At 44.7% G+C, this 288358-nt stretch overlaps 3 protein-coding genes and 1 non-coding gene across 13 annotated transcripts; 2 read left to right on the top strand and 2 right to left on the bottom strand.

Moving 5' to 3' along the window:
• Positions 1–19193: 19193 nt before the first annotated feature.
• On the bottom strand, positions 19194–22253 carry LOC119051789 (tubulin beta-2B chain). The gene is made up of 4 exons (XM_037148747.2): positions 22103–22253; positions 21221–21329; positions 20793–20903; positions 19194–20443 (listed from the first exon to the last, which is right to left on the bottom strand). Exons 1-4 carry the CDS (start codon positions 22157–22159, stop codon positions 19383–19385), a joined length of 1338 nt encoding a protein of 445 aa, XP_037004642.1. The 5' UTR covers positions 22160–22253; the 3' UTR covers positions 19194–19382.
• A 32347-nt stretch (positions 22254–54600) lies between these two features.
• Positions 54601–62706, top strand: PSMG4 (proteasome assembly chaperone 4). Of its 6 annotated transcripts, none has more exons than XM_053664092.1 (5): positions 54601–54894; positions 58722–58805; positions 59233–59375; positions 59474–59589; positions 62519–62706. In XM_053664092.1, exons 1-5 carry the CDS (start codon positions 54721–54723, stop codon positions 62638–62640), a joined length of 639 nt encoding a protein of 212 aa, XP_053520067.1. In that variant the 5' UTR covers positions 54601–54720; the 3' UTR covers positions 62641–62706. The 6 variants fall into 6 exon arrangements, with proteins under 6 accessions (XP_053520067.1, XP_053520068.1, XP_037016755.2 ...); XM_053664093.1 differs by having other exon boundaries at positions 54602–54894; positions 59233–59308; XM_037160860.2 differs by lacking the exon at positions 58722–58805 and having other exon boundaries at positions 54611–54894.
• A 4995-nt stretch (positions 62707–67701) lies between these two features.
• Positions 67702–255828, bottom strand: SLC22A23 (solute carrier family 22 member 23). 5 transcript variants are annotated; one of them, XM_053664087.1, is made up of 10 exons: positions 254636–255828; positions 218369–218472; positions 212623–212777; positions 121788–121956; positions 94370–94497; positions 85580–85682; positions 84651–84883; positions 83027–83059; positions 81695–81818; positions 67702–68287 (listed from the first exon to the last, which is right to left on the bottom strand). In XM_053664087.1, exons 1-10 carry the CDS (start codon positions 255296–255298, stop codon positions 67906–67908), a joined length of 2094 nt encoding a protein of 697 aa, XP_053520062.1. In that variant the 5' UTR covers positions 255299–255828; the 3' UTR covers positions 67702–67905. The 5 variants fall into 5 exon arrangements, with proteins under 5 accessions (XP_053520062.1, XP_053520063.1, XP_053520064.1 ...); XM_053664088.1 differs by lacking the exon at positions 218369–218472 and having other exon boundaries at positions 254636–254773; XM_053664089.1 differs by lacking the exons at positions 212623–212777; positions 218369–218472 and having other exon boundaries at positions 254636–254773.
• On the top strand, positions 178820–178923 carry LOC119038930 (U6 spliceosomal RNA). The gene has a single exon (XR_005080505.2). It is a non-coding gene; the product is annotated as a U6 spliceosomal RNA (small nuclear RNA).
• Positions 255829–288358: the final 32530 nt, after the last annotated feature.

The raw sequence follows: 288358 nt of genomic DNA, 5'->3' as shown, positions 1-288358 counted from the left end.
TCAAACGTTTTCCAAAACCCTCTTCTCATAAAAGGAAAAAAAATAGATTTACAGGGATTCAATAACATAGAAGTGAAATGATTATGAAAGCTGCCAAATTAGGAAAGATAAGCCATTCCAAACATTAGGTGAAGCAAGATGTAACTCATTTGAGAATCTGCAAAGGCTCTGATTTCTCTTTTCATCTCATTATATCCAAAATGGAGAGATTTCCGGGGTGGGGGCAGATCTAAAACTTCTGGTCCACTCTATTCCCAGTGTGGTGGTGGGAGACAAGCCTGACAGCTGGGCTGCACAGTGTTACATACCATGGATGACGCCCATTCACCCTGGAACACTTCTCATTCCCCATCAGTCTCTAATCCAGCCCTTTGCCAGCTGCTGGGAGGCCAAAACTAATGACGTGAAAGCAGGTCGCAGCCCATGGGCATTTCAGACGGGGAAACCTGCGGGCAGGAGTTCCTGCCAGAAGGTGTAGTGCCTGCACTGAACTGTAGTTCAGCAGAAATCTGGTGATGCGGAAATGACTAAGATATTGCTCTACACTTGAGAAACTTACATTTTAGCAGAGAGAGAACCAGAACTTCCATGTAAATGTGTCAGAAAGAAGGGGGTGTGGGAAATCCACCTGGGTGTTCAGGAGACTCCCTGAAAGGCGTGGTGGTGACCTACATCTTGAAGGGGGTGAGTGAGCAATGAGTGATCAATGACAGTGATAAGAAGAGAGTGCACAGGAAGAGGGAAGGGAAGCAGCAGGAGCCAAGCTCGCAGGCTGGTCAGCAGGCGATTGTGGGGACAGGATTCTAGCACAGGGTAGGGCTTGAGGGCAGTGAGCTGTGGATGAGGGATAAGCCCACTTTAAACTGGTGTCAGAATGCCACCTTAGGGCACTTGGACTTCCTACTGTGAGGAAATAGGAGAATTGTAAGAAGAGATCACAGGGTTGGGTTTTCATTTCTGATACTCTCTTCAGCTGCTATAAAGAGCATGAGCTGGAATTTTTCTTCCTACACTGTCTCTTACATGGTAGGTGCTCAGTAAATATCTGTTGAATGAGTGGTCAGTGAAGAAAGGAAAAAATATCCTTTCTAATAGGCTTAGTGGGCTTGTAACAAAAGGTGGATCACTTCAGGCAGGCGGAGGTAGGGGAACGTGACACAAAACGTGACACAAAGGCCCTGTTGCAACTTTGCTTTATTTTGTTTTTAACATGCTAGTGTTGCGAGGGAATGGTTAATTTGGCCATCCCCAGAGCTGTTTCCTAGCAGAAACAGCACCCCTGGAAGCCCCCCGCCTCCCTCCTCCTTCCCCAACTCAGAATCTGCATTTAACAAGATCCCCAGGAGAGGAACAGGTGTAGACACAGATGCTCTGGCCATGTGGTGAGTCATCAGGAGAACCTGGGAGAAGTGAGAAAAGCTAGGAGACCTGAGAAAGCTGCATCTCCCCACTTCTCTGTTTGAAGCTAAAAGTGGGGTCACACTAACAGAAATCTATAATTTTCTCTCCAAACCTCAGCAATTTCACATCATTCAAACTCAAACTTTGGGAACACCAAGAATGAGAGACTCCTGTGTCCACAGGGGTACCCTCCTCCCGCTTCACTCACTGACCTTGTGGTGTCACTGCCTTCCTGCCTTCTGGCCTGGGTACCTGGCATACCTCCTGAGAAGACATGGTCAGAGTGCTTACCTAGAAGGGCATTCCCTTCCAGAGGCGACAATTCTGCACCACCTTTAATGTATTGGTCATGACAATGACACCCAAGATTAACATCAAGCGCTGCTATGTACAAGCACGGTTTCTAGGTGCTGCATTTGTTTTTAACCTTACAGAACAAGCCTGATGATTATTTCTATTGTATAGTTGCAGAAACCAAGGCCCAGAGAGGTTGAATAACTTGTTCAAGTCACACAGCTTATAAAAGGAATTATACCTGCTTATCATCTGGGACCCAGTGGCAGAGCTGCTTAATGCTCTGAGTATTGGACAGAGACTTTAGCAGAAGAGCTTTTTTGCTTATTGCTGGACATATGAGCTAAAATAGGGAAACCACTGAGAAGGAACTAGAGGCTTAGTAAATGGTTTAAAAGTAAGTTAAACCCTGGTCAGGTAGCCCAGTTGGCTGGAGCATTGTTCCAATACACTGTCCCAGTTGTAGGTTCTATTCCCAGTCAGGGCACTTAAAGGCTCATGCAATAAATGCAGTTTTTTCTTCCACCCTCTAAAATCAACTTTAAAAAACTATTTCAAAGTTAGTTAAGAAAACTAAGACATGAAAAGACTTGATTATGGCCGTGTCACTATGGGGCAGATGAGTTTCTAGGAACCAAGGTCCTCCTACTGAGTCCGCATATCCTCTAGCATAAGCAGGCCCAACCTCTAGCCTGTGCCGCTGGGACAGACCGAGGGATTCCACTGAAGGATACAACTACCACAGACAGTCAGCTGCATGTGAGGAAGGCTGGACGTGACCAGGAGAGGTGGGCCAGAGGTGGGAAGAAATGCCAGGCTATGGCCGCAGAGACCTCCTGGGTAGAGGCAGCTGAGGGATTTAGGCACAAAGGGAAATGCTGACTAACTGAAGGGAAAGTGTCTTCATAACCAGTGGCCCAGGGATACGCGAGGGAACAAGACAGCACCGCCACCCCATGGCCTGGGGTAGCTGATGCCAGAGGTCCAAACTTAGGCCGTGCCCTGGGGTAAGAGAAAGAAGGAAGCTGGTGCCTGGAGAGACTGAGGGCTCCGCCCCAGGTCCCCCGTGGTTTGAATGGGAGTCCATCTGCTTGGTGCCAACTCAGGCGAAGTAAGGAAGAGGATTGGGAGGAAGCCCTGTGAACTGTGCCCACAGAGCCAATCTGTAAGACGTTTGGTTTAGGGCAAGAATCTTGTAGCTTGAAAGCAAAGAACTTTCTTTTTCTTTAATAAATTTATATTTTCTTCAAGAAAGTTTCTAACCTCATCATACAGAACTATCTTACAAAAGGAATTTCCAAGCCTGGTTGAAAATTTTGTGGGGGGTTGCGGGTGTCAGTGACCCTACTTAGAGACCAGAAGCAATGATTACCGCAGCGACTTGCCTCAGGGCCTGGGTGTGAGCTAAGGAAGCAGGGACAGGGACAGCAAGGCACTAGGAAGGGCAGGGGTTCTGGCCCTGGGAAGGCTTTAATCCCTTCACCCCTGGACTCTGAATCCCCTTCCTTCTCCTCCTCCTTCAGTCAACAACTTTGGGCTCTGCTTACCCTTAGTTGGCTCCCCCTGCTGGACGTTGTTATTGGACTCATACCAGAGAAAGTGTTTAGCTCACACCTCCCATCTCCTGGCCCTGGGAGTTAGTTATAGCAAAGCCTCGATCTGTAGGAAGACCTAGCATCATGGACTGAGGAAATACTCCAAGTTCCAGATAATAACCACATCTTCTATGTCTTTTTAAAACATCTAACTGAAACTTTGCATATTTGAATACAACATTCAACATACACACACAAAACAAAAACTAAACAAACAAAACTGCCCCCCATTCTTATGAATAGAAGCAAGACACACACGTTAGTAATGTACAGTGAAAATCTACCCACAGAGACTGCTCTGGGTAAAAGCTGGGTGGGTGGCAGTGCACACATCAACCCTTTGGTTTTTTTATGAGCATATCCAGACACCGGGGCATGATTGTGTGAGATGCTGGCAAGGAGCCACCCGGCAGCGAGCCTACAGGGGTGATGTGGTACAGGGCTGGGGATGAACCGCACAGGTCAAGGATGAGGAAATGCTCAAAGCAGGACTCCCCTTTCAGCAGAACTGGAAGCTATAATCTGGCATGTCTCCCATGAAGAGAAAGTGATAGAATCTACACCAAGCAACAGCTGCACTGTCTTCCTCCCAGAGATCTATCAAAATTGCTAGGGAAGGAAAAAAGAGGCTGGGCTACTGATGATGATGAGCATGCAGCCCCAGAAAGGAGACAGTACTAACTCTCTGGCTAAATTTTCTTTAATAGCATATTTTGCCCATTTCGAACGCTGTTGTTTAAATCAGTTCACCCTCCCAAAGAACCTTGATTCTCATTATTATGGAAATCATATTAGACCTTCTAGTTTGGGGTGGGGGTGTAAATGTTGCTCCTTTACGAGAATTGCCCTGATTTAAAACCAGTGAGATGTCTTCTCTGTGTTTCCATAGCTTCTTCACAGCATTTGCCACAGTCTGGTTGTACTTAATTGTGCTTATATTTGTCTCCCCTATTGCTTTGGAAACTCCTTGAAGGCTAGAGTACACGTATTCATATCTGTATTTTTAGCACAGCGTCATACACATAATAGGGTGTATAGACATGGAGGTGAGCAAAAACCATCTCCATCTTGTGTTCTTTTATGCTGTGACCTTTGACCAGCCTCACTGTCCTTGGAAAATGTATTAAAGCCTGTTAGTTAACGATTATCTGTGTTCCTTAAAATGTAACCATAAATACTTTTGTTGGTTTGTTGGTAATAGCTAGGATGACAACCAAGATGAATAGCCAACTGATGATAGCATGGACCGCCAGGGACTATGGCCCCTGGCACTACTGCGTTCTTCATCCCTTTGTCTTGTCCATCATCAGTGCCTGAGTTATATTAATAAAATAGTACAGTAATGGGCGTCTTTGGCAGAGTGTCATTTGCACAGAACTGCTGACACAAATTGTAAAGTGTGTAATTGTCTGCTGCGGCTCAATCTTCCCGTAAATAAATTGCCCTATAATAAATTAATATATTCTATGAAGTTGCTTGCTTTGTCTTCCAGTTTGAAGATCCCTCCTCATGAGAGTGGCCACCACACCTTTGCCCCACCACCAGATGTAGGGGCCCAATAAACACATGTTGAAGTAAATGGATAATGACATAGAAATATGACAATTGGAGCAATGACTTTAGAAACAACTGGATTCTGGGATACATGGAAGACAGTGGTGGTGGGACCATACTTTTGAATCTCCCTTAACCATCCTCCTCTCCCTCGTCCCTACCAAAACACAGACCGAAAAACTAACCATATGAACTCTCAAACTAAAAACTCAAAATTCTGCCCTGGCTGGTGTGGCTCAGTGGATTGAGTTCTGTGAACCAAAGTTTTGCCGGTTCAATTCCCAGTCAGGGCACATGCCTGGGTTGCAGGTCCCCAGTCAGGGGTGCATGAGAGGCTAACACACATTGATGTTTCTCTCCTCTTTCTCCTTATCTCCCCCTCTTTCTAAAAATAAACAAATATATTAAAAAACTTTAAATTTCCTTTTGGAACAAGCCTTACAGTGAGGTAAATTTGCTGGAAGCAGATTTCATAACATGGGGTGGGATGGGGTATAGGGTTATTTATCAGCAGCAAATAAAGAGAGGACCCCAGTACAGATGAAGGTGGGAGTACTGAAGCGGATCCAGAAAGTAGTTTAACACTCACTTTGTGTAAACAACAGAAGCGGATGCTGGAGAATGATGCAACTCTTCACACTATCCTGGCCCTACCCTTACTCCTAAAACCATAGGTAAACTCATTTCGAATGTGCAATGGAAAAAAGATCATGATCAGATCCTATACAAAATTACTAATAAAAGCAGGAAGAATTAGGAGGAGGTGACCCCTCAGAAAAAGGAAACAAATGAAGTTGGCATGTAATTGCCCCAGCTTACCATTTGGAGACAGTTTCTAGACTGCAGTGCAGACAAGAAAAGTCAAACAGGTCTTGGTGGTCTCACTGAGCTGAGAAGAGAGAAATCAGAATTCAGAGAATCCAAGCCAGGTGGAATTACAGGGCAGAATGCAGAAGTGGGAGAAACTTCACAGAACGAGCTCTGGAGATCTACAGAACAGTCCTCTCCAGCCTTTAGCTTGAGAATGCAAGATTAGAAACTACTTGGTAATAGAGAAAGCAGTAGACCAAAGGATTACTAGCTCCTACACAGGGCCCAGAATGATTTGTGTTTTTATTAGCTAGAATGGAATCACCTAATGGTGAATGGCCATTGCCTTAATAGTGGGGTTAAATGATCCCTAGACCAAAGGCTACTTTGGGCCTGCCCCAGTAAATCTTAAAAGCAAATTTCAAAAGGATCCAACTGATTCCAAGTAGTATAATTTTGTGCCAGAACAACATCTAACAACATTTAAAGGACTACAAGAAAACCCAGCACTCCAAATCATAAAATTCATAATGTCTGGTGTCCAATCAAAAGCTACAAAGACATGGGAAAATATGACTCATAACCAGGAAGAAAATCAATCACAGAAATAGACATAGAAATGACAAAGATGATGAAATGAGCAGAAATAGAAAGCATTCATTCAAGAAAATAGAGGAAAACACGAACACAAAGAGGAGAGAAATAAAGAAGTTTAAAAGGCATGCATATAGGCCCTGGGCAGGTAGGTAGCTCAGTTGGTTAGAGCATTGCCTGGATATGTCATAGAGTTGCAGGTTCAATCCCTAGTCAGGGCACATGCAGGAATCAACCAATGAATACATAAATGGAACAATAAATTTTCTCTCTCTTTCTCCCCTCATTCCAGCCCTGGCCCCTTCCTCTCTCCTTTCCTGTCTATAAAGTCAAAATTTTTTAAAATAAATTTTATTACTTTATCTTTAGAAGGGAAGAGAAGAAGAGAAATATCAATGTATGGTTGCTTCTGGTGCATCCCCTGCTGGGAACTGGCCCCTGCTAGGAACTGGCCTGCAACCTAGGCATGTGCCCTGATGGGGAATCGAACCGTGATCTTTTGGTTCGCAGGCCTGTGCTCAATCCACTGAGCTACATGAGCCAGGGCTATAAAGTCAATTTTTAAAAAGACACAAATAGAACTTCTAAAATTTAAAAATATGATATCTGAGATGAAAAATACTTCTGTGAGATTAACATCAAATTAGACACTGCAGAAAGGATCAGTGAACTGAGTTACAGTAGTCAAAACTTTGAAGCACAGAGAGAAAAGACTGAATGATCATCAGTAAATTATGAGACCATATCAAGAAGGCTAAATTATATGTAATTAGAATAACAGAACAAAGTGGGAGGACAGACAAAGACTTGAAGACATTATGGTAAAAATTTTATGAATCTGATGAAAACTATAAGCTCACAAATTCAGGAAGCTCAAGTAATCTCAAGCACAATAAACATGGAAGAAAATATACCAAGGCACATCATATGAACACTGTTGGAAAATAATGATAAGGAGATTATCTGAAAAGCAGCTAGACAGGAAAATAAAGCATTACTTACAGGGAAACAAAGTTGATAATTACTAGTGATTTCTCATTTTGTATAGCACAACTCGGAAAATAAAAGACTGACATCTTTATAGTGCTGACAAAAAAACCCCAACAAGCTGTCCATCTAAAATTCTATATACAGCAAAATATCTTGCAAAAATAAAGACTTTTTCAGCTAAACAAAAGCTGGGGATTTATTTCCAGCAGATCTGCATTACAAGAAATGTTAAAGGAAGTTTTTTCAGGCAGAAGAAAGTATGATCCACCCAAAGAGAAGAAACCTGAACTGGCGTTTTTTAATCTCTTAAAATGATAACTGTTTAAAGCAAAAACAATAACAATGTATAGTGGGGTTTTCAAAATAGGTGAAAATAAAGTATGGCTGCAAGGCATGGAAGACAGGAGGGCAAATGGAAGCACAGTCTTTTAAGGATCTCACCCTATGCGTAAAGTGAGACAGCATTATTCTAAGGCAGATGGTGGGAAGTTAAAGATTTATATTATAAACTCTAGAGCAACCACTAAAAACGAAAATACAAGCAAGCCAATAGTGGAGATTTTAAAAATGAAAAATATTTAGAATTACCAGTGAACAATAGCCAAAACTGAAGTGAAAATGTCAGGAGCAGAACTGAGACTGCCTGGCTCCTAGCACTGTGCCCTGATGATACAACTGTGCAAAGAATACGCCACACACAGAGTAAACAAAGTTTTCTGAGAAAAAGTGGAACCTTACCATGACTTTAAGAGCTGAAAAGTATTTTTAGGGAGAGAAGTAAAAGAAGCTATTCTGGAAAGAGAGAATGGTGTAAGCAATGGTGAAGTGGGAGAAGGGGAAGTACAATATTTTTAGTTGGAGAAGAGGATTCGTGCAGAAAGTAGTAAGAGAATATTGAGGGGTAAAGGCACTTGAGCAGATGTTCAAGTGCCTTGAATTTAAACTTGGGCTTGTAGGCAAGATGGAAGCTCTGGAGACTTGCCTGCCTCTGAATCTGTCTCTTGCCCTCAGCTGCTGCTCTAGATACCTGCCTTTAACTGGTATAATCACTTTTTTGTTGTTAAATTGTATATATTCTTTGGAGTCACAGAACCCTGGGGTTTTTGTACAGGTCCTCCACTTAGAGCTGAATGATTGAGGGGCAAATTATTTACTCTAAACCTGAGTTTTTCAGGAACTGTCAGTTCTGTAAAGGATGAACCTGCCAGTCACATGGCCCTTCCTTATAGGAGGGTGTAGGATCCAGGCTGGTCAATAAATATCCCTTTTCTCCTGACCCCATGACTGATTCAGGGATGGCTAGTTTGTGTTCTTCTTTTCTCTAGGTGTCTAGCGATAGAGTGATGTGAACCTAAAATTGCTGCTATGTGGGGAGGTCCTGCCAAAGAATGAAGCCAAGACATAAGACTGAAGAGTCAGGAGAGTAACAAAGAAGGAGAAAGATTCAATAACATTTTTAGAGACGCCAGATGTACCTATGATAGAACCTGAAAGATTTGCCCTGGACTCTTTAATTGTGTGATCCGATAATTTCTCAACCTTACCCTTTTGTAAGCAAAGTCTTAATTGATTTTGGACACAAAAGCACCCAAACAAACTATACAGATATCTGTGAGGATGATATAAGATAAACATGTAATAAGTAGCACATGTTCAATAAATACTGGATATTATCACTTTCTTATCACTCTGCATACCTTAATGCGATTTAATCCTCTGTACAGGAAAACATTAAGAACCCTATTTTATAGAGGGATTCAGAGAGGTGAAGTAATTTGTTAAAGGTCCCAAGGTTAATAAGTGACACAATTTAGATATCTCTTCACTTTACATGGTAGTCTCTGCAGTAATGTTGCTAGCACATAGTAGGCAGTTGGTATGTGTTGACTCCCTTCTTTCTTGCAAATAACATCCTAAAATCACACCTGTCTAACCCAAAGATCTCTGAGAAAACAGAAGCTAAAAATTTTCTTCTCTAGATTCTGGTTCATTTATGTACAGTTTGCTCTTCAGAGCATTATCTTTGAGTAATCTGACCTACTTAGTGCTTGAACCTTCCTGTCTTAACCTCTGAAGTCTCATTCCTCTCAGCAGACTTCTGAGATTCTCAGCTACCTCTGGATGTTGGTATCCCAGACTGGCTGGCCATCTGGCCCTTTGACTTGCGTTAATCTCAGATGTCTACCAATTTCTTCCTGGGCAGATGTATCCCACAAGTTTTTTCTGTGTGACTCAGATGGTCCCACACCTGCTCTGCCTGGTGTGCACCTGGTGCCTTCTCCTCCCACCCAATTCACCAAAGTAGTCTTAGTTCTGTCACCTCAGTAACTTTGCAAGTTATAGTGAACTTACTCATGAAAACAAATCCCATTGCTTTAGCCAGTAAATGTTCATGATCAGCACAACTGAAATGGCCATTTTTCTATAGGTTATTAAAAGGAATTCCCCTGGATGCCATGGGTATGTGTTGTCATCAGCCGAGTAAGAGTTAGAAAGACCTAAAAGTAAGAAGAGTAAATTTTTTAAAGGATTTTAATTAATTTATTTTTGGAGAGAGGGGAAGGGAAAGAGAAAGAGAAAAACAGAAACATTTACCAACTGCCTCTGGCAAACGCCCCAACTGGGGCAAACCAGTGATCTAGGCATGTGCCTTGACAGGAAATGCAATAGGTGACCTTTCACTTTGTGGGATAACAACACCCAACTAACTGAGCCCCACTGGTCAGGATAAGAGTAAATATTTTGATTCAGAAATTTAGATCAAGAAATCTTTTTTCAAGTTATATAAATGTCTAATAATTATGTTGTACACCTAAAATTAACATAATATGGCGCCAACTGTAATTGAAAAATAACTTTTAAAAAGATAAAAAAAATAAAGAAAGAAAGAAAAAAATCCTCCTTTATTAAGCCTTCAGCCCTCCATTTTAGAAAATGAGGACTCCCAGGATGAAACACTTTGCAAATACATTTGCAGAGAGCACTGAAAGAGTCGCTAAGAGATCTGGCTTAATGACACTTCTTAGCCTTGCTTCCCAACAGAACCTTTAAGTTGTTGGGGTGAAATGTACCCATCTAAAAGGCTGCTTTGCTCAGCCTTCCCTAGCAAAAAATGGTGGCCAGTGACGTGATAGCAGAAGACATTAGGGTAACTCTGACATAGATCTTCAAAGTGGCTTACTCAGCAGGAAGTTCCTCCTCCCTGCTTCTGGCCTAGAACCCACACACCATGATCAGAGCTGCAGTGGCCGTCCTGCGGCCTGACAAGAGCTCGAGGTGGAAAGCCAATGGAAAGGCGGGTTGAACAGAAAGAGGATATTGTGGGTCTATGCAGCCTGGACTGTATGTCTCTAGGTCTTTTTATTTTTATTATTTATTTATTTTAAATGGTATTTTATTGATTATACTATTACAGTTGTCCTGAATTTTTCCCCTTTGCCCCCTCTTCTAACCCAACCTCCCCCCCACTCCTTCAGGCAATCCCCCACCATTGTGCATGTCCACAAGGAATATTTTGTACAAGTTCTTTGGCTACTCCATATTCTATACTGTATTTTATGGCTATTCTGTAACTACCTATTTGTGCTTCCTAATCTCTTCACCTCCTCATTTATTCTACCACACCTCCTTCCCATCTGGTAACCATCAAAATGCTCTCTGTATCCATGATTCAGTTTCTGTTCTTGTTTGCTTAGTTTGTTGTTTAGATTCAGTTATTTATAGATTTGTTTTGTTTTGTTTTGTTTGCTATTTTACTATTCATAGTTTTGATCTTCTTTTTCTTAAATAAGTCCCTTTAACATTTCATATAATAATGGTTTGGTGATGATGAACTCTTTTAGTTTTATTTTGTCTGGGAAGCTCTTTGTCTACACTTTGATGCCAAACAATAGCTTTGATGGGTAGAGCAACCTTGGCTGTAGATCCTTGCTTCTCATGACTTGAAATATTTCTTGCCAATCCCTTTTAGTCTGCAAAGTTTATTTTGAGAAAGCAGCTAACAGTCTTATGGGAACTTCCCTGTAAGTAACTCCTTTTTTCTTGCTGTTTTTAAAATTCTCTCTTTATCTTTAGAGTTTGGCATTTTATGATGTGTCTTGGAGTGGGCCTTTTTGCACTCATCTTGTTTGGGACTCTCTGTACTTCCTGGACTTGCATTTCTATTTTCTTCACCAAATTAGGAAAGTTTTCTTTCATTATTTTTAAAATAAATTTCCAATTTCTTTCTCTTTTTCTTCTGACACCCTATGATACAAATGTGGGACCTCTTGAAATTGTCCCAAAGGCTGCTTATGCTACTCTTTTCTTTTAATTCTTTTTTTTGTTCTGTTTGGTTGGGGTTTTTTTGTTTGTTTGTTTGTTTGTTTTTTTGCTTCTTTATGCTCCAAATCATTGATTTGATTCTTGGCTTCATCCACTCTACTGTTGTTTCCCTGTAAGTTATTCTTTATTTCAATCAGTGCATCCTTCATTTCTGATGGGATATTTTTTATGCTTCTGAGGGCCTCACTGAGTTCCTTGAGCATCCTTATAACCAGTGTTTTGAACTCTGCATCTGATAGATTGCTTATATCCATTTTGTTTAGCTCTTTTTCTGCAGTTTTGATCGGTTCTTTCATTTGGGCCCCGTTTCTTTGTCTCCTCATTTTGGCAAACTCTGTGTTTGTTTCTATGCATTAGGTACAGCTGCATTGACTCTGTGTCTTGGTAGTGTGGTCTAATGTAGTAGGTGTCCTGTAGAGTCCTGTGGCACAGCCTTTCCTATCACGCAAGCTTAGTACTCAAAGTTCCTCCCCTTTGTGGACTGAGTACACCCTCCTCTTGTTGTCGATATTTGGTTGCTGATGGCAGATCAGTGGGAGGGATATACCCTGGCCAGTCAGCTGCAAGGATTGGCTGTGACCACTTACCACCAACCTCCACTGTCCATGGAGAATCAGCTGTGCAGGGACAGAGTGGTGGTGCTCCAAAGTGGTCTGTAGCTGTACACTGGGTACGGTAGCCCTGGGGTTTCCCAGGTGGTGCAGACCAAGCTGAGCACCAGCCTGTGTTTTGCCCAGGGCCACCCTGCCTGAGCTATAAAGCAATCTGAGGTGGCTGCTACTTGTGCTGGGCTTAGAGATTCCCAGGCAAAGCCAAGCTGTGAATCTAGGCTGGCTGCTTCTAGTGTCAAGCCTGGGACTAACTGTTCCTTGTTTGAAAGGATTTAGGAAGTTGTGCAGTATGAGCCAAGACCAGCCATTCATTTGGAAAAGAGGCTTAGGTGGGTCTATAAATTGGAAGGGTGGAGTCTCTGGAAATTTCCAAGGCAGGTCAAACAGTGTTAGCCAGGCTGATGGAGTCTCAGATATGGCACCAGCTTGCTGGCTCTGTTAGATGAGGGTTTAGAAAAGAGATAATGGCCTCTCTTCATCTTGATGCCAGACACTTCAACTTCTCCTTGCATACCACTGGTGCTTTTTGAGTTGCTACTCTGGTGCTAAAGCTCAGAGGGAGTTACTCTGGGTAGGTGAATCCATGTGTGAGTTCTTTAAGAGGATCTGCTTGGGACTCAAAAAGTTTCTTTCAGTTATTCAATCCCAGCTGGCTTTTGCAGCCAGAAGTTTTGGAGACTTGTTTTCCTGGCACTGAAACCTGGTCTTGGGGGCCTGGTGTGAGGCTGGGACTCCTTGTTCCTGAGATATCCCTCCCATATTTTTATCCACAACTTGTGGATGAGGGACCAGCCTATTCCACATCTCCATTCCTTCCTACCAATCTGAATGGATGTGGATAGACTTCCATTCAATTCGATTTCTGATGGTTCTGAGTGATGGTTGTTCTATATTTTAGATGTAATTTTGATGTGGCTTTGCAAAGAAGCGCCATCATCACCATCTTGATTGAAAGTTCCTAGACTTTTTCAAGTGAGAGGAAAAAAATAACTCAAAGTCATTGTTGCCAGCAGTCCAGCATGAGCCCTAACTGAGAAAGTGCCTGGGAACATTACTAATTAAGCAGTGAGCCTTAGTTTCTTCATCTGTAAACCGACGGAGTCCTATTGGATCACTCCTCCATTTCTGAAACTCTACAACTTTAAGACTCTACGCAAGTGCACAAGTACAAAATCCCCAAGGCTTTTCTGATATCTATTCTATCTTGGCCTTCTGGGCAAATTTGAAAGCATGCACATCCTTAGGCAGAAGGCAAAGTGATTATGAACATAGATTTTCCACATAACCCAGGAATTCTACTCTGAAGTGTATATCCAGGATGAATAAAAGCATATATACACATACAACTGAATGTTCATAGCAGCATTATTCTTAATAGCTAAAAAGTAGAAACAAACTAAATGCCCATGAATTGATAAATGAACAAAATGTGCTATATGCATACAATAGAATTTATTTTTTCATAAAAAGAAATGAAGTACTGAGACATGGTACAACATGGATGGCCCTTGAAATCATTATGCTAAGTATAAAAAGGCAGACACAAAAGACCACAATTTTATAATTCCCTTTATATGAAATGTTCAGAACAGGCAAGTCTATGAAGACAAAAAGAATAGTGGTTGCCAGGGATTGCAGAGACAGGAAAATGGTGAAGACTGCCAATGGCTATGGGACTTTTTTATTCGGTGATGAAAATGTTCTAGAATTACATAGTGGTGACATTTGCACAGTCTATAAATATACTAGAACCCACTGACCTGGTGAATTTTATTACATGTGAATTATATCTCAGTTAACAGAAAAAGAAGAAATAATTTCAAGCATTTTGAGTGAAGTGGACTGCACCAAGATAAGCTTCTCTGGGTGTGGTAGCAGTGTGCCTGAAGAAAAACACAGGGAGTAAGGGCACTGGGAGGAAAGCCTGTAAGGAAAGGTGTGAGTGAGTCTGTTGCCAAGTGAATGACTCAGATCTGAGGCGCATTTATTTTTTTTTTAATTTTTTTTATTGATTATGCTGTTACAGTTGTTCTATTCCCCCTTTCATTCCCCTCCACCCTACCCCCCATCCCCACCATTATCCCCCCTTCAGTTTATGACCATGTGTCTCAAGTCCTTTAGATTCTATATTTCCCATGCTATTCTTGCCTCCCCGTCTATTTTCTATCTACTGTCTATGCTACTTATTTTCTGTACCTTCTCCCCACTTCTCCTCCTCCCACTCCCCTGTTGCTAACCCTCCTTGAGATCTTCATTTCTATGTTTCCACTCCTGATCTAGCTGTCCTTTTAGTTTGCTTTCGTTTTAGGTGTGGTTGTTAATAACTGCGAGTTTGTTGTCCTTTCACTGTTCATGTTTCTTTAACTTCTTTTTCTTAGATAAGTCCCTTTAACATTTCATATAATAAGGGCTTGGTGATGATGAACTCCTTGAATTTGATCTTATCTGAGAAGCACTTTATCTGTCCTTCCATTCTAAATGAAAGTTTTGCTGGATAGAGCAATCTTGGTTGTAGGTCTTTGGATTTCATGACTTGGAATACCTCTTTCCAGCCCCTTCTTGGCTGTAAGGTCTCTTTTGAGAAATCAGCTGACAGTGTTATGGGGACTCCTTTGTAGGTAACTGTCTCTTTTCCTCTTGCTGCTTCTAGGATTCTCTCCTTCATTTTAATTTTGGCTAATGTAATGATGGTGTGCCTTGGTGTGTTCCTTCTTGGGTCCAACTTCTTTGGGACTCTCTGAGCTTCCTGGATTTCCTGGAAGTCTATTTCCTTTGCCAGATTGGGGAAATTCTCCTTTATTATTTGTTCAAATAAGTTTTCCACTGGTGGCTGTGCCTTTCCCCCTTCTGGTACCCCTATAATTCGGATGTCGGAGTGTTTAAAGATGTCCTGGAGGTTCCTAAGACTCTCCTCATTTCTTTGAATTCTTGCTTCTTGACTTTTTTCTGTTTGTCCATTATTTGCTTTCTTCTGGTCCACTCCATTGATTTGAGTCCCAGTTTCCTTTTCATTGCTATTGGTGTCCTGTGCAATTCCATTCATTTCAATTAGTTTCGCCTTCATATATTTGTCTAATTTGTGGGTATAATCAACCAGTTCTGTGAGGATCCTGATCACCAGTGTTTTAAACTGTGTGTCTGAGAGTTTTGCTATTTCTTCATTGCTTAGATCTATAGGCTCTGAGGCTTTGAGATCTTCTTGCGCCATTTTTGGTCTGTTCGCGCCCTTTAAGTGTGAGAAGCAGCGTCTTGGACTCCCAGGTCGCTGGGTTGTGACGCTATATGTGGGGGCGTGGTCAGAGCGGGGAAATGGCGACCCCCTCTGCTGTTTCTCACAGCTGGGTGAGGAGCAGCGCCTTAGGTGGTTCCCCTGGACCGGGCCACTCAGAGTCGCTGGGTTATGACGCTGTATGTGGAGGTGGGGTCAGAGCAGGGAAATGGCGGCGCCCTCCACTGCCGCTTGCTGCGGGGACCCCCCCAGCCCCGGTCCAACCGCCCACTCCCTCGCCTGTCCACCCGCGCACAAATGCGTGACCACAGTCAACACGCAGCCCCGCTTCCCCGCTGTCTCCCCCCGAGGTGGCTCGCCTGGTCGCTCGCTCGGTTGCTCACTAGGTTCAACCCTGCACCTGGATTCTGCGCGCCTGGATTCCGCGCGCCTGAGTCCGTCTGACCGAGTCCTCCTGTGCAACCCCGCTTCACCAGCCACTGGTTTCGCCCCTTACCGGTCACGCTGAAGAATTTGTTGTTAAAGGACTTCCGAAAAGTTCAATTTTCCGTGTTCTGGCTGTGTTTTCTGTTGCTAATATTTAGTTGTCTCTAAACTTGGTTGTGTGAGAAGGCACGGCACATCCACCTATGCCTCCATCTTGGCGGAAGTCTGAGGCGCATTTATAAGAGTGTGAATTCGCAGTTGAATAGCTTATACATTGGGAAAAAATCAGCATTATAATAGTTGTTAACTAATTTTGTGTAGTATACAAATCACATCTTAACTAAAATGGGGGTATGTAAAAGGTTGGAGAATTTTCATTAGCTTCCTGCTCATTTTCACAATAACTATCCGCTGACAGAATATTCTTCTTTCACCTGTGGTTGCACTTGTGAACATTGTCAGCGGTGTTTCAGAACCAGAAAACTCCACATCACCTGTCGAACGGTGACCTTGTTGGACACAAAAGCCTTGGCATTTCATCTGTGTTCAGCCCATACAGGGAGGTCAAGTTGTGGACCAAGGACAACTGTGGGTTTTTTCTTAAAACCAGGAAACTTCTTTTTCCTGCTTCATAATCCTCATGTGGCCTTGTATGAAATAGGACCCGAGATAGGCAGCTGTAGAGAAAAGAACTGGGTCCGAGACCTGATGTTCTCAGAAAGAGTTCTGCGATCTTAGAAGTGTCTGACAGTCTCCTTATTACAAAGTAATGCAGTCAAACTAGATGATCTCTTAGGGTTACATTTAATTCAAATTTTTATTAATCTAGCACACTGTTAGTGAAGTAGGAAATCTAACATAATCTTAGATTGTCTCTGGGGCTGATGGTACAGGTGCAGACAAATTCAGAGCACACGAGGGAACCCATTGCTTTTCAGACTTTTGGGATGCCTCAAGGTGACTCCAGCTTCTGAATCCTGCATCATATTTCACATCCAAGTGGGTCTTGTAATTTGGGAACTGTGCCCACTCAGAAGTGAATATCCTCCTGCTGGAACATCAGGGAGAGATAGAACAGTTCCTTTGTAGAGTATTGAAAACATACACACACAACCACTACCAGCAAATCCCATCACACAATGCAAATGTAACAAAGGAAGAGGATAGAAAAAGTATGTCTTAGTCCAAGTTATTAGTCTGTGCATTTCCCTGCTTTTGAAGTGTTTTCCCAAGTATATACTTCATGTGCATATTGATATTATACAAGTGTGCTTCTCAAGCTTTGTCCCAGAGCATCTGCTTGACAGATCAGTCTGGCACCCACTCCTCTAATCCTGCTTAAGCTCTAGCAGTGTGCAGTCGTGTGTATGCTGACAGGCTAGCAGGCTGGCCTGCTGGGTGCCTTCCTATCGTCTTCTCACCAGGTGGAAAAGAGAAGCAAGATACTTACAGAATGCCACGAGGCACCTTGCAGCAATCTCTCTCCTCTCCAAAGTGACTGATCATGTGTCTGACAGGTTGGCTGTGGCAAATGCATGGCCAAGGGTAGATCCAGGGGGCCCTGGCAGCTGACCCAATGCTTCAGGGCATTTAAAACCAATGCTACTCTTCAATTAGGTTGTTGGAAGCTTTACACTTGCTCAGCAGGAATGGCAACTGCCAGTTCACTGTTAAATATGGAAAAATGAAGCAGAAGCCACTGGCTCCTGTTCTGTTTGACCCTAGTCCTCAGTAGGTCTAATTTTAATGATATATAACACTTGTGAACTGCTGCTCTTTTTCATTTATGGGGGCCATTTTGGTAGAATTAACTTATTTTATACTATTTAGAATGACACTGCTCACTTTCCTTTGAGACTGTTTTCAAATATATGTCAGTCTCTTTAATATGGAAATTGCTAGTCACACTTCATCTTTCTTTTTCATTTTTTCCCTTTAAACACTTAAGAATAGAACCAAGTGGAATGAAATACAGGGTAAATTTTAAAGTAGTATTTTTTTCCCTAATTTTGAATTTGAATTAGAAAACCTAGTTTTCTTGATTGCTTTCTTCCTATAGTGTACGTAAGTCTTGTGCAAGTTGTTTGTAACTTACCAGGTAAGAATTTCTCTTCCCAGGTAAGAAACTGAATGGCCCAGATTAAGGCAGTGCTTTGGCACTGTTCTGACAGAGTGTATGTAACTTATCCCGTAAGCAGCATGTGATATTAACTGAACACCACATGTTGGAACCCCATGGCTTCTTTAGTGGTTGAGTTCAAGTCCAGAGGCTGGCTTGGGTTTGAAACCCAAATCCCAGCTCTGCATGGTAAAAATGCAAAAATGTAAAAATTAGGTCTTGCCTATTTAAAGCAAAATTCTCCTGTAAGGCAGAATTCATACTTACCTAGAAATTCAAATGCAATTAAATACAAATATTTTACGTAGTACAAACATTAAGTGCTGGGAAGAAAGTTGTTTGAGAATTTTAGCATATTATGTATTTATAAACCTATGAGTATTCCTAAGAACAGGTGATATCATCAACTTAAAAAGGCACAGCAACATATACTGTTTGACAGAAATTTCCAGTTAGAGAAATTTATAGGATAGCTATTCTCATATAGACAGTATTATATGCACAAAATTATTCATTGTGGCACTATAAGAAAAAAGTATAATCTACATGTCCATTGGTAGAAACTGGTTTAATAAAATATGGTACAACTACACCATGGATACTATGTATCACTTAAATGAGACCTCTCTGTTCCAAAGGTGTACTATTTAGTGAAAAAGAAAACAGGTAGCAAAAATATTATTAGTATCATAATGTGTGTGAAGAACAGAGGAATCTACATACATGTGAAGTATATGGAGTATTTCCGCAGAAATGCAAGGAAGACAACAACGCTAACAGTGTTGCCTCCAGGGCAGAAACTACACCAAAGGACACAAAAGGAAATGAGATCGCTCTCCACTCTCTCAATCCTTTATAATTTCGTGCTGTGTGGATGTAGTAAATATTCCAATTTTTTTTGTAAAGGAAATAGATATAGTAGGATTTCTACATGAAAATACATTTAGTGTACTTTCAGATAGGTATCCTTTCAACTAATTAAATAGTTAACTTAAAGGCATTTTAACATTTGGATCGATCTCCCATCTTAAATCTGGTATAATTGTCATCAGTTCAGTTTTACTACACTGAAAGAGTAAATTCATTCTACCCTTTAAGAATTTAGTACAATGTGTTCTGAAAGCTACATTTAAATTGATAACAAAGAACTCAATAAAGAGGAGACAGAAATGAGGACCATTAAGACACAAACTTTTATGTGATTTTAGCCATTACAACAGTAGTTCAGAAATATCTCAAATGTTACATTGATGTCATCAGTGTTACAAAAAGAAAAAAGAATGACAGGCAACAGTGAAGAGCACCAGAGGACCAGCGCACACACCTAGAGCAGACCATGCGTCTTTCCTTCAACTGCCAAGATTATTTTCCGCCAGGAACCCCCCTCCCCCTTGCTTTCCTTCCCAACTTTCCCTAACTTGCGTTAAATTGCAAACTTAAGCCTCATCCTCTCCTTCCTCCTCCTCGAACTCCCCCTGTTCATCGGCCGTGGCGTCCTGGTACTGCTGGTACTCGGACACCAGGTCGTTCATGTTGCTCTCCGCCTCCGTGAACTCCATCTCATCCATGCCCTCGCCCGTGTACCAGTGCAGGAAGGCCTTGCGCCGGAACATGGCCGTGAACTGCTCCGAGATGCGCTTGAACAGCTCCTGGATGGCCGTGCTGTTGCCGATGAAGGTGGCCGACATCTTCAGGCCCCGAGGAGGGATGTCGCACACGGCGGTTTTCACGTTGTTGGGGATCCACTCCACGAAGTAGCTGCTGTTCTTGTTCTGCACGTTGAGCATCTGCTCGTCCACCTCCTTCATGGACATGCGGCCCCGGAAGATAGCGGCCACCGTCAGGTAGCGGCCGTGGCGGGGGTCGCAGGCGGCCATCATGTTCTTGGAGTCGAACATCTGCTGGGTGAGCTCAGGCACTGTCAGGGCCCGGTACTGCTGGCTGCCCCGGCTGGTCAGGGGGGCGAAGCCGGGCATGAAGAAGTGCAGGCGGGGGAAGGGCACCATGTTGACGGCCAGCTTGCGCAGGTCTGCATTCAGCTGGCCTGGGAAGCGCAGGCAGGTGGTGACCCCACTCATGGTGGCAGACACCAGGTGGTTGAGGTCTCCATATGTGGGGGTGGTCAGTTTCAGGGTGCGGAAGCAGATGTCGTACAGGGCCTCGTTGTCAATACAGTAGGTTTCATCTGTGTTTTCCACCAGCTGGTGGACAGAGAGGGTGGCATTGTAGGGCTCCACCACCGTGTCGGACACCTTAGGTGAGGGCATCACGCTGAAGGTGTTCATGATGCGGTCCGGATACTCCTCCCGGATCTTGCTGATGAGCAGGGTGCCCATCCCCGAGCCCGTGCCACCCCCCAGAGAGTGGGTCAGCTGGAAGCCCTGCAGACAGTCACAGCTTTCTGACTCCTTCCTCACCACGTCCAGGACCGAGTCGACCAGTTCCGCGCCCTCTGTGTAGTGGCCCTTGGCCCAGTTGTTCCCGGCCCCGCTCTGGCCTGGCAGAGGGAAAGATATTTAATAAGTCACCGATGATTCAACTAAATTCTTTTACCATAAACCCATTAATTAATGAGTTGGTGTTCAGATAAGATTAAGTTGGATTATCAACAAAAGGAACAGACATTAAAATATTTGGTCATGGATATAATTATAAACAAGGAAGGCTAGGAATACCTGGCTATTAGAGGATGAAGGGCAAATTTATTTTAGCTTATATTAAGATTCAATCAGCAGACAACTGGATGTTCCTCATACTTGTCCCCAGGCAGTCACATCCCTCCACGCTGAGCCGTCTGCTTGGTATAAAGTAAGCCTCCCATGCCATTAACCATAGCGGTCACTCACCAAACACGAAGTTGTCAGGCCTGAAGATCTGGCCGAATGGTCCAGACCTGACAGAGTCCATGGTGCCTGGTTCCAGATCCACCAGGATGGCCCGAGGTACATACTTGTTACCTGCAGGGAACAGAGCTGGACTTAGACCTATCTTCGGAGAACTCAGAAGAGAAGGGTGTGGTACCAGCTTCCTTTTCACAGGCATTGCTGTTGATCCCCAAACAAAGGCAGCAGCAAGACCCACCAAATTCTCAAAGGATTCATTCATCTGTGAACTAGGAAACTAACTGAAATACCACAGTGAAGACTGTGAACCCAAAATCCTTTAGTCCCCGCTCCCTTGGGGCCAGACTCCTTGGGTCAGCTCCCTGGAAAAAGAGGAGGTTTAAAAAAAAAAAGACAAAAAACTAGACATAGGGGTAAGTAAAGGCAATTACCAGTGGCTTCGTTGTAGTACACATTGATTCTCTCCAGCTGCAAGTCACTGTCTCCATGGTAACTGCCAGTGGGGTCGATCCCATGCTCATCACTGATCACCTCCCAAAACTGAGACACAGTAAAGGGTTGTATTTAGCCACGCCCAACCCTCAGAGTGGCCACGACTCAAAGTGAATATACCCCAGACTCAACAACCCAACCTTCCAGGGACTTTAGGTCTGAGTGGCCATCCACAGCCGCAGGACTTCTATTTTGCAGGGGCAAAGCATGGAAATCAGGCGTTTCTCCGGCGAACAGCTGCTCGCGGCAGGAGGTGAGGATCTCAGGGGGCTGGGGGAGGGAACAGCAACCGAACCTCCCGCACCAGTGGTCAGAGCTACCAGCGCCTGCGGCCCTGGGACTGCAGTCGATATGGAGCGGGTGGGCGGGAGAACAGGGACCCCAAGAACCTGAAGGAAGGTGGTTTTAGATTCAGGGCACGTCCCGAGACCTCCAGACAATCGCTATCCTCCCCGCCCCCAGCTGCTCTACTCCGGTTCAAGCGAGTATAATCAATTCTCCCTGCGTCCCGTGCCTCGCGCAAACCCGCGCACAGTCTAGCAGACAAAACAGCGCCTTTTCCAGGTCGGCGTTCCTGGCTAAGGGAAGAGCCAGGAGCAAGAGGAGTGAACAGGATTCCAAATGAGTTACAGCAAAAATGAGGTTTCTCCCCCTTACTCGAGGAAGTCGCCTCTAAGCCCACGCCCACTGCACAAAGCGCCCAGAAAGGTCTGTGCTTGGAGAGCCCCGAGCCTGCTCAGGATTCCGTTAGCGCCCAGAAACTCGGAAGAGCTTTAGGCCCGGGTTCTCGCCCACCCCAGCCCAGTCCCCAGAGCGCCCACCTTGGCGCCGATCTGGTTGCCACACTGGCCCGCCTGGATGTGCACGATCTCACGCATGGTGCTAACTAGTTTCTTCTGAGCCTGGTAGGCGTCTGGTCAGTCCGTCCTCACTTAGAAAGCTGCTGCAGAGTCACGAAGAAAGCGCTCGGGAACCGACGTGGCTAAGGGCGACAGCTCAGCAGGCTCTGCCTTTTATGCGAGAAGGGTGGGGCAGCCTGCGCAGGCCACGCCCCCAGACCGAGCCCCCCAGTCCCCTTCTCGCTAACACTCTCCAGGTCCCACTGACGTAAGGCTTCAAACCCCCAGGACTGTCCGGGGGGCTGGACCATAGGCCCATAGCCAATCAGCGCACGTTTGCCAACTGGGCGAGGAATGGGGGCTCTGCGGAATAGGGTGGGGGCCTGCGCATTGTCTAGTGCTAGGGGTGGGGTGGGGTGGAAATAGCTGGGTAGTGAGAATTAGGGGTGGGTTAAGGGACTGAGGGTATAGAGGCAAGGGTGCAGCGTGTGGCAGGCTGGGAATGGGGGAAGAGCTGGCGCTGGGTGGGGGCGGGGGCTCCAGGGGACTGGTGCAGGTGGAGAGGCGGTCAGGTGCGCTGACCAAGGATGTGCTGCCACCGCAGATTGGGGCACCTCCTCTGCCAAGGGCCAGAGATCCCATAAACCGCGCACCCCCAGTGAGACCAGTGCTCCTTTCCCCAACCGTAGTGGTCAACAACAGTCCCCCGCCCGAACTGTCGTCTCACAGAGCCTTGGGATAGAACAGGCGGTTGCGATAGGAAGTCGTGTGTGTTTAGACTGTTGGAGTCGAAAAGCCGTGACTCGGGACACTCGAGGAGGTAGAACCCCAGGATACCCTTGGCCCCGCATCCACCTGCTCTCTTTGTCTCTGACAAGGGCCTTTTATGCGTTTTCACAGTGGCTGAAGCACCTGGGGCTGGGGACCCTCTACGTCCTCTCCAGTCCTCTTCCACCCTCTCCAATAGTCCACAGGTCCCAGGCCAGTACTACAGACTCCTCCACCCCTGGGGTTGGCTTTTGTTCCTTGGAAGAGAATGGGGTGGGTGAGCTGGCCACACAGTCTGGACTGTCCAGCAGTCAGAACGAGGGTGGGGTCCAGGGTGGGGCTAAGGCAGAACAAAGGGTTCATAAGTGCGTGGGATGCCTCCCACAATTATTTAAAAATAATTAAACGCCAGGCGCTCCCCAGGTCTGGGTTGTGTTCACTATTGTCCAGAATGGGCAGGAGTCCCAAGGGTGCATCGCCTGCCCCATCGCTGATTCTCATCTTCCAACAGGCTCCAGACCCCACAGTGGCCACGAGGTCCCCACCTTCGGGCAGCTAATGGGAGGGACACGCCTAAAAACTGCAGCACCGGCGAGACCTGACGAGCACACAGACTGCGTTCGCAGACGCTGAACACCCACCTTCCTTCAAACCTACAGTTTCTAAGTAGTCAAAGAAGGAGCTTATCGCTTTGTTACTTAGAGGGGCGGGAGGGAGAGGGAGAGAAGCTGAACCTGTGTGGGAGAAGGGCGGCTAAAACGTTCACTACATTCGCTACGGACCTGGAACCCGGAAACTGAAATTCTGTGGGTGAAGCGCCCCCGCCCCCTCCCACTCCGGACAGGTCGTCTGCCTAGTGACCCCCTTTTCATCCTCTGGCGAGAGCAGCCGAATGACCCGGTTTCCGTGGCCGAACGGAGTACGCAGCTGCTCAGTGAGACCCCCTCCCCCAGTACTATCAGCAACCTGTCATCGCCTCCCTTTCCAGCTGGGAGTTGGGAAGGGGGGCTTTGGACTCCATTTCAATGCACAAAGAGAAACAGAACAAAAGCCCAGTCGCCCTTCTTGCTCCCTGCAGCTCTTGGGGCAGAGTTCCCAGACCTGGATGCCCGCGCGTGGGTTATGATGCCGTCCTGCGTGCAAGGTGCAGGAGCGGAAGGTCTGACCACATGCCTCACTTGCGGGGTTCCAAGGACCTGGGGCCTCACCCCAAGTTTATAATCCAGTTCCTGCAGACCGGAAACGTTGACAGTAAAAGATCCCCAAGGTCACACAGCAAGTGAACGACCGCTCAGGCTGGAGTCGGTCTTCCGGGCGCCCTAGCCTTCAGGCCAAGTGACCACATCCAAGCCGACAGGACTGTGGCTAGTATCAGCACCGGATCCTGAATTTGGGGGCTCCAGTGGACTGAGCCGAGTGGGAGGAAAGCCACAGAGGGTCGCACCCACGCTACTAGCGCTTCTTGGAGGCTGCCAGTGCCAAGGGGCAGCCTCCAAACGCAGCTTGAGGAGGGAGCACAGGGAGGAGGTGTGGGGACTCAGCTCCATGCAGGGTGATCAGACCCAACCTTCATCCTCCCTCACCTAGAGGTTTATTTTTTCTAATTCTGTTCAGAGCCAGATAAAGGAGTGCCCGGGTGAAACGCGCGTTCCAGTTATGTGGATAAAGGGACCCTTTTCTCTCACAGAAAGGAGTTCGGGGTACGGTGAGGATGGAACTCTTCCCTCTGAAAACCCGGGTGCCCTGGGGGACTGGACACTTTTCATTCAAGATCGGCTTTCTTTCTTACGTTTTGCTTGTACTGACCCCCGCCCCCCACCCCCCGCCGCACGCCCCCCCACCCCGCCCCTTACTATCTGTCATTCTCATTAGTCGTTCTACACCTCTCCCCAAATTTGGAATTATGATGCCACACTTCTGTGAATTTTCACAAGGGCAGATTTTGTGTGGAAAGCCTAGATGCCGATGACAGCCAGCCTTTCCCCGAAGTCTTTCGGTTCCCTGGCCAACCTCTGTCCTTATTCTGCACAGTTCCCAAAAATAGGCTGGCGAGGAGCTTTCAAAGGAAAAAAAAAAAAGAGTCGTTTTCACCTGAGTCCTCCTGCATTTCCTTTTGTCTGTTTATTATATACAATTCCTCTTCATCTAGGTCATTGAATATCGGAAATAAAGGTGTCGGGCAATATATTTTATCATCACTTACATGCTATTAATTTTAATGATGTACTAACATTTCAACATTTTCACTTCCTGAGACAGGAACAGCTCAGTGTAAAATAAACTTCAGTATTTGTTTTATGCACAACTGATGGTGTGGCTGAGGTAAGATACCCCCTAAGCTATTAAAATTATATTTAGTGTCCCAGTTTTCGGAGTGTGGTCAATGGCAGATTCTCATGTGGTTTCTCATTTCTTTATTACACATGGAGTCATTGTTTTAATTACTTGAAGAAACTTAGCACTGTTTTCGTAAAGCGAGATATATATTTTTACACACTTATTGAAATTACAAGACATCTACCTTTCAGATTTCCCCATTGCCTGACGGCGTTCACCACTTAGTACACAGCTCACAGCTCGGGTAGCCTGACACAGGCAGCTCTGCAGTCAAGATGCATGCAGTTTCCTAGGCAACCGACATAGCCAATGAATAAAGAGGAACTGAAAGACTGCAAGCCCCATCATTATTTCCTATTTTACTCTTCTCAATGCTCTCCACTAGAAAGAAAGGAAAGCCGCGGATCCTAACATTTATGTAAATCTCAGAGGATTGGGGCAAGGAGTGTTTCAGCCCTATAATATAAGTGTGGGGAGAGGATGCGGGCGGGGGGAGGGTAGTTCCTGGGATCCACAGAGACGTGCATTCTCAACTCTGTCATTCCCCTGTTTATGTCCCACTCTCTTCCCCCTTTCATCTCTGGCTTTCCCTCTCTCAGATAAGAAGCCAGCTGCTACTGTCGGAGCTATCCCTGTGCTCTCTAGTGGAGGGGCTGCCCCGGTGGGAAGCTCAGACCTCCGTCTTTCTGCAGTCGCAGGGCTCTGTGAGAACCAGCAGGTCCAGGTAACAAAAGACTAGAATGAGCAGAGAAAATTCCAAGAACGCAGGGCAGGGTAGGCACATTTACTTTTGGTCCTCAGTAAGGCAGGCTGTTTTCCCAGTGCCAGCATTTGATTTGGGTTTAACTGGCCCGAGTCCAGACTGAGATTGCTGTGCTTTCACGGGAGAGATTTGCGTTCTTTGTCATACAAATCGGCAGAGGGAGTAGAGCCCTGGCTTTCCAGAGCACCTTCCCCTTCTATAAGCAGCCTCCCCTCCCCCCACATTCTCAGTGATTTGTGAACTCCTTAGGCTGGGAGGCCAAGCCAAGAATGCTTGCTCTGTAAATTCTAGGTAAATGGCATTTTATGATACAGGGTCAGATTGTGTAGAAAACAGAAACAGAAGAGTTCTTAAATAAAATATAAAATACCACAATTGACAGGGTTCCCTTTCGAAGTGCAATCCCTGACATCAACAAGTTTATAAATAAATCCCTTATGAAATGAATGAGTACACACAGGAAGATTTGATGTGGGAGCCATTTTAAGTTTCAGAAGCAGATTGGTACAGTGTCAATGTCCTTGAAGGATTTCCACTCCATGTTACAGACTTTCACCAGCAACTGCTGCTCTTAAAAGTCTAGGCAGCTCGCCATTTCTCTTCTAAATCTGCCCTAGACCTTTGCTTGCCATTTAAATAAAATTAAAACATGCATATTGAGACAGAGACCCACAGATTTATAGTTAACACATTTTTTTCTCTTGGATTTAGATGCCTAGTGGACATTAGCTATGTTTTCACAGCAGAAACAGTTTAGCTTCTGCACAGAAACTCTTGACATGCCCAGCCTGCTTTTGAGTGGCTGCCACATATTTATAGTTTTCAAGAAAATAATGCATTAAGAGAACCTCTGAGAGAACTTGCCCCTAGAAGGGAAACATCAAAAGATTTAGTTTCTTATTTATACTCCCCCAAATTGAAAGCAGTTTCAGACATATTTGTATACCCATATTTATAGCAGCATTATTCAATAGCTGAAAGGTGAAAGCAATCTAAGTGTGCATCAATTGACAAGTGGATAAACAAATGTGGTATATACTTGTAAGGAACAAAATTCAACCAAGTAAATTTGAAGATCTAATTGGCTTTATTGAGCAATTCATGAACCAAGCAACAACCCATCAGCAACTTGAGGTGTGCTCTAAGGGGCTGCACAGAATGGAAAGATTTTATAGGAAGAATGGTGAGTCGAGGGTGCTATTAACAAAAGAAAGGAAAGGGTTTTTGTTTTGACCAGGACACCTTTTGGGGGAAAGCAAATGGCAAGGTTTGGGGGGGTCTTTTTTTGTTCTTTTAAATATATTTTATTGATTATGCTGTTACAGTCGTCCCATTTTTTTCTTCCCTTTATTCCCCTCTGCCCTGTACCCACCCTCCCAGCAGCATTCCCCCACCTTAGTTCATGTCCGTGGGTTGTACATATTTCTTTCACTTCCCATTTCCCATACTACTCTTAACCTCTCCCTGTCTTATACCTACCTTTATGTTTCTTATTCCCTGTACCTTTTCCCTGTTCTCCCCCTCCCCACTGATAACTCTCTATGTGATCTCTGTTTCTATGAATCTGTGTTCCTGTCCTAGTTGTTTGCTTAGTTTATTTCTGTTTTCTTCTTTCAGGTTCAGTTGTTGATAGTTGTGAGTTTGTTGTTATTTTACTGTTCATATTTTTTATCTTTTTCTTTTCTTAGATAAGTCTCATTAACATTTCATATAATAAGGGTTTGGTGATGATGAACTCCTTTAACTTGACCTTAGCTGAGAAGCACTTTGTCTGCCCTTCCAGTCTAAATGAAAGCTTTGCTGGGTAGAGTAATCTTGGATAGAGATTCTTGCCTTTCATGACTTGGGATACTTCTTTCCAGCCCCTTCTTGCCTGCAAGCTTTCTTTTGAGAAATCACCTGATAGTCTTATGGGAACTCCTTTGTAGGTATAACTATCTGCTTTATTCTTGCTGCTTTTAAGATTCTTTCCTTATCTTTAATCTTGGGTAATGCAATTATGTTGTGTCTTGGTGTGTACTTTTTTTGGTCCAACTTGTTTGGGACTCTCTGAACTTCCTGGAAGTCTATTTCCTTCACCAGATTGGGGAAGTTTCCCTTCGTTATTTTTTCAAGTAAGTTCTCCATTTCTTGCTCTTCCTCTTCTCCTTCTGGCACCCCTATGATTTGGATGTTGGAATATTTGAAGTTATCCTAGAGGTTCCCAAGCCTTTCCTCATTTTTTTTGAATTCTTGTTTCTTCATTCCATTCTCGTTGAATGTTTATTTCTTCCTTCTGGTCCAAATCGTTGATTTGAGTCCTGGTTTCCTTCCGATCACTGTTGGTTCCCTGTATATTTTTCTTTTATTTCACTTTTTGTAGCCTTCACTTCTTCCTCTATTTTGCAGCCATACTCAATCATTTCTGTGAGCATCCTGATTACCAGTGTTTTGAATTCTGCATCTGATAGGTTGGCTATCTCTTCATCACTTAGTTCTCTTTATGGAGCTTTGATCTGTTCTTTCATTTGGGCCATATTTTGTCTGAGCGTACCTGTTATGTAGTAAAGGGCAGAGCCTTAGGTGTTTGCCAGGGCAGGCAACCCACATCGCTGTGTTGTGCCATTGTATGTGGGGGAGGGTTGAGAGGGTGCTACTAATGCTAATGCTACTTGCTCAACTCTCTTCCAGCTTTCAGTCACTTCCCCCACTTCCCACAAGCAAATTAGGCCCTTCTGGTGCTGATTCCCAGGTGGGTGGGTTTGTGTACATTCTATGACCCTGTGGGTCTCTCCAAGGAGTTCTCCTGTGAGGCTGGGAGTTTCTCCTGCCACCTTAACCCCCTCAGTTTTTAAAAATTCAGTAAGGGTTTTTAATTTGTTTTTTGAAGCTTTACACTCTGTTCTATGAAGAAGGAGACATTCTGAGGGTCATTATTGCACCTTTCTGTGATAAAAGTAGTTGTAATTATTAGGAAGAAAATGATATTTTATTTTGAGGAGCAGTTAAGTTATAAATTATTTTTAAAGACCCATGGAAATAAAAGTAGTGATTTATTTCCTCCATTCTCCCTGCCATCCCACTAAGGCTTCCCCCCAAAAAAGAAAATCGACAGAAAGCAAATATACAAAAAAAACCTCAAAGAGAAGATAGCAGAAGAAAAATGTTTTTATGCCTAGAAGCTATCCATCCATTTTTTAAAAAGTAGCATACATATACATTTTGATATGTGGAAATAATATGTAGACTATGGAGCCTAGAGCCACTAAAGATTAATTGTACTGTGCTCCCATCCACTTTGGTTGCAGGTTTATTTTCAAAGCCCTGCTGTCAGATTTATGGCAGATCCATGCTTTGCTTTCTAAGGTTTTCTTTTTCTTTCTTTCTTTCTTTCTTTCTTTCTTTCTTTCTTTCTTTCTTTCTTTCTTTCTTTCTTTCTTTCTTTCTTTCTTTCTTTCTTTCTTTTCTCTCTCTCTCTCTCTCTCTCTCTCTCTCTTTCCTGAACTCTGTCCTACTTAAAAAAAAACCTGGCTTATTGAAAACAACCTATAATATTTTATATCACATTAAGGGAAACATTCAACAACAGAAAATTATCAAAATGTTGCCACGTTTATATAATCAATGATTTAATAACTGCAAAAGAGAAATACCTGTAAGCAAGTGCATGTCACAGTTCAGAGTTAAGGAAGACAGGGTTTAGTTTACCAGTGTTGTGTTTTGAAAATATAGTATTCTTAGTTCTATTTTTTACCCTTTGGACTTTGCATTCCAACCTCGGTTGCTAAGGAACTGGCATATACTAGAGATCACATTTCATCTTTATAAACTTTGTAAGGTAGGGTAAGTCCCAACTGCATTTTTGCTTCTCACTTGGATTTTGGGAAGGGAAAGCATTCTAGTTCTACTTTGAACTGTAGTTTCTCCCTTTGTGTGGTGGTAAATAAGGTAACAAATTTAGAATCCCTACAGCAAATGACTCTCCTCTCTTAATTAATTTATACACACACACACACACATATTCCACAAACTGTGATTGTTAACATTATTTGCATATAAAATTATTATAGATTATTAGGCTATATATTTGATAAATGTCAACCCCACAGATTTTTTCAGCCAGAGGTTTTGAGGCTTTATTTCCCTGCACTGGAGCCCTGGGTTGTGCAGTCTATCTCATTTCCAAGTTGTTCCACCTGGTTTATCTGCACGCAAATATGGGACTGCCTGGTCTGTCAGCCACTGCCTCATCCGCTCCACCAGTGGTCACCTTGCTGTGAGTCCTCTATGCCTGGCTGTCAATCTCATCCCCTCCTACTGGTCTGAATGAATGTTTCTTCTTTAACTCCTAGGTTGTCAGACTTCCATACCGTTCAATTTTCTGGCAGTTCTGGTTATTCTTTGTTTTTAAATTGTCCTTCTTTTGGTTGTGAGAGGAGGCAAAGCGTATCTCCTTGTACCCCCATCTTGGCTGAAAGTTCCCCCCCCTTTTTTTTTTTAAATCATGCACATTGCCTTTTCTATCTATGGGGAATGGACAGGACCCACTACCTCACTGGTGTACAGGAAGTTCCAGACTGGTTAAGATTACATTTCTGAAAGAGGTTGAAGCAGCAAGTGTAACCACTGAGCCAGGTCAAAATGGTCTTACGCTCTTTAACCAAATACTGAGTTGTTTTTCAGAGACAATGGAACAATGACAATAAAAACCCCAGCAAGTTGTGGCATTTTTCTCTGTGTCTTGGTGTTAACAGAGTATTCCAAGTTTCTCAACAATATGTAACCAAACTGAAGGAGAGTTCCTCTACCCTGCACATGGAAGAGCCAAACATTGAACACTGAGAATTACAGTGGAGGAATTGGGGTTGCTTTATTGCAGAGTGCCACGCAAGGAAAATGAGAAGCTATCACCCAAACTCCCTGATGGCTTACAATTAGAGAGTTTAAAGGCAAAGAAAAAATCATGAGTAAGAGGTTTAGGGTCAGGGGTTGTGTTTATTGGTCAGTTTTTGAACAAGCTTCAGCAATTTTCTTCAACTGATTTACTTAACTCTTGGTAGGATCCTGGCTGGAGTCTTTGTGGCTGTGGTCAGTTGGTCTTGAGGCAGGTTAGCAAGAAGCTAGGAAAATTCCTTGGCAAATGGAATGGGGAAACTAAGACAGACAGCTAAACACATGACTGAGCAATTTACAGCCAGATAATAAATCATAAAGTCTTATCTCCCTTAATTAAGGACACTTAGGAGCAAATGGTTTACACATTCCACACCATGCTGGGGTAGACATGCCTCTCTGTCTCAGCTCCTTTTGGAGATATTCTTTGAAGGTGAAACTGACCATAGAATGATGACCCTTCCATATGCTCATTTTGATGAATTGGAATATTAATGGAAATACCTGAAAGGCTGATGAATATTCTATGGAGATCTTCCCCTGAAACCTCCCCTAAAATTCCCACCTTTAGAAAATAGATTAAAAACCCTTAAGACAAAGAACCCAGTGTGTGCTCTCTCTTGAGTATGTCTGCACCTTTCTCCACTTCTTTTCCTTGGGTGTGTTTTTTCTTTCTTTCTCCTAGGCTCTGAAGTTTCCCAGGAGACTTACACCCAGGGGAGCAGCAGGCAGTGGCAGCTTGTTCGAGGCTAACCCCCTGAACCCGTCTCTAAGGGACCTCCTTTCTTCTCTGTAACTTGTTTCCTAAGTCCACATGGCCTAGCTGACTCACTTCTCTTGTCTCTATGACTTTCTTTCTAAAGGGCCAAGGCAGCCTTGCCTGGGTTCACTCCTATTGCTATGATCTTGCCTCTTTTATCTTCTTTTGTTTCACTGTCTCCAGCTTTAATAAACACACTCTCAAAATCACCTGGACTCATATGGTGAAATCTTTCCTTAATGAAGTCAAGAACCCACATATTCCAGACCACTGCAGGACAAACCTGCCTTGGCTCAGTCTTAGTCCCTTTCAAGGGAATCCTTCCTGCTTACACAGATCTGCAGGATATCTGGGGATTGTGACTCAGTTGTTATCTTACGGGCAGGGGGGAGACAACAGACCTATACATCTTGTGCTTAACTGGCTATACTCTTCTATTATCTTAAGCAAAGTATCCCTTTATATTCTTCCCTGAAACCTGCTTTTTATTTTTTATTTTTATTTTATCTTTAGAGGGGAAAGGAAGGAGAGAGGAGGAGAAACATCAATGTATGGTTGCCTTTCGTGCATCCCCTGCTGGGAACTGGCCTGCAGGGAACCAGCCTGCAACCCAGGCATGTGCCCTGACTGGGAATTGAACCGCGATTGTCTGGTTTGCAGGCCCGCACTCAATCCACTGAGCTACACCAGTCAGGGCTTGAAACCTGCTTTATAAGCAGATGTCCTGACTCCAGGACATTATTATATTCCAGTATAGCAATAAAACTTTTACAAGGGCTAATTTAATAATTTTAACTAATACTAAATTCTAGTATACCTAGTCTTTTATGATTTTCTGTCAGGTTCAACTAGGTAGATATTTTAAAAACCATTATCTATATCATTATTGCTCCTCCTTCTGGCCAGTTGACCACTGAAAATGATGGATCATGACAATTCCTTGCTTCCATCGACTCTCTATAACTCACCATGTACAGTCCAAAATCTTAAAATAGAATTAAACCCCTTTAAATCTGAGTGCAAGCTACTGTTTCGGTGTTACCTGCCACCCTCCTGCTTAGACACAGTGTAGTTCAGGTCACAGATGTCCTTTTTAGGACATGCTCTCTGAGTCTCTGAGTCACTGCTCATTCTGTTCCATCAACCTGGAATGGTACTCTCCTCTTATTCAACTGGTGACATTTCATTAATTCTTCATAATGCACCTTAACTATCTGTGATATGCTCCCCTGGTTGCAAGAAAAAATGATCTATGCTCCACTCTCCCAAAGATTTCTTCATATATCTAGTATGGGTTTTGCATTGATTACAAAAAGCAATGTTTACAAAGTTTTTTCAGTGCACACCTGTACTGGTTAAAAAAAACTTGAGCATACATTCCCAGTATATGTATATTTATTTATTCATAAACTATATATTTGTTTTTATTTTTATAAGCCAATATCTTGAAGTACAATACAAGGTCTTTCCAGAAGGTATCCAGCCATGTAATGTGAAAACTAAAGACATTTATTAAAGAAGGTACAAGAAACGTTACACATAAGAGAGTGACACTCAGTCCCTTCAAAGTAGGCATGTTGGGACCTCACACAATTCCCTCAATCACCATCAGCTGCCTTGTCGTATTTTCCTGAATCTCACCAATGATCTGAAATGTCTTCCTTTTCAAAAGTGATTTTAGTTTTGAGAAAAGCCCGAAGTTGCAAGGTGCTAAGTCTGGGCTGTAGGGGAACTGAGTCACTTGGGTAATTTGATGTTTTGCCAAAAAAACTCTTCACAAGACATGATGCATGAGTGGGTACAGTGTCTGATGAAGCTGCCAATCACCCGTTGCCCATACCTGTGACCTTCTGAATCATCTGAATAGTTTCCACAAAGGAATGTTCATGCTTAACACAAAATTTGATGCAGATTTATTGCTCTACTTGCACAGTCATTTTGAATGTGATGGCCACACAATACACATGCTCATTCAATGGCGTCTACCGCCCCCACTGACTAGTAGTGAGGTTGTCATCGTTCACAGATGCATATTCCAGTCTCCTCCTCTTGGCTGACAGGTTACCTGGATGTCCTGCAAACCTTTTTGTTATATTAATAATGGCTGGACTTTTCCCAGACAGACCTCACATATTTAGTATGAGGTGTATCTTTAATGATATCAAATATTAATCAGTATTTCAAGTACACTCTTTTAAACATTTTTATTTTATTTTGGCCAATATCTGGCCAGACTTGAATTCTTCATGGTTTTCTTACCTGGCAATGGGCTTGACTATGGGCTTGTATAAGGAGAAGAGTGTCGGGTCTGCCACTTCCTTATTTTCTTTCTTTTTTTATTTTTTGGTTTGCATCACTGATATAATCTTTACCTTACCATTTCTCTGCTGTAGTGTCTGAAGCCTCTTGCCCAGTTGTGAGGATCAGTGCAACAAATTCTAGGTAACATGGGGGGTAAATATGTTATCAGGTCCTTCTTCACGAGCCTCAATTTCCAGGGAATGATGGAGTCATAACACATGACCAAAAAGCATCAGCATCCTGTGAGGGCACCAGTATCATCTGAAACAGTAACTATTTAAAGCATAATTATTTATAGAAAATAAGGATAAATAAGAGTTCTTATGATTTTTTCCCTCACTGCAAAGAATGGTCTTGCTGCCCCCCCTTTGAGACCTCTGGATTAGATTAGAGTTAGTTCCAGAGGTGCCTCTTTCCTTCTCTTTGTGACCCCTTAGCAGCGACCACCATGTCTTACTAGCCTTGGTATCTCTCACATTGTCTGAAACTAAGTACAAGCAAACAATAAATATTCTTTGAGTAAATAAAATACTCAACTATAAAGAAATCAGAAAAAGCCCAGCTATTTCTAACCCAAACAAGAGCAGGTTGTTCTACAAGTAAGCACTATGAAACCATCTTTCTTTCTCTTTAACACATTTCACCATTCTCAGCAGGATGTTGGACACGACAGGCCCAGAAGGTGAACCCTTCTCTGGAGTTACCTTTCAATTCCTTGCAAGCAGCTGCTCAGCCCTTTCCTGCATTTGCACCCTCTCTTTTCCATGCTGGTAATGCATGACTGAGACTCCTGGTTAAGACTGCCTAAAAGAACAAAAAGAAAGGAGAGAAGGAAATAATTCTTTAGGAACCAGCACTGAATTCCTTAGGAACCTCCGTCTTGGAATGTCTTCATGAGCAAGCAGGTGTGAAGATAACAGGAACAAAGTGGGCTTTCCCCTCATGGAAGGGGAGGAAGAAACAGAAATGCAAACCTCACCTTCCAAGAACCCGAAGGAAAGATGAAACAGTACCAACTTTCTGGACCTCACTAGTAAGGAAAGATTTCTTTGGGAAATGTAGAAAAAAGATCATGTAATGAATAAAAGTAAGAAAAAGTCGCAATTGTCTCAGACTTTTCCAAAACGTGATTCAATGCTAGCAGGTGGTAAAACAATTCCTATAAAAATTTCCAGGAAAATGTGCCCCAATATCGTTACATTACCTTTTAAATTAAAAAAATAATATTTTTAAACTCTGTGTTTTTTAAACGCAGAACTAAGAAAATATAGTTTCTGTGAGTCATCATTTTGGGGGGGAAAGAATCCCAGAGAACACAGAAATAGAGCTTAGAAAGGCTTGCTGTTTGATAGCATGTGTCCCAAGGAATAATGCTCCCCCTGAATATAGCCTAGGAACAAATACAGAAGTCCTTTGATGGGGAAAGTTCTGCTCTTTCAGTGAAGGGTATTGGAAATGCTCTCCCAAGATGCTGGTGGTAACCCTGGCCAAGGACCTGACCTGCCAGATCTTTATTAAGTCCCTGCAAATTGAAATTACGAGCACCTTACAGGGAATTCTCTATTTGCCAGTTTATTCTGGAAGCTACTTCTGCCACAAAGAGTAGAAGATATCAAAGAATGGAATAACAGGCTGCACAGATGTTAAAAGAATCCCATAAAAAAGCTTGGCAAATTATAAGGTGTTAGGCAGAAGAGCAAAGCAACGAAGACATCTTTTGGAGATCTCACTGTTTAAGAGTCTGAAGAGGTGAGCGGGCTTAGAGATAGAGGGCTTGAAGGAAGGAACAGATGGCAGTAGACAACTCAGGATCCATGTGAAAAAATAGAATAAGCTATCGGGAAGCCAAAACTATATGGAAATAGCACATGTTTGTTTTTTTTAATTCAATTGTTGTTTGAGTACAGTTTTCTGTATTTTACTCCCATCCCAGCCTACCCCCCAATAGCATATTTTAATAAAGAATTTTATTAAAAACTTTCAGAGGAAAAAATACACTGAAATTAAGATAAGCTAGTAAACAAAAGAGGAAGTCTAAATTCTACCAGGCTTAAGAAGAATATGACCCAATTTAAGAAGAACATGCAGCAGTTCTTGTGGAAAGATAACTGGGAAAAGAAATACTCCGAGCTCAGTGAGCTAACAAAATCACATGGGAACTCTCAGAAAGATGTATAAGAAGTCCTGTTTGCCAAGAGAAGGTAACTGAATTATGAAATCATTGCATCTTGCTGTTGATGCAGAGGCAGAGTTTTTAAAAGAAATCAGAGGAGGAGGAAGATGAAGTGCTCATAGACAAATCTTTGCTGAATCTTTTGTTTTCAACATAAACTGACTGGTGAGGGGTCATTTAACATGCCATTTGCCCCAAATCCTGCTGGAAAACGAAAGAAAAAACCTTGCAGTAGAAAGTAGGGGTCCTTAGTGACTTCTCATTTTCAGAAATACATGGTCCTGTGAAAGAAGCTGCTTCCTGACTGGAATGGATGGGGTGGGGAGCAGGGGGAACAATCGATGCTACCAGTTGCAGAGGGAGTGAAAAGTTACAAGCAGAGCAATGGCACAATGTTGAATGAATGATGCCAACAGAGAGACCTTACAAAATCCCAGCTTGTTCTTCATGGTGAGAAAGCTCCTGACAGCTGGCCCACTGTTGTTGCAGGAGTGGAAGGTAAAATACTCCAGCCTGTGGCAGAAGTTAATGCAGCTAAACCAGTGACTTTCAGAGACAAATCCTCTCTAGGCTCTTCTGCTGCACCCAGTCAGTAAATTAGGGGCATGCACAAACTCTGTCCAGTGCTCACATGGATGATGTATCCACAGTTTTGAATTTGTTTCCCCTTATGGGAGAAGTATACTCCAAATAGTCTGTACATGGTCCTAAGTCTGCTCTGGAGAATCAAGAGAGATTTCTGGAACAAAATTTGCCTAGGATCTAGGTCCTAGGAGCCTTCATCAATAAACCCGAGTAATGTCTTCCTTTTATAGTAATGACTCTTAAATTAGGTAATGTTGGTGCAGAGAACCTGGACTTCCAATAGGAGGATGCCCGTGGTGTCCTGGGGCATGTTCTCCTGTGGGTTGCTCTGGGCCTCTGCACCTTCTTCCACTTCACATTCCAGTCAGGCTTCTTCTCTAGGCTTAGAGAACATTACACACTTGAAGCTGGCTTTCACTCAGAGTAAGGGGCATGTCTTTGGCCTTGGAGAAAGCCCACTCTTTAGAGTCTGAGACCCTCAAGTCCTCTGTTTCTGACCTGAGATGATGGCTTCACCCTCATCTCATCTCAGGGCCAGGGGCTATTTGTCTTCACCTTTTGCAAGTTTCAGGAATGTCTTCAGGCTCCATAGCTACCCCTTCTCTCACTGCTCATCATTATATGGCTCACAGGCCTCCCCAGATCTTGATGGTGACAATAAACAGACTATTAATAAACAGGTGTTTCAAATCTATTTCCACTGTACTGCTTTTTATTGAATTTTTATTTGCTTAGGCTTACCTGAAATTATGCATTTTGAGACACAAATGAAGAAGACTCTGAAGATGAAGCCACCTATAGTATTACCCGATTGTTTTATTTTTGTTGCTGTAATTCAAGTAATTAGCAAATTATTTTAAACATTATAAAAACTTTTGAAAACAAAATACTTTTCATGAATATTTTCTAAATTCAAAAATGTGGTCAAGGTACTCTAAAGTAGAGAAAAAAAAACCTTACTGCAATTCGAAGTGTGGTGAGGAGGCCTCCACCGCCACATCATAATAATTTCCTCATTCAGGAACTGAGCGGCCCAGAATGTCACTGCACATGGCTTGTTCTTTTGTATTGCTTGTTGCCTTTATCCTACAAGCCAATTGAAATTATATGCGTTCCTGAGCCGGGCAACACATTCACTTTAATGGTGCCTGGACTTTTCAGACACAGTTTTCTTCATGATCAGAAGAATCCAGGGAGAATGGGTTATGCCACAATGGGCGGTGAAGGTGAGAAAACAGGGCCTGCTTCACAATGAGTCCCAAAGCCACCTCAGTTCTAGATGTGGAACCAAGTACATACAATATACTGGCACTTTCCCCAGGTGAGCAGGGGGAAAAGGTGTGGTGGACTTTCCGTGGAGAATGGGATGGCTCTGATCTCCTGCTCCAGGTAACTAGGTCCCGTGTGGGGCCCTCAGGCCTTTGCATGTGTTCTCATACATCTGGGCACACACAGCTTCATCCTTTGAAATGGGAAATTCATCCAACGAATGCTTACTGTGTGTCAGGCGCTGATTTAGGCAGCAGAAAGAAAGCAGTGACTGAATCAAGCCTAAATTCCTGTGTTCCCAGAGCTAGCACTGCAGTTAGAATTGTCATGTTAGAAAAGTACAGTTCCTGGGACTTCCGCCAAGATGGAGGCATAAATGGAAGCACTGTACCTTCTCGCACAACCAAGTTTAAAAATCAAAGTTTTAGCAACAAAAATGCAGCCAAACCACAGAAAATTGAACTACATACAACGAACCCTTCAGCGAAACCGGTAAGAGGGGCAGAGCCAGCAGCAGAGCGGGGTCAGGCAGAAAGAATCCACCAGACTGACCTGGGCCCGTGACACAGGTGTGCCAGCAGCCATGGGTGGATCCCAGGTGTGGAGAAGCGGGTGGACCCACTGAGGGCTGATAGAGGTCACACATTCACGCGCAGATAAACTGGTGAAGGAGCGAGCAGTGAGACAGACCGTGAAGGCCCCAGTGGCAGGAAGCAGCAGAGAGAATCGCCATTGTCCCTCTCTGACCCTGCCCCCACATACAGCGTCACAAACCAGCGACCTGGGTGCTCCCGCCCTGGTGAACAACTAAGGCTCCGCTCCTCATACATAACAGGCACAAACAGATCAAAACATGGCTCAAGAACAACTCAGAGCCCCAGAGCTGATAAATCTAAGTGACCATGAAATAGCCAAACTTTCAGATGCACAGTTCAAAACACTGGTGATCAGGATGCTCACAGAACTGGTTGATTTTAGTCACAAATTAGAGGAACATATGAAGGCTAAACTAATTGAAATGAAGGGAAATACACAGGAAACCAATAGTAATGGAAAGGAAACTGGGACTCAAATCAAGGGAGTGAACCAGAAGGAGGGAAAAAAATGACCAAACAGAATAGTATGAAGAAACAAGAATTCAAAAAAATGAGGAGAGGCTTAGGAACCTCCAGGACATCTTTAAACGCTCCAACATCCAAATTATAGGGGTACCGGAAGGGGAAGAGGAACAGCTACCAGTGGAAAACTTATTTGAACAAATAATAAGGGAGAACTTCCCCAATCTGGCAAAGGAAATAGACTTCCGGGGAATCCAGGAAGCTCAGAGAGTCCCAAAGTACTTGGACCCAAGAAGGAACACACCAAGGCACATCATCATTACATTACCCAAGATTAAAATGAGGGAGAGAATCCTAGAAGCAGCAAGAGCTAAGGGGACAGTCACCTACAGAGGAGTTCCCATCAGACTGTCAGCATATTTCTCAAAAGAGACCTTACAGGCAAGAAGGAGCTGGAAAGAAGTATTCCAAGTCATGAAATCCAAAGACCTACAACCAAGATTGCTCTATCCAGCAAAGCTTTAATTTAGAATGGAAGGACAGATAAAGTGCTTCTCAGATAAGGTCAAATTCAAGTTCATCATCACCAAGCCCTTATTATATGAAATGTTAAAGGGACTTATCTAAGAAAAAGAAGATAAAAAATATGAACAGTGAAAGGACAGCAAACTCACAGTTATTAACAACCACATCTAAAACAAAAGCAAACTAAGAGGACAGCTAGATCAGGAGCAGAACCATAGAAATGAAGATCACATGGAGGGTTAGCAACAGGGGAGTGGGAGAAGGAGAAAGGGGGAAAAGGTACAAAAGATAAGTAGCATAGATGGTAGGTAGAAAATAGATAGGGGGAGGGCAAGAATAGTATGGGAAATAAAGAATCTAAAGAACTTGAGACACATGGTCATAAACTAAAGGGGGGGAATGGGGGGGAGGGGCTGTGCGCGGTGCAGGGGAATGAAGGGGGGAAATAGGACAACTGTAATGGCATAATTAATAAAATATATTTAAAAAAAGAAAAGTACAGTTCCTCAGAGCTGCAGTTTCCTGCATTTTTGTTGTTTCTTCCTTATTTCCTTTCCCCATCACTGTTTTTTTATCCCATTTTTATTTTCTATACCATCTTCTTTCCTCTGCTAAAGAATGTGTGTGGTAGAATGAAGTAATTAAAGGTTACAAAGGACTTAGGGGACACTGTAATGGAGTATCTGCAATAGCTTATTAGACAAGGGGCAATCAAGGTCATCTGAATCACAGACACTTTCGATAATGACACGGTTCCAATCTGGCTTCCCTTCCCCCCTTTTTTGTTTCTTTTTCTCTATGACCTGATATAGGAAGTGACTGATCCTGAGATTTCATTGAAACACACACACACACACACACACACAGAAACAAACTTTCAGCATAAAAATTGGTATCTTTAGTCCTGATAGGATCATTACAATGGTGACCTCTAAGCCAAATCATGCTGGAAAACCCAAACTGAACAATGCTTCTCACCAGCAACAACAAAATTCATTCCTTTATCCATAGCTATAGCCAGGAAAGAGTGAAGTTTCAGTGCTAAATGAACTCTATCTTCTAGGCTATTCCACAGGTAATAATACCACACAGACAAAGGTGAACCTACTTTCCCAGACATACTTATCTGTTGTCAGGTCAGCCAGCGGAGGTTTGGAAGGTAGGCCCTGTTAGTGCGCAACTAGCCTTACAATGACAATTTGGTTTCAGAATACAAGAGTCAGAAGAGTTACCCCCCATGTTTGCTCTCTCCGCCTTTCTGACCAGCTATGAGACCTTGGACAAGCCATCCAAATTGCTCCTGTGGTATAGCCCTTATCTATAGATGGGAATAATAATAATAATAGTGTGCTTTGCTAAGATGAGATAATGCTACCATGGGCTTTGAACTCTTTTAAGGTTGGCACCAGAGGACCTCACAGTGTTGTTATAGCTGTGGTGGTAACACATCAAAGTTGCATTAGTGTAACCTATATGGTTGCACCCTGGAACTTAACTTTCTTAAGAATTTGTATTTTTCATGCTCTTTGCCTATACAAGTAGTGCATAGATTAGTTTTAAAATCTGTTCACTTAGTGTCCTTCTTCACTTCTTTCCTCCCCGCCCCCCGCCATAATTGGCAGTCTTTAGTTACTGAGAGACTGCTGTTGTACTGACAGGGTGTGTTCCATCCAACTCGCAGTGCTATTGTTTGTTTGCTACACAGGCTAGCTTCAGCTCTGCTTGACCCCTAGCCCTGTTTTCTGCAATGGAGATGCCTCTCTAAACTTGTGTGTGTGGAATGTTTGCTTTGTCTTTCCTTTCACTAAATTGTCGCCTTAAGCAATATCACCATAAGTGGTAAGTGAAACTTCATGCCATTGTTCCCACCATGTTTCAATACATAATTCAATTCAAAACTTCATTAATGAGTGATTTAATGATGTCTACTTTTCCCAGGTCTTAATGCCTATTATGCCTTTATTTTCCTTTATAACCCCGATATCCAGCATTTTTTATGGGACTTTCAGACTCCTGTTCTGGTCAAGCCCCAAGTTCTTTTTCCAACCATACAAGATGTTTTCTTGCTCTAAGAAAAATGGACCACTGAGGTGTGGAGACTTGCCCTGAGGCTGACTCCAGAGTAAGATCTGGCTATGCCCCTGCCACATACCTCGCTAAGCTCTGTCTCCTGTGCTTTGCTCCAGTGGGACTTAGGAACAACTTACTCTTGAATTGCTCGTTCTGGGTGCCAGAGAGTTTTCAATGCCCTGAGGTAAGAGCTCCAGTGGGGAGAGTTATGCCGTTCTGTAAAGTAGGGACAGATGATAGGAAAGGCCCACTGGAAAAGATGAGCCTCGAGAAGACAGGCCCTGCTCAGGCAGAACACTCACACGAAGGGGCATGTACGTAAGTTGAAGATCTCTAAACAGACCCCATAAAACTATTCATGATTCTGCACCTCCTGGAAAGTCTCTCTGTCCCCCCCCCCATTTGCATACCTCACTTTGAGGCCCATGTTGCTACAGTCCAATCACCCAAAGACCAAATCTCTCTGGGTCTCAAGAGCAAATTGCTGGAAAAGGGATTCTACTTGGCCCCAGTCTTCAGGCTGGAAGCTCTGAGTCCACTGGGTGAGCACTGTGAGGAGCCCACCAGGGTAAACATAAGGATGGGAGGCAGGGACCTTTCCACGAAAGTGTGCATAGTGAGAGGGGCAGGGCTGGGATGCAGTGGGGTGGGATGCTGGTGGGTAGAGAGCTCTCTAACCACTGTGAGAGTTTCACGTTTAGCTGTGAGATGTCACTTTATGATACAAGCCAGATTGTGGATCATTTAGCTTGTATTTTTTTTTAACAGCTATTGAGGTTGAAGATTCTACCAAGATTTTATGAAGGTTTGTACAATGAGCCCTATTTCTCTCCCCAAGCTCTGCCATAGCCATGCAGTTTTAAAAGATAAAAGAGGAGCCAGTGAAGGTGCTGCCTTTCTTCTGCACTTGCTGCAAGAATTTCTATGGCTCACATTTGTGCAAAAGGGATCATCTGAGGGCAGGGTTTGGGCAGTGGCTGGCTCATTCCTGAGCCTCAGATGGGCTTTCGTCCAGGAATGGTGCAGTGTCTGGAAGGCCGTGGAGCTCTTCTCCATCAGCTGGTTTCCCTGGGCACTGGAGCATACGTTCTAGGCAGAGGTGTTTTCTGGCTGTTGATGTTGCTGTTCGATTAGGGACCAGGCCAATGCAGGATCCCAGAGGAAAGGGGGAACCGGGTAGAATTTAAAGAAGCAATAGGTTCAAGAAACATGAGGGGAGACCCCAAAACCTAGAATTTATTTATAAACAATTGTGTATGTATTCTTACATGTTTAAACTTCACTCACCTTCAAAGTGCTCTCCATTTGCTGCAACGCACCTATTGAGGTGTTTTTTCCCTCTGCTCAAGAGTTTTTGGGCTTAATGATTATGATGCCTTTTAGTACTTCTGCTGATTTTTTGTTTCACCTTTTTTACATTGGAAGAGTGTTTCCCTTTGAGGACTTTTTTCATTGGGGAGACAAAAGAAAGTCACCTGGGGGGAGATCTGGGGCATAGGGCAGGTGAGGCACAGGGCAGGGAGTGGGTATCAAGCTGCTTTTCTGGTCAAAAACTGCTGAACACGCAGTGCCATGTGAGCAGGTGCGCTCGCTAATCACCCACCATAAAATGGGCAAATGCGCTGAGTCTTCAAAAAAAATTCACTGATGCCAAATGCAGCCTCTCACAACACCACCAGCTGGTGCACTGGTACAGATGGGTTCCTAGAACACTCACCTAGTGGGGGGAGCCTGGAAGGTAAGTGTTTTGTGGGGTGCCCCCCTTGTATGTGACCTAGGCCGGTGTGCTGTCACATCCTCTTTCACCTGGAGAGAGCCTTAACTGTATCTCCAAGGGGAGTGCGGGCTGTGCAAAGCGGAAGAGCAGAGTGGAAAGAACATCAGGTCAAGTAAGTAATGGAATGGTGAAACTAAGGAATATTAATACCTCCCCACATGTATTGATAGTTAACTTGGGTACTTAATGCTCATGAAGCAGTTCCTGGAATGTGGTAGGTGTGCACTGATTGGTAACTACCGTCTTTCACTGTGTGTGCCGCACACTCACATTTTTGTGCACATCAGGCACGGGATTATTACGCCCAAGGTATGTACTCATTATACCCATGTATAATGCGCATCTTTTTTTCTCCCTTAAAAATGTGTAAATATTGGCACTATATGAAGACGGAATGGACAGTTTACACTCTTTCACGTGTTGCTCCTTTTTGAGAGATTCCTTCCTCTGGCCACACACTCACACACACACTCTTGGTGCCTTCCTGTGCCGCAGCACTCTGGTGGGCAGCCCTGAGGTGGGTATGTGAGTGTGCGCCTGTGTGGAGCCAGGGAGAGTGGGCAGCCTGTGGGAGGCGGTGCTCACCGTTTTCAAGGGCATCTTTGTGTGTCCCTGACACTTAGCGTGGGCCTGGAGCACAGATGGCTTTAGTAAATGTTTGCTGAGTGAACCCAATGAATGGGCATTTTGTCACCAGGCCTTTTCATTTGTTCCTGGGCTTGTTCCCCGACTCTTCTTGAAATACAGCTGCTTTCATGGGCTGTGTCTTTATTGGGTAGTTGGGTGTGTTTTCAGTGCCAGGGAGAAAAAAACAAGCACAGAAATGAACCCTCCCGGGCAGCCACATTCTCAGCAAAGGAGCTCTGCTTTGTGCCAAGAACGGAACTGTCTGTACAGGGGATGGGGGTTTAGAGTCCATGAGGACTAGACTCAGAGGGCCAAGGGACTAGGCTGGCAGAAAGGCCATGATGCATGACTCAGACGGTCTCCGGGTGCCAATTCAGAGGAAAAGGGCTTTGACATTCTGGAAAGAAACACCACACCATGCGGAACAACCAGCCCACCTGCCCCTCCCACCAGCAGAACCTCTGCAGAAGAATCTCTCCTTCTGCATCACATGGTCCCTTTCAGTGAGTGGGAGGGAGGGGGGGAGGGAGGGAGGGGGGGAGGGAGGGAGGGAGGGAGGGAGAGTGTGTGTGTGCGTGCCTGTGAGAGAGAGAGAGAGAGAGAGAGGGAGAGGGAAAGGGAGGGAGAGAGAGAGTGTGTGTGTGTCTTTTGTTCTGCCATCCTCCACGACTTGCTTATCTGGGCTGAGGATTTTAATAAAGCATCAGAGGATTCACCCGGCAGATAGGATGGTCTTTCACTCCACACTGATTTGAACCTAGGAATGTGAACCCCATCTTCCATGTGATAATAGCTGTTATTTCGTTGCTTCCTCGGTGAGTCTCACTGTGCCACACCAACCCTTCGTGCCTTGCATCCTTAAAGTAACCCTGCAAACCCTCACTCGTCAGCCATGAAAAGTTCCTTCCACCCATTTGTGTGTTGGCTTGTCTAAAAAGAGTCACAAAATAAAACCACATTGAGGCCACATGATTGAAATATTAAAATTGGGATTGTGTAAGGAATTCTGAGGTGTCAGATAAAAAGCCCAGAGCAAGAGGACAGAATACAAGTCCCACTGGCTTCCACGGCAGGACCTCGGAGCGTCTGTCCTTCATGCAGGGCCAGCTGCGGAGGGACGGCCCTAAGGAACGACAAGGGGAGGTGCTGTGGTGTGTGCTCCATCTGGCCCCGCTGGGTATGTCTTCCTTCCTCGCCTGGAAACCTGTATGTTCCCTTCAATTCAGGCTTCTTGGCCTGGCACTGCATGTCCCATCTCACTCCTTGGCTTCTTCGGATTCAGCTGGGGGGAGAGGAGGCTCTGGTGGGTGCAGGATCCAAGGTTCAGATCCACCTTGACGCAGCCAAGTGTTTCCTGGCCTCTCATCTGTCCTCTGAACTGTTCATTTCCTTGTTTGAAAATATGAGTCACGATGCCCAGGGGCTTTGCCCTCATCTCTCTCCTCCTCGCCTCAGCACGCCCTCTTCTCTTCTTTCAGCACAACCGATTGTTCACCTGCCCCCATCTCCCTGGCCCAAGGCCTGGCTCCCTGTCTGGCCTAGCTCAACCTTCCTCAAATCCTCTTTTGCCCTCTCCATGCCCTGACCTCCAGAGTTATTGTCGTGTCTCTGCAACAAGCTGTCTGTGCCTCTTAAGAAAGGAAATCGAGGTTAAAGACTCCATTGCTCATAGCTCAGTGATTGTAAAAGCTGCTGAAAGCAGCACAGGTCAGCAGGGTGAGGACAAACTGCCACCCTCTGTGGCTGCCAACTGCTCTCTGGCTGGAAACCCTTTTCCTGCTTTGCTTTCCTAAATCCTGGGCTCTTTGTTCACACCCTTCCCTAAAATCAGTGGCTGTGCACGCAGGCTTCTCCCCGGCACAGTCTGACTGGGGAGGGACCTCTTTATTCATCACTCAGGGTTCATCCTGAGCCGGACCTGCACTGCGGGAGGGTAGGATTTGGGCTCCTGCAGAATGCAGGGTGGAATGAAGGGGTGGGGGAGGGGGCCCTCTGATGGCACAGGCTGCGTGTGCTGGGTAATGAGCTGTCCCCTGGGTAAGGCAGACCTGTACGGAAGCTTAGTTGGTTAAGAAACTGCATTGACATTTTTTAAACAGTTAAAGAAAAATCTCGTCATGGTGATTCTGCCTGTGAATAATAGTGGTGCATGGTTCAGCTTGTCTCCATCACTTTAAGCTTTTTTCCCTCTGAAGCAAACCGATAGGACTATCGTAGTTGCCTTTTATGCCAGAACCTGATGACATCAGAATCTGGGCAAGGGATTTTCTTTTGTACTCTCAGAATCATGATGGGACAGCTGCTGCCAGCAAAAACTTGTTGTCGTCTGCACTTGTGAAGAGTGAGCGGGAGAAGCCGGGACGAGGAGGTGGGAGGCAGGGGCAGGGAGTGGTAGACGGGGCTGCGAATACTCGCCTTTTGGGGGATTTGAGGAGTGATAGGGGAAATTAAAAAAAAAAAAGAACAAGTCTTTTAGCAGCAAAAAGTCTAACATTCTAGAAATGTTCCCTGGAAACATACTGGTCATAATAGGCAAATTTGGTATGAGAACTTAATCTTTTTCCTTCACAAATGAGGTAAGTGGAAGTTGCTTTAAAAGAATCGACTGGATTGTTTGGTTGAGAACAGGTGGTAAGGGGGTGAGGACAGAGGCAGAGAGACATTTTGGAAGGTTAGCAAACAAGCCCAGGCAGAAGACCGTGGCAGAGACAGAATGGGGCAGAGCTGAGACAGAACCAGCAGGACTTGCTGATGAATGGCCTGTGAGGGCTGAGAGAACTCGAGAAGTCCAGGACACCGCCGAGGGCTCTGACCTGGCTGTCTGGAAGCAGGCAGGTGACTCTTTCTAATACGGGGGAGACTATGGGAAGTGATGGCTTGGGGGGGGGAACTTTCATTAATTTAGAGCAGCAATTTGCAGCAATTTTCATGCTGCGAGAATTTTAAAACTTGCAATACCTAACTACTTAGTCGGGGGCACTGGCTTCTTTTCCGTCAGATCATCATATAAAAAATGACAACAGCCAACACAATAGCCATCTAGGGTGAATGAATCAAAATTATATCTATGTTTTTGTCAGGTTGGCAAAAAATATAATGCATTTTTTGGGGTGCCACAGATTTTTAGTGATTAGTTTACATGTGCCGTGAACTGAGAAAGGCTGAAAATCGCTGAGTGAAAGGTTTCCAGCATACACTTGGATGGAGGTGCTGGGTGGGCAGCTGAGTCTGTATGGTTGGACCTAAGGAAAGAGGTCGGCTCCAGAGACCCAGAGACACAAAGCTGGCCGTCATCACTGGTGTGCAGAAGGCACCTAAGCCATGGGTTGCTGGCGCCCAACTTGAAGGGAGGGCAGTGAGAGCACTTATGGACACTAGGCACTTCCACAGGGGAGGCTGGGACTGGGACCCAGCCAACGGAGTCTGGGAGGGTGGGAGCAGTTTAGTGGAGGGAAGGGCGGCCTGACTTCAAGAAATTCAAGAGAGAACAGGAGAACCAGCCACAGGAAGTCTCCCCGGGACTTGTGCTGTAGGGCGAAGCAGAGATACGGACTTTAGTCAGAACAGATGTGGGAACAGAGAAAGACATTTTTTTATGTCACTTTTGTATGACGACAAAGCTAGTCTAGTGGAGAGGAGAAAACTGATGACGCAGGAGAGAGAGAGAGAGAAAACTGCTGTGTGCTGTCCTTCCAAAGGCGAGAGGAGGGGGACTGAGGCGCAGTGGAGGTTCACCTTCAGGTGGGAGAGCACAGTTCATCGGGAGTAATGAGCACAAGTGGACTTCATGGGCTCCCCGTAAATAGACTGTTGGCTTTGGTGGGAGGAACAGATGTGGAGCAGGATGTCATGATCATATACTGTTCATATCAGAAAAAGACTGACAATAGTTTAACCACCTGGGTTGGTGAGTACAGATTTGGGCTATGCCTCTTAACCCCAGGCCTCTGGGGGTCCTCAGGGAAAATCTGGGCACATGCTGGTTGACAGATGTAGTAACTCTCAGTAAATTGTACTTTTTTGTCACTATAGTGGGGATAGTAGTGCTAATCAAACCATACTGTCCATCAATGGATGAGTGAATAAAGAAATTTTGATTTACATAAATATATTCAGCCATATAAAAGAATGAAACATTGCCATTTGTGACAACATAGACCTAGAGAGTATTATGCTAAGTGAAACAGGGCAGACAGAGAAAGACACATACTATATAATGTCTCTTATATGTGGAATCTAAAACAAACAAGCAAAACCCACCACACTCATAGACAGAGGGAACACATCAATGGCTGCCAGTTTTGGGGGGGGATGGAAGGAATAGGTAAAGGTGGTCAAATAGTTAAAAAAATCCATCTGCTCTCCACATTTTGCACCTAAGGCCTTCCTCCTCTCCCACCTGCTCCCCACCCCCACCACCTTGGCAGGTGACGATCTCTAGATAATAGGCAGAAGGTGTGATGTGTCACTTCTGGGCTGGAGCACCGAAAGCCAGACATAACACTGCAGCTTCCTTTGCTGTTGTGCACAATGTATCATTCTGGGTCCTGAAGCACAGGCGGAGCAGAGGCCCCTACCTGACCCCCTTCAGCTTCTATCCCAAGCCAGAGACACATCCAAGTCTAAAGACAGACTTTGCTGCATCAAGCTATTTCCATTTCAGGTTACCACAGTATAACCCAGCCTACTACTAACCCAAGCACTACATTACCTACCATGGCACATAACAGAGTTTGGGGCTGATTTTGGATGAAAGGCCCAAGGATCTCCTGAAAGATTCCTGTGATGATGTAACCTTCCTGGATGTTCTCATGACTTGTTGTTTGTACCATGAACATGCCAGGGGCAGTTCCATCTTCAGATGGTGTGCGTTATAAATCCAGGACTTACCTTTCACCACCTGGAAGGGAGGTGATGGGTGTCCTCCCGACAGAGTTTTTTTTTTTTTTTTATCCATCATCTAAAAAATTCTCTAATTTACCCTGGCTGGTATGGCTCAGTTGATTGGAACGCCATCCTGTAAAGAAAGGTTGCGGGTTGGATTCCTGGTCAGGGAACATATCTCGGTTGCAGGTTTGATACACACTCTGGATGCATACAGTGCCAGGTCTGGGTATGTATGGGAGTGACCAATGGAAGCTCCTCTTTCACATCGATGTTTCTCTCTCTCTCTACAAAAGCAATAAAAACGTGTCCTTGGGTGAGGATAATGAAATAAAGTTATTTAGTTTTTGGTTTGTTTTGAAAGAGACAAAGGGTCACAACCCAAACTGGTGGCAGAAATAGGAATGGGATGAGTCAAAATACCCAGGACCCTCTCCTCTGCCCTCTCTTCAAGCTGGCCTCTTTTACAATCTGTTGCTGGGTGCTTTTGTATTTTGTAGGCTGTGCACTACTTGAGAGACAGGACCTGCTGTTTCATTGGAGCAGCCTAAAAGTTCAGAGTCTAGAGAAAAGACTGCTCCTGACAACGAGTTTGCTAGTTGAGAGCAGGAACCCAGAAACTCGCCCCTTGCTTTCTGAAAGCGGAAGCCGCACTGCCTCTGGTTTGCCTCCTTCCGTCTGCCACCTAGTGGTTCCCTGGAGAATACCATTCTCCTGCTTAGGACTGGCCAGGGAGGACTACCATTCTGCATTCTCATATGATCTTTGTAACCTATTAGCTCTGGAAGGTACCTTAGAAATAATCTAAGCCAATCTTCCCAATTTGCAGCTAAGGTAACAGACACCTAGAATAGAAGCATACAGCTAAGAAGTGGTGGAGTCAGGCCTAGAGCCTCCGGCCCAGAGGAGACCATCATTTACTTTTCTAGCATTTACTCACTCAGCACTCAACCACTTAATCAATATTGTTTTATGGTCATTATGTGCAGGGCCGTGCTGCACACGGTATGGAAGATGGGAAACCCCTAGCTGCCCTTAAGGAGCTTACTGAGGAGGATGGGCGAGCACAAAGGCCATTACACAAAATGATCGCTCTGTGGGAGGCAAAAATACAGTGCCAGGAGACCATGCAGCCCCCCTGCCTGAGCAGGAAACGCTTCCCTCGGGGGTAGTGTTGGGGCTAACTTCAGGACCAGGAAAGTCCTGTAGGTAAGTCCAGGCAGGCCCAGGCAGGGACACCCGTGGGCAATGGTGTGCAGGGCAAATGGAGGCAGTTGCTTCCGGCCACCTCTTGGAGTCCAGTATTGCCAGAGCATAAAGTCACAGGTGAGGGAAGGGCTAGCAGTGAGCAGACCTGCAGCTGGGTGAGGGGCCTTGTGTGCCTACATAGGTGTTTAGGCTAAGCACTTTTGAAAGATTTTTTTATTATGGGCGATAACAAGAGCAAATTTATTTGTTAAATAGAGCTCTCTGGAGATAGTGAGAAAGATATATTGGAAGCCAGTAAAACAAGAAGCAAGGAAGCCAGTCAGAATGCCATGGTGTCACTCCAGGCAAGAGAAAGGTGAGGTCTGTACCAAGCTGGCAGTGCAGGTGTGGATGATGGGAGGGGGCATGTGGGAGACATAAAGAGGCAGCCATGTTAGCAGTAATAGAGAAGATCCTTTGAATTTGGATGGGAAAGTGAGTGAGTGGTGATCCATTCACCAATGTAGGGAAAGGAAAGGGCTTAGGGGCAGGAAGGAGGGGATGCAAGAGATGATGAGATCGGGTATGGACACGCTGAGTGCCCAGGTACTAGGGGGACAATCAGGAAATGACAGTCAGTTGGGTATGTATGTGGCTCTAAGAAGATCAAGACCACCTGTGGAGTCACACATGACCATGAGTGAAATTGTTCAGAGAACGCACAAAGTGAGATAAGAAGAGAAGGACCCTGTCCCAGGTTGGGTTTTTTAGTTTAGTCTGAATACTTATTAGAGAGTATTCTCAAAATTGACAACTATGGAAGGGAGGGAGAGGAAGTAGGATTGGGTGAAGGGAGAAGGAAAGTTGTGATGTAGACCAAAAGCTTCAGTTGACCCAAGGAGAGCTCCGGAGTGGCCATGGCTGTTCACATTGCCTGTGTTGGGCTGAAGTGGCTGCATTCATTCCCTTGCCTCCCTCAGAGTGCTGCCTCAAAGGTGGCACCAATTCTCACCATCCTCCTCCGGATGCAATATTGCTTGGCTGGGAAAGGGGAAATTTCATAGTCTACCACTTGACTTTCTCCACTATGACAGTCATTACCCCACAGGCCAATGACTTGGTGTAGGGATTGTGCCAACTTCCAAGCATGTCCATCCCAATTATATATCAGGGGCCAGGCAAATGACCCCAGATGGGTCCAGATGGGTCTGCAGACTCATCGGTTCCTTGGCCAGGGCCTCACTTGTTGTCTGGTTTCTGTATGCTCCTACTCTACTAAGAGAATCATAATGACACTTCACATCTCCAGATCTCAATTCCAACTCTGAGCCTTGAAATATCTGGGTCTTATTTCCTTGGTGTACTGGTACCTGAGTAAATGGCCACTGGGCCCTTTGGGGAAGGGTAAGGTAGTCACACTGTGTATACTCGGCCATGGTGTTGCAGGGTACCTGGCCACCTCTTCGGTTACTGAGTTCCAGGTCCAGAAACTGATCAAGGGGCCACAAGATTTATTGAGATAACTATTTTCAACCTCTTGGTCTCCCCCATCTTGATTTCTTCTGATGGTGTAAAGTGAATACTACTCTCATAGTCGTCAGCTTCAGCTGACCCTCTGGGTGCTCTGGAGTGAAAATGGTCCAACACAGTTGTCCTGCATTAGGCTGAAATGGCCTGGCCTTTACTCTGCTGCCTCCCTCAGTCACTAGGCGTGGAATGCCGTGTGTGCAGACTCTGAGGGAGGACACAGAAGAAGGCTTTCTGCTAACACTACTTCCAGCAGCTGAGACAAATACTTTCTTGAAGGGGGATCTAGGTGGCACATCTCAGAGCCCACCACAGTTGATGGAAAGAGGCTCTCGAGGACGGGGAGAAGGACAGGGTCAGAGCACAGGTGGACAGATTAAACTTTGACATCTTTCACTGTAATGAGGAGCAAAAGAAAGTAAGAATGGGATCAGATGAACATGAGGGTTTCAGTAGAGGAACAAGGAACTGGGAAAATGAAGCCCGATAACTTCTATTTTCTTTGTAGAATCAGAAGCAGGGCCATCTGCTGAACTTGGGCTTGGGTTTGCGTTAGGGCTCGGAGAATAGTCCTCAAGGTAAACAAGAGGAGGGACTGTCCATACAAAGACTTAACTTGTGCACACATGTTCACAGCAGCTTTATTGTAATATCTTCAAATGGGAAATAGCCTAAATGAACATCAACATGTGAATGCATGAACAAATAGTAATATAGCCAGCCACACAACAGAATACTGGTCAGCCTTAAAAAAGAATGAAATATGGATACATGCAACAACCTAGATGAATCTCAAACTAATTACGATGAGTGAAAAAGACAAAAATTGTTGGGAACTGCCCTGCCTGGTTTCAGGAGCTGTAACCCCACCATGGCTAAGGCTGAGTGAGCCATTTTCAGACCATAAGCCACTAAGGAGACAAGGCTTATCTCCCTCACAGGAGTGCTGCTTCTGCTCCTTTTTCCATAATTGGCCCCCAATGTTTGATCAGTTAGCCAATGACAGGTAAGATTCCCCAAGGGAGGGATGGCCTAAGATAGGAAGGATCATGGAGGCCCCAAGGGAAGGACTTGGGGGGCTATAGAAAAAGGGGGTGATGGATCCTCACCCCTTGACTGTGACACAGCCTGAGTCCTCATTCTGTCTGCAAGGAGTCTCCTAATCTCTTGGCTGCCTTACTTCCCCTGCCTGACTTAAGCCTGAAACAATGCTGGTGGTGAGTGCAGCCCTGTGCTGGAAAGGACAGGTTCCTTAGGGCAATCAGGCCTAAGAAAGAATGCATAAAATCCTGTGAAACCTGCTTTGTTTAGAATGCTCTCAATTAAATAATAAAGGTCCAAGCAGGAAGTTAGTTTGTTCCCCAAAGTTTTATGGCTCTTTAACTATCTGACCCTGACTCAAAAGAGGCCCTCAGAGTTCTTTGTATGTTATCTATCGTTTGATCCTTACTGCCAGACAATGATTAATGAGCTTTACCTGTATCCAATAAAAGCCTATCAAGCCAAGGGTCCAGGTGCTCACCTCTTGAGAGGGCGGTCGAGGTGCTCCGAGGCTTGCTCTCCCCTTGAGAGAGAAGTTGTGCTGTTACTTTTCCTCCACAGGACTTGGTAGTCCGTGTGACTTTATTTCGTCTCATCCATAATGCCGCAGACACTGTGGGCTGGTGTCTGCATCAAAAATATTGTACACACTGCATTCCATTTATATAAAACTCTAGACAATGTAAACAAATCTGTAGTAACAAAATACAGATGAGTTGTTGGGGAGGGGCTTAAGGAAAACTTCGGGTGGTGAGCTTGTTTGCTATTTTGATTGTAGCCATGTTTCAACCATGGGTTATATATGTGTCGGAACTTCGATTTGTATATTTTAAATATGTGCAGTTATTGTATGTCAATTATACCTTAATAAAGCTATTTTAAAAACTGAAATTGAACTGAAAATTAACTGTATGGTTGAATCATTGAAATTAGCAAGTTAAAAAAGCTATAAAAATACTTACACCCTTTAAAACTTTAAGTTACTCAACTTACACCTGGTTTAAAATCTCTTAAAAGGATGTGGTAATTCGGACTTAAATTCCAACAATCAGTTGTAACAGAATCTGACAAATTGGGCCCTACTTGCTGTCACCACAAATCCTTCCCTTCCTCCCCTCCCCTCCCTTTCCCCCTCCCTTCTTTTTGCAAACATTCATCGTTAGCATACTGAAGGCTTCCTTATTTCAACTCTCTAGTGTCTCAAAGTGACTAAATTTAGAGTCCCTCAGCTGGGATAATGGCCAGCATTTACTGCATTTTCAATCTACTTGTTTATAATCCTTTCCGCTCCATTGACACATTCCTATTCTTATCAGAGAGGTTAAAACATTAGCCCAAGGCCCAGGCTCATACACAATTGCAGCTTGGGGGGCGGGGTGTCCGATGCCGAAATAATGTCTACCTGCCCTCCTTACCTCCCCGACAATCTAGTCGACGTAATTTTCCTTTTCAAAGGCTTTCTCCCAATATCGTTGCCATTCTTAAGGTTAGCTTCAGTCAAGGTTTTCCCGGAGTTGCAGGGCTACTAGGAGAGTTTTGGTAAGCCAAACCCAAAATGGTACTATGGGAGGCGGGTGCTCTCAGAGTACTTAAAACCGGATTGTCTTTTTAGGGCGTGTCACGACCTGGGAAACCAGTGTTGCTATAGCTCCACCACGTGAATGCTACTACGTTTAGGAATTGGGGTGGGAGAGGAAGGGAACAGCGAGGGGGAATTCTGCCTGGTGACGGTGGCCTCCCCGAGGTCACGGCGGACGCCGCCCTGCCCTAGTAAATAACAAGAGCAGGTTTTTACTCCGCGTCTAAACACTTACTGGAGCGCGGGAAAAGGCCGGCGAGGAAGCGCGTCTGAAGCTCTAGGGCGCCAGTGCCAGCTGCCCGGCCCCGCCCCTCCTCGGCCCTGCTCTCTTCCACCCCAGGCCCCACCCACTTTCCCCGAACAGAAAACGAAAGCGCGCTCAGTTGCCCGGCGCTCGGTTGCTCGGCGCTCACCTGCTCAGGTCTAGCCTCCACCAGCCAACTTGCAGCTGGGACTGGGGCAGCTGCGCAAGTGGGCTGGGGGCCGGGGGGCAAGCATGGAGGGGCCGCAGGCCGCTGCGGGTGGGCCTGTCTCCCTGCACAACTTCAGCGCGAGGCTGTGGGAGCAGCTGGTCCACTTCCACGTCATGCGGCTGACGGACTCGCTGTTCCTGTGGGTGGGAGCCACGCCGCACCTGCGCAACCTCGCGGTGGCCATGTGCAGTCGCTACGTGAGTACCCGTCCGGGCTTGGGCTACTGGAGGATGAAGGGGGAAGACAGGAGACAGTAGCTAGGAACACGGTGGGGTGCGGTCCCTAGGCGGCCGGGCCAGTGCGGGGTGGGGGTAGGGGTCCGGGCGCTGGCGGGAGCCTGAAGGCGCGCGTGGTGCCCCTGGAGAGACCGCAGGTTGGGTTCCGCTAGGTGTGCGGGCGTGGCCCTCAGGTCCTTTGGGCTTAGGGGGCCCTCGTAGTTTTCCAGAACGCTTCCTGTGATGTGTTAGGGAATGGGGGTCTGTCGGAATTTGCACCACCTGAGGGGAGCTGTGTACCGTCGGGCCAGCACTTGGAACCTCAGGAAGGTCCTTCTCCACTCCCGCCACCCTGCTGGCTCCTCTCTCGCATCTCTGTAGTTGGAGTGTCTCGAGGCTTTATCATGGGATCTCTGCTCTCCGGTCACACGTGCACTCTGGGGGATGGCATCTACTTAGTTTTCATGCTGTAACTGTATTGACCCTACCATTTATCTATGTTTTCAGAACAGACTTCTTTCCTGAATTTCAGACTCCTGTGTCTTTACTTGGAAACCTAATAGGCATCTCATAATAGACATTTCAAGACTAAACTCTTGACCCATTCCTTCAAATCTACTTCTCTCACAGCCAGCGCATCTGTTATAGTGATTCCACTGAAACCTAGGAGTCATCCTTGCTACTGGTCACCCTCACGACCAATGGTGGTGAATCTCTGAGCACTGCCTTCACTCAAAACATACGTGAGTCAGCGTTCAGTGAAATAAGTCAAAGAGAGAAAGACAAATACCATATGATTTCACTTATGTGGAACAAAAAAAAAACCACCAAAAAATGATCAAGCAACACAAAACAGAAGCAGACTTATCCATACAGAGAACAAACTGGTGGTTGTCAGAGGGGAATGGAGTGGGGGGATGGATGAAAAAAAGTGAAGAGGAATAAGAGGTAAAAAATTTCAGTTATATAATAAATAAGTCATGGGGATGTAATGAGACTTACTGTGGTGATCATGCCATAAAGTATAGGGATACAGAGTCACTACGTTATACTTCCAAAAGTAATGATACTGTATGAAAACTATGCTTCTAAAAAATACACAGAATCCAGTCACCTCTTACCTCTTTAAGGTCTGCCAACCTGGGCTAGGCTTGTGGCATCTTTCCTCTGGCTGGTTCCCCACTTTGCTTTCTGTGTTAGTTTCTTAGAGCTGCTGTAATAAAGTTCCACAAACTGGGTGGTTTAAAGCAACAGATATCTTCTCTCACAGTTCTAGAGGCCAGAGATCCGAAATCAAGGTGTTGTCAGGGCTGGTTCATTCTCAAGGCTGAGGGGGAAATCATCCCCCTCTGGTGTTGCTGGCAGTCCGTGGTGTTCTGTGGCTTAGCAGCTTCATCGCTTCAGTCTCTGTTTCCAGTGTCACATGGCCCTCTTCTCTGAGTGTTTCTGTCTGTGTGTGTCTTCCATGCTTACAAGGGCATCATTCATAATAAAGTAAGGGTCCACGCTACTCCATTATGACCTCATCTTAACATTTTAATTTCTACGGAGACCCTATTTCCAAGTGAAATTACCATTCACAGGTACTGTGGGTTAGGACGTGGACATTTCATTTTGGAGGAGACACAGTTTAATCCATAATAGTGTCTTATGGTGAGTTCTTCACGGGGCAGCAGACTGCAGTTAGATGCTGTCATTCCTTTACTCCACACCTTTAAAGAGAGAAACTTAGAGTACAGTCCAGAGACTTGACAGTGACCGTCCAGGCCCTACCACCTGGGAGAGCTGCCTTGTCCGCAGCCTCCACCCTGCCCTTGGCTGCTATAGCACACTGGCAGACCCCAGTAGTTGCTCCCTCTGCAGTTTATTGTCAATGGTAATGTTTGTCTGTTTTATGAGGTTTGGTATCCCTAGTGCCTGACAAGCAGCTCATTAAATCCTTGTTGAATGAATAAGTGAGCAACCTGCAGGGAACTCCCCATTTGCTAGGGAGGATTGCCAGTAACCTGAAGCCAGTCAGGCAGTAAGGATTATAGTCTCTGAGGGCCCCAGGGGTGGTGGGAAATCAGAGGAGTGAGCCGGGAGGCAGGACCTGCGCAAAGTTTTGTGAAGGATACAGCCTCTGAGTGGCACTTCTGGATGTCCTCACAAAGTGTCCCTCTTCCCTTCTGGCTGTCCTTCTCATATGCCTTTTCCCCTCTTGCTGTTCTTTTTCTGGGTGTGTTTTCTTTTATTTCTTCTCCAGTGGGTAACAATAGGTGGGCCTTAGGGCAGGTGGCAGTTCCTGGTCTTCTTTCAGTGGAGGAGAGGAAGAGGGGGTAGGTTATGGGCAGGCTGTGTGTTTGGAGGTCGTGGCACCCTGCAGTCACCTCAGCTTCTTTCATAATCCTAAGGTGGACTCATAGACCATGTGTAAGGCCGCAGGCCACCTGGGCCCCAGAATTGCTACTCGCTGGAAGACCAGGCATTGATTATTTGAATTAGTTTCAGTGTTCCTCCTGTGGGTGGCTTTGGTGGTCCAGCCACTTGGTAGTCATAGCTCTTAGTAGGGTGTATTTTCTCAACTGGAAAGTCACCTTACAGACAAGATTGGGGCAGGAAAAGGAACCGTTCCGACTTATTGGCCAGTGTGCCTAGACTTTGCCTTCCAGGGGCGGAGGACTCGGCCAGCTGGAGAGAAGAGGTGCAGGCAAAAGCTTCAGGCAGGAAAACAAGGATTCCTGTGGCCTGGGGGCTGGCTCATGTCTACTTTTGTGAAAAGGTATTATTGGAACACAGCTATGCCCGTCCATTTAGTAGGGTTTGTCATAGCTTTTGCACTTTGATGGCAGAGTTGAGCAGTTGCTGTTGGACCTGATAGTTCATAAAAACTAAACTGTTTACTGTCTGGTCCTTCTTAGAAAAAGTTTACTGGCCCATGAGTGGAGGATGGCACTGAAGGGTCTGTGCGGTCTCCTTCCTCCTCCCTTCTCTCCAAACCCCTGCGTGTAAGACTAGACCATGTAGAACAAAACCAGACAACTGGGCTGCTCTTCCATCTTACTCACCTGATATCAAGCAAGTCTGTTTGTGGCACCAAGAAAAGCTGCAGAAGTAGGATGATGCAGGGGCCCAGACAAGGGGGGGGTGTGGGACCCTGTGTGCTCAGATAATCTAGGATGTGCCTGGCCCACAGGGTGAGTGGAAGGTGGTCCTCTGGCCACAGTCAGCTGCCTAGGCCTTTGTCTACCCGGGAGAGCAGCCCGATGTAGCATGATTTCAGAAATCACAAAGTTTTTTAAAGAGTAACAATATGGGGATTTTAGTTTTGTTTGGTTACCCTGTTAAGGTATATTTTCTGTTTTCAGGAGGTTTAACTGTCAATACTATTAGTAGTTAAAATGTGGAACTTGGAATCTATAAATAGCAAGTTAATTAATTAAGATCATATTTTTGTATCTTTTTCAAGAAAAAAGCATGTAGTAAGTGTTTTTGTTCTTATCATTTTTTATAGACCTAAATGAATTCTCTCTCATATTGAGGTAATTTTGAACCCTTAGGAGCTAAGGAGCCTCTCTGCTCTCAGTAAAAGTAATGTTGGCCATGTTATAAAAGTTAGTGGGTTTTTTTCCTTTTAAGCTAGGCCTTTTTAATGGTAAGGGGAAATACTTTCAAAGTAATTGGAAGTAAGATTATCTCTAGATTTCAGAAGGGCCACTTTTGTTTATCATTAATTTTATTGCTTCTTAGCTGAAATGAGAATTGACCGGCATATTCAAAAATTTTTATTTTCATTATTTCAATGCCAATGGCTGGTGCCCTTTGCAAAGTCACGGGGGCCTCGTTGGCCTGGAAGAGCCCAGGTACCCCTAGGGGATGGAGCTCTGTGTTCTCTTCCTGGTCCGGAAGCAGAGGTGAGGTGGCGCCCTTCTCCGCTGCAGCCCCACCCTGGGTGGGAGGGACCTGGAGGCACTGGGCACCCAGACTCCGGTAGCTTTCTTTTTGTGGTGGTCTTAGTGATATTGTTGGCTTCTCTCTTGGTTGTCATGTTGCCCTTCAGCATGCTTCAGAGTTTCCCACACTAAAACAAGCCCTTTATGTGAAATAACTCTGAGAACTTATTGACAGCACTGAGATTTCAGCTTCAGGTGACCTCATATGTCTCAGAGGGTCAACCTACCTGGCTGTTGACACAGATGCCAGACCTTTCCCTTCGTAAATCTGTGTAACCCACGGGACCTGCCACTGTCACCCTCCTGAAGAAGCAGAAGCTGAAGAATGAGAAGCAACAGAAGTTCGACTGATGGAGAAGCAACATTGCATTTTCTGTTTTCCTTTTAGGATTCCATCCCTGTGTCTACCTCCCTCCTTGGAGACACTTCCGACACAACCTCCACTGGCCTTGCCCAGCGCTTAGGTACGTACCCATGGCAGGTGCTGCAAGAGCGACCAGATGGGGCCTCGCTGTTTGATGGGACCATGAGGCAAGTCACTTTAGAAATAAAGAGTCTTTATGCCGGGAGATAAATCAACTCATCACCATGGGGTAAGCCCAGACCTTTGTATATTGTGTCTTCTTTAGGAGGGCACATCCACGCCCCCATGGTGTCACCACTGCCAGCATGTTGCCCGGAGACTCCGATGTTGTGCCGTGGCTGCTGTCCAAGCCGATGGGGGACAGGTGCTTTAGCTCCTTCTGTAAGCACATCACTCCTCATGGGGGGACAGTGCGAATGATGCTCACAGCACACAGGGGGCCATGGCTGCGGTGTGCCTGGGCCTTTTGGGAATTCAGTGGAGCCTGTGGAGCAGGTTGCCAGTGCTGCGCACGAGGGACTGTCCTTCACTCCCTGTAATATCATTCAGAATTCAGGGAGGCTGGCCTGGTCTGCGTGTGACACCGAGTGAGCGTTAAGCAAGAACATAAGGTCGAAGGGTCCACCATCCCCTACGCCCCACTCACTCACTTCTTGTAAACACCCAGTCAGTTCAGGTAAGAGCAGCATGTGTTCTGCCCTCGGCCAGTGTGTGCAGTCCCCTGTCATCACAGGGCGTGCAGGGGCCTGGGACACTGCTCCCTTTCTCTGCCAGCTGCTTTCTGAGGGGACACATTTCATCCAGGATACTCCTGCTTGGCAGTTCATTCAATTCTCAGAATAACTAGGGCGGTCTCTGTCTCCTTTTCAGTCTTTGTGGCCAGCAGTGTTCCCAGCCTGTTCAGTTAGAGAGCCAGTCACAGAGGCCGGGTGTCGTGGTGCTGGGGGTGTACGGCGAATGAGGCCCAGCCCCTATATTTTATCCAGGAGTTATGTTGAAATCCTGTCCGCGTGACCCCTGATCCGTGGGAATGTGTATGTCAGTCACCCTGGAATGTACCCACACAGTTCACGGGCAGCGTGGGTCATGGTCAGGTGGAGGACAGGCCATACCAGACCTGCCTCACTGAGCGGTGTGTGTGAGTAGCGTGGGGACTGTGCGGCTGCTGCGGCAGGACTCCAGGACCACCCACCACTGTTTCTTTAGCCCGAATAAACTAGAGAAACCTGGCTAGTAAGTTGTTAGGTAACTTCTTATTAGGAAGCAATTTAAATTTATGGAGAAGTTGCATAAAAAGATACAAGGAGGCCCTACTCAGCCTGCACCCAGATTCCTGGTTGCCATCACTCCTTATATGCGTGTCATTGTTTTTTCTGGACCACACGAAGGTGAGTCGGAGATGCAGCTGCTGCCGTGTGCTGCACTGCGGATCGCCAGCATTTAAGGGGTGACCCTGCTTTGTCGTACAGACTGTCGAGTGCCCTGCCTGGTCCCCCGAAGAAACGGGGCTGTTTCTAGTTCTAGAGCCAAAAAGTTCTAGAGCGGGTGGATGGCCACCGTGTGGACGACAGACCCTGCTAGTGCAGGGTGCCGGGGGCTTGTTGGGCGTGCTGCGAGGAAGTTGTTCGTGCCCCGAAAAGTAGGGTGGCCTCAGGGGTGTCTCGAATGTGGGTGCCTAGTTTGTATGTAAAGAACTAGGGGTTTTTTGTGTGTGTGTTTTGTGCAAATACTGGTGCTTTTTAAAATGAACATTTTTCTGACATGGTTTACATCAATTTATAATAATCTACATGAATTGAAACAAAACAGAGACAAAAAATAATATCCTGACATCTTATTAAATTTAAATATTAATGAAGGTTCCATCTTGCCTGCATTGGCATAAACTGGCAGCTCTCTGTCGCCCAGTGAGGATGGGCACATGGGAGAAGCGTGAAAAGTCCGTGGTGTGACGTGGCTGCTGGCATCCCCAAAGGCTTAGATCCCACAGGGGCAGTCCAGTGCAGCCTGTGCTGTTAAAAGTGTATTATTAGGCAAATTAGTTGAAGTCGAATTATTAACCATTATCAGTTGTCTGGAAGGGGTAATGAGAAGATAGCAGTGTCCCGAACAGTATCTTCTATGGAAGATGGAAAAAAGTCGGGAAAGAGATGATCTAGAGGGTTCAGAGTGACCCCGGAAGCTTTGGAGGCTGTGGTGTGAATGGAAACCCCTTTTTGTGTGTGACTCTGGAGGCCACAGCTGGGACCGCTGGGTGGGTGATGCAGGCAGATACTGGTTTGCTCCCTGTGAGACCCTGTCCTAGCAAGTAGAGTGATTGGCATCAGAGTGGCCTCGCCTTCGGGACAGGAAATTTCCTGCCACTGAATGAGGGCAGGCTGAGTGCGCACGAGTTCACGGGTATCGGACACACCCGTCCTCGCCACCGTTTTTGCCTACGATACTGGGGTTAGTGTGGTCACCTGAAGTCCTTGGGGCGGGAGGGTGGGTGGGTGGCTTTGTTGGAGGAGGAACTGCACCTGCTCTGTGTGTGGTGTGTGGCTGAGGGAGGAGGCCCCAGTGCTGGTGCGGTCGCAGTATTTAACTGCTTCAGACTCGATGCCCGATGTGCCTTCAGAATGTGTGTGTTGTCTTTCATTTGGATTTCTGTAGTTGAAGTGGCACACCTTAGCTATTGTTGGTTCTGTAGAAAGGGGCTAACGTACATTCAGTGTCAAGGTGAAAATTAGACATTGGGTGTATGTGTGTATGTGCACATACAAGTGTGTATGGATGTATGTGTGTATGTGTATGCACAGAAATGAGAAGTGGATTATCTCTAGGAATTGGTAGAGAGGGTGGTACTAAAGGAGAACTCTAGTATGTTATTTTAAATACTTGAATATTGTCCATGTTTTTTGAAAAGTGAAACAAACCAATAGTAAGTGTAGAGCAGTGGTTCTTACGTGTTGGTATTCGGATCCCCTGGAGCTCACGTGGGCACAGACTGCAGGCCCCAACCCCAGCCTTTCTGATTGGTTGTCCTGGGCAGTGGGGCCTGAGTACGTCTGTCTGTAACGACTTTTCTGGGGATGCTGCTGAGGAGGGGACTTCGCTTTAAGAACCACTGCTCTAGAGACTTAGATAGGGTCCAGTGATTTTAGTCTGTATTTGCAGCAGCTGCCTGTGAAGTCATAAAAATCAGAACTTCCTTCTCTCCTTGAAAGCCCATTGTCTTTTTCCAAATACTTCTCAGCCACAAGGCAGGCCTGAGACACAGAATCACCAGGCATTCCAGTCATGGCCGTGTCAATGTGTTTTCTCGTTTTAGCCAGGAAGACCAACAAGCAGGTGTTTGTCAGCTATAACCTACAGAATGCAGACAGTAACTTCGCATTACTTGTAGAAAACAGGATCAAGGAAGAAATGGAGGCTTTTCCCGAAAAGTTCTAGCTGAGTGGCTGAAGTGAGGATTCGTAACTTATGTACAATATGTTTAAATAAAGGAATTGAGTTTCACTGTTTGTCACCACTTGAATGTGTTTACATGTTGTTTTTAAAGTATTAATCTTACTAATTTGCCTTCTTCCCCTCAACAGACTGTGGGCCAAAGGGCTATAATTGATCAAGCCAGGGAAGGAGGAAAGCAAAATGGGCAGTAGCTTCCTTGGGACTGCTCAGAGATGGAGAGAAGGAGCTAACATGGGGCTGTGTTGGGACTGCAGGGTGAGTCAGTCCTGACCCCAGTTATGTCCACTCCCAGTTAGAATCGAGGCGACGAGCCCTTCCCGGCGGTGTTCTCCCTTGGGCCGCGTTGGATCCCCTCTCCTCGCTGCTCACGAGACTTGTGGTCTTGGTGAATAACTTCTTTGGACCATTTCATCATCTAAAGAAGGAGAATAGTCTTCACTCTGCTGGGTTATTTTTAGGCTGAAATAACACAGAAATGCTTTGCCAACCCGAAGTGCTGTGGCAAGTACGATGTCAGTGACGGTTTTATCTATGTCATGGGTCCAGATGCTGGCTCTTCCTGTCTTTCCTTCTCTTTTTTCCCCAACTTCCAAGTTATCTTTAATTCTTAGGATTTTCTGTCTACCACTTGCAGTGGATTCTAATCTTTTTAATACCAAATGCTACACTTTTTTTCCCACTTTCTTCAAAACCCAGTATTTCATGGGTCAGCGGCTTCTAACCTTGGCTTCACATTTGAATCTCTGGGGGAGTTTCCACAGACTGCCCACGTGAGGCCTTTTCCCAGAGACTCCGGTGGCCTGGGCCCCAGCACCGGCGGGGCGAACAGCGCCCCAGGTGCTGCGCAGCACAGGCATGTTGAGGACCACTGTCAGAACTTTTTAATCTTTGGGGTCCACCTGGACCCCTTTTGTTACTAGAAGTGGATAGTTTAGGTCTCTATAACACTTCCGTGCGGTGGCGAAAAGCATTGAGCCAGTGGTAAGCAGCCGGGAGTGCTGACACTCTGGCCAGGGCACAGAAGCATTTCAGAAGAGTAGGTCTGTGTTTACGAGGCTTCCCTCCTTAGCAGGCTTCTGTGCTGGTCTCCGCGGTCTCGGCCAGCACCATCAGCGCCTGGCAGCACAGTGGGCACCTCTCTAGGAAGAGTAAGTAACACAAAATTAGGGCTATGGAGAGAAGAGTTTGGTATAAAACTTTATTAAAGAAACATTGTTTTCTTATTAAAAAAGCACTACATTAAAGAAGAGTGTTGTGGGTTACCAGCCTTCCCTCACAGAATCACAGGTCGAGACGGTCGTTTCTCAGCTTCTCTAGGACTTGCAGGCCACACTCAGCAGGACATGAGTACACAGAAGAAGAGAACTCAGACTTACTGATGGTCTGAGAGTGGTTCTGAATGGACAGTTTGTGTTTGAACCTGTCTCTGCCTCTGCCAGCAGATGAGAGGCTACCCCTGTTCCCAGGCCGAGTGAGTCTCAGTTTACAGAGGCGCTAAAACAGGGACACAGCACGATCTGAATAGACAGTTTTTTATTACTTGTAGTCAATGGTTGTGAAATGCCCTTCATTGGATACCATCAGATGAGGTAGGGAAGACATTCCAGAGGAAATTTGTTAATGGGGCAACATTTTTATTTCTGTACACTTACATACAAATTTTTCCCAAAGGTACAACGGATGTGACATCATGCAGACATTTAGCTTTGAACAACACAGTTCAGAACTCGATTTAGGCTTGTGCTGTGAATGAGCACCTCCAGATTGATCCCGGATGACATGTACAGTAACGTGGTCTGACTAGAAACCTTAAGTGCGGGGGTGGCAGGAAGGACAGAGGGAAGTATTCCCACTAGACATAACACACTGCTGCTTTTCCAAACGACACAGCAAAGCAAGGAGTACTTGGAAGTGAAGGGTGGGCCCTCCCCAGCACGTGCGTGCCCCATGCGCCACCTAGAGGCCGGGCAACGCGATGGTCACGATTCGTTTAATGGCACTTCAGTCATTTCTTGTTTGGCTCTAGGAAGTGGTACTGAGTTTGATACTTCCTTTACGAGGTTTATTTTTGCTTTCTGGTCTGTGGCCAAAACAACTTACCATCCCCTTTCTTCTAGTTGCAAGTAATTACACTCTTAGAAAACAAAAATATTAAAACTTTTTCCTGTACAGAAAAACTTTTTCTTGTCTTGGGTGCTAGTACTCTCAGGTATTTGGTTAAGAGTTACTGACTTATGGAAAAGTGAAGACCTGTGCAGCCCTGCCTCAGGTGTTCACATTTGTGCATAATTTTATTGAAAGGGATCACGGCTCCCTGGTAGGAAGGCAGGATGCAGGTGTGGCTGGTGGAGAAGAGTGGCTGCAGCACATACCTGGACTGTCCCCGGGCAGGGGAGGAGGTGGTGGGAGGCAGACTTGAAATGCCTGAGAGCTGTTTCCCTACCGACCGTGAAGCAAATGGGACTGAGGAGTCCAAGCATGACCGACAGCTGCTAGGGAGCTGGCGGTGGCCCCTTCCATGCAGAACAGGGCAGGACTGGGCATGTATCAGGCTCAGGTGGGCCCTTGATGCCTTGCCCACTTGGTGTGGAATTTCACGGTGCTCAGCCCACAGGGAAGCTTTTCTGTTTTGGGTATATTTCATAAAGGTGTTCTTCAAGAGCTTCAGATAGCCTTAAGCTAAGCCAGCAACATGAGTGCTCAGCCTAGTCATGAGGCTGCTGGGAGGAAAGAGCTGTGGGACCTCTGCCCAGAAACATCTACTGATCGTCAGCGGGTCGGCCTCATTTCACATCCTAGACCTCAGTCGCAAGAGCCCAGTCCTCACAGCTAGCTTCTCTTGTCATCTGTGGGTTAGTCCTGATTGCTGAAGTGACTGTGCTGTCTCCGTTGGACAAGTGATTTTGTCATTTAGGATGGAGATCAGAGACCTTGGAATAGGAGTTTTAAAGTGCTGTGCCATGCCGCCACCTTCCTAGACATTATTGGCAGCTCTCCGTAGCTTCAGTGCAGTTCTTAAAGCAGGTCTCTGTGATCTGCGAGGGAATACTCACAAGTCCTTCTGCAGGACAGTAAAGGGACTGAAAGGTGTCCTGGTGCTGGGGTGATACATGCAGAAATGCACCCAGCCAGGGGCCGGCCCAGGACCTTCCCAGCTTCCTCGGCTGCTCAGGGGCTTGGCGGCTGCATATGTCACGTCCCGGATTTAATGGATCTTGCTGCCAGGTGGCTGTGTAGCAAATACTCTAAAAAGGGCAAAAGGTATTTCACAAGTTTGGCACACGAAGGCTGCACATTTGTAAAGAGAGGCCTTTTTAAAGTAAGGTAAAGGTGGACTAACATTGAAACATGGAACAAAAGTGACTTAAAAGAGATAAGAGGAGGTGAGGATGAGCTGGACTGGAACAGGGAGACTGGCCAGATGGCCTTCCTTCCTAAGCAGTGGCCCGTGGATGAGGCTGGAGATCTTAGGCGCTATTGATTTGACAGAGAAAGTGCGGTTTACTCACTGGAATCACACATGCTTGCCGATTTGTTCTTCTCCTCACCATGTTTTTATCAAGCCAGCAAGTTCCTATTCATGTCCACCAGATTTGGAGGACAGTGGTGGGTGGAGACAGAAGGACACAGACAAGATAGAAAGCCAAAAGGGGAGAAAGGCAAGTTAAGTCAACCCCTTTTGAGGCCCTTTGAGTTCCAGTAACTGTCAGTTGGAGGTCACCTGATTCACAGTCCTGAGACTACGATTTCCTTGGCAAAAACAGCCATGTCACAAAGTGGGGGGAGGGGTGGACAATTTTAGATAAAGAATCCGCGCTGTTTAAGAAAATCAGGTGTCTGTATTACTACAAGGTAGTGCCTGCCTGTGCCAATGAAGCTTGTTCCGCAGTGGCCCCTGGGTGTCCTTGAGGAGGCCCTCTGAGTTTCCTCCGAAACGCCCCTCAGCAGGTGGAGAAAGCCTGACAGGAAAGGAAGAGGAGGCCTTCGCGTGTGGGACCAAATGAGCACAACGAAAACTCTCGGATATTGGGGATGGGGATGGGAGTTGAACTTTGATGAGTTATTGCTTTCTCTCCATTGGTCTTGGTGCTTTAAAAGGCAGGAGGTCAGTTGGACTAACAGGAGAGCGTTCCACTCATTGCCCCAAGCTCCACCTCTGTGCAGACGGAAGTAGCAGGAAGCAGGAGTGGGCAGGCGTGGGCAGGCGTGAAGGAGATGGGCTCCCACAGGTTTTGCAGTATCTCAGCATGAAATTAAGTGAGAGCTGACAGTTCTCCAAGCTGGTGATTTCTACGTGATGTGTGCTCTGGTGCGTGTGAAGGGCCCTGTTTGGGAGAACATCCCTCCCTCCCTCCTGTGGGTTTGCCTTAGCTGCCTATCAGTTCTTACCCTATTGGTTTCAGTTCAGAGAGTAGCCACGTTTTCAAGTAGTTCTGGGGAAAAAAGCTGATAGTGAAAGAGGGAACTTTGCTGTTGAAGCCAAGTCTGAGAACGAGTATTAATGCTAACATGTCTCAGACTTCCACACATTTGCTACTTGTGAACTTGGTAAACTTGGCCAGAAAACTGGCAGCATTGCCACTAATTATTTAAGATTTGTGGTTACATGTTTAAGGTTTTCCCCAAAGGATTTCCAGCATGAAGTACCAAAGGATGATGATCTTGAAGGAAAGACTAAGCTGGTTTTAATGATATTTGTGAGCTGCTTTCCCCCAAAACACGTAACAGAAGCTCTGACCTTACAGACAGAAAACACTTTACAAACCATAACACACACCCTAGCTAGCAAACACCTGATCATTTACATTTCAGTGTCTAAGTATCAGTCGGGAACTGCTCCGTGGGTGTCTGCACACACACAGGCAGCGTGGGTGCGGCTCCGAGGCGGGGTGGTGCCTGGCTGCTCAGGGGGTGGTGGGCGACAGTGGTGGACCTGCTCAGAGACCTGCTGCTGCACTGGGACAACTGGGTCCCTCTCTCAAAGGAGGTGGATCTGCTTCAAGGTCAGTGAGAGGAAAGGGAATAAAGTGCTTCTCATAAAAATGACCAAAATAAATACAAACATTTAATGGCAGAAAAGAGAGTCTTATTTCTGAAGAGTCTGCCTCCTCACACATGATCTTTATAGTTTTGGAAGGAATTCCCCATACCAGTGGTAGGTCCCACGCCCCTGCGGTGTTTGCCTGCTGCAGCCATGTGTTGTAAACTTGCGCATAAGCCGCCCCACCCTGGGGACCCAGGTGCCCCTCAGGGCAGGCCGTGCCCAGAGCCACAGGACCTCACGCCATTGGCTGTGGCGCCGTCAGGCAGTGTGTCCCCCATGGCCGCTGCTGCGTCGTGGAGGCCTGAGTAGTCTTTCAGCTCCGCGTTGGTGAGCAGCAGCGGCTGCTCGCCCTTCTTGTGTGGCAAGAGTGGCTGCCGCGTGTAGTGCTCCCCATTGGAGATGCTCTCAGGCAGGCTCTGGTCCCGGCTCTCGGGCAGCAGGAGGATGCAGATGATGCAGATGAGCGTGCAGCAGGCGAAGATGATGTGGTGCAGGAAGTAGCCTTTCTGGTTGTGCAGCTCGATGATGGGTGCTGTCAGCATGCCGAAGCCTGCGCTGGCCAGCACCAGCCCCAGCCCGCCACACCTACAGGAGGGTTGAGTGCACGAGGTTAGATAGTGTCCAGGGACACAGTGGCTCCCAGAGTGTGGACACAGCTTCATGGGGATCACAGGGCAAGTTCATGGCAGACCTGGAATCCTGGCTTAAGCAGGGGCACCGGGCGCCACCCCATACCAGAGCCTCCCATGTGTGGGATGTCCCAAACTGCCTTCAGCTAAGTCATCTGCACACCACTTCTGGTTCACTGACTTTACATCACTGTAAATGGAAAACAGTATCGCTGGCCATAAGTAATATACATGAAGTGAAAAAGAAAGTATTATTAAATGATGCTATTTTCCCATGGTTTGCTCTCATGCTCCTTACTTAGAAAAGGGGTGGTGTGTGTGAGTGTGGGGTTGGGGGACCACCAGGGGTTAGAGAAGCTGTTAAAGACATACCAGCACTAACAGACTTTCTCCTTGCTGTAGTCAGAGAGACTTGAAGATCTTTAAAAAACATCAATTTTCTGAGTTGATGTCATTTATTGTCCTGTTCCATGTATTTTCTAAAGATCATTCTGCACACCACCAATGGGAAAAGTTGTGCCAGAACCAAGCACTGATAGGGAAACTCACTGCAGCACTGAGCTCCAAAAGGACTGAATGCAAGCCGAGAGCCTGGGCCACTCCTCTGCACTCCTCTGTCACAAAAGGGACCTGCCAGATGCTCCAAAGGCGTTGTAGGTACTCGGCATTGCAGAAGACCCTTACGTATCTAACTCATGTCTACTCTGACATAAAGGTACAGTGTTGGTGAGAAGGTGCTATGTGACAATGAGGAAGCAGTGCAGTGCTGGGCTGCAGTGAAGAGGACCAGGCTGTTCAGGTGACAGGAGGTCACAGTCATGCTGTGCCTTCACCATACAGGCCAGATAGGGCTGGCTGGTCTCAGAGCCTCTGGGGCCACAGTGAAGGGGCAGATGAGGAAATTATGTCTGAAGGAAGGGAAGTAAAGTTGTTTGCCTTGCCCCAGAATGCAGATCTGGACCAGTAGACAGAAGGTACAGGAATGCAGGTTTCAGTTGGTTTAAGTAACTTTCAAAGGGACTTGTTGAATAGTTAGGTACTGCCCTTGAGTGAAGCGACCTTTACTCTTGGATGTGCTTATCATGCAAAGAGGGGCTAAAGGGGAGGCCCCTGCAGTGTGGTGTGCAGGAGATGGGGTGGATGAGCTCCCAGCTCCCGAGGAGCCTGTGATCCCCTTGGTGACACTGCAGGTGCCTCTAACACAAAAATATTGTCCTTCAAGGACACAAGCTGCAAGATCAACATAATAAAGTTCAACTGTCTGTCTACATGGTAGCAATAAACAAGTAGAAGATAAAATTAAGAAAGTTCCTTTCACAATAACATCAAAATAGTAAAATGCTTAGAAATAAATAACAAAGGAAATGTAAGATGTATGCTGAAAGCTATAAAACATTGCTGAGAAAAATTAAAAATGTAAAAGTAAACAGAGAGCCATGTCATGTTCATGGATTGGAAAACTCAATATTGTTAAGATGGTGATTCTTTCTGAATTGATCCAATACAATCCCTATCAAATTCCAATATGACTTTTACTTTTTATTCAGAAAGTGATAAAACTGATCTCAAGATTTATATGGAAATGCAAAGTACTCAAAATACCTAAAACAATTTTGAAAAATAAACTCAGGATGGATTTTTCCAATTTCAAAACTTACTATAAAGATATAGCAGTTAAGGCAGTGTGGTACTTCCTTAATGTATTGATAGATCAAGGGAACAGAATTAACAGTTCAGAAATAAACCCTTACATTTATGGTCCCCTGGTTTTTGACAAGGGCAAATTCAGTGTGGAACAGACAGTCTTTTAAACGAGCAGTGCCGGGACAACTGGATATCCATGTGCAAATGAACGAAGTTGGACCTTCACATCATACACGAAAATGAACTGTTATATAAATGGATCATAACCCTAAATGTAAGAGCTAAAACTATAACACTTGTAGAAGAAAAGAGGAAAATCTCTGTGACCTTAGGTTAGGAAAAAGATTTTACACATGACATCAAAAACATACATAAAAAGAAAAGTATAAACAATTGCAGTTTATCGAAATTAAAAAGTTCTGCCCTCCAAAAGACACTCTTAAGAAAATGAAAAGATAGACAATACATGGGGAAAATGTTTACAAAACATGTATGATAAGAATACCATATTTTTCAGACTATACGATGCACCTCCCCACCCCCTTCAGTTTGGGAGGAATAGTGGTTGTTAATGCTGCTGTTGAGTTCTGTTTACATTTACATTGGTGAAATAATTGTTATTTATGTTATTAAATATTTGACCACATTTTTTGCTTCAAAATTTTTTTCCTATTTTTCTCCTCTAAAACGTAGGTGTATCTTATGATCTGAAAAATACGGTATATAAAGAGCTCTCAGTAAGAAGAAAACCCAAGTTAAAAAATGGGCCAAAAGTCTGAACGGACATTTCTCTGAAGAAACTATAAAATGTTCAATTAGCACACAAAAAGATGTACACCATTAGTCATTAGAGAAATGCATATCACAGCCACAATGAGATACTCTTTCACACCCACAAGGATGGCTATAATCAAAGAGACAGACAATAGCAAGTGTTGGTGAAGAGGCAGAGAAACTAGAACCCTTACATGTTGCTGGTAGGAAAGAAAAATGGTGTAGCCACTGTGGGAAAGCGTGGCATTTTCTTAAAAGCTTAAATCTAAACTTGTATGACCCAGCAATTCTAATTCTATGAAACATGACAACCTGTGTCCATATACAAACTTATCAGTGAATGCTCATTGTAGCATCATTATTACAAGCCAAAAATTTCACAGAATTCAAATGTGCACCAGCTGGTGACTGGAGAAACAAAATGTGGTCCCATCATATACAGTGCAATAGTATTTACAATAAGAAAAGGACTGTATATGGATTTCAGAAGCATACTACGTGACTGTATGATCCCATTGATATGAAATGTCCAAAAGAAAGCACATCTGTAGTGGCAGAGAGCAGGGTAGTGGCTGCCTGGCACTGGGGACAGGGACAGAGGCTGCAAAGGGCCATGAGGGAACTTTCAGGAGGTGGAAATGTCCTATAACTGGACTGTGGTGATTGCTGCACTGCATACCAAACATGGGTGAATTTCATAGTATGTTAATTATACCTCAATAAAGATGTTAAGAAAACCCCCAAACTCTTCTACCTGTTGGGGCTGGAGCCTCCTGTTGATACAAATTCTTCAAATTTCTGGCCTAGGAGGGCAGCCAGCCAGGCCTCACCTTTTCCTCCCACTGCCCACACTCCCCTCTGCCTGCCACCCCGGCTGCCTGGCGGGAGTTTCTGCTCCGCTTTGCCCACCATGGGGCTGAGCAGCAAGTTCTCTTCTCCAGGGCCTTCACTGTCTCCAACAAGGGGAAAGAGAGATCCTGACTTGGCTACCCGCTATCCTACTGCAGCAGGCCCTCAGGCAGGGAGGCCATGTCTGGGGCTCCCCAGGTGGACACCTGTACCTAAGGCCGCCTCAAATTAGACATACAGAGTTCTGTGGTCAAGACAGGATGGAACACAGCCTCTCAAACATTTTTAAAGAATATTTTTATGCAAACGTTTTTTCCTCAAGAATAGGACATTAAGGTGGCAACTATGTGTGATGGGTGGGACAATGGGTGATCTCCCCGTTTTGTCATGCTTCATAACAAAAAGATAAGACACTCCTCTCTCCCCTTCTCACTCTAATTACGAATGGCCTTGTTTGCTTGCAGATAGCAGCCCACCACCACAGGGTGTGGCTTCAGGTACAGTGGGAAGGGCTTTCCTCACTTCTTTTGTGCTGGGTGACTCAGAGGTGGGGGTGGGGAACAGTGTACTCCTTTGGCTGCTTGCAGTTTAAGACCCAGGGCTGAGTTTCAAGAGGGACAGCCTCACTAGGCACAGTGTCCTAGGGACAAATACAGAGCCTGGGAGTCCCTGACTCCTCCCTTTCCCAGCCACTGACCAAGTTCAGGCCCATCCGGGTTACACTCCCCTCACTGGTGTATCTCCCACAGTCCCCTCAGACTTTCTTTCCCCACTGTTGACAAAGTGACCTGTTTAAAATACAGAGTTGATGGTGCCACTCACTTGCTCCCAGTCCTTCTCTGGCTCCTTCCTGTCTCCTGCACAGCTCCCGAGGGCTCCACTTCTCCCTCCTGCCCCCTGGTCAGGTGCACTGGCTCCCCCAGCACCTTAGGCCTCAGTTCCTCACTCCCCTTCACTCCCTCCATGAGGTTCTCTCACTTTGGCTCAGCTAAGCTCTCTGGGTCCTTCATGCCCAGCCCTGCCAGGTTCCTGGGATAGGTAACTGTCTCATGTATTTCCTGAAGGACACGTGGCTTTTCACCTGGGGTCCCCGCACTTGGCACAGTTCTGGCACAGAAGCTTCACTAGTGTTTGTTCACTCTGAGGAGTGAGTGCCAAAACTGGACAGTCAGCAATCAGGGCTGCTCCGGCATAAAGTAAACCCATATACACAGGCCAGGCCAGAGTGAGCTGTTACACAGACCCTTTTTGCTATGCAGGTGGAAGCTGCCACAGTGAAGAGAAGAGGTTCTGGAGCCAGTGGACTGGGTCAGAACTCTGGCTCCACCGTCACCAGGACTTGCCCCTATAAGCCTCGGCGAAGACTGGGAAGGCAGTGCAGCGAGGAGCTCTGACCTACGGGTGCTGGAAATGGGGTGCTGGGATGGGGCATGTGGAGTGCAGGTGTGCTGCTGTTTTTCCTCCAGTTGTCTGTGCTCTCTCCCGCACTCTGTTGGCACCACAAAGCAAAAATATTGATGCATTTCTAACTTCTCTCTTGCTGCATTAACATTACAGGGACAAGGGCAGGAGGTGGAGGGAAGACTGGAGATCAGTGGATGATTCAAGGCTGGAGGTGTTTGGTGAGAGCTGGCCAGGAGCCAGATGGCAGGGCTGGATTTGGGCACGTTTGAGAACTGAGAGGCTAAAGAGAAGAGGAGGCCAAAGCCTCCAGAGATAATGTGGAAACCCAAAGGCTGGCAGAGGGTACTGGAACTGCTTTGGTCCTTCCTTCCCCTTCTGCCCGTGTCCTCACCCAAGCCCTGCAAACAATGCCTCCTGAAGCTGCCTCGGGCTCACTGCCCTCTCCCTTCCAGAGACCTCTGCTCCTGCTCACTGCATCGTCTGGAATGAGGCCTCATCCTCTCCCCACACACCGCTCCTTTGTGCACATGCCTCCTTCTCCTGGACTGCTGGCTGCTCCGTCTGCTCCCTGGAGCCGACAGCCCCAGACAAGCACCCCACGCAGGCTGCGCACGCTGCCGAGTTCTCTCAGCCCCAGGTCCTTCCCTTCCTCCCTCTTGGGTGCTCCCACATGCCCCCAGCACACGTGAGTTTACAGCCTAGACTCACTTGTGTTCAAAATGTCTGTGTGTCTCTGATATATACTTAAGAGATTTTCAAGGGCAGCAACCAGGCCTGACTCTTATCTCTCACCTCAACCCAGCCCCTTGCAGGGAGCTGGCAGGTTCCTGGGTCTTCATGGGGCAGGGGAGTCAGATTTCTAAGATGGCCCCACCACTCCCGTCATGCCGTGGTCATGCCCCTATACCTCAAGAATGAGCTGGACCTAGTAACTCGCTGTTCACAGCTAAAATGCAGCAAAGGTAATGACGTGTCCTTCCATGCTTAGGTTACAAAAGACCGTGACTTCTAGCCCATTCTCTTCTTGGCATTGATGAAGCAAGCTGCTATGATGAGGTCCATGTGGCAAGGATCTAAGGTGGCTTCCAGCCAAAAGCCAGCAAGAAACTAAGGCCCTCAGTCCAACTGTGGGCAAGGAACTGAATCCTGCTGTTACGGTGTGAATGTTTGCATTTCCCTAAATTCATACGTTGAATTCCTAATCCCCAGAATGACAGTATTAGGGAGGTGATTAGGTCATGAGGGTGGAGCTCTAATGAATGGGATTTATGCCCTTATAAAAGGAACCCAAGAGCTCTCTTACCTTCCACCATGTAAAGGCACAGCAAGAGGCTGGGTGTCTATGAACCAGGAAGCAGGCACCAGATTTGCTGACACCTTGGTCCTAGACTTCCCCACCTCCAGAACTGTGAGAAATAACTTTCTGTTGTTTATCAACCACCCAGTCAATGGTATTCTGCCACCTGCCAGTTACAGAATGAGCTTGGAAGCTAGTTATGGCCTGGGGGAGACCCTGAAGGTGAAGGCCCAGCCAGGCCATGCGGACTGCTGCCCGCGGAAACTGTGAGACAATAAGTATAGGTGTTTGAAGCCACTAAGCTTTGGGGTAATCTGTTATACAGCAATAAACAACCAATGCACACGTCAGTGAGTGACAGAATTCCCCAGCCTTAGTCATGAGGGAAACAGGAACCTTTCACCCAGGCTGTGATGTGTCATCAGTACTGTGTTATTAGAAAGCCTTTCACTACGGGAGAGGCTGGAAGTGCTAAAGGAATAGTCACATCACTGTGCTACTGAGCCGTCATCAGTGGGCCACTAATGAGAAACAGCAGTATTTTGGGGCGTGTCTCCTAGACAATAACTTCCTTCCCAGGCAGAGGGTCCCAGGCAATCTTTTAAAGACACTCTGAACCTTTCTGCTAGTATTTGTTTATATGCTTATCATTGTTATTAGTTTATGAACCCTTCAAGGTCAAGGATTATTTCCTAGAACATCAACTGGCACACAGTGTTTATGTTTAATAAATATTGAATGTTTATGGATTATACTGGCTTCCTGCATAGGAAGTTCAGCTCACCCAAATGAACAGGACAGGTTAAATATAGACGACCACGAGAAAAAGCAGCGGGATTGACTCCATATGTAAGATGAAAAATATGAACGCCTGAAATAGCCACTTAGTCCTTGATCATTCTGGCCACTTCAGGAAGCCAAAGGACATTGCAAGGGACATATCAGATGCCAGGGAAAATGGATGTGTTTCACTGGGGCCTTTGATACCAAGAAGACACCATTTTTTCCTGAAACCTCGTGGGTTTCCACTTGACCTTTTCACTAAGGGTGAATGCCAGTGACAGGCAGCAAGAGACTTACCCTGCTCAGTGCATGTAAAGGCCACATGTGGTTACTGTGCAGGAAGGCAGGGTGCACAGGCCCATTAGGAAGGCCGAGCACAGATTCATGGTTAAAGGAGCAGAGAGAAGTCTCTGTTCATCATGCCAAATGAATTCTATCATACTAATATGTTAATAAATCATGTCAAATAAAATGAAATATATGTGGTTTTTGGTAGGACTAGATGAAGCATTAAGAAAGTACCTATATCTACATATATAGGTAAGCGCACATGTATATATAATGTGCAATGTATCTTTATACCTTTTTTCTAAGAAAGCAATTTTCTGTTTCATTTCCCATCAAGGATATCCTTAAAATTATTCAGTGAGATTAAAACAATTTCGGGGTAGTTTCGGCTAAGATGGAGGCATAGGTAGAAACCCTTCACTTCCTTGCACAACCGAAAGGAGGGTAACAACCAACCTAAAATCACTAAACAACCAAAAGTGCCAGCAAATCAAACTGCATGGAACTCTGACAATGAAGGAATTAAAGAAATAGTCAACTAGACCAACCAGACTGGTAAGATGGATGGATGGGGAGAACCTGTGGCAAGGTGGTGGACCTCAGGGGCAAGGCTGACCAAACAGGAGACAGAAACTCGGAGCTGACTGTGGAGTATTGTGGGGGTTGCTGTGGTGGGAGGAACTCCCAGTCTCACACAAGAGTACGTTGGAAAGTGGGGCTAGACTTGAGCAGGTGAACTGCCGTGTTCCCTCTCTGGCCCCTCCCCCGCGGGCAGTGCTGCAGTGCAGCAAGGAGGGTTGTCGTGCCCTGGTCAATGCCTAAGGCCCCGCCCCCTTACAACCTAACAGGTGTGCTGAGACAAAGAAATAGGGCCCAAATGAAAGAACAGAGCAAAACTCCAGAAAGAGAGCTAAGTGATGAGGAGACAGACAACCTATACAAGAGAGATGTTAAAGCCCTGGTAATCAAAATGCTCAGAGAACTAATTGAGCTTGGTTGAGAAATGAAAGAACAAATGAAAGATACCAAAAGTGAAATAGAGCAAAATATTCAGGGAACCAACTGACAGGGAGAAAACTAGGATTCAAAGCAATGATTTAGAAAAAAAGGAAAAAATAAACATCCAACCAGAAGAGAATAAAGAAACAAAAATTCAAAAAAATGAAGAGAGGCTTAGGAACCTCTGGGACAACATTAAACATTCCAATATATGAATTACAGGGGTGCCAGAAGGATAAGAACAACAGCAAGAAATCAAAAACTTATTTGAACAGATATTTAATTTAAGGAGAACTTCCCCAATCCGTTAAAGGAAATAGACTTCCAGCAAGTCCTGGCAGCCCATAGAGTCCCAAAGAAGTTGGACCCAAAGAGGAACACACCAAGGCACATCATCATTAAGTTACCCAAGATTAAAGATAGAGAATCTTAAAAGCAGCAAGAGAAAAGGAGACAGTTACCTGAAAGGAGGTCCCATTGGGCTATCAGCTGATTTCTCAAAATAAACCTTGCAGGCAAGAAGGGGCTGGAAAGAAGTATTCCAAGTCATGAAAAGCAAGGACCCACATTCACAATTACTTTCTCCAGCAAAGCTATCATTTAGAATGGAAGGGCAGATAAAGTGCTTCCCAGATAAGGTCAAGTTAAAGGAGTTCATCATCACCAAGCCCTTATGATATGAAATGTTAAAGGGACTTATCTAGGAAAAAGAAGACCAAAAAATTATGAACAATAAAATGACAACAAATTAACCTAAAAAACCCAATAAAAACAAAAACTAAGCAAACAACCAGAATAGGAACAGAATCAGAGAAATGGACATCACATGGAGGGATTTCAGTGGGGAGGGGGAGGGGAGGAATAGGGGGGAAAGGTACAGGGAAGAAGAAACATAATTGGTAGGCATAAAACAGATAGGTAGATGTCAAAAAGGGTATAAGAAACAGAGAATTTAAAGAATTCATATATACAACCCATGGGCATGAACTAATGAGAGGAATGCTGGAGGGTTGGGGGGCATGGGGTGGATAAAGGGGGGAAAGTTGGGAAAACTGTAATAGCATAATCCCCCCAAATAAATAAATGACAGTTTCATCTTCCAGCAAAAGCTTTGTGCACTTTTCTGCTCTTCTCTAGGGTGTCAGTAGAGGGCAGCATATGGCCATTTTTAATACAGTGGTCAGCCCCTCAGTTTAGAGATAAAAGATAACGAGGGAGGGGCAAATTTTGCCTAGCTGTGCTTTAGAAGCACACAAATTTTCATTTCCACTGGATAGCTTTATTTTACTAGTAATAATATCTAAATTATGGATAGATCCATATACACAGAGACATTATTGGAGGCAGCTAATGAATTAAGAATTTTAGAATCTTCAATTCATACAATTAAACATGTAAATTCCATACACATACCTCCCGTTTTTCACTTTGTCTTTTATATTAGTTTGTTTTACCTAGACTGCAAAGTCAAGGATAAACAAATATTTGTGTCATTTTTACAGAAATAAATGTAACTGCTGAAAATATTCAGGTAGGAGTAATAATAATACCAATTTTCTTTTTAAAATATTGACAGGTACACATGTTCTGTAATTACAGACAGTTGAACTATATAGAAAAACCCAAAGAATAAGTGTAACTATTATGACTAATATCATTAGCAGACAGGTAAAAGAGAATAAAAAATGGAGTCTGAGCTCAATATCAATCCACAGGCATACAGGCTTTGTTTACGTCTTAGGAGAGCTGTCAATATCGATTTACTGAGGCCAGACCCTGAACACAGAACACCCCCTCCTCCATCACTACCACCCCACAGGCGGCCATGAGTAGCCTCTCGTTAGGGCAGAAGGATGCTGGCTGCCTAGAGGACTCACCCAGGGCCATGCAGGGATAAGCAAGCAGCTGCTGGGATCGCACTGGGCTCCACCTCTCCTCTTTCCTCTGTGCTAAGGACCCAAATCTTAGGCTCCAGGCCACATCCTCTGCAGTTTGGTTGTTCCTCATCCAGCTGTTTAACTTCTAACATGCATGCCTCATCTCCTTGGCTTCCGGTCACTCACTGAGCATTTGCGATGAATACTGTGTGTGTGTGCGTGTGTGTATGACACAGGTTTTAAGAGAAGTTAAATAAACTCCACATGTCACATTACATATAGGCCATCTTTGCCCTCAGTGCTGGTTTCTGAGGCAACTTTAGAGCAGAAGATGTCAGGGTCTGAGGTCTAGTCCTGAAGTGGGAACAGAGGAGTTAGTTAGAAGGAAGGTCTCAGATGCGGTAAGTTCCAGGAAAATTTCTAGCAGAAGGAGGCAGGACAGCCTGAGGGGAAGAGAGCAGGAGACAGGCCCACCAGGAGGGAGCAGGTAACTCAGACAAACAAGGCTCGGAGCTCCAAGGGGACCCTTGAGAACTGTGGGAAAACGAGGGGCGCTGGCTGCATTAGCAGCACCTGCCTCCTCTGTTACCTGACCCCTTGGTGGGGGGACAAGAAGACAGTGAAGGCCTGAGCTTCTAGGTGAACACTGCACAGAAAAGATGATCTGCCACCAAAAAGCCACCACCTGCTTCTGGATCAACCAGGACTCCTGGCCACTTCTGTCCAAGCCAAAGGGGAGAAGGTGCTGCAGACAGAGGGGCCTTCCCAATCGCCTGCAAGTCGCCCAGCCGAAAAGCCTGCGAAGAAACTGCCTCCGCTAATGATAAATGAATGGCATCTGGACAGGCCTATGTGGGGGGGAAGCACTTCTTTGCAACAAGAAGTGTGGATGGAATTTCATGAAACACTGTGTATTGGTTAGGTTAGCACTCTGGTGAGTCACTGTCATTTTCGGACAATGGAGTTCTACAAATTTTTGTGCAGAAAGGTTCTTATCTTCCTGTTTGCAGAGAGACCATCCTGGCAGCTTAACCTGTGCTACTACTCTTGTTAAGAAGATGTGTTTTTAATCCAGCATTATCAAAAAAGGCTACTTTTGTATTAGGAAAAATGAAGCTCACAGACCGAAAGCCACCTATCCTAGCTTACCCTGGACCTATCTGCCTGAAGTGGGCAGGGGGTGATAAGGAAGCTGCTAAGGTCCCAGGGGCTCCTTGGGAACTATCACTGAGTGTGCAGGGAAGGAGGACGGCCTTCCAAAGGAAAGGGCGCCAAAAGGAGATCATCTGTACCACCAGACATTCTTGCATCCTGGCCAGGAGACCTGACCCCCTTCGGACTGAATTCTCTTTCATTCTCTGCAAGTACAAAAACACCACTGAGGGGCCAGTCTCACATCACAGAGGAAAAGGACACTGCGTTTCCTTGAGTTTAGCTTCTTAAGCAAAATCTTCCGTGAATGATGCCATCCACCCATTAGACTGCATATTAACAGACTGCAGGGGAGGTCATCCCCAGGGAAATATCCGTCCTCACACGAAGGCTGCGGGCTACTAGAAAGCCGCATCTGATCCCGACTTCTGCTCTACTGAAAGAATTCCTGTTGCTGGAAGGAAGTTGAGGTAAGAAAAAGACAGCAGGAGCTGCTGTCTGCATCAGGCACTTTGCAACTTTGAGAGTGACAAACAAGAAAAAAGCTTCAGGCTCCTCACTTGGCTTAGGCAGAGGGTTGCACAGATGAAATACTTGGTATTTACTTGCTTTTTAAAAAAATATTTTATTTATTTATTTTTAGAGAGGAGGGGAAGGAGAGAAATATCAACGTATGGTTGCTTCTTGTGAGTCCCCTGCTGGGGACTGGCCTGCAACCCAGGCATGTGCCCTGACTGGGAATTGAACTGCTGTTGTGTGGTTCACAGGCCCACGCTCAATCCACTGAGCTACCCCAGCCAGGTTACTTGCTTTTTTTAAAAAAAGATTTTATTTTTTATTATCTTTTGTTTTTTTAAAGCTAATCTTCATTGTATTTTTCCCCCATTACCGGTCCTTTCTCCCCAGCAAGCACCACACTGCTGTCCATGTCCACGAGTCCTCTCTCCATTTCTGCCGGATCCCTCCACCCCAACTCCCCCCGCCGCTGTCATCCTGCTCTACAGCTATGAGTCTGTCCCTAACTGCATTTTTCTTAAATATGCAATTGCTTGGCATTTTATCTCACAGGTAACAACAAGCAGACTTCAGGCTTGGCTTGTGTTGTAAAACTCCAGAATGAATCCAAGTGAGGTCATGTGAATATTTTACTGTCAGCATGACTACTGGAAGTGTGGGAAGAAGAGACCGTGCCCCTGCCTGCCTTCTCCCGGAGCCCTTCCCAGCCCCGGGGCAGAAACCAGCAGTTTGCACAAACCTCGTCTTGAACTGCACTGGCCACTGCTTGTTTTCCCACGTGGGAAAGTAAGGGTGGAAAGGGCCATGCTGGCTTCTGGGCTTTTATCTCACAGCTGATAATCATCCATATTTACAATTTGCATTTTTAAAAAGCACGTGTTAGAAATGTTAATGATATTCCCATACAAAAATTAAAGTAAATCAAGATGAGTGCTTCCATAAGTCACACACAGTAATTACTAAGAAAACGTACAACTTTGCAGTTAAGTGGTGCTGTTTCAAATACAGGGGAACCCTTACATGGTGCTGTAATCTTAGTAACACCAAGTGGTGTGTAGTGTTCTCCCCCTCCCCCAGTGGCCACCCAGGGACAGTACCAGAAAGGACCAAACCCAGCCTCGTGAACCAAAACAAAATGAGCTAAATGCAGTTATCACCACCTCTTAGGAAATTACGAAATAACCACAAACCCGGCAGGACTGTATCTTTGTGCCGCTCACCAACCTACTGCCTGGCACACTGGTGGGTTTGCAATAAATACTGGTTAAATAATGGATATGACTAGTGACATCAACTTCTTAGGTCGGTAAAAAAGAAAGGTCTTTTCCACTTCACATTTTTATTCTGAACTGGAATTTTTAAAAATTGAGGTCCCTCAGAAGAGTTGAGAGCATCTGATTTCATTTGAAGTAATGGTGTAGGTTATCTACTGATTTTCTCTCCTTTTCCCGTCATTGTTCTGTTTCTCGAGCCCTGACAAGTGCCCTGCTCCCCGTTCCTCTGGCTGCTGCCTGGACAGAACCAGGGTTGAATTCTCACCTGATGAGAAAGCCATGGCTCTTTTGCCTCAGGGTCAGGTGGGGCGCCCCATCTTGAAGCTCACAGGCTCAGCACACATAGCACCCTGTCCAGAGGCCAGGGCTGGGCGAAGCTGATGGCAGTGAACTCACCAGGAGCCTCGCTAGGAAGGCAGCCCACCCCAGACCCCGCCCCAGACCCCGCCCCAGACCCCGCCCCAGACCACACCCCAGACCACGCCCCCGGCGCCTCCCATACACACCTTATCACCGTGGGGGTGATCTCCGCGCAGAAGAACACGCTTAGGCTTCCCACCGCATGGGAAGCAAACATGCCCACGATGGAGAATGCGATGGAGAATTTGTCCTTGACACTGTCACTCATACCTGAAGGACAATCAGAAGGGGATGCTGAGGAGGAGCAGAGGGAAGGGAAAAGGAAGCTAGCAAGGCCAGGGCAGAGCGAGCAGGGGGAGAGGGGCGGAGGGAGGCCTGGGGACACACGAAGGGTCTTCCCTCCTCCCCTCGCCCCAGTTTGAGGTGCAGCCCGGATGCTCGGTTCCCTCTGTATGTGGAGTATCACCTCCACGGGTGGGAGGTCAGACCCTCCTGGTAGTGGACTTAGCCCAGGGTCCTGCAGGTCCCTGTGGGTCTTGTATGTTAGAGCACACGCAGATTCCACCAGAATTCCTGAGGCCAAGAGCCAGCTTAGCCGGAAGGAAAGCTGGTGGTCTCTCTGTGCTGCAGCAACATCCATTCTGTCCCAGCCTTCCACAGTGGCTCCAGAGAAAGTTTCTGTGCTCCAGAGAGCCCTGGCTATTCAGGCCTCAGCTGTGTCCAGTCCAATACATGGGACAGGGTGTTTCAGGCTTGATTCGAAAGAACAAAATCTCAAATAACCCAAACAGAAAAATGTATGGGCCTGGAGGTAAAGGTCTCAACCAACCCAAGCATCTTGCAAATGGCACCAGAGTCTGACCTCGCACCAAGGTGGCATCTAGCACAGAGCAATAGCATGCTGTTGGGGGTCATACACTGAGCACAGCTCGGTTCCCTGCAAGGGTGCCTGTGGAGGGCCCTAGTAGCATGGGCTCAGGTCAGGCCAGGCACATGTGACCAGCAGCACTGAGTGGACGGTGGTGGCTCTGTGTCGCCATGGAGAAGAGCAGCGAGCTTGTGTGATTCACAAAGCGGGCAGCAGTCCCCCCAGGCAGCACAGCCAGCTGGGCTTCCCGCACTCCAGGGCTTTCTGATCTTGTCCAGGCACTGTGCCTAGGACACGCGACATGGGTGGCAGCTGAGGGCCTGTGCTGGCTGCTGGCTGCTGGTGCCGGGGGAAGAGGCAAGGGCATGCGTGCGAGCCTGGCACAAAGGGGAGAACCAGCCGCTCTTTCTAGAGGCGAGAGGGAGTAGAGAACACAGATGTGTGCTCATAGTGTCCAACCTACGGCCAACTTCAGCTGCAACTCTTGGAGGGCGAAGGAGGAGGAGAAACAGAAGAGAGGGAAACGGCAGGTCTGTGAGTGTTCGTGAAAACGCCCATTGGGATGCAACACCAAGAGGAGGAGGCTCACCGGCCCCAGTGGAGGGCTCACCTGAGTCTGGATGCTGGCTGTACTTTCCAATCACTGGGCAGCGGAGATGATGGCACCCACCCGGCCAAGTCCGAAGACAGTGGGAAAAGGGGAGAGAAAGAAAGCATTTTAGGTATGAACTGACCACTGTGTTTCCATGTGACTGGTATCTCAGTGAATCCCCTTCCAGGTCTGGGGCCAGTGTTAGAGAGACAGAGGAGACCTGTGGCCACAGTCCCAGCACTGGAATTAACACTCGACTAAACACACTCTTTTCATCTGGAAGGGCAGGCCTCAGATCCTGGGGAGAAAGAGGAGCCCCCCAGAACAGATGTTCTGGCACACCTTGCCACCTCAAGCCAAAGGGTTAGTTGCATTGTGTGCACAGTTATTCACTGCTGGCCTGGGCTCAAGGGACCAGCGGCACCATGGGGGCAGACCCAGCAGCCGGCATTTCTTACACTCTGAGCTCTGGTGATCCTCAGACTACTTGTCCTTTTCAGGAAGTTCCTGTGGTTTTCCTGCTCAGGGACAAAGAGCACTGTGACACCTCTGGGAGCTGCCACGCCCCTGCACATCTACTTGAACGTCCACTCGCAGAGGCTCCCTCGAAGGGCAGCTTGGGTAGCCCCAGCAGGGACAGAATGGTCAGGAGACAGACACCACTTATCCATTTCCTTGTCAGTCACGGCTGAAACAAAGGCCGGTCTCACGAGGGAGACGCAGGATGCATGATAACTTGCCCTTAGAAAAACGGCTCCTGAAGTTGAAACCAGCTCGTCTATAATCCTGTTTGTACAACAAGGCTGAAGAAGTGTGTTTTTTCAATTCTCTTCCTTCTGTTCTGGATGCTGACTCTTGTGCCTCAGCCACACCATGCAAACCTGAAATGCGAGGGCCTCTGTGCTGCCGCACAGCTCTGAGCCGGATCCTCCAGCTTGGGTTAGTGAAGGCAGGAGCAGTCGGTGGTCTCTGTGTCCCCATGGGGTCCGAGCTGGCCCCAGGAGGGCCCTTCCTGGGCAAGGAGGGCTCAGCTGCCCTGCTCATGCAGGTCCTGCTGTGAGCAGATCAGAGAATCCTGCAGCTTTTTCCGGGCAGAAAGGTGGGCGTTTGTTCATGAGGACCTCTTCTGAGTGTGCCTACTTATAGTGGAGGGGCTGCACAGATTCCATAGCTTTTCTTTACATTATTTTAAACATTTACTGAGAGATTCTTTGGCCCAAAGACAAGCTGATGAACCGGGGAATGTCTGCTGAAAAACAGTGTCCCAATGCAAGAATGTGAAGATTAATTTGCCCCTGAATTTCCCAAGGGAGAAACGAGTCCTCGGTTCTTCTCTGTCACGGGATGTGTCACAGAGAGAAAGTCTTGCTGTGAGAAAAGCCACGTCCACAGTGGTGCAGTCAGGAAAGCTCCGAGCTGGAGCCCCAGGGTTGGGTGGGGCGGGGAGGGGAGGAAAGGAGGTCACCATGCACCTTCCAGTTAGAGCTGTCCTTCCCAAACCATCTCCTCAAGGGTTGATTCCAGAATACCAGGTCACTGAAGACTGTTCTCAGGCTCATCCAGCCCTTTGTCACACACCCCACCCCCTAGCCCCACCTCTGGGCCCTGCTGCAGAGTCGGCCCCACTCCCGGCCCCACTCACAGTTGAGGAGCCCAAGCTGCAGCAGCGAGGCCAGGGCAGTGAGGATCATGAAGAGCAGCAGTCCTCCCCTGCGCCCCAGGAACCGGACCACCACGCACATGGCCAGGCAGGACGCCAGGGCAATGCTAGCCATGGTGTAGTAGTCAGCGTAGAAGTTCTCGAGGAGCGGCACCTTCACCTCATGGCCCATCATGCTCCTTGCGAAGCAGTGGTGGATTCCGTACCCTGTCAGCCTGTGGAGACACGCCGAGAGGGCCGTGAGTGGCATGCAGAGACAAGGGGCCGTGCCACACCCTGGGAGGTCACTGCATGCAACTCTGTATGTGATCAAAAGCACGCTGTCACCATCAAGGGAAGTGCAGCAGAGTGACATGCAGACAGCAGGGACGTGCCCCTCACTGGGCGGCCATGCCTTAGACAGAAAGGTATGACTAGATGGGAGTAAAGGGAACCCAGCACTGAAGACAACGTGCCCCCACATGTCAGCTTGTTTAATCCCACATTGGTGCTGGAAAAGCTACAGTCAGACCTAGCTCACAGGCGGGCAAATGGGCTGAGGGCATTCTGCAGCTGGCAAGTGACAAGCTGTAGCACACAATGGCCATCTGTGCGGTGTGCAGGGTCAGACGCCTGGCCTCCTGGGCTGTGGGTAGCTTGCTGGTGTCCCAGCTGCCCCGAGGCTGGGGGTGAAGTCCGTGTCTCCCAACATAGGTAACCTTCAGAGCACTGGTTAGGGAGCCCTGACAGGCTTATCAGACTTAATGAGGGCCTCTTGGCAAAGGTGGAGCCCTGGACAGGCCAGAGGGCCTGATCTGGTCACAATTCAAAGTCCAGCTGGGGAGGAGGGAAGTTCTGCCTGGCTGTCTCTCAGTGGCTCTTTTCCGGCCCCTCCCTGACCTCAGTCCAGATGTGTCCCCCTGGTGACTCACGAGTTCACACACAGGACCACGATGTTCTTCCACAGGTTCCGGGTCCCCACCATTTTCACGATGCAGACCTTCTTGGGTCTCCGGGAGAGCTCCTTCTCCAGCTCTGCAGAAAGAGAGAGCCGTGGCCTCTCGGTGAGGGCCTGCACAGGCGGTCTCCAAGGTAGCCCTGTCCCCTGAGTTCAGGCATCAGGAAGAGGGGAGAATGCTTCTGATTTGTTTTTCTCCTCTTTAAGCCAGGGGATAGAATCTGGCTACTATTGTAGGAAATGTGTTCAGACCCTGACTTTGCAGCTCAGATTTCCCCAGGGGTTTGAAGGGGGCCAGGGCATGCTGTCAGCACTCAGAGCCTCCACACTGTGGAGCCTCCCCTCGAACCAGGCAGACACAAAGAGCAGAGGCCACTCCACTCTGGCCGAGTACAGGACCGAGTGATGCTGTTCTAGGTTACTCAGCACTACCTGGGCCCTGGGCATATCAGGACAGTGCTTTCCTCACAAAGTCAGATCTGCCTGCATCACCCACTGCTCAGAGGCTGGGAGAAGCACACGCTGATATGCTCCTTAACTCTGGTGGCAGAACACACGATGGCTGTAGCCTCTCCTTCTGAAACTGCCCCTCAAGTGCACGCATCTTCAAAAGAGAAATAAGTGAAGGAATGGGTATGCTTATATGTGATTATACCTACCCTACGCGTGTGTGCTTTAGTTAACAGTCAAAAGTCTTTGGGAGCTGGACAGAACAGGTGATGTTTTGGCTGAAAGTGATGTTACCAGCTAGAAAGTGATGAGACAGTTTCTTGTGAGGCTCAGACTAGCTCTGAAAGCCACTCTGAAAGACTGATGGCTCTCCAAGGCCACATTACCAGGTTTAGTGAGTTTGCTGAAGTCCTGGGGCTGACTTAGCAATGTCACAGGGAAGATCAAAATAGGCAGTGCCTGGACCACCACGCATGTGGCCTCCTAGGGCCCTTCCTGCTCTCCTAGCTAGGCATGTCCTTGGTGAATAATTCCCTGCTCAAGAGCTATAAAAAAAAAAAAAAGACTTAACCAATCTGGTGGGTGGTCAGTGCTCTTTAAGATTGTTAAGGCCATGAAAACAAGCAAAGACTGAGAAACTGACAAGAGACCAGGGGGGACTGGGGAAATGGGTGACTGACCACCTTCCTAGATGAGACCCTGGACGGGGGAAGAGGCCCCAGTGGGGCAAACGGTGACATTCAGATAAAGGCTGGGGTTTGGTTAACGGCAGTGCCCCAGTGGCCATTTCTCACTTGTGATAAGTACCATGGAAATAATATCAGACATTAACAAGGGGGAAGACTGAGTCGCAGGTATTCTGAAATTCTGGACTATCTTCGCAACTTTACTCTAAGCCCAAAGTTATTCCAAAATTAGTTTACTGATTTTTTTTAAAGCAGTGGGGGTGGAAAGGTCCCCCTCTACTGAGGAGGTTTCTAGAGGTTAGAGGAACTGGCATTGCCTCGGAGGGACCTGGAGCAGCTCCCTCAGCACCGTGTTTGAGGAGTGCCCTCTCCACATCCCTACCCCTCACACCCTGCCTCTACCTACTTCTCTCCTCTTCTAGCTTCTTCCTGCCGTCCAATGGCAGGGGGGACACAAGCCTCATCAGTTACAGTTTGAAGGAAAATAGGTGCTGTAATCATACAGATTTAAGAATTTTTATTAAAAATCTTTTTGGAATCAGTGTCACCAGCTGGGGCATAGAAAGGAGAAGGAAGAAACCTTTCCTATGTCTGAGGGATACTATGCAATTCTTCTTCTTTCCCATATTCAGGTTCTAAGACTGAGGTCTGTGCATAAACCAGATGGCTGGCATTTAGGTTCTCTGTCCACAGACCATCTCCTGAGGTCTTCCTGACTTTTATGTTCCCCTCTGTAAAAACAGACTAACTTGACTTACAAACATACTTTCCCCATGGTTAAAAATCTAAAGAACTTTCAGACTTCTGGCCAAGATGGAGGCGTAGGAACACACACTTTGCCTCCTCACTCAACCAAAATAAGGACAACAACAATTTAGAAACAAAACAACAACCAGAACTGACAGAAAATTGAACTGTATGGAAGTCAGACAACCAAGGAGTTAAAAGATAGACACATTCTTCCAGACCAGTAGGAAGGGCAGAGTTGGGCAGCTGGGTGGAGAAGAATTGCAACACAGAAAGCGGTGGCACTGAGGGAGCAAGGCACACCAGGCGTGCAAGACAGCAGCTGGCAGACTGTGGGTGCGGGGTGGCAATGGACAGACCCAGTGAGGCGGCGGATTGTGAAGTGAGGCACTGTGCGCAAGGAGGCTGGCTGACCGGGTGGTCCCACATTCGTGCCCAGATAAACCAGATGAAACTGGGGAGCAAGACAGACCATGCAACCCAGAGCCCCAGTCCTGGGAAAAAAGGCTCAAAACACCTAATGAAAACGCCTGTGAGGGTCGAGGCTGGGAGAGACACCCAGCCTCATAGGAGACTTCACTGGAGAGACCCACAGGGTCCTAGAATGTACACAAACCCACCCGCACAGGAATCAGCACCAGAAGGGCCCAGTTTGCTTGGGGGAAGCGGTGGAGGGGATTGAGATCTGAAGGACAGTGGAGCAAACACTACTGTTCCCTCTTGGACCCACCCCCACATACAGTGTTGCAACCCAGCAACTAGGTTGCCCCACCTTGGTGAACACCTGAGGCTCTGCCCCTCATATATAACAGGCACGTCAATACAAAAAAAAAAAATTGGCTCAAACGGAAGAACAGATCAAAGTTCCACAGCAAATACAACTAAGCAACCAAGAGATAGCCAATCTATTATGTGCATAGTTCAAAGCACTGGTGATCAAGATGCTCACAGAATTGGTTGAATTTGGTCACAAATTCGATGAAAAAGTGAAGGCTATGTTAAGTGAAATCAAGGAAAATGTCAGGGAACCAATAGTGATGGGAAGAAAATTGGGACTCAAATCAATGGAGTGGACCAGAAGGAAGAAAGAAACAACCAAACAGAAAAGAATGAACAAACAAGAATTTTAAAACATTCTTGAGGCCTAGGAACCTCCAGGACATCTTTAAATGTTCCAACATCCGAATTATAGGGGTACCAGAAGGGAAAGAGGAAGAACAACAAGTGGAAAAGTTATTTAAACAAATAATAAAGGAGAACTTTCCCAATTTGGCAAAGGAAACAGACTTCCAGGAAATCCAGGAAGCTCAGAGAGTCCCAAAGAAGTTGGACCCAAGGAGGAACACACCAAGGCACATCATCATTACATTAGTCAAGATTAAAATGAAGGAGAAAATCCTAGAAGCAGCAAGAGAGAAGGGGACAGTCACCTACAAAGGAGTTCCCATCAGACTGTCAGCAGATTTCTCAAAAGAGACCTTACAAGCAAGAAGGGGCTGGAAAGAAGTATTCCAAGTCATGAAAAACAAGGACCTACATCCAAGGTTGATCTATCCAGCAAAGCTTTCATTTAGAATGGAAGGGCAGATGAAGTGCTTCTCAGATAAGGTCAAGTTAAAGGAGTTCATCATCACCAAGCCCTTATTATATGAAATGTTAAAGGGACTTATCAAAGAAAAAAAGAAAAAGATAAAAAACATGTATAGTAAAATGACAGCAAACTCACAGTTATTAACAACCACACCTAAAACAAAAGCAAACTAAGCAAACAACTAGAACAGGAACAGAACCACAGAAATGGAAATCACATGGAGGGTTATCAACAGGGGAGTGGGAGGATGAGAGAGGAGGAAAAGGTACAGAGAATAAGTAGCATAGATGGTAGGCAGAAAATAGGGGGAGGGCAAGAGTAGTGTGGGAAATGTAAAAGCTAAAGAACTTATGACACATGGACATGAACTAAAGGGGGGAATGTGGGTGGGAGGGGGTGTGCAGGGTGGAGGGCAATGAAGGGGGGGAATGGGACAACTGTAATAGTATAATCAATAAAATATATTTAAAAAAATCTAAAGAACTTTCAAAGAACATTACAAATATTCATTAAAAATAGGGTCAACATGTTGGACCCAGTGATCTGAGTATCTTCACGTTTGTAAAGCTCATCAGGAATCAACCATAAAGCTACAGTTGCTCACCACGCAAATGTTACAAGAAAAAATCTTAAATGTCCACTGGCATATTTATATAAGCTTAAAGGTTGTGTTTTTTTTTAATGTGGCCCAAACCTAACTTCTAACACATTATTACAAATAAATAGAGGTCTTAAAGAAGCTGTAGCAATTGCGATTGCAATCGCAGGGTTTTTAAAATAGCATTAAACCCTAGAGCCCCAAGTCTAAAAAATTGACTGCAGTCTACAGAGGTAACTTCATCATTCTAAATGGAATTAAATTAACCTGTCTGGGGCTAGTGATACTTTGTTTCTGTTGTACATGTCACCAGCCCATCAGCATGAAACTTCCTCAGCACTAGGTCTGTTCTTTTGGGATGAAAACCCAACAGCAGAGTTACAGGAACCATTAGATGACTTCTGAGACCCCTGAGGTAGCTGCACAGGTAATGGGAAGATGCCTTTGCATGTCTCTGGCCACCGCACAGAAATCTCAGGGACATTCCAAAGCCACCCATGGGGAAATAGCAGGAGGGAAAGGGGCACTGAGAGTCAGCCAGGCCCTGACAACTGTTAAAGAAATTCCCCTCCCTGGTCCTCACCAAAGCTCTTCAACCCTCTTGATTTAGAGCTATTAGAAACATTTCAAAACAAAAAACAAGTAGAGCCAAGTTAGAAATTGTCCATTCAAGCCTCCTACTTAAGCAGCCAGGCAGCGCCTGCTCGCCATTCTGCAACCCTGTTCTGCCCCTGTGCCCTTACCTTTCTGCTAATTCCTGTGATGCACAGCCAGAGGGCGCTGGTCTGGCTGGGCAGGGTCTCCTTCCCTGACTTGGGGTGCAGCAGGGGGTCGGGGGGCGGGGCCTGACAGAACAGGCTGAGTCCAAGCTTCGTGGGAATTCTTGCTGACATTCCCTGGGAAAGTTACTTAGTTGCTCTTTGTCTCAGTTTCTCATCTGTTAGATGGGACAATGCCCCAACCTCGGACTACTGGTATGAGAACCAAACGAAAGAAATAGCAAAGCCCTGTGTGGACCTCAGTGCTCCTGCTGACCCAGTCTGTCCCAGCTTCTCTGCACTGACTGCAAGAGGGAAGGTGTCCCCTGAAGACATAGTGGAAGTGTCACGACCTCTTCACGGTTTAGAGATCCAGGTGAAGGGCCGACCTCTGCTTCCCAAGAACAGCAGAGGGTGAAGACAGTGCCACAGCACTCAAGGCCCACTGCAGGGACACAGGACAACACACATGGAGGTTAACCTGCGTTCACTTGGATGGGGGTGGCACATAAACTGGCTTTTTGCTTTTATACTTGGGTACACTGCAAACACAGTCCTGGTAAAACTGGAAAAACATCAGTTATGGAAATGGAAAACAAGAAAAGACCAAAAAAGAAGGGGGGTCAGGAGGAGAGTGCAAAAAGGTGGAAGAAAAGGAGAAGGAGCAGCAGCAGCAGCAGCAGCCACCCCCACAAGACTCATCACAAAATGCACTGAAAGCTCCTGGGAAGTGTCTCTGAGACCCCCGGTGAGCCCACCTTCGGAAGTGCCTGCTGTCTCTCTGATGTGTGGCCCTCAACCCTCAGGTAAAGATTTAAAAACGGTGGCACTTGGCCAATTGAAGAGGTTTGCTTCAGAGTCAAGTAACAGTTGAGAGTGTCTACAGGGATGTCACCTCAGACGGTCCACTCTCCAAAAGCTATCCAAGCTCCTTACCAGTGACCTGACCCTTGACCTCTGTAACACCCTCTCACGCGTGTGGCTCCAGTGAGCAAAGCCTCCTGCCCGGGGAAGGAGGAGGAGCACATGCCACGGTGGCGAGATGCTGGGTTCTAAGGTCAACCATAGTTTCTTCACTTGCCAGTGGTGTGACTTTCAATAGGTTACCTATTGTTGAGGACCCTGAGGTGGCCTGATACACGGCCTCTCTTTTCACTGCGGGTTCCAAACAGATGGCCAAGACTGAGCGAGGCGGGTAAGGACAGAATCCGTGCTGTCACTGGGAAGAGCCTGGGGGTGAGACTCTAGCATTTTGCAGATTCTCCTGCCCATCCTGGCAAGTCTGGGCCAGACCGGGTTCTCCCAGGTGCTTCCCAGAGAGGGCCCGATGTAGAAGAAAAGGAGGGGTCGAGTTCATTCTCCCTCCTCTGGGTGGGCTCCTTCCAGGTGGAGGGGAGCACTGCCTCCAACAGGCGGCCTCCCGGGGCCCCATTTCCTCACAGGTACAGCAGGGACGGCCTGACTACCGGTCTCCTCAGGCTCTGATGAGGATCCAATGCCCCTAAAGCGTTTCACCCCAGGCCTCGTGGGGTCACTGCCCTGTGACTGCCAGTGTTGCTATTATTAGGAACATGGTGTTGGGCTCTTACTCCAAGATTTCTCTGTGCAGTGGGCTGCAGTATACGTGACCCCATTTGAAACCTGCAGACCCTACTCCCGCATTAAATGTTCAAACTCTTGGGAATTAGGAGACAAGGAGAGGTGTCAGCATTCGGACACGTCATGTGACACTAAGGACTGCAGGAATGCTACTGTGAGAAGGAGACTCCAAAGCGGATCCAAATGTCTATGATAATTCAGCTGCCAATTCCAACAAGAAAATCTACCATATTCAGTGACAAACAAAATGTTTTTTAAAGAGGAAAGGGCATGGAAAACTTTGGAACGTCAGGTTTTCTTCTAGGCTGAATCCAAGGTCAGGATGCACAGACAGGGGCGGGAGCTCCCCTACACTCACGTACTGACAGCCATACCTGAAGTCCTCATCTACCTAGAGGCAACATACACAGCGACTGCAGCTGACTCCCGGGAGAAATTGTCCTACTGCTGCCTGACCACAGCAGACCACGTTTCACTGGATATTTGTGGAATGCCTGCTAGGAGGCAGGCCTTCTGCTAGTGCTGGAAAACAGTGCAACCAGGCTCTGCAGACAGGGTGACAGGCCCTAAGGGGCCACGCAAACCACTGGTCACAGCTGGATGCTGGCAGCAGGGTCCAGGGCCTGCGGCTGTGATGGTGCACCACTGCAGAGCTGGCCTGGGCCCAGGGAATCTGGCTAACCTGGTCTCCAAGGAGCTGGCCAAAGCAGAGCGAGGCTGAGGGCAGGGAAATGGAGTGGAAAAGCCCTGTGGACAGGAAGCACCTGGCGCTTTCTGAGAGCCCAATAAAGGCCGGGGCATCTGTAAGAGGTAGGCAGGGGTGAGACAGGGTCTCAGAGCAGCTGAAGGACTTGGGGACCTAGTTGATGGGCCCTGGGAAGCCACTGAAGAGTGTCTGAGCAGGTAATGATGTCAGGGGAAGAAGGGTGGCAGCGAGGAGGGAGTCAAGACAGGTAAGAGGCAAAGTAGGACACCAAGGTGTTGGCAGGTGGCTTAGGTGAAGTGGTGGGAAGAAGACTCCAAGCAGAAAAACAAGTCCCGCCCAGGCAAGTTTAAAGTGGCCGATTCTGATGAAATAGACACCTGTCTTCCCGAAGACAGGGCCCGCTCCTGCCACGGTGCGATCATCAGTACGTCTGACAGCTGGGAGTGAACAGGATCTGGAGGCAGAAAAGGGGGTGTCCCCTGGAGAAGGGCGCCTCTCCCGAGTGGGGGTGCTGCCACGCATGCCAGCTCCCTCCCCCAGCCTCCTGCTGGGGCACCAGCATAAAAATATATGCCGGCAAAACTCATATGCAAAGAAAGGGGGAAAAGATTTAATACCACTTTCAAAAATGGGAGGGAAATGAATGACTGTAATTTGGATTGAGAAAACAAGCTTTTCCAGGACAATATTTTAACCTGAAAGAAGTGGAGCATGTGATTTAATTAAGGAAATGCCAGAAACAAATTACACTGAAAGACTTAAGACCATTAACCACCTAAATCAGCAAACATGGCCCAAAAGGAGAAAAATTAATTCAAGTCTCAGAGCTGGCCCTCATCTCTCAGAAGCAGCATAAGAAAGTCATTTCTGTTGGAATTCTTGGGTTCAAGTCCCAGCTCAACTACTCACTAGATGTGTGACCTCCCTCAAGACACTTAAACTCCTCTGTGCCTCAGTTTCCTCACCTGCAAATGTAGATAATTATAGTACCTCCCTCAGCAAACTCAACTTGGGGAGAAATATAAGTTAATAAATGTCAAGCAGTTATTAATATTAGGATTAATATTGGGATGAAATATTAGATATTCCATGGACCCGGACTCCTGTCTGGAAATACTTCATTTTTCTACTTCCTCAGTTGCCCCACAAATAGGTCATGACAGATGTAGACAATGGCGGCTCCCTGCAGACCGTGTTTGGGATAGAGAGGCAGTGAAGGCCAGCTGTACCCCCAGCCCGCGTTCTGCCAGCATTCAAACCTGGCGGGTAGGCGGGCAGGGGGCAGGGCTGTGTGCCAGACTCTGGCTTTTGCACCCCTCCCAAATGTTCCCTTGACAACCAGGTGCACACGAAGCTCATGTCTCACTCCTGGTTTGGACAGGCTACGTGGGGCCCACAGTGGGTCAGACTTAGTTGGGAAAAATCCAACACCTACAGAATAGAGAGGATTTCAATTCACTCAGGTTCCCAGCCTGGCTACAGACCAACTGCTACAGGAAATTAAACAGCTGGCTAGGGCAGCTGCTTGGTAAAACCAAATCATCCCCAGCAGCAGGGAACGGTTCTGTGACTCGGCCTGGGGCTAAACAGCCTCTCCCAGGGCCGAGTGGGCCACTGGGCTGTACTCACCAGGCATCACGCCTTTGATGTCACTCTCAGGGCTCATGCAGTTCTTCTGCGTGAAGTGCAGGATCAACTTCTTCGCAGACTCAAACTGCTGGGTGGCCATCAGCCACCGGAGGGACTCGGGGAATACCCTTCAAAGACATAAAAGGAATCAGTGAAGGCCTTTGATTCTGGGGGGCAGCAAGGAGTTCAGTTTCTGTCCCCAGCAGGTGAACTTGGCAGGAGGTACCACCTTCAGTTTCTGCCCTGGTGCTGGGGAGACCCATAAATGCTCAGGACTCTCATGAGCCCAATTAGAGGCAACAGACTATGGGTGCTGTAGTGTTGCTGATTTTCTTTTAGAAAATATAAAAATTGTGATTTTTAAATGTGGCAGAAAGGAATAATATCCTACCAACTTTGTTAAGAAATCAGTGTATGTATAAAATGCTTTAAAAAATAGCCACCTATTTCTTTTCCTTTTTCTCTATTTTTAGAGAGAGGGGAAGGGAGAGAGAAAGAGGAGAGAAACATCAATGTGTGGTTGCCTCTCGGGTGCCCCCTACTGGGACCTGGTCTGCAACCCAGGCACGTGCCTTGACTGGGAATCAAACCTGTGACCCTTTGGTTTGCAGGCCAGCACTTAATCCACTGAGCCATCATTTGACCATCCGGGGCCAAATTCTTCTCCTTCTTCATTAAAAAAATTTTTTTTTGTTTATCTAGCCTGGCTGTGTAGCTCAGTGGACTGAGTACCAGCCTGTGAACTGAAGGGTCGCAGGTTCCATTCCTGGTCAGGACACATGCCTGGGTTGCGGACCAGGTCCCTGGTGGGGGGCGTGTGGGAGGCAACCACACATTGATGTTTCTCTCCCTCTCTTTTTCCCTCCCTTCCCCTCTCTCTAAAAATAAAAAAGAAAAATCCTTTAAAAATTTTTGTTTATCTACTTTAGAAGGGAGAGAGAGAGAGATAGGGAGAGAAATCAATGTGTGAGAAATACAGTGAACTCTCACCTCTCACGTGCCCCCCCCACTGGGGATCTGGCTCACAACCCAGGCACGTGCCCTGACCAGGAATCAAACCGGCGACCCCTCAGTTGGCAGGCCAGTGTTCAGTTTGTGGAGCCACATCAGCCAGGGCTAAAAATAACCATGTATTTCTAAACCATGTCTAAGCAATTTGTTGAAGGGCTGCATTTGTTATATTTTGTCACGAAAAAAACAAATGTTAATAGGGTAATTTTAAGTTAAAAAATGCCCCAATACTAGCAACCTGACAGTTGTTTTCAGTTCTTGAAGGTCTGAAGATTGGCTTCCACAGGACTTACCCACAGAATTCATTTTATCTTACTAACTATAAGATGAAAGTCTAATCCCCCAGAGATGATGCCATAACACACAGCAGTTTCCAAGTTTTGGTAGCAACAGATTCCTTGTTTGTTGGCTTTTAGGATAAAATTGTGTGAGGAGAGCTGACAGAAAAAGCCAGGGTTTTCTTATCCGTGCACTTTATAAGTTTATGTTTATGACAATATGAGCAAGTCAAAGAGAACAGTGCTCCTGTTTGGAGCAGGGGTTGCCTCACTTAATCTGAAAGTCCAAAGTGTCAGTATTGTAGATTTTGTAGAGCCATGTGTACTCAGCCCTAACTCCTCAACTCTGCCTGGTGTGCAAACAGCCAGAGAACATGCTCAGGGATGGGTGTGGCTGTGCACCTTTAGAATTTCATTATAAAATGGGTGGCACCCCTGACTGGGAGAAGCAAATATATAGAAATCAAACTTAAGAATGATCATATTTGCCTTTGTCAGCCCAGAGCTTTAGTCATCACTGTATTTACTTTGGTTATATAGTATCAGGGGTCATGACTGGCTATAGTAAGAAGTTTTCATTGTAACCACCCAACACCTGCCTTGTAAGCTCAGGAGAGTCTCAAGAGAGGCTGGAAAAAGTTACCAGTGAATAATTTTATTTCAAAGTCACTTCACTAATAAAATCTAGTAACTGCACTCTCTCTTACCTATTTGAACAAATATCAGGTTTCTACTTGCCTGTAACTGCATTTTGCAGAAACAGCCAGGCAGAGTCCCACTGAATGTGGGGGTACATTGGGATGATCTGATCTGAATGGTAATTCATACTGGAGACCTGGGGAACGTCCTGAACAATGGGAGAGCCACCCCTGCACAGCCGCACGTCGGGATGGGATGGGAGGTCCGCGGGCCGGCCCAGTGGAGGCACTGCCCCGCCCTTTGAGACAGGACCAGGAAGTCTCATGTCTTTTCATCTGGGAGCCCAGCTGTGAAGCCACTAAAGCATACATTACAAATTGTAGGCATTCATTATAAAAAAGTAGTCAAAGTTAATGTTTGTTTTGCTGGCCTGTAGTTTTTACAAATTAATTTTGTGTACTACAATTCAAGCAAAGAGAAACAGAATATATTGTAACTGACATCAATATAGATGTTAATATAGATATTAACATATTGCCATGTTTTTATCAGATTTTTTCTTTATAATGAAATAATTTAACATAAACACCAACCTCTTTAGCACTCATCAAATTATTTCCATCTTTCTGATCAATTTGGGGTTAGTGTAGTGTCATTTTCTAATTTCTTGACATGGACACATAGATCATTAACTTTAGTTCTTCTTTTCTAATATATGCATTTCAGGCTTTGAGTTTTTATCCAGTTATTCACTTAGTTACATTTCACGAGTTTTGATACGCAGTTCCAAACATACAGGTTTTGAGATGGGGGGAATGGTGAGGCTGCAATCTTGTTTCATTAATTTTTAATTTTGTTAAAAATGATCATAAAACACAGTCTGCATTCCTGGCTTTTTTGGGGCCCCTTGGGCCTGGCTCTGTGACACAGGCCGCCTGGCTTCCCTTTGTTCACACGAGGTTCTGTGGCAACTGTGAAACCTGGCTGCTCCTTGCGTTGTGCTTTCTCCCCTCTAATCTGTGTGATCAAGTTGAGCCTGAGAAGCTGGTCACTCTGCCCCTCTGACTGCAGATTTTAGGTCCTGATTTGGGCAGAACCCTCTGCAAATGGGCTGCTTGGAGCAGCAGGCCCCATGGCGGGTGGTGGGCAGGACTGTAGGTTTTGATCAGAGGCTAAAGAGACTCGGGCCAATCGAGAAGCGTCACCAGCTTCAGGGAGCTCCACATGATGTCCCACCTTCCAGCGCACATGACTGGGTCACCGCAGCAGTGCAGAGCCCCGCTGGCTACACCTGGTTGTGGCCCGTGCATGGGACCAGGGAGCCACTAGGTCCAGGGTGTGCTGTGCGGTGGGGGTGGCACGTGCAGCCACAGTGTGGACGCAGTGCAGAGCTGCTGCCTTCTTCCCCGAGACACTTCCATGAGCAGTTCAAACATGCTTTGCCACTGCAGGAGAACCGTTTTAAAAGGTCTCTGAGAAAACCAGGGTGCATGTTAATCTGACAGACCACATTATTCTGCAGGGGGTCTCTGAAGTATAAAATGTGATATAGAAAATGGGGACATTCTGAGTCTTTTAAAAGTAATTTAAAATAACATGTCAAACGTTTATGGAACAAACTCCACAGCAGAAAATGAATTTTGAAAATTAAGACCATAAACAAATAGAATGCAAGTGGAGAACAAAGCCCAGAGGACAGAAGACAACAGGGTGGCGGCCCTAACTCCACTTCCACCTGGGGTCAGGGTGAGAGGGTGGGACCCCAGGTGCCCAGGGCCACAGGCACAGGGGGAGGAGACAAACAAGGGAACATCATCCACAGGAAGACATCAGGTTTTCAGGTCCCCAGCAAGCTGAAGTCTGTCTTCCTCCTCGATTTAGCCTGAAGCTTTTTCTACAGCGTGGGGGCTGGGTGGGGAGAAACACAGTGAGGGGCTCACTAGGAGCAGTCTGGACCCCTGAGTAGGAAGTGACAGCTCCAGGAAAATACAGAGCCACGTGGGTTTAGTGTCATTTTGTCTTCGAAGTAAAGCCATGCATTATGGATAAAAGGCAGACATTTTTGTTATTGAAATCCCATCGGTCTGGGTATTACATCCCAGCAAGGACAGCCTCACAGCCACGAGGCTGGAGGCTCGTGGACCCACAAAGCCCGTGCCCTTCAGGAGCTGAGTCTTCTTTCCCCAGGTCTGCAGACCTCAGACGGAGCCCAGAGTCATCCCCGGGGAAGCCTGGTGTGCGGCCTGGAGGTTGGGCCTGCCGGCCTCAGGGACGCTGCACTCACTGCTCCCCACTGGCCTGATGCCCTTATCACTTGTTTTCTTACCCCCAAGTTGTGCCTAAGGACAACAGAGTCTGTATAAATAAAACTTGATAAAAATAAACACCCTTATGAGAAATGACAGTGAACAAGTTCCTTCCTAGAGAACCTCTGAGATCACAAAGCCTGTAGAAAGGCTTTCAAGGGGGCACCATTCACAAACACACAGCGTGATCCTGGGGCTCCAGAAGTGGGTGTGGCCCCCTTCAGAGCTCAAACATTATTTTGCTCACCAAATTATTATTATTTTTCTAATTTTCACTGAGCACTGTCACTGCAAATACATCCTTGACCTCAAGGAATATAAGAATTCTGTAGCAGGTGATCTCTGAGAATAAAAGTAATCTTCCTGTCCCCCACCCCAAGTGATTTGGATAGAGGCCCGCAAAGAATGGGATACAATGGGGGCAAAAGAGAGTGGGTGGTTCTGGGATGGGTGGTATAGGGGGGCCGGGGAAGGCTCTGTGGAGGGGGTGCACGCTCAGGCTGTGCGGTAGACGGCAGGTGTTGGTCACACGGAGCATGTCATGGGGTGTATGTGGAAACAGGACCCTGAGGAGAGGCCGAGGGCCAGGAAACAGCATGCTGTGTCTGGGGGGCTGCAAGGTGGTAACTCCAGATGCCACCCATGAGATGAGACGAGGGGGGAGAGACAGGACTCAGGGAGCCAAGGACACTGCACATTATGGAGTCTAGTGTGCAGCACCCACCTGACTAGAACGAACTGACGTGGAGAAGCAGGGCTCCCCTAGAAGATTAGGGCACACGCTAATGGGTGACTCCTGTCAGTCACACATCCCCATCTCTGTGGCAGACCGCCCTGCAAGCTCTTCCCCACAACTGGATTTACGATCACCAGACACTCTTCTACATGTTTCCCGTGGGTTAGACTCTCTCAAGCTTGTTATATGGTAGTAATATTGTCCCTGTTTCATAGATGGGAAAACTCAGGCACAGAAAGTGTAAGGTCATAGTCCAGATTCCAAGGCTGTTAAATGCGGCTGGATTTGAACTCAGTCTGACTGAGAAGCCCACATCCTTCCCCTCAGTGGACAAAGAAACAAACCCCACATGCCTGCATGGTACTCAGATGACTGAAGTTCGGGAGGTACTGTTGTAGCCATGCTTCCTTGAATGTTCCAGAGTGCCACAAGCCTAAAGTATACATATGGAATACTGCAGTTTTACTATGCCCTCCATGTATTTAAATTTGCTACAGAGTCATAAAGAATGCAGTGAAAATAGCCTAAGAAAGCCCAGAGACGGCTATTCTCCTTTTGATAATGTACAGTGTGGCCACTTCAGAATATTTAATGAAATCTCTCCTGACAAGTAATACTATAACATGCAAATGAAAAATCCAGCCAATGGCCCAGGATCTGGGAGGAACTGAGATGAACCTCAGAGAAATCGATCATTTTCAACGCAAATAAAAGCATGATAGGGAGTTGGAGGCCGTATCTGCCTGGTACATGCTCACATGTGGATGGTGAGAAAGTGAAGTGAGGATGACTCCTGCAATGACAAAAGGCTAACAAGGTGTAAGAGCCATAGTGGCTTCTCTGGGAGCTAGCTTTGCAGTGGCTGCTAAAAGCAGCTGTGGCTATGGGAAAGGGAAGTAAGTAGTCCAGGGAGTGAATACTAGAATAGGCAGTTTCAAAAGCTGGAAGCATTTAATTTTTTCATTCTCATTATGCAGTAGTACTATTATTATGCCTCTTTTATAGATGGGAAAACTGCAAAGAAAGTCCGAATTCATTGCCCAGATAACATGGTTATTAAAGTGGCAGAGTTGGCTTTGAATGCAGACAGCCTGAGTTGAGATTTGCAGTCTGTGATCACTCTAAGTTGTTGGTTCAGTGAGTCCCAAGGCTTCTGTGGAAAGCATGTGGGCAAAACTAAGTCTCTACTTGTGCTGCTTAGTCTAAAAACCCTTCAGGAAGTAAGGGGCAGAATGAGGGCAGAAGTCTCATCTCATTTCTGCTGATGGCCCTCTTGCCCTGAGGCCAATGACAGGTCGGTCCGGAGGCCTTCTTAGGAACAAGCTCAGGGTGGTTGGAAGGTCCACAGTCCCAAGTCTCAGTTCCAGGATCCAAAAGCTTCTGAAATTCAAAACCCTTTTCATTTAACTCACTTGGCAATGAAAACTTAACCGTCCTGCATTTGTGTAGCACAGACATTTCACTGCAGACATATTGACTACCTGAGCCGAGGAGCCAGAGACGGGGATGAGAATTTGACAGGTCAGTATTTCCAATAGGCGATGGGAGAGCTATGAGTGGGGACACCGCATCTGGAGTCTGTCAAGTAGCAACTGGCTGCAGGGTTGTGCAGCATCCCTGGCTGGTTCATCTGAGGTCACCCAGCCACGGTCAGAGGTAAGATTATCAATGGCAAAGAGTTTCAATGGCTGAGGGAACTGGAGTCAAAATCTTTCACTGGGAAACTAATTAATTAATACAGTATCTTCTATTATAGGTGTCCAATTTCTTTTTTTCCTCTCTTGCTCCCTCCACCCAGCCCACCCTTCTTGCCCACAATCAATCCCCTGTGTGCTGTCCATGTCCATAAGTCATTCACACATGTTCTCTGACTAGTCCCTTCCTCTTCCTTCCACCATTATCCCCCTACCTCCTCCCATTCTGTAGCTGTCAGTCTGTTCCATGTTCCCATGTCCCTGGTTCTGTTTCTTGTTAGTTTATTCTGTTCATTAGATTCCAGTTACAAGTGAGATCATATGGTATTTGTCTTTCACTGACTGGCTTAGCATAATAGTCTCTAGTTACTTCCATGCTGTTGCAAAAAGTAGGACTCTTTTCTTTCTGCTGCATAGTATTCCCTTGTGTAAATGTGCCAGTTTTTTAATCCACTCATCTACTGGTGGGTATTTGGGCTGTTTCTAGCACTTAGCTATTGTAAATGGTGCTGCTATGAACATAGGAGTGCATAGGTTATTTTGGATTGATGTTTCAGGATTCTTAGAGTATATTCCTAGCACTGGAATCACTAGGTCATAAGGCAGTTCCATTTTTAATTTTTTGAGGAAATTCCATACTGTTTTCCACAGTGGCTGCATCAGTCTGAATTCATACCAACAGTGCACTAGGGTTCCCCTTTCTCCATATTCTTGCTAGCGCTTGCTGTTTGTTGATAGGTGTGAGGTGACATCTCATAGTGGTTTTAATTTGCATCTCTCTGATAGCTAGTGATGCTGAGCATCCTTTCATATGGCTATGGACCATCTGTATATCCTCCTTGGAGAAGTGCCTATTCAGGTCTTTTGCCCATTTTTTAATTGTGTTGTCTTCCTGGTGTTGAGTCATATGAGTCCTTTTTTTAAAAAATATATTTTATTCACTATGCTATTATGGTTCTCCCATTTTCACCCTTTCACTCACTTCCACTGCACACCCCCTCCCACCCACATTCCCCCCTTTAGTGCATGTCCATGTATCATATTTATAAGTTCTTTAGCTTCTACATTTCCTATACTATTCTTACCCTCCCCCTGTCTAATTTCTACCTACCATCTATGCTACTTATTCTCTGTACCTTTCCCCCTCTCTCCTCCTCCCACTCCCCTGTTGCTAACCCTCCATGTGATCTTCATTTCTGTGGTTGTTCCTGTTCTAGTTGTTTGCTTACTCTATTTTTGTTTTTGTTTTAGGTGTGGTTGTTAGTAATTGTGAGTTTGCTGTCATTTTACTATACATGTTTTTTATCTTTTTATTCTATAAGTCCCTTTAACATTTCATATAATAAGGGCTTGGTGATGATGAACTCCTTGAATTTGACCTTATCTGAGAAGCACTTCATCTGCTCTTCCATTCTAAATGAAAGCTTTGCTGGATACAGCAATCTTGGATGTAGGTCCTTGCCTTCATGACTTCGAATACTTCTTTCCAGCCCCTTCTTGCCTGTAAGGTCTCTTTTGAGAAAGCAGCTGACAGTCTGATGGGACCTCCTTTGTAGGGTACTGTCTCCTTACCTCTTGCTGCTTCTAGGATTCTGTCCTTCATTTTAATCTTGGCTAATGTAATTATGATGTGCCTTGGTGTGTTCCTTCTTGGGTCCAACTTCTTTGGGACTCTCTGAGCTTCCTGGACTTCCTGGAAGTCTATTTCCTTTATCAGATTGGGGAAGTTCTCCTTCATGATTTGTTCAAATAAGTTTTTCACTTGTTGCTCTTCCTCTTCCCCTTCTGGTACCCCTATAATTCGGGTACATTTAAAGACATCCTGGAGGTTCCTAAGCCTCTCCTCATTTTTTTGAATTCTTATTTCTTCATTCTTTTCTGGTTGGATATTTCTTTTTTCCTTCTGGTCCACTCCATTGATCTGAGTCCCAGTTTCCTTCCCATCACTATTGATTCCCTGTACATTTTCCTTGATTTCACTTAACGTAGCCTTCACTTTTTCATCGAATTTGTGACCAAATTCAACCAATTCTGTGAGCATCCTGATCACCAGTGCTTTGAACTGTGCACCTGATAGGTTGGCTATCTCTTGGTCACTTAGTTGTATTTGCTGTGGAACTTTGATCTGTTCTTCCGTTTGGGCCATTTTTTTGTCTTGACGTGCCTGTTATGTATGAGGAGCAGAGCCTTAGGTGTTCACCAGGGTGGGGCTACCCAGTTGCTGGGTTGTGACCGTATGTGGGGGAAGGGTCCAAGAGGGAACAATGGTGCTTGCTCCACTCTCTGACAGATTTCAGTCACTTCCCAAGCTTTCCCCAAGCAAACTGGGCCTTTCTGGTGTTGATTCCCAGGTGTTGTGTACATTCTAGGACCCTGTGGGTTTCTCCAACGAACTCTCCGGTGAGGCTGGGAGTCTCTCCCGGCACCTCTACCCCCACAGGTGTTTTCAATCAGTGTTTTGAGGCTTTAGTACTCTGTGCTGGGACCCTGGGTTGTGTGTCTGTCTTGCTCTCCAGTTTTGCCTGGATTATCTGCACGTGAATGTGAGACCGCCTGGTCCACCAGCCAGCTTGTGTGCTGTGCTCCTGCACAATCTGCTGCCTTGCTGGGTCTGCCCACTGCTGCCTAGCGTGCTGGGGGTCCACCAGTTGTGACCCCTCCCTGCCCTGCCACCTGACTCCACCCTTCCTACAGGTCTAGTTGAATGTGTCTACTTTAACTCCTTGGTTGTCGGACTTTCACACAGTTCAATTTTCTGTCAGTACTGGTTGTTTTTGTTTCTAAATTGTTGTTGTCCTTATTTTTGTTGTATGAGGAGGCAGTATATCTACCTACACCTCCATCTTGGCTGGAAGTCCCCATACGACTTTTTTATATAGAGATCAAACCCTTGTCTGATGTATCATTGGCAAATATGTTCTCTTATACAGTCAGTTCCCTTTTCATTCTGATGATGATTTCTTTAGCTGTGCCGAAAATGTTAATTTGATGTAGTTCCATTTGTTTATTTTTCCTTTATTTCCCTTGTCCTAGGAGATATATTGGCAAAAATATTGCCATGTGGGATATCTGAAATTGTACTGCTTATGTTTTCCACTAGAACTGTTATGGTATCATGACTTATATATTTAAATCTTTTATCCATTTTGAGTTTATTCTGGTGTAAGGTGTAAGTTGGTGGTCTAGTTTCATCTTTTTTTTGCATGTACCAGTCCAGTTCTCCCAACACCATTTGTTGACGAGGCTACTTTTACTCCACTGTATGCCCATGCTCCTTTGTCAAATATTAATTGATCAGAGACAAGGGGTTATCTGTGGGCTCTCTGTTCTGTTCCATTGGTCTATGAGTCTCTTTTTATGCCAATACCAGACTGTTTTGATGATAGTGGCCTTGTATAGTTTAATATCAGGTATTATGATCCCTCCAACTTTGTTCTTCTTTCTCAGGGTTGCTAGGGTTATTTGGGTTTTTTTTGTTGTTGTCCATATAAATTTTTGGAATATTTGGTCTAGATCTGTGAAATATGCCATTGGTATTATCCTGGGAATTGTGTTGAATCTATAGATTGCTTTGGGTAGTATGGCCATTTTGATTATGTTAATTCTTCCAATCCATGACCATGGTACGTGCTTCCATTTGTTTGTGTCTTCCTTAATTTCTTTCTTCAGTTTCTGTAGTTTTCTAATTACAGATCTTTTACCTCCTTGTTTAAATTTATTCCTAGGTACTTCACTTTTCTTGTTGATATAGTAAATGAGATTTCCTCCCTTAGTTTCCCTTTCTGATACTTCTTTGTTGGTGTACAAGAATGCCAGTGATTTCTGAATACTGACTTTGTGTCCTGTTACTTTCCTGAATTCACTTATTAGGTTGAGTAGTTTTTTGAAGATTAAATTTTAAGTAAGAAAATCATACATAAATCCATTCTCTACTTAAGAATTAAAATATTCCAGAGAAGACAAAAGCCCTCCTTGACCTTTTGTCCCAAATCCAGTTCCCCAGCACTGCCTTCTTCCCCAGCAGTGGCTGACCCCTCCACAGTGGGTGCGGACCCTTCCAGTCACACTCCAGGCACTCACACACCCATGTATCTCATGCTTCCTCCACGTGTCCATGCCCCACCCCCCCACTTTCAGTAAAAGAGGTCAGTTTCACTCTCAAAACTTCCCCCACTTCCAGAGTGCCACACATCTGCCCACCCCCTGGTGCAGAAAACGTAGCCCCTATGTGTTGTGCACAATGGTTCCTTGTGGATGTGACCCACTCTAATTTTCTCCTTGTGAGCCGAGGACACCAATGCAAGGGATCCAACTTCAGAGCAGCCTTGGCAACATGACTTCTCAGCCTGTTCTTGGGACTCAAAATTACCACATGGATCTACATATAGGATACTTCCCATGTGGTCTCAATTATTCTATAACATACCAAGAACTAGAACTTAAGTGAAAAAGACTTCTGACGAAATACTGCAGAGGTTACAGAAGCCATCCACTGAAAACATGGACTTTCTTCAGAGAAGGACCTTGAGGTTCTCCTCTGATACCTGAGTTTTAGGTTAGAAGACCCCAGACCACAAACAGGGATGGGGGAGGTGGCCTGAGCAGGAAGGGGCTTGAAGACTGCATGAGGAAGCACTGGTGTTCCAGCTGCCCTCAGGTAGGTGCAAGACTCCACACAACCATGAACCCCTTTGAAGGTTCAAACTACTCTAACAGAGACATGCTTGATGCCCTAATGAAAACTCTTGACTTGCTCACCAAGGAAAGGCAATGCTACAAAACCAAACTTCAGAGTCAGAGGGGCTCTCGAGATGCAATGAGTCCAGCCTCACAGAGCATCTCAAATGAGCTGAACCCAGACAATGCCTTCGTTGGGGGAACATCAACAGCAGGATCAGACCTGAACTTGGTCTTTAGACACCTAGACCAGGGTAATTTTCTCCACAGCACTCTATGTTTATGGTACTGTTTAAAAAAACAGAAAAATATATTTTAGAAGATACCCACCTGACAGCTATAATATTCATTCTCAAAGAGTTAAAATTTATTTGCATGGAAGCATCTTCCCAATGGCATCACATAAATACTGTTACTATGTCAAGACAGAAAAGTTTTTAGTTTTCCTAACTGATGCCACTAGGTGGTTGTTCCGCAAAGCTGAGCATCAGTGTCAACTGAAATGAGGACCCCATCCGCTCACTCACGACACCTATGGCTTCACAGTAACTGTTCCTTCTCAGGCACTTGCCCTGCTTTGCCTGCACTCCTGCTGTTTCTATTATTTGGCAAAGTCTAAAGCCCATTTGATTGACATTCACGGATCTGTTGTACATCTTAGTCCCTATAACCTGTAACTCCATAGAATCAGCAATTGAAAATACTTGATCCTTTCATAATACTATGAAGTTGATATTTTCCCTTGACATTTAAGAATAAAACCAAGCAGTCCTTCTACCCAGCTGGGGAATCTGACACAGACAAGTATACTATGCAGGCTGCTTTCTTACTTATTTGTTTAACACCTGGTCTGATAAAATGCCAGTGTGATGATACAGTAAAAGCATGAGTGTCTTCTTTAAAATATAGAAAGGAAATAGGATTAACTGCTAATACTCTTATTATTTTATCCTCAAGTCATTATTTTTCTGAAGTACTTAGTTTTAGTACTTAGCATAGACAGGTATGCCTTCATGTTGTGCCACAACATTACAGGACTCATGGAATAAATGTATACTGAGCGTGCTCAACCTGCCAGTAGAGAAAAACATGTAGACTAATAAATGCCTTAGCGTTAACAGCTTCTATCAAACAGGTTGCCCAACACAGAAGAAAGGGTACAGTGTGGATGTGGGGACAAGAACCACAAAGGGCTTTGTAGACATGAAGTTCCCTGAATATGTATGAAGAGTGCTCCTGATCTAAAGAGGTGATTCTAGCTATTGACATTTTTGGTTCTGCCTGTGAACATGAGAATCACAGTGAACATGAAATTCTGCAAATGTTCTCCAAATAAAATTAAACTACAGTGTACAGTTGAATTAAATATCAATACCAGTTGGGAGACTTTCTTAAGTGTCTGCTTCAAAGCTCTTATAAAAAGTCTTGGTTCCAGTAGATAAGCTTTCACTTGGATTTAAAAAAAACCTTTAGTTCTGTTTGGTATATAAAAAATAAGGTAAGTAGGTTCAGGCCAAGGGATAGCAGATGGATATGAATTAGCTCTTCAAAATATGTCAAGTTCAGCCTTGGCTGGTATGGCTCAGCTGAATGGAGCTTCATCTTGTAAACTGAGAGGTCGTGGGTTTGATTTCCAGTGAGGCCTAGGTTGTGGGTTTGGTCCCTGGTTGGGGTGTGCATGAGAGGCAACTGATTGATGTTTCTCTCCCTCCCTCTCTTTCTCTCCCTCCCTTCTCCTCTCTAAAATCAATAAGCATGTCCTCGGGGATGAGGATAAAAAAAGTGCCAAGTTCATGATTTCAGTTAAACCCGGTAATTTAGAGAGAAAAGATGAGTACTATGAAATTACATAAATAAAAGTTGGCTGTTAAGATGGTTAAACTTCAAAGTTTCCTAGGGCAAATGAACTCTTTTGGCAAATCTCTTTGTAGAACAGGAATTCTTTAATATAAGTGGCCATCCCACATACGCTCAGACCTTTGTCTCTACTGTTTTTCAAAATAATACATATAAAAGCTCCGTAATTCTTATACTGTAGAAAAATTATGGAGGAAATACACCAGGAGTCCTGGGCTTACGTACCAATTTTGTTACTGTTGGCAAGTGACCTGACCCTTCAGGCCTCAGCTTCCCTGCATCTGTACAATGGGTGACAGTGGGAGTGGAATGGTAGAATGGCCCAAAGCCTCACTTGGCTCCAACACTTTCTATGGAGTTTTACTTCAAGGAACTAATGGTAACAGTTGCCTCTTTCTGGAAGGTAAAAAAGATGCTGATCACGGCAATGCACTGAACGAACATTCTCTGGATGTCACTGAACGAACATTCTCTGGATGTTTTACGTTTCAGTGGGGGCACAAAGGGGTCAGCACCTAAAATGTGTTTGGAGCTGGAGTTAGCCTTTTAGATTAAGCAACTCTGAGTATGTAAGAATTGGGATAAATTTAAAGTGTTCCTCAGAAACATTGTAACCAGATGAATACTAGGCATTCGCCAGGAAATATTCTGTATCTGGTTTCGTTTTTTTCCACTTTCTCCCTCCTTCAGCTTTTTTCTTGTGCTTTTTCAACATATAATTATCAGGCCTCAGAAAATATAGAGCACATGGGGCATTCCAAAGGTAATGCTGTAGGGGGATTACTCTGGCATTTTTGCAAATGATAAAAAATGGGGTGTTGAAAAACAGTTTGAGAAAATAGTGGGCAGAAGGAACAAAGAAAGGTCTTATGTTGCTGCTTCTTCTAAATGGAATTTTATTGGAGCCTCTGTGTCAGCGGCTTATGTAAGGAGTCCACTCAACCTTCTGCCCCAGACCCAGCCTCTCCTGGCCTGCCTGATCCGATCTTATCTCTACCCACGAAGGAGAGAGTAGAGTAGAGCCCATGCGGCCACACACTCACTGACTCATCATCCCAGTGGCCCTGCTGGTCTGCTCTGGCCTCACACCTGGCTCTGGAAAGCAGCCTCTTGTCTTTGCCATGCTCACCCCTCCCAATTCCTACAGAAACAGCCAGAGCTTGTGGACCAGATCCCAACAGCTGAGTGAGGCCATCCTGAGCTCCTGTCCAGGATTCCTATTTCTCGTGACGTTGGCGTGTGCTTTGTCAGAGTCTCCTTCAGCCCAGCCAATGGGGGCTGGGCCCCTGGCCTCTCTTTCTTTATGCAGGTTCCTGGATTCTTGCCAGCTGCCGCAGCAACTGCTTAGCCGCTATCACTAGCCACCTGTTACCAGAGGGCCATCTACCTGACTTCTGCCAGCTGCCAACAGCCCAACACCAGCACTCCCACAAAACACAGCAGCATGCACTCTCACAGGTGCCTCAGGTCAGCCTGCTTGCAGAGCTCAGTGATCCTCCCACTGGCTGGCTGTAAGCAACCCCCAGCTCCCTTGGGTGGGGTGGTCATGTGATGGAATGTTGGTGGCACTGAAATCAGTCATGCTGGCCTTTAGAGCAGAGGCTGCACCCTCTGGCACAGCACAGGCCTTTCTCTGCTTCTGCCAGGAAGCAGTCTCGTCAAGCACAGGGTTCCTATTATCTCACGTAATCTCTGCACACTCAGAGGTGAAAATTTGGGCAGCCTCTTGCTTGAGGGCTCCCTAAAATTCCACACCATCAGCAAATCCCAAAACACCGATTTAGAGAACATTTTTATCTCACTGTTAAGTTGCTTATTCAGTGGTTGTGAATAAAATTGTCACTGTTTTATTTATATGCCTTGCCTTTGGTTGGCATCACCCCACCTAGATTATCTTTAGACAAATAGAATTTGACTAAACATTTTTTTATTTGCCGTAAGTTTCCTATAAGTCTCCCCAAATTAACTATCTGATAACCTATAAAAATAATTATTGCAGATTTATTCAAGCTCCCACAGACTATACACATGCTTTTTATGAGCCACCACTTCCAGTTTCCTTTGTGAAAAACATTTTCCTACGTGACCTAGCTGTGGGTCTAGCAGAATTCCCATTCCCTCCGGTGGGTGGGAACCTGGCAGCCCCACTCTACCTGGAACAGAGTGGGCACATGTGATACTCTGCGCAATCTGAAAGAAAACCATTTTCGATGGAGGAAGCTGTTGTGTTCCTCAGGTGTGTGTGGGCAAGAAAAAAGATTGATAACTGCTGGGATGAATAAATATATATGTAATTTAAACAAATTTGTAATCCTCACTCAAGGATATTTTATTGACTTTTAGAAAGAGAGGAAGGGAGAGAGAGAGAAACATCGATGTGAGAAAGATCAGTTGCCTCCTGTTCGTGACCTAACTGAAGACCTAATTCACAATCTAGGTTAGCCTAACTGCTGACTGGGAATAGAACCCGCAACCTTTTGGTGTTCAGGACAACACTCCAACTAACTGACCCACCTGGCCAGGGCCATATATATGTAATTTTTTTTTATTGTTGTTCAAGTACAGTTGTCTCCATTTCTCCCCCCAAAACTACCCCCGCCCCACCCATCCCCACCTCTCACCCTTGATCCTACTCCCCTTTGGCTTTGCGCATGGGTCCTTTACACATGTTCCTTCGTGACCCTTCCCCTTTTCTTCCCATTATCCCCCTCCGTTCTTCCCTCTGGTCCCTGTCAGTTTGTTCTTTATTTCTATGTCTCTGGTTCTTTTTTGCTCATTTGTTTGTTTTGTGAATTAGGTTCCACTTATAGGTGAGATCATATGCCATTTATCTTTCACTGCCTGGCTTATTTCACTTAGCACAATGCTCTCCAGTTCCATCTATGCTGTCTTGAAGGATAGGAGCTCCTTCTTTCTTTCTGCCCCATAGCATTCCATTGTGTAAATGTACCACAGTTTTTTGATCCACTCATTTACTGATGGATACTTAGGTTGTTTTAGCTAAGGTTGGCTATTATAAATTGTGCTGCAATGAACACTGGGATGTGTAGGTTCTTTTGAACTGGTGTTTCAGGATTCTTAGGGTATAATCTTATCAGTGGAATTGCCAGGTCAAAAGGCAGTTCCATTTTTCGTTTTCTGAGGAAATTCTACTGTTTTCCACAGTGACTGCACCAGTCTGCATTCCCACCAACAGTGTACTAGGGTTCCCTTTTCTCCATAATCTTGCCAGCTCTTGTTTGTTGTTTTTTTTATGATGGCCATTTGACTGGTGTGAGGGGGTATGTCATTGTGGTTTTAATTTGCATTTCTCTGATGGCTAGTGATGCTGAGCATCCTTTCACTTGTCTCTGGGCCCTCTGTATGTCCTCCTTGGAGAAGTGTCTGTTCAAGTCCTTTGCCCTTTTTTAAATTGGATTGTCTGTCTTCCTGGAGTGGAGTCATGTGACTTCTTTATATATCTTGGAGATCAAACCCTTGTCCAAGGTATCATTTGCAAATATATTTTCCCATACAGTTGGTGCCCTTTTCATTTTGCTGTTTTCTTTAGCCGTGCAGAAGCTTTTTATTTTGATGAGATCCCATTTGTTTATTCTTTTCTTTATGTCCCTTGCTCTAGGGGACATATCATTGAAAATATTGCTGCATGCAATGTCTGAAATTCTCCTGCTGATGTTTTCCTCTAGTAATTTTATGGTGTCATGACTTATATTTAAATCTTCTATCCATTGTGAGGTTATTTTTGTGTATGTGTATGTGTTGGTGGCTGAGTTTCATTTTTATTTTGCATGTCTAGCTCTCCCAACACCATTTGTTGAAGAGGCTGTTTTCACTTCATTTTATTATACAAATAATAAACCTCTTTGTTCAATATTAGTTGGCCCTAGAGACTTGGGCCAATAGAGACTTTCTGGGCTCTCTATTCTGTTCCACTAATCTATGTGTCTGTTCTTATGCTAGTACCAGACTGTTTGATTATCATGGCCTCGTAACATAGTTTGATATTATGTATTGTAATCCCTCCAACTGTTCTTCTTTCTCAAAATTGCTGTGACTATCTGGGGTCATTTATGGTTCCTTATATAATTTTGAAATGTTTGTTCTATGTCTGTGAAATGTCATTGGTATTTTAATAGTCATTGTGTTGAATCTATAAATTGCTTTGGGTAGTATGAATATTTGATGAGGTTAATTCTTCCAATACATGAAGACAGTATATACTTCCATTTACTCCTGTCTTCCTTAATTTCTTTATTTAGTGTTCCATAGTTTTCTGAGTATAGGTCTTTTAACCTCCTTGGTTAGGTTTATTTTTCTAACCTCCTAACCTCCTAGGTACTTTATTTTTCTTGCTGCTATAGCAAATGGGATTTTTTTTCCAATTTCTGTTTCTGATAATTTGTTGTTGGTATAAAAGGATGGTATCAATTTCTGAATACTGACTTTGATATATATGTAATTTTAAAGGGTCTTGTAAAATCATTTCAACAATGACAGGAAGAACATTAATTCATCCACTCAAATTTTTATTTAGCCCTCATTAAGGAAGGCAGTGATACCTCAGTGATTTTCAGAAACCTTTTTGTAATGTTCAACCACATGGACTAAATAAAAAGGAGGAACTCGGAAACACTCCTTCTGAGAAGCTTAGCTCTGGGCCATGCACACGCTGCGCTTGGTGGCGCAAGGTCTTCTCCACACCCAGCACTTCCGTCCCGTCCTTGGAGCACTGCAGTGCCACTCACTGCACATGTGACCACAGTGGACAGGCTGATGGTCCTCGTTCTGGCTCTGAAGTCACCTGCTGGTGAGCAGACCATGATGGCATGTACCACCCCGGGGAAAAGTCTGTCTATGCCCCAGTCTCCATCCACACTGGAGCTGTCCCAGGACCTACTCCAGAGGGTCAGTGGGAGGACTAATGTGCTAACTTATAGAAGGTGCTTAGCAGCACCCAATACAGCAAACTCTCAAGAAATGTTAAAAATTAGAGTTATTCTGGCCAAAATATTTCTGATGAAGAGCCAGTGGTATTTAGGACCATTTACTTACTGAAATTGTTAGCAATTTTTCCTGGTTATTTATCTAACCTGAGGCCATTTAAATGTTTTACACTGTTTTTTCTTAAAAGTGCTAAAAATTAAAGTTCCTTTTAACACATACTTTTCCCCTAAGGGTATTAATTGTGTTACTCCTTTCTTGCACCGCATGCTCTAATTTCCTTTGTTTCCAGGTTTCCCTTCCACCTGGGGACTTGATACTTGTGCTTACTCTCCACTGTTGCATGGTGCAACTCGATCTTTCTCTGATTTCCTCTTTATTTCCCATATGGTTCATTATCTTCTTCTTGTTGCTTTTCCAGATGCTAGATGATCATGATGACTGCCAACAGCACTTTTGTCTTGTCAGAATGAAATTCCAGCTGAACTAAGGGCAGTTAATAATTCACCACCCTCACCCATCTCCATGTCCGCTGTTCTTTCTTAGAGCAGTTCAGGCAAAGCACACGTTAAGGCGCATCCACCACGAACTCCTTCCTACCTAGTTCCTTGGTTAAAAGTCCTGGGGAATGTGAAGGAAAACTGCACCCAATGCTCCCCTGCAGGGGCAAAGGGGCACATTTGAGAGTGACAACTGCCTAAAGGTGCACCATTGCTGCCCATACAGAGGACAGGTAAATAAGGTCACGGGCCATGATTTAAGACTCCAAAATGAATATGCATATAGGTTTATGTTCTCATAGAGCCGATAAAATGGTAGGATGCAGTGCTGAGATTCTTGTGCCTTCTTACATCAGTCCAGGGGTTTCTGTGACTTCTGCTGTCTGAGCCAATCGAGATAGCTTTGTTCTCTGCAGTGGATCTGAACTAAGCACCAGGTCCTGCCTGCTATCTCCTTGACCTTCAAAGATGGCATGTGTTTCATTTCCTACAGAATCAAGAAACCTCTTCTTACCAGCAGCATGTGTCCCACAGCTGACTCTGATCTCCTTTCACGCCTCTTAACAACATCTTTCTTTAAAGTGTGCCAGGTCCCTTTTCTACATGCAGGCATCTGCCTTTTTCTTCTATGAGGAGTAGCCTGGCATAGGACAGCACCTCTCTGTTTAAAATTTATTTTTATTTTACTGTGACATATATTTCTATTATGTCCTCTTAGAAAAAAAACTGTAATCAAAAATAAAATAAATTGTAAACATTTAAAAAATAATAAATAGCAGTGGAAATGTAAGATAAAATATTTTAAAAAATTTCTCTCAACTACAGTTTACATGCAATATTATTCTATATTAGTTTCATGTGTATGCACAGTGGTTAGAGATAGCACTTCTTGAACTTGAGTACGGATCAACATCCCCTGGGGGAGCTCGTTAAACCACAGACCTCTGAATTCCAGGCTAACTCTGTGTTTCTAACACGTTCCTGGGTGGTGAAGATGCTGCTGGTGCAGAGGCTGCATCCTGAGAACCACTGACGTTTGAAAACCCGTTTTCAGTGATTTTCCCACAATTCCGAGTGTCTTCGGGAGCTTTTTGGTGCCCTGGTTTTCCCTGCTAAAAACCAGAATTCCTACTAACCCAAGAATATTTTGGTTACTAGAGCTTCACACACAGAACTTTACAGCTGATCTTGGGAAAAGTGTGTCCCTAACATTTCAGACAGCTCACGTCCGCACACGTGAGAGTGCGTCCGTCGGCGCCTCGCCGGGATGTCCGCGAGACAGCAGAGGGTCTGCCACGTTTACCACGACCTGACACTCAGCAAACACTGCCTGAAGGAGGGCGGACACTCTCATGTGATGAGAGCCTTCACTGGGGACCTTACTGAACTTGCATCACAACCGTCCCCCAGCAGATGTGCACACACTTGTTTTCACAAAGAATCGTGTGTACTCAGCTTCCTTACTTTACATTTTAAATATGGTCATGGTGTTCACTAACATTTTGGGAAAGTGGTACTAACTCTTCATCATCCCTTGGAATTTCTACTTTCTATTGTTTCCACCAAAAAAATCTTTAGCTATACACCATGTGGGCAGCCCTCTCCACCTGTTTCATGTATTACCTTCCTGGTTTTCCACCCCCCAGTTTTCCTAGATGTTCTAACAACATGGACTGGGACCCCTGGATGCAGGGAAGTGGCTGTGCATTGCATAAGAGCTCCTGGACAGGGAGGCGTGTCACCGAGCCACGTGTCCTGGAGCAGGCCGAGGGACACCTTTTGTACCAGGTGCGTAACTAGAAGGCAGCTTCCAACCAGCCCCCTCTTCCACTGTCATCACCTGCCAGTTCCCAGCATACCAAGTCAGAGTTTCTCTTTGATTCTCCCTTCTTGTACCCTCCCCCCACCCCCGCCTTGCCCTCAATTTGTTTTTTTTTTAAATTTTATTTAGTTATTTTTCAAGTACAGTTTTTTGTCTATTTCTCCCATCCCAACCCCCCACCCCCCGTGCTCTCCACCTCCCTCCCATTTCCACCCCCCTTAGTTCTCGTTCCTGTGTCCTTCCTATTTGTTCCTCTGAATCCCTCCCCTTTTTCCCCCTTAAATTCCCTTCCCTCTTCCCTCTGGGCCCTCAATTTGTTTTCTGTGACCCTGGAAGAATTCCACATTCATTCCAGAAAAAAGGATTGGTCAGTATTACTTTCTTCTAGTTTAGCACTCAAGTTCTGCTGCTCTTTCTTAAGTGATAATAAATTCCCAAGCAAAATGACTAATGAGCATTTCTATCTGGCCTCAGTGTCTTGAGGCAGAAGGCTGCCTGGGTCTCAGGCCCCGGCACCCAGTGGCAGCATCACCCACCCACCACGTCTGAAACCACTTACATTCAGGTGGAAAATATTTACAACTACACTCTCCTTGGGGCGTGCTTCATGACGACATGCCTAAATTTAACTCTGCAAAGCGTGCTGAAGTACCATCCAAGAAGCATTCCTTCTGTTCTCTTGGGCCACTCAGCTCCTGAAACTCCTCCTTTACCCAGAGCCCTTAGGAAAGCAGAGCTGGTTGTGCCTGGACCCAGAAGGTGGGAGTGTCCCCAGGCAGCCCATGCAATGCCATCTATCTCTCGTCTCAGCCCTGAGACTTGTTGGGGCGTCGTGTCCTCCCACCACCAGAATCCGCCTATGCTCCCTACACCCCCAGCCCACCCAGACTCCCCTCCAGTCCTCGGGGAACATGAGTTCTCTGCTGCCGTCACCTCCTTCCGGCCGCCTTCTCCAGCCCCAGATTCACATCACTGCAGAGCACTCAGCAACCCCGTAGCTGCTGGAGGGATACACATTAACCATGCCCTTTTATTTCCTGTGTTCTGATACTGCTGGGAGGGAGGAGCACCCCTTCCACAGTCAGCCAGGTCCTGGACACAGCCAACAACTACCGTGCAAGCGTGCCTTTCAAACACAAACCAACTGACCCAGACCCCACACCCCCACCACTTCCTCTATGGGGCTCTCACACTATGACCATGATTCCCCTGCCCCAGTCACCCCAGGACCAGGTACCAGACAATCAGGGGAAGGCTCCTGTGCCCCAGAGCCCTGACATTATTCAAATAAGCTGATCCTAAGCCTGCTTACCCTGACTCGCTTGCAACTTCTCTAAGGAAACCACAGTGAAGGCAGTGGCCCACGTTTCCCCCCCTTCCCTCTGTCTCCGGTGTGGCTCCCATGATGGGGTACATCCTCCTCCTGGGAACTGAGTAACAAATGACCACCTCAGTGCCTGTCATCTCCCGCTCTGTTGATCTCACCATGCCTGGATTAATAAGCCCTATAATTTAAAACAGACTGTGGTTTCAATCAAGTCTCCAAGCTCTTTGCAGTGGTTCCCCATTGTCCCTAAGATCAAACACCTCCCTTTTGAAAGCTCTCCCTTAGCCAGCAATCTCATTTGTTACCCTTCCAACTCTACTCTAGGGCCAGGGCTTCATGCTCCACTTTGTAGATGGGCCTCCATGTTTCAGGGACCTTCAGTCCCCTATCTCCGCAAACCACCCAAAGCCAAGTCATTGCTGTCTCTTATCCCCTGTGCTGCAGCAGGTCTTCTGGCAAAGCCTTCATAGAGCTACTTGCAGAATATACTTGGGACGAGACCTCTTCCAGTTACCACCTTGCCCAACCCCTCTACCCCAACTCTGGCCCATCCCACGGCCATTTGCCACCCAGTAGACAGTGCCTTCAAGCTTTTAAAATAAACCTACTGTACTCCAGGCCCCACATGGCTGGGCCCACCTGTGACTGAGCTTGTCTTTCGCCCCCACCTTGTCCCTCATGTTCCAGCCACAGTGACCTCCTGCTTCCTCTTCCAGAAAAAGTCATGTGGAAGTCAGCTGTTGCCCTCGATGCTCCCCCTGGTCTGGAACTTTTCTGCCAGGAACTTTGTGTGATTTTTTTGCTTCTGATCATTTTGGTCTTGGCCAGAATGTCATTTCTTCAGAGAGGCCTTTCTGACCACCCTACTCCTCCTTGTCTACCCAACTGCGATATTTCATTTTTATTCACGTGCTGGTAATTTGCAAGTGCGCTATTTGCTTGTTTACAGCTTTGTGGTCAGTGGGTGTAATGTAGGTGGGGGGAAGACACATGCCCTGGATATGGGGGAGGGGTTTGAGCTGCACACGTGTGACAGGAGTCTTTGACCCCTTGCTGACCACGGTGGCTGGAAGAGGGGAAAAGGCAGACATGGCTGACACTGGCCTTCATTGGCTGGAAGGCTGCGCACTCCCACTGGCTCTCACACGTGTGAGATTCTGGGAGAGAACTTTTGAAACACAGCATGCTGGAAAGCAAAATGTTAATTGGTTCTTTCCCCTCCCCCGGGGCAGGGGTTGTACCAATGGTCACCAGCAGGCCTGTGCATGGAGGCCTTGGCACAGACTCTGCAAGATGCCTGGAGCTGGACAGCGACTGGAGACCAGCTAAGCCACCTAAGTTTATGATACTTTTTGGAGGCAAAAGAGGTTCCTGACACAATCTTGAACTGAGCTGGCAGCGGGTGACAAGGTGATTTTTCTTTGTATGTCTTAGAGAGAATGGGCTTTGAGGCAGAAACTTACTGTTATTTCCAAAGACCTTGGTGATAATAGAGCCACTTACAGAATATACTTGGGATGAGACCTCTTCCAGTGACCACGATGAACAGATTTTTGTTCCTGTGTTATTTTCAGTTCTTGAACCTATGTAGTGGTTCTAATGAGGCTAATTCTGATGTCATACTCTGACTTTTCCTTTCCCCTTACTTTTGTTACCTGGGTATTTTATGCAGAAAGTTGCCATTAAATAAAAGATTCCTTTCTTGCCCTGGCTGGTATGGCTCAGTGGATTGAGTGCTGGCTTGCAAGCCAAAGGGTCACTGGTTCGATTCCCAGCCAGGGCACATGTCTGGGTTGCGGGCCAGGTCCCTAGTAGGGTGCACGAGAGGCAACCACACATTGATGTTTGTCTTCCTCTCTTTCCCCCACCCTTCTCCTCTGTCTAAAAATAAAGAAATAAAATCTTTTAAAAAAGATTTTATTTATTTATCTTTAGAGGGGAAGGGAAGGAGAGAGGGAGAGTAATATCAATGTGTGGTTGCCTCTTGTGTGCCCCCTACTGGGGACCTGGCCTGCAACCCAGGCATGTGCCCTGACTGGGAATCGAACCGCGATAATTTGGTTCACAGTCCCGCGCTCAATATACTGAGCCACACCATCCTGGGTAAATAAAATCTTAAAAAAAAAAAAAACATTCCTTTCTTTTCCACTGAATTCCATCTTTGAAGATTTGCCTGGCAGATGGCAAGTGGTAAGAACTCCCCCCTCCCCACTGGTCGTCTTTGGTAACATGGGGATCTGCTCACATAAATGTGCGGTATCTAGAATACTGAGTGTCTAGAATAGCATTTGCTGTGGGGGAGTGGTAACTACTTAATAAATTAGTTGAATTAATTTCTCTTTCAGATTGCTCTATTTTCTGGAGTTGCTGGGATGGAAACTCCCCAGTTTATTGTTTTTGGCCTCATGATGGATACCCATGTGCTCTGTGAATTTTGCCTGTGAGCTCATCCTTGGCAAACATTTTCTTCCGTGTGAGACTTGAGGACCTGGCCCCAGTGATTCTCCATGGGAGGTTTTATTTTTGACCTTGTGGGTCCAGGGAACTCACTGGTTCTTACATTAATATCCCAGCCTTAGAGAAGGGTTGGAATTTAGAACACACAGCATGTGTGGTAAAGATTTCAAGGCTCCAGTGTCTTAAGGATGCACCTTTCTGCCCTCAGTCCGAGGCAGTCAGCCAGCTCTGGAGTTGAGTCTCTGTGGTGGGGAAAGATCGTCTAGTCCTGTTACCACTGCCAGTTCTAACTCCTAGCTTTATTCAAGGGGCTCAATTCTAAGTGTATAAGGAGCCCGAGATCTCAGTTCCAGTCCCCTGTGCAGGTGCTAACACCCAAGCTCCACTTTCTGGTTCCGATGCCCTGTGGGCTGCCTGTGTCCACTGCAGCTCGAACGCTCCCCTCATCCTGGGCCTGGGGATTCCCCTTTCTCACAGTGGAGTCAGCATAGAGTATACACTGCACTTGGCTAATGTAATATTTTATCCAGCATCCGTGTGTGTTTGGAGGGTCCCTGTCGATCTAGCCCACCATCGGGGCCAGAAGCTCCCTCTGGCCAATTTCCACCTCTTTGTCATTACTGTTTCTAACCCAAGACCTTGTATCTCGGTGACACTGTGTCACACAGTTTGGTTTATCATTCTTGTTAATGCACTGCTCTCAGAGTTACTCCAAAGTACGAAGTACACAGCTGTGCACCCTGGGTGCACAAAACAAATACTTGCTCATGAAAGGAAAGCAAGTGACTTCCAACATCTTGTCACCAACAGCTGGTCCTACTGGCTGGTGCAGCAACAGCCCACTTCATCCTGTCAAACAAAGAGCCTTCAGGAGTGACCAGCTTCTTGCTGAAGTAGATGGGAGGAGGGCAGGAATTAGAAGATGATAAAAAAAGGGGAAGCACCTCAGTCTTTAAAAAGCCAATGATTGTTATGGAGCCTTTCAAGTCTGGTAGGCAGAGTGAAATATGTCTCTCACCACCAATTTCTTTTACCCGCCCTGTATACCCAGGCTTCTATACACGTTAAGAAGTGATAAAACCACAGTAACAACAGTAGTTAATATTAGTGAGCACTTGCTACAGGCCTGACATGTGCCAGGCATGTTAAATAGTAACATAAATAAAAACAATGACGATTACGATCACAGCAGTTAACACATGTGAGTAGAGCAGGTCTCCTCCAGACTGTGGAGCCAGAGCTGTGACTATACAGTGTCAGTGCATTGGGATGTCCTTCCATCTGTCTGTCCACACACACGTTTTGCTTATCAAAGCACCCTGGGTACCCTTTTCACCATAAAGCTTTGTTGGAGGCCAGGAAGTGAGAGGAGGTAGGTGGGAGGATGGCAGAACACACGGAGGGTCCTCTAGGGCGATGGGGACCCTCTCCCAGGACAGTGTCTCTGGTGGCCAGGGACAAGGGGCGGGAGGTGGGAGACAGCATGGTGAGCTAGAAGGAGGGCCTGGGTTTAAGGCCAAGCCGGGTGGCCTTAGTTTTTGTCATCTGTACAATGAATGGAGTGGTGAACAGGAAGACGGAATGATCTGCTCTTTGCCTGGGGCTAGCCCAGCATTTTGTGGCTGGCATAGAGTAAATGTTATACAAACATTTGTTAAATAAATAAATGCCCCAAATTCCATAACAAGCACAGTTAAGCTCTGGACACACACGGCCAGGGAGGGAACAGGAAGGGCTTCCTCAGACTGATAAAATAAGGAGCTGCCCAGTATGTCCTGTTCTGGGGTCACCATTTCATTCTTTGCCCTTAAGACCCTGCTGGAGGGAGCGGGACGTCTGAATTCTGCATGGCCCCGGCAGCAGGCTGTCTGGTCCAGCAGAACCCAGGCCACGATGCCTGGCCGAGCTGCTGCTGAGAGGAGAGCGCTGGGGGCAGCTGCGATGATGGGGGCCTCCCCTGTGGGTGGCCTCCTCCTCATCTGTTATGGCTGCTGCCACGGCTGTCATGACGGAGTAAGCAGGGCGGGGCTCTTGACAAAAAGACACTTGTACCCTTGCTCGCCAATTTATCTCCACCAGGGGAGTGGAGACCCTGGTGGGGAGGGCCCGGCCTGATGAAGTGAAAAGGCAGGCACTTTCTTCCCTTCCCTGGTCCCTTAGACGGGAGAGCCCCAGTTGTGCCCTCTCCACTCCAGTGAACAAAGCTAAGAGGCAACTGACTGCTTCTTGTCAGCTGTTTAGTTTCCATTAGTGATGAAGTAACAGAAATACAGTACAGTATTACAATCTACATGACATTCCCTTGTACTTATGGGGGAAGTAAGAGTCTTGGTGTAGAGGGGATAGGACAGAGGGGAAGGAAGGGTTATTTACCAAAAGGGTAGAGCACTCATTTTCCCTAAACATCTGAGGACGGTGGTTTTCAAACTCGGCTATTCATTACTCCCCTGGGAGTATAAAAAAAATCCAGTTGCCCAGGTTGGACCCCTGGATGAGTATGCTTAGCCGTTCCTTTTTTTCCTAGTCAGCAAGCCAAAAACTTTAAACTTAGAAACTTAAAAGTTACACAGGACCCTAAAAGTCCTATTAAACTTGTGTAGAATAGGGGTGAACAACCTTTTCTTACACAGGGTGAATTAGGAAATATTCCTGGCTTCACAGGCTAGAGAGCTTCCACCGCTGCCATTTGGCCAGTGCAGCAGCCCCGGGCCCGGAGGCTGCCCATCCTGAGTCCGGAGGAAATGAGGCAGCATCTCTAAGTCAGTCCTTGAGTGTCTCCCTATTTCCCTCCCAACACGAGGGTCCTCCCTTCGCAAATCCGTTCATGAAAATCACATCAAAATATCTCTTCAAGCAGGTGTGAAAGCAGACTGATGGAGGGCATAGTATCGGAGCTGGGGCAGTATACTGGGGCTCATCTGCATACACTCTTCTGCATACTTTGTGTATGTTTGAATGTTTCCCAAAATAAGACATTTAAAAAACGAAATTGAAAGAGAGAGAGAGAGAGAGAGAGAGGCACATTCCCTCGCAAAACAGAAGCTGAAATTTGGGAGAAGTTTGGGGTCCAAGTCACATGCTTCACTTGTCTCCTCCTGGGGGTGGGGGCACGCAGCCTTTTGAACACGATGGCAGAGGCATCAGGCAGCAGAGCCTTTGGGGAGGATACTCACGACCAATAGAGCAGCATGAGCAGGAAGGGGCAGATGATGAGGGCCTGTAGGACCTGCCAGTCCCGGCACAGAGAGGCCAGCCCAGGCATGAGGAACTGCCCTGCCATGGCCACGAAGCTCGCCACCATTGTGATCATGAACCGTTTTCCAGGAGGGCACAGCTCTATTCCTGGAACACAGAAGGGACAAGAGAGACATGAGCATCCTATCTTATGGCCTGCGGGAGCCACTGTGCACCAGGGCCAATGCGCTTCTTAGCCATCCAAGAACTGTAAATAGGTTTTTATTTGCTGGTTGCCACGAGAGCGCTACAGGTATGCCAGAGCCCTGTGTGGTGTGTCAGTGTTGAAATCCTCATTTTTACAGCAGGATGAGCTGAGGACAGGACTGGACTGGAAAGGGAACGAGATCATTGGTCCAGGTCACAGAGCAAGCCAGTGGCAAAAGAACGTGGTAACTTGGAGTTGCCAAGGCCAGCACCTAGAAAACACTGCATGGGCGTAGAGTGTCTGCATCACACATTGTCCCCAATTCTGACCTCTGGATGTCACTGAGTTTCTTGTAGCATGGATTCCCTCAGCCCATGTGTTGCCACTCCTTTCATCTAGGATGCTGTACTAGGGGACCCTCTCAATCTCTGTCAGGGCCCCAGGAACATCCACCTGCTCACTCCCACCCACCTGCACTATCCCCCCTTTTGAATAAGACAAAACCCAAAGAGTAAAGCAGACTCAGATCTTGTGATGACCACACTGAAGCTTGTCCTCCTACTGGTGACATGCCCACTGTGACACTGTGACACTCCTGCCCACTGTGACATGGTGTGTGGGGCACTCCTTCCTCTGGCCCCGTTAGCTGGGTGCCTCAGCAGGGGTGTGTTTGATTTACCTTTATACCTTCAAGACAACACCAGTGTCTGCCTCCTACTAAATGTCTGCTGAATGGAAGAACACCGTGGTCCCTCCTGTTTGCAAGAATCTGTATTCTTAATTTGACCTTGAGTAAAAATGATGGTCACAAGACCTTAAACTGTAGCACCCAACTGACAACCGGTAGAGATCTGCCACATGAATTCTTACAGTAAAGGTCTTCAGTACTACAAAAGACAGCTGGGTTTTATATTTTTGTCCCCACAGAGCATACAAATTTGTTTGCTATTCTCCTCTACAATATGCAGCATTCCCTAAAGCTTGCTTTTTAAAAAAAGTGTAGTTGAAATGAATATTTTTTTTATAGATTCTCAGGAGAAAACACTTTTCATGCCTCTGTACTGGGAAACTAGATCAGTTGCTACGGCCCATCGCCCATTTTCTGACCATCAGGAAACCAGTGCAGGAGGAGGGGCCTGAAAGGCAGTGAGAAGGGGAGCGGATCAGGGGGGACAGACAGGCTGTGGCCTTGGCCGCGAGGACAAAATCAGCCCTAACGAGGAGAGGGCGCCACACCAGGCAATATCTACACTGGCACATCTGTGGGAAGCAAATAATAACGCGATCAGAACTCTCATAGCGGCTCTGCCACAAACAAACATGTTCATCTTGCTATTGGTGAGCAAGAGTGAAAACTGACATCCTGAAAACAGCTTATAAAGAACTTTTTTCCATTTAATTGACAAAACAGGATTCAACAGTCCTCTCCTGGCCACTGACTTGATATTCTTTTCAATGCACAGGCCAGGTTCACTCCAAAGATTACTTCCTAGCAGGGCTCAGGCATTCACTCTACATCTGGCATGTCTGCTCTTAACAGTAATAAAGACATGACTCTCTTTAGCAGACTACCAGTTGCAAGTTCTAGTTTTCACTTATTAAACACAAGCGGTTTTGCTATGGAAACCTGCAATCAGCATGAGGCGGGCTAAGTTCAGTTCTGCAGCTCAGCACAGGCAGTATCAAATGAGGAAATTTAGCCCGACTGCTCAGGTAACTTTCAAACAAAGTCACAGAGATAATGTGTAGCGTCCTGGCTTCGTGTCAACAGTACACGAAGCTGGCACAACAAGTGTCGCGTTTCACCACCTTTCCCTTTCACTCTGTGATACTAGAAGTATGAAAATATCTGCAACTCCAATCGTGTCCCCACAGACCCCCTCTGGGACGTCTGATGCCACATAGGAATCCACACTATGCAGTATCACACAAGGACCATGAGGTGACTTTCCAACGCCGGGCTACGCTAGTGGATGATGAAGAAAAGCTGCCCCTCGGGGGACAACGATTCCAGTCTGACGTCTCACTCTCCCCCTGCTGCACATGATGCACTGTGACCAGTACATGTGTCATTTTTACTGTGGATATGATTTCACGGACGCAGCTTTTCCTCTGTGGGCTTCTCTCGTTCCTTTCCCACAAGCGGTCTGAACAATCCTCTCCTTGTTACTGAAGCACCACCACCACCTGGGAGCTCGTTAGAGCTGTGGAGCGCAGGCCCCACCCAGCCCTACAGAATCAGCACTTGCACTTTAACAAGGTCCCCAGATGACTCACTGAGAAGCACTAGCTAACGAACTATATTTCCCCCAAACCAAAGCATCGCCCAAAGCAGGAGTGATGCTCTCGCCTGCCCGACACACATCTAAGAGAGCTGAATGAGTAAAAGCACTTCCCAGCCCCTCCACTCCCTCTGTTTTTGCTAGGAATCCTAGAAGAGTTTGCTGTGTTTCATTAGGTAGAACAACACAGAGCACTCCAGCAGCCATGTGCTATTTCGGCATTCCTGCAGGGGCAATGGAAAAACACACATCTGATGGAAGGATACAAGTATGTCACTTGCAGGTAATGACCTTTTTGCCTTGACACACCAGAAATTCTTTCCAAATTGCCTGATATCAACTGTCTTCTGAAGGCAGCTATAAAGATTTTAGAAAAAAGGCAATTATCAAAGAACTGCAGGCACTTCAAACATGCTATTAATCACGTGTTCCTTTTGGATAATGAGAAATCAGATTCTCTAAGTGCAAGAGAGAGAGAAATATGTCAGAAGGTTACAACCCTAAGTCCCGGCATCAGGAAGGAGGCATGCAGGTTGCAGTTGCAGGTGGATCTGCCCACGAAGGGCCTGCTCTCAGCTCTGCACACAGGAGCAGTTGGTGAAATGCTTCACACTCTTCAGAGGTGCTCATAGATTCCTCACCAGGCTATTGGCCTTGATCTTGAAAGGCAGGGAAGCCTGCCACCAGCAGTGAATGGTGTCCCCAACCTCAGAACCTGGGATGTGTAGAATAATAACAGGTCGCCCACAAGCAGGTGTCCCTGGCTCTGTGTTGTCAGCTGCCCAGCAGCACCTGTGGAAACCCAGGCTGCATGCTGCGTCCTAACGCTTCTTAGAGCTACCTTCTTTGCCAATGTGGCCGACCACAATTCCTCTTAGTAGATTTTCACTTACGGCAGCTGCCCCCTTCATCATGTTAAACAATTAAAGGTCACGAAAAACTATCATCTTAGGTGATGCATCATAGATTCAGACATAAAAATGTATCAAGTGTCTACCATGCAGCGCTTTCACCACCTGTGTAACGGCCTGGAGGCTAGAGCCAGACAGTCTGGGTTCAAATCCTGTCCCTAGTGCTTATGTGCATGGGACCTGGTTCGGCCATCTAAGGAGCTCTGCATCTCAGTTTTGTCATCTGTAAAGTGGGCTGTTGTAATTACCATCAAAGAAGCACAGAGGGCCTGACTAGAGTAAGTGCTATATGTGGGCTTCTGTAAGTAATAATACTATGTATGATTACCATATATAATAATACAATTATTGCCAAGTCATTCTTTGGTCTCATTTGACCTCTTTATTATTCACCTGACTGGGTGAATTTCAGGGAAGGGCTGTTTGTTCTAAAAAGACTGAAAAAGAGAAACAGCCTATAATGATAGTCTATATTCTTTCTTCTCATTATATTTTATTTCTTAGAGATTCTTGTAAACCTAGAAACAATCTGTCAACTAAAAAACAGAATTAAGTGAATCCTCGAAAACCACAACAAAAAGCCTCTTTGTCAAAATTACTTTTCCCAACTTTGGCCAAGATGGAGGTACAGGTAGACACACTGTGCCTCCCTGCACAACCAAAAGAAGGACAACAACAAATCTAAAAACAAAAACCACCCAGAACTGGAGAAAATCAAACTGTATGGAAGCCTGACAACCAGGGAGTTAAAGAAGAAACATTCATCCAGACAGGTAGGAGGGGTGACGACAGGCAGCTGGGCAGAGAGGACTCGCAGCAAAGCAGTGGCTGGAGGACCAGGGAGGGTGAGGCAGCGGCTGGTGGACCCGGAGAGGTGGTGGGTTGTGGACTGGGTACAAATAAACTGGGAGGAACAACTGGGGGATGAGACAGACCTCGGGCCCCAGAGTTTCAGGGCAGGGAAATGAAGCCTCAGACCTCTGATTGAAAACACCTGTGGGGGCTGAGGTGGCAGCAGGAGAAACTCCCAGCCTCAGAGGAGAGTTCACTGGAGAGACCCACAGGGTCATAGAATATACACAAGCCCACCCACCCACCCAGGAATCAGCATCAGAAGGGCCAAATTTGATTGTGGATAGTGGGGGAACTGAAGGCCTGCAGAGAGCTGAGCAAGCAGCATTGCTCCCTCTTGGACCCCTCCCCGACATAAAGCGCCACAACACAGTTACCTGGGTTGCCCTGCCCTGGTGAATACCTAATGCTCCACCCCCTACTACATAACAGGGGCACTGAGACAAAAAAAATGGCCCAAATGAAAGACTAGATCAAAGCTCCAGAAAAAATATAAGCAATGAAGAGATGCACTTCAACCTATCAGATGCACAGTTCCAAACACTGGTACTCAGGATGCTCACAGAATTGGTTGAATATGGTTGCAAATTAGATGAAAAAATGAAGGCTATGCTAAGTGAAATAAAGGAAAAGGTACAGGGAACCAATAGTGATAGGAAGAAAACTGGGACTCAGATCAATGGTGTGGACCAGAAGGAAGAAAGAAACATTCAACCAGAAAAGAATAAAGAAACAATTTTAAAAATGAGGAGAAGCTTAGGAAACTCTAGAACATCTTTAAAATTTCCAATATTCAAATCATAGGGGTACCAGAAGGAGAAAAGAAAGAGGAAGAAATTGAAAACTTATTTGAACAAATAACAAAGAAGAACTTCCTCAATTTGGCAAAGGAAAGAGACTTCTAGGAAGTCCAGAAAGCTCAGAGAGTCCCAAAGAAGTTGGACCCAAGGAGGAACACACCAAGGCACATCATAATTATACTAGCCAAGATTAAAGATAAGTAGAGAATCTTAAAAGCAGCAAGAGGAAAAGAGACAGTTACCTACAAAGGAGTCCCCATAACACTGTCAGCTGATTTCTCAAAAAAATCTTGCAGGCAGGAAGGGCCTGGAAAGAAGTATTCCAAGTCATGAAAAGCAAGGACCTACATCCAAAATTGCTCTATCCAGCAAAGCTTTCATTTAGAATGGAAGGGCAGATAAAGTGCTTCTTAGCTAAGGTCGTTAAAGGAGTTCATCATCACCAAGCCCTTATTATAGGAAATATTAAAGAGACTTATCTAGGAAAAAGAAGATAAAAAAATATGAGCAGTAAAATGACAGCAAACTCACAGTTATTAACCACACCTAAAACAAAAACAAAAACAAAAATAAAAACAAAACAAACTAAGGAAACAGCTAGAACCGGATCAGAATCACAGAAATAGAGGTCACTTGGAGGGTTATCAGCAGGGTAGTGGAAGGGGGAGAAAGGGGAAAAAGGTACAAAGAACAAGTAGCATAGGCCCTGGCTGGTGTAGCTCAGTGGATTGAGCGCAGGCCTGCGAACCATACAATTGCAGTTTGATTCCCAGTCAGGGCACATGCCTGGGTTGCAGGCTGGTTCCCTGCAGGCCAGTTCCCAGCAGGGGATGCATGAAAGGCAATCATACAGTGATATTTCTCTCCCTCTCTCCTTCCCTTCCCCTCTAAAGGTAAATAAATAAAATCTTAAAAAAAAAGAGTAAGTAGCATAAATGGTAGGTAGAAAATAGGTAGAGGGAGGGTAAGAATAGTATGGGAAATGTAGAAGCCAAAGAACTTATATGTATGGCCCATGGACAAACTAAAGGGGGGGAATGTGGGTGGGAGAGGGTGTGCAGGGTTGGGGGAATAAAGCAGGGGACAATGGGACAACTGTAATAGCATAATCAATAAAATATATTTTTAAAATTACTTTTCCCCTAACATATTAATGGAGAAGGCTTAAAAGCTATTCTTACAAGTTTGATAGACTTTGTTGATAAACAGAAATTACTGAAGGTTATGAGAACTAAATAGCCTGTAATTAAGACTTAACTGAGGCATTTGGAACTGTGAAAAAGGGGATCATTACCACAATAGCCCAAGAACATGGGGCATAGGTGGAGCCCTGAGGCCTGTCTATAAGCTGTGCTGGGAATGTGCTGCTGGGATGTGAGGTCTTTTAGGGGCTTTCAGAAGCCTTCAGATTCTTGTAATTTTCCTGGAGGAAAAGAAAATAGTGCTGCCCAGATCAGCCACTTCAGGTGATGAAGGAAAGAGAAAGCTCAAGACCGGAAGGAAGTGAGGCAGTGAAGCCTAGCGGTCATCATCAGCTGGCCAGAGAGAGTTGATAGTCACTCCCCAAAAGAAGGTGTGAGGGTCAGTTTGCTGTATCAGTGTTGCTAGGCTACAGTTTCCCAGCAGTCTATTAATAGTAATCTAGGTGTTGTTGCCAACGTATTTTGTAGATGAGAATGACATCTACAGTCAGTTGATTGTGAGTAAAACAGGTTATCCTAGATGATCTAGAAGGGCCTGACCCAAACAGTTGCAAGGCCTTCAAAACAGAGTTGAGGATTCCTTGAGGAAGACAAACACATTCTGTTTGTCGATAGCAGCTTTACCCTGTGACTGACTTCCAGCTGCCCTTCCCACTGGCCTGTCCCAAAGAGTTCAGATCTGCTCAATGTGCCACCATAACCGAGTAAGCAAGTTCCTTGTAGAAAATCTCTTCCTGTCTATCTCCACCTGGTTCTGGTTTCTTGCACCCACCCCAGGTCACAAAGGGGCCACACAAAGCCCTGTCTCAGAAGTTGCTCACTCTGCTGGCTGCTGTGCCTTCCCACACCTCCTGGCACTGCTTCTTTTCCCAGGGCAGCCTGGACACCATTCCCTGCACAGAGCACTGCCAAGCTCAGGGGGCATGTAAGTCAAAACCCATGCAGGTGGCAGGCATTGTTCTACTCTCTCTGTTAAGTACGTACATGGCCCTTAGGCCTCTCAGATTAGTTGACAAAACGGCACTGAGAACTGGCAAGGACATGCAGCTCAGGCAGAGGGGAGCGAGGCAGAAAGAAGACAGCTGAAGGGTTAACATTAAACCTGAGAGTTTGGAAAGGATTTCATTAATTCTGCAATAGTAAGAAAAACCATGATGGCTTTTACCTTTATTTGGGCAGCAGAAAGGTTAGGGAGAGGGTGCTCTTACCCACCAGGAATTTGAGGGCCAATCTGAAAAGGGAGCAAACAGCTCTCCAAGGCCCCAGCCAGCTTGCAAACTCCATGATCCTACACAAGAGCTGCTAAGAGGCCTTAAATATGCATATGGACTAAATTTCGAACACTCTCCCACTTAAAGTGATGGCATCAAAGCACAAGTAGCTTAAATTACTGTATTTTTTGGACCATAAAACGCACCTGGGTTTTAGAGGAGGAAAACAGGAAAAAAAATTGAAGCAAAAAATGTGGTCAAATATTTAATAAGAATATTTCACCAATGTAAATGTAAAAAGAACGCAACAGCAGCATTAACAACCATTATTTCTCCCAAATTTGGCTGGGGAAGGGGGAGGTGCATTTTATAGTCCCCCAAATCTGGTAGCCATGTGGTCTGAATAAAAGGTTTTGAGGATGCAGAGTTCCAAGGGTGAGTCCAGGTGGCTCCATCACCCAAATCCAGCTGTACTGTTGCCGCTGAACCAGGAGCTCTAGAGTACAGTGCCTACAAACTCCATGGGCCAGTGACAGGGCACCTCTGGGGGAACCTGGCTAAGTGGGCAGTGCTACAAGAGGAACCCAAAAGTCAGGTGACTATTAAAGAGAAAAACAAAGTCCTTCCAGAAAACACCTCTGAACACATCCGCCAAGAACCTCAACATACAAAATATTGTCCTTTAGCCAATTCCAAAGGCCCTGTCTTCTCATTTACTCACCCTTTGTCAACCATGCTGGCCTTGATGGATTGTAAAAGCCTACAGTTTTGCCCTGGCCAGGTTGCCAGTTGGTTGGAGCATCGGCCTGTGCACGAAGAAGTTTGCAGATTCAATGTGCCAGTCAGGGCACATGCCTAGGTTACGGGTTCAGTCCCCAGTAGGGGTTTGTATGGAGGCAACTGATTGATGTTTCTCTCTGCCATCAGTGTTTCTCTCTACCCCTCCCTTCCTCTCGCTCTAAAATCAACAAATATATCCTTTGGTGAGGATTTAAAAAAAAAGCCAATCATCAACTTACAAAAAATAAATAAATAAATAAAGGCCTACGGTTTTGCTTATTCAATGCCCAACAATGATTTTAGAAACTCCTTGCTTATATCAATACAACTTCATTAAAAAAAAAAGACTCCTGTTCACATAAAGCTGAGCCTACCTCAGCACTGGCAGGCAGAGGTGACCTGTAGCTCACGACCCCTCGGATGAGGGTGGCAGAGCTGGACAGGAGCCGCACTACTTGCAGAAGCGCTCACACTGAAGCTTTTGGGCCAGGGCGCTGAGTAAGAGACAGAGCTCTGTGCTGGCAGAACTCACCCTGCTTCAGTATCTAAGGTATTTGCCTGCCAGAAATACCAGTTGGGGAACAAGGTTTTAACATTCTCTTCCCACCTCCCCAGCCCCCAACAGAATACTTATCTATTGACTGTATTTGGGAATTATAGTTATTTAATTAAAAAAAATTGAAACCTATCTTAAAAAGACATGTCCTGTTTTTATATAATATGTAAGTAGATAAAACACAACCCTTATCTTAAATATATTTTTACAAAAGTGTATATGTACATATAGTGAAATCTCTATTTTCTTGGAATTGCTAAGTGTTCCTAGCATGTCTAAAAAAGCCCCCACACCCTGACTGGGTGGTTCAGTTGGTTGGAGTGTTGTCCCATACATCAAAAGGTTGTGGGTTTGAACCCTGGTCAGGGTGTGTATGGGAGGCAACCAATTGATATTTCTCTCTCTCTGTCTCAAATCAATAAATATATCCTGGAGTGAGGATTAAAAAAAAAATAGCCCAAGTGATTATTCTGATTGGAGCTGGCTAGTAACAAAGGAATATATGAATTTGACTGACACTATTTACACCAGAGAACAAGGAATGTGCTCTGCAAGGGAGAGCCTGAGGCCCAGACTGTGGGTGGAAAGCGGGGGTTGAATTCCTTTCCTGCCTCTTCCAGGCCAGCAGAAGTCACTCAAACTCTCTGTGCTCCTGTTCTCTGGTCTGTGGAGTGGACAGTAATTGCGCCCCTTCCATGCTGGTACGTATCTAACCTCTGTAGAGGGCTTCCTGTTTGCAGCTGTCCTTACGGTCCTCAGTAAGGCCCTCAGTGGGCCATGTCACCAAGAGACTAGCTCCAGTGAACCAAGTTCTTCCACATGGGACCTAAATTGTCCTGTGTGTTAGACAAAACTTGGCCAGAAATGACAGAATGATATGGTGTACAAGCACCATATGACAGGATTCCTATTTTTTAATAGCCCTTGCTACTCAGGGAAAGCTGATAAAGTTACTTGATAGGAAGAAGAATCTCTTCTGGGTAAGGGTCTTCGCCCCAGTGGAGGTTGTGTGGGGGCAGGCACAGGCTGTCCCTCTCTTCCTGCTACCCACCTCCTCCTGTGGCGCCTCACTCTGGCCAGGAAAGTCACACCCAGACCCATCTCCCCCCCCCCCCCCCCCAAATTCCTAGATCAGACTCCACCAAAGAAACAGAGATCTGAATGCAGGAGAAAAATGCCTCTAAGCTGATAAAAGCACACACTCTTCCTAATAAGCTCAGCAAAGATTCAGAACCTATTATTGTACAATGGACTTTAGGAGAAAAGCCAGTCCTTGCAGTTTCCCTGGCTGCACTTCCCAGGGCACTCTGCTAGACTCGGGACACTGCTCCACACAAGATGAGCCAGAACAGCTCACTGGAGGAGGGGCCAAAACAGGCGCAGGAGAGGGCAGTGTCTCCCCAAACTGTAGTTGAGCACTGCAATGAAACACTATTCCTGGGATGGCCCAGAGACGGAGAAACCCATCAAAACACAGGGCACTGCCACCAAACTGCAGAGCCCTGTGGCAAGTACAAATGTCACTCACAGAGGCCACTTTTCCAAACTCACAACCTTTCAGACTAAGCCTACTCTCCCAACCCTCCTTTTTTATCAATCAAATAGTTCAGAAGTGCATTGCAATCCTGGAGTAGAATTTCCCTGCTGAATGGAAGAAAGCCCTGCTTTCTCCATGGCATCCCCCAACCTCACCTGCAAGACCAAGGGGTTGGCAATGCCACCTGCCTCACTTGGGCACTTGCTTCCTCCAGCCTGACTCCCTCTCAGCCTTGGGGCTGCGGACACCTACATGGAGGCTGACAGAGGCCCTTCCAAGCAGAATGTGAGCCACTTGGGTCACACTCAGCAAGGGGAAGAACTCCAGAGCTCGGGCTGGCTAACTGTCCCCCTGTGTCCGGGCACCTGTGAGCCTGTCTCTTTACTGCACTTGCCCTCACTCGGCCAGGCCTGGATGTGAGTGTGCCACTCCCTAATTACCACCCTGGCCAAGGACACAGGGCCCCAGGAATCCTAAAAAAATACACCTTTGGACATGGGATTGTGAAGTTACTTATTATAGCAAAGAGGGCCTGAAATTGCCAGTCATGTAGACTCAAATAGCATTTTAGGGTATGACTGTAAGAGGTTGCTATTATCACAATAGCTCCAAATTTTCTCTTCCCCATAGGAAACTGCTTTTTCCTCTTAATTTAGGACCTGCCAACCTAAAGGAATGGTCTGAACAGTCCAAAGGCTGTTTTCTACATTTAGAGAAAGAGAAGATAAAAACTACAAAAATTTAAATATTTCCTACCAGTGACATTCCAGTGACCGGCAGACATGGGGACATGGGCATTTCAATGCTCAGATGCAGAGGTACCGAATGAATTAGCTGCTGAGCATCTATCCTGTCTCAAGGGCTGGGCTAAGTACTGACTGCCACTCACTGTGGGCCAAACCCTCAGGGGCATTTTTCGTGCATTAAACTCACTTAATCCGCCCAAGGACTCTGATTGTTTTTAACTGTGTTGTTACACAAGAGGATCTTGAAGCTCAGAGTCATTAAGTGACCTGTCCAAGATCACATAGCTAAGGACGGGGAGAATCCCTTGGCTTTGCTAATGCTCAGCCTCTTCCCCAGAGCCTCTGAGAGCTGCTGCCACTGTTACGCACCCTGCAGGGGCTCAGATCCTGTCAAATGCAGCACTGTGATGGCTTCTTCCTGTCTAGTGCAGCCACTTGACTGCATTCCTCTTCCCTTAGATTCCTACAATGGAACAGTTAGAGTCAGGGTGGCTGAGGTCAGTCAGTAAACCCAAAGAACCCAGTTTTATACATGGAGCTCATCATGGTCCACATACTCACGTGCTGAGTATAAAACCCAGCTCCCCAGTATGAGCCATAAAGTTCAGTTTCCTTTCCAGATGAGTTCTTTCTATCATCTTATTTATTTTTTCTTTTAACTAATACTGCAATTCCTCAAAATGAGGAATAGGGACTTAAATACTGATCTCTCTGCTCAGCAATCTCTTCTGTTTAAAAAGAGCGAATGGTATTCAGTAGTACACACTATGAATTTACTATCAATCTACTATATTTAATAAGAGAAGAAATATCCAAGGAGAGAAATGACTTCAAGCATCAGAATAACTTCAAGCTTGCAGAAGTCTTTGCATTTTAAGTTGGCTGAGCATTTCCAAGCTAAATGAAGGAGCAGACACAGAACATGGGTGGTTTTAGGGTCAAGAACACACTTTGGAAATTAGCATCCAGTTTTCCCAGCAGCCAGTTCCTAAGTAACAGTCCACAGTCTTCATTTTCCATGACACTGTGCATTCCATGAATCAAACACATTGACTACTTGTGGTTGCTTACTTAGATGTCCCATGGAGCAAATGGAAGCCTCAGGCCTCCCGAGGAGGGTGGTCCCAACTCTGCCCCACAGCAGTGTGCTCCCAGCTTCCCCAGAATGTCCGACGCAGGGAGCGTTACAAAGCTGCTATTTCTCATCGTCAGTGTTGTCAATATTGTTGTTATTTTATAACCTTGGCAAGCAATCAGGAAACTAAGGGCAGGGTATGTGATAAACAGAATGTATTTCAATAATATTTCATAGTATCATTACTATGTAACATCTAGCAATAGTGAATGCATTTCACTTTTTGGCATAATTTTTCTACACAGGGAAGAATTATCAGCAACTTCATCTTTCTAAACAAGGTTTTTCTTTTCTATTTTCTTATCTTTCCATCTTCTCTTGCATTTGCATTAAAAAACCTTTTCTTTTGAAAGTTCATATATTCACAAAGACAAAATAGCTTAATAACTACCTATATTGCACCTACTAGGGTCAGCAATTATCAGCATTTTGCTTCTCTTAGTTCTTTTGTCTCTTTTCTCTTTCACTTTTTCCTGTAATATTTTAAATCAAACTCCTAAAACTGTGTCATTTCATTTCTAAATATATGTCCCATTACAAAAAGGGCATTTTCTTATACAAAGACAATACCATCATCACATCTAACAGAATAATGCTTTCATAGTACTTAATACCCAGTCTGTGTTCAAATTCAGTTATCTCAAAAAGTCCCTTTATGGTTATATTAAACAAAATCAGGTCCAAACTATTGGGAACCGATCTGCCTGGTTTCTGGAGTTGTAACTGCCCCCCATGGCTGGGGCTGAGTGAGCGACCTCTGGACTGAGAGCCACTAAGGAGGCAGAGCTTGTCCCCTGCCCCCAAGGCTTGGTCGGTTGGTCTGTGACGGGTACGACCCCTCAGATGGGGGCAACCTAAGCCAGACACAGTCACTTGGGAGGCCACCATGGAAGGACTCAGGGGGCTGCAACAAAGAGGGAGTGATGGACCCCTGTCCCCTGGCTATTCTGACATAGTCCGAGTTTCCAGTTCCATCTGGGAGAAGTGCTTCCTGGCTCTAATCCACTTGAGTCTGAAAACCTATGATGGGGAAGGTAGTGCAGCCCCTTGCCTGGTTAGAGTGGGACCCAGGGTGATCAGGCATAAGAAAGAATATGTAAAATTCTGTGAAACCTGCTTTGTTTAGAATGCTCTCATTTAAATGATAAGGGTCCAAGCAAGACGTTTATTCCTCAAAGTTTTATGCCTCATTAGCTATCTCACCCTGACTGAGAATAAGCCCTCATAGTTCTTTGAATGCTATCTATTGTTTGATCCTTACCTGTATTCTTGTGCAAATGGCCCCAATAAAAGCCCCTTGAGGAAGGGGGTCCTGGCCTTTCTCCTTTGAGAGACTGGCCACCCCTCTTCCCCAAGCAGATCATGTCTTGGTAATTTCATTTTCATCCGTGGTGGATGGGGGGGGACTTTGCAGGCAAAGTTGACCCCACACCAAACAAGACCCACATGTTACACATGTCTTAGGTCCCATTCAATCTAGAAAAGTCCCTCTCCCCTCCCCACATGGCACCATCTTGTTGCAAAAGCCAGATGGGACAGTTCAGGGGTGGGTCTGTTCATCATGCAGCAGCACCTGGGAGGTGCTCCAACTTTAAATGATGCTAAGATGAATCCAGGAATTCAAATGCTGGCATCTGGGCCTCCCACCCTGGAGCTGCTCACCAACATTTCCCCTGCTGGTTTTAGCATCTTCTGGTGATGAATGCCCATATCCATTATTTCACTGGAGGTGAAAAACGGTGATTTGATTTGTAATTCCTCCATTCTTTGTGTGTTTTTTTTTACTTTGAATTATTTTGTAAAGAATGTTTATTCACCTCTGATGGCTCTTTCTTTACCCAGAAATATAGCTAATTCAGAAGAGGCAGCACAATATAGTCATGAGCACTGTGGATAATGAGTAACTTCACACATATCACCCTCCGGGGACTCCCACTGCACTCAGAGCAGACGCGATGTCTCTCACAGTGACTGAAGGCCTCACGTGCTCACCGTCCTCTCTCCCCCCTCTGAGCTCATCACCTGCCATTGTCCCTCATGGTCACTGCACTTCAGCTCACTGGCCTCCTGGATGCGTTTACTGTCTGTTCTCTGTGCTTGGAGTGCTCTCCAGGGGAAGTCGTAGGGCTCCCTCCTCTCTTTCTTCAGGTCTCTGCCCAAGAGTCACCTTATCAGGGAAGCTCTGCCTGGCCCCCTATACAAAGCAGCAATCCCTACCCCTTCTCACTTCCCCAGGTTCTCCTGGGTGACATCACACAGGGGAGAGTGACGAGGGTCTCTGGAACCATGTTCCTAGGGCCCTTCTCCAGGCCCACTAAATCGAAACCTGGGGCTGGGCCCGGGCATCTGTATTAAAAACCATGCAGTGACTCTGATGGTTCCCGAGTGTAAGAACCACTGCACCACTTTACAAATATTCTATTGTTTAATCCTCCTAATAACCATACGAGGTAGGTATCGTTTCAACATCCCATTTTAGAGATGAAAAAACACAGATTCTTGGGCCTCACCCCTGGAGGTTGTGATTCAGGGGTCCAGGCAGGGTCCCAGAATCACATGTGTCTGCATGTGTCACAGACTGCTAGGTGATGCTGCTGGTTCAGGGCACGCAGTTTGAAAACCAGTGCTCTGAACACCGTAGGCAGAGCTTCACACATATTAACCCTGAGACCCCATAATTAACAATCCCTCTGCAGCACTGGCATACAAAAATAAAACAAAACCAAGCTATATTACAGCTTATAACACCTGTTGGCCTGCTGACATGTGCTTCTTTTTTCCATTGAAGAAAATTCTTCCAATGTCCAAAGAGCAAGTCAGGCAGAGGCATAAAAGACCTGAAGTTGCAAAGAAATTCAATTCTCGGACTATTTCAGCTGAAAGGAAACCCAGAGAACACCCACCAGGGCTGGCGGAGTCAAATACCAGGCAGATAAGAAATGTGCCAAACTGACCTGGTGTTACGGGTGGGACCTGTGGCAAATCACCGAGTTTAAAGGTCTTTAAATTCAATTAAAAAATAAGACACTGTCTAGGTCACACAAAACATGACGAGGGTCAGGATCTGGCCACGCGCCGCCAGCCCGCAGACGCTAAGCCTCACCCAACCTGCTCATTTTACTGAAGGGGAAAATAAGGTCATAAAAGTTAGTTGGTAGCAGAAGCAAGACATGAATTCTGAGCCTGGGGCACTTCACGTCTGCAGAACACAAGTCACTTGGATTATTTCTAGTTTATTTTTAAAGAGAGATTCCAATAAAAACAAGAAGCAAACTTGTTGTGACATAAAGCAGTTAAAATTAGCTCTCTCCTCCTCCACCAAATCAGAAAACCCCTCTGTGCTATTTCAACCTAACGACATCAGCCAACTAAACCAAGGGTCAGAGAGTCAGCCACTGGAAGGGCTTTTCAAGAGACAGGTCCTTGGTGAGGGGATATATTGGCCAGGAGGAGCAATGAAAACTTTTCCTCTCCACCCGAGAGAAATGGTGTGTCCTTAGCAGCAGCAGCAGCAGCAGCAGGATCTGAGATGCTCTAGACCCAGTGCCACCCTGTCCCAGGGTCGTCTTGCTTCGGACAGAACTTGCTCCATGACATATCAGCTTTGAAAGTGCTGCACATGAGGGTTAGGTGGGATGAGAATTTGGACACTACAGAGCAATAGGTCTCAGCCAAGTCCTGCCCTGGGTCTTCAGCAATAATGCCCCCTTTGTGGCAAAGCCTCTTGTCCCATGTGGGGACAAAACCTCTGAGGGCACGAGTCTGCAGTCCCATCCAGGGGAGTCCAAGGGTCACACTGCATTTACCATACCCACACACACATGCCCTGCTGTGTGAACAGTGTGGGCTTGGTGAGCAACACATTTATAACCATCAAGTAACAGAATACTTTTCTGCTTAAATTGCCACTATGGATGTCAACTCCTCACAGCTCAATTCGAGTTCACAGTACAGGACAAAGCCCTACTGTGATCCCCACTTACTCAGCTGTGTGGCCTTGAGACAGCCACTTACCCTCTTAAAACTTAGTCAGGACCTGACTGGCGTGGCTCAGTTGGTTGGGCATCATGCTGCAAAGTGACCTAAGGCTGCCAAGTCCATTCCTGGTTGGGGCACATGCCTGGCTTTTGGGCTGGGTCCCCGGTTGGGGGTGCATGCGAGAGGCAACCAATTGATATTTCTCTCACACATTGATGTTTCTCTCCCTCCTTTCCTCCTCTCTAAAAATAAGTAAATAAAATCTTAAAAGCAAGCAAGCACACAAACACACCTTAGTCAGGGAACTCCTTCTCTCCTGGAAGTGAGAGAGGTGTGTATCCCCTTGGTGGGGGGGTTCTCTCTCTACAGTGTATGAAGTTCTAACCCCAAGGACTCCCACCTGGACCCGAGGAGCACTACATTAAAGTGCTGCTCTGCTGTATTCCCAGAGTGGCTGTAGGAAGCAATATGAAATGCATGCACAGAGATCTGCACCTCACCCAACTCAGCAGTTAAGTAAATGTTCCCAACAAACTGGGAATCCAAACGTCCACCCAAACACCTACTCCAGGTGGCTGGAGGGAGGAGACGGGGCCTCACCACACGTTTCCTCTTCCATCGTCATACCCACGTTATTGCTCATCTGCACTGCTCCAACAGCTGTCCAGGAAGGTGTTCCCTTTAATTCACCTGACACTGCTGACAGATTACTTCCCCTAAAGAGTAGCTCTGCTATATTTCAGCATTCCTCAAAATGCCAAGTCAAGTCCCAATTCTGAGCATGCTATTAATGGTTCTCTCTGATTTCACCCAGGCCCTGTTTCCCTTCTCACTCTCTGCTCTCTTCACATAACTTGATGTTCTTGGCCAATCGTATTGTTCCAAACCTTATACTGCCTGCCACTCGCAGTCCCTCTGCCTCTACCCACTGAAACTCCTTCCCCCCATTAAGGATCAGCTCCTCCCACACCTTTCCCCATCAACTACCAACCGCCAGGCCAGATGTAGCCTCCTCCCTCTGGACCCTACAGCACTCTATAGCCCCATTTTAGAACCTCGGCTTTGCCTTCCCTTGTACCTGTCATGTGCACCACACAACCATGAGCCCCTTGAGAATGAAAACCATGCTTGGTCCCCTCTGTGTTCTTCTCCTCCTCCTTCTTATCAGTACAGAAGTCTTTTATTCCCCCCCCCACATTTATCATATCATTAATTCACAGGGAATGGAATCGAATGACTCAGGTTCCTTTTCATTGGTTCTCACACAGTGTGCTTCTCCGGGCTGAGCAGGCTGACACTTCAGCTGAACCCAGGTACCTTTCTCTTTGATTTCCTTCTTTTTCTGATAATTTTCCTTCACATGTTTCAGGAAGCTACTTTGAGCCTTAGAGGGCTTAATATGATCAATCTGTACATTAATTCTCCTGGCAAGGACCTTGCCCTTGTTTGTTTACCACAACGCCCACCACATGCTCAGGGACAATGCAGACTCTCCCATTCTTGCCATGCTGACATTTGCTGGGCTTTCCTTTTTGAACAGGGCCCAGTCCCTTGATGTCTGCAATACCACCTTTCTTGTACATTCGCATGTATGTGGCTAAAGGAACACCTCCATGTTTTCTAAAAGACCTAGAGAACAAAGGGTAGACCTCTCCTCCTTCCCTTTGTGTTAAGTCATTTTGGCTAATTACTGGAAGATGGTGGTTCAGGCCAAAAAGAAGCTCTCTGCCTCCTTCTTACTGTCTAGTACTGTATCCAGCACCTATCAGATGCTTAATAAATGCTGGATTAAAACAACAAAAACAAAAGAGGCATGAATTTCCATGGGAGTTAAAGAATAGGGCCATCGAAGATAGGACTGCAGCATGTACTAAGCCCCTTTACATGAAGGCATGAGGCCTGTCGTGAATGGAACATCTGAGGGCTCTTTGACTCTTTGCGCTGAACATGAATGCACCAAGCTCCTCAGTGCTTCCCAACCACAGAAAAGCTAGTGGGCCTGTCTGGTGGAGCAGCTCTCCACTACACCCCACTCGGGCTCCCGACGGGTACTGCTGCCTCAGGTAGAACATCTACTGAGCTGCTACATGGTGTTGCAGGGACAGCTTTTATCACTTAGGGAGGGCTTGCTTGTGTTAGGCACTGCATGTGACACCTTTTTCTTTTTATTCTTGGAAGGAAACCATAAGGTATGTAATTATTACCTTTTTCTTTTTAACAGATTGAATAAACAGGCTTGCAGACTTTCAATAACATATGTAGGTTCACGCTATACCAGGTTCTTCCCACATATCTTGTTTAAATTTCATCTGCATGCCCTCCCTCATTGGTAGGTGTTATTCTAATTTGAGGCTCAGGGAAATAACCCATTGGCTGTCCACGGGTCCTGCTGAGAAGGTTAACAGGAGGGAAAGGGGCAGGATCCAGATGAGCAGTCCCTGTGCGGAACCTACAAAGGGGTACAGCAGCCAGTGAGGGAGAAAAGTACAATGAGACTCCAGGTTTGGCTCTGCCTCAGTGACCCGTGAGTAGTCGCTCTGGTGCTAAGTTTTCTCGTTTGTAAAAGGAGTGTTACACAAGATTACAAAGGACATTAGCACATGCCACTCTAAAATATGCCACTTGGGTGGAAGGACTGTTTTGAGCTGAAGGCAAATGAGAAACAACAGACACGAGTAGAGCTCTCGACCCTCCTTTCAGTCTAAAGGCAGGGCGTGAGTTCTCCTTCCTGAAGGTGTCCCTCTCCCCTTCCCCACCTGTACCAGGGAGAGGAGACTGGACAACCCTGATCACGGGGGGTGACACGGATTGAGTCCACATAACACTGAAAGGGCTCACTTAAATAGCCCTTCTCTTCCATTTGTTTTCCCATATATTTACCTCTCCACAACTTGCCACCCTTTTAAGTCCAAGCCCTTTTCCTCTGTTTTGTCACTTCCCCACAAATGTACTGCTCTTCATTAAAATGACATGTAAGCTCTTAGGCCTAACTGCTTCTTTAGGTTTTCACTTCCTTTTCTGTGAGACCTGTGTGCATATAAAAATTAAAATATTAAACTCAAATAAAATTTGTTTGCCTTTTCTCCTGCTAATCTTTTTTTTTTTTGTTGGTTTAATTTACAGGGCCCCATGTACTGAACCTAAGAGGGTACAGGAAAAAGTTTTTCTCCCCTACTATTACATCCTTAAAATGGTAACATTTCATAATTGTGTGACTGTTTTTGTCATAATTCTAAAAAACCACTGTTAGAGAATTAAAAGTCTGTGCAAACTTAGTGGTAGCCGTAAGATGAGCTCAATCTTACAAGATGCAGCCTTTTGAATTTCTTGTTTTATCTGAGACTGTTCGCCCTTTCTGCCCACAGTCACTGTTCCACCAGGAGTAACCAGCTGGACAGTAAGGGGCAAGAGAGAACCCAGGGCGGGAGCTCCAGAAAGAGAGCTTGGGATCTAGGGAGGCTCAATATAGGAAGTGACCCCTGGACTGAGACCTGAGCGATGTGGCAGAGGTGGTCTGATGAAGGGGTGGGGAGAAGGAATGGTAGGGCCCAGGGGGGAAGGTAGCTAGTCATTCCTTAGGTGACACAATAGCTTTGTCGCTATTATTCCCACTACAACTAACATCCTATTAGCTTTCTAGCAGGGTTTTGAATCCTTTAAAACCCCTCTTAAATTCCGATAAAAACAGAACTAGTATGCTTTTCCCCGCTCTGCCCCTCACCCCTAGTCTGACGACCCAGCACCGTGTGCACAGGTGGAGACTGAGGGTTATCTGTCTCCAGAGATTCAGTCAAGTTTCTCTTCTGGTTTCACATTCACTCCCCAGGTGCTGCCCTAGCCCAAGCTCTGTCCCCATCCCTCCTGGGGTGAGAGCCTCAGCTTTCAAGCTTATGATGCTTGAGATTCAAAATGAGTATACCCACAAGAGTCCACCTTCCCTCCTCTTGTTTCCTACAGGCTGTCCCAGAGAAACAATACTAGCCAAGACAGACACAGACTGGAGAAGGCAGTAGAAAGAGCAGAAGCTTTAAAATTGGGTGGAATCTCCATTGTCCAAGTACCAGCTATGTGGCATAGAGCAAGGTACTTCACATGCTTATGAACGAATGGCTTGTGAAGTGCTGAGAGGTACTACCTGGAGGACTTGGTGTGGGAGTTAAAGAACATGATGATACAAGGCAAGCGCCTGGCATGTTCGCTCTGGTGCCCGGCACAGCACATTATTGTAGTAATTCAGCAACAGTTCAACAACCATAACAGAGGTTATAACAAAATGCTCCTGTAGTTCCAGGTGACCCTGATAGAACTGAACTTTTGTAAAAGTTTATAATCCTGTGAAAGTTGAGGACTTTTTGCATAAGAATGGCAAATTCCAAAGGGACTGGCATTCTAATCACAGTATAAGGGCCTTTCTAAATGATTTATTGTATAAAGGACAAAACCAATTTTCAAAGTCCCATGTGCAAAAGGCGGAGACAATTGCCACAGCAAACGTATAAAGCTGTCCACGTGAAAAATGAATGGGGCAGATGGGAAAGGACAGCCCTCCATGTGCCAGAGATGGGGTCACTGAAAGATTTTCCCCAAGGTATCTGTGGTTTTGATGAGATTGGGTTGGAAGGGACATGTTAGTATTTGGAAAAGAAGAAATAGAGATAACATAGGTTTAAGGTAATTCTATTTAAAAGTGTTTCACATGACATTCCTTCCTTAAGGATGAAGTGAAGTGATCAGAAGCCCTGTCCTTATGTTCCACGTGAACATGTGCACCGTCATCACATACACATGTGGTGCTGCTCAGAATGACCTGTGTGAGGGGCTCCCGAGAGTTCCTGGTTCTGCAGAAGATGTGCTCAGGACACACAGCACTTTGAAAAGAGAAATATTCCCCAGATCGAGGCCTAGAGAAGCTGACCAGATTCACAGATGCCCTCGTGAGGGTCAGTGGGAAGAGAGTTTCTCAGAAAGCATTCCCTCATATCAAGTTGAGGACCATATTAACCACAAAGGATTTAAAAATTTGAAAAGCCCTGCCATTGAATCTTTCTGTTCAAAAGATTTTATTCTAAAAGCTTACTTTAATATGGTGCAAGAGGCCATTTCAAGGTGAAGGTTTGAGGGCACACTTCTACCACGAGTATTTGTTCTCTCCCTCTTTTCTCCCTGTCTTTGATCCAGAACATAAAGACATAGAAAAAGTCATTCCATGACTCCACTTTGCATGTGATGCTGCAGTCACTGTTTATTCATGTCTGTGGTATTGGGCAACATTCAAATGTAAATGCTGTCATACAAAACAACCCAAAGCCTGGGGTAAATGTTCAGACAACACTTCTGATTCATGCTGGGCAGCCTTTGACAAAGTTGACAGAAGAGAAAGAGACAAAACAGCAGAGACCAAGTGAACAGTCCATTTATCATCTTAGGTGACAGCTTTCCTGCCAGCACGAGGGCGGAACAGAGGGAGAAAAGAAGCATGTTTGGCAATAAAATACAAGCAGGGAAAACTAAGACACTGGCTTGGGAAAAATAAAAAAATTCAAGTCATGTGCTTTAAGCAAAATAAATAATGTAAACTTGAAAAGTTAACAGATTTAAAAAAATCATATAACTTAAATCTCCATGTACTTCTCTCATTTCATAAACAAATCCTGGGCCCAAGTGGTTAAACATATTTTGATTTGTGGATTGAGGCAGCAAACTGCCCAGTAGAGTTAAGGAGGTAATCCAAGTTCAGTAACTCCTCAACTAGCATTTTGTTCCTTTAGGTAAATAATATGATGCCAGGTCTGTCTGTGTGAAAACTTATTTTCAGTCACCATTTTGTTGTAAAATATAACCTTGAATTTCAAATCAAACCCATTACAGCCCGATATTTTAAAGGTATGTGTCTCTTTAACATAATTCAACTCCATCAACAAGCTATTGTGTGTCTAGCAAATTGAGATGAAGCAAAATTGAAAGGTACAAACCATGCCATTTAAGCAACCAAATTCTAAACTCAAAATTGAAATGCAGAATAAAGTACAGTGCCCGAAACTATGAAAGAGTGAGGCCATCCCAGGTCATCCCTGGCATTTTGATCTTCCTAGATGCAGAGGTCCTGGAGACAGTGCTTCGCCACTGGGGCTGCCTTGACCTGCTGAGCCAGGCTCCCGGGGCCCTATGCCCAGACTGAAGCAGATGCTCTCAGGGTGATGGAGCCAGAGTGTGACAGGGCCCAGGAGATCCTGACACACACAAAGCCTCAGAATCTTTGTCTTAAAGGAATTTTTCGCCTTCAAACCACAATCATACAAATAACCCCTTCACCTGTTAGTATTGGGGGAGGGGGCAAACTTTTCTTTTATCCTCTTTAACTCTAATCATTGGATGCCTGAAAATTAAACTGACAAAGACAGATTAACTAGAGAAAGGACAAAGTTTATTCAGGAAGGTTTGTATGGGGGAGGGCTCACAAAAGAGTGTCTAGAAAAGCAGTTAGAATTTGGGTTTTATACACTACCTTAACACAGGGAGAGAATGAGGATTTCAAGGGATAATAAATGGTGGGAAATGATTGCAAAATAGATGAGGGAAACTAGTGGACAGTCAAGTTTGTATTAGTAAAGCCTGTTCATGCAATTCTCTGTGGTGACAGAAGTCATATTTTCCCCTGAAGGTAAAGGGGTACTTGAACAGCTGAATTCTTTTGAAAGGATCTGCTTTTAGGCAGTCAGGGCTGCAGAGAAAGCCTCTTACTGCATTTGTTGATTCTCACATGCCATCAGCTCAAAATAATCCTTCTGCCACAGGGGCATATTGGGGACCCTTCATTAGCAAACACAGCTACCAGATCACCACATTTACTTCTAACCTCATTCTTGCATTCTTGTCATGCAAATGAGGTACTCCCATTTTATGGGGGGCAGGCGTCAAGAGGTTGGTTACTAAACAGGCCTCAGGTCATAGGGTTTCTAGTATCCAGGACCTGAATTTAGATCTTTTTATTTTTAAAACCAGATTATTCTGTAAGAACAAAACAAATACCACCCCCAAATACACATACAGGTTTCCGTCATTTAAACATACAATTGTCTCTTTCCAATAGACTAGCATGATTTATCACTACAACCATTAAGGAGACCAGCCCTTCATAAGATAAGCTAAGTTTATCAATGAGGGCTCACTCTGGTGTTTGCTGAGACATACTTAAATACTCAGCAGTCAGCCAACTGTCTAAGGACCATGGTTGCTCTTGAACTGCCTATCTGTTTCCAAACATAATGATACTCACTGACTGGAGACCCAGGGACTAGGGTGTGGTGAAACCTAGTGAAGAGCCAATCTTTGTTGAACACTAGTGCCTATGTGAGGACATCTCTTCCACAAGAGGAAAAACATTTCATTTAGAGAAGGACAAGTAGGAGGTGGGAAAAGAAACTTACATGACATATAGGGTCCAGCAAAGATAACACCCCCCCTTTTTTGTTTCAAACTCTTTTATTACATGAGCATGTAATTCTGTGACATAACAATATCACACTCAAGCACACCATATGACATTTTAGGTGAAGTGTTCAAATTAAAACTATAAATTATTATACCCGTATTATTACCCTACCAACCACACTCAAGCAGGTGTTACTTCTGCCAGGCCCTGTATTTAGGATGTCATTTCCTTCAGTAAATTTCAGGCTTGGTTCATTAATTCCTAAGATCTTTTAAGAGGACTTCCACTAAGGAATGGTGTTGGGAACCGATCTGCCTGGTTTCAGGAGTTGTAACCCCTCCCCATGGATAAGGCTGAGTGAGCGACCTCTGAAATTTGAGCCACTAAGGAGACAAAGCTTGTCTCTGGCAGCAACGCTGCTTCTGCTTCATCCCCTGCCCCCAATGCTTGGTTGGTTAGTCAGGGACTGGTAAGACCCCTCAGAGAGGGGCAACCTAAGCCAGACACGATCACTTGGGAGGCCATCATGGAAGGACTCAGGGGGCTGCAACAAAGAGGGAGTGATGGACCCTCGCCCCCTCAACTATTCTGACATAGCCGGAGTCCCCATTTCAGAGCCTGGGAGAAGCCCTTCCTGGCTCTAATCCACTTAAGCCTGAAAACCTGTGACAGGGTAGGCAGTGCAGCCCTTTTCCGGCTAGAGTGGGATCTAGGGTGATCGGGCATAAGAAAGAATTCCTAAAGTCCTGTGAAGACTGCTTTGCTAAGAGTGCTTTCATTCATATGTTAAGGGTCTGAGGAGGAAATGAGTACGTCTCCCAAAGTTTTTGCAGCTCCCTTACCTGACAGACACTGATTCAGATTAAACCCTCATATTTCTTTGAAATGCTATCTACTGTTTGATCCTTGCCACCTGACATTGATTGATGAGCTTTACCTGTATTCCTGTGTGTTCTGAACCTAATAAAAGGCTTTGAAAAAGAGGTTCTTGGTCCTTCTCCTTTAAGAGATTGATCACCTCTCCTCCCCAAGCAGATCATGTCTTAGTAGTTTCAGTTTCATCCATGGCGGACAGGGGGACTTGCTTGCAAAGTTGCCCCCACAGAATGGTACACAAATTAGAATATACAGCCCATTTCAGATGGCACTAGAGAAATATCTTGGTTCCTGCAGCTTTTTCAGACCTGTACTGCTCAATATGGTAGCCACATATTTAAACTTAAATTTAAATTAATTATTAGCATTAAATTAAAAATTCTTTTGTTCAGTTACATTAGCCACATTTCAAGTGTTCTATTGAACAGCACAGATCTAGAATCTGATGTTAGAGTGTTGAAATAAAGACACTTTGTGAGCACACTCAAGAATATTTAACTAGAAAGGAGGAGAAAACTGAAATTAATTATTCTTAATAAAAATATTTCAAGTATATTGAAAAAATTAAGAAATAATAGAGAACAGTTGTGTGCCCAACACAGAGCTGGGTCAAATATTCACATTAACACTATTCCCCTCCCCTAACTCATTTTTCAGTGAGGATAAGAAATAAAAAACACAGGTATACAGAATTCCATGGGAGCCCTCTAATGAGCTCAATAAATACTTTACTGGAAAGTTAAAAGTATTCTGTTTGACAAAAGCGATGGTGCCCGGAAACAACCATGTGGTGAGAAACCTGGGCCCTGGGTGCACACAGCTTGAGGGCCCAGTTTCCCAGAGGACTAGTAACAATTCTAGAATGTTTGGAGTTCCATTGAAGGTTAAGGCAAAACTACTTTGAATTCACAGAATGATACATAAAGATCCTTTCTCTAGAAGTAAAAACAGAGAGGTGTCTTGAAAGAGCCAAACTTCAAGCACATTAAGCAACCAGTTAAGCAATCACAAAATCCTTCAATATCACTGTTTGATTCTTGTTAACTTGAGAAACAAGCTTCTGTGCAAGGTATCCACCTGCTTGCTGTCTCCTGTGAAAGGAGTAAGGGGCTTCCAGGGCTGGAGGCAAACACAAGAAATGTTTTCCTGGCACCTCTGGAGCCCGACAGAGACATCTCTCTAGTCTTGGTAAGTCATTCAATAAGTTATGTATCAGAAAACAAGTGGAACCCTCACTGAGCAAGTTCCCTTTATATGAAAAAAACATATTTATTGTCCAATACTTGACAAACGATCCATGGCTAAGTGTGTAATAAGTATGTCCCTATGCCCCAATGCTGGTTTTGTCAGAATTATTTATGCTTTCATTTACTGTCACTACTTTTTTCTCGATTGAATTTGGCAGACTCTGCACATCAGCACTTGGGGGAATCGGCACACAGAGGGGATTTTGATGGCCACAGAGATTCAACTGACTGGGAAACAAATGCTAAGATGTGTTTGACTTGTATAGTCTTCTTCATTTGTCTGAAGAAAACAGTTTCTTACAGAGAAACCACTCATTTTTTAGTTATAAAGAGTATGTGTAGCCTATATTTCTAAAAACATGCTGCCTTTTGCAGGACAAGATGTGGATCTTGTGCGGGTACAGACTCGAGATGGCACGCTCCATCCTACCCCAAGCAGTTATGTAATAAATCTGGCCTCCCGGACGCTAAATGAAGTTTGTTTTTGTTTCACATTTGTAACCTGCTACTAATCCCTTGTTTGGGTGTCAGCTATTCTCTAAAGTGTGTAGTCTGCTGTGGCCTTCTTGAGTACTATAGAATATACCACGTGACCCCAAAGTGACATGGTACCATGCTTGCTGTCAGCTGTTCTGTTACTAAACAGCTTTCACTTGTGCATTTAAAATGTTTCACCTACAACTTATGACTAGTTCAACCTGGTGCCACCAAAACTTTTTCCTATTCTGGTTGCTCAGAGCCAGAGACTGGCGCCTCTCTGTCAGAGGGCATGGACTCCTTCCAGTATGTGAATGATGTCACCTTGACCTGCCAGAGCTGTCTTCTCCTTAAGTTCCAGCTGCACATCTCTGCTTATCTCCTTGTAAGTTTCTGCCACACCTAACACTTAACACCCCACATCTGAAGCTCAGCTCATCATGGTTTCTTCCCCATGTCAACCTTTCCATTTCCTCGTGTCTGTTAATGCAGTATGCATTCACTAGTCACCCTGAGTTGAGAAACTGGGGGCCTCTTCCTCCTCTTACCTGAACTCAGTCTTTGGATTCATCAAACTTTGTCCCTAAAAATCCTCTCAGATCTGGACTTCCGCCACGATGGAGGCATAGGTGGAAACATTGTGCCTTCTCACACAACCAAGTTTAAAGACAACAAAATTTTAGTTACAAAAAGCGCAGCCAAAACACAGAAAATCAAACTATACAGAAGTCTGACAACAACGAAACCTTCAGCCAGACTGGTAAGAGGGGCAGAGCCAGTGACTGGCAGAGTGGGGTTGCACAGGAAAACTCTGCCAGACTGACCCAGACCCCAGGCAGTGGTTGGCAGATCCCGGCGTGGGGTTGCAATGGGCAGACCCAGTAAGGGCGCATGGTGGCAGGCTGACCACAGTCACACATTTGTGCACAGATAAACCAGCAAAGGAGTGAGTAGCGAGACAGACTGCGCAGGTCCCAGCAGCAGGAAGCAGCAGAGAGGACCGCTATTGCCCCTCTCTGACCCGGCCCCCACATACAGCATCACAACCCAGAGACCTACGTGACCCACCCTGGTGAACACCTAAGGCTCCCCTCCTCACACGTAATAGGCATGAACAGACCAAAACATGACTCAAGAAGAACTCAAAGCCCCAGAGCCTATAAATCTAAGTGACCAAGAAATAGCCAAACTTTCAGATGCATAGTTCAAAACACTGGTGATCAGGATGCTCACAGAACTGGATGATTTTAGTCACAAATTAGAAGAACATATGAAGGCTACACTAATTGAAATGAAGGGAAATGCACAGGAAACCAACAGTGATTGGAAGAAAACTGGGACTCAAATCAAGGGAATGGACCAGAAGGAAGAAAAAAAATGACCAAACAGAAAAGTATGAAGAAACAAGAATTCAAAAAAATGAGGAGAGGCTTAGGGACCTGCAGGACATCTTTAAATGCTCCAACATCTGAATTATAGGGGTACCAGAAGGGGAAGAGGAACAGCCATGAGTGTAAAATTTATTTGAACAAATAATAAAGGAGAATTTCCTCAATCTGGCAAAGGAAATAGACTTCCAGGAAATCCAAGAAGCTCAGAGAGTCCCAAAGAAGTTGGACCCAAGAAGGAACACACCAAAGCACATCAGAATTACATTAGCCAAGACTAAAATGAAGGAGAGAATTCTAGAAGCAGCAAGAGATAAGGGGACAGTCACCTACAAAGGAGTTCCCATCAGACTGTCAGCAGATTTCTCAAAAGAGACCTTACAGGCAAGAAGGGGCTGGAAAGAGGTATTCCAACTCATGAAATCCAAAGACCTACATCCAATATTGATCTATCCAGCAAAACTTTCATTTAGAATGGAAGGACAGATAAAGTGCTTCCCAGATAAGATCAAATTCAAGGAGTTCATCATCACCAAGCCCTTATTATATGAAATGTTAAAGGGACTTACCTAAGAAAAAGAAGATAAAAAGATGAACAGTGAAAGGACAGCAAACTCACAGTTATTAACAACCACACCTAAAACAAAAGCAAACTAAGAGGACAGCTAGATCAGGAGCAGAACCAAAGAAATGAAGATCACCTGGAGGGTTATCAACAGGGGAGTGGGAGGAGGAGAAGGGGGGAGAAGGTACAGAGAATAAGTAGCATAGATGGTAGGTAGAAAATAGATAGGGGGAGGGCAAGAATAGTATAGGAAATATAGAATCTAAAGAACTTGAGACACGTGGTCATAAACTAAAGGGGGGAATGGTGGGGGAGGGGTGTGCAGGGTGGAGGGGAGTGAAGGGGGAGAAATAGAACAAGTGTAATGGCATAATCAATAAAATTTTAAAAAATCCTCTCAGATCTGACTTTCCTCCACATTTCCACTGCTACTGTTCCAGCTGAGGTGGGTCCTCCTCCTTTACCTTCTCTGATCTGGGTGCCACACAGCGATGAGATCACTAATGAACAATCAAGTAGCTTTTCAAAGCCTTCTGTTGGCATCCATTTCTACTTCCACTGACTTCCAGCACCTCCAGTTACTCTTCGATCTGTATCTTCCCCACCACTCCCAGGCAGCCCCGTGAGAGGCACTCATTCCCTTAGTGTCCCTCACACACACCTCCCAGTCTACTTTCTGCCATGCCTTTGCTTATCTCAATCATCCTATTAAAATATCCTGCCTTTGCTGATTCGCAGGATCAGTGCTTACTTCTAATGCCCAAACTTTACTTTCCATCCCCATGACTATTCTGTAATCGTCAATTTGTACCTCTTAATCCCTTCAACCATCAATTTGTTCTCTGTATCTATGAGTTTGTTTCTGTTTAATTTATTGTTTTTTAGATTTGATGTATATGTAAAATCACATGGTACTTGTTTTTTTCTGACTTATTTCATTTAGCATAATACCACTAGGTTCATCTATGTTGTACAAATGGAAAGACTTCATTCTTTTTCATGGCTGAGTAACATTCCATTGTATATATCCATCAGTGGATACTTAGGTTGCTTCCATATCTTGGCTATCATGAATAATGCTGCAATGAACATAGGGGTGCATATATCTTTTCAAATTAGTGTTCTGAATTTCTTCAGATAACACCCACCAGTGGAATCATTGGGTCATAAAACAGTTCTATTTTTAATTTTTGGAGAAAACCCACTACTGTTTTACATAGTAACTGCACCAATTTACAATCCCACCAAAAGTGCATTAGGGTTCCCTTTTTGCCACATCCTCAATCCTTGTTTGTTGATTTATCAATGATAGCCATTCTGACAGGTGTGAGGTGATGTCTCAGTGTGGTTTTAGTGTGCATTTCTCTGATGATTAGTAACACTGAGCATCTTTTCATATGTCTATTGGCTATAATGTATATCGTCTTTGGAAAAATCTCCATTCGGGTCTTCTCCATCCATTTTTTAAATTGGGTTCAGGGTTTTTTTTGTGTGTGTGTGCGTGTGTTAAGTTGTATGAGCTCCTTATATGTTTTAAATATTAATCCCTTATCAGATGTATCACATGCAAATGTCTTCTTCCATTCAGTAGACTTTTGACTTGACTTTTCATGTTGTTATGGTTCCCTTGGCTGTGCAGAAGCTTTTCAGTGTGATGTAGTCCCATTTGTTTGCCATATTTTTCCATGCATGATGCACACCCACATTTTTGGCTCAAACTTTCAGAAAAAAATCTTTTGTTTTCATTTATTAATTCAATTATTTATTTATTTATATTTAGAAACAAAAGCAATTATTGTATTCTAGGGTATTATTTGGCATGTGGATATAGTTATTGCTTCCAGAGTTACACTTTTAATGCATAAACGTAAATAAAAAAATTAAAAACATTTATATAGATACAGAATTAGTGCTACCCATGTGTAATGAACATCTTTTATTTTTCCCTTGAAAATTTGGGCATAATACATGGCAAAATATGCTATTTTTTCTTTTCTTTTTTAACTTTTTAAAAATATATTTTATTGATTATGCTATTACAGTTCTATTCCCCCCTTCATTCCCTTCCACCTTGCACACCCCTCCCCCACCACTTCCCCCTTTAGTTTATGACCACGTGTCTCAAGTTCTTTAGATTCTATATTTGCCATACTATTCTTGCCCTCCCCCCTATCTATTTTCTACCTACCATCTATTCTACTTATTCTCTGTACCTTCTCCCCCCTTCTCCTTCTCCCACTCCCCTGTTGATAACCCTCCAGGTGATCTTCATTTCTTTGGTTCTGCTCCTGATCTAGCTGTCCTTAGTTTGCTTTTGTTTTAGGTATGGTTGTTAATAACTGTGAGTTTGCTGTCCTTTCACTGTTCATCTTTTTTATCTTCTTTTTCTTAGGTAAGTCCCTTTAACATTTCATATAATAAGGGCTTGGTGATGATGAACTCCTTGAATTTGATCTTATCTGGGAAGCACTTTATCTGTCCTTCCATTCTAAATGAAAACTTTGCTGGATAGATCAATATTGGATGTAGGTCTTTGGATTTCATGAGTTGGAATATCTCTTTCCAGCCCCTTCTTGCCTGTAAGGTCTCTTTTGAGAAATCTGCTGACAGTCTGATGGGAACTCCTTTGTAGGTGACTGTCCCCTTAGCTCTTGCTGCTTCTAGAATTCTCTCCATTTTAGTTTTGGCTAATGTAATTCTGATGTGCCTTGGTGTGTTCCTTCTTGGGTCCAACTTCTTTGGGACTCTCTGAGCTTCTTGGATTTCCTGGAAGTCTATTTCCTTTGCCAGATTGAGGAAATTCTCCTTTATTATTTGTTCAAATAAATTTTCCACTCGTGGCTGTTCCTCTTCCCCTTCTGGTACCCCTATAATTTGGATGATGGAACATTTAAAGATGTCCTGCAGGTTCCTAAGCCTCTCCTCATTTTTTGAATTCTTGTTTCTTCATACTTTTCTGTTTGGTCATTTTTTTTTCTTCCTTCTGGTCCATTCCCTTGATTTGAGTCCCAGTTTCCTTTCCATTACTCTTGGTTTCCTGTGCACGTCCCTTCATTTCAATTAGTGTAGCCTTCATATGTTCTTCTAATTTGTGACTAAAATCATCCAGTCTGTGAGCATCCTGATCACCAGTATTTTGAACTGTGCATCTGAAAGTTTGGCTATTTCTTGGTCACTTAGATTTATCAGCTCTGGGGCTCTGAGTTGTTCTTGAGCCATGTTTTGATCTGTTTGTGCCTGTTACATACGAGGAGGTGTTCACCAGGGAGAGGCCACCCAGGTTGCTGGTTTGTGACGCTGTATGTGGGAGTGGGGTCAGAGAGGGACAATGGCGGTCCCCTCTGCCACTTTCCACCACTGGGGTCTGCACGGTCTGTCTCACTGCTTCGCTCCTTCACCTGTTTATCTGTGCTTGAATGTATGACTGTGGTCAGCCTTCAGTGGGTCCACAGCCTTGCGCCCTCAGTGGGTCCGCCTGCTTCTCCACACCTGGGATCCGCCTACGGCTGCCGGCGTGCCTGGGTTGTGCTCCTGGTCGATCTTTCCTGCCTGACCCCACTCTGCTGCTGGCTCTGCCTCTCTTACTGTTTTGGCTAAAGGGTTTGTTGTTGTCAGACTTCCATGTAGTTCAATTTTCTGTGGTTTGGCTGCGTTTTTGTTGCTAAAACTTTGTTGTTTTTAAACTTGGTTGTGTGAGAAGGCCCAGTGCTTCCACCTACACCTCCATCTTGATGGAAGTCCTCTTTTATTTTTCTTAACCAAGGAGACATGGCCAACAAAATATTGCTAAAAGTGACATCAAAGAGTTCATAACCTATGTTTTCATCTAGGAGTATTAGGGCTTCAGATCTTACATTTAAGTCTAATTCATTTGAGTTTATGTTGTATTCTTAAATATAGTATAGAAAGTGATCCAGGTTCATTCTTTTGCATGTGTCTGTCCAGTGTTCCCAAAACTACTTATTAAAGCGGTTCTCTTTACCTGATTATATATTCTTGCCACCTTTGTAAGAGATTAATTGACCACATAGGTGTGGATGTATTTCTTGGCTCTCTATTCTGTTCCATTGACCTATGTGTTTATTTTTATGCCACTACCATGCTGCCTTGTTATATAGTTTAGTCAGATAACACAATACTTCCAACTTTCTTCATCTTCCTCAAGATTGCTGTGGCTGTTCAAGGTCTTCTGGTTCCATATAAATGTTAGGATTATTTGTTCTAGTTCTGTGAAAAATTCCACAAGTATTTTGATAAGGATTGCACTGAAGCTGTAGATTTCTTATGGTAATATGAACATTTTAATGATGTTAATTCTTCCTATTCTTGAGCACAGTATGTACTTCCATATATTTGCATTTTCTTTTCTTTTTTAAAAAAGATTTTATTTATTTATTGTTAGAGAGAAGGGAAAGGGGAAGAAATAAAGAAGAGAAACATAGATGTGAGAGAGAAACATCAATCAGTTGCCTCTTGCATCCCCCCAACCAGGTACCTGGCCTGCATCACAACCATGTGATCTGGTAGGGAATTGAATCATCAACCTTTCAGATTTTGGGACAATGCCCAATCCACTGAGCCACACCAATTAGAGTTAGAGGATAATCTTTCATTATCCCTTCAAAAAAGTAAATATTTCTTTCTCTAGATAAATAAGAAAGCCACAAGTGTCATCTGAGAAGAGAACAAGGAAGCATTAGGCTCCTTCTGGTTTAGCCAGCATGCCTTTCTCTCAATGACTTGTATTGGGTTGGCCAAAAAATTCATTTAGTTTTTTTTCTGTACAAGAGCTCTAGAAGTGCTTAGTTGTCTTTAACTTCATTCAAAACAATTTTGTTAGATTGTATTGTGACAGTTGTCATATCAGCGTGCATTTAAAAAAACATCAGAATCGGTGAATTTGGGTACATCATTTTAATATTGAAAATGGAAGAAGATATACAACATTTTTGACATGTTATGTTTCATCATTTCAAGAAAAGTAAAAAAGTAACTGAACTGAAAAAAAAACAGATTTGTGCTGTGTATGGAGAAGGTGCTGTGAGTGATCGAATATGTCAAAAGTGGTTTGTGAAGTTTCTTGATACTATTGACATTTTGGCCAAATAATCCTTTGCTGTGGGGCTCTCTTATACATTGGACAATGTTTAGCAGCACCTACTAGAAGCCAATAGTGGGAGAGAGCCCACATATTCAAAATATCCAAATAAATAAAGTTACTGGTGAAAAGAAAAAATGTGTCTTTTTATTTTACAGGAAAGAACTAAGTGGATTTTTCTGGCCAACTCAGTAGATGGAGCCTTACCCATTCATCAGGCCAGAAGCATCCAGCTGGCCTCAGGGCTACTTGTGTCTGCTCCTTCATTACTCTCCATGAGGCCTTTAGAGCTGGGAACACACACAGCCTGCCCTCAACCACCAGGAAGTACAGGGCTGAGCTGAGGTTTTGGACTCTTCAGTGGGCACCCTCAAACATTTGGATTCCCTACCTTTCTTTTTATGCCTCACACTGTTTTCTAAAGATCATCCAAGTCAGGAACCTAAGAGTCTGTCTCTCCCTCCCTTCTTGCCTCCATCGCTATCCTATCTCCCAGAAGTCTTTTCAGCCCAACTATGGCCACCACAGCCCAGGACAAACCTCTGGCTCCTGGAGTTTCTGGGACCCTTTCTAGAATGTCGGTTTTCCACAGGGCATTCCCTGTGGACACTGAATTATTAGAGTGCCAGAATCTTCCTTCTTCCCCCATCTTCCACCTCCTCAAGGCCTGGCTTGCAATTAGGCCAACAGTCATGGTTGTCACGAGTTGGTTTTGTCAGATTAAAATGCATGATCCATCTTCTCACACACCATTGTATCTATACTTAGTGACGAATACTAAATGCCCAACCGATGGTTTTAAAGATTATTGAGTCTGGGGAGACAGAAGAAGAAGGAGATGAAGATGAATTCCTGGAACTACTTAGAAAAGGCAAAACATGAAAGCAGGAAATTCATATTTAGTGGGTATGGCCCCAGACAACTCAGTATCATAAGGATAGATATTTGCTTATTGTTTCTATCTCTCACCAGCTGTAGACCTGGGAGAGAGAAACTATGCTAGGAATCTTAAATCCCCTTATACATGAAGGAAGGCAACCACACTCACCTCTATCCCCTCTTGTTGGCTAACAACATTAACACTCCATTGATTCTGAGTCTTCGTGTTCCTTGGGGTACACAAAAGTATGGGGGGTGAGGAGGGCCATGGCTGATATAAAATTCCTTCCAAGTACTTGACACATTGTGACTCAGCACACACACATCTGTCCCAAAAGTTAACCTTTCTTATGTGTGATGCACTAAATTCTATTCTTTTTCCATTAAACATATTGGAAAGGATCCCCCAAATGGACTTCATAACTCACCAGCACATTATGAACTGCTGTTTTTAAATGCTTCTTTAAAGCAGTGTTCAGAATTGCTTCTCAGCCTTTTGGCTCAGATCAAGTAAAAAGTAGGGTTTAGAAAACTATGACCCATGGGCCAAATCCTGCTCACTACCTGTTTTTGTAACAACCTGACGCCCATTTTTATTCAGCCTGTGAGCTAAGAATGGCTTTTAAAAATATTCTTAAATGATTCAAAACAACCAAAAAATATTTTGCTTGAGAAATTCAAATTTTAGTGTCTACAAAAAAGCTTTATGGGGACATAGCCCTGTTCATTCACGTCCAGGTCATCTGTGGCTGCTTTCGCACGAGAATGGCAGCGCTGAGTAGCTGTGACGAAGACTGTGTGGTCTGCACAGCTGAAAACACTAAATTTATGGTCCCTTACACAAAAAGTTTGGGGTCGTGTGCTCTGAAGTTTTAATAGGTGCAGACTGGATTAGCTGATCAATCTGTCAAATGGTTGTCGGACCTAGGATATTTTAGTTCTATTTCAGTTCGTAACAGAAAAATGAGTAATATCACTTAAAGAATGCAAACAGTGAGCTGCCTTTGTATCAGAGATGACACAAACGGCATTTCTCAGACTATGGGGAGACAGCCCTTCTCAGTCCTATATTCCAAGGGTAATGAGCTAGAATCATCAAAGGTGAGTTCAAATTTTGATGCGCTTCTCCTATTCAGGCATTTAATTTGTAGTAGAAGAGAAAGTTTTTTTTAACCATCCATTTCACATTCAATAACTTATCATTGTGAGCCTGCATTTCTTCTACGTGAAGCAACACCAGGCTGATAGGAACAAATTTCACTTAAAATTCAAGAAACCAAAGTCAGATGAAAAGTGCCCTTAGCATGGCTGCAAACAAAGACCTGGTAAGGGCTAATGCCATTTGTATGGAATTACAGGAAAGAGAGTGGGAGCTGGAAGGCCCTGCGGTTAAAGTCCCCAGCCTGTGTGAGGCCCACACTGGACAGAAAAGAAATCTCCCTGTGAGCTCTCCAGCTGACGGGTCTTTGTCCAGGGTAACTGGAGTAGGGTGGAAAATGCCTGGGATTTAGCCTGTTGGGGTAGAAAAAAGAGAGGAGAAGGAAAAGGTAAAGTGAAAAGTAATCTGATGTTCTCACTAATGCTGGCAGAAAGACAAGTCTCACTAATGCTTGGGGGTGAGGTGGCTGAGATGGGCACCAAATATAAATCCTGAGGTTTTGTCTGGGAATAGGCCAGCATGCAGCACTCAGTCAAGTCTGTACCATCAGGACTAACGAGCAGGCGTCATGGCTGAATAACTGGTCTCTGTGGCATCCCCTGACCCACTCGTGTTCCACTCCAGCAGCTCTGGAATCCTCTTCTCTTTGCCTCTCCTGCCTTGCGGCTAGGAACACACCACTGGCCACTTGGGAGATTCAGTAATACATCTCTCCCCCACTCCTACACTGCCCCGCAGTAGCTGGCCTGTGGAAGCAAATGGCAGCTAAGGAGATAGGCTGCTTTCTTCTAGATCAAGCCAGGAGACCCAGGCTCTACTGCCTCCCTGCCCTGAGGAGGAGGGAGAACAACAATGCCGAGGCCTACTCTGTGCCCTGCAGATTGTGGGACCATCCGGAGGCAGCCCCAGTGCCCATGGCCTCAGCAAACAGGAAAGCAGGAGGAGTTCTCAGGGGTGGTAACCACCAAAGACCCAGATGAAGGGGCTGCTCCTTCCCTGACATCTGAAATCCAAGTCTCCTCTGCCAGCAGGGCTGCTGGAGTGCCGCATGGTGGGCAACCGAGGCAGAGGCAACCTTAGCCTGTCAGAACCACAGAGAAGGGCAGATTCTGAAAGAATCTTTTCCTCCCACTCTGATGGGAAAACCACTCCCCACCCCACACACACACAATGAGAGAAAGCAAGCAGGACCTGGACAGCCGCTAAGCTTCAGCTATTGTATAACAGTGATTTACAACAAAAGGAAAAGAAAGCCTGCTTAAGGGTTTAATTTCTACAGACTCTGATCTCTGCCTCCGTCTCATTTTCATTCTTCCACCTGCAAATCAGAGGCAGTTAGGGCACCAGATGGGCAAAGATAATCCTTTCGCGACACCTCAATGGTGAATTCAACAGGGAATGCCCATTTGCCCAGAAGTTAATAAATAAGGGCACTCAGAGACTCTTTCTCTTTGCTTTTGTTAAGTAGCACGTTTACATGAAGGTGGTGTGATTAAGGAAAATCTCAGAAAAATCGAGATTCCCTTTCTCCCACCTCCCCACTGCAGTTAGTATGGGCCTCCCTCTCGACAACCGACAACCGTTGTGTTGTGGTCAGAGCCAGGGTCACGCGGGAGGCTCTGTGCGCCCTGGTGGCAGCACAACACCTTTCATCTTTAGAGCTCCAGCATCCAGCAAGCACCCGACAAACGGTGGCTGAACCATTTGCTAATGGCTGAACTAAAACAAGGTCCCTGCATTTCAGTAGCTGTTGAGGGAAGACAATAAGTTGGGGATGTGGCTTAGATTTCATTTATCCACACCCTCTCTCATTTCCTACTAATCACTCAGATAATTAGCGAATGTCTACAATGGGGAAGGTACTATCCTGGGCCAAGTTACCATGTAATTGGTTGCTGAATCTCATAATTCAATGTCACCTTCTTCAATTAAAACTTGTCCTTCTGAGTTAATTAAGGAGGTAGCTTTGTCAGATTGTGGGTAGGCAAGATGGTGTAAGAGAAGATGGTGATCTGAGGGTCCGAGGGTTACAGCACTAATTCTGTCCCAAAGAGCACGGAGCATCTGGATGCCTTTGTGCTGCATCTTTTCCTTTAAAGAGTCAACGGGAAAAGTCCCGAGGCTTCTATTATTGAATTTACAAAAAGAAAAAGAAAATAGTGCCTCTGTACCTATATAACAGGTAGTATTCAAATCCTTACCTTTGGTTTCATATCCTCCATCCACTTAGAAGTGGTTCCCTCTTTGTGTTATTGCCTTCGCCAATCAAAAAAATAATAATGATAATCTCCCTCCCCAATATGTACTAGTGTCTCTTCAACTTTACAATAAAATAAGATGAACAGAGAACACCTAACACCATCAATTTCCTCATCTTCAGATACAAGAGTACCAGAGGAAAAATATTAACTTATTGTGCATGGTAAGAAGATTTTACCTTGAAAAATAGAAGAAAAATTTCCTAGGCACAGTGGTACCATCTAATATTCTAAACTGCTTAGGAATGAGTACAGATGTGGCAAAACTGAAGGAAATTCGTGAGAATAACAGACTTCAATGCAGATGACTCTGAAAAAGTGAGGAGGAAGAAGATGCGGGGCAAGAGAGTTGAACTGTACTCATACTGCTTTGCTTCTGAGTCTGGGTGGTGGGTAAATAGATGTTGGATGTCATAAATATTTCACAGTTAGCAATGAAAAAAAAATCAAAACATACTGGCTGTTGCTGAGTGCTCTCACTAGCACCCTAGCCCTCGGGATTTGGGCTGCCAGCTACCGGAACTGTTCAATAGGAAATGCTGAACAACAAACAGCTGACAGCTTGGATCTTAAAACGCTATTAAATCCAACCTAAACGGCTGCGAAGTTAAAGGCCCAAACCCACATCCAGAGATGGCAGCAACCTTCTCAGAATGGGGAAACCTCAGGAGTGATCCTGGCAGTCTTTCACTTCCTAATCTGCTTCTGAACATACAGCTGACCCTGAACTTGGCCAGTCCATACAACCCTCCCATTAGCTTCTTCATTTCACTGGGAGAACCTTCAGCTCAGGATGTAGAAGTGTTTATTTATAACCAAATGTGCTGGCCAGGACCCCACCTGGCCTTCCCCAGTCGGGAGCTCAGCTGTAACCCTGTCATCTCCCTCCTCATCAGCTCAGCAGTGAGGACCACTGGCTTGGACCTCGGGGTTTTGAAATCATATCTGTCACATCCACAACCATCCATAATAAGGGCCATGGTCACACCCAAGCCCCTCAAAGCATTTTTAGACCCATTACCTCATAAGCCCTCACCAAATCCTATAAATAAGGATGTCAAGTATTATCCCCATTTCTAAGATGGGAAATAGCACCTTCAAAGGTCAGTTCATAGACACAGTGATGCCTAATGGTACCTCCACGATAGGCATGGGCTTCTAGATTCCAAGCCCTGTGACAAACCCAGAGGCCATGGCACCCACAGCGTGCATGTGTAAACAGACCACCTAGCACAGTAGCCTTGAAGAGAAAACCCACACAGAGCAAGAAACCAGGCAGGCACTGTAAAGATGCTCACATATTGTGTAGTGTCCACATCAGCTCCCAGAGTTTCAAAAATCTTTTGGGAACTGCTCTGCCTGGTTTCAGGAGTTGTAACTGCTCCTCCTGGATAAGGCTGAGTGAGCGACCTCTGGAATGCAAGCCACTAAGGAGACAAAGCTTATCTCCCTGGCAGGAGTGACGCTTCTGCTTCATCCATCTCTGGCCCCTAACGCTTGGTTGGTTAGTCAATGATGGGTAAGACCTCTGGGGGGGGGGCAACCTAAGCCAAACATGATCACTTGGGAGGCCCTCAAGGAAGGACTCAGGGGGCTGCAGCAAAGAGGGAGTGATGGACCCTCGTCCCCTCAACTATTCTGACATAGCCTGAGTCCCCATTTCAGAGCCTGGGAGAAGCGCTTTCTGGATCTAATCCACTTAAGCCTAAAAACCTATGATGGGGAGGGCGGTGCAGTCCTCTGCCAGCTAGAGTGGGATCCGGGGTGATTGGGCATAAGCAAGAGTTCCTAAAGTCCTGTGAAGCCTGCTTTGCTAAGACTGCTTTCATTCATATGATAAGGGTCCAAGCAGGAAATGAGTATGTCTCCCAAAGTCTTTGCAACCCCCTTACCTGACAGACACTGACTCAGACTATGCCCTCAGATTTCTTTGAAATGTTACTGTTTAATCCTTGCTGCCTGACATTGATTGATGAGCTTTACCTGTATTCCTGTGTATTACGAACCTAATAAAAGCCGTTGAGGAAAGGGTTCTTGGTCCTTCTCCTTTGAGAGATCGACCACCTCTCCTCCCCAAGCAGATCATATCTTGGCAGTTTTATTTTCATCCATGGCAGACGAGGGGACTTGTGGGCAAAGTTTCCCCCACAAAAATCCAGCAGTATTTAAATGCCATAGAAAATATTTATCTTAGTTTTTGTTAAACAAATCCTCCCTTACCTTAAGCAAAGGTCAACTTCACTTTAACCACCCACCCCTCCCCAGCCAGGGCAAACAACCAGTTTGGAGTACCTGTGATAGCCCCCAGAAGTCTTTGCCAATAATTACCTAGACAGCATCTTATGTAAACGCAGGTGGCTCAGCAACAGTACAAAGATTATTTCCCTTATCAATCAGCAGGAGGAAATGACTTCAAGCAAAGAGTAGGTTTGTTTTTTCCTAGCTTCCTACTGTGTTAGCCACAGATCTCAACTATTTAAAAAAACAGGCCTCCATGTGCTATGTTGTTTACCTTTTCCTAAATACCAAGAACATATCTAAAAGCATGCCATAAATAAAAATTTAGAATTGATCTTTTTGGTTACTTAAAAACTTAAAAACTTCTTGAATTTAGGAACTGTGTTGTTAGTCAACATCCCATTCCCAGCTCTCAACCCACAGAATACCCTGAATAATGGTGAAAAATGGAAATCAGAAGGCTGGCTGTGCAAAATAAGTGTGTCGGTCACTTAATCATCATGGACCGTGTATGCATAGTGCATTGTCAGGGGAGATGCCAAGATGGGGAAGCTGCAGTACTGGCCTCAGGGGTCTGACAGCCCGGTGTAGGAGACACACCTGGTATCACACCTGTAATGGGTGCGACACCCATGCAGAAAATGAAAAGGAGGTAGTAATTCTTGGGATTGATTTTGCAGAAAAAGCAGTATTTGAACTTGATCTTAAGGGGAAATAAGTGAGATTTTTCTGCTTTGTGGGTGATGAGGGAGAAAAGAGAGCCTGAGAACAGGATCGGTCATTAGTATCAGAAAGTCCCAGAAGTTTCTGTTTCATCAGTCAGGGATAACATCAGAAGGAGACACAGCTCCACTGAGGAAAAGGAGAGCAGCGATTTGCCCTCAAGAGGGGTGTTTGCAGATTCAAAGGGAAGCTCTGGCTCCTCTTGGGCACAGTGCCCTGGGAGGCCTATGCTCCTGGCCCTCCATCCCTATCATGTGAACCATGTTGCATGCCGATGGTGACATCAAGGTTGCTGTCCCCCTACTCCTGGTGCCTCACAGTCATTTAGGGTGACAGGAGGACAGGGAGCCATACAACTGCAAAGAAGAAAACTCTTTATTAATTTAAAGCCACACAGAGATAGCTAAGAGTCGATACAGGCCACACCCAGAATCTCAGATCATTCAACTGAGCAAAGGAGGAGCACTGAGAAGGGAAGTGAGGAACAGCAACTGAAACTCATCTGACTCTAGCACAATGCAAGGACGAGCATCTCACTGAGGACTCGCCACTATCGGGCAGACACTGCTAAGCTAGCTGCCCAGCACATTATCTTTCATCACTGATTGATCAGGTCACACACATCAATATCCACTGCAAGTCTGAAATAAAATGGTAAGCAAAGAGATATACAAGTAGCCAAGTAACACATGAAGAGGTGCTCAACATCACTAATCACTAAGGAAATGCCACCAAGGTACCACTTCACACCCATCAGGATGGCAAACGTGAAGAAACAGGAATCTCTGTGCACTGCTGGTGGGGACCTGAAATGGTGCCACCGCTGTGGAGAACAGTCTGGCGGTTCCTCAAAAAGTTAAACAGAATTACCATATGATCCAGAAATGCCACTTCTGGGTATGTACCCCAAATAATTTGAAAGCAGAGACTCTAAAAATATTCCTACACTCATGTTCACAGCCACATTATTTATAATAACCAAAAGGTGGAAATAATCCAAATGTTCATTGATGATAAAAGGATAAACACAATGTGGTGTATATACACAACATAATATTATTCAGCTGTACAAAGGAAGGAGATTCTGATACATGTTATAACATGTAAGAACGCTGAGGCCATTATAATCAGTGAAATAAGCCAGACACAATAGGACCAGTTCCATAGGATTCCATTTATATGAAGTACCTAGAGTAGTTAAATCCATAGTGACGGAAGGTAGAATGGTGGTTTCCAGGGCTGTGGGAAGAGACAACAAGAATTTATAGTTTCATGGGTACAAAGTTTTGCAAGATGAAAAAGTTCTGGAGATGAATAGTAGTACAACAATGTTTACATCCTTAATGCTATTGATTTGTGCACTTAAAAATGGTTAAAATAGTAAGTTTTATGTTATGTGTATTTTATCACAATAAAAACATTCCCCAGCAAGCTAACAAATAAGCAAACAAATCTCAAAATGTAAAGCAGGACTACCTGCCTTTGAAGCCCTGCTGGTCTGTGCTCACCCCACCCTACCACACAAGGAACCTCACACTCTCCCATTTCCCTTCAGGGGAGTCACATAAACCCAATCACCATGAGGTAGGACTGATTCATAGAACTTGTTGTGTTACCATTCTCAGGGGTCAAGTCTCCTCTGTGGCTTAAAATAGAGGATTACATTCTCATGGTCAGATTTCAGGCAGCGGCCCAATAGCAGAGGAAGGTGCTTTCAAGGCCTTTCACATCCTAAAGTCAAACCTAACAGTCTGGTTCCCCAACTCCACATTCCCACTTCCTCTTATGTCAATTGCTTGTCTAAGTGCCAACACTGTCTTAGTTACTTAGGAAACAAACAGGACCATGAATTGAGCCCTCTGTGATGAAGGCAGAACAATGGCTCAGACAACCCCCACACAAGTGGGTGTCCTCCAACAGAGACCCTGGTGGTTGGGCATCCTTCTGGGCTGAACTGAGGGAGACTTCCCTGGATGGGAGGAAGGGGGCTCCATGAGCTGGAGGAAACAAGGGGTCAGTGAGAGGGAAAGCAGGGTGCACGCAGCAGCCAGGGGTGTGAGGCTGGAGGGACCCTACGTCCAGGACACAGAGAGCATCTGTTTTACATTTCCACAGTTCATGTATTTTCTATTTCTATGCATCTTGTGCTTGGCCCAAGTTAAATTGCTCCAATGACTTAAGACCCGAAACAACTGTGATTTAAACCATGGCTTCCCTTCCAAAGAGTCTGCATCTCACAGGACATACCCCCTGTACCACCCTTCTATCCAAAACCCAACCAAATGGCACTGAAAGGGGGGATTCTGGGTCCCCCCAAAGCCCTCCCTTTTTAAGGAGATCGAAAATTCCTGCATCATTTATCTTTTTACAAAGTTGATGAATTAAATCTGTGCCAATGACTACTTTATCCTATATCCTGTTCCTATCTCTCATAACTTCAAACACCTTGGGGCCCCTCAGACAGGATCATAAAGACCAGGTAAGGACCAGCATAGAAATAGAAATGCCTCAAGTTCAGCACCTGAGTGAGGTCACAAAGGCCAAGGTTCCAAGAGGAGGTGCTGACTGTACCTGTCATCAGCACCATTTCCAAAACTGGGGTTTGAATCTCCAGTCTGGTGCTCCCATCTCCAGTTCCACAGTCAGCAAGCAGCTGGGCAAGGGGCTGGGGTCATGGTCTGGAGAGCTCTCTCCATCAGCCACACCTCACTACCAAGGACGCCCTTCACAACAGCAAGCCCTGTGTGATCCATGAGAAACTCTCCACAGACTTATTTCCAGTACTCTTTCAGAATCACATTTTGGGGGCATTATGAAATATAAGGCCACCCTGATAGATAACAAAAGGCATGCTTGCAGTAAACATTAGTGAAGTGTGATGTATGAGACAATTTCCATGCTCACAACGAAGAACACAAAGACACAGTCCCTATCCTCAGGGAACGACATTCAGATGCAGAAAACATCATATCACCTTGTGCTGTCTTGCAGAAAGCAGAGAAACACATAGGAAACATTTTGTGCACCTTTCTTGGAGATCTGTGTGCATATCAGCAAATTAAAGGCTCTATGACCCTCTCTAACCACCCCAAAGAAGTTGCTTAAAGTATCCTTAAAAATTAGTGTACTTTTTTTTTTAAATTATCAGGAATTGAAACACCTACTGAGGAAACCCTTTCCCGACCCAAATAGTGTTGGACGAGGGCCAAGTTCCTCCTGGGACCTCTCATGGAGCCAGGTTAACGACCCCAGCAAAGTCCACAGACCCGTCTTTTTAGGAAGGCAGTACAGGACCAGACTTAGTCCAGGCGGAGATGCGTGGTCTGCCACTGGTCTCTTCATCTCTCCACTGCCCAGAAATTGAACAGGGTGGAAGAAAAAGGGGAAAGTTCTCTGCCAGCTTCTGCCACAGGCCAGCCTCTTGGTTTCCATGTGCATGTGTGAATGAAATATTAAGCAGACTGAGCCAATGAACAAGCAGACTTTCAGAGGCAGACTGCTCTGGGGCTGAGGAGCTGAGTTTTGATCTGTATTCTCACTTGAGTAGCCCAGCTCTCAGCTGGGAACAGTTTCCTGCTGGGTTGTTAACATTCTGCTCACCCCACTTCCCACCAGGCTGGCAGCACTTGGCCGGATCTGTGCCCACCAGTGTCCGGCAGTCCATGGTCAGCCTAGGCAGCCAGGTCCCTGTGCCCTGGTCTCAGAAGCAGGTGACATCCCCTGACCTGAGAAAGTCTAGCCAGGGCTATTTCCTGCTAGGTATGCCTGGGACCCGTTCTGCAGCCCACGGGCTGTTACTTCTGATGGGCATCAAAAATGGACTTTCCACTCAGCTTGAGGATGTGAGGAAGTAGCATTTCCCCCTTGGTGACTTAAGTTCCTGTGATTTCAAAACAAAACAAAAACACACAAGCAGTTGCATCTCCCCTCCATCAATTACTCTTCCTGTAGCACAGGCTCACCTGTCCTTACCTAGCACAGCAGCAGGGGAGGAGCTCACATAGCTCAGCCCAGGTAATATCAGGGTGGAGGCAGGTTGGGGGGAGGAGTTGGCTGTGGGTCTGTGTCCCAGGGGCCAGGTTGCCAGCCAAAGCAGGACATAAGACGTGGCCCAGTTGGGATATGGTAGCTTTATAGCCTTCCTCCTCAGGGAACCATGATGCCCCTGGGCATAGCCTGAGTGGGATTGGGAGGGATCAAGGGACTGGAGAGGAGCGAAGGGAAAAGAAATGGGCAGGAATAGGTCCCTGGGCTCAACCCCTGCTCAGTGTCTGGCGGTTGGGGTTGATTAGACAGGCTGCCATCTGCAAGTCAGGGGTCTATTGTGGGGCCCAGCAGACACGCCCAGAGCAGGACTTGGCACTCCCAGCACTGAGGGGCTTGCCCGCTTTCCTCATAGGACAACAGCACTCCAGAAAGGACAACAGGAGCACTAAAACTGGCCCTTCCTTGCTCCAACCACCACTATGTCCCAGGAAACAAGGGAGCTTTTCTAGGGCCAGTGGAGGGAGCCACACATCTTGGCCAATGCTCAGCTACACTTCAGTGATGACTCCAATGCTCCCACCTCTCCAGTCCTGGCTGCCCAGGGGAAGTGGCTTTACACTTCTGAGAGTACCCGGGGACACAGGGCAGAGTCAGGGACCAGCTGACCCCACAAGGCATTAGCAACTGAGCAAGGACAGCCAAAGGGCATTTTTTGACCTCAGGCCATGAGATGCAAGTCTGGTGTAACTGGTGGCTCAGATGGGTGCTGACTTTACGTGGAGCGGCCTGTGGGGCCAGACACCAGAGGAACCATCCCAGACCGATGTCCTCGTGTCTCACCCAATCATGCTACTTCTGGGGTACTTTCTTGAGCCTCTTTGGGATAGGACAAGGGCGAGGCACCCAGGGTCCAAGAAATGACAGGAGTAAGGGGAGAGATAAGGTGTAAGGTGCAAAGTGCTACAACTCGGACAGACAAACCCTCCAGTGCCTGCCCCGGTTCCGGGAAACACAAGAGGAAACCACCCTAAACCTCCACCCTAAACCTACCCTGGCACAATGCTCTGAGCAAAGAATAGGGTTCCCTGACATGCTGTCTTCTGGGTAAAGCCTGACAGTCACTAAGTATGTGCTGAGCCCCCACCACACTCCGGGCACTGTTCTGGCACCGAGGGTGCCACAGTGAGCCAAACTGGTGCAGACACCTTCTGCGGAGAGCATGTGTTCTCTACTCCACAGAATTTTTGGCAAAGAATTAACGTTAAAGAACACAGTTAAACCTATAACCATGCACGGAGACTATCCCTCATGGATTTTCCAGAATAACCCCATTAAAAATATTCTTTTCTGTTGTTACCATTAGACAAGTATTGGGCCATGTGTTTAGGCCTCCCCCCCCTGAAAATTTTAGAATATTAAAAAAATAGTCATCAGGTCTGTAATGCAAGCATCTTTATCCTGAATTTTTCTGGGAACATCAGAGACAAAAGGAAAATGAAAACCAGAAAACTTTAAAACAACTTACTAATTGTCAACCAACAAACATGTTAGTTTCTTATTCTTTTATTCACTTAATTTTTCTTTGACTCCTTTAACTTGATACATAGTTACACATATATTAGAGGTTCAAGGTACCATGAAACAACAAAGGCAATGGCAGAAGGACCCTGGGAGTCAAGTGAGAAAGACGTGGGTACAAGCTGGGGCTCGACCGCAGCAAGGCTGGGTAACTTGGGTCCAATTTTTAAGCCACAGTTTCTAGTCTATTAAGTGACATTTGGTCTTTTATTCACAGTATTGAGATGATGGGTTAATGTGTGTCAATGGTCCAGTACAGTTCCTGACTCAATAAATAACTTATTACTTTATTATCATAATTGGTAAATATAAAAACTAACCTTTCCTGAGTTGTTTGCTACTCAGATCTCACTCAGACCTTTCCCATAAGCAGAATGGCTGCCCCAAATATCAGTCTTAGAGAATTTCTACAACAGAGGCTCAGCTCTTAGCCAAAGCCACATGGACCTCAGACAGGCGGGGTCCTGGCAATGGCAGGTGAAGTCTGGTTTAAGTAAGTAGTCTCTCTGCACTACCCCATCCTCCACTCAACATTAAAACTTCATTGAGATTTGTCAGTGTTGCCACAATCACCTTAGGTATTTCCTCTAGAAGGAAAGGGCAGGGGATGACCTCGGGCCTCAGGCAGTAAGGAGGTGAGCAGGATCCTCCTTACACACAAACGGCAATCACTCACTCAGCGAGGCCCGTGAACCTCAACGGAGCATCACTGCCCTCCCTCGCCAGACTTCTCTGTTGGCAAACCTTTAGAGAATATGCGTGTGGAGCTCAAAGGAAAGGCTCTTTTTGATGGAGCTTTCGGCTTTTCTGGGCTTTCTGGAGGTCACAGCTGCTTCAGTGGCAAGAACATCCCTCTCAGAGGCTTCAGAAACAACAGTTTGGACACCAAACTTTGAAGGCAGGATGAGAGGTCATGCAGGTGCAGTTAGGCGGGTACAGAACTTAAAATGTCTACTCCTATACACTGTCACTCAGGCATCGGCGAGCCAGGCCTGATAACAGCTGCCAGGGTATTCCGCTGTAGGCCCCAGTGTCTGAAGAGAGCTCTGTGGCCATCTTTCTCCCAGTTTTCTCCTAGAAGGTAGTACAGGCCCATAGCCACCGTGGCCAGGAAGGAGACATATCTGGGTCTTGGAGAGTACGGAGGAGCCAGGCATTCACCACACAGCTTTACAACATGGGTTCCCCACAACCCTGAGAGGAGAACATTGGTATTCCCATCTCACAGATGAGCAAACTGAAGCTGAGGGAGGTGAGTCAGACTGCCCCAAATCACACAGCTTGTGGTGGCAGTACAAGAGCACAGAATAAATCCTAGGTGAGGTTTTCTAATGGCTGCTCTGTTGAAGGACTCCTGACTACTCATAAGCACTTAAAGATTAGTCACATTGAGGTGAAAGGGGAAAAGATGCTCCCTACCCAACGTATCCAGTGACCTCGAGAGGGACTCAAATGAGCAACGACCGTTCCCTCTGCTTAGAACAGGGCAAAACCTGGGCCCTGGTCTCCGCACTTTGTCACTGAGCTGAGTTATGTATTCTAGAATGCTAAGTCCTATTGTGCTGTCTCAGCCTCTTCTGGAAACTTCTGGCTCTCTGCCTCTTCACCAGCAGCCCAAGGTCTTGCACCTGGATAGCCCATCCAGGGGCTCCAGAAAGGTCAAAGTAACTGAGGGTGGATAGCAAAGCTGGGAGGCTTTCTGGGGACACAACCACTTCCCACCCTTTTGGACAAAAAGACTTTTCTGGAAATAGAGGATTTTAACCAAAAAATGAATGCTTGGTTCATATGACAAAGTACTTGAAAGCACATGCATCTTGGAAACATGCTTCCCGCTCTGGCCCCTCACCTGACACACCTGCCATGTGATCCCAGCATTTGCACGGCACGTCAAGGCACCTGCCCCTCGTGCTCAGCCAGAGCCTTCAGTTTTCAACCTGGGATCTACACATGTGTCTTAGGAATGGTCATGAATTTTCTGTGGTATTATGTAGAAAGATATGGGCATGTGTGTGCACACGTGAGTGTATGTATGTGTGTTAGGCGTTTTTCCAGGGGAAGGATCCAGTCTACATCAGACTCTTGGAAGGGGTCTCTGACCCCAAAAAGATTCAGAAGACTCAGAAGCACTGCTTTAAACAGAATGTTCATTTCTGTCAAACTGGCCAAATTTTGGCATAAAGTGGGTCAGGGTGATTAAAAGCTGAAAAAAGTCAATAATGGGCAATTTAATGTGTATAATTTTAGGGACATCAAAACAAATCCTCTGATGTAGTAAATTACGCAAGAAGATTCCAATAAACGGGGCACCATTAGCAGTGGAAGGGGTGCGGGGACACGGATGATACAAATCAGGAAACAGCGAGAACCAGCAGAAATGACAAATTGAAGAGGAGATCCACAGGGCAGCAGCAGGTCCAGCTCCCAGACTGATGCTTTCCTGAGGCGGGCTCCACGGGCAGCTTGTGTACGCTGCATACCAGCTGTTTTTACTTAAACCTACTAAAAAAAATGTGTATATGGCCCAGAAGTCGGCTTCCCCTCTGGGATTAACCTGCTGACACCTCAGAAGTGCTCGGAGTGATAAGCTAATTAAAACTCCACGGTCTCTCCCAGAGATGGCTCTGTTTTTAACACAATTATGTCTGTCACTTAGTGTGCAATTTAAATTTTTGAAGAAAATACTTTTTTCCTTCCTAATACTCCTATGAAATGTTTAGCTCAGCTAGTAATTCCTCCAGTCTCCTTTCTTCTCAAGACAGATGGGACCGCTCCAGGCGGAGGAAAACCGATAAAACCACATGAACCCTTGTGACCCACCCTGCAGGGTCACTAATTCAAAATAAAAGGGCAAAAAATTATGACAAAAGAAGGACTATAACCCTAGCATTTTAAAAATCACCACCACCTCCCTGTAATTTTCCTTCAACCTCATAGTTAAGGTAATACCCACCTTACAAATGTTTTCCAAAAGTTCATGTGTAACTTGCTTTTTAGAAGTAATGGTACAAACTAAACATCTCTTTAGGTTCCCAATTAGAAGCCACATTTTTGAGGAACCCCAGACTAGTGCACACAAGTATATCAACCTAAAGACTGCTGAAATGCTTCATACTTAAAATGTGTATGTGTTGAAACAATATTGCTTCAATATTAGAAAGTTTTTGTATATCTTAAGCAAAACTTTTTTCATGTGAAAATTTCCTTTACACATAGGTACACCTCCATATTCAAGGGCAAAAAGAAAAAGGAAAAATCAGTATGCTGTAACCACAATTAATATTTGTTGAGTATCGTACTTTTTGGGGGGATAAAGACAAATTACAGGAAAATAGATCCAATTTTATTAGAATTACTGCTATAGACTAGACCACAGTGTAGCCACTGCCTTTCACTTTATGGAATATGGTATATGCTTCCCTTTTCAAAAATGCCTTGATTGGGTTTTTGTTCTTCTAAATTCATAAAGAGAAATCCATTGATTAGCTAGGAATGCCAAAAAGTTTTTTTTTTTTTTATAAAATTAAGCTTTGGGTGTGTGTGGGAGTGTGTGGCTTAAAGGGAAGCCATCCCTTTTATGTAATTTATTTATTACATAATAAAACAACTTAAATGGTTAACCAAGTTTTGAAGAATCCTGAACTGGTCTTGGGGACACAGAGGGTGCATGCTGACTTCTAAGCACAGGTGGCCTTGGCTATTGGTTCTGACTTTGCACAAAGCTTTCTCCACACACGTATGAAGAATGGGCTCCTCCCAAGGGACCCCTGAGCTTGAGAGAGAAGTCTCCATGTAGGTGCGGAGAGAGGGTTGTAACTTGTCAGAGCTGTTCTGGGTATCAACCAACTGTGTTGGTCCAAGGCTGCTGTAGCTGCAACCACAGGAAGCTCCCGGGGCCCCCACGCCACCTCCCTGTGCAGCCTGAGGTAGTAGGGCTCCCCGCTCTCCTCGGTGCCTCTCTCTGACAGTGGGCCCACGTGCCCTATGGCTCAGACTCCAAGTTGAGCAAGTTCCCCCAGTGACCTTGAGTGTGCTTAGACTTGCCTATCTTGTAAACACTTAATGCAGAGGAAATATCAATCCTAGTTTAGTTTTCATAATTTGACGGATCTCTTGAAACTAACCAGGCCTTCAGAGCCAGATCATCATGGACTCATCTCTCCACACACCTGCTAAAGGGTCTCCTGGCAGCCAAAGCCCCTGCCATCCACACTCGGTCCTAGCGGCACAGCAGGCCTTTCGAGGGGCAGACAAGAAGGAAACCAAGTGTTCTATTTCCCCCAAACATCTTCTACCCGAGACTCATTTGCCCATTCAGCTGCTCCTGAAACAAAGCCTTGTTCCTAGGAAATCACTTTATTTTATCTACTCTCTATGAGATACTGCAACACAAATATAAGTTTATGTGAGAAAGTGTCTTGGAGAGTCTGTAAGTGATTTCTCTCTTCTTGAGCAAATGATCATTTTATTTCACTGTTTATCTGGTTCCCTGGTACCAGCACAATTTGAGTTTTTACTTTTTAGACTTAGGAGCAATACTAGAAATTCAATTTAGCAAACACCTATTGAGTGCCTACCAAGTGTGAAAGGTAAAAAAAGACGGACAAGGTTCCCTCTTTCCTCAAAAGAACACATAGAGGAATTCCCAGAACCAGACCAGAAGCCAGCAGACTTTTCCTATAAAAAGGTAAGTGGCAAATATTTAGCTGTTATGGGCCACGTGTCTTCAGCTGCAATGACTCGACTCAGCCACTGTAGTGCAAAAGCCACCAAGACCACCTATGACAGCTGAGCAGGGCTGTGTTCCAACACACCTTTACTGATGGACATTGAAACGTACATTTCTTACAATTTGCACATGTCATGAAATACTAACCTTTTGATGTTGTATAACTCTTTAAGAAATGTAAAAACCATTTATAACACACATAAAAATGGCAGCTGGCCGGTTTGGGCCAGGGGCTGTAGCTTACAGACTCTTGGGTGAGACTCTCGGGTTTGGCCCTTACCAGCCCTGTAAGGGAAAGTACAGTAAGTTGCCCTGACGTCCTGAGCCTCACTTTCCTCATCTGTGAGGAAACCATTTAGAACCAATGAAATTTACTATCTCCTTCAAGTCCACAACTATCTTAATATAGGTACCACCTGGTACCTACATAGACATTGTATGGTCCCTATTTTGAGGAAGAGTTTCCTGTCTACATTCAAACAGCTAGAAGTGTCAGTGCCGGGATTTTTAACATGGGAAACCTGGCACACAGTCTGAGCTCTGCTGTAAGGGCACGAGTGCCAGGAAGAAGGCAGAAACAGAAGTATGAAACAGCAAGGTCACGGAAGCCTGGCGCTAATGGACTCCCTCCTCAGTCAGAGAGGCAACACAGCACACCAGTCAATCACGTCCCTCTGGTGTTTCAAACTAGGGTGCGTAATCAGTACGAGGGAACAGGAATTTTAAAGCGCAGAATAAGGGTGGCAAGATGCACTAACTTCTCAGCTTGCAGCTCCCTCTTAACAGCTGTCTAGGGAGTTCTGTTGGGTTCAGTGAAGGACGGGAGGATATACTAAAAGCACGTAACGAGAATGGGGCTGGGCAGGAGGGGAAGGCCAGGGAGAAGGTTCTTATCCTTGAGCTTTATTTTCTGGTGGAGTGTGGAGTCCAAAGGCCAGAGACCACCCTCTGGTGCCATCACCTGGGGAGCCATGATCCTTTGAGGCTCCCATCCTCAGTGTGCAGGGGGCTCTGGACACACTCTGAGCTCTTGGCTGGGCCATTTGTATCAATCAGAGAGCTGGAAACACAACGCGGGAGCTACATGTGAACCTTTGAATGCAGAAATTAACGGAGATTTTAGGCTGAAACTCTCTTTCAAAATTCTGTTTTGTTTTTCCTCTGAAAATTTGGCCTCAAATCTCTTTCTCCCATTATTTTGTCACTAAATAATTATGGAGTGGCTAAATATGCTAAAAAGAATGGGATTTCTCTTTTTCTTGTAAAACCCCAATTAGTCGAAAGCTGCTCAACATACAGTTTCAGCCTGTGCCGTTATGCAGAGAGGTGCCAGCACAGCAGACCTGAGACTGCTCTTCCTAGAGAGGCCTCCTTGCAAGGCCAGCCCTGGCTGGCCTCCAGCAACCCCATTTCAGGAGTCGTCCCACTGTCCCCTGACAAGTGTGGCTCTCTGTGACTACACAGTTCGGGCAGGCCATGTGGTTTATGCTGAGCATCTGCTTTCCTCTGGAGAAGGTAAAGTTGGTACGTGCTAGGCAGAGGGTGCACATGAGACCAGCTTCCAGTAAAAACCCGGGGCACTGGATCTCTAATGAGCTTCCCTGGTAGGCAGCATTTCACTCATATTGTCACAACTCACTGCTGCGGGAATGAGGCGCATCCTGTGAGACTCCACTGGGGAAGGGCTCTGGGAAACCTGGGCCTGGTTTCCTCCAGACTGTGGCCTGTGAGCTTTTTCTTTTCGTTGACACTGCCCTGTGTCCTTCTGTGCTAACAAATCACAGCCAACTAGATGCGGAGATGCTGAGTCCTGTGAGTCCTCCAGTGAATCATCGGTCCTGGCGGTGATCCTGGGGACTCCTGACACAGCCATCCTCAGCCAATTAATTTAAGGACACTGTCCTTCTGAAATGGTTCTGTGCCAGCACAGGAGAGCCTGGGGGAGAGATGAAGATGCTTGTGCTACTACTGATCCTGCCCTCTGTGGCAGAGGGTAGGCATCAGACTATCTATGGCTCCATTCAAAGGCTGCGATGCTCAGGGAGATGCTAACCTTGTCATCTCTGTCCTTCAGAAACTCACAGTCAGTACAGGAGACAACAGTGGAGGTGGTGGCAATGATGACGGTGGTGGCAGTGGAGGCAAAAACAACAGACATGCTTCTATCACTTACTATGTGCCAGGTACTCTCCCAGCACTTCCCATGTCAATATGTTTCATCCTCACAGCAACCCTGGTAGGCAGGCGATCTCATTATCTCCATCTTCACAGATGAAGAAGTTGAGCACAAAAAGGTTAAGTACTGGTCCAGTCCACATAGCTAGTTATTGGCAATATATCCTCTGGCTTCAACATCTGAGTTCTTAGCTGGTACACCACACTGTCTCTCTCTGGACATAGAGATAAATCTGAACTATTATAAATAGGCCCAAATTTAACCTACATTTAAAAAAATATAGTACTGCCTTGTCTGAGTTGCTGAACTGGTTGGAGTGTCAATCTGTTCACCAAAAGGTTGCAGGTTCAATCCCTAGTCAGGGTGTGTTGGAGGCAACCAATTGATGTTTCTCTCTTCTCTCCCCACCCCCTTTCTCCCTTCCTCTCCTTCTCAAATTCATGAGCATATCCTCAGGTAAAAATTTTAAAAAATTAAAATAAATAACATTAAAATACAGTATTTATTACATTCTACTGAACATCAGAATTATTTTTGTGCATGTTCTAGTGCCTGTGCTAGACGCTAAGTTGAGTGGCTAGGTTCATGCCCTGTGCGTCTCTGGGTCGCCTGCATGGCACACTTTGCACATGGTAAGCATTCAGATGCAGATGGATGGAGGAGAAAAACCATCCAGGAGTGGGAAGTCAGCACAGTCTAAAGTTGTGATGCTAGGTCTGAGGGAACATGTAGCACTAAGAGGGATCTCAAAAGTAAGTTCCAAAGAGGCATTCCGCATGGCAGCAACAATGTGGGCAGAGAGGTGGAGCCAGCAGTGACCACAGTGAGGTGAGAGGACCAAGAGAAGACTGGCTGGGATACAGGGTGTACCTTGGTAAAACTGGGTGAAATCTAACTACGATGAAATGAAAAGTAAGAGTTACAAGCAATGGGCAGCCAGTCAGCAAGAAAGTGATAGTGAAAGAAGTAACGATTTCATAAGATTTATCTGGGAGCACAAGAGAAAGATGGCTTGATGGGCCAGAGCCCTGGAATAGGGTGACAAGTTGAGAAATAGCTGCAAGAGTCTCAACGTGACATCAGTTAACAGGATACATGGCCAGAGCCCACAACTGGAGGGGTTGTACACCTGATACATACATAATTTTGTTAACCAATGTTGCCCCAATGAATTCAATTTAAAAAAGAAATTTGGTTGTTGTTTTATGTCAGTAAATTTAGAATAATTTGTTGCACAGCAATAATAACTGGAACAAAGAGTGCAACGGGAATGGCATGGTGTTCAACAATCCTGTTTCTTCTTGAAGATGAAGAAGGAAGACATTTAACAGCTTTTTTGCAGTTCATTTGGGTCCCCTTCAACTGTTAGCCAATGGAATACAGAGGGAAGTATGTCACATTGAGGCCGGTTATCAAAATTCCTGCTCAATCATTTACATCTCTTCCCTTTCTGCAGTGACAGTGGAGGGCAGTTGATAAAGATGGCAGTATAAAAAAAAAAAGGAAATTTCTGAATCACTGAGTCATCATGACCTCGTAGAGACCCATCCGGGAAAACTCATCAGCATCAGACCAGTGCAGGAATCAATGAACTACTGGGATCTGGGGGTTGTGTTACAGTGGCTAGCATCTGTTACTCTGACAAATACACATAACAAATTCATTGTGTTTGTGTGACTACATTGTAATTACTATTACAAATTCACTGAGCATTTGTGATGTGCTATGCTAGAAAGTTTGCTTAGTGCTATGCATGTGTTACCCCACTGAAACTCAGATCAACTACATTACTATGCAGGTATGTTTGTTTTCAATATTTTATAAATGTAAACCCTAAGTTGAAAGAGGACTTAATATACTCAGGATCACAAAGATATTGCAAAAAGGGGAATTTCCTTAAAGATGGAAGGTTGTCTTCTAAGAGTTAAATTGGGAGAGGTTAGCCACCTAGAAATGTGCTGTTGATAGAAATTTTTGTTAAATAGGTGCTCTGAATTTATTCATAAGCTACTAATTTTAGTAATAATAGAGTATATGGCTTTATTTACATATTTTTTTGTAAACAGACCACTACAGACTGGTTAAAATGTATTACACAGACATTTTTTAAGGGTTAAAAATAATTTTTGTTATAGTAGTTTTCTATGTTTTATGACTTAAATTAAATTTCTAAATTCTCTTCTAGACACTGCAATCAATATAAGACAGTATAAAACACATTTTAATCATTAAAAAATTCAAATATATTCTTTATATCACACAAAAATGTTTAATAAAAATCATCTCAACAGCTATAGAGAGATTTTAAATGACTGTAAGCTTAACAAAAAATGCAGACAAAAATTAAGAGTAAGCCCAAGAGAAAAGGACTTAGATGACAGTTGCTTTATCCACTTATTCATTATTTAACATTTTCAGTACTCCCAGCCTCAAAACAAACCACCCCCTGTCAAAATATTGCATATACAACTGTGGTTGAGTATGATTAATTCTGTGTTTTGAAACAGAATATCAGCTACTGACCCTCAGCAAGCTAATTGCTTTTCCACATATTCAGCACAGTCATGCATCTGACTAAACCATTCACTCACCATGGTGGGGGCACTACTGCAAGCTTTCCTTGTTCAGGGATCAACATGGGCCAGTGGGCTAGTGCCAAGGCCATGACTGTGGGCCAAGATGGGACTTTCAGGGGTAAACTGCTCAGTCCTACTGCATAACCTATTTCCAGCAGATATAATTTACTGCTTTTTGTACACAGTCTTTTTCCAGGGAGGGGACATAAAGCCTCTAATGTGTACATCAGCATTGAATATACATGGCTGCTATTAAGTATGACAGGATAAGCAATTCTGCAATTGGCCTCCTTCCAGTTAATTATCTTCCCTTGTACACACATACTAGGTTACTACTGGGAAAGACCAATTTCTGGTTTAATGGGGCAGAAAGAAGAGATCCAGATAGAAATGTCTATCAACTGTCTTTATATTCTTCTTGAAATACTCCCCTTCAAAGACAATACATGAATATTCTGTTAACTTAAACTTGCCTTTTAAGCAATTGGTAAACTAGGAATTTTAATAGTAGAAATAAGCTCATTTAGTGCTTATGTGTATCTCAGTTCCATTTCTAGCAGGCATTAGGAAGCCTCTTCTACATTGCATCTTTGAATATTGTATAGCCATACATATTTCTTTGGAAAAACACCTTGCATTTGGGGTACTAAAGGTCCTGCAGATTTTATTAAGCAATTGTGTTGGTAAGAGCAGAGCAGTAAATACTAATGCTGGCTTCAGAATACAGATGTCTGTTGTGCAAAAATTTCAGAGTGGCATCCACTAGTGAGAAGCCCAGACTGGACACCCAGCTGCATCCTCCTCCCTCCCCATTTCACTCTATGATTTGAGCAATTCATTTACCCATTGCTGTGCGGTGGCCAAATGAAGCTGACACCAAATCTTGGTGCAAAGTGAACCCTCCCACTGCTCTCCTTTTAAGCCAACCTTTCTGAGTCAGGTTAGAACCCACCCAGCCCTGCCACCTCCCACCACAGCTTCTATCTGCTCTGCTTGCACCATGTAGCTCCCATGCCGGTCACCATGCAGCTCCTTCACTGTGGAATGTGCTTTCTCATCTCTTTACCAGTGATTACCTCCATCTTCCAGTCCACCAGAAGACTCCCATCTTTCAAACTCAGGTCCTTCTTGCCTTCTCCTAAATTTCCAATTACAGCCACCCTGTACCAATCCCTAATTCATTCACCTATATTACAAATATTTTAGAGTCTGTTGAATACAGTTCAGTGTATTTAGATACAGCTCAATGTACAAACGCTCTGTTGGCCATTTGGAAAAAAAACCCCAATGGGACATATGATAACCTTGTAGGCTAACTGGAGAGAGATGTGACACAGATCCTAAGAAAGGCAAAAATAAAGTCTGGCAGGGGTTCACTAATGTGACACTGGCCCTGTAGCTTGGGGCTTGGGGACCTGGGACAATCTGTAAAGACAAAGGGCCCTTTGTGACTGCCTGGGCAACACACGTGCTAAAACTGGATGGGTACAGAGATTAGCAAGGCTGCTGTGCAAGGATGGTACACAAATTCGTGAAGTGTTCCCTACTATTAGAAAGGGGAAAAGGGCCTACTGAGTTAGTCCAATGAGAAACTGCTAGAATTGGGAAATGCAAATGGTAGACAGAAGAATAAGGGCATTTTAGATAGAAGGAAGGGCTGGGTGTGGATGTAGAGAGTCAAGGGGAAGGAACACAGGGAAGAGAACAAGGGGGAACTCCATGGAAGAGCCCGCCTGCTGTCTTGCCTCCCCGATGCCTCCAATCCTCCTGGCGGAACAGTGCTGAGACGGAGTGCAGGCAGCCTTCTCTGTCCAGTCTGAAGGCAGGCCCTGTCTCTCCCAGCTTTAGAGCTGGTCCCCAGTGCAGACACACTGGAAGCAAGGGGTACGACTGGGCTTTTCAATGTGCACGGCAGCAAGCCATTAGGCTGATTTCCAGGGTGATCTGTGCTGTGCTCTATAGAAGCCTCGAGAGTAGTACTGGGAAAGGGAGGGGCTGGTGCCAGGAAACTAGTTAGGAGACTACTGACACATCTCCACAGGAGCTAATAGCACCACAGCAGTGACCCTGACAAGAGGCATTTATGCTTCACCCTGGAAGACTCATCTCCTCCTTGAGCCCATCAAGTCCACTGCAAGAACAGGACATATAAATTTTTTCCTGGCTGAGGAAACTGCTGTTAAGCAACTCCTGTGAGTGGGTCCACCCCACCCCAGACCAGGACGTGCACATAAGGTGCGTGAAGGGCTGGGTGACATCATTACGGAACCTGTTTTTACGTGGAAACTGGCAACAGCAGCACAAAGCTAACCTACTTGTGACTAATTCCTATGTATCCTCAAGTCCTCCTTTCACATTCAGTATTGCCAGTGGCCCCAGAAACTGTCCTTCTTGCTCAGCTGACCTAGAATCCCTTGCCTCTCCTTCTGGCCCTCCATTTGTCAGATGGGTGTGCTGGGAGGCCAGAGGTCAACACGGCCATTAGAACCTATTCCTACAAGGCTCGAGGAGAATTTAAACAAAGTTTTTGTGCAGTGATTATTGCTGTTATTACTACTCAGATAATAGGCATGAATTTTCTTTGAAAAGCAATCATTTTCTTCTTTTATATGTTCCTGAACAACTGTGAGCTCCTTTTACTATATGAGGGGCATCAGACTGTTATTCAGGAGGTTTGGGTGCTAACTCTAGTTCAGATACCATCTGTCTGGCCTTAGCTATGCTTTGTACCTCTCCTAGCATCCGATTTGAACACGAAGGATGAGCTGGACTGTGGTCTCGATGCTGAGCTGCAGCTGGAGCAAAGCCAGACTTCCCGGGACAGCCTGCTCTGCTCTTCCTGCTGGCCTGCCAGGATTCTGCCTGTGTTCCGTGATGGAAGCTTGAGTCCCTCACTGAGCTTCCTGGAGAGTCTCTCCTCCACCTGGCCCATTTCTGAGACACATGCCATATTGCTGAGTGTTGCCTGGAGCAGAAATTTAAAGCATGATTCTCCTCTACCAAAGGGGCTTAGGTGTCTTCTCCCTCAAATATACTTTTTTTTTTGGCAAAAGTCTTACAATTTACTCTTGGGAAAGATTAGATCAGAAGCTCTTGGGAAAGACCCATCTTTTAAAGCATAATTTAAAAACTTAAAAAGTCACCAAATACTCCCTGAGAAAGTTTAGGGTGTGCTTCTCATTGTTAACGATAAAATTTTTATCTCACGCTATGGGTCACTGCCTATGAGCTACAGAACACCATGTAGCAAGTCTAAGGTATTATACACTTGCAGGACCTGGGGTGGGGCAGAGGAGAGACAGCATTTCCACTTGATTTGGAAAATTTTAGCTTATGTAACAGAGAAAGGCAAACATACCTTGTGGGGACTGGAATGCTGCTATTTTTCTTTCAACCAATATTAAGTTTTCTCCCACTAACTCTCCCTGCTCCATATCACCTTGAAAACAGTTGAAAACCTAAAGCCTTGGAGTCTGTGCTTAAGACAGAAACTTACACCATTCACACTGAAGTCACACAGCCAGGTGGGCTCAGATTAATGACAACTAGTCAACAAGCCTCCCTTAGTTCCCAAAGAAACATCTCAAAAAGGTTCCTGCAGTTTTGTTCATTAGGGATAATGAATACTGTGCAGACATTTCCCATAATGTCAGGGATTTTAGAACAGGGTCAATTTAAATCTTTGAAGAGAGAGAGAAAGAGAGAGAGAGTGTCTGCGTGCAAGCAGAAGAGAAAAATCTAAAGAACATGATAAGGGATAAGGGGGAGAGAGGGTAAAAGGTGCAGAAATCCCGAACAGTAACTGTTGAAGACACAGTTAATGGGAAACAGGCTTTGGGACAGCAGTGTGATAGGTGAATACTACGCTGACACCACAGGATCTATGGGGTGAGTAGTTTGTCCAAATTCAACAAGTTAAGCAGGTTTTAGAATGTTTAAATTGACGTTGCCAGAGGATAGGAATCAGTCAGGCAAATATACCTACACTAAGCTATCCTATAATAGAGTTGGTTAAGATGTTAGTAAAAAAGTCTTCTTACAAAGAACTACTTCAAACCATAATCATAAGGCATTGGTAAGAAGACTATTCAAGGGACTAATTTATATGTATCAGTTAGTAGTAGTATTTATGTACATTTGAGTCCCCTAACAATGGCCTGCCAATGAAACAAACATTTCTCAATATTATCATAAAACCAGCCACATTGGTAGATTTATCAATAAGTACAATCAAATACGTACAAAGTCTTATGGAAGTGGATTTTATTTTTGGAACTTCTTATTTACTCTCTATGAAACTCTATATACCCAAAGGCAACACTAACATTCTTTCATTCCACTCCTAACTCATGTAGAGTCATTTTTAACACTGTACAAACAATCTGCTTTTCAAGCAGAAAACTGTCATAGGTTTGTGGATTAGTCATGGGCTGTGCTAAACTGCAGTAACAAACAACTCTTACCAATTTCAGAGGTTTAAAACGTCAAAAGTTTATTTCTTGCTCAAACTACCTGCCCACTGAGGGTTGGCAGGGGGCTCTTTTCATCATTGTCACTTGGGATGCAGGCTGAAAGTATTGCTGGTTGATGTCTTAGAAGCTTAGGTCTCCCATAGGTAATTAAATGTTCCAGACCATAAGAGACGTGTCATTTCTACTCATAGTTCATTGGCCAGAACTAGGCACATGGACCTGCCCAAAGGAAAAGAAATGCTGGCAAAAGGCACCAATGACTTCCACAATTTGTTATGTGGAGTTGAGTTTTTGTTGAGTTTTCAAGAATGATTCAAATACACATCATACGTGACACAACTTCGGGATGCTTTGTGTCCTTCAGCTGATGTCTCTAGACCACTTCCTATGTCTCCATCATTGCAGTCCCAATATCACCACTGGGGTTAACTAAAGTCCCACTGAGGCTCAGCATCTTTGGGAGGGGAAAACAAAACCCTAACTTAGCAACGTCTATCTGGCCTTTGGCTACAGCACCTGTATCACAGTGGAAACTCTGCTCTCTACAATTTTATGCCCTGACTTTCTTCTGGGAACTTTTACTATGGCAGTTTTCTAATTCTGCAACAGGTAGGGCATGATCAGGAGCAGAATGGGGCTGATCCAGTAACCTCAGTGGTAAGGGGTTTTAGGACCCCCCCATAATGATGTAACAGTAGCCAAATGTAAAGCATTGGTAGCAATACCACATGGGGCAGGGTCATGGTGCAGAATGGGCACTCTCCAGCCAGACAGACCGCGCTCAGTCTTGGTTCTATCGCTAGTCAAGCAAACCTGGCCAAATGACCCTCTTGTCAGAGGGGACAGTGATGGTGCACTCCCTCTGGGACCACTGTGAGGATGGAATGAGGAGCACGGAGCTCGGGCAGCACGGGTGTGTGTTCCTTCCTGTTGCTTCTCTGATCCTCATCATTTTGACAACCCTTCAGCCACACTTCTTTCAAACTTATTTGCTCTCACAAGGAGCCAGTCATAGACTTCCCAAGAATCCTGTGAGGAAGGCAGAAGTGTCCCCACTCAAATAACGAGAAGAGCCAGATGGCCTCAGGGTTCACACATGCCCACCTGGGCCTGTGCTCTGGCACTGCAGTGCTCTGCTTGGTCTGCCGATGTCATGAGTATAGAGGCCGCTTTCATGCAAGGAAATGGCTCAGTCAAGGTTTCCCCCCCTTGTACTAGAACCTTTGAAGAGGTCGTTCTGGTCAATTTGACAAATAAGAGACAATGTTTTCTCCATCAGAATATCCTCTGTGTGCTTGACAAAACAGAGGCACCGACTCTGAGTTCTTCACACACGGAGCCAGCCAGGCTCGAGCCTCAGATGCTACAGATGGACGAGGGAAGAAAGGGCCTGGATGAAAAAGCAGGTGAGACGGACACCTGAACTGTTCTAGCCTCAGATGTTACAGTATTTTTATTCATGGCTTTGCAACACAGTCTATACGTATAACATGTTGACATTTAAGATGCACTTGGTGCGAGTCTCATGCACTTTTCTACCTTTCCACCTTCACCTGAGCCATATTATTTTGCCTATGGCCTTATAAGGTGCCATGAGCCCACTCTTTTTCTACTAGGCTGGGATGGTCCCCTTGGAAGCCACAGGCATGATTAAGGCTTCCTCTTTCTGATCCAATAGCAGCACCGTCTTCCCTTCTAACCAGAGCAGTTTTCTAGAGCAGAGGTTGGCAAACTACAGCCAGTGGACCAAATTCAACCTGATGCTTATTTCCGTAAGTAAAGTTTTATTGGAACCCATTTGTTTATATATCATCTATGGCTGCTTTCACGCCACAATGTCAGAATCTAGTAATTATGAGAGAAACCAAATGGCCTGCAAAGCCCAAAATAATTACCAGCTGGCCCTTTCCAGAAAGTTTGCCAAGCCCTGGTCTAGAGCACTGTGGTGAGGAAAGGTGTAAGAAGGAAAGAGTTTTGGGCAAACAAGAATGATATGGCTGCTGACTCCCATTTACAGGTAGACCCTGAGGCCATAGGGCAAATGTTTTATTTAACAACTATTTTCTTATGTGCCAGATACCTGGACATAAAAATGAGTAAGATAAACTCAATCTCTGTCCCTTGGGAATTTACATTTGTGTGCTGGAATAAAAATGGGGACATAAGGGAAAGGGAAGAAATAGAGGTATGTAAAAAAATCAAGTACAGGCCAAATAATGGTGATATATTCAGACAGCAGTGAAATGAGTGAATTACAAGTATAAAGGTCAACACGGGTACATTTCAGGAATAATGCTAAGTAAAAAGAAAATATAGAAGAATACATGCTGTACAATTAATTAAACTTACTAAAAGTTCAAAAACATGCAAAATTAAATGAATACTAACAGAGGAGGCAAAATTATAAAGAGAAGCAGGGGAGGGAGTCACACCAAAGCCAGGCTCGTGGTTCCTGGGGGACGGCAGTGGGAGGGATGGTGGAGAGGGATGGTGGAGAGGGTACCCAGGGACTTCAGATGTACTGTCCGTGTTCTTCCTCGGAAACTGGGTGGTTGGTACGCAAATGTGCACAAAGCCAGAACCCTTTATACCTGATACATTCTGTTAGTATTTTTATATCTACTCAATATTTCATCAAACTAAGTTTTGCACAAAAACGGTGGCATGATGAACAGGATGAACAGGAGAGAGCACTGAGGGCTCAGAGGAGGGCCACTCGCTCAGAGGGGAGGGTCGGGAGAAAATCCCTAGGAAAAATGGCACGTGTCACTGAGGACCTGACAAGCCAATTTCACCCCAAGAAAGACATAGAAGAGTGTTCTAGCAAAGAAGAGCCTGCAAAGGGTGAGAGATCCAACAGATTATCAAGTTTCCGAGGAAGTGAAGCCAGCAAGTGAGGCGGAGAGTAGGGAAAGCAGCGCTGGAGGGTCCTCTGGGGCCACACAGGGAAGCCTCATAAGACACAGTGAAAAACGTGTCCTTCATTCCCAAAGCACCATATGCTCTTGAAAGATTTAAGCCATGGAATAAAGAGACATCATCCCAGTCACCTTTAAAAATGATTCTTCTTGCCCTGGATGCTGTGGCTCAGTGGACTGAGCAATGGCCTGCAAACCGAAGGGTTGCCGGTTCAATTCCCAGTCAGGGCACATGCCTGGGTTGCAGGCCAGTTCCCAGGAGGGGGCACGTGAGAGGCAACCATGCATTGATGTTTTTCTCTCTCTTTCCCCCTCTCTTCCCCTCTCTCTAAAAATAAATGAAATCTTTAAAAATAAAAATAAAAATAAAAAAGATTCTTCCTGCTGTGGCAACTCCAGTTTATTCTGCTACTGAAGTGCCCTCAGCTTTCTGCCGGGTTGGGAATAATGCCAGTGCCTGTGTGTATGTGGCAGTGAGGTGCAGTGCCACTGCACACACAAACGGAGTCAAGAAGGCGTCAGGCCAGGATGACAGCACAGCTCATTAACCCAGCAGATGCCTGCTGACTACTGACTGCTAGGAGCAAGCACACCAGAGTTTTGAGTAAATGATTTTTTTTGTATATTGAATGAAATATTTGTGTATTAGTAGAGCTTACAATTGTAAGACATTCTATGGTGAATCTTCACAAAAGCTGATGCTCCTCTAAAATAAAGAATCTCCTTTCACTTGTTGACTTAGTGGTAACAGAATTTAATCTGTCAGACTTTGAAAAAATTCTGTCTAAAATGCTTCTTAATTCTTTAAAATATAGATGTGTGAAAACTAGATGTGTTATACCTAATTTTAAATAACATTAGTTAAATCAGTTAGAAAACACATTTCTCTGGCAGCAAGAATAAACATATATGTGTGTGTGTGTGTGTGTATATATATGCTATCAAGAAAATAAAACATAACAATAGCACTGCCTTCTGGCTTCATCATACACCATCCATTTTAAATTTATGCCTTAAGTACTCAATAATTACCATATTTTTGCCTCCTGTTACTTCTATTTAAATAATGTCAACATATGCTTTTGTTTATTAATGTTTGCACTAAGTTCTACCAGATTTTCAAAGACGGTCTCCAAGGAATATAGTAAAAGTCCTTCAAACTATATAATCCAGCAACTCCATTTCAAAACACATACCTAAAAGAACTGAAAGCAGGGTCCCATGCAGATACTTGCACAGCCAAGTTCAGAGTAGCATTACGCACAATAGCCAAAAGGTGGACACAACCTGAGTGTCTATGAATTGACGACGGGATAAACGAACTGTGGCGTGTGCACACATTGCACTATGACTTAGCTTTGAAAGGAAAGCACTTCTGACATAGGCTTCGACGTGGACAAACCCTGAACACATTATGCTACGTGAAATAAGGCGGACATGAAACGACAAATACTAGATGATTCCACTTACATGAGGTCTTAGAAAGTAGAATGGTGGTTGCCAGGGGCTGGGGTGCAGGGGTGTGGAATCAGTGTTTAATAAGTACAGAGTTTCAGTTTTGCAAGATGAAAAACTGAGACGGATGGTGGTAATGGTTACACAACAATGTGAATGTGCTTAATTCCCCAGCTTCTCAAACTGCACACTTAAAAATACCTAAAATGGTAAAGTTTGTATTATGTATATCTGACCACAATAAAACAAAAATTTCCAAACCATGGATGTCTGACTTGAACCAAACAACTGTAGACAAGACCTACTGTTCTGCACTGTTGGACCTAATTGTCCTAGTTTCTGAAAAGGGTGTAGGCTTCTTGCGGAAGTCCTCTGAGGTCTCAGCAAGTCACAGCAAGTGCTCGACCAGGGGTCAGGACATCCCCATCCACCTAGTTATGGTACCCAACACACACGCCTGGGCTGGCCCATATGAAACAACAAAAACCTCTGTCCTCAAAACAAAACATTCCTCAGAGAATACTTTGTTGCTAGGAGAGATGCATTATGGCTGGGACGTTGTGAGAGCAAATTTGTCACTTAATTTTCTTCAGTTCATCTCCAAAGAACATACGCAGAATAATGCATTAGGCTGCCGAGATACTGCAACAAGTGCCCAGCTCTGAATTTAAGCAGGATGCTGCCTAATTAAATGCATTGCGCTGTGAATAATGTAGCTCTCAAATTCCGCCTTAAACAACAGGCCCCGCTGGACACAAAGAAGAGATTTTAACAGGCTTAAAAAAAAACCACCACATTTCCACACTCCTCCTAGCTCTTTAATTACCTGGCCTGATGGGTTTATTAAATGACCCAGCTTTACGTTAGCTAGAAACTCGACATGGACACCACCGAGACCCTGAAAGCACACCACTAGGAGTCTAGAAGCTGGACTGCAGAAAGTGAGAAAAAGTGGCAGAAAGGGGTGCTGGTGGGGAGGCAGCAAGCAGGCGCTGTGGGGAGGCAGACACACCTCTGAGCTGAGGAGAGAAGAAAAGAGAAAAACTCACTTGTTCCACAGAAACCACAAAGCCACCATCTATGAACTCTGTAAGTGGGCACTAGAAACTTGTTTCTCCCTGCTCCTCCTCAAAAAGTGCACTTGTTTGGGAGGTTGGGGGAGGGCCCCTCGCTGGAAATAAAGCAGCCATGGAGACTCACAGTTCTAAGACAGCCTTGTTCTTAGTGCCTCAGAGGAGACTGGCACCGCTGGGTGACAGCCATCCTCGTGGGTGGGGGCTCTGAAGGCCCTTGTTCCTCAGCAGCCATGACAAGCACTGTTGGAGACAGCCCCCCAGGCTCAGAGTGGGCTTTGGGGGCTGACCCTTTGTTCTACAGATGAAGAAAGTGAGTCTGTATGTTCCAGCCATCCTGCTTCTGGATATATATCCAAAAAAATCAGAGACAGGGTGTTAAAGAGGCATCTGTATAAAAGAGGTAGTTATATGCCCATGTTGACAGCAGCGTTATTCACTATAGCCAGGGGGTGGGAGCAACCCAGGTGTCCACGGCCAGATAAACGGATAAACAATGTGGCATATACACACAATAGAGTATTACTCAGGCTTAATAAGGAAATTCTGACACATGCTGCATGAATGAGTCTTGAAGACATTATGCTCAGTTTAATAAGCCAGTCTACAGAAGGACAAGTAGTCTGCGATTCCACTCACATGAGGTGCCTGGGGCAGTGACACTCAGAGAGTAGAATGGTTGCTATAGGGCTGGGTCGGGCTGGGTGTGTGTGTTTAATGGGCACAGAGTTTCAGTGGGAGAGGGATGGTAGTGATGGGCACATGACAATGCGAATGTATCTAACACAACCAAACTATACACTTAAAATGGTTAATATGATAATATATATGTATATTTACCACAGTTAAAAAATTTAAGTGTATGCAGAGAATTAAGCTAGTGAATCTTAGTGAACTGTTGGGGAAGGCCTCTCTGAGGACAGAAGTAAGGAGGAGGGTGGGACACGAGTTCAGACAGGGCTCTAGGGCACCCTCACTGCTGCTGCTCTCTGACTGCACCACGTCTCCACCTCTCAGGCTGTTCCTGCAATCACCTCGGGAAGGTCTAAGCTCCTCGGGGTGATGCAGTAAATGCCTGGCTATCTGGCCTGAGGCCTGTGCAGGAGAGAGTACAGGGAACAGGTTATTCTTCGTGAGTGAAAGCTTCAGAATCAACCCATGTAAACCAGGCATAAGGGGATAATAGGTTTCTGAGACTTGCATTTCACATTGTTGCCAACCGCTAGAATCCTATCAGCTTAACGCCACATATGCAAGTGGAGAACTGCCTTGCTGGAATCAGTTTCAAAGATTTGTTTCTACTGTTTGCCTTTTTTGCTAACTTTGCAAACTTGATGTCACTTGTCCTCAAAAAATAATACTCAGACAGTCAAAGGGTGGGCTAATATATGAAAGTGACAAGTTCTACCTTTCCAAAAAGCCCCAGTTTGGAATGAAATGAACAGACTGCTCTTGGCATGCATTACTGGGCCAGTCACCAACATCTGTCTGTTACTGCATCTGGAACAGCTAGCAGCTGTGTGCCATAGCCAGGCATGAGGGAATGTGGCTTTCTTCACAACCTCTTGGCCTAATCAAAACCTCATATCCAATGCCAGTGAAAGAAGAAAAATGCATGATCGCCTAGAAAAACTTACATTCGGCCATCTCAAGTAATTGGACTCAAATTACAGAAAACACTAACACGAGTTTTAAAGATCCCCCTCCACGAGAATGCAGAGAGATCTAAGCACACCGTGTGTCCCACACAAGCCCCACTCCTTCTTTCCTCCATGCCCAAAACCCAGTCTGGTCCTGGAGCGATCCTGTGTGTGCAGCCCAAGAATTCTACTCATGTCTGCAAGAGCCATAGTCCATAGGCTTTTCCATAATAAGTCCTAGGAGCACCATATAAACCTCAGTGCTCCTGGGGGCCCAGAGTTCTCTGGTATACTTAGTGCTCACATGGGCTTAAATATCTTCTAAGTAATAACTAGGCTGAGATGTGTCTCCCGTGATCACTTGGGCTCCATTTCACTACCAATCTGTCTCGTATGGCAAGGGCTAGATAAAAACTGGGGAACTGGCATCTACCCAACGCTGGACACTTAGCATTCCTGAGCCTGGTATGCACAACTGAACCCTAAGTGAGGATACAGAGTAATTAGAACTTGGCTTTTTCTACTTTCTAAACATTAGTTTCAGATCCTGTAGGCTGGGCAGAATCAGAGCCAAGGACTCTCAACACTGAAGCTGGAGTCCTGCCTAAAAGCCCTACACGCCGTATCAATTAACCAGAATTTTACCGTTGACACTGGCTCCATTCTGTAAATAAGTTTGATGAGCTGCATATGTGGAATGTAGAGAAATGATACTCTGACTCTTTACAATGACGAAAATTTTCTTAAACTTCCCCAAACCCCCCTGACAAGATTTCTCCACACCTTTCAGTGATGGTTATCCATCCCTCGAAAGTTCTCATTGTATATTCACCCTGTGCAGAGCCTCTGCTACACACAGAAAACAGAGGAGCCGCTCCGCTCCCTCTCACGGGAACACTCGGAAGATAAAAGCCAACTTGTGGAGAGTTGACTAATAATGGTAAGGTTGGAAAAGGAAGATGGTGACGCCACGTTATCATTCATTATTGACCATCCCCTGTTTTGTGCTCACTAAAACATTATTTGCACCCAAATGCCCTCACCAAGTTACTAAGACCTTATTCTGACTGACATCAATTTACCAATCAATAGTTGTATGATACAGCTGAGCAATCAGTTTTGAATCCAAACAATTTTTTTTTGCAACCAGTCCAAATACATCTAGTTCAAAAGGCTTTCATGAGAAATTCTGGCAAATTACTTCTACTATTTACTACCAACTATATGACATCACCAGTTGTCCTTTTTCCTCATGTTTATTATGTGGGAATTGGACTAAGAGAACTCTAGTTTATCCAGCTTTAATATTTTACAACACACACATATGTCTATTCTGTAACAGTGCTGCACAGATTCTCATCACGTTCCATGAATTCATTCATCCATCCATCCATCTATCCACCCACCCAACTCATATGTAGACATCCTGTCCAGGTGTATATCTAGTCCAGGCACTGAAGATATAGTGGAGAACAAAAGAAGTCCTGCTTTTGTAGAGTTCACTCTAGAGCAGTTGGGGAGGTATGAATGGAGCTGCAAATAATTACATATATTTTCAGGGGGTGGTAGATGCTTGAAAAACAGATGATTCTAAAGGAATTATTTTGGTGGTGAATATATGGGTCGTCTGAGAAAACTCTACTAATATTGAATAAGCAGAATCATAGTGACAAGACACGGCCATGTCTGCAAAGTCAGAGACAGAGCATTTGGGGCAGAAGGAAAGGCTAGCACAAATGACCTAAGGAAAAAAAAGAACTTGACATGTACAGAACTAAAGATAGTCAATTGGGCTATAATACGGTACTGCCTCAGATGATGTAGGACCTCGTGGGCCATGGTGTGGAGTTTGGATTGCACAATGAAAGCCAGTGGAGGGTGTGGTAAAGGCCACCAGTCATCCTACAAAATCCATTCTGCGTTCTTCCTTCAGGTTTATCACTGTACAAAATAAGATATTTTCCAGCCACCCTTGCAGTTGGATGTGGACAGGTTACTGAATTCTGGTCAATGAAATTAAGAAGTGGTACTAATGACCCTGGCAGGTGTGGCTCAGTGGGTTGGGTGTCATTCCACAAATAGAAAGGTCTCCAGTTTGATTCCCAGTGGGGGCACATGCCTAGGTTGCTGGCCAGGTCCCTGGTTGGGGGTGACTGATGTTTACCTTGCACATCAGTGTTTCTCTCCCTCTCTTTCTCCCTCCCTTCCCCTCTCTTTAAAAATAAATAAATAAATAATAAAAGAAGAAGTGGTACCTATGGCTTCTAAGAAGTGGCCATAATGGGAAAAGGTGTCCCTGCTTCCTCTTTTCCACCTCTCTGTGGCTGGAATACGAACACAATGGCAGAACTGGCATGTCAGGGTCTGGGTCCCCGATGTCATGAGACATAATGTCTACTTTGTTTAGATCCCTGTCATTTTGGTTCTCAGTCTTTCTCAGTGAAGCTAACTAATACAGAGGGTGTCAAGCACGTGAGTATAAGATCAGATTCATGTTTGTATAAATATCACCAAAGTGGTAAGTGAAGAATTAGTTGTAGAGGTCTGAGTGGGAAGCAAGAAGATCCATCAGGAAGCGTCGTGATTATCCAGACAAGAAGCAAGGTGGCTTTGTCTCAGAGGGTTGCAGTGGACATGGACAGCAAGTGAGGGATTCAGGATATAATTTGGAGAAAGGGCTGAGAACATTTGCTGATCAAGGGAGAGAGAAGAATAAAGGGTGACTCAAACATTTTTGGCTTGAGTAATTGTATAAATGGTGGGTCTATTTACTGAGATTGGAAAGACTGGAGGGAGGGTTCCCTCTGGCCACAATGACTTTGAAAGATCACTCGGACCTCTAAGTAAAACCACTATGAGGCAGCTGAATACCTGAACTGGACCTTCTTGGGAATGTCAGAGGTGGTGACATAGGTCGTATGGAGATGATTTATTGCCACATGTCCAGGACAGCTGACTGAGGAAAGCAGCCACCAGCTACTTGTGTTTACTTAAGTTTAGTTAAAGTTAACTAAACTTACAGATGCAGTCCCTTAGTCACACTGGCCTCGTCTCACGTGCTTGGCGGTCACATGTGACTAGTGCTGGAGCACTGTGTAGACGCTCATTTCCTTCACTGCAGCAGGTTCTCATGGAGAGCTCAGGTCGAAACCTGCTTAGAAATAGTTTACCGTGATTGATTCACCTTGTCTCATAAGGTACATGTGAGAGAGAATAGGAGGGGAAAAACATGCATTTCCCCATTTGGTTTCATTTTTTCATTTGTAACTTAAAACATGTAACCACCATTGTTCCTCCTCCTTTGTCCGAATTCTTCAGGTTCATGTTTATAAACTGTTTGTAATAATTTTCAATTTGAAGAAATCAGAGATCTGTGTAAGTTTTTAGAAGGTAATTATCCTAAGGTTTTGAACTGTTCTCTCATTCCAACTTGCCTTACCATCCCTTTAAAAGAAGATGGAAACCAAAGTGATTCTTCACTCTGCTGAAGGCAGCAGAGCCCCTCCCTCTCTCCCCACTGCCCACAGACGTCAGACCAGCAGTGATGGAATGGAACAGCCAACTGTGCAAACATTGACTTCTTTACTGTCACAAGGTAGGAAGGAAAAATGCCAAAAAGGAGAGGTTGGAAAAACAGTAAAAGAGCAATTATTCCCTGAAGAGAACATAAAATAAGACCCTACAGTGACCCCACAAAGGAAATGGAAAATACAACCCAGCTACGGGTCAGAGAACACCGCTGGTTTTGGGTAATGATTACAAAGGAAAAAACAGGATTTGGGCACTGCGATATCCCAGGACTTCAGTTTGGGACTCCTTGGGTGGTGCGTTCTGTAATCCAATCACACCCTTTGAAAGAACAAGATTCACGTCGCCTAGAGTAACCTGATTCTCTGGACAACTCTGAGCTCACAGGAAACTTCTGACAATAACCCTTCTCCGTGCTTGGCAGGATGAATTACATCAGATTCAAGAAGCCCACGCACATGAAACGAGGAAGCTGAAAGATGATCACAATGAAGACCATCTTTTTAGTGAAAAAGCTGCCAAGAAGCAGAGTGATTTGGGAAATTTCATTTCACTTATGAGAAATACAGATATGGACTCTTAGTTCTCCATTTACTTTTTTCCAGGGGTGCCTTCTTCATTAAAGGAAATTATCGCTTCAAATTTGTTAAACGGCACAAACTGTTATGGCTTCATGGCAGCCCAAGGGACAGGAAGGGTACAATACCCAGAGTTATCGCCCCCAAAGAAAGGACACTACTTTCTCAAAAAGCCCGTGCTAGCTCTCTACTGCCTACTGAACAAAGCCCAAAGTCCTTATCTGGCACATATGTCCCTCCACTGGCCTGAGCCCTTGGGGAAAACCTTCCCAGCCTCTCCTCTGTTGCATCTTTGCACAGCCCCCATGTGGTGACTACCTATAGAGAGGTTACATCTGGGCTAGCTGGGCTCCTCGGGGAGAGGGGCTGAGAGGTCTTGGGAAGGTACCTTGACCTCAGATTGTTGGAGAACAAGGCCAGAGGGCCAGAGTGGAAGCTGAACTATGGAAGACAGAGGTGAGTAGGGAGCACACCTAAGTCTAGTGATCAACCAGTGGTGTGGTGGGCACTGAGGAAAGCTGGAATGAGGACAGGTAGAGAAGGTCACCAGGGAGGAGGGCTAGAGACTATGGCCATCTGTGGATACATTCCTTCTTGGCCATCTCTACGAGTTTTCAAATTTTATGTTCTTGTGTCAATGAAATTCTTAGTCTACATTAACATAAGTGTGACCTTGGTCATCTGGATAAGCAGCTATAACCTGGTGTGGACCTGGATTTCTGAGCTCATGTTGTACCCAGATTTACCCTCACAGAGACCTAACTGCACCATAAGGGGCTGCACAAATGCTGGTTTAACAGTGGTGTGAATAAAGTAACGGGAGAACCGAGTCGCCACATTGCACAGCGGCTGGGCCTGGTGTCAGGATGAGCACACAAGCGCTATGCCTGTGGTCTCTGAAAAGACCAATTTCATCAGCAGAGGAGCATTAGGAAACAAGCAGTAATGTCAGTTTCTAGTCTCATTTCCAGTCATAATGGATTAAATACCTCTTTAATTAATATTTTAATAATGCCACAAATCAAGTTTTATCTCCCAGAGAAGCAGGCAGGTTAGCAGAGCTGTCAAGAGGTACCCCATAAATGTGAGTGATTGCAGCATGCTCATGAGCTGTGCTAGAATATGAAGTTTCAGTATTCCACACTGGCAAAGCCTTAAAATTGTTAATTCTACCTTAGACAGCAAAATTATGTGAAACAAGGCATTGTGTACACTGGAATTTTTCAAGTCCAAATGCCACAAATACATTAAATATGAAATTGAATATGTATCTCTGCCTTTCTGCTATTTAACCCAAAAAGGGTGAATGGGTGATTCTGTTTCAGGAAAAGACCATCATCCATCATATCCATGCATCACTATTAATTTGGTTGTAGTAGTTTTGATGAAATATTGTTAAAATTTTGGTCTTATGGGTATTTAGAAGAACTAATGCAAACTCCTTATGAGATGTTGGTGCACATTTAAATAATATAATAATAACATATTGAGTTGGCCAAAAAGTCCATTTAGTTTTTTCCATAAAATAAAAGACATATTTTTCATTTTCACCAATAACTTTATTGATTAGGATATCTTGAGTATGTCGGCTACCTTCAACTATTGCTTCTAGGGAGTAGAGGCCGGGGCACTGCTAAACACCTTCCAATGCACGAGACAGCCCCACAGCAAAGAAATACTTGGTCAAAATGTCAACAATTACAAGAAACTTTGAAAACCACTTTTGACACATTTCATCCATCGCAGCACCTACTCCACACACTGCAGAAATCTTCTGTGCTTCAGTTGTGTTTTTACCTTTCTTGAAATAATAAATCATATGCCAAAAACATTGCATATCGTTTCCCAACTTCAATATTAAAATGGCTTCACAAAAATTCACCAATCTTGATGATTTTTTAAAAATGCACTCTGATGCAACAGCTGTCATAATATAATCTTAAAAAATTGTTTTAAATGAAGTTAAAGACAACTAAACACCACTAGAGCCACTGTACAGAGAAAACTAAACAAACTTTTTGGCCAACCCAATATTTTAAATCAAAGAAGAAGAGGGCTGTTAGAATAACTCAGGAGTTAACAAACAAAGGCACTGGAGCCAGAGACCTGGGACCCAGTTCTGGCTCCTCTATCTCTTGGTATGTGACCTTGGGCAAGTTACCTCACCCACATCTCAGGTTTCCAACTCAGGTACCCATGTCATGGGGTTCTGGGGTGAATTAAATGAAATATTTATACTGCACTCAGCACAGCATCAAGCTATACTGTGAAGCTATGCAAATGTTAGCCCTTGCTTAAAGGCCCTGCTAGTGAAGTAGGTAAATCCAGAGATTAGGGGTCTCAGTCTCCTTATCTGTAAAATGGGGCTATTAGTGGGATCTACTTTGTAGAGTTAGTGTGAAATTTTAAAAATATGTGTGTGTGAATGAACAACCTGGCACAGCACCACACCACATCCATGCTGTGCACACACTAGAGTGCACAGAAAGGAAGGTCTCGGCACAAGGTTCCCCTCAGCTGTTCTCGGTCCAACCCTGCCCATTGGGGTGCCTCTGATTCCTTCCAAAAGGAAGGAAGTGAGTCTGTCTGTCTTTATCTGTCTGCCTATCTGCCTGTCTATCTATCTCAGTGATATAATCGGATAGTAAACAAAATCATGCTTCAAGCACTGAGCACAGATGAACAACAAAAGACCAGGGATAAAGAGCCAGGGGGCCTCCCTGTGAGCACCTCCATGTAGTAAGGAAGGACAGACACAGGCCCCCAATACAAAGAAGCCAAGGATATCTATCAACATGAATATATTATATTTATCCCCATATTCTCTTCTACCTTGGGAGCTCCTTGTTTTGTAATTTGATCCCAGGGCCTTACACAGCAGTTCCAGTTTGATAAATTAAGTAGATATCAAGGAAGAAACAGTCATTAATTCCAAGTCACACTGGAACTAATAAAAGTTCCCTCTTCAGTAAAACTGATATGGCTGGAGAGCTGGGCTTGAACTAAATGGTCCTTGATTCTTCTCCTGCCAATAGTTTGAAGGGGGTTTTGAGCCCTTTCCCAGAATTGACATAAAGTAAATATCAAGCAGAGACTCTTGCAAAAGGCACAGGTTGGAAGGGGCATAGCACCTTTCACCTTTCAAGAAAAGACTGGGTAGAACCAACTTAGGCTGGACACAAGGTCCCCCTTTCCTCTCCCCTCCCCCCACCACAGAGTGGGAAACAAAAGGAAGATAGCAGCTCTCAATCAGAGACCCATAATTTGCAGGTCTGTGTCCCATGCACAGAGCTCAGAGGGAACACCAGTCCTGGGTCTCTGGGCTGTCCTACTTGGTTGCTGGGGAAAGCCACCCAGAAAGCAGAGCATTCTGACCCAGTGTAACCTTTTCCTGGCTCCTCAGACTCTCCAGGCTTCTTCCCATCAGGGTAGAGATCACAGCATTAAAGATGCCCAGAGGGTCTGTGAGTCCAACTTCACAGACCATCACCAGAAAGGCACCCAGAGTCTGGGCCATTGGGATCTGCAAACATGGCAAAGGGAGGGTCTGCCTGCCAGCCATGGGGTGTGGTAGACTCCAGGGAGAAGGGATGGACGGGTCCTCACAACCCTGAAAGGGCCTACCTAACAGGACATCCCCACTCAGCCTTGGTGCACATGGATCATAAAGACTAGATTCTGGGTTGGGAAGCCTCATTCACACAAGAGGGAGTGCTTCTTCAGAGCGGACAGCAAAACCAACAAATCCTTTCTAGTTCTCATATGCTCTTGGGCCAGCCATTGGAGGTGGCTCCTGAACAGCTTTTCCTCTAGAAGAGTCATTTGGAAATACAACAGAAAACAAAACCCTGTGCTATTTCAAGTAACACACCTCCTCAGACAGTTACTCACAACTATGCTGAGAGCATATATTTCACACAAATCACGTCCCAAATAGAAACTGCCATCACTCCAGCATGAAAGTGGGAAAGTGAAACTTCATGGGAGAACCCAGCCAGCACCAGGACCAGAGTAGGCCGACAGCTGCATGAAGGGACAGCAAGCAAGTTCCATGGATTAATGTTTAAAAGTATAGAGAAAAGATATATAGGCATGTTTTATAAAGCAGAATTGATAATATATGGAAGAGAAAGGGAGAGCTTTTTTGAATACATGTAAGATGAATCTTGAAAATGGCTACCAGTATTCTATTTCTTTAGTATGTTTTCTCAGCAATTAACAGAGTATTCTGGGTGTGAATGGATACTTAGGTGTTGATGTCTGACAGAAGAGCCAAGGTTCCTATATATGATTCATTCCGGAGAACTTTTTCATGAGTTTCTTACCTTCCCCCAGCCCTGACACAGTTAGGACTTCAATTGCAGTCTATGGAGCTCTGAATGAATGTCACAGAAGAGGTAATTTACTAAGCTAGCCACTAGAGAAACCATCCTAAAGCAGATCATTTGCCCCCACATTCTGCCCCCCACACCCTATCCCCATCACAGTTATTCTCCTGTGTGACCCTAAGCTAGTAGCCAGCCCCAGTCCAAAGGTGCTCTTTAGTGATGTTTTCCAAGCTTGCTGTGACCTCAGAGAAGCCCTCCCATGTGACCTGACATGAGAAGGCCTACTGGCAGAGGAAAGGGTTATCTCGGCACAGGTTGTCACGTGGACACAAACAGACACACTTGCCACCACTTCTCTGCATATTCATTGTTTACTGATGGCGATCACATTCATGCTCTTGACCCTGTGCAGAGTCTTGCATTGGTGAGAAAACTGATTTAGAATTAAGTACCTTTCCAGGACCATAATGGGGAAGTGGTGGGGCCTGACTCCCATCCAACACTGGGATCCTTCCCAGATCCGCTTAACACCGACGTGTGGTCATACACACGGGTTCAGGCTGGGGTGGGGTGCACGGTGAGTCTTCAGGCACTGCCTTTAGCGTAAGCAACATAACATCATGCGGATAACGAAACTGCCTCCCGAACTCAATTGTAGTCCTGAATTTCCAGTTACTGAACCATGATAACGTCCTGTTTCAGGTGACTTGGGAAAAAAGTCATTACTGATTTGTCTTCTAAGCCAACTTTTTCTACCCAATTATAATGAACATTAACCATTGTTAATGTTATTTTCTTGCACAAAAAAAATGTGAATGTATACTGAACTGTTCACTTAAAGTTGTTAAAATGGTAAATTTTATTTTATTACAATAAAAAATGTACTGTACTTGTAAAATACTTGACCTAACAGTATGACAGTAACTCCTTTGGGAGCACATGAGTTAAAACCTACACTTGAAATCATTCAGATTACATTAGACTAGTGATTGCATTAGTCACTCAATGGAATTAAACTTGCTTTTGTCGATAGTGGTTGCTACATCCAAGGGACATTTCTCAACCCTTGTCTTGCATCATTTGACCTCTCATCTGTATCTTCCTCAGCTCCCTGGTTATCAGCCTAGTCTGACTGTCCCCTGACCACTCAGGCTATTCCCTCCCATCTCCCTCAACTGGTTCTTCTATCTCTACTCAATTACTTCTCAGGTCACACAGTCTCTGGGTGATCACAGCCATTCCACCTGGCTCCTAATTACTAGGAGTGCCCAGAATGCATCAGGCTTCATCAGTCCCTAATCACCTGCAGTACCCAGATTACACCAGGTTCTTTCAGTTGTAATCACCCACAGCACCCAGAATGCACTAGGTTCCTCTGAGCATCCACTGCAAATAACAAGGACCTACTCTCCTGAAAAACTCATGACTCAAGGATCTCCTTCTGACACTGTCAGTCCAAAGATGCAGGGCCTGTCCCTGCATCTTTATTCACTAAACTGAGAGTCCTACAAAGGAGGAAGGTAGGTTCACCTTTGTGTGCTGAGCATCTGACAGTGCCCAGTCAATACTCAAGGTAACCAATCATTGTTCCCCAGCACCCAGTGAACCCTTAAATGTTTGCCAAGCAAATAAGTGAGGGAGAAAGTAGTCTTATGTTTCCACAAGTTACCAAAAAACAAAACAAGCTGTCTGAAGTAGAGTTCATCTGGCCTGACACAGAGTAAACATAGCAGCTAACTACACCATTTGAGCTGTATGATGGCTCTGAATCATTTGAGTTATATTTCTCTCTGTTGTCTCGGCCAAGATTCTTTTTTGCTATCGTAAGCCTTGGCAAGTCAGTAATGATTTTACTTCCCACAAGATATGTCTGGATATTTTGAAGAAGCCTGGTGCTCTTTATGTGGTTTCAAGGTGACTAATTTATTTACTCTCTCTTTTATATCAAGACTGAAAAAGCAAAGCAAAATAAAATCAGTCCAATATTGCCCTCCTACTTCTTCTCATCCCCCTCTTCTAATCAGCACAGCTCTTAGCTTTATGTCCCATCTTGTCTTTCCAGGTGAGAAAAGAAAATTCTGCAGAGTAAGATTCCTGGAGTAGACCTGTGAGTCTACCAAGCAAAGGTGTGGTAAGAAAAGAGACTGAAGTGAGCAAGAAGGGGTCGGGAAGGGTGAAGCTGCTGACACGAGGTCCAGAACCATGGGGAGAGGGAGGCTGTTTGCCATTAATCCCCCCCATCCCTCCATCTCTTCCTAGATCTCCCTGGTAGACAGGGCAGCAGCCTCACAAACAACAAGGATGTAGGTCCAGTGACTTTATTGGTGTGGCCTTGAGAAGAACACAACTTGGGGGCAAGCACCCTTGGTTTCATGCTCTACCCCCACCCCAGAGCTATGAAGTGCTCTGTACTGAAGGAGGCTTAGTGGTTGAGCTTGGAGTTCAAAAGCCATAGTATTCTAAAACTGGAAGATACAAAACTAGTGTTTTTCCACTTGATTTTGTTATTTTATTTTTACAGCAGTATTAAATATTGTCATATGGAACCCATTTGTTTTTGTTTTCTATCCATTTTCCCCCATAAATGGTTCCAGGAATGGGTCCTACAGTTCCATGGTGCACAGTTTGAAAACCCATGCCTCAGCTTTTCATAGCAGGAGACAAAGTTTAGAGATCAAGCAATTTGTCACAGATACAGTTGGTCCACTGCAGAGCTCACACCACAGCTCAGCTTTCCTGATTTCTGCATCTTCCCACCTCCCCTTTTAGTATGGTGAACAGCTTTGTTTCAAATGAAGTACACATGCCCCACTAAAGTTCCAGTCTGGGAGAAAGTTAGTCTTTAGGGATACACACACTTTAATAAACATCCTCTACTGTGTGGCAAGGCATCCAAATACTCTAATTTTAAAATGTCATATACCTACATATTTGCAGTTCTTTCCTCTAACTGACACAAGACTATCTTCAATGAATTCAAAACACCCCAAGAAATGTGAACTTTGAAGCTTATTTACCCATTTAGGCAACATATACATGTCTCCTTGCCCTAACTTCTGGTCAGGAGAAATGTGGGTGAATGTGGGTGGATGAATGTCAGTGATGTCCCACAGGCACTTACTCCTCCTCTGCCCTTGAATTTCATTTTTAACATGCTGATAAGGTGATATATTCTTACAATCTCTTAGAAGACATATAGACATTTCATTTTTTCCAAAGAAAAGTCTTCTTATTAAATCCAAGTTTGGACTAATGTGTAAGTAGGAATAGAGAGAGGTTTTAATAATTTTTATTTGAACGGCTGGAACTTTGAGGAAAAAATAGTCCTCATTTTGCATTTTGGGGTTCCTTGCTGGATGACTCACCCCTCTGGTCCCAGACCAATCACCAGCACTGCCCTGACTCTACAGCCTCTGCTCTAGATATTAGAAGCCCCCAACCAAGAGTCCTGCTGTCACTCAACATTCCACACTTTCACCAGGAGTTGTGTGACTCCTCAGAGGCACGACAGAGGAAAGACAGGTAGTGGAGGACAAACACTTCAGTACTTTTTTGCTTTTATATCTACTTTGCTTTTCACAGTCTGTCTGCAGGATTAGTAATCTGTTTTTGGTAGACAAAAAGACCAATGAAACCTAATTTGAGAACCCGGATAAAACGAAAATTCTTCTGAAGCTTTCTAAACATATATAAAATCATTTGTCAAAGGCTTTTCTTAAACTGTGACTCATTTCCTTGGTGGAAAAACCCGTGTCAGTAGATCTGATCCCACCAGAAGCACAGGGTGATGGTTCCCTGGGCTTGCTGCCAATGAGAAGACCCAGGTATCTGAAGTTGGAGGGTGGGGGGTGAAAGGGAGGGGAGAGAAAAAGAGACCTATAGATTATGATAACTGAGCACGCATTCATGTCAAACTTGCCCTTTATCCAGATACAGTGCAAATATTTGCTCCCCAGAAGAAGTGAAGGACAAGACAGCTGAAGTCACTTATAGCCAACAGTGGCAATCTCCATTCCACTAATTCCTCCACTCCACAATCTACATATTATTCATTCCACAGTTCAATAACTCACTGCATGGAGCTGTGTGATTCTGTCGAATTTTTCAAAATGCACAGCACACCTTTGATGTTTAATGACCCTGTAGACTGAGTATGTTCCAAGGAGTATTAGTTCAGAAAAAATCAAATTATAGAAATATATGCAATATGAGGAAGAAAAAGTAATCTTACACCAGCACATTAGAAATTACTCAACCACTTCAGTGAGAATGTAAAACTATGAGCACAATATGAGAAAGAGAACACCACCCGGCCCACAGCGAACTGAAGGTTTTTCTCAGTCTAATTTACCAGTTAAGACTTGGCTTCTAACTTTGTAACGTAATCAGTAACTTAGCCGCCTGTGAAATGAATAGTCACTCTTTGATTATGTAAAAAATTCATCCAATTATTTAAGCTATCTGGGTATGAGATTTATTATAATGAAAGTATGAAGCTTTAAGAGAATTTCTCAAGAAAATTATTCATTCTTTTTTTAAATTTTATTTAGTTAGTTTTCAAGTACAGTTTTTTGTCTATTTCTCCCATCCCAGCCTCCCCCACCCGGTGCTCCCCACCTCCCTCCCATTTCCACCCCCCTTAGTTCTCGTCCCTGTGTCCTTCCTATTTGTTCCTCCAAATCCCTCCCCCTTTTCCCCCTTAAATTCCCTTCCCTCTCCCCTCTGGTCACTGTTCCCTTGTTCTCTATTTCAGTGTCTTGGGTTTTTTTTTGGCTTGTTTGTTTTGTTGTTTAACTTCCTGTTAAAGGTGAGATCATATGGTATTTGTCTTTCAACACCTGGCCTATTTCACTCAGCATGATGCTTTCCAGTTCCATCCATGTTGTTGCAAAGGGTAGTAGCTCCTGCTTTCTCTCTGCTGCATAGAATTCCATTGTGTATATGTACCACAATTTTTTGATCCATTCATTTACTGATGGACACCTAGGTTGCTTCCAACTCTTGGCTATTGTAAATTGTGCTGCTATGAACATTGTGGTGCATAGGTTCTTTGAAATTGATGTTTTAGGATTCTTAGGATATAATCCCAGCAGTGGAATTGCTGGGTCAAAAGGCAGGTCGATTTTTAGTTTTCTGAGAAAATTCCATACTGTTTTCCATGATGGTTGTACCAGTCTGCAATCCTACCAACAGTGAACTAAGGACCCCTTTTCCCCACACCCTCTCCAACATTTGTTGTTTGTTGCTTTGTTTATGATAGCCATCCTGACCAGTGTAAAGTGGTATCTCATTGTGGTTTTAATTTGCATCTCTCTGATAGCTAACAATATTGAGCATCTCTTCATGTGTCTCTGGATGTTCTGTATGTCCTCCTTGGAGAAGTGTCTGTTCAAGTCTTTTTCCCATTTTTTAATTGGGTTGGTTGTCTTCTTAGAGAGGAATCGTGTAAGTTCTTTGTATATTTTGGAGATTAAAACTTTGTCTGAGGTATCATTGGCCAATATGTTTTCCCATACAGTTGGTTGTCTTTTTAATTTAATACTGTTTTCTTTAGCCACGCAGAAGCTTTTTATTTTGATGAGATCCCATTTGTTTATTCTTTCCTTTATATTCCTTGCTCTAGGGGACATATTAGTAAAAATGTTGCTGAGTGAAATATCTGAGATTTTCTTGCCAGCGTTCTCCTCTAGAACTTTAATGGTGTCACGGCTTATATTTAAGTCTTTTCTCCATCTTGAATTTATTTTGGTATATGGTGTAAGTTGGTGCTCAAGTTTCATTTTTTTGCATGTAGCTGTCCAGTTCTCCCAACACCATTTGCTGAAGAGGCTATTTTTACTCCATTTTATGTTACTGCCCACTTTGTCAAATATTAATTGACTATAGAGAGTTTGGTTTATTTCTGGGCTCTCCATTCTAATCCATGGTCTATGTGCCTGTTTTTATGCCAGTACCAGGCTGTTTTGATTACAGTGGCCTTGTAATACAGTTTAATATCAGGTATTGTGATACCTCCTACTTTGTTCTTCTTTCTCAAAAGTGCAGCTGATATTCGGGCTCGTTTATGGTTCCATATAAATTTTTGAAGTGTTTGTTCTATGTCTGTGAAATATGCCATTGGTACTTTAATAGGTATTGCATTGAATCTGTATATTGCTTTGGGTAGTATGGACATTTTGATGATGTTAATTCTTCCAATCCATGAACAAGGTATATGTTTTTCATTTGTTTGTGTCTTCCTTGATTTCTTTCTTCAGGGCTGTGTAGTTTTCTGCATATAGGTCTTTTACCTCCTTAGTTAGGTTTATTCCCAGATATTTTATTTTTGTTTTTGTTATATCGAATGGGATTTTTACCTTGATTTCTGCTTCTGCTGATTCATTGTTGGTATACAAAAATGCCTTTGATTTCTGGATATTGACTTTGTAACCTGCTGCTTTGCCATTTCAAGCAGTTTTTGGGTAGAGTCCATATGATTTTCCATGTGCACTATCATGTCATCTGCAAACAGTGACAGTTTTGTTTCCTCCTTTCCTATTTGGATGCCTTTTATTTCCTTTTCTTGCCTGATTGCTGTGGCTAAAACTTCTAATACTATATTGAATAGAAGTGGTGAGAGCGGACATACTTGTCTTGTTCCTGATCGTAGTGGAAAAGCTTTTAGTTTTTGCCCATTAAGTATGATGTTGGCTGTAGGTCTCTCATATATGGCCTTTATTATAATGAGGAATGCTCCCTCTATTTCCACTTTGTTGAGTGTCTTTATCATAAATGGGTGTTGTACCCTATCAAAAGCTTTTCCGTGTCTATTGATATGATCATGTGGTTTTTGTCTTTGCTTTTGTTTATGTGATGTATTACATTTACTGATTTGCGAATATTGAACCATCCTTGCATCCCTGGGATGAATCCCACTTGGTCATGGTGTATGATCTTTTTGATATATTGTTGGATGCGATTTGCCAATATTTTGTTGCGGATTTTAGCGTCTATGTTCATCAGCGATACTGGCCTGAAGTTTTCTTTCTTTGTTGTGTCTCTATCTGGTTTTGGAATTAAGATGATGCTGGCTTCATAAAAAGAATCTGGGAGTTTTCCATCCTTCTGGATTTTTTGGAATAGTCTGTGGAGAGTAGGGGTTAGCTCTTCCTTAAATGCTTTGTAGAATTCTCCTGTGAAACCATCTGGTCCAGGGCTTTTGTGTGATGAGAGTTTTTTGATTACTGCTTCAATTTCTTTTGCTGTTATTGGTATATTCAGGTTTTCTGCTTCTTTTTCAGTGAGTTTTGGAAGATTGTATTTTTCTAGAAATGTGTCCGTTTCCCCTAGGTTTTCAAATTTCTTGGCATACAGTTCTTCACAGTAATTTCTTACAATCCTTTCTATTTCTGTGGTATCAGTTGTAATCTCTCCTCTTTCATTTCTGATTGTGTTTATTTGTGTCTTCTCTCTTTTCTTGATGAGCCTACTTAAAGGCTTGTTTATTTTGTTTGTCTTCTCAAAGAACCAACTCCTGGATTCATTGATCCTTAGAATTGTGCTTTTAGTTTCTATGTCATTTAATTCTGCTCTAATCTTGGTTATTTCCTTTCTTCTGCTTGCTCTGGGCTGTCTTTGTTGTTGTTCCTGGAGTTCTTACAGGTGTAGGATTAGGTTATTTGTTTGAAATGTTTCTATCTTCTTTAGGTAGCCCTGTATTGCTATAAACTTCCCTCTCAGGACTGCCTTCACCTGTGTTCCATAAGTTTTGGGTTGTTGTGAGATCGTTTTCATTTGTTTCCAGAAACGTTTTGATTTCTTCCCTAATTTCATTCTTGACCCATTCATTGTTTAATAGCATACCATTCAGTCTCCATGATTTTGGGTGCTTTGGGTTTTTTCCTTTGGGGTTGGTTTTCAATTTCAGTCCCTTGTGGTCAGAGAAGATGTTTGGTATGATTTCAATTTTCTTGAATTTTTTGAGGCTCGTTTTGTGTCCTATCATGTGGCCTATCTTTGAAAATATTCCATGTGGAGACTTCCGCCAAGATGGAGGCATAGGTGGATGTGCTGTGCCTTCTCACACAACCAAGTTTAGAGACAATTAAATATTAGCAATAGAAAACACAGCCAGAACACGGAAAATTGAACTTTTCAGAAGTCCGTTAACAACAAATTCTTCAGCCTGACCAGTAAGGGGCGAAACCAGCGGCTGGTGAGGGGTTGCACAGGAAAACTCGGTCAGACGGACTCAGGTGCACAGAATCCAGGTGCACGGAATCCAGGTGCAGGGTTGGACCTAGTGAGTGACCGAGCGACCGCGGGGGAAACAGCGGGGGAGCGGTGCTGCGTGTTGACTGTGGTCGCGCATTTGTGCGTGGGCGGACAGGCGAGGGAGTGGGCGGTTGGACCGGCCCGGCGGTTCCCAGCGGCAAGCGGCAGTGGAGGGCGCCGCCATTTCCCTGCTCTGACCCTACCTCCACATACAGCGTCATAACCCAGTGACTCTGAGTGGCCCGGCCCAGGTGAACCATCTAAGGCCCTGATTCTCACCCAGCTGTGAGAAACAGCAGAGGGGGCCACCATTTCCCCGCTCTGACCACGCCCCCACATAAAGCATCACAACCCAGCGACCTGGGAGTCCAAGGTACTGCTTCTCACACTTAAAGGGTGCGAACAGACCAAAAATGGCGCAAGAAGATCTCAAAGCCCCAGAACCTATAAATCTAAGTGATGAAGAAATAGCAAAACTCTCATACACACAGTTCAAAACACTGGTGATCAGGATCCTCACAGAACTGGTTGATTATAGCCACAAATTAGACAAATATATGAAGGCGAAACTAATTGAAATGAATGGAATTGCACAGGACACCAATAGCAATGAAAAGGAAACTGGGACTCAAATCAATGGAGTGGACCAGAAGAAAGCAAATAATGGCCAAACAGAAAAGAATCAAGAAGCAAGAATTCAAAGAAATGAGGAGAGTCTTAGGAACCTCCAGGACATCTTTAAACGCTCCAACATCTGAATTATAGGGGTACCAGAAGGGGGAAAGGAACAACCACCAGTGGAAAACTTATTTGAACAAATAATAAAGGAGAATTTCCCCAATCTGGCAAAGGAAATAGACTTCCAGGAAATCCAGGAAGCTCAGAGAGTACCAAAGAAGTTGGACCCAAGAAGGAACACATCAAGGCACATCATAATTACATTAGCCAAAATTAAAATGAAGGAGAGAATCCTAGAAGCAGCAAGAGCTAAGGGGACAGTCACCTACAAAGGAGTCCCCATCAGACTGTCAGCGGATTTCTCAAAAGAGACTTTACAGGCAAGAAGGGGCTGGAAAGAGGTATTCCAACTCATGAAATCCAAAGACTTACAACCAAGATTGCTCTATCCAGCAAAACTTTCATTTAGAATGGAAGGACAGATAAAGTGCTTCTCAGATAAGACCAAATTCAAGGAGTTCATCATCACCAAGCCCTTATTATGTGAAATGTTAAAGGGACTTACCTAAGAAAAAGAAGTTAAAAAAACATGAACAGTGAAAGGACAACAAACTCAGTTATTAACAACCACACCTAAAACGAAAGCAAACTAAGAGGACAGCTAGATCAGTAGCAGAACCATAGAAATGAAGATCTCAAGGAGGGTTAGCAACAGGGGAGTGGGAGGAGGAGAAGGGGGGAGAAGGTACAGAAAATAAGTAGCATAGACAGTAGATAGAAAATAGATGGGGGGGCAAGAATAGCATGGGAAATATAGAATCTAAAGGACTTGAGACACATGGTCATAAACTAAAGGGGGGGTAATGGTGGGGATGGGAGGGTAGGGTGGAGGGGAAGGAAAGGGGGAATAGAACAACTGTAACAGCATAATCAATAAAAAAAGAAAGAAAGAAAATGTTCCATGTGCATTTGAAAAGAATGTGTATTTAGCTTCTTTGGGATGAAGGGCTCTATATGTATCAGTTAAGTCCATTTCATCTAGGGTGTTGTTTAATGCTACAATATCTTTGTTGATATTTTGTTTGGAAGATCTGTTCATTTTTGATAGTGGGGTGTTAAAATCCCCTACTATAATTGCGTTGCTGTCAAACTCTTTCTTGAAGTCCTCTAAGATTTTCTTGATATATTTGGGTGCCCCTATATTTGGCGCATATATGTTTACAATGTTAATGTCTTCTTGGTGAATTCTTCCCTTGAGTATTATGAAGTGACCTTCTGGGTCTCTCTTTATGGCCCTTTTTTTTGAAGTCTATTTTGTACGATATGAGAATTGCTACCCCAGCTTTTTTTTCTTGTCCGTTTGCTTGGAAAATTTGTTTCCAGCCTTTCACTTTTAGTCTGTGATGGTCTGTTGTGCTGAGGTGGGTCTCTCGTAGGCAGCATATGTGTGGGTCATGCTTTCTTATCCATTCAGCTATTCTGTGTCTTTTGATGGGAGCATTTAATCTATTTATGTTTAAGGTTATTATTGATAGGTACGTATTCATTGCCATTTTTGAGTTCCTCTCTGTCTCCCTCTTTTCCTTCCTTCCCTTTAAGCAGTCCTTTTAGTATTTCTTGTAGAGCTGGTTTGGTGGAGGCATATTCTTTTAGACTTCTTTTGTCTTGGAAGCTCTTTATTTGGCCTTCTATCTTGATTGAGAGCCTTGCTGGGTAAAGTAGCTTTGGTTGTAGGCCTGTGGTTCTCATTACTTGGAATATTTCTTGCCATTGTCTTCTTGCTTGGATTATTTCCATTGAGAAGTCAGTAGCTAACCTTATTGGGGCTCCCTTGTATGTTACTTCTTTTTTCTCCCTTGCTACCTTTAAGATTCTCTCTTGTCTTGGAAATTTGCCATCTTGATGATGATGTGTCTTGAAGTGGGCCTCCTTGGGTTCCTCTTGATTGGGACTCTCTGTGATTCCTGGATTTGTGTGACTTTTTGAAAATTATTCATTCTTATACAGCAAAAAAGAAAGAGAACCTTTATTTGCCCACAGTAACTAGGATACAGTCTCTACCAGCAAAAAGTAGTGTTCATTATCTCAAATGGTAGGGAGGGGTTGTTAATGGTAGAGAGGGGGAAGACATTGATGAAATGAGAAGAAAAACAGAAAAAGTATTTATATTTAAAAAAATATTTCTCTCCCACAGGACTTATTACAGCCAACATCAAATCAAAGAGCAATGATCTCTCACCAGCCTCTTCTGAATACACATCTCAAACAATGCTGTACTGCCCTACCTACAGTGTTACAATCATAGTTAGAAAAAGAATTCGTACCATCACAAATCAAGTCTGCTTATATTGAAAAGCAACTTTTTTCTTTAGTTTTTGATCAGACTTTATTTTAATAAACTCAGAATTGTGATCAATTGCTTCTTTTCTTTGTCTGTGGTTCCCCGGCCCTTCCCAGCTAAGATTTCCACTTTTTTCTTGTTGTCCAGAGGTAAAGGCACACAGTTAGGCGACTAATGTAGCCCAGGTATATTTAATTACTTCAGTGTCTCACAGTGGCCTCAGAAGCAGGCAGGAAAACCAAATGCAGCCCTGCACGAACCCTCCCAGCTCTTTTAATTCTTTCTTGCACTCTGCTTCCATGTAGAGTGCACTCGGGGAAGATGCCAGTAATCTCTTTATGTCCTAATCATACAACCAAGTCTCTCTTTGTTGACTTGAAGGAAACAAAAGTTTAAAGGTATGTTACCTAGAATGTACCTTAGAAAAATTCCAAAGTATGGTCGCCTCTCATGCACCCGCTATTGGGGACCTGGCCCACAACCCAGGCATGTGCCCTGACTGGGAACTGAACCAGTGATGCTTTTTGTTTGCAGGCTGACACTCAATCCAGTGAGCCACACCATGCAGGGCAAATTCCAAAGTACAAAAAAAAAAATTCTTAAGCAGCCTTGCATATAAAGCAGAAAACTTACTCGAGTCATCAGCATTTCTCAAAACTCAGAGTCCACCCAAATGGCAAGCTATACAAGAAATGGAATCTGCAAAAATCCTTACTTTCACTACTAATATTGCCAAGCACCTGCAAGACTAAAAAAAAAGTGATAGCCAGTTCTCTTTTGAGAAAGTACAGTCCTTTCCAGCAGATGCATTAGAGTGAGATGAGAATCTTATGGCTGAAGAGGTATAGAAATTCAGAACCACTGAAAATGTGTCTTTCAAATAATCAATGCCCAGAAGTTTTAAACTTTTTCTTTAGAGCCAAGAAACACTTCAACCCTGTGACTGAGATTATCAATAATTGCCTTTAAGCGAAATAAATTCTTAAGCACTAACCAAGACAGATACTATTCATGTATAAAATGCTAGCAAGCACACTAATTTGGAAATTCTGAGTCATCTGCCCTATTGACCAGGAGCTTGTTTCTTAACTACTCATCAGCAGTCTGTGTCTTGATCCAAGATTGACAGAGATGGGCTGCCCAGAGCAGCATGCACCACGTCCTACCCCAATCCTGTCTGCCCATCACAACGTTATGTCCTCTTTTTGATTCTCTTTTGCCAAGCTTAGCTCTTCTGCCATCTCTCAATCAATGGCCCTCTATTTATATTGCTTAAATATTATCTCAATGAACTACAAATAACTGTTTATGTCCTTTGGTTTTATTTAAATTTTGTTATACCAGATATTGTATTAGCTCAGACAGGAGGCCACTGGTTGATACTTGGAATTTTTCATTGCAACGTTTATTTGTCATGACATTTCCTTTGTAATCCCAATCTAAGAAAAGATAACTATTTGTTTATGCCCTGCTTTATTTCAGAAAAAATTTAAGGTTGAGTTTACAAATACACATAATAAAGTAATTATGGAGACAGGAAATGGGACAAAGGAGAAATTAAAGTAGGAAAGTTCAGATGAAATAGGAGAGAGTCCTAATTTAAAGCTCAGTTTGTCAAGCCCACACACATGAAGATCATATTCCAAGCTTCTCAGATTCCTAGCAGTCAATGGAAAGAGAGAGACACACTTATGATTAGTGGCTGAAATAGACTATGGCCTGCTGGTCAAAGCCAGCCCACCATCTGTTCCTGCAAATAAAATTCTATAGGAACACAGCCATACCTAATCACTTACATGTTGTTTATGGCTGCTTACATGGTACAATAGCAAAGTTGAGTAGTCATGACAGGCCTGCAAAGCCTGAAATAGTTACTATCTGGCCTTTAAAAAAAAGTCTCCAGATGCCTGTGGCATACTTCTGTGCCTATGAGATAAAAGCACAGCAGCTTCCAAAGGTAAGCACATTCTTTGTATAGTTCTGAAACAAAAGAGAATGTCCCAGTATAAAGAGGTTACTATGTAATCTCTTGAAAAAACAATCTTAGCCTCATTTTTTATTGTAAATATAGCAACAGGTTTCACAGAGTCAATGGCATGATATCACAACACTAGTAGTAAAATGACTCTATGTAAGGCTGGAATGATTCAGTTTAGGTCTGACCTAATTTGGGGGGGATCTGTGGAGATGCAGAATGTCTGCTCTGTGCAGCCCTTCCCTACCTGCTTTCCTTATCCCAGGCAGACATGGCTAATGGGATCAAGGTGTTTTCTCCAGCTGAGCTCCAATGGGTCCTCTGAACTCTTCTTTGAGTTCCCTGACAGCCTCAATCAATCATTAGCAGATGGCATGCAAGACAAAACCAATATGTCATCTTTGCTTTAAGGCAATTTTCCATTAACATTCTTTCCACCTAGTCTGACAAGTGTTCATGTGCTGAGACTGAGGTTATACTCTGCTAAGTTCTTGAAGCACAACTATTCTGTTCTGGCAGTGTGCACAGCTATCCTCTCTAAGGCCATCCGCCAGGAAGTACTGGACTGACATCCTCCTGTGAGAACCAGAAGCCTTACTAGGATGGCTGCCTGAGGAGAAGACCCCATCACACCTGCATATATGTAGGGTAAGAGCATCTGAGAGCAGGGCCCAGAGTCTCCTCAAAAAAGGGTGAGGAACCTGCTCCTCTGCACAGGCCAATGGGTGGGCAGGGCCAGAAAATGGGGCACAGGCCTTTTATTTGGAAATGTTCAAGCCCAATACTCATCTTGTTCAAAGAAACAAAACCTCCAAACAGCCATGACGTAGACCCTCTGACCTCGAACACTTATATTTCTAAAGAACCTCCCTAAACAACAAGGGGTCTAAAATAAATGAAAATAAACTGGCAACAGTTCAGCATTGGGGGAGGATGACAAAACCCAACATTGGATTTAGAGAACACACACGTGGCTTTTTCTCCCAGCCCATTTCTTCTTTGTGACTGTAAAACTGTGTTACAAAATGATTGCATTTCTATTCTATATAATAGGGGGACAAAAATTCATGTTATCCAAAAGGGTTGTCAAGTTTTTAATAAGCAAACTTAAGACAATCAGACCCACTCTTATTTGACCTCACTGGGAATTGCTACTTGACCTATAACTGACTCCTACCCATGCTGTCAAAGGGAAAGAAAAAGACAAAACATATTACAAATCATCTTACATTATTCCTAACAGTTTTCCCATCAGATGACTAGAAAGTATAAAAGTAAAAAAAAACCGTAAACATTCATGCCTAAAACTTTCCTTCTAATGGGTTTGTGGCTATGTTCTAGAAAACACCAACTATGAAGAAATAAAACATAACCACACTTGACAGGGGAGTTAGTACAGCCAATAAACATGATGGATTAATGAAGGAAATTTCCTGTCACTCTAAAAAGAGCAAATACTAACAAATATTGCCATTTACTCTTCTAGTACCATTGCATAGGGTTCAAGTGCAGATAACTTAAGGCCATATCTAAGCACATGAGCATGAGGGTAATTTGGACCCTGCATAGCCTTACAGAGAAAACAAATTGAAAAAAAAACAATAGTCAATTAAAACATCGACCCCAGACCAGTGGTAGCAGGTAGTTGGTATGCTTTTCCTGGAACCAAGTACAGGGATGCCTAATTATGTGTTGGACTTGAAAGTACACACATTAGCACAGAAAATTCTGGAGGAAAGCAAAAGCCCCTCCATATCAGCTGTGAGCTGATCCCTGCTTCTCCAAGCAATTATGCCACCCTCTATGTCCTTTGATGTGCCCTCAGCCCAAGCTGGAGACTGGAATAGACTGGGTGTCAGATGACATTACCTTAGAAAGCTTTTCCACAACAGTTGATGCCATTAAAGTCTGTGCTTCCAAAAGACTGCCAAAACACGGAGCACAGAGAGCCCCCTTCCCAAAAGCTCTTTTGCTAATTTCTTCAAGACTAGTCATGAAGGCTCCTACTTACGTAATGCATACAAGGTGAGAATTATTCCAGCCAGGCAAAATCCTTCAAAAAACCTGAGTGTGCTGAACATTGTCACATTCACTGACAGTGCCACGGTCAGTCCAAAGATCAGAATGAAGGTGATAGAACAGAGCAGCACAGGCCGCCGGCCAACCCTGCATACAGAGAAGGAAAATGTTAGGAGTCATCATTAAACAGGGCCATGATGCTAGACGCTAAAACCCAGTATCCAGCAGGTATTCCAGAGATGCTGAATGAGCCGGGCTAAAAGTCTTCCTACTACTGAGACCCACTTGGTATATTTAGGGATAGAAAAGCCCTCAGGGGAAACTTAGTCCAAACCCCTAATTTTGCAGGTAAGGGGGCATAGATTAAAGAGCTACTACATAATAGAACTGAAACAGGAACCCAATTCCTATTGGTAAGTCTATTTTAAAATATATGGGAGGATAATTCTAGGCAAGAGTAACAAAATCAATAACAACTCCCCAAACATAAACCTTGACACACCCAGCATGAAATGTCTTGAGAAGTTACTGACCTCTGGAACTGGCTCCAAAGTCAACACAGACACAGAGTGAAGCAGCTTCATATTGTTTGTCAGGGCTGGTAACTAGTCAGGTACCTGGCCTCACACACAGCCTATCAGAGCCAGGGCCAACCCAGCTGTCATTTGTTTCAGCTTTATGATAAGTAATTTTTTAAGAGATCACAGACTTAACTAAGATAGTTCGAACTTTAAAGAATAACTATGAACCTGAAAGTGAAGCCCGCCAGGCAACAAAGGGTTGGAAGGAGCCCAGTCCACTGTGTTTCTGGAAAAAGCAGTGCACAAACTAGGTTGGCAGATTACAGAGCCGGGCAAGATCAGCTACACTATGGTGTGATGTGCTTCTAGGCGTGGCTCAGAGGACAGCAAGGGTGGTCCATGGGAATGGAAAGTAACCAGTTCTTCACCCCTCCCCTCCTAACCTTCCAGGGTTTCCTTCAACAACTTATTAGAGGGAAAAAATCTCCAGTATACAAATTAATATAACACCACTAACTTAAACTAGAAAAATAGCTCACAGAGAAGTTCTATTTGCCAAAGGAAGAAAATCCATGCCTGGTAGCCCAAACACCCCAAGGGCAGCTGAATGCCTTGGATTCACCTAAACACACTTGTGACAAGGCACTTACATAAAAGCCAAGAAAAAGCAAATAGAAACAGAAAGTGGATTCTTGGTTGCCTAGGGCTGGGAGTGAGAATGAGGAGTGAATGTAGATGGACATGAGTCTTCCTTTTAGGGTGGTAGAAATGTTTTAAACTTAGAGTATAGTGATGATTGTGTAACTCTGAGGATATACTAAAACTAATTGAATTGTGAGCTTTTGGTTTGTAAATTATCTCTCAGTAAAACTGCTCAAAAATGAAAAAGCAATGCTCAGAAATACATGACTTTGCCCCATGAAGGAGATGAATGTAATTTCAAGAAAATTTGGGGGATGGGGAGGAGACTACAGGACACACTTTTATTCAAAATATTTTAGGCTTCTAACATTCCCCATAGTGGCATTAGCTTCGTGCAATGAGGCCAAGCTAGAGATCAATGACAATGTAAGTCAATAATTCTGTCGGAGGTTTTAGCCATTACTTCCTTGACTGGTGCTAGAAATCATTTAAGCCCTTATCAGAAAAGACTATAGGTAATTTTGTTCAGAGCCAACAAATTTATAGAAATAAGTTTTAAAAAGGTCTTAGTTTTTCTCCTAAAATGAAGGAAAGCAAAATCTAATTATCAGTTTCTACTTGTCTTTACATCTCTAAATGGGGGTGACCATCCTACTTCACAGCATATTAAAAGCTTTAAGAGAGACAATAAGCACAATATGTACGATGCCTGGCTCAAAGCAAATAGTTAAATGTGGCGGCTCTTATGGTTCCTTTCTGTGTGTCTCTACCCCTGATGCCCACTGAACATTGTTTGTTCTGTTCTGATACTTCAGAAAAGATCCCTGATGTTTTATTTATTGTTCATTTGTTTTTGTTTTTAACTTGTAGAAACTGCTGTAAATCTTTCCCTCCCAAATGCACTGCTAAAATCAATGAGCAAAGTTATTATTATGAACTGTGGGGTAACCATGGTCTTCAAAGTCAAAGCACTCTGATCCTGAATCGGGCTCTCCACGTACGCAGCAGTACATCATCTTGAGAAAGGCCACACTTGTCTAAATGAGCCTAGAGGTTTTTTGTTTTTGTTTTTGTTTTTGTTTTTTAGGAATGACAGTCAATGCCCACGGACTAACTAGGGCTGTGACCAGGTCTAGACAAGTGCAAGTGATTTAGCAAGTGGTCAACAAGTATTAGTCATAACCACTGGAGTTTTAGTGTGAACTGGCTTCCCCCAGAGCAGAATCCCCTCCTAGATGAAGAACAGAATCACACTCGTAAATCTGTAATGCAGAGGCTTTATAATTAGGCTCTGTGGTAGGAGAAAAATGTCCCTCAAGGATGCCCACATCCTAAATATCAGAACCTGTGAATATGTTACCTCTCATGGCAAAGGGCTCTGTAGATGCAATTATGGTTAAAGAGCTTGAGATGAAGTGATTACCCAGGTGAGTCCAATCTAAGGACGTGGACAACCTCTCATGGCTCCAGGGAACCAGAGAGATGGCAGCGTGTGAAGCACCTGATGACCTTTGCCAACCTGGAAGCTAGAAGAGGAGCCCTGAGCCAAGGAGTGTGGGCAGCCTCTGCAGCCAGACAAAGCAAAGGTATGGATTCTCTTCTGGAGCCCCCAGAAAGTAATGCAACCCAGCCAGTGCTTTGAGTTTATCCAGCATGAACTACAGAACTGTAAGTTAATTTATAAGCCACCAGATGTGTGGTAATTTGTTACAGCAGTCATAGCAAAGTAATATAGCATCTCACCAGAAAACAGATGTCCCACTCAAATGAAGTAATTTGAGGAAATTTTATTACAATAAGGGGTTTATTTACAAAAGGGTAGGCAAGCTGTGAGAGATACCGGGGGCTATTAGCAGCAGGGAATTTGAAGGAAGGATGGTCACCGAACCCAGGGAGAGAGGCTGTATGTGGCAACCCTGCAGAGACCTAGCTGGAGATTGAAATGCCCCTACTTCACTCTCCTCTTTTCCTCAGATCTCTAGGTGAGGCTCCCCTGACCTCCCCCCCTCCATCCACCAATGGCTGGGCTGAGCCAGAAGCTAGAGTGCAAGGGGACCTGCAGTGTAGCCCAAAAAGGGCATGGAGAGCTCTTGGAGCGAGCAATGCAGACAATGTAGCAAAAAAACCAACAATGGAGGGCCAGGGGGTCATGTGGCATGAGCCATGGACAGGGCCACTCCCTCACATTACTAAACAGCATATAATGTACTGGTATGTCTCCAAACAAAATGTGTGTGGGAAACAGTAACTTCTTACAGAAAAAAGTGTAGTACTTAAGTCTTATTATATGCTGACTGCAATCTCAGAAAGCCTAACCCATGACTCGAACAACTTCCCTGTACAGCCATCAAACAGGGCTGACGCCTGGGGAACCCGGAGTTCCCTCTAAATGTGCTCATTTCCTTTCCAGTGAGCTTCTAGCAGGGAGTACAATGCCAAAAATAAATTAATAAGGGGTGGAAAACACCAAACTTTCAAACTGGAACTGAGGCCCACTCAAAATGTTCAACAAGTCGCACACAGCACAAAACATTCTGCCCTGACTCTCGGGCACGCACGCCCACTCACCACAGGCCTTGGCGAAGCAACTGCAGAGAAGTGGGTCTGCAAGCCCAGACCCGGTTACTCGTGGAGGAAGACCTCACACTCTTCTGCCCTTCGTCCCCCGGCGTGGGGGGTCACCAGGGAGCAGAACAGCATGTACATGTAAGAAGTAAGAATTCACAAAACAACCTCCGAACAATTTAAACCTCATTACAGACTGGTATTAATAAAAGTCCGTACTTGCTTTCCCTATAAAAATCACTGAAGGAGGAAACTAGAAATTGAGTCAAGTCTGCATTTTTGTTTTTAGAAAGAAGTAATGTGAATTGTGCTTCCTCAACCATTTCAGTGCTCATTTGAGGGGAACAAAAGCCCTTAGATCAGCTCAGCATACACTGAAAACCTTTAAGCACAAGTATTTGGTTAAAAAAAACTTGCGCTCCCCCTCCACCAGCCCCCAGAAAAAAATATCCGAGGGGGCCCTGGCACAGCTTTCCAGAGGTTGTTTGCAGCTTCTCTGTTACTATCTCTAGGAAACGTGTCCTTTATAAACGATGATTAAGCCAATTCAGAACACACAGGAAATCACACACATTGATGCAAGGACCTCCCAGATAGACACTAGCTTTTGGAAAGAAATTTCCAGAACTTGAAAGTGGTGTCAGAACCCTGCTGGGCTCCACTGCCGCTCCGTACTCCCAGGCTCTTGCTGCAGCTTTCTCAGCCAGCCAGGCACAGAAGGCACCACGAAGCAAAGCCACAGGCGTGAGGAGTCTGCTCTGCATCATTCTTGGTCCTTATTATGCCACTGGCATGTCCAAGACATTCTTACACACACACACACACACTTCTTTAAAGATAAAGGAATGTCAAGGGGCACAGCCGGCCCATGCCTCTCTCCCTGAGTGGTCACGTTACTTGAAAACCCTGCCCACACTGGGCAACCGCCTCACTGCTCAGCCGTATCACCACGGCTGCCCTCAGGAGCACAGAGTAGCTTAAAGAAAACTGTTGTGCACACCCGTGAGGAGGAAGGCACTGGAACCATAGGGCTTGGTTTCAAATCCTGGCTCTCCAGCTTGAAAGCTGAGGGAACTTGAGGATTTTACTTAAACTTCTGTGCTTCTGTTTTTCCACTATAAGACAGAAGTAATAATAGTACCTACATAGCAGGGGTTCTGTGAGGATGAAATATTCTCATGTATGGAAATATTTCACACAGTACCTAGTAAGAGTAGTCAGTTAATAACTGTCAGCTACTGCATCATTACCATCTCTGCTACCATCTCCTGCTCCCCACTGTACCAACCTCACCACTTCTTTCTGAACCATACATTTCACTCCAGACCCCTAGACTCCCTCACCCACTCAAGTAAAGTATCTTCATGCTCCCCTCTGGTTACTACTCTGCCTGAAATGTACATCTGTTATCCAGACGAGATCGGGTGCGTTCAGGGTGGTAAGGCCGTAGACTACATCTGTTATCCAAATGCTGTCCTCTTTGCCAGGTCCAGCTCCCCACAGACCCTACAGAGGTATCCACTGGCCAAGAGAACTTTAACAACTATACTTCTCCAAAATCTGTGGGACACTTTGAGGTGCTAATCAGCACAACCCCACCTGTTAGGTTTACTGGGCCCTCCACTCCCCATTTTTTGATGTGTCTTGTAGGCCCAACCCCTCAGGGCTCAGCCCAGAAAGCCCTGAACCTGTATCCTCAGGTTCTTCCTATCTAAACACTGATGGTCAGTAGGAGATAGGGCTGCAGGCTGCTGGTGGTTTTGCTAGATTCTAGCAGCTAGGGAATTGCAATGAATTTAAATTCTTGCTTCGAAAGGGTCTGTTAGGTGCACTGGCCAATTCTTTTAGTTCTAAATTTTCTAGCTAACAACTTCAGCTTTTCTGTTCTGGCACCAACACCAGGACAGAGAAAAGACTCAGTGACAGCAGCTAACACTAACCACTCCTCTTTAGCCAGCAGAGTCTTGCTGTGGCTTCCAAAGGTTTGTGTGCAGGCACAGTGGTACTCACCAGTCAGCAATGCATCCAGTTATTAGGTAGCCAAAGATTAATCCAACCAGTAAGGAGAACTTAGCGATATGGACCTTCCAGGCATTATCACACACAAGATCCCACTAGAGAGGGGCAAATAGAAAATAAATCAGAGAGACACATACACACATGCTGGTGGTAGTCAATCATCAGGGCAAAACAACAACTGCGGTGAGGACCATGACACCATTCACAGCGCCATGTCACATGCACCGTCAAGACTCTCTTCAGTGTTTTTTGGAGGCAGTGCAATGTTTTAGTCTGAGGCAGATTATAAAAGTCTACAGGAAATACCCCCGTGAAATCTGGGGATGTGTGTTGCTTCTGTCCCAGCTACCGCAGGGAACACAGCCTGAGCGCAGGGAGCGGCCAAGGAGTCTGGGGTTCCTGGTCACCAGCGCCATGAGCGTGGCCCAGCAGGGAGGCCTTGACAACTTTTTAACCCCAGATTTCCTAATGGGGTGAGGAAATTATAGACAAGTTTTGTGCTTCCATTTCCCAAACTCCACAAACTTCACACATAGTCTTAAGAATAAAGAGGGTTGATAGCAAATGTTGAAACATCAACTTTAACTAAGCATTCATATTGTTTTCCGTGTACATACCCCTTGTGTTTTCCCATATTCCACTCTGAAGCTATCTGCTCCACTTGGAGAGAAAGCCAATCAGTTATAGGATACAACATTTAGACTGTTTACGATTAAGTTCTATTATTTACTAAACAAATAAAATAACCCTCCAAATGTTCTTTTCTCCTTTTGCGGAAGCAGGAGAGAAACACGTGTTTATTCCCTTCGAAGTGATGTGTGTCCCAGTGGACCCGAGACAGCTAATTCTGGGCTCGAGGGCAAACGACAACAGTGTCTGCAAATGGCACTTTAAAGACAGCAGTCTCCCACCCATGTCCCCACATCGGTGGTATAAATCCCTCTGTCTTGTGGAAAGAAGTGGCTAAAGCTTCCAGTTCTGGTAAAGCATGAGTTCCTCCGGGTCAGTGGGGAGGGGGAGGGAAGAAGCTGGATAGCTTTGAAGTGGGGAGTTAGGAACAGAAGTTCTGGAAGCAGATACAGGATTCGAGGGGGGTGGCATGGGTTATATGGAAGTCTGGGCTCAGATCTGATCTTAGCTCCACCTTCCCTGATATCTTCCCCGTTCTGTCCACCTTGAGACCCAGAGTGTAATGTGGGGGACCCTCAAAGGGCACTGGTAACTCAGGTCAATCTCTGCAAAGTCTGATGGAGACCCCCAGGAGTTCCTAGCTGTGGGTCTCAGCTCCGTGGGCTTTGGGAAAAGCTGGATTTCTACAGTAGACTCAGGAGAAAGGCACCTGGCCTCGACAACACAGGAAGGCAGCTGCCCGGCACATTTTTCCCTGGATTCCTTGAGACACATACTTGCTCACTGGTACCCCCAAGGCATTTCCCACTTTCCAGAGACCTGGGGAGAGTGACTAACTCATCTACATCACCAGCTTACAGACTGATGGCCAGTGCTAGGCCCAGGAAGAAAGGAAATGCTTGCACAGACTGACCGCAAAGGGCCTGGTCAACAGGGGATGGTCTGGGGTGTGTTGCTGTCCACGTTTTTCTATGTGTTTGGGGAGTGGGGCACTGCTGGTTGCATATAACCTTATCATTGAGAATTCAAGTACGGGCATTCTTTAAATGCGTGACTTCTTCCAATGGTCCTCAAAGTGTGGTCTCTGTGATAGCAGCACCTGGGAATGTGTTAGAGATGCAAACTCCTGAGTCCCACCCAGACCTCTGAATGAGAACTTCCAGAGTGAAGTAAGTGGTAGAGGTAGTTTCACAAGCCCTCCAGGTGATTCTGATGCCTGGTCAAGTCTGAGAACCACTGCCCAGACAGGCCCTGCCATTTCCCTGCCATCCTGGAGATGATGAATGAGTTTCACAATCCCAGGCTGAGGTTCAAGGGCAGTGTGCAGCCAAATGCTGCCTGAATCACACACAGCAGTATTCGCTATTCTTGTGTACTGCAAATTCAGGTTGTAAAACTACATCATGACTTAAGTGGGCTTTTGATGGTAAACCTGGAAAACCAACATTCATGTATATATTATTTCTAGGAGAAAACATAATTTAATAATAATCAGCTTTCAGGGTGCAAGCTATAACTTCAGGAATGCAGGCTCTGCCTATACTGTGAGTTACAGCAACACAACTAACAGTATGTGTATATCTGCTTCCCCTGTAGGTTTAGACATTGAAACTGTCCCTGAGTTGCTTCCTCTCCTCACTGCCCAGCACATGAACCTGCACACAAAGTGACTGACTTCAAAAGTTAAGAGCTACATCTATAAGCACAGCCAGCTAACCTGGAAGAGGAAGTGCTCTGACACCTGTAATCATAATAGCACGATCATACCACACCTGCCTGTTCCTCAGCCTGGCACATTCTTGGCAAGAGCGGGGCACACCTGGTCCCAGGCTGCTGCTGAGGAGACACCAGCTGCTGACTCTGTGGCAGAGTCACTGGCTTGAGTCTCTACCCAGCCTTCTCATTGATGAGTTTACTTGAGGTTAAGTGATACAAAGGAGCACAGTAAGCCTATATTATGTGGCCAGAAAATAATAAAACGTTTTTATAAAAGCATTCAGAAAGGTGGGGAAAATTGCCAATACTGTTGTGAACTCAGCCACCTGAATAATAACTCTAGCTGACCTTGGGCAGCCAAGACTCAATTTAGGTGCTACCAAATAAGATGTTCATTGGCCTCCTGAATTCAACCTCTATCAATTAACAACTCTGAAATGGAAGATTAAAACAGTTGAAAGAGACACAGAACCACTTTCACAGGCAGTAAAGAAAGAAAGCCTGGCTGGAAGAGTTTTTAGGCACTGCTGTTCTCAGCCTTGGGCGGGGCCCGGGGGATCTGGGACCAAGCAGCCTTCTGTTACATCAACCCTCTCAATTAGGTACAGAAGCAGACGGCATCTGAGTCCACGTGGGAGCTGACTCCAGGCCCCAGCAGGTTCCCCAAGGTGAGGTTCCTCAGGCCTGGGGCTCTGCCTATCACAACCCCCTTGAAAGCCTGCAGGGCCACCCGGAGGCACATTCCACAAACCCGGAGGGGTGGGGCTCGTGGCACCAGTAAGACAATCCTTTGTTTGACTTCTATGTCTGTAGTTGCAAAAATGTATTGGGAAAAGAAAATATATTCAGATGTATTATCTTCAAGAGAATCTCAGAAGTATGAGGAAGCTCTGAGATTACCTTGTTCTCAAAATTCGTTTGCTCCACTATGGTAATTGATCGTCCTACTAAGCAAAAACTAAGGAATTTTAAAAAATCTAAAGCATGCCAAACCAGGACTTAATGCAAGGGGTTTGCCTCTGACATCACCCTTGTCATCTTCCTCTTCTCACAGCCCCCACACTAGTGGGCCAGCACTTCCAGGAATTTTCCCTTGCACACGTATCCTATACTTCTTCCTCATGCTCCAACTCCACTTGGACAACTTGATTCATGGGCATGTGCTAGGGGTTCAGGCACCATCCTTCTGGTGTATGGGCTGCAAGGCCCATAAAAAAAAACAAAATAAAACACCTTCCACACTCCCTAATAGGTAAAGTTTCAAATGTGATTTAGGTTCTGCCAATCAGCTGCATGACCCAAAATAACTTTCAGTGCACAGCCTAGTTCTAATTTTTGGGATGGTGATTTGAATTAGAAAGTGTGTGAAGCAGGGAGTAAGTGGGACATCCATTCTGCTGGTCAGGTCTGGCAGTAGGACTTGGTCCAGAGTGGCTAAGCTGTAATCTTGGAGCCAGAGGTTACATGGAGACAGAACCCCACTTCCCCAGTCTCCTCACTGTGACTCACTTCTGGGCAGGCCAGTCTAGGGAGCTGCTCTAGGAATCCTCCTAGAAGGCTAGGTAGGCTTCAGCTGCTCCACAATTTACTAAGCACTATTTACCTGTATTCAGTCTCTAGCTCCTCAAATACTTAGTGTGCTTTCAGTTACCTGCAAAGTGAACCTTATTCCCTGATTAAATTCTCCTGGGATAGAACTTGCACAGTTGGGTGTCGCCATCCTCCCTTCCTGAACTAATACGAGAGTCTTGAGGCATTAACTGCAGCCTTCTTCAGATCCATTCCCTACACAGCAATGAAAGCACTTCTCTCATTGGGCCCATTAATACTTCATCAGAAGTTCTAACAAGATCATAAAGGCATTATAGTCACAGCCTCATTTCATAATCGTGGGCTTGCCTTCTTTGCCACTGTCCCAATACCAGGGATGTCTGTGGGGACACCACATGATGCTTGTGAGTCAGGACTAAACAGTGAGAAAATAGACCCTAAGAAATGTTCTCAATTTTAGTTGCACATGTTCCTTAAAAAATAAAAAAAGGCAAAGATTATAGAATATCTAGTTGATTTTTCTCTACCTCCATATTTTTAAGGATATGCTAAAAGAAAGAAAATTGATATTATTTTCAAAGGAATAATCTAATTGTTTAACTTGCTAGAGAAATATCCATCAAGGATGACACATGCACTGGCTCGAAGTGCCCGCAGTGTCATGGATGAGACATGAGACAAATTCACACAGACTACCGAGTCCTGTGGAGGAAAAGGGACAGCACAGCTACTCCCTCAAAAGGGGAGCACCTCGGAGCAGCCTGGCAACTCTCCCGAGGGGAGTGTGTGCTGACCCTCGCCTAGACAGGCTTTTATTGTTTTTTTTGTTGTTGTTTTTTTTTGCACAGGAGTTCAGGTACAACTTATTAATCATTGTCAGAGAGTAAACAGTAGACAGTATACAAAGAACCATTAGGGCTTCTTCTAAGTCAGGGACTATCAGTTAAAATGCTACAGAATTTCAGGAAAATAAACTCATTTCCTGCCTGGGTCTTTATCATGTAACTAAAAGCATTTCTAGCAAAGTGGGCTTCACAGGATTGTTAGGCATTCTTTCTTATGCCGGATCACCCTGGACCCCCCTCTAGACAGGCAAAGGGCTGTACCACCTTCCCTGTCACAGGTTTTCAGGCTTAAGTGGATTAGAGCCAGAAAGCACTTCTCCCAGAGGACATGGGGACTGAGCTATGTCAGAATAGCTGCGGGGCGAGGGTCCATCACTCCCTCTTTGTTGCAGACCCCTGAGTCCTTCCATGATGACCTCCCAAGTGATCGTGTCTGGCTTAGGTTGCCCCTCCTCTGAGGGGTCATACCCATCATAGACTATCCGACCATGCATTGGGGGCAGGAAGGGAAGTAGGTAGAGGTAGCATTTGCTACCAGAGACAAGCTTTGTCTCTTTGTGGCTCACATCCCGGAGGCTGCTCACTCAGCCTTATCTACGGGAGACGGTTACAATTCCTGAAACCAGGCAGAGCGGTTCCCAACAAAGGAAACTAATGAAATTTCTAATGAAGATGGAAAACAAGTGGGAGATAGAAAAATCTCATTTTCAGCACTAATGAATACCATGATAAAGTAAAATGTAAAACAAGAACAGAAAAAGGAAGGGACATAAAAAGGAAGGGACATAAATATAGAGAACAAATGAAGAACATAAACACACTGGAAGGAAACATTACTTATCCAATTGTGAAGTGAAGATGGAATCCCTAAGAATAAAAACTAAGATGAAAAAACTACCTAAGGAAAGACTGACTGATAGATTTGATAAGTTTAACTGTGATTACTTAAGTATTATTGATTTTAATTATTTTTAAAAAGCTATGCATCAAAATATCATAAGCAAAATTGTAAAATATACTGTATGGGATCAAAGTATGCCACCCCCAAAATATGCCACTTTGCATGAGGATGATTTTCAACTGGAGGCAAATGAGAATCAACAGATGCACAAAGAAGCCCTGTCAAAGCCTGGCTTGTCTGACTACAGCGGAGACTTCGGAGAAATGAGGGCTGCCCTAAGTCCCCTCTCCTGGGGGAATTTTATGGCCACGAAGATGATGGGAAGTAATCTTACTAGAATGGCCCTTATTCCCCATTAGTGTCCCTCAGATTTTATCCTCCCAGGCATGCTGCCCCTACAGCTGAATGCCCTTTTCCTCTTTCTTGTTGCTTCACTACCTATTTTTCGTTCTTTTGTTGAGATGCTGTATAAGCCCAAGTTCTAACCTGCCCTTTGCGTCACTCATCACGGAGCCCTCCCACATGCATGCTAGCTGCACATGTTAATAAACTCCGCTTTTTTTGGTTAACCTGTTTTTGTCAGTCTGATTTTCAGGGCCCCAGCCACAGAACCTAGGGAGGGAAAAGGAAAGAGTTTTTTTCCTCCCCTACAATATCCAAAGGATTAATATCCTTAATATGTAAGTATTTACATAACAATATAGACTAATATTCCAACTAGAAATAAGTAAAGCAACCAGACAATTAACAAAATATGAAACAAAATGGCTAAAAATTACTTGGGAAACCCTCAATTCCACTAGTGAAAATCAAAACTTAATATTTTATTTTCTAAAAATAATTTTTAAAAAATTTCCCAAAGATGCAGGAGAAACAAAAAGGTGCAAATCTGTGTTAGGAGTATAAACTAGGCACCGTGGTTCCAGAAGGCAGTTTGGCAACAGGCATGACATGACTTGAAACAGCGAACGCTCCCTATCCCAGCAATTCGCTCCCGCCAACTTCTTCCCAAGGAAAGGATCAGACGCCCGCAAGGGTCCTGGTGCAATGGTATTCGAGGGGTGCAACTTACACGAGAAAAAAAGGGAACTTGACTAAATGTCCAACAATACTATAGAACATTAAAATTTTGCTTTTGAAAACTAATAATTGAGGGGGAAAAAGGTTCACTATATAACGGTACAAGAACGCCTCAGAATAAAAAAGCAGTAAATAGATGTTTATGTATGCAGAGGAAATTAGAAGACAACATTCCACAATATTTGAAGTAATTGTCTCTGGAGGGTTGAATTAAGACAGTTTTATTTTCAGCTTTATACTTTTGACTTTTCCTAACTTTCTACAGTTAATTTATAAACCTTGTAATGAGAGAAAAAATATATAGGTAAATGCAATGTAAACTACCATGGTGGTAGGTAGAAGTGATGTTGGCAAGGGTAAGACAAAATAATAAAAAATAAAAAATAACAACCTAAGCCTTTTCTACCTTTTCAGAAACATGCATTTTATCACAATCTAAGAATTTGGGCCTAGAGAAAGCTTGTTTGGAAAGTGACTGGGGACAAACCAGGTCTTTGTAGCCTGAAGTTCACTTATGTTAATGCATACTGACTAAGGCAAAAAAAATTTTTAGAGAACTAAATGAAAAATCTCCCCCAAGTTTCATCCTTTGTAGTGGAGATCCCCACTGAGCCGGTGCCATTAGAAACCAGGAGGGTTTTACCAGTCACTGTGCAAGTAAGTCAGCTGCGAACAGCCTAAGTACAGATGGCTAAGAAAAAAGGATGACACATTTCTGCTCAGCACCACAAAGGAGATAATACTCCCTAAAATTTCAAAAGCTTAAATAAAACAAAATTCCTTAATGAGTTGGAGAAATTTAAAGAAATATCAGGTGAGCATTCTTCTGCAACCATTTTTCCTCCTCAAGTGGTATTTCAGCAGCTTAAAGCACTTTTTTATACCATGGTCTTGCCATACCTTGCATTTCTTAACTAGAAACAGTGGAAACAGCCAGACAACAGAGAAATGCACACTCTTGGACACACAGGCTGACCCCACACGATTGGTCACAGACAGACAGAAGGAGCATTGCACAAACTGGACTGATGAAGCACATTAGCTATGGTCAGCTTCTCAATGTTTAGGCAGCTATGCTATCCTGTGTTTTTCAAATATTTTTTATCTAGCAATATAAAAACTTTTCTTCCTAAAAGATTCTATCAAAATTTAAGCTATACCATGTGTTTTGAAAATTATTCTCTACTTTTTGCCCCAAAGCCCATCCTCCAATTTTAGGAGGTTCACTTTCAACAGTAGCCAACGCAGCTGCTTGTGAGAGCTGGCAGCCTTGCAAGCTTCCTTAATGACATAATGAACGTCCTTGCCAGGTTCCGTGGGAGAATTTTTTAAGTTTTGCTTGATGCTCAAATTGCTCCTCACCTTTTTTTTCCCAACTTAATGCCAAAAAGGCACGTTGAGGAAGATAGTTGTACCACAATCTACTGCAGGGGTGTCAAACTCATTTTCACCAGGGGCCACACCAGCCCTGTGGTTGCCTTCAAAGGGCCAAATGTAATTTTAGGACTGTATAAATGTAACTACTCCTTAACTGGGTGCAAGGAGCTCAGCCCTGCCGCCGGGCAGAAACAAGGTGCCCGCCAGCCTGTGTTTGCCCCCTGTGCTCTGCTGCAAGCCTCCTCATGCTAAGATGGAAGGCACAGCTGACTGGCCAATCTGTATTCCCACACATTTTCGGGAAAACCGCTCTGAACCACAGCATTAAAGCTGCTTAATTTCTTAAACTTCACGTCATCCCACTTTTGACTAATGTAGTAATCTGGGGTTCATTCTAACCCCCTCACACAATGATCTTCATGTTCTTTTTTTCTTCCAATGACAACTCCTATCGCCTGCTTCCTTGGCTGCCATGCTCTCTTACTGGCGGAGGAGAAATAGAAAATACACTGCTTCAGTTACTGGCATTGGGGGCTTTCCAGTTCTTACTGAATTTGAGCATTTTTCAAAGGGCAAGTTTCATCTGTCATAGTGGAAAGGGAAAGAGAAAAATAACCACCCAAACAGGCCCAAGGTAGCCGATGTGGGATTACCTTTGGGAGGACAATACTGGGAGGCACTCTTTTTTCCCTTTACTTTTTCTTAGAGGAAATAAAAGATATGTATAACTTTAAGCAGAAGTTTACATTATTGAATGTTACTAATTTGGTACAATGCCCTCGACAGCATTTGGGGAGGCTGAAAACATATCCCATGAGGCAGTAAAGATTATAAGCAATGCCCTTTTCATGCCTAAAACCTTGGCAAGTTACTCCAAAGTCTGCAATGCATATTTTACTAATGGCCCTCACCAACTACCTCTAAAAAGGGAAATTAAAAGTGAATGCTATAAAAGAGGTTTATTGCAAAACCAGGGGAAAAAAAGAAAGAAAGAAAAGCAACCTCACAGCCCTGAGCATTAAACAGGAGGAAACACTCATGCCCTTAGTGAATATCAGAACACAGGCTTCCAGCACACTAATTTATACTGAGTAACTTGAAGACCCTTAACTTGAGAAACTGAAGTTGTTTCATGTGCTAATAGAAGATATCCTTTGGTATAATCAAGTGCATGAGCAAAACTGGACTATAACATTAACATCTAAAATGGTCTCACTAATTCTGGAAAGGAGCCAATGTTCAAGGGGAACATTTGAAATTAGGATCAGAAAATTCTTGGAATGAGAAGGACCGATGATTGTTCAGGTGTGATCAATCCTGCAAGAACTCAGAGGCAGAAGGAAAATCATCTTTCGTTTGCTAGAAACAAATGCCTCAATCCCTTCCCAATGCCTGGCAGGCTATGACCCTGACTTTAACACAGCCCTGTTAAGCTCCCTTTATGACCCGACTCACCTCTGTCATCTGTCACCCCCTCACCCCGTTCACATGCTCACCCCTCTGCCGCCAGCCCTCCCCTGAGCCAGCCCCGCCAAAGTACTCTCCAGTTCCTAAAGAGCCTCACTGCCCTTTGCTGCCTCACTCTTCAGTGTCTGCCTCACAATTTCCACACACCCCCAATTTTTCTGGGTCAATGGCTATTCAAGAGATAAAGTTCATTTCACCAAAATTATTTAACATTGCATATCACCTAGGTTAGGGTCAGAGAGTACGGCAGGCTTTCGTGCATTTTTTTCTTTTAATAAGCATCAAAGGTATTAATTACCTTTGAAAGCATGCAATTAAGGAAAAGGGTACAAAATTACAAAGATTCAAATGAATATATTCCCAAATTTCTATCAAGTTTAATAAACTCAATTGAGGGGATCTCTTTTTCTGAGGCTGGACCTGGTGACCCTTCTCTATACTTCTATGCCATCCTGTACTCTTGAGAAACTCCCAGACTATTTATCACAATTTTTATAATTGCTGGCTGTTTATAAGTCTGACTTTCACTAGCTCAGGGGTTAGCAAACTGCAGCCTGCTAACCGAATACAGCCCTGACACTTGTTTTGAAAGTAAAGTTTTATTGGAATTACGCAGAGTTGAGTAGTTACAACAGAGATCATATGGCCTGCAAAGCCAAAAACATTTACTATTTGGCCCTTCATAGGAAGTCTGCCAACCCCAGCACCAGAGAGCATTCCTCAAAGAAAGGAACCAGGCCTTATTTCTATTCCCCTGGTCCCTAAGCCAATGTGTGGCATAAGGAAGGGACAAAGGGACAGTGTCATGTAGAAACTGCCACTCCCAGAAGTCAAAGGCTTTTTGCATCTGCATGTGTTCACTGTGCGAAGCATCTTAATCCTTTTTCCTCTGTGATTAGAATTTAATTTAAATAATTAATACATAATTATTATACAAAATTTATATAGGCAATTTAGTTTTTAAATGTTTCCCCCAAACTTTTCACTATCAGTTATTTTCCCCCGGAGAAAGATAATTCTAGCTTTATTATAAAAGCCAACAGAATATTGGTTACAGAGAAATTTATTTAAAACAATGAGTAATTCTCTCTTTATAGAACAAATCTGTTATATAAGTTGGGCACTGTTCTAAGAAGAAAGGAAACAAAGATTTGTTAAGTACCCACCATGGTCCAGGCACTCTGCTGATTGCTCTGACTAAGCTCTTTCACTCAGCCACCACTGCAGGCCTACGACACAGATGTGATTACCAGTGTGTCCATTTCACAGGTGAGGAAACTGAGACCAAGACAGGTGAAGCAAGTAGTCTAAGGCGAAATGGCTTTTAAGTAAATCCATTTCTGATTAAAACAGGTTCTTTCCCCCAATAAACTCAAAGAAACAGCCCAAGTTTATGCAAATAAAAACAATTCACTTGTTTATATTAAATTGTTACAGGTTATAGCATTTGTGTTGCCAGGTATTTGATAAACTTCATGTACATGGAGGCCCAGCGTTATAGAAGTGCAACAGGCTCTGCTGTTATTCATTGTTACAGTGACCAAACGAAAATAACTTATAAAGTGCCTGTGAACAGCAGGCATTTAATACGTGGCACCTATTAAAAATATCACAGTACCTTATTTGTCATAGAATTTTAATGCTGAAATGCTGGAAAAAGCCAAGGTCAACCTCCCACTTTTAACAACAAGAAACCTGAAGCCCAGAGAGGTGATGTGACACTCAAAATAACAAAGCCTGAAGCTGACCCACACGTGGGCAGAGCCCAGGTCTCCTTGGGCACAGTCGTGCACCCCAGGCTCCCATGGAAAATCTCATTTCCTGACCACTCCCCCCTCCCCCCATGCACAGGGACAAGTGGTTCTCCCGCACACCTCACCCGTCAGTTACTGCCGAGCAAGACAATAAAAAGAAACTGCAATTCCTACCCTCCTGGTCATTCTGTCTGCCTTCACTCTAGTCCAAAACGCTTACAGCATAAAGGATTTTTAAAAAATTAACTCAACATTTTAATTGAGACCAACTCTTGGGCCTCCTGTCAAATAGTCATCTCTTTTATAATTTATGAATCAGAGTAGTTGAGAAGCCAAACCAGTTTTTCTCCTGTTTCAACTGGTTTAATCATCTTGAAAGGACATGAATGATATGAAGTAAAAAGGCCTCTTCAAGCAAGGATGTTGTCTGTCTTGTCCAACTCAAACTGGAAACTAGTACAACTGGAAACAGCTGACACCAATCTACTAAAATAAAGGTCCACAAAACCCTCAGGCTGTACCCGGCCCACACTGTGTCCCAAAGTTACTGAACTCAACAAATGGTCTAACAGAAGTGGGGCACGCTTTTTTGAACTTTTACCCATTTGGTCTTTGTCTTCATTGCACTTGACCTGGGCTACAGCTCACCATCATCTCTGAGGAAGAGCATCACAGACAAACAAGAGCCTGGAGGGGGCGAGGAACTTAGGGACCGACATGGGGGCTGAGCCCAGGGCCCAAATGCTGCTGTCAAGAGCAACTGGGCATCATGGTGAGAGCGCGGATTCTGACTCAGATGGACCGAGATTCTTGGTAGCTTTCCCTCGATGGTCCTGTGACCCTGGGCAAGTTATTTCACCTCTTGGGTCTTCAGCTGCAACAGCTATGATACAGGAGTCACAAACCCTGTAATACAGGTTTGTCATGAGTCCAAAATAATGTAAAGTGTCTAGTGTAGTAACTGACACAAGGTGATTATGACTCATTAATTTTGCCAGTCATTTAAGCAGCTCCTTGGGGGCTTATGTATGATGGTAAGTAACATTTGAATATGAGAAGAAAAAAACTGCTTTCAAAAAGGACTTTGACATTGGAAGTCTGCATTGTTCATTTAGCCTTACTCCTAACTGATCTGAACTAAGAGGTATGCTACCAGTTTACATCCTGTCTGCATAGCCAGCACCAGAAGAACAAGTGGGGGAGGTAGGTACAGAGGGTGCCCCCAGGGTCCTGCTGTATTCACAGCTAGGGAATGCGGCTGAGGGGAGAACAGGCTCAGTTCCATACCGGGTTCTCCAGGCCTTTCCCATCCTTCACCGGAGCTCAGGATGCCCTTCACTTTGACCTCCCAGCAGCACACTGAGAACAGCAGCACAGTGCCATTTCCCAGACTTCCCACAATCGTTCATTAAATATACTATTTCTCTCACCAAAATGAAAAAAAAGTAGGTTGGTTCTCAGGAGCTAACAACACTCCTATATCTAAAAGGGTGTTTTTAAATTTTTTCCTTGAACTAACTATTAATCTCTTAAAAACACCGCACTTAACTGGCAATGCGACGGCAAAATGTGACTGTGCAGTCTGTTTCTGCAGAGAGCACGGTGTGTTGGTGCAGTCCCCGGGGGCAGGTGGGCAAGAAGGGTGGCTGAGCCCCAGGGAGCTGAGAGAGAACAGGGTCTTCACCTTCTACTCTGGGTGCCTCTGACATCCTGGGGAATATGTTAACTGACATACAGTTAGTTCATCAAGGTATTTCCTCAAATAAATCTCAAAATCATCCTTAAGGCAAAGCCAGAACCATCTCCCTGAAGAGTACTGCTCACTGCTGTGAACCAACTCTCCTGAGGACAGACCCCAGGAACCCACTGAGGGCCTGGCCAGATGTGTGGGAAATGAAGATGGAAGTGGAAATGGAGAATATACTACACAATTCAAACCCCAGCAAGAAGAGAGAGGGGAGGGCAGAGACCCTCTGAGCCAAAGTAGCTGCCACGTCACCAAGTCAGGGCCCTCGGATAGTCTGCAAAGTGGCCCTCCAGCTCCACTGCGCTGCCCTCCATCCTCCAGGTTGGAGAATGATCCAGGACTTTGTACTGGTGGCGGGGCCTCAGACAACCAGCTGCAGGGAAGACGTCCTCCTGCTGCTGCTGGATTTGGAATCATAGCACGTAGAAACCAATGGGGAAGCCCCTTACGAGGAACATGATAAGCAACTGTTTTGCTTCTGATGATTTTTTTTGAAAACCCTGGTCCTTCTGCTATAGTACAATATTAAATGCAATCAGTATTTGTGATTCCCTGGGCATGGCCTTGCTTAGCTAAGCCAGGGCACCTGGATTCTATCCCAGCCCTATGGCATGCTCTGAAAAGGTATAGTTCACAGACAATCCAAAATAATGCTCCCTACTAACCACTGATTCAACAGAGCAGACTTAACAAAGCTTTTCGCAGGTCGACCACTTCTCCCATTAGGTATCCCTCACTCTTTCTCCCTCTGTAAGGCAGGGGTGTCAAACTCATTTTCACCAGGGGCCACATCAGCCTCATGGTTGCTTTCAAAGGGCTGAATGTAATTTTAGAATTGTGTAAATGTAACTAGTCCTTAACAGTTAAGGAAGAACTTGGCACTGCCGCCGGGTAGAAACAAGGTGCTGGGCTGGATAAAACAAGGTGGAGGGCCGGATTCGGCCCATGGGCCTTGTGTTTGCCACCTGTGTCTCAGTAGAAGGTACTGGAGCAACCACTTCCTTCCTGTATATTCTCAGTCCAAGGGAACATAATCTCAAGGAAATTCTTTCCAGAGTCCAGACCTCCCTGTACAACATTTTCTCTCAGTTGGAGAGGCCGTTTCTTGCCATGAGACACCCATTCTCTTCAGAGTTGCCTCTGAGTGGAGAAGTACAGGAGACATTGCTCACAAAAGAGGAATAGTAACCATAACTTCTTACCTCACATGGTCACCTGCTCCCTCATCCTGTGCCTTCAACTTCACACAATGGTCAAGGCAGATGACCCCAAGTTCTGTCCTCCTGCAAAATGGTTTTTTCCCCTCTATGTCACTGGCCAACAGCCAGCATCCTGATCCAGGCTGCTGGGACCTCATGCACATTTGTAGAGAATGGTGCAGCTTCGGTGTTTAATGACTGTTTGGTCACCTACTGAGTGCCAGAGCCCAGGGAAGCAGCAGTGCAGAAAGTGCTGCCTTCACTGCTGAGGTCAGGGTGTGAGTGCAGAGAACAGGCCGTGCATCAGAACTGACAAGAGTGAGAAGTAACAGGCTGCGACAGTGGATGCATACGCTGGGCCGTGGGAACAGAGGAGCCCAAGGTTGTTTCGGTGCACTTTAGTAGTCACTTTCTCTTCTAATTTCCAAGCCTTGGACAGGCATGGGACTGGGTGGTGAGAAGACAGTTCCTTGCACTGGAAGAGACTAGAGCTGTGGAGGAGGGAGGGGGCGTGCACTGGGGCCAGACACTGAGAGCACAGGGTGGAGACATGCAGGGGGCAGCTCCTGCAGGGAACCTGCATACCATGCTGCAGGGTGGAGAATTTATCAGAAACAACTTTTAAATAGAATTAAATGTTCACTGAAATGAAACCTTATTTTGGCTTTTGCTTGATGCTGCTGCTGTCAGAAATACAAAAATATACGACCTATAGCTGCAGGCTGTTGGTCAATAGGCTGAAGGACATGGATAAACCCAAAGGAGGATTATCCCTGTCAGTCACTGATACCCTGGTGTGAACTGCTTCTCTCTCTTAGGTAAGATTAGTTGTTCAGGTGTTTCAGAAAGTAGGACTAGAATGAGGAAATTTTGAGAAAGAGGGCATTTTAGGGTACCTAGGAACTACACCTAAATAAGGAGATGTTGAATAGCTGGGTGTGATGCAGGGCTAAAGGAAGACGGGTTCTGAAAGTGAGAAAACAGAGCAGCCGAGTGTCCATGGCTCAGCTGGCTGGCCACACACCGTGAAGACAGTCACTGCCAGGGCTGATCTTAATCGCACCCTGTGAACTGCCAATGCTTCTTGTTCTAAAGGTTAAAACTAATGGTCAGAAAATTGCGGTTCGCTGTATGAGGCACAGTAGTCGTCTGTACGACTGCAGACAAGGACTCATATTACATGTGTGTTTCAAAGCACACACACTGCTGAGGAGCCTGAACATCGACCATTTCATTTAATCCCCATGGGATGATGCAGTAAGTGTCACCTCCACTTTGCAAATTAGGTTCCAAGAGGCTTCGCAGTGGTAACGCGGCAATGCTGGGATTCAGATCAGGGTCCTCTGCACTGTGCTGCGTGACAGGCTCCCCACCTCTGCTCCTGGACCTCAGTGGGAGCAGCACCTGCCGCTAAAGGGCCCTGGCCCTGCTGAAGGCCCCCTGGCTTCTTCAGAACACCCAGCATTGGAGGTGCAGTTGACTGTGAGGCTGTGAAGAAACGTACACTGAAACTCGTTTTTAAAATGTCTTTTTATCAAATCATGTGACTACTTTAACAAAACCTAAAGGAACCAAGCGTTTCTGCTGCGGTGCATAACTAGTCTTCTAAACACAAAATACCTAAGTGTTGGGAGAACTTTCAGTATTTATTCTCCTGTATTTATTCTCCGACTCAGTAATTTCAACAGCCATCATGATAAATGTATCATTTATGCTGAACACTGTGGGACCTCCAATCTTCACTGCTATCTCAATAGAAGCCCACCACCAGTTGCCTACCCTGCTTTGAAAGAAATGCAGTTCAACTTGGGATGACCAGTGTGCATGAGCACAAACAAGCATAAGCAAGCACGAACACACTTCCTGACACTTGCTGAGTGATTTGTAAACAGAGAAATGGGAAAATCCTGCTTAAAAGCCACATCTTTCGTATACTTAAAAACATGGGAAATGTCTGACTGCATTTCATTGCTTCCTTTATGGTTCTTGGACAGGCACTGAGAAGTTGGGAGGGCTGACTCTCCTTGCACTCACTCCTTCCTGCTGGGAAATACTCCTCTAGTTCCTTCCTGAACCCAGTGCAGGGGACAAATAGGATCCTGCAGGGCAGGTTCCATAAGAAGAGAACTCCCCTTGCCTGGGCCTCTAGGAACTGGGCGGTGCTGCGCTCCACATTCAGCTGTGGGCTGAGCGATAGAAGAGGCTCCATCTGTTTTTGTCTGGGGCTTTGCTCCAGGTCCTTTAACCCCTGAGCTGCCTGCCCTCACAAGGCTGACCCAGATCTTCTTAAAGAAGGAAATGAGCAGGAGGTTCTCCTCAAGGACCCCACATAGCAGGAGGTGGCTACAGGCAGGAGTACTGGTTGCTCAAAGCCACTCCCCTGTTTACAGGACACAGGATGAAACGTCAGCACACCTAGTTAACTGCCCTCGGGTGACAGGACAGCAGCTGACTGGCAACACCGTTTCCGGGTGTGGCTTCTCCCTGCTCACACACACTCCTGCCACCATTGCCATTCCTGGGGCCTCCTGCTCCACGCTGGGAGTGGTTCACCGCAGCTGCGGGGCTGCAGCTGTCTGGGGCAGGGAAGCAGGTACTGGATTCCTGCCCCTTAAAGGCGGTAGCCTCCTCCCCCACATGCACGCTGCCATCCTGCTTCCCGCTCCTAAAAAGAAAAGAGAAAGAAGGGAGCTTACCTAGATGAAAAAAAGTCAAGATTTTTTACTAGCTACTCTGACCTTGTCAATCAACTTTTAAATATTAGAATTGGAAGGTAATAAGAGGTAGAAAGGATTTACAGAATGTGGAGTATAATCTTCATGACAATCTACGCATCATAGTCACAAACTGGAAACAACCTGAATGTGCACAGCAGGGAAAGAAGTGAACAAATTGTGGTAACACACACAAAGGAATGCTACTGAGCAAAAAAAAAAAAAAAAAAAAAAAAAAAAGGGACAGTTGTTCATTTACAGTAACATGGGCAAATTTCAAAGACGGTGCTGAAAGTGAGCAGACACCAAACTCTACACACGGTAGCATCCCATTTCTAGAACATTCTGAACCAGGTGTAACTAAGCTGTGGTGGTGACAATAAAAGCACTGGTTGCCTGTGGGGTGGGTGGATGGGAGATGGGTTTGAGGGAATTCACCAGGGTGACAAAAATTCTGTATCTTAATTTAGGTGGTGATTAATGGGCATACTATGAGTCGAAACCCACTAAACTTACATTTAAAATACATATGCATATTTTATTCCATGTTCGTTATACCTCCATTTTTTTAAATCTGGGAAATTATTTTAAATGGGCTCCTAATAATGAGGCAGAAATGTCCAGACTCTTCCTCCATCCATTGGCCCTCGGTGGCAGGAGGCAAAGGGGAAGGAGAAGCCAGCAGTGTGGACAAGTCCCTAATGGAAGACCCCAAACAACCAGATTAATTAACCTCAGAAGGAAGGCATCTTCAGCAGTGGATGTCTAGGCCCAGAGCTCAAAACAGAGAGTGAACAACTCACATAATTGTTATTTCAAGGCCTGAGGTTCTTAACAAATAAGATTATGGGTCCTACGTTGGTTCAAAAAAAGAACATTGTTGTAACTGTATCAAAAGCAAACAAAACAGTCCCCTACCGTTGGCCTACACTCCTAACGAGAAGGAATCAGAGAAGCCAGCAAGGCAATCCTGCTGGTAAAAAGCTCCAGGCCGTGCTGGCCTCCAGAAGCCCCTCCCAGAGGCACTGGTGCACCAGCAAGAACTGAATTCAGGCCGCCGCCACCTGGCTTGGTTGTATCACATCAGCCATGTCACTTACATAATCTCTCTGAACTGCAGCTTCACTGTGAGTAAACCAGAGGCAGGCCCACTCCTCAGGAGGGCTCTTGTCAGGATTCTGCTTTGATGCACCTAAGATGCTCAGCCAGGTGAACCTGTCACAGCCGCCTTCCTCCTCCCTTCCTCCTCCTCACCCCCTCCACCTCCCGTGAAGGGCGCCTACAGGTGCTCCTACCCCTGCTCACAGCCACCTCCTCCCTTTATCTGTTCCCTTCTGTCACTACCTTGATTCCAACCACTTCAGCCAACTTCACTTGCGGAACCATAATTTTACAACGTAATTTTAAAATGGGGTGGAGAGCCCTTTTCTTGCTAAACTGGTATGAAGGGCAGAATTGCCATATAAGCCTCTTCCCTTCGCCCTGAAACAACTCTGGTGTGGGCTGAGTTACGTCCCCTCAACAAGATCTGGTGAAGTCCTAACCCCTGGTGCCTCAGAATGTGACAGTCTTTGGAGACAGGATCTTTACAGTGGTAATTAAGGTAAAATGAGATCACTAGGGTAGGCACTAAGCCAACAGGAAATCTGTGCATAGAGATACACATGGAGGGAAGATGAAGGGAAGACACACTGGGGAGAAGGCCCCGTGAAGCTGTGGGGGCCTCAGGCCTGCGGTGACGCCTCTAGAAGCCCAGGAACACCAAGGCCTGCAGCAGCCACCAGAAGCCAGGAAAGTGGCCTGGGGCAGATCGGAATTTCTTTGATGCGTCTGCTCTCCCGCTTCCTTTTAGCTGAGTGGGGTCTATTTTATGTCACCATCACCACCAGGCCCAGGACTTCAATATCAATAGCACAGGCTCCTGCAGAGCCCTTTCCATTCTCTCCTAGCACTAAGCACCACCCTCTTATCCCTCATCTCCTCCACCACAGCCAGTTTTGTCTTCTGCAAATGTGGAAGCTTTTATTATGGAAAGAGCACAAATTTTAGAGCTGAGGTATTGCATTTTAGAATGTTGATTTCACCAATCATTAACAGTGTGTCCCTGGCCCATTTCTTAGCATCTTAGTCTGTTTGCTCACCAATCAGATGCTAGTAACAGGGCTGCCTGCTGCAGGGGTGAAATAAGTGGACTGCTCACAGCACCCAGCACACGGCTGGGAGATGAAGGGTGCCTGTGACATGTTGCCAGATCCGTGCTTTCAACAGTTTCCATAACCCAGCAGGGAAAGTTTGGACTTCTCTGTAGAGAGCAGGGGGCTGTGATGGTGACTTATAGTGCCTCTTCCCCACACCATTCCTTTTGGAACCCAGTTTTGTGTAGGCCCCCTGCACCCCTTGTGACTTGGAGGAAGGTGCCCCGTCTCACGCACACAGCACGCCCTGGTGAGTGGTGTTGCTCAGGGACTGGCGTTCAGCCTGAAGTGGTATAGGTGAGAGAAGACTCATGCTCTGAGGAAAAGGAGAAGATTGTTGTTCCCTTTTTCATTCCCTCTTCTCCAACTCAGGAGCAGGGGTAGTGAATAAGCCAACAAGGCCAGCCACCTTGCAACTACAAAGAACTCAGCACTTGTTATGGGCTGACTGGGTCCCCTCAAAATCCCCAGTACCTGAGAGTGTGACTGCATTTGGTGACAGGGCCTTTAAAGAGATAGTTAAGTTAAAATGTGATCATTAGGGGTGGCCCCAACACAATATGACTGTGTCCTGATAAGATTAGGACACACACACACACACACACACACACACACAAGGCAGAAGGTGTGCGGACACCAGGAGAAGGGAGCTACCACAAGCCAAGGACCAAGGCCTTGGAAGAAATCAACCTTGCTGAAGCCTTGATCTCGGATTTTCAGCCTCTAGGACTGGAAGGAAATAAATTTCTGTTGCTTAAGACTCCCAGCCTGTGCCTGTGTTATGAGAGCCCAAGCTGACCAACACAGCATTAGAATGAACCACTGCTGAGGAAGGCCGAGGAGAAAGACAAAAAGGGCTGTGGGCTACGGCCTATCCTATCTCTGGGCTTCCAGAAATGTCGTAAGTTTTTCTGTGTATTTTTCACTCCATCTGATTTGAGGTTTTCAACTATTTGCAGCAGACAGTACCTTAACTGCCTCCTTCAGCTTTCAAACCCTTCACAACATTGTACATTCTCTCTTCCTAACCAAAACAAATGCTTCCTCGTACTCCTTCCCATCAGGAAACCTACATCCTAGTTATTCCTGATTCATACTCTGCCCTTCCCATCTTCATCCTTTGGCTCGATGCTTCCCTCTGCCCAAAAGGCTTCCTTTCAGCCCATCTCTGTCTATCAGGACCACCCATTCTTCAAGGAACAACGCTTAGGTTCCTTTTCCCCTGCAGTTCCCCACCCAGTGTCTTGCACATACGATCTGCTCAATAAACATTTGAACATTACATACTACTCTGGATTTTTCTTCTATGATGTCTCCCCTGCCTACATTTTTAACTACTACGTGAGATTACACCACTATATTTGCTATACAAATTCAAACAGATCAGCAAAGAAAGACTGCTGTGTATCATCATCTGCCTATACGTAAGAAGAAAAATGCCTTTTGGAGACTTAATAACCTATTCTCAGTATGATAAATGACAAGTCTTTGAAGTCCCTGGTTACATTCTGTTTATTCAAGGTCATTTAGGTTTCACAAAAGTGGCTGTTGGAAATGAGATTCATAACCAAGGTGGCAGTTTTGCTTTTCCTTTTGGGCTCACCTAAAATCAGTCAAAAAGAACTAGAGTTTCAAATGGGGAAAAACAATATGGCAGATGAAAAATTAATTAAGTAGAGAAACCACAGCTTGAACCACACACAGTTCAACTAAATTCAAACATGTTATCAGCAGACACACTAAAACAGACAACAATAAAAACACACACCCTCATAAACTTGATGACATTCATTTTTTAAAAGTTGCTTCTTATGAGACTTACCAGTAAAAGATTAAGAACAAATCTTCTATTAAAATTCAATTGTCAAAAACCCTACTCTGGAATGTAGAAGGTTTGATGGCTCACCATATAACGCATCTCCAAAAACGACCCGGCTGTGGGCAGGCCCCACAGAGACGCACCACCTTCTCTGGCCCCACTCCTCTCACTGGGCGACCACTCGTGGAAGCATTGTCAATCTTCTACTTGAAAATTATTTCTGAGTGCCAGAGTGTCTACTCTGCCCAGCCCAGAACACTCATTAAGTCTCACCATCTATAGCTCTTTCCTAGGGGACACCAAGAATGTCAGCCAAACCTTTAAAAAGAGATGCGAGTGAGTGGGACAGACAGCCAGGGCTCTGAACATCGAAGTGGGGAGGTCGGCTCGGGTGAGCAGTGGGGGCACCTCGTCAGTAGCCCCGGTAACACCTGGCAAGCCTGCCTTCGGAGGCGCGTGTGTCGTCATTGGAGATGTCACTCTCAGATCACTGCAGGACTGCTGCCTGTGCCCCAGAGGGCAGTGAACTCTGACCTGTTACTCAGCAAACGTACTTACTGCTTATGTGTGGTTCTGGCCTCTAACTCCTGGCGCCTGTCTCCTGGGGGACTTCTCATTTCCAGTGCTGAAAACACGACCAGACTTCTTACCAGCGGTTAATTACGGAAAAGCCTTGTCAGAATTAGGGATATTTTGCACATAAATACCTTTTACGTCCAAATAAATGTTTTCTTTTCAAGTATAATCAAACATTATTCTAAGCAGAGGTTCAAAGGACCTACTTTAATGAGTGGAGTGGTCATTAACAACATTCATTTGTATGCAAATAACCTAAGGCAGCTTTCACAACAGGCTTCCCCAGGTGGACTAAACGTGCCTGCTGACAGTTGGTTTACACCATTAATATGCTTAGCAAGCCCTTTCTTCACAGAGGGCAAGGGAACCGGGTTGTGGTGATTCCCCGCAGGGTGAAGTGCCCTTCACCCTGTGCAGCTCTTCAACCTGCCCACCAACACTGCCCCTGTGGGTACAGAGGAGCTGATGTCTCCCGGCTGACCCGGGGTCGACCCCTGGCCAGCTATCGGGAGTGGTTGGAAAATACAATGGACCTTTACATTAGCCTAGACCAAGATTACTCAAACTTGGCATTCAACATTTTGAGCTGAATCATTCTCTGCATTACAGGATATTTAGCAGCACCCTGATCTCTATCTACTAGAGGCTAGTAGCATCCCCACCCTGCTATGACAACCAAAAATGTTCCCAGGCACCAAAGGTGCCCCAGGGGGAAACTGTTCTGCATGGAAAGCATCCAGAGAACTTTTAAAACCACTGTGCCTGGGTCCCACAGATATATCCACAGGTTCCCCAAGAGACTCTAAGTGCTCCAGACACTACAACTCCTGTCCCCAATCCTACATTCAGACCCACCAGTTCAACATGGAGCTTCCAGTAGAAGAAACAGCTTTATGACTTAAAGTTCTGAACACAGTGGCTTAAAGTAAAGACAATGTACTCCATAGCCCAGTATGATTTTAAGTTTTATTAGTTGCTACTTCAGATAAATTACATCACTCTTCTTAGTCTTCGATAGCTCTCTAATTTGACTTTAGGTCTGAGCTGACTTAGATATCTGTCCTCTTCATCCTATTCTTGTCATTTCAGAATTAAATCAATTTCCCTCACCCAGAACAGAGTGGCAGCTCCTTCGCCACCTCTTTACCTATACCACACTAGAAATATTAATTGAGCACCTACTAGATCCAGGTCTTGAAAATATGTATGTGGGCCAAGAAAGTATAGATGGGGGACTGAAGTGGAGGAACAAGGACTCAGGAAAGACCTGAGGAAGTTGGCAGGATGAAGAGGTGGATTCTGGGCTGAAGGAACACTACTGGCAAAGGTCAAGTGCTGAGAACCAATCGGGGGTTAGAGCACAGGGCTCCTGTGCAGGAGTGATGGGAACAGCTGCAGAAGAAGCAGGCAGCGTGCTCGTCATGAGGGACCTTTAAAACCCACCAAGCAGGCCCAACTTCATCCAAAAGGCTAAAGAAAGCCACAGAGGAATTTAACGAGAGGAGTTAAAAGCCACTCAGGTACTTAGGACCAAAACACTGGACTTTCACAAGAGGAATGGGGGTGGACAGGACCAGAGGCCAGATTAGCATCCCAGTCCAGCAGGCACCCAAATACACAGGTGCAGGGTTTTGAGGAAGTATCTGGGTCACAGATAAGGATCTGGGGCTGCTACACTCAGGGTGTGTGCTTGGAACTCGGTGTTGAACTAGTCCTCCCCCCCACACACACACATACCCTCATATGTTGAAGAGCTGACACCTAGTACCTCAGAATGTTCTTCACAGAGGTAATTGAGGTAAAATGAGGTCACTGGATGGGCCCTAATCCAGTACGGCTGGTGTCCTAGTAAGAAGAGATTAGCGCCCAGACACACACAGAGGGACGACCATGTGAGGACACAGAGAGAAGACAGCCATCTACAAGTCAAGGAGAGAGGCCTGGGAAGGAACCAACCCTACTGACACCTTGATCTCAGACTCCCAAACTCCAGAAGTGTGAGGAATGAATATCTGTGGTACTTATTTCAGCAGCCCCAGCTGACTGATACATCTGGGAGCCGCTTTAAAGGGGTAAGTGACTGAGGATTCATGCAGGAGACTGGAAGGAAAGGAGCAGCTCTGAGACAGAAGGAAAACCAAGAGAAAGCAGCACCGCCTGTCCTCAGGAGAGTGCCGAGTACTAACCGGTCACTGCCAAGGCCACACAGAGGCCATCCGAAGCACTCCCGATGGACCTGGCATCAGGCCAGCCTGACACAGAGACCATGTGGGACAGAGACAGGATTGGAAAGGATTGAGAAAGGGCCGCATCTGCCAAGGAGCTGACAAACGCCAGGAGGGGCCAGGTGCGGAGGAGCAGGGTCTGGAGGAGGGCCTGGGACCCAATTTCACAGGCCCAGTCAGTTGGATGTTTCACCCACGAGACTATGAGGCGTCTGAGGTTTCTAAACCCAGAGGCGACAGGAGAGACCCAGGAGGGAAGTGCTTCAGCTCCAGGTGCATGTCTGCCCGAGGACTGGGAGCCTGGCCCTGCTGTGTCCTCAGGACATGAGCAGTGGACCTCAGCCTCTCCCTCTCCAGCCCGCCCCTGCCACCCCTGTCCTGGGGGGCCTGCAGCACACAGGTTAGTCTGGGCCTTCTGGAAAACCACCCTGAAAAGCCCCTCACAGTTGTGCAGGGGAAGCGGCTGCTGCCCTCACCCTCTCTGCCTGTCTCCATGAGAGCACCAGCTGTGCCCGGTGTCCCTACCTCACCGGGCCACATGATTTCGTGCCTCAGGAGTTGTTAGGCTTGCCTGATGCCAGGTCCCTCAGGACTGCTTCCGTGATTTCAGATGGCCTCTGTGTGGCCTTGGCAGTGACCAGTCAGTACTTGACACTCCCTCCTTAGGACAGGCAGTGCTGCTTTCTCTTGATTTTCCCTCTGCCTCAAGGCTGCTCCTCTCTCCCAATCTCCTGTGTGAATCCTCAGTCACTCACCCCCTTAAGGCAGCCCCTGCTCTCCCCACACCTCAGCTCCCAGCCCCTCACACTCTCATCCCAGCTCTTCCCACACTGCCCTGAAATGCATCCTCCATTTACCAAATGTCTCGGCTACACCACTGGCTCCTTTTGCAGGACTGAGACAGTCTTCTACCCATCTGTGTCACCCACCCAGGGCAGGGAAGAAGGTCTGTCACAGAGCAGATGTCTGAGAGAAAAACCAGAGTCAGGCAATACCCAAGTGGCCACAGAAATCACCTCTGACAGGGGAGACAAGGGACATGGGGCCGTACATAGTTGTCTTTAAAAAGAAGGATAATGCTATGTCCGTAGCAGCATTTTCACAACAGCCGAAAGGTATTCACTGATGGATGAATGGATAAACAAAATGGGGCCTATCCATGCAATGGAATATGGTTCCACTGTAAAAAGGAAGTAAATTCTGACACATGCTACAACATGGATGATGAACCTTGAGGACATTATGTCTAGTAAAATAAGCCAGACACAAAAGAACAAATATTGCAGAACATACTCATATTGGGTTCCTAGAGCAGCAAATCCACCGAGACAGAGCAGAGCAGTGGCTGCCAGGGGCTGGGGGAGTGGAGAATGGGGACAGCAGAGTTCCAGTTTGGGAAGATGAAGAAGTTCTGTGGATGGATGGAGGTGATGCTTGCATAACAGTGTGAGCGCACTTACTGCCACTAAACCATACTGTTAAAATGGCTAAGATGGTAGGTTTCATGTTGTGTCTATTTATCACAATTTAAAATTTTTAAGTAGGACAAAAAGAACTTTGTGTTAACTCTAAGCACTCATGTACATCCATTTGAGAACAGTGGAGTTCCTCAGCATGTAAAAGTCAGGGTGCCCAATTTGTAAAGCGTCTTTTAAACACACTGAGAAAGCAGCCTTTAATCTAATCTGAGAGGAAACACACTATAGTCAAACTATGGTGCTGAGTGCATAACCCACCCACAGTGTAATACGAGCAATGAGATGCCTGCGGCTGCTTTCGGCCACATCGTCTCCTTTCCATGTGCTCTTTAAATGATACTATGAAACAAAGTATGACTGTCACCTAGCAGAACTGAATTATATAAAGGATTGACACTTCTTCATATTTAAAAAAAGGCCAATGAACACTTAACTAGCACTCCTAACGACTTAACATTCTTTACCACACACTTCCATGACTCAGCTCTTTGGTTCACTGCTCAGATAAGTAAATGAACTGTCTTGCTTCTGGAGCAGCATTTTCAAATGTAAGAAGGCACTTTGGCTTCTTTGAGCTGACTAAACATCCAAAACAAAATTGGTTAGGCCTTTGTGATAATGTTCCCTGAGAAAAATAGGCCCATAAAAGGTACACGTCACTCTTACTACAAGAAATCTAGAAAGGTATCAAACACAACAAAGGACTAGAGAAGCAGAAAAGGCACTGAAAAGTAAGGAAGGGAAACTTGGAAAGCCTGAGGAACCTTTGCTTAGCTCTGTAGCAGGGACAACCAGCTTGTGAAAGACCACAGGCCTGAGGTCACCAGAAGTAGGGCCCAGTTCAGGAGGCCCACACATCTGGCTTAATGCTACTGTCACTGTCTTGAGCTTTGTGATAGTTGTGGAACAAAGGGCTCTGTATTTTCATTTTGCACTGGGTCCCACAAGCCACGCAGCTGGGCCTGAATAGAAGAAAGGTTTGGAAACCTGCAAGGGGCCGGCGTGGAAGGGAGTGTGTGAAACTGTTTCAGTGGTTGCCTGAGGGCTTGTTCCCAGCTCCCTCAGTGATCTGGAGCTAATAACCAAGGCCATCTCTAACTATTTCCAGAAAATAAGCCTCAGGAGAGGTATTCTTGCCAATACCATACTAAACTTAAGTAGCCAGGTAAGTTACATTCTGAGTCCTTGGGAAGAAAATGAATACTTTGTTTAAAGCATTTAATGGTCAAACTGTTGATATTCAATCATTCTTGACTAACTGCCAAAAAGATCCTAAGCCCCTTACACCCCAACAGAGAACAGCTGTCACATGGTTTGAAGGGGCCCTCCCTCCCTACATACACACACAGCCCTGGGTACCCCAACCCACTGCCTTTCCCCACCCCAGCCTAAGCTGGACATAAGCTACATGTCCAGGAACCTGTAGGTGGATAGAGGAATACTGGCCTCTGTGCTGGCCATTGCTTGACCAGAAACCAGGTGAGTAAAAGCCCAGACAAAGCCAGTGTGGCGGGGGGGGGGGGGGGGGGGAAGCTGACTTCTGGAGAAGGGGATGAGAGCAGATATGGCTTCTGACAGGATGCAGGTGGCAGCAGGGCTCCTGAAAGATGCCCCCTAGCCATACATTTTCTGATCTCAGACCCCACTCTAGGCTCCCTGAGCCATCATCCCTACATCTTCCCAATAAGGTTATTTTCCGTTTTGTTAATGTAGCCTGAAATTTGCTTTTCTTTACTCGCAACCAAGAGCCCTAAGAAGAGAGGCTGGATGGGGTATATAATACTATGCACATGGATGGCCTAGACCTCAGTCAATAAACACTGTCCTTCTTTCCAAAAATGCAGGCCCCGTCAACCTGCAGGTCACTGTTGGGAGGGAGGTATGCCTATGGATAATGACAAGCATTGAGTAAACACAGAGCCAATGAAAGAATGAAACTACTAAATCCCACCTCACTGAAGAGCAAAGTCTGAGGATTACTGAGGTCGAAGTCAACGCTCCCCCACAAAAACTCAGCAAAACTAACATCCCAGGTAGGACAGGGCAGCTCTACAAGGGAGCTCTGATGCCCTTGAAGTTAGCTCTCGGATCCCTGCTACTATAGCTCAAGGTTATCATCAACTCTAAAACTCCACTTTCTCTCTGATCGGTTTTCATCTGGCACAGCTCACAGGACTTTTCAACAGTTGGGATCTCACATCCCCAGGGCCTCGGTTGGCCCCCCAGGAAAGTCCTTTCTTTTTCAGATCCTCTCTTAGCCCTGTGGCTGGTGACCTGCTTTGTTTTCTGATTAGAGCTCTGAAAACATAGAGTCCTGTAGGCAAACCCCTGCAGGTCAGTTTGGGAAGGTGACAGACTCTTAAGAGCTCCCCCAAATAATCACCCTTCCGGTGTGGCCTATGAGCTCCTCCCCCATTGAAGCATTTCTCAAATGGCTTATTCAGCCAGTCCTTACCCCATGGATGGAGGAAAAAGGAGCTGAGATTTCCCAGGTGCTTCCTGTTTGCCAGGCTCCTGAAGGGAGGGTTCTCCCCAGCTGTTCCCATTCTAGCTTCAGGACAGCCTTCCAGGTAAGGTGAACAATGACCCACTTTGCTGATGAGGTTCCTGCAGCACTCAAAGGTAAATTGGTCATGAGCAGCTTAGACAAGACTTGAACCCGCACCTGCCAAACTAAAAACCCTACTCTTTCCATAATGTCAAGATCAGGTGAGCTCAGACATCCTTTGGTGAAGACACTGTAGGCAAAAGACCAATAAGACACACCTCCAGTGGGGGATGGACACACACACCATTCTGATCACCACTCAGTGAGTGCTGTGACAAAGGGGCAGCTGGGTGCAGGGAGTGCCAGATGAGGGCTGAGCTGATCTGAAGGATGAACAGGAACTACCGAGCTAAAGGAAGGAAGAAAGGGAGTTCTAAGCAAGTGGGAAATAAAGGCAGAAGGAGAAGAGATCAGAGAAATCTGCCTAGAGAGGTGGTTTGCACAAGCCCACTCTTACAAAGCCACAGTATAACCAACCACACCTCGATTTGCAGTAACGAAGGCTTAGAGGGAGGCATGACCATCCTCAGGCAGGAGATCACCTCTGCGAGGCCAGTTAGAAGGAACAACGAAGGAGATGAGCTGGAGCCTGGCCAGCGCTTCCTGGCCCTCTCCTCCGCTGGGGGCCACTTGTGGGCAGAGGAAAGAATGCCCCACAGGATGAGGAAAAACAGGATTCCAACCCTAATTCTGGTGGCTTTGGACAAGTCAAAGACCCTCTCCCCTCCAAGACTCAGTCTTCTCATCTATAAACTGAGGAGTTTGGACCAGATTCTATGTCAGCTGTGACCAGAGCAGTCTTTTACCTACAGTAGGCATTTGGCAAAGGTAAAGCTGGTTGAATGAAAATAAATTCTAGACCAATGGCTTCCCATGTCAGGATCTTTCAGCCTTGCAGAAATTTAATTAGCAACCTCTGCTTTTGAGCAGGAGGGCAATTGGAAGAACTAGAACACTCCTGTGGCCAGTGCTGTTTCCCATCAACAGATCTGGAAATGGCTTCCAGGCCCACTTGCCCAAGTCTGGCCTAAACCTGCATCTCCGGAGTGATTCTGCACAGCTCCTTCTTAGGACCCCACCCCCAACCTGGGGCCAGTTGGTCTCCTTTCAGCAGCACAAAAAGGCCTAGTTTTCCATGGGAACTTTGGTCATGCTACCTCTCCCTTCTCAAATTCTCTCCTCCCTGCCCCCGGCATACCTGCAGAGAACCAACTTTCCACTGCAGGAACAGGGCTGGGTCCTAGGCCCTCCTCTCACCCAACATGTTCTCCTTCGTTGCCTGCACTCCTATTCCATCCCCTCAGCTGGCTGAGTTCATCTCATGGCTTATTTTCTTATCAGCCATCCCCTTCGAATGTCCCCAGCCACACGGCACGCTATCAATTCCAGGCTCCTGCATGCCACAGGGCCCTTGAACATGCTGTTCCCTGTCTGGAAGACACACACACACACACAAACACACACATAGATCCATCTTTTGCCTCCCTCTCCCACCTCAGATCTCATCTCAGATGTTAGCTTCACTCAGAGGCCAGTAAGTCTAAGTCTGGCTCTTCCACTCATTCATTTTCCTGTCTTTCCATACATTTAATTGTTGGTGATTAAAAGGTTATTTAATTTGTTAAGGTGTACCTCCCTCATTAGCATATTATAGGCTCTATGGGAATTGAACTATTTCCACCTATCCCCAACACGTAACACAATGCTTAACTCAGAATAGGCATTCATATCTATGAAAGGAAGGAGAGAGAAGAAAGGGCTTTAAAAGAAAAAGAAAAGTGGTGGCCCAGGGTCCAACTCAGTGGAGTGATAATTGCTTAACAACTGGCTTTCTGATTAAATAAAAAAAAATTTGTGCCAACCTCCATGGTGTAAATGCTCCTGTCATGGCCTGTTCCAAACCACCAACATGCCGTTCCTGAATGTGCAGCTGGATACAGATGTGTGCATTGGTGCAGAGCCGGTAGAGGCAAGACTGGCTCCAGCACACCACTGGCTTATAGTGATGCCAGGAATGATATTCAGAGAGGCCAATGTGCTTTTAAATGACATTAACTTTTGACTCAATTCTATCTTGGACTAATGGCCAAAGTGAATTGAGCCTTGCAAAAAATGCTAAAGACTGGGGAAAAAAGAAAAAGAAAAGAAAAAAGATGTTTTGCAGCTAGTCCAGAACAAGAAGATGAAGGGAAAGGTGAGACCCACTGCATGTGGACAAGTGCTGTCTTCTGAAAGAACATGACAGAGATGTTTACCAGTTTAGCTTTCAGTCTCTCCATCAGTGAGGGCCACTGACGAAGTCAAGGCTTAGGATATTGTTATGAGCCAGTGAGAGCCTGTATAAAATGCTGGTTATGTCCTCTTGCCTGGTATTTATTTCCCTACTAGCAATTTATCCTAAGATTTCAATAAAAGCGAAACTGATCCCTACAACTCCAAATTAAAGAAGTATTGAATCATAAAACTATTAGAAGAAAACAGGGGTAGGAAAACATGGAATATTTGCCCTAATATTCCAGGATTAGGAAGCCCTAAATCTAACACAACACCCAGAAACTAAAAAAAAAAGTTTAGTTTATTTGACAGTATCCAAACCAAAAGTTTCTGCCTAACGAAAGCATCATAAACTCATTCAAAAGACAGATAAACTGGGAAAAAACATTTACAAGACATCCAAAAGGGTTAATTTACTTGACAAATGAAGTTGTTCTATAAATCAGTAAGGAAATAATGTGCCCCCAACACACGTGCACATAAAGCCAAAGGACATGCAGAGACGGTTCAAAGACAAGGACACACAACAGCTCCAACGATTTCAGGGAGATGTCTGCCCTACTTCTGATAAGACATACAAGTCATAACTATAACCAAACATCACATGTATCCAACTACGTATAGAAGTATAGTTAACTCCCTGGCTCAGGAAAGATGGGGGAAAGGAAGAGAACCTCTCAGACCAAGAGAGTAAATTGGTATTGAGATCTCTGTACAGGGCACTTTGACAACATCTATCAAAATAAAAATGCAGCCCACTTTGACCCTCCACTTCTAAAAAGTTCATTTGTGCCAGGATTTCATTATATAGTGTGTGACTGCAAAGAATTGAACCACCTAAATGCCCCCTCAGTAGGTGACTAATTAAATAAATTACGGCCCCGTCATGCAACGCTATGTAGACACAGAAAAGAATCCGGGGCTCTCGATGTACTGATATGCATCCATCCCCAGGACAGGAAAAAAGGGGGGCACAGCACAGTGTACATGATGTTACTGGTTGGGAGGGAATACATATAAATGAAAACATACTTAGAATATTTCTGGAAGGATATGTAAGAAACTGATAACCAGTTGCTTCTGAAGAGGGAAACTGGAGGCAGGACGACAAGAAATGTTACTTTATTGTCTGCTTGCGGTACCGTGTGCATGCGTTACTTATTACTCAACTTTTAAAAATAGATACGCATGAATACGTTCACTGCTGTGTTGTATATACTAGATGAAATTAAAAAACCACTAGACTGACATTAAGAGTGGGTTCTTTTAAAAATATTACTACTGCAATGAAATTGTAATTATTTTTAATCTTAATTAAATTGTCCTGAGTCACTTTCTAGTCTTGAGAAAAAGAATACAAATTACTTCTCAGGATATTTAAATAATTCTCAGGTGTCCTAACAGGATAAAAGCCAGCAACCTTTGAGAATTTATGGAGAACAGAAGAAATATCAGAAGGCTGGAGATAGATAAGTATCCCAAGCTTGATATACGGGGAAAAAACGGAGCTTAGAGAGTGTAGCTGACATTTCTGGGGTTTTTTTTTGCAAAATTCTAGGCATTTTCACAGAAGTTATGAGCATTACAGCCCAACAAGAATTCACTCAGAACAATGCAGAATAAACTATGCAAGTTATTAAGAGAAATATTTTTAAATCAGCAGAGTTTTTTTTTTTAACCTTGCTGAGTAAAATCTCGGCAGAACCCGACCTCTGGGCTGCAGAGGGAAGGCTGCTGTGGGTCAGAGAGGCAGGGTGAGCAGGGCTCCTAAACTGCCCAGCCTCAGTTCCCACAGGGCTGCCCCCTCAGTGACTGTGCAGGTATTTATTTGGCTCTTCTTTTCAGGAAGGGACTCACAATGCCTTTCCACGTGGCTGGGAAATCAAATACAGAGCAAGAGATAGCATCAGGAAGTTGAACACCAGGCTCAGGCGCAGAACACCTGGTCCACCCAAGTGTGTGTCAATTGATTTTAATTCCAAGATAATGCTCAGTGTTTAAGACTGGCCTTGGATTACAAAATATTCTTAATGAAAGGAAATATATGTAAAAGTGTTTTGAAAATTTTATAGGGCCGCACAAAAGAAGGTTGGTGTTATCTTGAAAGCACTATGAATTCTCGAACAGATAACAAATAACAAGGACCAAGGCATAAACAAACAAAAAAAAAGATCCTTACAGAAGAGATCTAATAATCCCAAATTATTAAGATGAATCTTACACATATGGAGCACCATGTTACACAAGTGTAGGCTGAGAAAGCCCTGACACAGCCTAATTCCAGAAAGGTTTGGTGACTGTGGTCTTGACTAAGAGGTTTAATGCATCAACCCTGGGTGTGTGCATGGAAGCGGTGTCCATTCTTCCTCTGTTCTGATTAGAAGACACCGGGCCTGCTGGGCTGTGTTCTGGGTGCTATGCTTGAGAGACACATGTCAAGTGGAGCAGTCAGTACAGCAAATTCTGTCATGTACGGAAACGGCTGAAGTAGCTGGCAATTTCTCAGCCTGAAGAGAAACTACGTATTTGGGCATCCTCAAACATCTGAACATGTATTAATTATATGAAGGAAAAAGAATCGCTCAGAGGAACAAAGTGCACAAGCAGGCATAAGACTGCCCTACTGGTAGTCACCAAAAAACATGCCTTTCTGCAAGAAAGAACAACTACGGAGTCAGCTGTCTGGCTAAGTGGGGTTCCCTTCCTATCCTGGAAGGGACATCCACATCACAGACTTTATTCAGGACGGGAGAGAGACTTGTCAGCCTGAAGATCCCTTTTAACTACAGTAACATGGGATCTAACTAACTTGTGTAGGTGCTATTAGAACATAAATAACAGGCTACTTAATGTATAATGCAACATATAATCTATATTAACATGTTCATAATATAATATATTTATATTACATAAATATAATAATATATATATTCTTACCTCTTCTTCAGTATCCCCTTCCCCATCTAACACCTAAGGACTGAATAAGGTGTATACTGTAGGGGTGCATATGAAGAGGGACCCCCCAAAAAACAGAATTATCTTCTGGAGGGTAGGCCCCTTGTAGTACAAGCTTCTCCTGCCAGGTGAGCGTTCTAGGAATCCATCTATATCAGTGCACCAGCTGGCATTGTTGTGAGAGGCTGCATTCAGCTTCAGTGAATTTTTTTGAAGACTCTTTCAATGTGTTTGCCCATTTCATGGTGGGTGATTTTCGAGTGCACCTGCTCATGCCACACTGAGTGTTCAGCAGTGTTTTGTTTTGTTTTTTTTAAGATTTTATTTATTTTTTAGAGAGGGGAAGGGAGGGAGAAAGAGAGAGAGAGAAACATTAATGTGTGGTTGCCTCTCGCATGCCCCCTACTGGGGACCTGGTCTGCAACCCAGGCATGTACCCTGACTGGGAATTGAACAGGCGACCCTTTGGTTTGCAGCCCATGCTCAGTCCACTGAGCTACACACCAGCCAGGGCGTGTTCAGCAGTGTTTGACCAAAAACAGCAGGACCCCTGTGCCCCACCCTCACTATTCACCTGATCTCTCTGAGTGACTTTTTTTGTGGAAGAGATGAAACAAACAAAAAAAAAAACGGCAGAAGCACTAAAAGGCATCAAAATCGACAAGTTCAAAAACTGTTCTGAGCAGTGGGAAAAAGTCTCGATAGGTGTATTGCATCAAATGGAGAGTACTCTGAAGGTGACTAAAGCTCAAACATGTAACAATAAATACACAATTTTTTATAAATAAATGCCAGGGGTTTTTTTTGGTCCCCCCTTGTACATGCTGAAGGAAGTCTAATGATAATGACGTTGCATGAGGCCTATTTGCAAGTAGGATGGTGTCAGGGAAGAGGGTACAAAAGGCAACTTCTCAGACCCTGAACTTTCATTCACTGACAGAAGGCAAACCTACTTTTGCTTCTACTGATAAAGCTGATAGGCACCTGACTTCTAGAAATCAGCATCCAGTAGATTCCACATTTGTCCATCTGCTAGTGTATCCAACATGCCCAGCCAACAGAGGAGAAACTCTTAGCACATGCCAAAAAATGTGTGTTAGGAGCTCTTTAAAGCATGGGTTATGGAACAGAGTACTGTGGAAGGACTGTCCTTTATTTAGATCTTATTTGTGTGTGAAAATCGATATGTGCCTTCTAGTTTTTATCTTACAAGAAAGTGTGTCTCTAACTATTGTCCCAAAGTCTTCTCCTCCCAGGCTTGCCTTGTCAGCTATACGGAACTGTGACTGACCTAGCACCCCTCGAACACACCGCACACCTGGTGCCATCTTTGACCCTCTCGAGTGCTAATGTAGAAAATCTTTCCAGCTCCCAATATGCCTCCATGGCCTGTCTTCATGAACCATTTTAGTTCTTTCCTCCCACCACCCATGGCAGGTGGAGTGTGAAGAGCTGTTCCTAAGTCCCTACCGCTAAGATAATGATAGTCCATCCCCCTCCTAACTTTTAAGGTTCCTTCTTCTCTGACCCCAGGACAGAGCACCCTCCACCCACATTTGCTTTGATCTATATTACTCCTCCTCTACTTTAAAAAATGGGCTTAAAAGATTTGAAAATGTTGTCAAATCCTTATTTTCACAAAAATACAGAGTATTAAAATAGTCACTGTAGTCGTTGTTTGTAACTTTTCCATACTGGTAAAAAGAAAAATATTGCCCCCCATCAATGGGAAAGAGAGTCACAGAAACTCCTTTGGGAAGGCCAGCCTGAGCTGGGACAGAGCTAGCGGGTGTCAGGGTGAACTAAACTGGAAGGATCTTCCCTATTTAACAGCTAATCCAGACAGCTCCCACAGGATAGATCACTTCTTGCTGAGACTAAAATAAGGGTCATGATGATGTAAGAGTTTCATCTTACATATCTGTGAGCTACAATTGTTTACTAACATGCATTTGGGATAAAATACATGTACATTATCATAAACTGTTAAATGTCAGTCTCGCATTTAAACAAATCATTGAAAACTCTGCCTAGAGCTGCCCAGAAGAGGAAAAAGTCTACCTTTACTCTGAAATGCAAGTTAGTTACTTAAAACACAGAAGGGGCAAAAACACACAAATTGCTTGACAAAATGACATAAGATATCTCTTATATGTTAAGAAATCCAGAAAATTATAGATATCTTGGGCACTGATTTTCTAACATTGCTCATTTTCCATTTTTATGCTGGCCACACACCTCTCACCAAACACTACTGTTCTGTTCCACACAATACAATACCTCTGCTAGGTGGTCTCCCCTAGACTGGTAGTAAGTTGGAAGTTCAGCTAAAGCTGACCAGGGTCTCAGCACCTCAGACAAAAGAAGCTGCTATGTAGCAGCGGTGGTGGGCCTGGGGCACCAAAACATTCTTAGCATCATTCCTACACTCCAGTGATGTTTACTAAAGTCTTGAAGAAATGAATGGAGGGAACACTGGGGTGGAAAAGTCTAAGGCCCATTGTGCCCATCTTGGAATAGGTTGAGCGGGGATGGGGTGGGGATTTTCAAAAACTCTTTGCTTCTCCAGCTACAACTTTGGTTCTTTAGTTGGTTTTCCAAAGCAAGCGGGCAATGGCTGAGGTATCTGGGAATGGGGCACTATGCTTACGGATAGACATTTCTTTATGGGAGACATAGGGACAACTAACCAGGCAGAAAAGCAGAGCCCTGGGTCTGGCTCTGGCCAGCAGACCTGGAATGAGGCAGGTCTTCCGGAGCAGGCTTGGTGACAGGTCAGAGGACTGACCCTGCACAGGCCACCCTTCCGTGTTGAGGGCGATAGTTAGAAGGGTGGCAGAGAAAGCTCTAGTCTTCTTAGGTGGAGGGGTGCTCTTTCCCTATGCGCACTGGGACAGGAGATTGGGTGCAAACTAGGAAAGGCTATGGTGCCCCTTTAGAGTTGGGAGGCAGTGTCACTGCGGGGGACCGAAAAAAGCTCTCCTTTCACACCCAAGTAAACGCATCTCCTTTAGAGGACGGGAGGCGATTGAGCCAATTAGAGATGCCTATACACACAGACTAGCATCACTTTAGTGACTTCCTCCCGGGCTGCCTGGGCTTAGATCTCGGATGTAAGGAGAGGGACGGAGGGAAGGGTGAAGGGGATCTAGGAGGGGAAAAGGCTCAGGTGAAGGACACCGGGGCCTGCTCGGTCGCGGCCCTTACCTTGCTGACCACGTTTTGGACGAGGCCTGTGCGGATACCATAGTCCCATGCGTGGCAGTCGCAGTTAGAGGCGTTGCCCCCCTTGTCTGGAGGGGACGGTAGTGGTGGCGTGTCACCCCTGTCCGCTCCGCTCCAGTTGCTGAGGTGGCCCGCGGACCCCCAGGCGGCAGTGAAGAAGAGGGTGGTCGGGGGACTAGTCCAGTTGACCAAGTCCTCGGCTCCCCACCGGCCAGTGGCGGTGACTCCCGCCAGCTCGGCGCCTTTGCCGGCCTCGCGGCACCAGAAGTTCGGCTGGTCCAAAAGGAAGGAATCCGAGAACTGGCTGAAGCCGATAAATAGCGCGGGGATCCAGGTGAGGAGCACGAGGGTCTTTTGGTAGCCCCCGCCCAGGCCCCCAAGGAAAGGCAGCACCGACCCGTCGTAGTCCAGCAACAAGAGGCTCGGGGCCGACGCCGCGGAGCAGCAGCTCGAGTGCTGACCGCCGCCGGCGGGATGCGGAGAGGGCAGCGGCTGGATCTCCCCGGCGCTGCCGTGGCCGGCGCGTCCCCCGAGGGGCACCGAGGAAGCCGCGTCCCCAGGCGGCAGAGCGCCGTTCTCCTCGCCTAGGGGTGGCTGCCTCCCGGGCCCGCTGCCCGCCGCCTCGCGCCGCCGGTCTATCGCCATGGCCCGGGCCCACGACGTCCACAGAGGCGCATAGAGCGCGGCGGAGGCTTCCGCGGGTGCCCCGAGCAGAGCGCGCCGCACCAGGCGCCCGCCGCCGCCTCCGAGCAAGGCCCGCGGCTGAGAGAGAGCGCTCGGCTGCCCCGGCGCCTCAGTCCGCCCCCATGTCACTGGCCCAGACCCCGCGCCCAGGGAGCTGCGCCCCGCTCCGGCGCCGGGAAGACGGCGGGCAAAGGCCAGCCGCGGCCCTCAGCCGCCGCAGCTCATGGGCTCCGAGGCCCGGGCGCCGGCGGGGGAGCCCGCCGCTCTCCGCCGCTCCGCGCCGGCCGCGGCGGGAGGAGGAGCGGGTGCCGCACCTTGCCGGCCGCCCTGCGGTCCGCAGTGTCGGAGGTGCCGGCCGTGCGTGCAGTGCCCGCTGCTCCCAGGCGCCCGGGACGTATTTATCCGACCGCCGCGCCTTCCGGAAGCCGGAGCCCGGGTCCCAGCCAGGCGAGGCGGCCGCGCTCTCGGGCTCCCGGCGCCGATCTCCCTGCGCCCAGGGCTCTCCTCCTCCTCTGCTCCCCCAGTCCCGCCCCCTCTCCCCCCGCGGAGGTGGAGGTAACGGCGGCACCTGCTGCGCCCGGCTCCTGGGCGCGAGCGCCCCCTTCAGCCGGGACGCGCCGTCACAGCCGCGGGACCCGCGGGAGAGGGGGCGGGGGAAGCGGGAGACTCCGGCCCGCCTAGCCCGGGGGTCCCCCGCCGGTCCCAACCCCCCACCACGCCCCGCGCCTGGCGAGGCGGGAGGAGAAGGCGCGAGGAGCTGCTTGAGCTGGTGGGCTGGGGATCCCGGAGGAGTCGGCACGCGCCGGGATCCTGCGAATAGGCTCGTGTTCGCGACTGGGCTCCTGCCTCCGCTTTTTCCAGTTTCAGGTCGTCGGTCCACCGCAGCGTCGGGTCACCCACCAGTGACTGCAGCACCCACTCCCAAACAGCCATTTCTTTCCCACTCCCAAATGAGTGTTATACAGGTACGATGCTAGACGGATATGTTTCCAACACAAGTGACATGTACATAAACGTGAATGGTGATGGTATTCCCCACCCCCTCCACAGGATCTTGAATTCGCCCTTCGAATGCTGAACGCTGTCTGCACAGGCGCACATGTCTATATTCACACTCAGGAAGACAAAACCTCTCTCCTCTTGCTTGCTCCAGCGCCAACCTTGCCCAGCCAGCTCTTTATGAAAAACACCAGCCCTGCGGCAAACGGCTGTATTAGCATTATTTCCTCCTGCATCCAGGCACAGATGAAAATGGGGCCGCACCTCTCAGCCCAGTGTCCTCATTTGTTGGACACGTTTCATATTCTGAGAAGTTTATGGAAGTCTTGATATAGCAGTCAGGGGAGATGAGAGAAATCCTTTTGCTTTCCAAAAAGATACACTCTAAGATACACCTATTGAATGTATTGTTTTTGCATTTCCATTACGTGTTTACATATTTAACCAGAAGGGTTGTTTTGTTCTTCTTGTTGTTGTTATGGGCATTGTGCTTACTAGGTAAAATACCAGCACATCCAAGACAATTCTTTATGCCGCCAGTGGGGCAGGGAAGGTCGTGGCCTTTCCTGCTGAGAAGGGGGAGATTGGATAACTGTGGTCTGAAGGGGCCCAAAGAGCTGTAGAAGACACCAAACCTCTAAGAATGGCTCTCAAAACCTGCTCGTATTTAAAGAACTTTTGGGGGTGATAGTGCACATTGTGTACACAGTGATAGTTTTTTTCCAGCTTCGCATTTTATTAACTTTACTTTTTCTTCGTCTTCTTGAGCCATTAGAAGAGATAATCAATGCAAAGTGTTTACCTCCATACCTGGAACAGAGAAAGTGATCAACAAATGTTAGCCATTTATTATTACTACCACTACTACTCTTACTATTACAGAAAATCTGCAGTTCTATTTCTGAGCTTAAATATAACTTTAAAAATGTTATTTATCTGCTCTTCAGTGGTCCGCTGACACAGAAGAGATCTGTCTACCTGGGTCTGGGTCTGGCTCTGGCTCTGCCTCATTACCCATTTGTTGTATTTTACAAATTGCAAAAGAGGCATAATCTCAATGGCCATTCTACTCATAATAATAAATAATGTTGAGCTTTGCAGGGTTGGCTTTCAAATATACACTGTCATTCTGTCCTCCCAGGATCCTTAATAGGTGGGTCTTCAAGATAAGGCTGTGAGGGCTAGGTGACTCTGAGATGAAAAAGGTGGTCCACAGCAGAGGCAAATCGATGACTTTGAACCTGGATCTTCTGACTTGACATTCTAGAGTTTCTCCATTTCAATGGGCAGGGACAGATTACAATACCAGAGGGAAGAGTTTGAAATATATTTGCGAATGTGCATTTTTAGGTGGGAGAAGCCCTGGTCTTGGCAATGAGTTTCATTGCCAAGTTGTTATTTGTCCTTGTTCCCCCAAAGTGGTAGAAATCCTTAAATGATACATTCCCAGAACTTAGGGATATGCTAGGAAATGGTACTCTCTAAAATACAAGCTAAAAGGAATCAACATAAAATGTTTGGAGGTAGCCATCTGCAGCACTGACTCAGGCATTGTAATTAAATTGCTGATTCAATTAGAGGTTTCCCTAAATCCCTCTTGGATCAACATGGCCCCCAAGCCTTGTGAAGAAGATTGAAAGGTGACTAATTTAAAACAAACTGGCCTTCAATTCATTAAGCCATACCACAGGCAACCTCATAGAGGGACCTAGAACAAAAGGAGTAAAGAGGAAGAATTTGGCACTCTGATAGCCTGCAGTTTGAGTATTGGCTAGTATGAGGAAACCAGTCAGGCACCTGCTATCACATTGCCCTATTCTACTTTCCTGTGTGGTAGCTATCACTAAGTGCTGGTTTTCTTGTTTACTTATTTATTGACTACCTCCCAGCTCTGGATAGGTACTCAGTTGTATTTCTGGTGCTTAAGACAGTGCCTGGTACGTTTAAGACACTCACATCTATTTGTTGAATAAAAGAGTTTATCAAGTTATCTATCAGGATCCTTTAACTGTTTACTTTGATTCTTAAGTCACCAAGCAACCTTTTCATATTTGTTTAACTTATCAAATATAGTACTCAGAACAGCCAAAATGAGAATTCAAATGAACTTGACAATTATACATCTTTTTTATTTTAACATTTTTTATTGTTGTTCAAGTACATTTCTCTGCCTTTTTTCCCACCCCTTTCCACCACCCCAGCCCTGTCCACCTCCTTCCCCTGTTCCCACCCCCTCCTTGTTATTGTCCATGTGTCCTTCATAATTGTTCCTGCAAACCCTTCACACTTTTCACCTGTAATCCCCTGTCTGCTCCCCTCTGGTCACTGACAATTATATATATCTTATTATAAGTAATTGTGCTTAATGGATTAGCTCCCAATATGTAATTATTGTGGGCAGTTATTGGCTTGTAGGCAGTAGGTTTGTAGGACAAATGCAGCTCACAGATCACACATAATCTTTGAAAAAATACCCATATTTTGTCATTTACAATACACACCCATGGTTTTATGCACATTGTACACAGGATCATCATACCCATGGTATGTAATCATTATGCCCACGTACAATGTGCATCCTTACTTTTCCCTAAAAAGTCTGTAAGAGAGTGTTCAATTATACACAGACAAATGTGGTAATTGCCAACATTGGAAATCAGAAGATTGAACATTAAAAAACCTCACAGAGAAAGTAGAAGCTTCAGAGAGAGTTTTCCGGGCCCCACCTCCCTGGAATGCAGCAGAGGGACAGGTGTCTCCAGCCCCCCTAGTCCTCACCCACCAGCTCCCATCTCTTATGCACAACGTTTGTCCAGCCACAAAAAGCATCTGAGTTTGTGACCCTAAATTTATCATAGTCTCCTGAACTCACTGATTCCAATAAAAAAACTTAGCCATTTCCTCTTCCTTTGAAGGCGTGTTAAATAACCTACCAGTTTGTAATTTCCTAATTTTGAGAGGATAAAGAAAAGAAAGATGCAACCTAATCACCAATACACTTGAATGATCTTATTTACTTGGAGATAACTGGAGTAAACAAATTTAGCTTACTTCTGAAGCTGATAGAAATCTAATTTTAAATCTTCCAAAACTTTTATAAAAGTTAGTTCCAAAGAATTGGTGTCAGAGTTAGTTAACTTAAAATTACAAAACTAGTTGTAGCAAATTGACTTCACATTGGTTTTACCTGTATGTTCATGTTTTTTATTTATACTTAAAATATAGATAGATACCACATTTTAGGATATCATGTGTCTTTTAAAAATTCTGACTGCATTTTGATTTTTTTTAAATAGTTATTTGAAAAGTACCTTATCTTGATTTGTGGAGAATAAGAGAAAGTAATATGAAATTACTTCAAACTGTGTGTATATCAACCTTAGTTATATCAGCCTTTGACTTTTGGAATGTTAACTCTGACTTTCTAACAAGGAATTTGACATTTACAAAACCTATGAAAAAGCTACTTTGGTTCAGTGGCAAAAGTAATAAAAATGTCACATAATCTATCCTAAGGAAAACTAAGCATCCTGTACAAATCAAATTCAACCACCCTGATCAAAAGGCCGAGTAGAGAGAAATAACAAAGTGAAGATAAGATTTCTATGCAAAAAGCTATTCAGTTGTAAACATGATTGATTAGGCCCAATGACTTTTTAAAAGCTTGGTCAAATTTTAATTTTGAGCTCTTTTGTTGAGTTAAAAAAACAATTAGCAGAACAAATTGATCTAGAATTGTATGTTGGCCTTTGTTTGCTAACAATCACAGATACCACATTTGCTTTACTGTACTTAAGAATGTTCTTTGTCTCACAAACACACAGGAAAAAGGACACAATGTCAGGACTTACAGGAGACCATTACAATATGTCTGTCATTCCAGCAGGAATCTCTCTCTCTCTCTCTCTCTCTCTCTCTCATGCAAACCATCCCCAAATTTGCAAATAGATTCAGATTTCAAGTGTGGATTTGGGGGCTCACCACAATGGGGAGCAACTGAAGGCAATAGTTGTCAGGAGGGTTTATGAGAACAATGGCAAGTAGCAAAGATTTAGGGAAAAATTTTCATTTCCTGAGAGCCAAATATGCTCTTTAAACAACTTTTCCCCCCTAACTCTTTTGCTACTAATTCTAATGAAATGGAATAAAAACCCATATTTGCATGGTTTGGGTGTTCTAGCCAAATCTAAAGTGATTGAATTAATTTCCTTGAATGACCAGAAACTAAAAGAGGATGAGTAAAAAATACTCTTAAAGTGGGGGAGATCACAGACCCAGAATATACTTTCTGAAGCAAGATGTTTGACCAAAACAATTTGATAAACTTTTTTTCTCTAATACAGTTGATTTGAATTTGACTGTCTAAGTCATAAAGTACTTTGATATTTAAAAAGTTGGCTGTACCTATATACATATCAGCATAAATTATGGGGTACATCAAAGGGCTTTGAATAAAAATTTAGTGTCTCAATAGCAGAAAGCATGTAAATGTATAGATAAAGTCACTGAAACATTGTTTAAGTTAGCAGTCAGTATTTTAAAATATGAAACTTAGTGAAGTTTGATTGAGTAAAACACTTTTGCTATTGTAGGAGTTTCTTTAACACCCTAGTAGCAGTGATACTCATTGCTATTTTACCTGGCACCATTTCTAATACCATTCTCCAATAAAAGGAACCAAGACTCATTGGGGAAATAACTGATTATAAAACTGGGGCAGGAAATAGACGAGATGAGCCTGGGGCATCTGGTAGTGTTAGTGTCAGAAAGTAAGAAAGTGCTAAACACCCACAACACACACGCGCACACACACACACACACACACACACTCACACACTCACACACTGATAGGGTTATGTCAAAGGGACTGACAAAGGAGCCTAATTTGAACAACACAATAAATAAAGTACTACTCTCCTTAATTGTGGGCTATGCATAGTATTTCCTTTCAAAGAGGATAGTATGGAAAAGGAGGAGAAAAAAAGAGGCAGAGGAAGGTCATTGTGGAGACACCTAATAATCACTATCTCAGCCAGGTGATCAAGGTGAGCATCAACAGTAGTACCTCATGTTGACATCACATAGCCTTGATATGATATGATGCAAATGGCCCTTTACCTCAGTAATCTTCCTCCCCCCAAACCATAATCCCAATCCAACCATGAAGAAAACATTAGACAAGTCCCAATTAAGGGACATCCTGCAAAATACCTGACCAGTCTAAAGACTGTCTAGGAGATCGAAACCAAGGAAAGTCTGAGAATCCATCACAGTCAAGAAGGCTAAGGAGACATGATGATGAAATGTAATGTAGCATTCTGGATGAGATCCTAGAACAGAAAAAGGACATTAGGTGAACACTAAGAAAATCTGAGTGAACTATGAATTTCAAATAATAAAAACATCAATATTTATTTCATTAGTTGTGACAAATGTACCAGACTAATGTAAGATGTTAACAGTAGGGGAAATCAGGTAGGGTATTTAGGGATGCTCCACTATCTTTCCAATTTTTTTCTATAAATATGAAAATATTCTAATATAAAAATTTTATTTTTAAAAAAGGTGATTTAATACTCTTCAAACATTTCATTTTAGATTCCAAGCCAGTTATTTCCCTCTGTATAGGTTCTATCTCTGTGATATTTTAATCAAGTAATGATTTAATACTTTAGAACACAAAATTGATGAGAGAGCAGAAAAATACAAATAATTAAAAGCAAATTTTAATAAATGCTTATTATAGTAATTGATTTTAAAAATACTCCAAAGTGTTCAAAGAAAGCAACATCAACAGACTTCTCAGTTGTGTCCTGGGCTCTGGTCTCAAAGACCAGTAAGCAGGTGCAAGCCTCAAACTCCATCTGGAGCACATGGCAACTGTGGTTTTGTTTAAATTCTTCTGTGTAATTTGAGTTTACATTTCCACATTTTATCTGTTTTCATCACTGACCCAGAAATGCATTTAAACCCAGTTTTTCTTTAATTTCTCAGAGCTTTTTTTCTCCTACCTTGTTAACCTTCTCAAAGATTCCATTTTTTAAAGTTAACATAGAATCTTTAGGGAGGCTGAAAAATACATGTGTATGGAATAACCACATGCTTTGAGTAAATGCAGTACAGCAGGCTGCAGCCTCCAGGTTAATGAGCTTTGGCAGTCTTTTTATCAGCCAGAAAATGCTGGGAATATAAATCTAAGGGCTCTCAAGTAAAACTCCATTTTTTAGTATATGTCCCCAAAGGAAAGCCCCCTGATTTATATGTCTCAGTAGCCCCACTGCCTGTCACAGGTCATGGCACTCAATAAATATTTTTGGAATGAATTAATGAATTAATGAAGAACAGGATGATTTATAGGATTTCGCCAGGGAAAGAACCTCTTCTTTCCCTCCAGGTTGAAGGAACAGCAGGAGTGAAGACACAAAGTTAGTAATGAGAATTGCATGTTTAGCAAAGTTTGTAGACCTAATGGCATTTCTGTAATGTGATTTAATTATAAGATTTATAGAATACAATTTGATGACACTATTTTTGAACAATAAGAAATATATATATTTGGTCTCTTCCCCTGGTTCCTAACGTAAGGTTCTTAAAACTTTTATAAATTTCTAAGTGGCAAGAGTACTACGAGCATCTTTTTTTCTAATGAGGTGATGCTGAGTAGGCTCCTGGATGAGGGCTGGTCACCAGAAAGACCAAACTATGAGTAGAAGTTCCAAGAGAGGAGGTAGGGGGCTGTAAATGGAGTTTACAATTGATCGTGCCTAGGTGAGAAAGCCTCCATGAAATCTCCATAGTAAGGGGTTCAGAGAGTTTCCAGGTTGGTGAACACATCCACACCCAGAGGGTGACACACCCAGAAGGTGACACACCCAGGCTGGATAGAGCATCATCTGAGCTGGCGTGGGAAGAGCTACTATTCTTATGAAAATAGGATAATGGTTGTATTCTCTGAGAACACAAGTGACAATGGGGAGAAAGTAGAGTATGCCGATTAGTGAGTCTAAAGCTAAAATGAACGCTTTGCATGTTAGTATTTGAAAGCTGACTTACTCCAGGTAGCATATGAGAGTCTTATACTTGCTTACCTAGCAAGCAATCTATAGGAAAATACCAACACTGTGAGTATATTGGCATTTTTTATACAAAAACTTATAGGAAACCTAAGGCAAACTGACTTATTCAAAAGGGGACTTTATTAGCTTATGTAACCAAAAGACCAAGGGTTGCATGGCTTTAGACATGGCTGAATCCTGGTGTGTCTCTACCTTTTGGGTTCACTTTCTTGTGTTACCTTCACTCTCTGGCTCCATTTGAGTTTCCCCTGTTCACCCCTAGCAGCTCCAGCAGAAAGAGAATACTTCTTCACAAAAAGCTCCAAAAATATCACAGCCAATCTCATTGGCTCTGATTATTGCTGGTGGGGTCGTATGATATTTTTTAGCCTATTCCTACGGCTCCAAGGCTGTGATGCTCTGATTGGCCAGGCTTGGTCCACATGGCATGGAAATGTTCTTAATGATGATTGAAAGTGGAGGATCAGAATTTCCCAAGAAGAGTTACCAGGAGAAATAATGATATCCATTTCAATTGTTCTGGTTAGAAATGACATGCAAATTCTACATTTTAAAAAATATAGATGCCTTTGGGGGCTCTTAATCTGAAAGAAAAAATAGATAAGGTATTAGTTGCAAACTATGTCAGGAAAGAATCCTCCGCTTTTCAGGATAACTCAGCAAATAAACTGAAGTTTACTACTGTCTGCAAGAATACCAGTGACTACAGTTTATCTAAACTCTACCTTCCATCTAAAGCAAGTGTAGGAGCACTATCAACGTGGCTCCTCATCAGGTGAGCATGGTCCAGGGCCTTCCAAAGCCCTCCTGAGGGGATATTCAAGGATATTTTGCTTCTAGCAGCTCCCACTTGGACTTTTGTTCAAAGCGTTGCTCTTGGATTACTAGACCTGATTTGCCAAGTGAGCAGGAAATTCCTAATAATTTAGTTTCTCTTTAACCTGTCACAGGTTTCATGTGTAAAAAACCTCTTCCCTGGCTCTTTGCACATGAAATCTCATTTCAGGATCTGCTTCTAGGCATCAAAGCTGGAGTTCATGAGTATGAAAGTTTCAAGCCTGAAGAAGCACTTGGCAGGCTCTAGTGGAAAAAGTAGAGAATCTAATGTCAAGCTTCCCAACTTCTTGTTCAGAACTTACATTCTTTTGGTTATATGAGCTTTGTCAACATAAGAAATGTCCAAACCTGTAGAGAATTTTTTACAAGCGTTTATATGAGCCGAACTGATAACATATGCTGAGGAGCAAAATCTCAATTTCACCAGAGAATAACAGTTTTGTAGCTGCTTTTATTCACCTGAAGTTAAGGAGAGGACATAAGGAAGATTAATCACATTGATGTGAGAGAAAGCAAGGGGGGATCAGAAAAGGATAATTAGCAAGAGTATGTGCTTTCTTAACAATGGATAACCCCTTTGATGGGTATTACTTCTGGTATTTTATTTATTTTTAAAATATTTTTATTGATTATGCTATTGCAGTTGTCGTATTTGCCCCCTTCATTGCCCTTCACCTTTTACACCCCCTCCAACCTGCTTTCTTCACCACCTTAGTTCATGTCCATGCGTTCATGTCCAAAGACATATAAGGTCTTTGGCTTCTTCATTTCCTACACAATTCTTAACCTCCCCCGGTCTATTTTGTGCCTATCATTTATGCTTCTTATTCCCTGTACCTTTGCCACCATTCCCTTCCTTACTCACTGATAAGATTCCATGCAATCTCCATTTCTGTGATTCTGTGCCTGTTCTAGTTGTTTGCTTTGTTTTGGGTTTTTTGGGGGTTCAGTTTTTAATAGTTTTGAGTTTGTTTTCATTTTAATGTTCATATATTTTTTTAAAAGATTTTATTTATTTATTTTTAGAAAGAGGGAAAGGGAAGGAGAAAGAGTTAGAGAAACATCAATGTGTGGTTGCCTCTCATGTGGCCCCCACTGGGGACCTGGCCTGCAACTTAGGCATGTGCCCTGACTGGGAATCGAACCAGTGACCCTTTGGTTCCCAGCCTATGCTCAGTCCACTGAGCTACACCAGCCAGGGCTTAATGTTCATATTTTTGATAATCTTTTTTTTCTTAGATAAGTCCCTTTAACATTTCAAATAATAAGGGCTTGGTGATGATGAACTCTTTTAACCTGACCTTCTCTGGGAAGCATTTTATCTGTCCTACCATTATAAATGATAGTTTTGCTGGATAGAGTAATCTTGGATGTTGGTCCTTGCATTTCATGACTTGGAATACTTCTTTCCAGTCCCTTCTTGCCTGTAGGGTTTCTTTTTAAGAAATCAGCTGAGAGTCTTATGGGAACTCCTCTGTAGGTAACTCTCTCTTTTTCTCTTGCTGCTTTTAAGATTCTCTCCTTATGTCTAATCTTGGGTAATGTAATTATGATGTGCCTTGGTGTGCGCTTCCTTGGGTCCAACTTCTTTGGGACTCTCTGAGCTTCCTGGACTTTCTGGAAGTTTATTTCCTTTGCCAGATTGAGGAACTTCTTCATTCCTTCATTATGTTTTTAAGTAAGTTTTCTATTTCTTGCTCTTCTTCTCCTTCTGACACCCCTATGATTTGGATGTTGGAATATGTAAAGTTGTCCTGGAGGTTCCTAAGCCTCTTTTCATTTTCCAAAATTCTTGTTTCTTCATTCTGTTCTGGTCGAATGTTTGTTTCTTCCATTGATTTGAGTACCGGTTCCATTCCCGTCACTCTTGGTTCCCTGTACCCTTTCCTATATTTCACTTTTATTTATTTATTTTTTAAAATTTTTAAAAATTTATTTATTTCTCTTTAGAGGGGAAGGGAAGGAGAGAGGGAGAGAAACATCAATGTATGGTTGCCCTTTGTGCATCCCCTGCTGGGAACTGGCCTGCAGGGAACCGGCTTGCAACCCAGGCATGTGCCCTGACTGGGAATCAAACCGCGATTGTCTGGTTCACAGGCCTGAGCTCAATCCAGTGAGCTACACCAGCCAGGGCTATATTTCACTTTTAATAGCCTTCACCTTTTTCCTCTATTTTGCATCTATACTAAACTAATTCTGTGAGTATCCTCACAGAATGTATCACAAAACACTTGTATCCTGATTACAAGTGTTTTGAACTCTGTATCTTATAGGTTGGCCATCTCTTTGTTGCTTAGTTGTATTTTTTTCTGGAACTTTGATCTGTTCTTTCATTTGGGCCATTTTCTTTTGTCTCAGTGTGGCTGTTTTGTAGTAAGGGGCAGAACCTTAGGTATTTACTAGGGCAGGGCAACCCACATCAATGTGTTGTGGCACTGTATGTGGGTGAGAGGTCTGAGAGGGAACAATGCCACTTGATCCTCTCTCTGATGGCATTCAGTCACTTCCTCTACTTCCCACAAGCAAATTTGGCTCTTCTGGTGCTTATTTCTAGGTCGGTGGGTTTGTTTATGTTTTAGGACCTTATGGTCTCTCCAACAAACTCTCCTGTGAGTCTGGGAGTTTCTCCCACTGCCTCAACCCTACAGGTTTTTTTTTTCAGCTAGAGGTTTAGAGGCTTTTTCCCCCACACCAGAACCCTGGGTTGTGCAGTCTGTCTCGCTCCCCACTTGTTCCTTCCAGTGTATCCACACAAAAATGTGGGACTGCCCGCTTTGCCAGCTGCCACCTCACTTACCCCAGTCCTCCAACTGCTGCCTTATCAGGAGTCCTCTTCATCAAGCTGCCCATCTCTGCCCCTCCTACAGGTCTGGATGTTTTTTCTTCAAGTGCTTGGTTGTCCATACAATTCAATTTTCTGTCATTTCTGGTTGTTTTTTTGTTTTTAAATTTGTTGTTATCCTTCTTTTGGTTGTGCAAGGAGGCACAGTGTGTCTACCTATGCCTGCATCTTGGCAGGAAGTCTGTTTCTGGTATTTTAAAGGTGTGTTAACTTAGGTGCACAAGAACAGTGGGTGGGGGGGCTTAGAACCTTTTCTTAAAGATATGATAAGCCGGGGCCTGACTATCCATCATGACCTGCACAGTTAGGAATTTATGAATAGATCATCCTCCCCATAGAACCCCATTTTTGTCCACAATTCCCTCTTTTGGTCATAGCTCAATCCGAAGGATGCATTGATGACCAACCTTTGGTCAGATAGAGTGGTTTTACAGCTCTAGGATGGCTCATTCCTAGAAGTCTCAGTATTTACATCATTTGTTGACCACTGGAGATGGAAGTACCATAGCCATTGGATCTGAGTTTGGGCCAAATTTTCCAAAATGGAAAGAGCAGGTAAATGGAGGGCAGTCACATTTCATGGCCTTTATTGTGGAAAATACACTCTTGATCACTTCTATCCTATGAAATATCTTGATCCAAGTTTTGCCCTCTGTCTCATTTTTCTGTTTTTGACATCTAGTACAACATTTACACAAGCCATGAAAAAAGTGTTAGCAGTTATCTTACACATGTTCAGTAATTATAAAGGTTTCAAGCATATAAAAAAAACCCAAAGAAGAAATATAACTATGACATATCACTAGTGAACTGGTAAAGACAAACAAAATGGCCTTCACCAGTGTGGCTCAGTTGGTTGGGTGTCATTGGGCAAAGCAAAATGTTGCTGGTTCTGTTCCTAGTTGGAGAACATGCCTAGGTTGCAGGTTCAGTCCCAGGTAGGGCTACATAAGAGAGGCAATGTTTATCTCTTATGTCAATGTCTATCTCCCCCTTTCTTTTCCATCCCCTTTCTCTAAAAATAAATAAATAATAATTAAAAAACCAAAATGGATTCTGAGTTCAATATTAATGTCTAGGTATACAAGCCTTGTCCATGTTTTGGGATAGCTGCCTACATCTGGTGTTATGGCTTCTCATCCTCGAGGAGTCTTTGATGTGTGTAGACAGGGGTAGATGTCCATTTGCAGTTAGCCACCTGATAAGTTTCCTTCCAATGAGGTTGGAGAATGTTTTTTATTTGATCCCTTTTCAAAGAAAAAAAAATCCCCAGGTGGCAGTCAATGATCTGTAAAGTCTGTATCTCCTGGAATGTCACTCTGAAAGGAAGTGATTACCAACTTGACATTTTCTTGACTTTATCAAACTTCAGTAATACTGTATAATGTCTCCTTTCAATAAGGTCAGCTTTTAAATTCCTTCATCTAAGTACAGCTTAAACGCACTGTAATGCATTAGGGAATGTAAAAACCAAGAGTGGAGATCCAGGGAGCAGGGAAGAACCAAGCAGCCATCTTGTGTTTCTCATAGCCCCAACTACTTGTTTAATTTACAACTACTATTTATCCATACAATATACCCTAAAAGTTTTTATCACTTATTTTACAATGCTTCCCTTGCAATTTCAAATCCTTTGAGGTGTTCCAGGCACCCTTATAAAATACCACAGAGTTATTCCCGCACATATGGAGATTTTAACCCTTAAAACCTCTTGAGGGTGGATAACCCCTTTGATGGGTATTACTTCTAGTATTTCAAAGGTGTGTTAACCTAGATGCACAAGGACAATGGAAAGGGCTGACTCAAACCTTTCACTAAATAAGTTATGAGAGGGCATAACTACTCACCATGATCTGCCCAGTTTGGAATTTATGATCAGTTCACCCTATAAGGGTTACTTTCCACAGAACCTCTTTTGCACCCATGGTTGGAACAAGTCACATCACTACTGTGAGCCTCACTTTCCTCCTCTATAGAATGGGGATAATCATAACACCTGCCTTACCAGCCTCTCATGTAGGGTTGCTGTGAGGAACAAATGAAATAATGTGAACAAAGGGGACTTGGAAATGTAAACAATTATACAATATCCACTATTATTTATGTGCTATCAGAAGTGGTCACTTTGATCCCAAACACTTAGGCTATCTATGTGAGCTTCTCTGATTTTCCAAGACACCACCAATCTGGGGGCAGATTCCAATAGCAATCAAATAGATAAAGGAGGTTGGAATGCCCAGAGGACATTCATTCCATTAACTCTGCTAAATAATTCTACAGTATAATCAGATAGACACAGAGCTTGAGTTTGCTGCCTGTGGTCAGACTATTCTGGTAGCAAGTGCTTGCTGGCCCAGATCTCTGTGTATCATTTTGAATCCCTGGTTTTGTCATTTTGCCTGGGGGCAGGCAAGCCAGCCCTCCATCTTGTCTACTAGGCTAATCAAACATCAGGAGCTGAGGCCTGTCACACTGTTCCATGAGAAACTCAGTTCTTCTTGCTGATGCGGTAAAGAACTACAGATTAGCAAGTCCATTAAAGTACAAGCAAAGCTTATTAGTACTAAGTTCTCATGGAAGAGAATGGGCCCAGCTAAGGTGGAAGTTGAAAGGTATAGGTTCAGGGCAGGGCAAGGTAAGAGCATCAAGAGCATCAGGTCCTTTGTTTGGAAGACTTAGATAATTGGCGGGGAGGGAGTGAAGAAGTTTGCCTATTGTTTGGTGGGTAAAGGTGGTGCCAGCTTCCCCTGGGGAATGTGACTACTCAAATATAGGTATGGGTAGCTCAAATTTTTATCTTGCTACAGATCATGTTTGTCCATCTTCTTGTAAAACAGATATGTGACAGGAGGCAGTTAATTAAAGTTGAGGCAATTACCCAAAGTTATTTATGGGCTCTTTCTGTAAGCACTAGGGACCCCCTTATAAAACAGATAGTGGCCACAGACAGGCAATTAACCAAAGTTGTTTTATGGACCTTCATCTTTGGTCACTGTTCCTCCCTCCCGCCTTCCAGGCCTTGGGATGAATACACAGTTTTAAAGGCTTTCTTTCTCAGATAGAGGAAATGATACATAGAATTTCAAGGATGTCCCTCCTTCCATGCTAGCATGGTGTTTTTTTTTGTGATGTTTGGAACACCTGGCAGTATTATCTGACCAAGCTCAGGACTCCTGAGTCAGTGGGTAAGACATGGATCTCTTCTCCTTCCTGCCTTGGTTTACTATCTAAATTACCCAACAACACCCTGGCGGTGTCTTGTACACTGGACCCAATCCCCACTATGGGCATCCCTCTTTTCCTGTTCCAGACTTTATCCACTGGGCAGACCTAATGCTAGGTGCTGGCGCCACTTCCTCCTCCTTGCCCTATCCTGCTGTAAACACATTGCTCTGCATCTTTGATGAAACCAGAAATGTGACATACCTTTTTTAAGTATATTTAATTGGTTATACTATTACAGTTGCCCCATTTTCACCTTTATTCCCCTCCACCCTATAACCCTCATCACACAAGAATTACCCCCACCCCTTACCCCGGGGTTAATATCCAGGGATCATACATATAAGTTTTTTGGCTTCTACATTTGCTATACTATACTTAACCTCCCCCTGTCTATTTTGTACCTACCATTTATGCTTCTTATTCCCTGTACCTTTGCCACCATTATCCCTGCTTACCCTCCCTGCTGGTTTCCATTTCTGTGATTCTGTTCCCATTCTGGTTGTTTGCTTAGTTTGTTTTTGTTTTTGTTAGTGTTTTTCTTGTTTTTTTTTAGGTTCAGTCGTTGATAGTTGTGAGTTTGCTGTCACTTTACTATTCATAGTTGTGATCTTCTTCTTTTTCTTAGATGTGCCTTTAACATTTCATATAATAAGGGCCTGGTGATGATGAACTCTTTTAACTTGACCTTCTGGGAAGCATTTTATCTGTCCTACCATTATAAATGATAGTTTTGCTGGACAGAGTAATCTTGGATGTAGGACTTTGCCTATCAGGACTTTAAATACTTTCCAGCCCCTTCTTGCCTGTAAGGTTTCTTTTGAGAAATCAGCTGAGAGTCATATGGGAACTCCTCTGTAGGTAGCTCTCTGCTTTTCTCTTGCTGCTTTTAAGATTCTCTCCTTATCTTTAATCATGGGTAATGTAATTATGATGTGCTTTGGTGCATTCCTCCTTGGGCTCAACTTCTTCAGGACTCTCTGAGCTTCTTGGACTTCCTGGAAGTCTATTTCCTTTGCCAGATTTGAGAAGTTTTTCTTCATTATTTGTTCAAATAAGTTTTTAATTTCTTGGTCTTCCTTTTCTTATTCTGGCACCCCTATAATTCAGATATTGGAACGTTTCAGATTGTCCCAGGTGTTTGTAAGAGTTGCTTCACTTTTTCGAATTCTTGTTTCTTCATTTAGATTGATGTTTATTTTTTTTCCTTTTGTTCCAAATTGTTCCTTTGAGTTCTGGTTTCCTTCCTGTCACCATTGGTTCCCTGAAAATTGTGCTTTATTTCACTTCGGCTATCCTTCATTTGTTTTTTCATTTTTCGACCAAGCCTAATCAGATCTGTGAGCATTTTGATTACCAGGGCTTGAAACTCTCCATCACATAGGTAGGCTATCTCCTCCTCCTCACTTAGCTCTCTCTCTGAGGCTTTACTCCATTCTTTCATTTTGGCATATTTCTTTGTCTTGGCACAACTGATAGATTGTAAGGGGATGAGGTCTTAGGAATTCACTAGGGCAGAGCAGCCCTATTTGCTGCTGCAGTGCTGCCTGTCGGGGAGGGGAGGGAGAGGGAACAGTGTGACTCGCTTGCTGGTCTCTAATACACTTTTCAACAGAGTCTTGTGTGAGACTGGGAGCTTCTCCTACCACTGCAACTGCCACAGCCCACAGCCACCTCCAAGTCCCCTTAAGTCAGCCCCTCCAGCACAGCCCACAGAGCTCAGCAGCCAGCCCCACCCCCAAGGTCCACTGCATTGCCCAGTTTTTCCGAGTCTGCTGGCCTGGTCCAGGCCTTACTGGTGTGGTTATTCTGGTTGATTTTTTTCTTTAATTCCTTTGTTATTGGAGTTCCATGCAGTTTGATTTTCTGGCACTTTGGGTTATGTATTTATTTCAGATTATTTGTTTTCCTCCTTTTGTTTGTGTGAGGAAGCAAAGGGTCTCTGCCGATGCTAACATCTTGGCCAGAACTCTCTACAGGTATTTCTGATTTATTTGGGTGACTGTCCTCAATCTGTCTGGGTTCACCCACAGCTGAGTGGCTTCTGCCCCTTTCTGTCCCTCTTCCCTCAATAGAAAGCTGTGCCCATTGGGTTCCTTGACCCCTGCAAATGCCTTTGCTTCAGAACCAAGCTTCCACTCTGCTCCAACAGTGACCCTAGGAAAACTAAAATTGCTTCCTTGTAGGAAAATGCCCACTCCTGGGACCTCAAGACAGTACTTTCACCCATGGCCCTTACCAGAGACATCTCTGAGCTCTTAGGCTCTCCAGGAATCATTTATGTAGTGAGGGAGGAAACTGTGGCATTAACCATGACCAATGGAACAAAACAGAACTCTAGATAGTGAGGACTTCTTATGAACTTTCCTTATTCTCTTTCGTTTGGGGTTCAGAAATATTCTCCCACTGAAAAGACCTGTGGGTATAGAATTCTGTGTTTTCCCTTGCCTTTGTTGGTTGAGATACTCAGAAAATCCCGCTTGCTCAAAGCAGAAGTAATCACAAGCACCAGGGTACTACTTCAGTCCCTCACCTTTCATCTGAGACCTCATAAGGATTCAGCAGCTCTGGCTGGAGGTGACGTTGAAACAGAAGCTGAAGCTGGTTTGAGTTGTCAAGGAAGCCAGATATAGTTCTCTATACCCTGGGGGCACCCTTCTACAGAAAAGACCTAAAATAGGGGAAACTAAACTTCATTTGTATTCTCCATTTTTGTAGTTTTCCCCCATCTAGTTCATTGAATAAATGACCCTAATTACTTGCATTACATGAGGTTTTTACAAAAGGAAATGGATAATTTTTAAATAAGCAGGCCTAAATTTGTATGTATAAGTCTCTGCTTTTCTGACAGAGGACAATAGACTCATGAAAGAGGTGCTGCTATATACAAACTATTCAGCCCTGTTTTTCTGAAATTACATTTGGAATTTGCAGTGCATTCTTTTGAATACTCTCAATTGTGAAAAAATTTTATATTGTTGACTTTAAGAACAGTGGCTAAAAGTCAATTGAAACCTAGTTTAGTGATTAAACTGAGAAATATCATTTGGAGCTTATAATAACCTGTGACTACAAAATAAGGAGGTAGAATTTCTCTTGTTGTCTATAAAGTGGCTCTGGAGGTGATGGCTGTCTTCTGAGCACATGAAGGCTTTGGATGAGAGGGAGCCTGTCCTGTGCAGAGGCAACCTGAGATTGGGTTTGATTAGCTGTGAAAGAGCTTTCTTTCTTTTCCATCCTCACTTTAAAATGCCACTCCCTTTTTGATCCTTGCTGAACATTTATCCTTCACATTTTCATTTAGTAAGTGACAGCGTGTCTAAACCCCAAGAGAAACTGGGGAAGAATTTAAATTATTCCTTGCACAATATGTCCTCCAGAGAAAGGCACATTTTATATTTGATTTTTCTCAAAGAGGCCTAGCTTCTCACAGTGGTAAGATAAAAGGATTAGAAAACAAAATCAAAACAGAGTCCACTTCCTCCAGGCTGTTTTATTTTTCTTCCATTCAAAGGTGTGACCCTGTCTACCTAATTAAATCTCAGGGTGTGAAATCCTGCTGGTCCCAATTTGCCAATTTTCAACACAAGTGCACCTTTATCAATAGTTTTCTGGGGATCTTCAGTTACCTCAGATTAACATACTAATCAGCCAACTAGGCTACTTAAGGAAAATAGTTCTGGTGGCTTCTTTTCCTCTTCTAATTACTAAATCTGACAGTTTCTGGACTCTGTCCCAAAGTCTCATTTTTTTCCTTCAACTTTGTTCTTCACTTGCTTGCATTCACTTGCACTGGAATTCAGCCTCACTTCACTGTTTGAAGTTCTCTGTTGCTAAGAGATGCTGTGTGTGTTGCATCAAACCCAAGTGTGAACTGACACTAATTAAGACATTTATGTACCTTTGCAAATAACCAATGTACTTATGCCCAGGCCAAAGAGGAATGGGGTCTTTTCATTTGTTTTAGTAGCAACCTGCAGGCCCAGTGGTGGTTGGTCATAAAAAGAGAAGAAGCTGCTTATTCAGGGTGAGCTTGTTAGTGTATTTGTCAGTGCACCATGACTGATTTTCTTCCAAGACAACACAACATTTATAAGTTTCCCTTTCCTGGGCAGGAAAATGCCATTTTTAAATGAGAACAAATAACTAAGTTAAATGGAACCTTTCGTCATCCACTTTAAGCCACTATTTTCTGGGAGAAAAAGCTGAGGTCTAGGGAAATTGAATCCTTTGACCTAAATCAGAGTTTAGCAGTGGCCAACTTGGGACTCGAGCGCAGTTAGTTCTTCTGATTTCCAATGACTAAATCCTGGATGCTGCCTCCATAAAAATGGAATGTGTGCTGAATACATTATGATCAATAACACAACTATGGGTACATATTCAGTAGGACGTTTCCCCTAATCATTTTCCAACTTCATCTTTTGTAAACAAATAGCTTAAATGTTTTAAAATAGGTTCTCTTTGAGTTCCTCCCTGATACTTTAAGCTCTCTGAGGACCCAACTGGGTATCCTTCTGTCTTGCAGCCATTCAAGGCCAGGCAGGTTCACACAGGATTTGGGCAGACAAAAGAAAATTCGAGGAGCCATTGGGATGTCTGACATGGCTTTATTCTAGGGTGGGGCATCCACACACACACCACAAGCCATGTGTCACCTGCAGGAAGTCTGGACTCTGTTATATACTAAGTGCACACAAAGCCCACAGAGTGCCAAGATATTATATAACAATGTGATTCCGCATATGTGGGCCAAATCAAGATTATATGAATACTGCTAAGTCATAGTTGCCCAGACATCGGGTGAGGGAACCTGACTTAATTTTACCTATACCTTCATATTTTGTACCATGTAGGGGCTCAATAAATGGTGAATAAAGGGATGAATAAAACAAGGCAAAAACCTTGCTGAGAACCACACTGAACCACTAGAACCACATTGAATATCTTGTTCATGCCAATTAGTGTAGTTAACCAGCCAGAGGTAGAAGCAAGTTTCAGTTTTCACTTCCATTATTTTGATGAAGTTGACTTATTATTATTTTTAATTATTGATTTGAGAAAGAGAGAAACATTGATTCTTGTTGTTCCACTTATTTATGTACTCATTGGTTTCTTCTTATATGTGCCCTGACCAGGGATCAAACCCATAACCTTGGTGTATGGGGATGACGCTCTAATCAACTGAGCTACCGGGTCAGGACTAAGTTGACTTATTTTTATGAAATCAATACAATATTTACAGTAACCTAAAATCCAAAATAAAAATGTTACCTATTTAAAGTTTCACTTTATCTCCAGAATTTTATTACTGTTTGAGTTTTCAAGAGGGAGACAATACTTCTGGAAAAGTTAGCCTCTTATAAACTCTATGCTGCTTGAAATTCCACAGCCTTTTTCAAAACATCTCAGTGTTTTTTTCAATCAGCTTCTGATCTAAACACTCAGAGTTTAGAAAGTGCTGACTTACATTTCTAGGGAATCATTTCACAAACATGTGAGCAATTCATACAAACAAGGCAATAACCAACCCAGGCTCCCAGGACATGACCCTAATTCAAGGCTGTACAGGTTGGTGGCTTCTGTGGCAATTTGTGATGGCTGTGTGGACTTGTCTAGGGGGGTGTGGGGCTGAGTGGAGGAAGTTCCTCTTCCTTTCTGACAACATAACTAAAATGCTAGACCAACACATGTAAAAGACTTTTGTAAAGTTAAAAATGGTGAAAATACTCATTCTTATATTCTACTAAAGTGTACCACAGGTCCAATGATTGAATGTCAAGCAGATGACTACTGGTAGAGAGGGTAGTGTTTCTCCTGATGGAATTGGGGTCATTTGCTAAGAAGGGTGGGCATTGGACTTTTCTTTGAGGGGGAGTCAGCCTCATGCTCTGGGCTTCTTATATCACCAGAGTCTTATGCAGGTGTCCCTCTCATCTCTTGATCCCTTAGGGTGTCACTTGTGTATTATGTTTAAAACATGTGGTCATTAGGTGGTGCTTGTAAGTAGAATAAAGTATTTCCACTGCTTTTTTTGAATGCTACCTAAGCCCTTTTGACCTATCTTAAAAAATAATAGACATTTGATAAAGTACGTTTGGTCCAGGTAACTAAGGCTAGAACTCACTGCTCACTTGGGCTCACATACCTCCTCCATAATTGCCTCTGACCAGCAGATGTTGATTCTCATGGTGACTTCCTGTCTTCTACACCTGCAGGTGGAAACTATGGGACTAATCCAGACTTAAAATGCTTCAAAACATCACTTTACCAGTGATGCTCAGAGATTTTAAGGTGGCCATGATTTTCTGTGGGTTTCTGGGGTTGTTTTTTCAGCAAAAATGACACAGTTGCTGTTAAGGGTTCCCACAGACACAGTTGTATTACTGTTAGACAGTGGAAAACTCCTAACAATGCAAAGTAAGGGGGTCATACATGGCTTGTCCACTTTAGGTCAGGAGCTCTTTACTTGGGGTTTGTGGACACTGAAATTATACAATTATGTGCATTTATCTGGATAGAAGGTACACGTCTTTCATTAGACTTTGAAATGATGCCAAGACTTCTCAAAAGATAAAAGAGTTCCTGAAATGGAGACACATTTTACATCAATTTACAAAGGTGTGTCATTAAAAATTAGCACTTTTCTACAAAATCTTAAATATGCACATTAAAAAATGTGAATAATTTAAAAAGTAAATGTAATATCTTTTATATTTAGAACTTAAGAAATTTGCAAGTAATTAATTCCAGGTATTAAAGTGCTCCAAACCAGGTACTCCCATTTCCTGAACAGTTTAGTGTGCATGATTGCCTTACTGGGATCTAAAATGTGGATTCTAATTCATTCATAACACATTCATTGAACCTATGCCATGTGCCATATACTGTGACAGGACAACTGCCCCAAAGCTATATTTAGGGACTGATAAGGAATTCACAGTCCAGTTAGCAGAAGACAACAATGCTGTCTGTTTTGAGAAAAGTATGTGTATGTAGATGACTCCTGAGCTAGATAGGGGTTCAAAGAAATTGTTGAACAGGCAATGCTTGAAGTATATCCAGGCTGAGTATATCCAGGAGTTAGCTAGGTAACAGGGACAGTGAATGGAGAGTGACTGTGGCATGGAGGCAGCAGGAGCAATTTCATGAACCTGCTTAGACTTCAGTGTACATAGGTATTTCTTGGAGCATGATAAATTGCAGATTCTGAATCTGTGGATCTGGGTGGGACTGAGAATCTGCATTTTCAAGAAGATGCTAGGTGATACACAGTTGGCTGACCCCAAGTTGAAAAGGAAAAGGAGTTTTACCAGAACATTTGGGACCAACACATAGCTTAGGGTGGCTGGGGCTCAGAGATGGGTTCAGGGTACCTGAAGAGTCCCTCTCTCTCTCTGAAGTATCAAACATCAAAAAAGTACAGAGAATAATATACACATGTATCATACAGATTTTACAAACATTGACATATCTGCTTCATGTTTTTTAAAAATATGGTAGAAACTCCTTCATGCTTCTCCAACAGCTCACACTCTCTCCTCAACAGCACTCTTTGACTTGGTGTCTATTCATTCCAACATGTTTTTATATTTTCACAAGTGTGTGTAAATAACCAATATTTAGTAGTGCTTTGTATTTTACATAAATACCACAGTTTTCTGCAGCTAACATCTTTTCTCAATTCTATGTTTTTAAAATTTGTACTAGCTGATATTTGGAGACATAGTGCTTGTATTTTGAGCTGCCATTATAGTGGTATCCCTATGATTTACTATCATGTATTCATCCATTTCGTTACTGATAAATATTTAAGTTGTTTCCTATGGTTCATTCTTAAAAACAGTGATTTGGAAGGATTTTTATGTATACTAGATACGAATCCTCTCTCACCTGCATGGCAAATGTGTTGGTGGCTTGTTTTGTTATTGGTATTGGTTTTAACTTTGTTTACTGTGCCTGTTGTTACATGAAAGTATTGAATTTTAATGTAGTCAGTTTGTCCATTTTTTTCTATTGTTTGTTGCGCTTTCTTACATTTTGTTTAAGGAATCATAAAAGTGTTCTCTTTAACTCGGGGTTTTGCAAAAAACTCGAATTGTTTTAGAAGAGTTAACACAACACTGTGGGTGAACCCCACTGCAGTTTTCTTAACTCTTTTCTTAACTCTTAGTACAGTGATGTCTTTTTACAGTAGTGCTGCTTAGATGTGGTTTTGTAGGATCTCTGTTTCTCTAAAGGACTGGTGAATTCTTACTAGAAATTAAGGCAAGTCTTGGTGCTGTCCACTTTATTTCTTAATCTTCTTTTGGTTCTTAAGTGTGTTGCCCACTTCTGGGGTCTTTGGCTGCACAGTGGGAGGGCTCCCTAACTCCCACAGAATCATCTCAGCAGTTCACGGTGACACTCAACCCACTTCCAAGAGTACAAACATCTCCTGGTCATGGGTCCCTTCTCTTGGAACTGGTGCAATGGTTCATGACAGTCCTGTGTCAGCTTTTTGTGTGTATACTCCCTATTTGTGCACTTTTGGAGCAAACTCTAATCATCCCCTAAATATAGGCAGAGCCCTTCAAGAACTCCCATAGCATCATTCTTCTTTGTGTTGTCTTTTTCTTGAGATTTGCCCTTGCTTGCGTTAGTAATTGCCTTCAGAGTCTTTGCTCATGAAGAAACTGAGGGGAACCAAAATTTTGACACCCCTATGCTGCACATTTGGGATATTGATATTGTTTGTTAAGAAACAAGATTAAATAAGAACCTTTACCTTTCCTTTGTTTCTTGCCCAAGACATTCAGACAGAGAAACTGGCTTTTGGAGGGAAATTTGAGGATGTCAACTTAGCTTGATTTGTATTAAGTACAGTAAACAGGAAGGCTTCAGGTGGGGGGCAGATAGCTAGATACCCACCTCATCCCCCTGTTTCTGATTTGCCTGGCAAAATTCTCCTGCCATGTGTGTTCCACTCTTCCTCGTCTACCTGTGAACCACCCCCTCTCACTTCTCATATCTAAGACCCCTTTTGAACTAGCAATTTAGTTCAAAATTGCTAAAAATACCCAATGTTGACCCATCATCTTTGGAATTTTCATGTTTATGTGAATTTCCCATGTACATACATTAAAATTTTGATTTGTCTCCTGTTAATCTCCCTGTTAGTTTGATTATTAGCCCGGGTAGATGAACCTAGAAGGTAGAAGGAAAAATATTTTATTTTATCCCCCACAAAACTTTACAAGGACATTTTGAACACTTGTGTACTGAACTAAATATTTGGAGGACACAGTAAACATAGTGTAATTTTTTTATGCCACCTGTCCTTTGAGGTAAGTGGTTTATCTTCTTATTTTCATTGGTACCCTATTCCTGGGGTCTTGGACTCTGCTCTTCTTTCCTTCCATCAGAGGTCATTGCTCTCCCCAACAGAATCAGCTAACTCTGTTACTCGCCTGCCCTCCCAGACTAAGTTTCTGACTTCTGTGAGGTTCAAATGCTCCCATCCACAGGGACCAACATTTTGGTAACTCTGTCTACCAGACCATCACACCTCACATACCTCTTATCCTTTCTTATTACCCAACACTGAAGCCCTCTTTATCATCTATCATTTTCTACCTTCTCATCCTTAGGGTTAGCAAGATTAAAATGTGGGGCATGAATATGTAGCCTTGATTATTGAACATGTTGGGTATGAAGTTTATTTATAAGTTGATTATGGTCCAAGTTTTATAATCTATGTATTTGCAACATTATATCCTTCTGTTGGCTCAACCACATCACAAAACTATTGATTGATGTGAAAATATTTCCCTCTCTGGAGAGCTGGAAACTTTCCCCCTGACCCAGACATCCAGCTCTTCTATTGTTATTCCCAACCCATCAAATATGGACACCTCTGTACTCCCAACTCCCCACTGTGTATTCCCTACACTTTCTTGCTGTAACAGAAATCTGACTCTGCTGAGGATATTGGGCTATTCCTTTCCCAGCAGCCCTCACTAGTGGCTGCTCTATATTATCCTCAGACCTCAGAATCAGCACTAGCAATTGTCTACTCCTAGTCACTTCTACTCCTTTGAGACTCGCATTGTCTGGCTACTCCATATTCTATCCTCTCATGTGCCGTCATCTGACGTCTCCTGGTCAGTCCCTCTCATTTGTGCTTTAAATACCTAAGCAAGTGCTCATCGTCCTCATCACTCTGAGTCCTACCACAGTTCTGGTGACTTCAGCAATTATATGGCTGACCCAGCTCTAGAATTCTGACTTCTCAGTTCCTTGAGTTCCTCAACTCCAGTGACCTTTGCCCCCACCCCCATTTCATAGCTATCTCTCCCATGGCAACAACTGTATTAGTCAGCTCAGGCTGTCAGAACTATTTATGTACATAGGGACTGCCCCCCATAACCTTATTTAACCTTAATTAACTCTTGTCAACTCTATTTTCAGATATAGTCATATTGGGAGTTAGGGCTTTAACATATGAATTTGAGAGACACCATTCAGTTCATAACAATGACCTGACCTCATTGTTACCATAAATGGCATCAGCTCTGAGACTGATTATTCTATCTTGAACAGCTTTGCTTCCAGATCCCTAACATGGGTACTTAGGTACTGCTTTTAGGAGGCAGTTACACAGGCATTAGCAGAGCAAGGATGGTGGGCCAGGTACAGGAGATCACCAGGGCAGAAAGTCCTGGGTACCTAGCAATGAGCAAAACTAGGAAAACAAAGACTTTGCCCCTGACTTTTCCTATTATTGGTCATGCACTTTAGACCTTCCCTGACCTTTACTTTCCTGGCATGTTGCTAGTTATGCAGTAGACTTTCTTGGAGGAGGAACAAGGGGCTGAAGCGTGGCCTCATGGGACTTCCATTTGGGCCCTTGCACAACCACAGCCTTAAGCAGTAATCCCTAGGGATAACATCTAGGCCTCAGTTGTGTTTCAACTCCAGGCCCAGGAAAGCACCAAAACCAGACAAGCCATGCCAGATTGACATCAGGACCAGCTGCATTACCTAATGACCCTCCCCCCTACTACCACCACCCTGGTGCCAGTCAATCAGTGGAGACCACAACTCTTAAAGGACACACTTGGAAAGCTGATGAATATTCCACCGAGATCCTCACCTGGAACCTCCCTTAAAATATTTACCCTTAAAAGCCCTCAGGACAGAGGACCTGGTACAGCTCCCTGGATGTGACTCACCAGTGCCTTTTCCCACTCCTTTCCCCCAGGCATATTTTCCTTGCCTCTGTCTTTTACCAGATCTCCAAGGGCCCTTCTTTTGCCTCTGTAACTTGTTTCCCAAGTTCATTTCTTCTACAGCTCACTGCTTCTACCTCTGTTATTTTTTAAGTAAAAATTTTAAAATAGATATTTTATTAATCATGCTATTACAGTTGTCCCAGTTTTTCTCCCTTTGTCCCCCTCCAGCAATGTCCCCTTTAGTTCATGCACATGGGTCATGCATATTAGTTCTTTGGCTTCTCCATTTCCTATGCTATTCTTCATAGGCCCTTGTGTATTTTGTATCTACCAGTTATGATTCTTAATCCCTGCACATTTTCCCCCATTCTCCCCCTTACCCCTCCAGCTAATAATCCTCCAAATGTTCTTCGTATCTATGATCCTCTTTTTGTTCTACTGGTTTGCTTAGTTTGTTTTTTGTTTTTAGATTCGGTTGATGATAGTTGTGAATTTGTTACCATTTTACTGTTCATAGTTTTGATCTTTTAAAAAATTAAGTCTCTTTAACATTTTATGTAATACTGGCTTGGTGATGATGAACTCCTTTAACTTTACCTTGTCTGGAGAGCACTTTATCTGCCCTTGCATTCCAAATGATAACTTTGCTGGATACAGTAATCTTGGCTGTAGGTCCATGCTTTTCATTACTTTGAATACTTCTTGCCAGTCTCTTCTAGCCTGAAAAGTTTCTTTTGAGAACTCAGATGACAGTCTTACGGGAACTCCTTTGTAGGTAACTCTCTGCTTTTCTCCAGCTACTTTTAAGATTCTTCGTTTATCTTTAACCTTTGGCATTTTAACTATGATGTGTCTTAGAGTGGTCCTCTTTGCTTCCAACTTATTTGGGACTGCCTGTGCTTCCTGGACTTGTATGTCTATTTCAGTCACCAAATTAGGGAAGTTTTCTTTTATCATTTTTTCAAGTAAGTTTTCAATTTCTTGCTCTTCCTCTTCTCTTTCTGGTATCCCTATTATTTGGATGTTGGTACTTTTGAAGATGTCCCAGAAGCTCCTAAAATCCTCACTTTTAAAAAAAATTCTTTTTTCTTGCTGGTTTGGTTGAATGTTTATTTATTTTTTTTATGTTCCAAATAATTGATTTGATACCAGCTTCATCCCCTCCACTGCTTGTTCCCAGTGATTCTTTTCTTTATTTCACTTAGTGTAAACTTTATTTCTTCCTGGGTCTTTTTTATTTTGTTGGTGTACTCAGTGAGTTCTTTGAACATCCTGATCACCAGCGTTTTGAACTCATCAGATATGATGGTTATCTTTGTTTCATTGAGTTCTTTTTCTGTTCTTTCATTTGGGCCATATTTCTTTGTCTCCTCAATTTGTCAGGCTTTCTGTGTTTGTTTCTGTGTATTGGATAGAGCTGCTTTGACTCCCTGTGTTATTAGTGTGGGCTATTGTAAAAAAAGCCCCTGTAAATTGTGTGGCGCAGAGTCTTAGGTAATTGCCAGGGCAGAGCTACCTGCTTCACCTCTTTGTAGTTCTGTGTGGGTGAGGGTTCAGAGAGGGGACAGTGCTGCTGCCTGGCTTCTGGAGGTTTGCCTGGCATGTGTGCTGTGTGACTGGCACACTTCCAGCTGTTGCCCTGGTGCTGAATCCCAGATGGGGTGTGTCTGTGTATATTTTAAGTCCATGTGGGCCCCTTAAGTGGAGTCTCCTGAAAATCCAGAAGTTTCTTCTGCCACCCCAACACCCACTGGATTTTACAGCCAGAAGTTATGGGGACTTATCTCCCTGGGCTGTGCTGTATGGCCTGGGGCTGGCATCATTCGCTCCCAATGTATTCCTCCCAATTTTTATCCACCACACGTGAATGTAGGACCAGTGCTCTGCCACTGCCACTCCTCCATGGCAAACCATGTCTCCATGTCTCTCCACCCATTTACACATCTCTGACCCTCCTACCTATTTGGATGAATGTGGCTTCTTTAAATTCTTGCTCGTTGGACTTCCATACAGCTCAATTTTCTGACAGTTCTGGGTGTTATTTGTTTTGAGGTCTAGTTGTACTTCTTTCTGTAGTCGTGCAAGGAGGCAAAGTGTGTCTACCTATGCCACCACCTTGACTGGAAGTCTCTAAACTTTCTCTTGTAGTTTGAGCCTTGGCTCTGAATTCTTTCTTAGCCAGAACTCAAGTACTGAGGTTGCTGACTCCACTAGTTTAATACCTGGTGCCGTTTCACCACCAACACTCCCACTATACCTGTTTTCAACTCTACCAGGATGTTCAGTAGGTTAATTTTTCTTTTTTCCTTAAAGATTTCATTTATTTTTAGAGAGAGGGTAAGTGATGGAGAAAGAGAGAGAGAAACATTGATGGGAGAGAGAAACATCAATCCTTTGCCTCTCTCATATACACCCTGACTGGGACTGAACCTGCAGCTCAGGCATGTGCCCTGACTGGGAATTGAACCAGTGACCTTTTGCTTCATGGAATGGCACACACCCAACTGAGCCACACCAGTCAGGACAGTAGTTTAACTTTTTTATGCATCTACTTTTCTTTTCCACCCTGCTTCTGCTGGCTTCATTTCTCCCTTTTCTTACGTAAACTATGTGGCTCACCATTTTCACCACATCTGGCTAACATCCCAAACTGCATTGTTGTTCTAATATGCCCTACCTTCCTCCCTTCCCCTACCCACAAATTCTATTCCTGCATCAGTCTTACTCTCCCCTTTGTGCTCCTAAGCCTAGGCTGCAAGCCTTGCTGGATAAAAGCATTTTATAGTGCAGGTGGTGTTAGTACAAGTCTATGGTCAGCTGAGCCATATGCACAACCTGGCAGCCTTTGATATTTTCAAAGTCAATGCCTACTTTAATTCTTTATAGCATCTAATTTAGGCCTATTCTTCTCGTCTTTGCACACCACTCCCCAAACATTCAGTACTTTGAGCACAGTGACAGCTGCACACATAATGAAAGCTCCTGCTGAAGTGGGCCCTCCACACACCTCCTGCTGTCCTGGTTTACACTTTTAAGTGTGGAAAAAGCTTTTCTCTGTGTGTTTTAATACCCCTCTATCCTTCCAATAACAATTTTATAGTTTTCTGGCACCAACAAAATGTCCCACAATTCAACTCAATATTGGCACTAACTAATCAGAGTTCTCACAGACCCTCAGAGATTAAGGGGCTCAGTCTCACAAGATTTTCCCCACTTCAGATGCCACCACATGTTCCAGGCCCCCAGGTGATCCATACTCCTGTCCAAATTGGCTATAAATTCAGGGGTTCCCACTATGCCTCATTAGGGTCAACAATGTGCTAGAACAACTCACAGAACTCAGGAAAATATAATACTTAAGTTTTGTTACAAAGAATACAACTCAGGAAAAGCAAATGTAAGAGATGAATAGGGTAAGGTCTGTGGAGCTTTCAGGCGAAGGTACTTTGCCCCTGTTGAATCAGGGTGCCCCACCCTCCTGGTACATCAATATGTTCCCCAACCAGGAAGCTCCCTGAACCTCATTGTTCAGGGATGTTGTGGAAGTTTTATCACCTAGACATGATTGATTAAATCATTGGCCATTAGTAGCTGAACTCAGTCTCCTGTCCCTCTCCTCTCTCAGAAGGCCAGGGAGTGGTGGGGCTGAAAATTTCAGCCCTTTAATCACATGGTGGTTCTTCTGTCGATTAGCCCCATCCTAAAGCTCTCTAAAAGCCCATGGAGAGTCTCCTAATTAGCATACACTCAAGTGTGGTCAAAAAGGGCTATTCATGAATAACAGAAAGCACTCCTATACTCAGGAGTTACCAACAATTTTAGATGCTCTGTGCCAGGAACCAGGAATAAACACCAAATTCTTTTTATTTTATTATACCACTTCCACCTTGTTTTTCCTAACCCTACTCACACATTTTGTTAAGATGAATTATCTGAGTGAAATATGTTTCCTACCTACATATTACATGCAACTTCTTGGCAGACACAGTGGCCATTGTTGGTCCTCCATATGCATGTATTATCATCACAACATTCATACCACTGCATTGCATCCTATGTGCCTGCTTGTGTTCTTCTCTATATTGTAGACTTCTTGATGCAGAAATGTCCTGTTCACCCCTGCTTCCCCACCTAGCCCATCTAGCCCAACATTGGGCCCAAAGTTTCCATCAGTCATTTTTTAATGAATTAGTGGATGGTTCTATTTCTTGTTCTGGGCATCCATTCATGCAGCATCTCATATGGGAGAGACTTCACTAGGTATTGGGCCCACAAAGTCACCTGACACTCCACTGGGCTTTGATTTCATCCTGAAGTAGATGGAAGAACAACCTAGGCTTATCTGTATTTCTGCCACACCCAAGACATGCCTCCCAACTACCAGATATTCTCACAGACACTGAGACAAGTTGTGGCACTGACAACCCCACTGTGGTTTTCAGGCCGGGAAGGCCCTGCTGCTCTGCCTTTACATTCCAGGGACCTCTTTGGTCTTTCATCTAAGACCTGGGAGCAGTTGATTCTGAATAGTTTATCACTTGGAGGTAACAGAAACTCTCTCTGAAGATTTTTTTTCTCTTCCTGAGAACCAAGGAAATAGAAGTTAGGTGCTCCACCCTAGCTGGTTCAAGATACTTCACTCTGTACTTTTCTCTGTTTCTGCATCGTAAAATGGGTATTTTAATAATGCCTCTCAGAATTGAGGATTTCTAAGTACATAATAAATGTAATCCACAATTAGCATTCCTTCTTCATGTTCTTCCTTTTATGGGAAAATAAAATATATTCCCATACAAAGGAATGCTGGGGATACATACTAAAAACTACTAAAAAAGAAATGGGACAATGACTTTTTAATGTACATATTTTTAGTTTTTGCATTTAAAAATATATTTTATTGATTATGCTATTAGAATTGTCCCATTCATCCTTCTTTATTACCCTCTGCCTTGCAACCCCCTCCCACCAGCATTCCCCCTCTTAGTTCATGTCCATAGATCATACAGATAAGTTCTTTGGCTTCTCCATTTTCTATACTATTCTTAACCTTCCCCTGTCTATTTTCTACTTACCATTTATGCTTCTTATTCCCTATACCTTTTCCTCCATTCTCCCTGCTTCTACTCCCTGCTGATAACCCTCCATGTGGTCTCCATTTCTCTGATTTTGTTCCTGGTCTTGTTGTTTGCTTAGTTTGTTTTTTGTTTTTGTTTTTGTTTTAGTTTCAGTTGTCAATAGTTGTGAGTTTATTGTCATTTTACTGTCCATGTTTTTTATCATCTTCTTTTTCTTAGATAAGTCCTTTTAACATTTCATATAATAAGGGCTTGGTGATGATGAACTCATTTAATTTGACCTTATCTCAGAAGCACTTTATGTGCCCTTCCATTCTAAATAATAGCTTTGCTGGATAGAGCAATCTTGGATGCAGGTCCTTGCCTTTCATGACTTGGAATACTTCTTTCCAGCCCCTTCTTGCCTGCAAGCTTTCTTTTGAGAAGTCACCTGATAGTCTTATGGGAACTCCTTTGTAGGTAACTGTCTCCTTTTCTTTTACTGCTTCTGAGATTCTCTCCTTATCTTTAACCTTGGCTAATGTAATTATGATGTGCATTGGTGCATTCCTCCTTGTATCCAACTTCTTTGGGACTCTCTGAGCTTCCTGGACTTCCTGGAAGTCTATTTCCTTTGCCAGATCAGGGAAGTTCTCCATTATTTTTTTCAAGTAAGTTTTCCATTTCTTGCTCTTCTTCTCCTTCTTCTGGCACCCTTATGATTTGGATGTTAGAACATTTAAAGTTGTCCTGGAGGTTCTTAAGCCTTTCCTCATTTTCTTGAATTCTTGTTTCTTCATTCTGTTCTGGTTGAATGTTTATTTCTTCCTTCTGATCCAAACCATTGATTTGGGTCCCAGTTTCTATCCCTTCACTGTTGGTTCCCTGTACATTTCTCTTTATTTCACTTTGCATAGCCTTCACTTCTTCCTCCATTTGTGACCATACTCAACCATTTTTGAAAGCATTCTGAGTACCAGTGTTTTAAACTCTGCATCTTATAGGTTGGCTATCTCTTCATTTGCTTGGTTCTATTTTTGGAGCATTGATATGTTCTTTCACTAGGGCCATATATATTTTGTGTGTGTGTCAGCATACCAATTTCACTGTGAGGGGTGGATCCTTAAGTATTTTTCATGACAGGGCTACCCAGGTCACTACATGTCACGTTATATGTGGGCAAGGGGACAGAGAGGAAACAATGCCACTTGCTTGGCTGTTGGCTGGCTTTCAGGCACTTTTCCTGATACCTACAAGTACACTGAGCCCTTCTGGTGCTGATTCCAGGGTGGATGGTTTTATCTACATTCTAGGACCCTGTGGGTCTTTCCATCAAACTCTCCCGTGAGGCTGGAAGTTTCTCCCAATGTCACAATCTCCACAGGTTTGTGGAGGTTTTGTGGCTTTCTTTTTCTGAGGTTTTGAAACTTTCTTTCCCTGTGCTGGAACCCTGGGTTGTGTGGTCTGTCTTGCTATCAGTTGTTCCCCCAGTTTATCCACATGCAAGTGAGGGACTGCTAGACACTTCCTTGCCAATTCAGGTCCTCCAGCTACCACCTTGCCACATATCGTCTCCACCCTGGCTGCCTGTCTCTTCCCCTCCTACTGGTCTGGATGAATGTTTCTTCTTTAACTTCTTGGTTGTCACACTTTCAACTGCCAGTTCAATTTTCTGGCAGTTCTGGTTGATATTTGTTTTTAAATTTGTTGTTGTCTTTCTTTTGATTGTGCAAGGAGGCAATGTGGATCTACCTACGCCTCCATCTTGGCTGAAAGTC

The sequence above is a fragment of the Artibeus jamaicensis genome, unplaced genomic scaffold (genome assembly GCF_021234435.1).
Source record: "Artibeus jamaicensis isolate MK-2021 breed Jamaican fruit bat unplaced genomic scaffold, CSHL_Jam_final contig_335, whole genome shotgun sequence".
NCBI classification, from domain to species: Eukaryota; Metazoa; Chordata; class Mammalia; order Chiroptera; family Phyllostomidae; genus Artibeus; species Artibeus jamaicensis.
The sequence above is the reverse complement of the archived record's forward strand: the minus strand, read 5'-3'. Positions and strand labels throughout refer to the sequence as shown.

Excerpts from the sequence above, each read along its gene's own strand:
- LOC119051789 (XM_037148747.2), bottom strand. The coding sequence starts at position 22,159 with ATGCGTGAGATCGTGCACATCCAGGCGGGCCAGTGTGGCAACCAGATC. Across the intron at positions 20,904-21,220 it reads GTACTACAACGAAGCCACTG|GTAACAAGTATGTACCTCGG; the intron begins GTAATTGCCTTT and ends TGTTCCCTGCAG. Across the intron at positions 20,444-20,792 it reads GCCTGACAACTTCGTGTTTG|GCCAGAGCGGGGCCGGGAAC; the intron begins GTGAGTGACCGC and ends TCCCTCTGCCAG.
- PSMG4 (XM_053664092.1), top strand. The coding sequence starts at position 54,721 with ATGGAGGGGCCGCAGGCCGCTGCGGGTGGGCCTGTCTCCCTGCACAAC. Across the intron at positions 58,806-59,232 it reads TTCCTGGTCCGGAAGCAGAG|GATTCCATCCCTGTGTCTAC; the intron begins GTGAGGTGGCGC and ends TTTTCCTTTTAG. Across the intron at positions 59,590-62,518 it reads CAGGTGCTTTAGCTCCTTCT|CCAGGAAGACCAACAAGCAG; the intron begins GTAAGCACATCA and ends TTCTCGTTTTAG.
- SLC22A23 (XM_053664087.1), bottom strand. The coding sequence starts at position 255,298 with ATGGCGATAGACCGGCGGCGCGAGGCGGCGGGCAGCGGGCCCGGGAGG. Across the intron at positions 83,060-84,650 it reads GCAGCTTGGGCTCCTCAACT|TGATTGGAAAGTACAGCCAG; the intron begins GTGAGTGGGGCC and ends TCCGCTGCCCAG. Across the intron at positions 68,288-81,694 it reads ATCACCCCCACGGTGATAAG|GTGTGGCGGGCTGGGGCTGG; the intron begins GTGTGTATGGGA and ends ACCCTCCTGTAG.